The 288,358-nt window shown below is 38.3% G+C and overlaps 1 protein-coding gene and 1 long non-coding RNA gene across 3 annotated transcripts; one reads left to right on the top strand and one right to left on the bottom strand.

Moving 5' to 3' along the window:
* Positions 1-131,836: 131,836 nt before the first annotated feature.
* LOC148045405 (uncharacterized) lies at positions 131,837-205,652 on the bottom strand. The gene is made up of 3 exons (XR_015696709.1): positions 205,554-205,652; positions 135,892-135,967; positions 131,837-132,638 (listed from the first exon to the last, which is right to left on the bottom strand). It is a non-coding gene; the product is annotated as an uncharacterized LOC148045405 (long non-coding RNA).
* Positions 205,653-205,763: 111 nt separating this feature from the next.
* Positions 205,764-276,203, top strand: DAPK1 (death associated protein kinase 1). 2 transcript variants are annotated; one of them, XM_087715923.1, is made up of 26 exons: positions 205,764-205,878; positions 206,836-207,005; positions 229,457-229,678; positions 236,041-236,179; positions 236,789-236,918; positions 240,690-240,738; positions 240,836-240,862; positions 242,252-242,404; positions 243,668-243,713; positions 244,239-244,328; positions 244,857-244,949; positions 247,284-247,403; positions 247,781-247,879; positions 248,151-248,249; positions 248,744-248,842; positions 250,322-250,519; positions 252,000-252,197; positions 256,112-256,210; positions 260,073-260,150; positions 261,659-261,881; positions 266,607-266,795; positions 267,833-268,030; positions 269,682-269,820; positions 270,996-271,116; positions 272,172-272,360; positions 273,313-276,203. In XM_087715923.1, exons 2-26 carry the CDS (start codon positions 206,944-206,946, stop codon positions 274,543-274,545), a joined length of 4,293 nt encoding a protein of 1,430 aa, XP_087572049.1. In that variant the 5' UTR covers positions 205,764-205,878; positions 206,836-206,943; the 3' UTR covers positions 274,546-276,203. The 2 variants fall into 2 exon arrangements, with proteins under 2 accessions (XP_087572049.1, XP_087572048.1); XM_087715922.1 differs by lacking the exon at positions 205,764-205,878 and adding an exon at positions 205,971-206,383.
* The last annotated feature ends 12,155 nt before the right edge of the window (positions 276,204-288,358 follow it).

The raw sequence follows: 288,358 nt of genomic DNA, 5'->3' as shown, positions 1-288,358 counted from the left end.
TTTCTGACTCACACCTTGCCCTGAAGACTTCTTATCTAATTATTTAATTTCCATGTGCATCTATTTGTCACTTGCTATATCATGATAAATTTGCTATCATAAGCCACATTCTTTCTTTACACTGGGTAAGAGTTCTGTTTTTTCGGCACAGGAATATTAAAAGGTGCTTATGATTTATGATGACATTAGTTTAGAGCAATAGATCTCACAACATTTTTTAAAGGATACTAACTCATCAAGCCTTCCTTCAAAAGGTGACTAATCTTACAGCTATGCATTCTTCTCCGTCAACATTAATTTAGTTATTTAAGTTGCACTTTCTTAAAAATTCCCATTAAGTATCTTCTTTCCTTTTCTTTGCAGCTTCAATCTCTAATGTATGGAATGCAAACACATAAAAGTGTCCAACAAAGAACAGGCATTCAGACTTAGAGCAAGAAAGCTGTCCCAAGATAATTCTTTAAAGTTATAGTATCTCTGATCTTGAGTTCCTGATTACAGGATGATAAAATGCATTCCCTCTTGCAGAACAAAAAGTTTCAAATTCATCTGAAAAGAACAGCACCTCCCACAATTCTCTGCCATTTGGATAGACTACTCTTTAGCATATGTGCAACCTCATTTCATCTTTATAGTTGTTCTCACTTAATTTAGGTAGTCCTCACTTAGTTTATTTAGTGACAGTTAATTTAGTGACCGTTTGAAGTTACAATGGCCCTGAAAAAGATGACTTATGACCATTTTTCACACTTATGATCATTGCAGCATCCCCAGGGTCGGGTGATTTACATTCGGATGCTTGACAATTGACTCAGATTTATGATGATTGCAGTTTCCTGGGATCACCATTTGAGATTTTCTGACAAGCAAAGTCAATGTGGAAACCAGATTCACTTAACAACTGTGTTACTAATTTAGCAAGTGCAGTGATTCACTTAACAAATGTGGCAAGAAAAGTCATAAAATGGGGCAGAACTCACTTAACAAATTTCTCACTTAGCAACATAGATTTTGGGCTCAATTGTGGTCGTAAGTTGAGGAGTGCCTGTATTTCCTTTCCCATTATCTACACATTTCTTTATTTCCACTCACCCAATGAAAAGAATAGACATATATTCAGTGCCTTGACTCCATGACTCATTTATGGTTCGGTTGCCTCCCTCCCTGCTGTATTTTTGAAGTGCTCTAAAGATTGGAACAAAACAATAAAGAATAAAAGCTTGAACCCACTGTCCCTCTTGCTGTTTTCTTCTCCATAGGAAACCTAGATCTAAACAGCATACTAAATCTAGACAGCATACTAAAAACCAGAGACATCACCCTGCCAACAAAAGTACATATAGTCAAGGTTATGGTTTTCCCAGTTGCAATGTATGGCTGTGAAAGTTGGACCATAAGAAAGGCTGAGTGCTAAAGAATGGAGGCCTTTGAACTATGGTGCTGGAGAAGACTCCTGTGAGTCCCTTGGACTGCAAGGCGATCAAACTGATAAGTCCTAGAGGAGATCAACCCCGACTGCTCTTTAGAAGGCCAGATCCTGAAGATGAAACTCAAATACTTTGGCCACCTAATGAGAAGGAAGGACTCACTGGAGAAGAGCCTGATGCTGGGAAAGATTGAGGGAAAAAGAAGAAGGGGACAACAGAGAATGAGGTGGATGGATGGAGTCACTGAAGCAGTTGGCGTGAGCTTAAATGGATTATTAAATAGTAGAGGACAGGAAGGCCTGGAGGAACGTTGTCCATGGGATTGCGATGGGTTGGACATGACTTCACAACTAACAACAACAAGGAAACCTGAATATGTAGAGAAATATCTGGTTGGGGTCTTTACTTCGAAACTTGATATTATAGGCAGATGTCTATTGACAACAACCCTGGGGTAATATTGCTTATATTTTAGGTAAAGAGTTTTGTACACTTGCAAAATGGGGGAAGGGGAGAGTCTATAAAAAGTGCCTCTACAAAAAGTGTTATGTAAAAATCTGTGGCAATGACACAAAATGGATATTGAACTACTCTGCAAATCCATTTGCAACTATTTGGCTTCTCATCTGATGGAGCCTCAAACAAGACCCAGCTACACATGGAAATTGCCACTTCATCCTTTTGGCAAGACTAACTGCTTCAGCTTGAAACTTTGGTTGGTGGGACTTCTCAGACGCATCTTTTCCATTGTAGAAAGGTGAAACCATGCATTTGGAGCACCAATTCTTTTTTCCGTGACTTTGCTCTCTCACCATCTTTCTGTGGTGTGAAGGGTAAGAGCTGGAAGCTGTTGCTCTCCTCCTCTCTCTAATTGCCAAGCCCATCAGTTATTTATAGCATTATCTAAGTGTTATGATCTAAAAGCCTATTCTACTATTATAGTCACATAGTAATGGTGGAAATTAATGGAGATACAGGTAGTCCTTGACTTATGACCATAATTGATCCCATAATTTATGTTGCTAAGTGAGAAATTTGTTAAATGAGTTTTGTCCCATTTTACGTGTTTTCTTGACACATTTGTTAAGTGAATTACTGCAGTTGTTAAATTAGTAACATAGTTGTTAAATGAATCTGGCTTCCCTATTGACATTGCTTGTCAGCAGGTTGCAAAAGGTTACCACATGACCCCAGGACACTGCAACCATCATAAACATGAACCAGTTTTCAAGCATCTGAATGTAAATCATGTAACCACGGGGATGGGACATCGGTCATAAGTGTGAAAAATTGTCATGTCACTTTTTTCAATGCTATTGTAACATCAAATGGTCACTAAATAAACTGTTGTGAGTCCTGGACTACTGTAGTACTTAAGCAGAGAAGAAATAATTTCCTGTATTCATACTAAAAATGAAACCAAAGTTTCCATTTGGGGGGAATGGAAAAATATTGCATGAGGGGAAGGGGAATATAGTAAGAGCACTGAAGAAAAGGGGTTAGTTTTTCTCAAAAGTCCACATTTTCCCTAATATAATCTGGCCTATTTTGGTATAACCAAACACTTAAAAAGAAGGCAAAGACACAGAATATGTATAGATATATTTTAAGTATGTTTTAATAAGAAAACATAATTTAACAGACAAACACAAGTCAGAGGGAGATAATGTGAATATTTGTAGAATGCTACGCCTAATATCTCCAGGCTACATTAATTCTGGAATATATTTCAAATAAAAGTTGTCAAAACATTAAGGTTAATCATTCAACACAGAAAGAAGCATAGCTGCGATAAATGGATTTAAGTAGAACTGTACATTTTGTTCAAAAAGGTGTTACAACATTTAGCAGATTTATGAATTACGCCCATAAGTGAAACATTCCACTCAACAGAGATATAAATATAAATTTTATCAGCCTGTCTGAGAAGATTACAAAATGCTATTCAATCATTCAGAAAGCAGAGTTTGGAAATCCAAAGACAATATGAAAAGAATGTAGAACATCAAGGCAAAAGGAATTTTCCTGGAGGCTAAGGAATAAGTGATGTCTTCACAGACACACAGAAAAATAAGCTGTCACAGCAAATACTGCCCTGAGTGAGTAAAGGGTAGATTTGAAAGTTTGGCAAATCACAGAAGATCTCTTTCCTCTAATCTTTCTCTGAACAATATGGTCCACATGCTGTCTTTTCATGACATCCAAATCCTTGATTTTAGGCAATACTAAGGCTATGTCTTCAGGTCCATATCAATGATGTCAAAATAATACGCACATGATGATCTCTCAGCATTTGCCTGACAATGTCATTTATGACAGCGCTATTTGCTTCCCCTGTGAATGTCCATGGTCAGGATGGATATTTAAAAGCTAGGAATTGCTTTTGCTGATTTGGAATAGCCAAGTGACTCTGTGGTTTTGGTTTAACTAAACAAGTGGGACGGGTAGAGTTGGGCTGTGAAGTCTCTTTCAAAACCCTAGCTCCAGTCTGATTGTGCCTTTAGGCCTCGAGGTTGGCAGGCCAGCCGGTTGGCTGGCTGGCAGGAAAGAGATGCTATCAGTCTTCTGCTGAGGCCTCTCTTAATTGCATCTCATTCCTGATCTCTACAAAATAACAAATGTGTCCTCTCTGTGGCTTGAGGAACACATGAAGAGGAAATGGAAGGGCTGCGAGTGGACTGGCACAGAAATTCTAAGCAGATGATGGGGAAAATGTTTTGCTTGACTAAGCTCACTCTGAGAAGGAAAGTGTATACATAAGTGTTTCTCAACCTTAGCAACTTTAAAATTGTGTGGACTTCAATTCCCAGAATTCCCCAGTTCACTAAGATTGAGAAACCTTGGTACACATGCTAGCAACAGAATGAAAAAAAATGTAGCATTAGTAACATAGACTCATTCTATAGTGACATTGTTTTGACCACTAATGGTGGGGGTGGAGGGGAGGCGGGAATTAACAGTACTGAGACTATAATACATTTGTTCTTGACAGGATTATAAAAATAGGAAGGAAGGGAGGGCAATAATTTAGAGTAATGAAAAAGGAAGCCTTATAAAATGCCATATATTATTTTTACTTCTATTAAGCACAACAAGAAAAGAATATAAATTATTCTCATGACCTTCATATTTGTTTAATGAATGTTTTCCTTGGAATCATGAAATTTTGTCTAGTTCTTTTCAGATATCACCTGTTCATATTGAATTATGTGTAAAATATAATATGTTACTTTTATAAGTACCATTTTAAGAATTTCTGCTCTCAAATGAATCCGTTTTACTGGTTTATTTGTTTGTTTGTTTGTTTGTTTGTTTGTTTGTTTGCTTGCTTGCTTGCTTGCTTGCTTGCTTACTTACTTACTAGAACTGAATTTGAATATTTGAAGCAATTGATTTTTTTATTTATTTAAGGAAACGAGAACTCCACTGGTAAGGAGACAAGGTTTCTGCAGCTACCACTTTCTAAGTTTCACTATTTAATAGCAGTAATCACATATTTAACATAGTTGCACTGAGGAGATTGAACAATAATTTGAAGCTAATCAACAGACTGGGTTCATGCAACAACCAGGTTATGCAGTTTGTGCAAATAGGTCTGCTAAACTTTATTTCATCTGGTTAAGCATATTGTTATAAACACAGCCAATGTGTATGGAGACCATGCATCCAATGTTGAGCAGACTAACTTTCTTACTTATGGATATATACAAATTGTCTCAGAAGATAGCAGCATCTGGCCAATCTAATATTGTTTAAGAAGTTAAGCAGGCCTGGGCTTGGTTAATACTTGGATGAGAATACCAGAAAAGGAATTTGGGGGGGGAGGGGGGAAACAACGCTGGAAGACAAACATGATAAAATTCTAAGTAATGTTCATCTAGGGTTTTTTATACCCAGAACAGTTAGCTAACAGTTAGCTCTACTATTAAAACTAACAAAAGTGTAAATGACTTTAAAGAAGTTCATTAAGTTCTAATCAGTTCATAAAAAAATGATGTCAAGTCAACCCTGGTAACCAGCCAACATAATTACTTCTAGTCAACTTATGCTTGAAGCTCTTGCCTCACACTGATGCCCCAAGCATTGGGCTTAGAACAACATTTCAAAAGTTTAGCCTTCTTAGAGCAAAGCAATATCCTCACTATTCCAATTACATTTAGAAAGCTGAACAAAATGGAGAGAATGGTTATTTCTACTGCTGTTGGCCAACATTTGATATCTAACTGATACTCTACCTGTGATTTGGGAAATAACATATAGCCAATGAGACTAATAGAATAAAAATAGACTAATAGAAGCTGATTCTCCATGGATTTAAAGCTTCCAAATTGCCTATGGACACATGCTGGCAGGGAGTTGTAGTCCCAACAATCTGCAGGAAACCGAATAGGAGAGGGCCTCTGTAATAAATCTGAGCCTAAGAGTGTAATGAAACAGCTGACGTAATGACCAAGTTAGACATTTAATAATATTACCAGATCTTGGGGGAGAAAAAGGAGGTGTTCCTGTCTTCTCTTGGTCAAAGGCAAATTTTATTAAAATAACAAAAGCCTTGGAAATTTAAAACCTTCTTTTCAAAATTGTTTTTGATAAAACTTCCAACTGGAATCCAAGAGAGGAAATGAACAAAATATTTTTCTACTATTAAACATGTGTTTGTACTTGAAACAAAGAGAAAGGCCTATTGGAAGGCTAATATTTGCTTTTAAATTTCTCTCTTTTGGCAGGGAAAGGAAAGGTCTCCTTTTGCCAAAGGAATTAACGTCTTGATTTTAATACAAGAATTCACATTCACATTCCCAACCCCCAATTGTTCAATATAAAAGTGAAATATTAATCACAGCTTGCCATTAAAAATTAACATTCAAGTTGGTTTTCATTTTATTTTTCCTGGTATAATATTCCCTTTTTTACATAGGATAAATGTCTAAAGATGCCACAATGGAAAGGCTTTGCATAAATGCCAAAGTAGCCTATAATTATATATTGTATGCCACTGATTAAAAGCCAAAGAGATTGAGTCTACTTTCCATTGTGACATGCATAGGCATTAATTTATACTATAACAGTGCAGTTATAGGCTAGTCCATTGATGGCGAATCTTTTGGCTTGCGTGCCAAAAGCAGGGGGAGAGCAGGTGGGTCGTGCACGGGCATGCCACACCCATAATGCTATGCGCATGACCCCAGCACGCATGCACACACGACCAGCATTCCCCCCTGTTTTTGGCATGCTTTTTTGCCCTCCCCAAGCTCCACAAGCTTTATAGGAGCTTTATCCTGCCCCACTGGAGGCCCTCTGGAGATTTCAGGAGCTTCCCTAAAGTCTCCGGAGGGCGAAAAACCAGCTCTACGGGCAAACCGGAAATTCGGGAATGGACTTCCAGTTTGATCATAGGGCCGGTTTTAGCCCAGTCAAAAACCGGTCCTATGAGCAAACCGGAAGTATGTTCCCGAACTTCCGGTTTGTCCATAGGGCCATTTTTTCACTCTCCGTAGGGTGAAAAATGGCCTCAAAACAACGCTGAAGTCAGCAGGCCAGCACGCGCATGCACGCTGGCCAGCTGACAAAACAATGCCTCATGTGCCCTGACAAATGACTCTGTGTGCCACCTGTGGCACACGTGCCATAAGTTTGCCATTACGGGGCTAGTCTGAGAACTTGAAAACTATCCTGGAAGAAGCCAAGGGTAAACATCTTCCATATTCTTGCCAAGAAAAGTGGCAAGTCATCAGGAATCAGGTGCAACACATAGACATTTGAGATTGTCTTTCAACAATATTTCGAATATTTCCCCATTTCTGCAAAATTCTGATTCAGCTTACTGGAGCATAGGTTTCATATCTGCTCAGGATCAAGTTCTCTGAAATGAAAAGGTGTAACTTGAGGACTCAAAGCTATCCTAATGTTAGTTCTTGCCTTCAGTCAGCTCAGCATTGTATCACAGGGGAAGCAACCCTTCCACTCTGTTATTCTGTTATTCCTCACACAAATTCTTTAAACTTCATTTTTTGGGGTGTGTTCCTCAGAAATTAGGATGCCACTGCTGTTGGTAGAATAACAGCCAATGGAAAATTGAGTCTCCATTTTCTTCCAAAATAAAGCAAGTAAAAACTGATATGTAAACTTCCATTTAGGCTTATAAGAATAAGAAATCAAACAAAGAAATCCAGTAACCCCAAACAAATGATCACAAAGCCTTTCCTTCTATAATGAAATTACATCACATGATAGTAGCCTCAGCTGTCCAACAACAACTACAATGATCAATTTTAAAAGTATGGTACTTTGCTACCAAAAAAGGATCCTAACTGCACTAACGGAAGATTCTTTTGTATTACGATTGGGAAGTTTGAATAATTCCATCAAAAGCTGTCTGGTTTAGAGGAGTCAAGATAATATGATCTCTATGTGCAAGGACTTTTGTTCATTAATTAAAGTTGTTTCTTGCCAGTGGACAAATGCAACAGGTGCAACCAGTGGAATGACAATAAAAGGCAATTATTTACAATAAAAATGCAATATGTAAATACAGTTTTAAAAATCCCAATTAATATCACAGTCCTGGCACTGGAGCCATACAATGCTCAAGTCCCAAAGCTCTTCTGGGAGAGCCCTTCTGGTAAAAAGCTTTTACAAGATTGTGGGAGCTACTGTTGCCTGGGAGGGAGCTGTTGTTCCAGAGGACCAGAGCCACCACCGATAATGCTTTCCTTAAGGACCCCTCGTATCAAACATCTCATATCATTTCTGCCATAGCACCCACATTATGGAGTCTTCTCCCTGAGATTAGATTAGCTTCATCACTTTAAATATTCCAGATGTTCCTCAAGCCATGATTATATTATCAGGCCTGAGGCTCCCAGGGAACCAGAAGCATCTTCAATAGCTCCAGTGTTGAGATGGTCTAGCTTTTGCATATTTGTGTTTATGATATTTATATTTTAATGTGGATTTTTACATCTTTGTGAAAATCTTTGTGTTATTTTTCTTTGTGTTGCTTTAGTGATCATTGTAGATCTCTGAGGGACACTTTTTGGGAGATGGGCAGCTACACAAATTTGATTAACAAATTCATAATAAATAAAATTAAAAAAACATCTGACTGTAGGCACTTTTGAGATTAACCCCCCCTCCCCCAGCCCTGAATGGCCAACTACTGTGCTCTTCTCTGCATGTGAAGATTAGGGCCTCTTCGCCTTCTGCTCTTCCTGACAGTCCCAAAGGATTTAGTACTCAGTAATGGAATGCCATAGAAAACTTGGGTCCTCAGGAAAATTAGACCTGGCAGGCTCACACATTTTTCTTTGTGACAATAATACAATCGGGATTGACATTTACTGTGCTATTGCAGCATGTTCCATCAATTTAAGGTCCAGAGTTTTTCACCCTTCCCCCTTAATTTCTCCTCAGAGACATCAACCACAGATAAATTAAGGCAACTGGACATACCAAATATTGATGAGATATTTAATTACTCCTATAAATAGTTTAAACAAGGCTAATAATATTCTTTTATAAATCAACATATTGATTTATAAGGGAGGACTACAAAGAAAAAGCAACATGAGGTATATTTGCAATTAATATTGAATATAACTATATTCAATATTGAATGTAACTAAAATTTGGGGTTTTTTCCAAGCTTAACCTCGATCATCCATAAGCTTCATTAATTCCTGTCTTTGTTTTAGCATTTCTTAATATATAATAAAAAATATATTTATCTCCTATTTTATTATTTATCTTTATGAGTTACATTTTGTCTCAGTTAATTTCTTCAGGTAGAAGTTATGTATGTCATAAATAATCACTATAAGGCTGTGAATGCAGCACAACATTTATACACTTGGTGTTGGGAAAAATCCTACAATACCCACAATAAAGGAATGGTTAATAAAGATGACAGAACTAGAAAGCTGGTCAAGTTAACATCCCTCATGAGAGAAAAATCATTGTAGAAATTCATCTATAATTGGGGACCCTTTATGGATTTCTACAAGAGATGAAGAAAAACCAAATTTTGACTTATGGATTTGATGATTTTTAAAATTTAAAAGGGGATTTTTTAAATTTTTCCTTTTTTGGGGGGGTTGGGAGAAAAAAAATGGACATTTTATTATAGTCTTAAACTAAGTGTTGAAAATAAGTGTTATTTATATCCTTGGAAGAAAAATCGGAAGTGATTATTTGAATATATTTGTGTTTTCCTTTCCTTTCTACTTTTTCACACTTCTATCCCTATTCTTTTTTTCATTCTCTATCATTTATTTTGACTGTAGTTTATGTTATCCTTTTATGTTATGCTTTGTAAAAAGTAATAAAATTATTTAAAGCATCATGGTTGTGAATATAGGCATACTTACTTATTCACTAGCCCAAAATAATAAGATCTTCTAAAACTAATTGTAATCAGAGACTCAGAAGAGAAATGGTGCTTTATGTCCAGTACATGGGCAGCTGCGTGGCAGCAAAGAGCTAAATGATATTGCACACGCCATATCATCATGATGCAAATGATGCAACTTATATGTATATGTATTATGTTGCATTCTCTGTGTGGTATCATTATGCAAATGTGATTTGTTATCGTTATAGCTTTTTACAGATGTTTTGAATGGGACCACCACTGCTATGTGATGCATTGTTTCTATTGCAATTCACATCCTCAGAATTGAGGGCTAGAAAGCCAAGTCTCTGAATATGTGGAATGTGTGCCAGCCTGCTATATAAAGGATCATTCAAGAAGAGGATGGGGCCCTGATAGTTTTCTTCAAGCAGGGCCCTTGAGCATTACATGACCAAGAAGTAAAATTCATGGCAGTTATTTCTATGAAATTAATATTCATATTAAAACACTCCACTATATGAAGCATCATCTAAGTATGTCAGGGTGATTCAATATGCCAGAAATGTAGACTCAAAAGAAAGTATTTGAGGCATTAGATACACAGAAGATCAGGGTCAGTGGTACAGATGGAAGACATGGTAGTGGCCTCAATAATAACAGCAACTTCTAATGGACAGCAGCAGATGGATAAGCTGGCAGCACCTAATCACTTCCTTTTCCAGCTAAATGTTTAGGCTGATAAGAATTCCAGCTAGAAATGCCAGCAATTTTCTCGGTTGTTAGAGACTCTTACCAAATCATGAAGACTCTCAGGATCCTTGGGAAAATTGCCTAAATCATTTCAGAGTAATAACTGGTGTGTTAGGAAGAGAGCCAGGACAGGCTGATCAATTGACAGAAGCTTCTTTCTGCACACAACATATACTACTGTTACCAGGTTATGGCTGCAGGATTCTAATCGCAGAAAGAAGTTATATTTTTTAATCTGCTTCCATAATGGGTGGACAAATGGAAAGAACTGTCAGCTTCTCCCCCCCCCCCCCAATTTGAATGCAAGTGACAAAGCTGTCTCCTGTTGCTATTTGCAATATGGGAAATTGCCATTCAATTGCAAGTTGTAAAGTTGTAATGTAATCTTTTCCTCCTGGTCTAATCGCTAATATGTAAATGGGGAAGAGTTGCCTCTACCTTATCAATCAGGTGGTGTATTATCTGCTGTTCAGTGATCGTTTTTTTGCTTGCAGACCAGGGGTGAAATGCTCTGAAGTCTGCTACCTATTCACTTCGCTACCAGTTCGCTTTGTATGTCCTTCATGCACATGTGCACCAGGCATTATCATGCAGTGCTGAAGAAGGAGGATTAAGAAGCCTTTTCTGAGCCTTACCTCTGCAAAGGTAAGTAGAACAGCCGGGGGTGGGAACAGCTGTGCCGCGCAATTTAGATTCACTAGGAAGCAGTATTTCCTGCTTTCTAGCAAATATAAATCATGCAGCACAGCTGATTGTCGCACAGCTGATTGTTGGAACCTAAAAAAATGTTACTGGTTCGGGCGAACCGGTAGTTATAACAATTAGCTGTGCAACTATCAGATGTGCTGTGCGATTTCTAATCATGTGGCACAACTGATTGTTGCACAGCTGATCATCGGAATGTAAAACAATGCTGCTGGTTCGGGTGAACTGGTAGCATTTTTTACCACCAGTTCAGGTGAACAGGTCCGAACTGGTAGCATTTCACCCCTGTTGCAGACCTTTCATTACCCAACTAGGTAACATCAACAGTTCCAGGTGATGAAAGGTCTGCAAGCAAACAACCAAACTCAAAAATCACCAAGAATTTCACAAACTTTTAATAGTGTGTGTGTGTGTGTGTGTGTGTTTTGATGATGATGATGATAGTGGCTGGGGAACCTTGGACAAATTGCCAAATGAAGCTTTGGTTCTGCCACAGAATGGTATGTCATGAGATCCTGCTCATCCCAAAATGGCTGACAAGCTGAATTTGAATGGTGAGTCAGAAAGCAAGAATTTTACAGAAGACAAACTGGTGAGGCTGAAAGAGGAGTTGTTTGCCTAATAACCTGATTCTGAGGCAGAGATGAAGTTTGATATCCCAAACACAAGAATAACTCATTTAAACCCAGCACTCCATTTGGAATTCAGTTTTCCTCTGTCTCTTCCTCTTAATCATCTCCTTTGTCTCCCCTGTCCTCTTTCTCCAGGGCAGGGGTAGGGAACCATGGCCCTTTTATGATTTGGGCACAGCTCCCAGAATTCCTGAGCCAGCATTCTGGGAATTGAAATCCACAAGTCATGAAAGGGTCATGGTTCCACACCCCTGCTCTAGGACATAAGCAGAAACCAAAAAGAAGGGGAAATATAGCAATCAACTATCATGCATAGATATCCACAGGGAAGGGACACTCACAAAGCATGTGAGCACATGCAAACTTAAAACAAGCAAACAACAAACAAAATATCATAAGGAAACAAGTTGGATAATATTTCTTTAAAAAACATAGATGGCATTTTTGCTTCCTTCCCCCCCCCCCTTCTCCTACATCCATTCTGTGACAGAAAATGATAGAACTTTGCCACCATAAAGGCGTTATGTCAATGATCCAAAGAGAAGTGGGCACGTCTAGCAAAGGCCAGAGAGATTAATTTAGCACTTAGCACGTAGACTTATATAGCGCTTCATAGCACTTTTACAGCTCTCTCTAAGTAATTTACAAAGTCAGCATATTTTCCCCAACAATCTGGGTCCTCATTTTACCCATCTCGGAAAGATGGGTGCTGAGTCAACCTTGAACCGGTGAGCTTTGAACTGCTGAACTGCAGCTAGCAGTCAGCTGAAGCAGCCTGCAGTACTGCACTCTAACCACTGCGCCACCTCAGTTCTTGGTGAGGCTTTACTAGGCTTGTTGAGTGTTTTCCATGGCAGATGGAAGCAGATATTGTGGGCAACACAGCAAGCCCATAGGAAAAAAAAACATTATAGATCTCAGTCTTAAAAACTCTAATCCATTTTCTTGTTTGAACCCTGTGCATTTGCTTTTGCCAATCCTCAAGCCAGAAACAATTTCTCCGTACAGAGATGATTTTCTTTCATTTTGTTATGCTAACAGCACAAGAAGTTTGCTAACTGTCCTAGAACACAATCGTATCCGTGGTCCTTAATACCTCTTATCACTATCCTGTAGCAGATAACAGCAAAATTGCATTCCTCAGCTTCTCTCACACTCCATAGAAGAATGTAATTTGTACAGGAATGAGTCTAACACCAGCCAAATAAAAAAAAGGGGAGAAACAATCTTGTTTTCCTGGCCTTTAACCCTACTGCCCAATGAACAGATTTAATAAATGTAAGCTTGCAGCAAGTGTGTGTGTGTGTGTGTGTGTGTGTGTGTGTGTGTTTGGAACTGAAATTCCCATAATGGCTTGTGATAGTTATGTTAGCTAGGGTTTGCAGCTGTTGAAATCCAAAGCATAGGTCCAGGTTACCTATTCCGAATTTAGAATAAAACCTTTCCCATAATCAAGAACATGGGCCCCTAACATATTTCCTTGTGCAAAAGGATTTTCTGTCTTCATCACCTATTAGTTTACCAGGCCAGTCTTGTTGCACCAGTTGCACAAAAATTAATCCTGTTGTAGAAGCATCACACAACCGTGGTTTGAGGGCAAGCTTGGAAAATGTAGACCACCTGATGCAATTTGAGTTATGGAGAATTAAGAATCTGAAATATCCAACGAACCATAAAAGCTCATATTTTTTACAGCTTTCATGCCCTATTCTTGTACTTGCATATTTGGCAAGGAAAGAGGGAAATTTTCCTGGAAAAAAAATCATAGCTGAGATCAGCCAGCCTGGAGCCAGCCTCATTATTACTATTTGACATTCAAAATCTTTCTAGATACTTTATCCAAATGGAATAAAAGTTTTATGAAATGGTGCAATACTGTCAGGAAATGTAACAGTAAGAGACGTATAATGACTGCTAACAGCAATATAGACTCAGCAATATTTATAACTAATTATTAAATGATCACATTATACAAATTCCCAAGAATCAGTTAAAGTTATTTTAATTTTGTTATTAACTTGCTGGAACAAAAATCACTGTTTATAATAGGGGCTTTTCAAAAACTTCTCATTTTGCAGACCACAAAAGTCAGACTTTTTAAAAATAAAATAAACTTTTATAGATTATGGTGTTGTTCGTGACTCTTGTACAGGTCTACCTATAGACCATTTTGCCATTGTAGCCATCGGTTGTGTCTGGTCACCAGTTGCAAAGGGAGGACCACAACTGATAACTGGAATAGCCATCATAAATACTCTTGCTATGAAAGATTTAACATGTTTAACAGTTGTTTTACAACTGGCCAGGATTACTGAAAGAACATGCCTGGGAAAATGGTTTCTACATTAACTTCTGGGAATAACAATAGTAGCAGCAACACAGTATTAAGGTATTCAGTGTGCTATTTCATTCCATGCCATATCATTTTGGAAGTTATTAAAACCTTTCAGTTGTATTAGGATGAATGTGCAGATGAACAGAAGATGAAAGTACCTTTCATCTTCTTAGGAGAAGAATGGAGCAAGATGGCACAGTGACCGTCTGTTGCTTAGCAATGAGTACCTTCATCCAGGCCATTCTCTATCAATCTTACTTCTCTTATCTCTAAAATGGGAGTTGCCATGGCATTTCAAAGGGTTGAGACCAAAGAATTTGACTATGAAGAAGCTTATCTCACATCAAAAGACTGACCAGGAATTCAAGATATGATCAGAGTCTGGACTTTTTCACAAGTTCTAGTCATTCTCCTTTGGAAAGTTTGGGCAAGAATACTACAGTAGGCTTCTCCTGTGTTGTAATAACTAGTCTTCCTTGATCATGAAATATCCCTTTTGACAACAAAGGTAGCTTGTTTCCCACTGGTAAAATAGCTGTTTTAGCACCTGTAAATCTGGCTTGCATTTCATACAGGTCTTTTTTTTCTTTAGTGATAACAGGAACCGAAAATGGGCCCTGACAGCATGTTGTGCATTTACAGAATCCAGGGATGGGGGGGGGGGAGAGAGAGCTCAACTTAATTATGATCACATGGCTTCAGAGTCATACTTTTATATTTAGCTCCATAAATCTGCTTTCAGTGAAAACGCTATTCTGCTCTGCAACATTTGCTACTCATTAAAGCATTTAATTGTTTGTGGTGCCTTTATTGCACAAGACTAAGGTGGAGGATGTGTGTGTGTGTGTGTGTGTGTGTGTGTGTGTGTGTGTGTGTGTGTGTGTGTGTGAAAGGCTTGTGTGAAATGTTGATTTCATTGCTAAATAAATGCTTTCAAAATAAACCTGGGATGTTTCCTGCTGTTTCTTCTTTCTTCTGCATCTTCGCAGAAGGGGGTTTCTACAAGAAACAAACAAACTGAAAGGATGTCAGAACTTTTACACAGAGGTCTCTGTACTGCAGCTTTTTCATCAGTGCAATTTCTATGGTGTCTGGTTTCAGCCTCGAATGCCAAGGTCATAATTTTCAGCCATAGATGGTTCTTCCAGATGTCTTTGGTCAAGTTAATCACAGTATGCCTGAAGGTTAGGCTTTCAGGTAATCTGTCAAGTCATAATTGTAAATCAAGGTCTCCTCCCAGCTAAGAGGCACAAGAGTAAAGAAAATAGACTGGGGAGGTTGAATTAAACAGGGCCAGACTAAGAAGCCATGCCATGCCAGTTATTATTTCAAACAGTTGTTAATGTTTTTGTTTTTATGTCGTCTGAAACCCAGCTTTAAAAATATTTTGAGCAATGTTCTGTGAAGGAATTTTCAAAGGGATAAACATTCAGTTCTGCCTCCAAGGGCCATACTTATCTATGCTGATGTCCATCACAAAAAGGTGACCTAACTAGGAGATCAGGTAATATTTATCATCCTATGTTAGCAACTGCAATGAGCAGACATAATGCTCCTCATGGACCCCCATTTAGTATGAATTTAATTTCCATTAAGTTCATGTAGATCTCACTGTAGTCTCAAATCAGACAGATACCTAATGCTTAGCCAGAAATATTTCAGTCAGGACAAGCTTAGAAAAAAGAGAGCCAGTTGCTACATACATACAGTCCTATACCTTATTCAGAAATAAATACCATAGATTTGAGTATGCCTTTATTCCCTGATATGTGTTTATTGGATTGAACCTTAGAAAAAGGAGCCTATGCCTATGGATAATCATGGGTTAAATGTGCATACCATAGTTTTTTTCTGAGATTTCAACTTTGGACACTTGTTCCTTAGTCTTTACTCTTCTCAGGCTACAACTGTCTCTCCAACATCAATATATAAACAAACAATCTTGAACCTCTTGAGATAGGCAAAATAAAGATTGGAATAAATAAACGTGTGGTTAAAATGTAATGAACTTTTTAAAAAAAAACAAAATACATTTGTGGGGGTTTTCTAGGACAAGTCTACTTCAGGAATAGGTGGAAGGAGAGTGCAGAGTTCTGAATTTTGAATCCCATTAAGAATCTTATTAAATTAATCAAGTAAATTAAATGGAAGCACTTCAACTTTTAGCTGACCATGTAGCTTGACATCCAATCTAAAAATGTATCAGGTTTGAATTATTCCTAAAGGCCACTTAGAAATCACCCTATCAAACAACTTAACTATAATCTCGGTCACTGGAGATTCACTGGAGAAGACTGGACTCACTGGAGAAGAGCCTCAGGGTGGGAAAGATTGAGTGCAAAAGAAGAAGGGGATGACAGAGAATGAGGTGGCTGGATGGAGTCACTGAAGCAGTAGGCGTGAGCTTAAATGAACTCCAGAGGATGATAGAGAACAGGAAGGCCTGGAGGAACATTGTCCATGGGGTCGGACATGACTTTGCAACTAACAACAATCTTATAAAACCTCTCTGAATTATAAAACCTTTTTGCTCATATATTTTCTGAGGTTTGAATAAAGGAAGTTACCTAAATATTTGAAAATGCATCTACAAACCATATTTTAAAACTTATTTTAAACTGTGTGCGTGATTTCTTTTCCCCTTAATTTAAAAAACAACAACAGAGGAGTACATCAAACCTTCCATTTTGCATGATCTGCAAAGGTCAGTAAAGCTATGCAAATACTCAGTGAGGATGTAAATGGAAACACTGAGCTATCTGCCCACTTCCCATGAAAATATTTATACAGTTATATAAATAACTATATATTATATAAAACAGTTATGTTAAATAAGATGGGTAGCCATATAAATCATTTAAACAACTAAAGAAACAAATATGTTGTGCATTTAGAGAAATAGTTACAGAAGACAAACCAGATTTTGCAATAATTAATATGAATACCCTTACTCGTTTTTTATGGTTCTTCGAGTCAGTCTTGACTTCTAGTGGCAGCTTGGACAACTCCCTGCAGTTTTCTTGGCAAGATTTCAGAAGTAGTTTGTCACTGCCTGCTTCCTACGGCTGAGAGAGTGTGACTGGCCCAGTGTCATTCAGCTGGCTTCGTGCCTAAAGCTGAACTAGAATTCTCAACCTCCTGTTTTCTACTCTGAGATCTTAATCACTATACCATACCAGTTCTCAACCTTATTTTAATATTAGATTATTCATGCCAAAGGTTGAAAGAAATGAGTAAAAAAGAAATCCAAGCTATGAAATCATTGCTTTTCAGCTAATCTATATAGATAAACCTGAAAACACTTACCAGGAATCACAAAATCTCCAGAACTGTAAAGCCTACAAACTTGAAATTTGGCATGTATGTTCCTATAGGCTTCTAGGTGCTTGGCAATAAAGGATTTTTTGAAATGACCGTTAGTATTTTGTATATTTTTATTAACACGCTCTGATGCTAAGGAGTTAGACCAGTGGTGGGATTCAGCCAGTTCGCACCTATTTGGGAGAACCGGTTCTTAACTTTCTAAGCGGTCCAGAGAACCGGTTGAGGAAAGAAATCTTCTTTTGTTTTTTTTTTCCTGCTTTACAGGGCTAATCCTGTAAGGAAGGCAGAAAGGAAACATTCTGGTGTTGTTTCTAGCTTAATTTTTATTGCCCTGCTTACAGAAAATGCCTCTCCAGTTAACCCTTATTACATTGTAATAGCTAAGGCAAAGTGCCCATTGACCTGAGTAATATTGAGTTGGCCATGCCCACATGGTCACATCACCACTAAGCCCCACCTACCCAGCTGGTCATTAGAACCGGTTGTTAAATTATTTGAAACCCACCACTGAGTTAGACGGTCTACTCCCCCTCCCAACCTGAAAACTTGGACATGGGTATGGCCAGCATGTGACTCATCCGGCCTGTTGGCTGGGAGTTTGTAGAGGACTCTAAGGGAGGGAAGGTGATAAGATAGGTGGGGCTTCTGTGGGGCAAACCTGAAGAAGAGATAAAGTGATATGATAGGTGGGGCTTCCATGGGGCAAGCCTAAGGGAGAGAAGGGAATAGGACAGGAAAAGAGGCATCTGTGGGGCAAGCCTGAAGGAGAGAAGGGAAGAGTAATGGTAACTACTCATTAATTTTCAAGCTGTAAGTGTCGATTTATCAAGTCTGATCACATAATTTCATAGTTCAGCTAGTTATGTATAATGTAGAATATGCTTAATCTCTACCTGAAGTATTTCAAGACAACTGTGTTGCTTTTTCAGACAATTTTGTGATTCCGGTGAACCGGTAGCTCCGATGATCAGTTAGAGCCGCTCACCCACCTCTGCACACCTGCACCCCTCCCTTATTTCCTTTGTTTGAAGCCGTTGCAAAGAGCTTGCTCAGCAAACCAGCTGTTACACCGGTTGAATCCCACCACTGCCATATTTCCCATCCATGAAAATTATGCTCAGACCCTTTCTAATAATTCTCCTTCTCTTCATTGCCCTGCTGTCCTCTGAAACAGCTGTCATATGACTTCAGGCTGTATGATTCTCTTTGGAAAATGTATGCATTTTTCTACTTCCTTTCCTTATAAAGAGGCAGGAAACTATGATACCTATTTAAGCAAGTATGCAAAAAGGGTAATAACTGCAACATATGAGGAGTCTGTTCCTTCTCCAGCAAGTCACCAGATATAAGCACAAATCTGAATCAAGAGTCTTATCAGACAAAAGAGCCAGAATATTGTCTTGAAATACAGAGAATCCGGGGGTGGTGGTGGTGGTAAAAACACTTTTAGTGAACATGCATTTTCCCCTAATATATTTCTTCTTTTTCAATAACTGACCAGGTAGTTAGTGTCTAAAGCTGATAATCAAAACCATGGATACCATATCTCTATAGGCAAAGAGAGAGATCTAGGAATAGAACCCTCTTTTGTGCAGCAAAGGACTGTCTACTACAATGTTCACTGGTAGATAATGGATCAGGAATTATTGGGAATCCTATGGATTTGCAGTCATCTTTGTTTTTCCAATATGCTGCAAATAGATCCCATAACCATGTTAGCTTTGGAATTGAGAGTTTCTTCTCCTCTTCTTCCTCCTGTTTCATCCTCTAGCATAAAAATGATAGAATAATAGTCTACACTTTACAGTAATGTTAAGTCAGCATATTGGTATCTTTTTTATGTACTCTGGATAAAAAAGATTGCTCTTCCCTTCTTTCTTGCCAAGGTTTTCAGAAGTAGTCTGCCTTCTTAGGGTTGAGAGATACTGACTGGTCACTGGCCCAATGTCACCTAGCTGGCTTTGTCAATAGATAGGACTAGAACTCACAGTCTCTTGGTTTTTAGACTAATGTCTTACTATTGTTTTAACCACCGAACCAGACTACCTCAATATCTAGTAACTTCTCCTGATCAATATATGTATTATTTGTGAATGTTATAGAAAAAATATTAAAACTTAAAAATTCTTACCAGATTTTCCAATACAGATTTTGAAGGTACTTTTCTGGCCATAATACAATGATGGTGGTAACAAGTTAAAGTCTCAATGAAAAACAAGGACAAAGTCCCAAAGATTATGCTGGTTGATAAGATCTTTCCAGAATTAAGCTAATTTAGCTCTCCTTAAAGGCATCGTCATGACAGCCCTTAAGACAGAAATCCTGACTCAACCACAAAAGCAGATTCAACTTTTGAAGTTCTGGGGACCATTCTCATGTTTTCCTTTATATTATGAGAAATGGATCTCTTCCTGTCAGAAGGCGTAACAGCTATCTCATGTCCAGGAGAAACATACTGACCATGCAACTTTTATTAATCGTAGTTCAGCATCCAAGAACAATTTTCATAGAATTTGATCATAAGATTTGTTGCAAGAACAAATTTCTGTACATTTAGAAAACTATAATTAGTACTGCTTGTTATTCCAGTCATTTACAGACATATATTCAGCTAAGCGCACACCATAATACAGTATTCATGAATCACCGTATCAAAGTGGTGATTTTCTGTCTTCAGTAATACAAGGAATGCTTTCTAATGGAAATCTCATTACCATTAGAGCTATTCTTACATATTTATGTGGCATTTATAACATATTCTGATACATTTACAATATACACAAGTGTCATGTGAATTTATATAAAATGATACATTGCACAGGGCTGTTTCTATCTGAGGATGCACAATTGTAATGCTAAATGTCCATAGTATATGTTAAATGTAGGCCTGGTTTTGCAAATGGAAAAGGTATAAAATAGCATTTTCCACTAGTAGAGAGGAAAGATCTTTGTAATGGAAACAACAAGGGGAAGATTATTTGTCCAAATGGAAGAAATGGACAAGAAAAGTCCATATGGTACATATAAAAGAGCAGGAGATAAGGTAACACCCAGAAGGGAGAAAAGATTATTGAAGAGTATTGAGAGAAAGAGTATTGAAATTATATAGATGGGTTTCTGTGTGCTCAAACTAGAAAAATTAAGTTAGTCACACCCACATTCCCCCTATTTCCCCAGTTTAGCTCTTTTCAGAAATTAAAGATATATGGAAAACATACAGACAGACAATGAAGCAGGGTACTGCACCCTAACAGCATCTTGAGGGAATTGGGATCAAAATAAAATGCTGGTTGCATAATCAAAGTCCCTCATGTATGATGTTAAAAAAAAAAAAGGATAGAGCTTTGATCAGCTGCCATCTTGAACTTTTTAACTCTTCCGTGTGTGGACCCTCTCTGCCAGGGTTCACCAACAAAAGCACGCCCGACAAATCGGGGCGAAAAAACCGTGAGTTCTAAACCGTGCTGACGAATGAGTGCAGAAGCGAGCCGACAACAGCGCGCCGACAGAAGCGCGCTCTAAACCTAACCCTAAACCTAACCCTGAACCTAACCCTAACCCTAACCCTAAACCTAACCCTGAACCTAACCCTTACCTTAACTTAAATTGCACTTCTGTCGGCGCGCTGTTGTCTGCGCGCTGTTTTCGGCACGTTGATGACGTCGTGGTTTTGTCGCCGTGCTTTTGTCGTGCGCGCATTTGTCGGGTCACGCTCTGCCAGACTCCCAATTCACCTAGACCCATTTCAAAGATTAAAACCCTTGGATGGACCCTGTTGCCATAATGTTACTCGTTCAACTGGTGCATGTTATCAGAGAAAGGCAAGAATATTTTTTGCTTTTCTCTCCCAGGGCAGTCATTCTTCCCATAATTAAAAGCCTTCCCAGTTTATTTGGCAGCTCTTGCAAAGCCAGAAGGGTTTGCTACTCCTGCCTCAAGTAGCAACAGGCTGGTACTCTGAGCCAAAGCACTGAGTAATTTGAGATATTTCCTTAGTTTCCTGGGGCTTCTGGTAATAGGTGGCGGAAAATGGATGAGCTGCAGGGAAAGTGATAGCCCTGCTATTATTCTGCTGCTTGTCACATTTAATATGCACTTTGATAATTATGTAGGTAGTTGTTAGGGGATATAATTGCAGTGGTATTTCCCATTTCACCCATGGGCCTTTCAGCAACAAGCCATTTAAGCAAGGAAAATGTGAGAACCGTGGCACATCTTCACCCACCTGGAGAAGGAAGAGCTTTGCTTCTTCTTTCCTGAGGGGACTTGTGACTTCATTCCTGTAACATGAGGGTCAGGTCCATTTAAGAAAAAGGCTGCAATTCAGGTGTTTGGTATGAATAATGTCTTTATTACAATCTATTAGAATTGAATCTGGAGCTTCCTGGGTTGGCAATACTGGGCGAGATAGCTTTATCTGGGCTGCATGCTCCCTAGGTGTAAGAATTTCAACTTTCAGAATTCTCTGCAATGATCATCCTTTGTAAGAAATTATGGGAGTTAAGATCCTTATCCATTCTGCAAGCTTCTTAAATGAGTAGCAAAATGTTTTCAAGGAAAAGAAACAAGAAGAAAGCCCAATTGCCCTTTGAAAAGCACCTTTGGGATAAGTAGTATGGGGTGTTTTGCCAGCCTTAAAATTGGAAAGTGGACTATATTTAGAAAATGACAATTTGCTTTTGCTTTAATTTCAAAATGAAAGAAAATATGAGATTATTAACATTAGTTCACAGTACTAAAACTGATCCTGAAAAGTCATCCATGACTAGACCCGTGATGACAAACCTATGGCACACATGCCACAGATGGCACACGGAGCCATTTTTTAGGGCATGCTAGGTGTTGCCCTGTCAGCTTCAGCGCACATGCGCACGCTGGCCATCTGACTTTGGCCTTCTTTTTCGGCCATTTTTCCCAGAGAAGCCTCTGGAGGGTGAAAAACCACACAACATACAAACCGTAAGTTTGTCACAGACTTCTGGTTTGCGCGTTGGGCTGTTTTTCATCCTTCAGAGGCTTCAGGAAATCCTCCTGAAGGCTCTGAGAGTTCAAAATGGCATTATGAATAAACCGGAAGTTACCATTCCTGAACTTCTGGGTTGCTCATACGGCCATTTTCCCTGAAGCCTCCAGAGGATGAAAAACGGCCCTATGGGCAACCCAGAAGTCACCATTCCCGAACTTACAGCTTATACAGCTGTTTTTCACCCTCCGAAGGCTTCAGGGAAGCTCCTGGAATCTCTGGGGGTCTCTGGGGGGTAGGGAGGCTGTTTTCGCAGTCCCCAGGCTCCTAGAAAATCTCTGGAGTCTGGGGATGGTGAAAAAGCATGCCAAAAGTGGGGTGGTTGCGCTGGTCGCGTGCACATGCACGTGGAGGGGGTCGTGCACATAGCATTATGGGTGTGGCATGCCTGCACACGACCCTGCATTGCCCCCACTTTTGACACGCGATCTAAAAAATGTTAGCCATCTCTGACCTAGACCAACTCTCAGTATAATTTTGGTTAGAAAGATTAAGTACATGAAGTTTTCTTAATTCCAAATTATTCTGATCCAGCACATTTATGTCTATTTCTAGAAAGTTTTATGCCCAGTTTTGGATCAAGGATAGGTCTCAATGTTCTATAGATAACTTGTGCTAGAGTAAAATAGAGAAAGTGCTGCTTTAGAATCTCAATTTAATAAACAGTTCATTTTAGTAGGATATAACTTGGAGAAATATGTGCTATTTTAATGTGGTTTTGAGTAACATCTGTAAACATTTATTTTACGTAGTTACAAGTGAAAGATGTCATGGTTATCTCTTATATATTAGCTGTCACATGCCAGAAAGTTAAGATTAAAAAACTGTAAGCATAAGACTAATAAAATTTACAGATACCTTCCTATCTGTACTCTGAAGTATTATTTTTCTTTACAACTAAGTTAAATGAAAATGCCAGAAATAATTTGGAGGGTTTTTTATCTCCAGGATAACAGGAAAGACAAATAACAAAATTCCAACCAATCCATCACCTTTTTTTTCTCTTGGAAAAAAAGAGCAAAGTTTCTAAGAGCAAAATAAGATAATACATTTTTCTGATTCTTCTTTTGGCATAAACAAAATAAAACCTTTAAAAAGAAAAAAAAAAGAAATGGCTGTAAGCCAACTGCTTCCTCTCCAGCAGAAGACTTCTCCTAGCAGATGGGATAGGGTGCAATGTTTAGCAAAGCTCCCTTTTTTGCAACAAACCGCTTTGTCCTAACCAAATCAACTGGTGAGCAGATTTGGGTGAATGAGAGGACAGTGGGAAAACTATTATTTCCCATTCTGCTGATGGAAGTCTCCTGTCTGCCCTCCCAGATAAACAGATAGGAAATACAACTAGATGAACTAATTCCAGGGGTGAAATGCTCTGAAGTTTTCTACCAGTTTACTTTGCTACCAGTTCATTTTATGTGCAGGTGCACCATAGGCACTACCATGCAGCGCTGAAAAAGGAGGATTAAGAAGTATTTTTTGAGTCTGCAAAGGTAAGTAGAACAGTGAGGGAGGGAACAGGATTTCCTGCTTTCTAGCTAATATAAATTGCACGGCAAAACTGATTGTCGCACAGCAGATCGTCGGAACTACCGGTTCACCTGAACCAGTAGTAAAAACTTGATACTGGTTCAAGGAGAACCAGTAGTTTCAATGACTGGCTGTGCAACAATCAGCTGTGCTGCACGATTATCGCACAACTGATCATCAGAACTATCGATTCGCCAAACCGGTAGCATTTTTTTTACTACCAATTTGGTAGCATTTCACCCGACTAATTTCATTTTATTATAAGGCTACATTAGCAGAATCCTGGAAAGTCTGAAAGTCCAAACTTCTCAATGTCACCTTTAATTGCTGGATCCATTAGGGCGAGTCCTCCTTAAGTTTCTTTTTCTGTTTGTTAAACCTCCTTAGACTGATTGTTTTCTAGGCATCATCTTTTCCTATTTTTCCCCCCAAGGTGCTTCATACATTCCACTACCGTAGGTAGATTATTTATCCCAAAATTGATATCTGCGAACTGACTTATGCAGAGATTAGCAGTGATCAAGATTTATATGGCAAATAACATTCATATTTTGAAAGCACAAACAAATAAAAAAGAATTCAATGTTAAACCTGTTTGATTTTGGTTTTTCTGTTGTCTTTCTTACAGCTAGAGTGTGCTTGCTTTTTTTTGGGCTTTTCTGTTCTATACACTGAACCACATTTTAGCAAAAGAGATTCTAGCGTTGTCCATTATATAGAACCAGGACATTGGCTTAATTGTGTTGTGGGAATCTAACCTCTAGTTTAGAGAATTTTGACATTGGTTAAGATTTGCATCCTTGTTTTATAAAGCAAGTATGCAGGTAAATTAATTCTCCATGTACTCCCATGCATCTCAAAAATAGATATACAGAATTTTGCAGAATGCTATCAAATACCTATTAAATCATCTACCTTAATGATTAATATAAAACAACATGTCCTCTTACAGAAAAGCCTTTTATAAAGATTCCAATTTTATCACAATGCTTCCATCAGCTATTCAAGTTTCACAACGCATCTTTTTTTGCAGATGATAAAAAAGGCAGTCTAGTTTTTATTTGGCTTGCTGATCTTTCTTTCTTTCTTTCTTTCTCTTTCTTCTTTTCTCCCCTCCTTCCTTTTCCTTTGCAGTCCTCTAAAAATAATATCCCTATTGTCTATTGCAAGGACTTAAAGGATCTATTTCACCATAATAACACTGTGCAGGAAAGATTGCAAAGCCACCATTGATTTTGCACAAAGGGACTGTTCTTAGACTAGTTTTCATGGCAGTTAAAGTAAGTCAGCTATTAACCAGCATGATGAAAGGGCCAAAGATGGCACCCAGGAATCCTGTACATTCTGACCGAACCATGTCACAGCTACACAATGTAGACTATCACGTGCTAATCAGGGGTGGGTTTCTAATTTTTTATTATCGGTTCGTCCGTATATCCCCGCAACGCTTCTACACATGCGCAGAAACGTCTGGGTGGAGTTTCCCGCCGCCACTACTACCGGTTCGTCAGATAAATTTACTTGAATGGAAAGAGGAGATATTCTTATCATTTTAACTATTTTAACTATTTAACTATTGTTCTCCTAAGCTGAATTTGGCTTCTTATAAAAAAGAGAAATGACAGATTTTCCATTGAACTATATTAAGTGAGCATCATTTATACATTTGTGTAACCTCAAGATTCAACCAGAGTTCTTTTTACAGAATAACAGAATAATACAGTGGGAAGGGACCTTGGAGGTCTTCTACTCCAATCCCCTGCTCATTTAGGAAATGCCATCACCGACATGACAACATGATAGGTGATAAATAAGGATAGAAAGAGAGAGAGAGAGAGATGAGAGAGAGAGAGAGAGAGAGAGAGAGATAGATGATAGATAGATGATGGATAGATAGATGATGGATAGATAGATAGATAGATAGATAGATAGATAGATAGATAGATAGATAGATAGATAGATAGATAGATAGGCAGGAGGCAGGCAGGCAGACAGACAAACAGACAGACATAATGAATTCACATTAGGTAGGTCACAACTGCTAAGTTAAAGCAGAAACAAATTTCAATCGGAAAGTTGACATCTAAGTAAGGAAACAGACTTCTGGAGCAAATTTAACTCAATACAATTGGACTTCTGAACAAAGAAATGAAGGATCCAGTCAAGTATGTACTTGGCCACATCCTAAGTAGTAAAATCTTCTGCATGGGAAAAAAGAAGCAAATTCACTTTCAGCATAGCTTCAAATAACATGTAAGAATTACAGTCTAACTATAAAATCTAGAAATCTGGGCCTGCTCTGCAGATTCACTTGTACTTTTTTTGCTCCTTATTTTTCATGGCTGTCTTTTGACAGCACTTTTAGACACAGCACTCACTGCCAAAGATGTTCATGAATCAAAGGGCTGTCATATTAAATACCCTCAACGTCTTTTATATCTTTCATTGCTCTTTACTTCCAGGAATGAATGCAGATGACAGGAAAGATAGTGAGTGAGATGAGTAACAAAAGACCATTATTTCTTACATTTTCCAAAACTTTTGCCCTCCAGCCTCCATAATCTCCAGCTATCAGGATATTCTTATATTGTAGGAGAAGGAAGCAAAAAAAGTCCAAATCAGATAAATAATATTCTAGAATATGATTGCACAGAAAGCCTGCCTCTGGGCTTCAAGAAACGGGATAGGGAGAGCAAGAGAAGAAGCAGGTGTGGTTGAAGCGAAAAGCTTTTTAATCCAGTAAAAAGCCCCACTATTCCTTCAATTTTATCCTTGTTTTTCAGTGTTTAATTCCATATTTCTCATGCTCTGTAACATTGCATTTTCCCACTTTGAGATAAACACATACACACAACACACACACACACACACACACACACACACACACACACACACATGGGTGTGGCTTGGATAACAATGCCATGCCCACCATTTTGTGGATTTGACCCCTGCTGTGCTTGCTGCTGACCATATGTTGATAGCAACAGAATGTCAAAGCAATTAGGAGATTTATAAATAGGTGGAAGAAAAGTATTCTACACATGACAATTTAATTATAACAAACTTTTCCCTCTCTTATGCGGATGGGAGTGGCCTACAACTTGAACTTTTGCTTCCATGCAGCTCCCCTCGTAAAGTTACCAAAGTGAGTTCTACTGCTACCTTCCAGATTTTTTCCCCCAGATTTTCATTCTCTTATATTTTTTTAAAATAACTTTTGATTAAGAGTATATAATAAAATATAAAAATACAAAAGCAAATAGTAGGACACAGAGGGGAGGGGAAGGGTAAAGAAAAGTGAGGAGGGGTGGGAGAAAAAAAGATGTTGACTTCCGACTCCCTCTGTTGCAGTCAAATAAAGCATCAACATCAAACCTCAACTTTTTACTTTTCTACAATAGTATAAACTAGCCATTTCTATAGGAAAAAATCAGTAAACCCCAAAATCAAAGTTTCATTTTTTTTCCACCAAGCACAAAGTCTAGAAGTGGTGTCTATGTAGAAACAAAAGTACTTCTATTCTTTTCTTTGATCAAAACAGTCAATGCCACTACCCAAGTTCTTAACCAGGAATGACTTTATTTATTTATTTTGTATTCCGCCTTTACTATTTTTACAAATAACCCATGGTGGCAAATATATCCAACATACCTTCCTCTTCTTATTTCCTCCAAAACAGCAACCCTGTGATCTAAGGTCACCCAGCTGGCTTTCATGCCTAAGGTAGGACTAGAACTCGTGGTTTCCCGCTTTCTAGCCTGGTATCTTAACTAATAGTTTAGCTTCTGAGTTTAATGATATATAAAGTGATTCAAACTGGAAAGTCTCTGCTGTAACTTTGAACTGGGTTTTCCAGTTTTGCTGGGAGGCTTTGGATGCTGTTCTGACCAGTGGTGGGATTCATTTTTTTTTACTACCGGTTCTGTGGCCGTGGCTTTGTGGGCGTGGTGTGGCTTTGTGGGCGTGGCAGGGAAAGGATACTGCAGAATCCCCATTCCCTCCCCGCTCCTGGGGGAAGCTTACAGCAAAATCTCCATTCCCTCCCTACCCACTAACCTGCTTTCCAGCTCTCTTCTCCTGTTTAGGGCAACAAAAGAAGATCAGCTGGAAGGCTGGGAGGCAGTGGGGGCAAGGCCAGCCTATTTGCCGGTTCTCCGAACTACTCAAAATTTCCCCCACCGGTTCTCCAGAACCTGTCAGAACAGGCTGAATACCACCTCTGGTTCTGACCATACCAGAAGTCTTTGGAGTTTGTCTGTTTTGAGCATCTGTATGGCTGGATTTCAGTGAAGTTTCAACTTCAAAATGGGGTGTTTGGGGTGGAAAACATTCTGTACTGAAAATCTTTTGCACACCTCTAACAGTAACTTAGCCAGAGTGTTAATTAGCATTCCCATGTCAGAAACCTTTGTGAATGGTCCACACAAATAAAACAACATATGAGTACAGCTTTTGCACTGGAGTTCCTTTAGATCTCATTGCAGACAACTATAAAATTACCGTTGTGCTATACATGCTTTTAAAAATAATTTGGCAGAAGTGTTTTGGACCTTGTATATGCCTCTGCTATTCATTGATGTTTGAAACCTGAAAAATATGCCCCTGTTCCAAGGGTCAGCTTATAATATTTTATAAAAAGTTAGACTGTTCCACTGAGAAATCCTGTGCTCCAGGGATAGGTTCCGGCTGCCGCTACTGCCAGTTTGCTCAGGGACGCAATGTGCGCCCGCTCGCTCAGTGCAACAAAAATTGCTCTGCGCATGCGCAGAAGGCAAAAAAAAAAAGATGGCACCTCCGAGAGAACTGGTTTGAAACAGTTGCCAGTTTCAGCGACCCAGACTGCCAAGTTACTGTTTCGGTTTGGCCGAAACAGGCCGAACCAGTAGGAACCCACTTCTGCTGTGCTCATATTCTCAAAAGCATTTGGAAAGTTATTTTGAAACGTGGCCAGCTATAACTTAGCAAAACATACATGAATAAATGTGGCTTTCTTTAATTATGCTCTTTGCATTTTACTTCTTTTTGACCTCAGTGATTAACTATTTTTCACTGGGCAATTGTATCCATATTTTGTGTCCCTACCTACATTCATTAGCTTAGAAGAACACTTGTACTAAAGGGAAATCCAGTCCCCAAAATGCATCCATTAACTTTCAGAAAAAGATATTTTTCTTACATTTTTCAAATCAATATTTCTCAATACACCAAATGTCATGTATACCAAGTAATACAAAAGCACACACAGGGTGGAGGCCTGGGAAGAAAGAAAATAATTACTAGATGTTGCCACCGGGTTGTCTTCACTCGGATTATATTTTTCAGTCACTGCTTGTTTCAAGGGGTAACAAGCATCCTCTTTGTTGTCCAGGAATTTCTGCTTTGCCAATTTTTCAGTTTATCTGCATCAGTGATTCCTGGGGGCAGAAAGAGACTGGTGGGGGGAAGAGAGCAGGACACAGAAAGGTAATCTCTGTCAGCTCCCTTGTTGCCCTTTTCTCAGGAAATACCTGCTTTTGAAAGATAGGATGGAGATGAAGCTGAGAACAGGATCTCCTTTGTTTGAAAGGTCATTCAGCTATACAGATCTTCTTCTCTGCTAAGTAAGATACTTAAATGCTGTTTATGCATATTATTATAGTACATATAGAAAGGCAGTGCCACAATACAAAGAGATATATGCAGATCCATAGGGAATATCAAAAGGTTTTATTTGCTATTAAGAGCAATGAGAAATATTATTATCCTAGAGAAATATTATTCAAGCAAGAAAATAAAACGAGGAAAAGTTACCACTTTGACTTGATTAGTATAAAAACAAATAAATTCATAGTATACTGATAAATTACAAACATAATATGTAGAAGATTTAAGGTCAATGGAGCTGCTTAATAATATCACAAATATCTACATAATCATAGATTGAATTCATGGTAAACTAGGAGTACTTGAAGTATGGCTTCTAAGTAAGATATAGATGCCCAATTCATGAAGAGTGATGGGTGTTCCACATCACACTGAAGCCAAAGTGAATAAATAAATGTGGTCTCCTAAATAAATAAATGTGGCCTAATATAATATGTAAATCCAGGATCTCTTTCAGTATTTTTTAGATGGTGGGGAAACTCTAAGTGGGGAAATCAAATGTTTATTTGAAGAAGCAGCAATATGTTTAAAATACTTGAGGCTGAAAACCACTAGTACTTTAAATCAAATGTTGCATTGTTTGTACTGCTGTCTTATGATTCTGAATTATATTGTCTTTCTGAATTTTCAATTGCATTACTCAAGAAAAAAATGGTGTTCAAATATAGTGCTTCTCAAGCAAGACTTCAAGATTTTCCTCAATAATACCAGCCTACTTGTACAATATCATTTAATATCATGATATCAATAATATCATCCTACTTATAGATGTATTATATAAAGGGATGAGAACAAATCAGATATTTTTGATATACATATTTGTCAGCATTCAGCCAAGATGGACTTTTTATGTTTAATGTCAGTGTAAATGATATATTCATCATTTGTTTGGGGGGTTTTGTACACATTTTTTAATTTTTATTATTCATGTTGCATGGTTTTTTGTTTCTTCCTTTTTTCTTTATTTTGTATTTTAACTTTGGAAATAAAAAATTAAAAAGTGTTATCCTTTAGCTTCTACATTTGATCAAGGCTCAAGCAGATAAAACAAGGTGAAGATTCCTTTACCTGGGAAAGAGATTCATAAAAAGCAGAGCTGTCAAACTCATGTCATCACATCACATCATCATGTGACGTATCAGGACTTATTCGCTAAACCGGGCGGGGTGGTGGTGCCAGTGCGTGATTCATCCAGCCTGTGGGCCACGAGCTTGACAGCCCTGATGTAAAGGAAACCTAAGAAGAACAAGATTGATCTTTAAAATTGACTATAAGTGCAGTGAGAGTTATGTTTTGATGCTTGAAAATTAGTAATTCAATTAAATTATATGAGAAGTTGATTTAGGCAAGAGTTCTTGGATTTTTTTAAAGCAACTATAAATAAATGTACAAATATTCCAGAATGTTCCCATAGTCTCCTTCCAGCAATTTCAAAACGTTTCTATGATCTCTTTTCAAATAAAAGAAAACCTGAATAAGTGCTGCACACCTACCTGGGCAATTCCAAAAAAATGTTCTGTAAGATGATAACATGACCGTGAACCAGATCATTATTTACTTTTCTAAAATCTGATATGTAGGCTAATATTCTTCATGATTCAAATGTATTTTGTTCTTTCTGTTCTTTGCTCATATATAGAATTGATCAAAGGCTTAAGTTTGGTTTTCCTTCAAAATATCTTAATTGGTTTTTTGACAGATAATCTAATCAGTTTCTATACTCCACGTTGTCCTAATTAGAGTTGCTGTGATTAGATTGATTCTATCTTTGCAAGGAATCCATAGGAAATGGCAAAACTGGAATTTAAAGACTCATTTGGATCACTTAGATTAGTAAAATAAAATTGATGAATAATTGTGATTCTGTTCAAGAATAACACTGAAAATAAAAACTCAATATAAATTCACATAATTTTATTGCCCTTCGATTAGCAAATCCAAACTGCTTTAATTTTCATTGGAATGTTATTGATTTACATTTCACAGTCCAAATTTAGCTTTGGACAACAGCATGACTTTGTAAATTACCATGATCTCGTGAATATGGATCTCAAGCATATCTACTAAAATCTTCCACAGTAGATTTACAGTTGTTTTAGTGAAATTTAATGATTTTACTTTTATGACACAAGAATGGAGACATGCTTATTATTATGGGAAGGAAAGTGTTATTACTATCTTTGAATATAAAATATTTCCCCTCAATGACGCATAGGATATGCAGACATCTCGTGATTCTGTCTAAACATTTTGCAAGTTGACAAGTGATAAAAAGTCCTGAAATAAAAAGAACAGAGTGTGCTTCACGTTATTGTTTTACAAAAGCTTCTTTATATAATATAATAGTGAAGCTTTGTACTCTTTTCAGCTTAAACTTTTATGATCCACCCTACTCATATGTCCCTCACTGTATAGATTGAAGATCTATAAAATATATTGGTAGAATTGTTGTTGGCGTTACGATTTTAATGTATTTGTAGGAACACAGTTTTTGACTTCAATCTTAGAATGTTAAAAAAGTTAAAGATTCTTATTTTTTAGGGGGGGGGGAGGAACGAAGACCCATAGAAAAGAGGTTTATATAGCAGTCCTTAGTATTATAGTTTTACCACTATCAGCTGTAAATTGTATGGGAGTTATAAAAAAAATAGATTGCAAGACTGATAATGTGGGAATAAACATTTCTCAATGACAATGTTAAGATAGAAATATTTCTGATGTTACGTATTTAGAAAGAGGTCTTCAGCTTATGCTAAATGTGATTGGCAACTGCTAACATAGTTGAGCACAATGGTATATCCATAAACTAACCCTTTAAACTGAACTCTATCTTGCTCAAGTGCTGTGGAAATGGAGACTGCTCTCACAAGTTTCAGTTTATAGTCTTTGTACAAGTGATGACAGTTTATTACCACTGTATTTTTTTTTAAAGAAATTGTGTAGGATTGGCAGCAGACACTGAATTCAACATCTCAAATTTGCTAAGCAGTCAGTCCCTCAGGCACCCACTTATTAGGCATAGGTTAAAGAAAGCCTTCATCCCAAAAACTTTCCTCCAGCAGCTCCGAACATTTCTCTAAATACTTAGTGAAAGGGAGATAAATATAAATTGTTCTTGAAAAGAGCATTTAAAAACATGTAGATTTGATCCCACAGTATATTAGACTAGCAATATTTGTAACTGGCTGGTAAGAAGGATTTTCTTCCTTTTTTAAAATTTCATGTTGGCTTAAGCTTCTCTCCCTCCCTTGTGTTAGAATGATGATCCTTTGCTGTCTCCACTGCCATAAACTTTAGCTTAAAATAATGCTGCTAGAATTTTCCTTTGAAGGCAATCCTAGATGCATATTGAAGAAGCCTTATTTAGTCAATATGGAAGCTCAGGAAAATTCAGAGTTTGAAAAACTGACAAACCCCCGTCCATCCTCCATTAATAATATTGTTAACTTTACATTTTTCTCTTGGGGACCTGTCTTGTAAATTTGTAAAGAATATCTTTAAACAAATTAATGTTGTTGTTGTTGTTGTTGTTGTTCTTCTTCTTCTTCTTCTTCTTCTTATTATTATTATTATTATTATTATTATTATTATTACATTAGTAATTTTACAGAGGGAGCTCAAATGAGTCTAGTGGAGATTGAGCCTAGATGGTGCTCATAAAATGTAGACAGACAAAATTACTTTTATGTCAGATCAATACCATTATGCTTTTCTCATCAATTTTTCATTATAGAAATTGATATTCACTTAATATTTGTTAAAAAGCATCAACCAAGCTGCTTCCTGTGGGTAAAATTCTAGAAGGAACATAGAATGTGTTAGAATGTGTAGTTTTCCAAAGCTTTATTATTATGTCCATCCTTTGAATTGTGAGAAATTTCAGAACTGCAAAGAGCCAGAAGTTTGTAGAGATTCTCAGTCATCCAAGTCATGGTATTCCCAAAGGTGCTTTTTCAGGAGGCAACTGGACTTTCTTGTTTTTTTCTTTGAAGAAGTTTCACTTCTCATCCAAGAAGCTTCTTCAACTCTGACAGCATAATGGGGAATGGAAGGATTTATATTCCTTGTAGACAGCTGGTCATTTGCATCCTTTTAGAGGATTGTTGAAGCACTTGGAGGTTTATCTGTGTCCTCAGGGTCACCTGAGTAGTGCCCCTGGTTCGTACAGTCTGCATTTTTTTCCTCTGGAAATCCAAGTGCTTCAACAACCCACTAAAGGACGCAAATCCAATTTGCCTCCAGAAAAATGCAAAGAACCAGAGTTTTGTTTTCTTTCAAAGGAACACAGCATCATATATTTGGTAATCTTTAAGTTTATAAATCTATAGCAAGGACATACTTGGATAATTAAACTCTGAAAAAGGCAGATCTTGTTATTATTATTTTTATTATTATTTATTTGTCTTGTATGCCGCCCACTCCCGGAGGACTCCGGGCGGCTTACAAAAGACAAGGGAAAGGGGGGAACAAGACAAAGACAACATATTAAAAACAAAACCAACATTCACAATTTCTATGGAGGTAGATGCTTCTCAGCTCCCCCCAGCCTGCTGGAACAGCCAGGACTTGGTGGTTTTGCGGAAGGCCGGGAGGGTAGTAAGGATCCGGATCTCAACAGGGAGCTCGCGGAGGATAGGTGTAACATGGGTGTACCTTGGTTCACCCACAATCGCTCACGCGGCTGCATTCTGGACTAATTGGAGTCTTCGAACACTCTTCAAGGGCAGCCCCATGTAGAGCGCATTACAATAATCCAGCCTTGAGGTCACAAGGGCGTGAGTGACTGTCTGAAGGGCCTCCCGATCCAGGTAGGGTCGCAATTGGTGCACCAGGCGAACCTGGGCAAAGGTCCCCCTGGTCACAGCCGACAGATGATGTTCTAGAGTCAGCTGTGGGTCCAGGAGGACTCCCAGATTGCGAACCCTCTCTGAGGTGCGTATAATTTCGCCCCCCAGCCTGAGAGATGGAACAATTGGACAATCTTTGGGAGGGAACATCAGAAGCCACTCGGTCTTGTCTGGATTGAGTGCCAACTTGTTTGCTCCCATCCAGACTCTAACAGCGTCCAGGCACTGGCACATCACTTCTACTGCTTCGCTGAGTTGGCACGGGGCAGACAGATACAGCTGCGTATCGTCTGCATATTGGTGATACTTAATCCCGTGCCAGCGTATGATCTCACCCAGCGGCTTCATGTAGATGTTAAATAGGAAGGGGGAAAGGACCGAACCCTGCGGCACCCCATACTTGAGGGGCCTTGGGGTCGATCTCTGCCCTCCGACCAACACCGACTGCGACCTGTCTGAGAGGTAGGAGGAGAACCACCGCAAAACGGTGCCTCCCACCCCCACCTCTCGCAACCGTCGCAGAAGGATACCATGGTCGATGGTATCGAAGGCCGCTGAGAGGTCAAGAAGCACAAGGATAGAGGGGTGACCCCTATCCCTGGCCCGCCAGAGATCATCGATCAGCACGACCAAAGCAGTTTCCGTGCTGTAACCAGGCCTGAAACCCGACTGAAAAGAGTCTAGATAATCGGCTTCATCCAAGGACCGTTGGAGTTGCGAGGCCACCACTTTCTCAACAACCTTCCCTACAAAGGGAAGGTTGGAGACTGGACGATAATTGCTCAAAATGGCTGGGTCCATTCACTGCTTGCACATAAAATCTTCAAAGACATTAGTTTTGCACATGGTTGCAAACTTCTTCTAAATTAACCAGGTATAGAAAAATATGAATTTAGTTTTTATTTTCCAAAAAGCATCTCCCCTTTGTATATATTATTAAAACAATAATATTTCCAGTGAAAATTAGTGCTTTTATCATTATACCAAAAGATTATTTGAATAATGAATGTAGTTATTAATATACAATATATTACTAATAAAAGAAATGATTCACTCAAAAGAATATAGTGATTTATTCATTACTAAGGTCCAATCAATAAAAATATTATTTTTTATGATTATTTTAAACATTTTGATAATTATCATCAATAATCTGTTGAAATTGTTTACACTGATACAAATACATTTTTTAGACAAAATGAGGATAGCAATACCTTGTTCTTGTTTTAATTTTAACATTCATAGTACTATGAATTCTAATGGAAGCTGCATCCACTATAGGTAGTTCTTGTTTAGCAACCATAATTAGCAACTTGGTCATTAAGCAAAGCAGTCAAACCATGATTGAGCTTATGATCTTACTTCAGCTTTCCTTTTCTTTACAGACCCATAAAGGGCATAAATGTGAGAAGTGGCCATAAACTTACATTTTCATTTCCAGCATAACTGCAAACAATCACTAAAGGAGGCAGTTGCTAAATAAAGGCTACCTGTAGTTGATCAATAGTGGAATTATGTTGCATTCCACTGGCTGTCAAATACCATTTATATCTTTGTGATTCAGACAAACAATTATGGCAACATAATGCTTCTTCCACTCCTAGACCATTGCAAAAGCCATTTCCACCAATATTTTGATGATTTAATAGATGATTTAAAAAATAGTATTTTATCGTCAAGCCGCCTTAAACCCTTCAGAGTGCATTGCCTCAAATGCTCAGCTCCAATTTAGTTACCAACTAATCATGCAGCTGTGATTGGCAGCATGATTTGTCATGGCTCCTTCCCTTGGTTGATAACTGGTCATTGCAGACATTTTCTCCTGGATAATCAAACTATTCAGAGCTCCTCTTCCTTCCTTCCTTCCTTCCTTCCTTCCTTCCTTCCTTCCTTCCTTCCTTCCTTCCTTCCTTCCTTCCTTCCACAGTTTATCAGGGATGACTTCATGGTCAGTGATTTCTCAATACCTGTAAAAGTTCCTTGAAAGTCACTGGTTTTGACAAGCACCTGTCACTTCTCCCCACACCATGTGAAGCTTGCTCTCTTTCTCTATCCTCCCCATCCACTCTCTATGCAATATTTTTCATTGGTTCTGTGATTTATTAAGAAAAACCCTAGATAGGAACATTGCCTCAAACTCCCAAACAAAAAGTTGCTTGTTGTGGGAGGCTTAAAAAGAGGGAACACTCCAGCAAATATCATAATCAAAGAAATGATGGATTAGTCTGCAGCCTCAGTTTTCTGGGGCAGCAATATAAAAATCAAAAGAAATAAAAAGAGAATTAAGAGGATAGCACTAAGTTAAAAGTGGACAATACAGGAAGTGGAGAAGGAAGTGAAGGAAAACCTGGGGGACTAGAGAGGCAAGCCAGTCCCTAAGCAGAAAAGCCAAGTATAGGGAGACCTATTAATATCATGGCCATTTAATAATGCTTGATTTTCATGCAGAAATGGAAAGATAAGAAGGAGGGGAAGGACAAATCATATCCTACATTAAGCTTAATCGAGACCAAGCTCCATTCCAATTTGATTGCCAAGCCACAACGGTTGGAATGTCTAAAGTTGGCTTTAAAAACACAGGTACAGTACAAGAGATACATGACTGTGATGTCCCACTCACACATAACTGTGGTTTCATGGGTTTATTAATGTTCCACAACAACACCCAAAATCCAGAACTGTTCCAATTAAATCCAGCCACAAGCAGACGATGCTAGTCCACCGAGCAATGACCAATGAATAAACAGTGTCAACCCTGCAGCTGATCGGCTGCCACACTGGAGCAAGGAATAGGGGGGGGGGATTAGAGATGGCTGGAGTGGTGTAGTCAAAATAAAATACTTTCTCTAGGGAACCAAGGATGTTCTCATACCTGGCCAGAGGAAGGAGGAGTGGTGTCATCAGACCAGCGAATACTGCTTTGATTGGGCCATGTGACTGATTGTTTGGGGTTGAGAGGAAAACTTTTCCTTTTAATTAGGTGAAAACAAAGGGGCCTCTCAGAGTTGATTTTCAATAGATAAATGCCAATAGGGTATTTCCAATAAAGCTATTCTTTGTGGAACCCACCTGCCTCCGAGATTTTGCTTGCTATGGATCTATTACTTGGAGCCCTGACACACAGCACTTGAAAATTTCCCATCAAAATAAACCCATCAGGCAAAGTTAAATCCACAATACAAGAGGGTTCACAAGGCAAGAAAAGTCTAAAGTTCACAAGGCTTGATCCAAATCAAGGCAGAGTGTCATTCCAAAATGAGGCAAGAATCACAATAAGCAGAAAACACAAGCTAGGGAATGAACACATTTTTTTTTGTCAGCATTGCCTCCGTCAGCTTCTGGTGCAACCCATCAAGAAGGTTGAAGCTTTCTCCTCGCTAATAATCTGGCTGATTTTCTCTGCTCTACTTGTTCTTGGATCTTGGACCATTCAGACTACAGCTTTATAACAGCTATGTCTGTCAGAGAATAGTTTTCATCTGATTTATCCCTAGAAAATACCCAAGTTGGAACCTATAAAGATCGCCATGTTGGCTAAATGTTTAAAAATACTCACAGGAAAGGAACTGGTCTCTGTAAAATTCCCTATTTCAATCCTATCCTCTAGTAGCTCAGAATCTAAATTGCAACTTGAAATAACTTTGATGACATCCATTTGAACACCATATAGCTGACAAAGCATCAAACATTGGTCTTTCATAACTGAATATACAGACTGTAGACCTCCATAAAGGTTGGCAATCTGCCATGCTTTACTCTTAATATGTCATAATCACCAGACACGTTTAAAAACATATTCTGTAGTTCTCAAAATTAGCTCATTTAGTTTAGAAATGGATTATGATTGCAAAGTTGTATGTGTCTGTGTAGTTCTGATGAACACGTCTGTTGCTTCTTGCTTCCAGTGTAATTTCTGCTATTATTGAAACCAGTTTCTCCAAACGACCTTAACCAGATTTCCAAAGGACCTTCAACCAGCTCTCCAAGGGACCTTAACCAGATCTCCAAAGGATCTTTAATTAGATCTCAAAAAAACCTTCAACCAGATCTCTAAAGGACCTTCAACCAGCTCTCCAAAGGACTTTAACCAGATCTCCAAAGGATCTTCAATTAGATCTCCAAAAAACCTTCAACCAGATCTCCAAAGGACCTTCAACCAAATCTCAAACTAAAGACCTCAAACTAAATCCTAGGTATAAATCAGAATTGGAAACTCCAGTCTCAGTTGCCTTGGATTTGAAGTTTTCACCCACCTAGAGAGTGGCCTTTTAAAAGGCATTTAAATAAACTTATCATATGGAAACATAACAATCCAACCATTGCATGACCATCTGACATGATGGAGGCATAGGGACTAACACCACTGAATTTCTATTTCCCAGAACAACCTAAAGTGAGATTATCAACCAGCCCCAACAAATAATGTAGTGCAGTATGCATGTTTGGGGTTATCAAATCTGCAAAAAATACAGATGGCTGCAACATATTTTCTACTTTGAGAGGGAGCTGCTACCTAATAGTCTTCTGGATATGGTAACCCTATCCTTTAATTCTCTCTCCACAACACCTAGACAGACACACAGATAGACATCCATAAACACACACATACAAAAGAGTTACTTAAATCACATTTTTTATTATAGTCATAGACCAGCATGAAAGAGTCTCTTAAGATACCATACTGTTTAACTTACCCTACTTCGTATCTTTCCTTCAAGGTGGCTTAATTTATGTCACTGCTACGAGTGGTACTCTTCTGTAATCTGGATGTTATTATAGGGTATGTTGCTCTTAAACTTGCTAGAAGAGTGGCTCAGTGGAAGCCACTGCAGTGGAAGTGGGGGGAAGGGAGGGCTGATTGGACTTCACTTGCCATCATGCATTTACCCTAATTCAGCTACCCTTCATGGGATAGAACTACCATATAGTATATGGGCTGCAAAAACACAGATGAGCTTTTGATAGCAATGAAAAGTCAATTCAGTTGCTGTTGTGGTCCAGCAGGAGCCGTTGGAACTGCAAACAGACTCCGACAGCGAGGGGCCCTATGAGTCAGCTCTGGAAGATGTGGAGGACCCTGGACAGGGTTCCGACTCTGAGCAGGGACCAGAGAGGCTGGTTGGCCACCAGGAGGCGCCTGAGGCATGGAACAGCAGTGAAAGCCAAAGGGAGTGTGCTCCTGACGTCAGGCCTTGGAGCAGTGGGGAAGAGACAAGGGAGATGGTCCTGGATGCCCAGCAATGGCGGGCAGATAGACGCAGAGAACAACTACGCAGATACAGAAGATAATTGGACCCAGGTGGTTGTAATTAGGCTCCTCTCAAGATAGTATATAAGGAGAGACTTTGGGAGGAGGCTGTTTGCAGGATTCAACTTAATTATCAATGCTGGAGAAGCTGTTATCTGTATCTGTCGGAGTCTGGGTTGCTGCCAAGGTTCTTTATCTGTTCGTTGTGTTGGGACTTTCAGCCACCAAGATTTATAGTCCTGCTAATAAAGTGTTGTGGCATTCCAGCTAAGCTTGTCTCAGCATTCGTTACTGGATGGAGGGGTCGGGGGTCAGAACAAGTTGCCATCTTGAATTTTGTGGTACAGACATGATGGGCCATAGAAGACAGAAAGATGGAAGGTAAGAGCTACTGCTACCTCTCCTGAGGCTGCTGTCAAGTAAGTCATTGCATAATCACCATCAGCTGCTGAAATTGAACCCCTTCGAGACTCTGGATGCTTCTTCAGCAAACACAAATATTAACTTTCTCCATTTCATCCTGCACACCCCGCACATGGAGGAAAAGAGACAATGGGAAAAAAATAGCTGGGCTGCAAAAATCCAAGTAGCTGTTAGCTGGCAATAAAATCACTCTGCCACCATCTATGGCTGTCTGGATTTGGCAGTCCAGGTGTATTTTGCCTAAGAGTCAAAGGAAAACCAGTCTTCTCTAATGCAGGTAGTCCTTGACTTACCACTACTGTTGAGCCCAAAATCTCTGTTGCTAGTTGAGACAGTTGTTAAGTGAATTTTGTCCCATTCTATGACCTTTCTTGTCATAGTGGTTAAGTGAATCACTTCAGCTGTTAAATGAATAACAGGGCTATTAAGTGAATCTGGCTTTCCCATTGAATTCCCACTGACTTTGCTCACAAAAGGTGACCCCAGGACATTGCAACTCTCATAATTATGAACCAGTTGCCCAGCATCCAAATTTCGATCACGTGGCCATGGGGATGCTGCAATGGTCAGAAGTGTGAAAATCAATCATAAGTTACATTTTCAGTGATGTTGCAACTTTGAACAGTCACTAAGTGAGGATTATCTGTATTAAAGAAATTATAAAAATTGATGTTTCAGTGAGGCCACTGATTTCTATGAATATATCTTGCAAATGATGTTTCACTGAAGTCAGTGAGGCTTCCTTGAGATACATTTGGGCTTTCGATGTAAAGGATTTAAAAATGCATGTGTTAAATGTATTTCTAAATTATGGAAGCTGTTACATTAAGCCTACCTCTTAGAGAAAGTAATGTGAAGAATAGTTTAAGCACCTTGCTTTTAAATTCACTAAGCAAGAGGTAGGAGATGCTCCCTAAACCTACAGTTATGTTTGTCAGATATGTTGAAAAAGTTAAAGATTAGCACAGTCTAAGCCAGTGTTTCTCAACCTTGGGGACTTTAAGTCCTGTGGACTTCAACTCCCAGAATCCCCCAGCCACTGGTCTAAGCCAATATGAAAAAGAGCAAAGAACCTACTGGGATTATATCTATGTGCATAATGATATAAACACTACATTCTCAGTCTACAGGCCATCCAATTGTATCCTGTGGAGAATTTGTTGTTGATTTCATATTTTAGTCAAAAAATTTGCTCTTGCCTTACTATACATTTGAATATGAATGCAAGAAACTTATTTTTAGGGAAGAAGGACTTTAGACTATTAAAACCATATCAAAGCATTTGTATTTATGTATTCCATCTCGAATCTTTCTGACTTGTTTCCAATTTATAAATAATGATGTGCCTATGTATGTACATACCCACATAGACTTCATGTAGTAATATGGGTTGGTTTGTTAATACCTTCTTGAATTTTTTGCAACTTCGTAGTCGAGCCTTCATTTATTGAAACAAAACAGGAATACTATAAAAAAGAGTCAGTTGTATACAAAGATTGGTATCTCTTTGTCTCACTCCCTCCAGAGAAATAATTTTTACAGGAAATACAGATGTTCACTGATAATTTTCTTCATTTACTAAACCCAGTGGATAAAATACAGATGATACTGCAGCTGTACATACTTTTGAGTCATGTTCCTCATTAATTTTTAATCTAACTCCTCCCTCTAAACCGCACATTCTTCTGGAGACTTTCCTTTAAATATATCTGTCCCCAGATAGTTCTTATATATTCCAGACTATTATTAAGAAAGCATGACATTGAATATGAACTCTGTTTTTTAAAATGTATTTTTAACTCTGATTTTGAATAGCAAGTAAGATTTAATTGACACAAAGGTATTTAATTAGGCTATTCAAAGCATTTGAAGGTGATGAATTGTAGTAATCTAAGTACTAATCCTTGAAGTGTAAAAGCAGCGAAGTCCTCAAGAAAATGTTGATTCATGCCAACACATTTGCCAAATTCCCCTTTCAAATTTTTGGCACAGCCCTAATGTATACAGTGCATTCAATCCTCCCCTTGTTGCTATACTATTGTACCCTCCCTCCCTCCCTCCCTCCCTCCCTCCCTCCCTTCCTTTCTTCCTTCCTTCAATTTAGAGACTACCTATGTCTTGATTTCTGACAACACTTCATAATAATAAATACAGGATCATAATAAAGATCGTATTTGAGCAATATCTAGAGATTGCCAGGTGCAGAAAGCTGGCTTAGCTGTGGATAATTCAGACTTAGATATTTTTCTGCAAGACAAATATTTGTTATGAAATAAGATTTGAATTGGAACATTAAAAGGAAGATGTATTTCATCTCTAGAGAATCCATAACCATTTCAGATAACTTAATTAGATTCTACTATAGAGAATCAGAGAATATAATACACTGCAAACTCTGAGTCTTAATTCTAAATAAACATGCCTGAAAACTAGCATCATAAAATAATATTATTTCATACAATAAGAAAAAAAATTATCTATATTAGAAACATACCTAAATACTGCAGCTAGTAGTAGTATTTTAAAAGGGAGTTTTGCAACATACTGGAACATGTACAAAACATAATTTATTAAAACATCCACATTTTTTCAGATTTGCATGGAAGTTTCATAAAATGTTCTTGCTCGTCTCTGCATTCCAATAAAGGGACTCTTATATTATAAATGATAACATTTATTAGTTTATGTTTAATAGGGCTGTGTCTGGCTTAAGGCAAAAATATGAATTTGAATTAGACTGAGTCAAATTAGTGTTTTTTTTACTTGCTAGAGACAAAATAGATAGCTGAAACCTGCCCTCTCGTAATTCAAATCTTTCAGTGAGGCTCCCAATTTGTCATTTCAAAGCTCCCTGTGCTGAAAACAAAGGAGCCACAGCCATCCCTCAAAGAAAAGGGGAGGGAATTAAAAACTGGTTGATCTAAATGCCTTTGTGAGAGCAGGAAAGAGGGAGAGGAAGGGAGAATATTGGAGTCAGTGATCATCAGAGCTGTATCAAATCAAAATGATCTTGTCCCGATTGCAGCTTTTCATGTGGAGGTTGAGATCAAGGGATAAGGACTTCTCAACCAATAACTAGTTAGGGTCAGACAGAGACACTGAGCAAGAGCAAGGCAGGGGCAAATCCCAACATAAATGGCAAGCACAAAGGGTGGTTATTATGTGATTTGGAACTGGAAAAATCTAATGAAAGAAGTTGTTGCTAAGATCTGGTTTCCCATCTCCATCACCAAATGCAGTATGAGACACTTATAACTTGTCACCCTGCTTCAGAGTAAGAGGTGAAGAGAACCCGGGGTCACAGTCACCAGAAGAGATGGCCAGGAATATATTCCATCTGTCTCTAGTAAGTTGGTGCATGATTTGCATGGTGAAGTTGGCTTATATAACCTTGAACTTGAAACTCTAGGCCTGAAATTATACATTAAAAAAGGCCCGAGAGCATTGCAACAGATGATCTTCAGCCATTTGTTTCATTGAGGAGCAGAAGAGGGCAATCTACCCATGAAGAAAATGGTTCTACCCATGAAGAAATTGCTACAGGTGAAGGCTTCCATAGAAAACACAGTTTTGTTTTCTTGAATCACGGGAATAAATTGGAAGAGAGTATCTCAGACTCAACTTTTCAGAAAGCTGATGCTTTCCTGGCTTTTGGAACTGGAGCCACAAATAAATTTATGTCTTCCAGGAAGATTTTAGAATATTTCATAAGCAATTCTGCAAATGTCTGTTGTCATCAATATTTATCTTTGTTATCCAAATATTTCCTCTTTTCTTCCCACTGTCTGTCCCATAGCACTGAACTTTACCTTTTAATGTCTATGTTTTAATGTTCAAAAACTGAATCCAGTCCAATCAATGTCAGTACAGTATAGCTTAGTCAGCCTAGGGATAGATGTCGGGCTGAAATTCAAGTTACAATGAAATCATGAATTGCCCGTACCTTCTTGGTATAATTAAACATAAAATGCACAAATTGATTTTGTTCCATTTAACTGCTAACAATACAGCATTACATGTTTACAGTACAATTTAGCCATATGAGTAACATGTTACACAGGTAAGTAATTGTAATTTTGCTTTTAGGCATGCAACAAGAAAAGGTGTGTGTGAAAAAGAGAAAGTATTGTTTGGCATTTAAATAGCTTGGTCATTATTGTACCTACGCAATGTTATCCCTATTGTGAATTCTACTGTAAAATATATATTTTTCACTGAAAAACAGCATGCCATCAAGACATGAAGGCCTTTGAACAGGTACATATATAATATATACATTTGAACATCATTTGAGCAATTCACCAATTTTGTTATTCTTGTTTTGTTACACTGTACTTACTGTAGGGAGTATCGAATTAATCCAGGTTGTAAGGAAAACAGGTATTATTTCAGTTCTCATTGATCAGTTGACAATCCCTACCTCAAGCAAGTATTTAGCACATGAATGCTAAAGTACATGATAAACCATGTTTTTTTATATCCACACCCCAATCCTTTAAGTCGGGACAACAGCAGAACAGAAATGTTTTGCCATGGACTTACAATTCTTACAGTATTTTGTAGTTGTGTGCCTAAAGGGATGTTTGTGTGCCTGGTAATAAATAGTATTGCAATCTTGAATTTTCATCAGGGATTTTGTAAGTCCAAGAAATGTAAATTGCAAACACTGTAGGTCTTAGCAAATCACTGAATAGCAAGTCACAATTTGCAGTATAATATTCTGGGATCTCAGAAAGAGATAGTTTACACTGGGGCAGTCAACCTTTGGATTCTGGAGCGGTAACTTATTGATGTCTTAATAAAAATGGTGATCTGGTTACCCAAGAGCAGACTTTCTGTATTTTGATAGAGACTGTCTTTTGTCTGCATCAGAGTATATATAAACTAGTGATATCATAGCAGCATTTTATTTTCTCCTAGACCAAGACAGGGAAATCTCTTTCCCTCTTATTTAGAAATATCATATCCAGTGGTGGTTCCTACTAGTTCGGATCAGTTTAGCCAAACTGATAGTGGTTTGGTGGCCTGGATCGCTAGAACTGGCAGCAATCCAGGACTGCCACACCCCTGAACTGGTTCTCTGGGTGGAGCCATAGGTGCCGCCATCTTATTTTTCAGGTCTGCACATGTGCAGAACAATCTTAATAGCACTGCACATGTGCTCACAGAGCGCATCAAGCATGCCTGCAGAAAGCACACACGAGCGAACCGGCAGTAGTGCCTGCCGGAACCAACCCCTGATCATATCTATTATGAAATTGACTAATCTGACAATGAGGAAGCTGGAAATAAGTCTCAGACAGCTAGATCTTCCAGTCTTTTTTTTTGTTTAAGGACTTAAATATTTTAAAGATAGAAAGAAAAATAAATTACAAAAATAAACATTGTGTAAAATGTGTGCAAAATCATGTTAAAGCTAAGGTGTCCAACCTTGGCAACTTTAAGACTTGTGGACTTCAACTTCCAGAATTCCCCAGCCAGCTATGCCAGTGTCAAACTCAAGGCCCAGGGGCCAGATCCAGCCCACAGAGTCTTTGGATTTGGCCCACGAGGCTACCATGGGAAAAGTGAAAGATCGGCCCATGGTGCCTCTGTCAGTGAAAACGGTCTCTTGAGCTCCATTTTTGACTGCGACGGCCTCCTGCAACCCTCTGCCAATGAAAACAGAGCTTGTTTTCGCCGGCAGAATGCTCGGGCCACAGGGACCCCCAACATGAGTGATATTAAGCTGGCCATGCCCACCCCAGCCACACCCTCCCTGCCCCCCAAGGTCCAACACAACCCTCATATGGCCCTCAATGAAATCAAGTTTGACACCCCTACCTTAGAGCATTAGTCTTGCATGTTCCCTTTCCCAATCATTCCTTTAACAAAGAAATTCTTGCAACTGCTATCATTTCTTGAGAAGAAGCAATAAAGATTCCATTGAAAATACTAGGTGGTTACCCCCCCCCCAAAAAAAAAAGAAATGCTAGCAATGAACCTGGAAGTTTCAGCTGAATTGCAAGGAGAGGTTACAACATGTTGGTTCTGATTTGGGGCATCAGTTACGCAATTTGAACTTGAGGGCAGAGGAGTCATAAAGAGGTCATAGACCAACTGTTCAGCTTCCCAATTTCATTCACATTGCCAAGAATTAGAGCCATGCTAAGGAAGGGTGCTGGCACCATTTCACCTCTGTATGAACTCTAAAGTAGGGAAGGATCTGGAACTTGCACAGATCTTAGTCTTGAGGGTACGGTTGGTTTTTCATCCAGCCAAACGTTCTTTTATAACATGTTTGCTTCAATATTTTGTAACATGTTGTCTCCAACATATTTGCTCCAAAGAGTAAGGAGTGAGTACAAGTTCCTTCCTAGCCCTAGAGGATATTGGCCTAAGAACTGAAGACACTGGATTCATCTAAAGACTGATTTTTCCCAAAACATTTAATGGGAAAAACTGCTTTAGATTGTAGATTATATATGTATATATTCTAAACTAATCTTTCTTTTCTTGCAGTATTAGAGGTGAAATCGGGGTCATATTCTTTTCAGGTTAGTACAGCACACTTAATCTAAATATTTACCTAATATATTGTATATCGTATTCACTTCAGCTATGATATGTGATATCAGACAGGCTAATTATACAGATGGAACTGAACATGTTCTTGGGCACTGAGTGCCTTGTTCCATTATTTTCCAGAGATAGGTTTGCAAATGAAAAACATTTTTGCAGGCAGCATGATACAACCATTGAAACAACCATTAGTCTTTAAAGGTAAAGGTAAAGGATCCCCTCGCACATATGTGCTAGTCATTCCCAACGCTAGGGGATGGTGCTCATCTCAGTTTCAAAGCCGAAGAGGCAGCGCTGTCTGAAGACTTCTCTGTGGTCATGTGGCCAGCATGACTAAACGCCAAAGGTGGTTCCTATTTTTCTACTTGCATTTTTACATGTTTTCAAACTGCTAGGTTGGCAGAAGCTGAGACAAGTAACAGGAGCTCAGTCCGTTAAATGGCGCTAGAGATTCGAACCACCGAATTGCTAACCTTTCTGATCGACAAGCTCAGCGTCTAGGTTCCCCTTTTTTTAAATTGCACAGTGTTGCAAATTCTGTAATAGTTACAAACAGAATATATGAGAAAGTTTGGAGAGCTTGTTTTTTCGGTTGTAGTTGTGTTTAGAGATCAAAATAAATGAAAGGCAGGAAAATACTGGATGTGTGCATGGATGCAAGAAAAGAAGTCGAGGCAAGTTAAGCATAAAATAAATCAGCCGAAGTGCTGATGGAAAGATACAACTGCAGTTTGAGAAGCAGATGGGCCCTTAATGTCCCCTCAGCTAAGCATCAGATCAAATTTGGTTGCAGTCAAGAAGGAAAGACCAAGGAAACTGAATTTATAGATCATGGCTTTCCTTTCTCTTTCAATCCAGCTTCAATTTCATCTAGAAGTGTTTTGAACATTATTTCATTATTGTCCTCACTATTCCAGTATTTTATTGTTACGCTATAACGAACCCTGAGCTCCTTTAACATTACTAACAATGACAACAGTTCCTAACTGTTTTGAAACCAGGTTGATGCCACACCGGGCACAAGCGAAGGGCACAATTTTGAGATAGCTGCACTGGAACTTGTTAGATGATCCTAACCTTCCATTTCATCCTTCCATGCTCTTGCACTAATAATCCACAGCTCCACACAGTTCTTTAGCTGGTGATTCTGTTTAACATCAGGCACTTTCCTCTATATTATTATGGTTGTTTTTCTGTTTACATAGTCAGCATTTATAGAACTGGTTTAGCATGAAGGGCAATCCCTCTCCCCACCCCCATCTCTGGTGGAAAAAAAATACACACATAACAGTCACACACTGGCCCTTTTCTGTCTGAAACCGGAGACTGTGTACATGGGGCTAAATTAGAGAGCTTGGTCTCCTGGTTTCCCCCCCCCCCTTCCCGTTTCCTACAGCTCATGCTTTCAGAAGGCCACATGCATTGTTCTTTCTTGCGCTTCACAGCTGCCAGCCTCTTTAACTTGTGGCTGACATAAATGCTGCAGCTGGTCGGTCCATTCTTTGTGGCTTGCAAAGGTTCTTGGGGCAAAGCTTGGTAATTCTAACTGAAACATCCATCAACAGAAAGTTCAAAACTACTGAACAGATCATTGTACATTTGTCAGTTTGGCCTAGCCCCCCACCCCCCTTTCTTTCTGTAAATAGCTTGTTTTGAGGGCCTGAAGAAAATCTCTTTGCAAATTAAAGCTTGGCTTTAATTTATTGATAGTGTTTAGAGGATTTTGTATTTGCCTGAAAAACTGGACAAAACTTTTATTATTGGAAAGGATAATTTTAGCCATCTTTTATTAACTCATCATGAATGAAAGTTGTAATAGGATTGCACTTATTATACTAAATATAAATTTTGTGCGAACTATGGCCTAATATAAATCAAACTTTCAAACTGACTTTCTTCCTAAAGCAATTTTTTGCTGGATCAAACTGTCCAGGTTGCACCTGGGCCACTGGCATTCTTGCCTATCAGCTCGAGAAAAAGTCACAGGCACTTTATAGAAAATTGCCCTGCTGGATTGGAAGCAAATGAATGGGATATTGAACTCCATCCATTTATATGTCCATGTACAGCCCATCAGCATAGATGAACAAAAACAACCTCTCTCTCTCTCTCTCTCTCTCTCTCTCTCTCTCTCTCTCTCTCTCTCTCTCTCTCTCTCTCTCTCTCTCTCTCTCTCTCTCTCTCTCTCTCTCTCTCTCTCTCTCTCTCTCTCTCTCTCTCTCTCTCTCTCTCTCTCTCTCTCCCTCCCTCCCTCCCTCCCTCCCTCCTTAGATTTGGCCCATGGAGTAGCTCTGGAAATAGCGAAGGGCTGGCCCACGGTGCCTCTGCCAGCAAAAATACAGCCTCCCAAGCTCCATTTTTGCTTGCAGTGGGTTGCAGGAGGCCATCCCAGCCGAGCCCATTTTCTTTGGCAGAGCGCTCCCCCACAGCCCCCCCCAACATGAATGATGTCAAGCTGGCCACACACACCTTGCCCATGCCCACCCCAGCCCCCAAGGTCAAACATAACCCTGATGCAGCCCTCAATGAAATTGAGTTTGACACCCCTGGTCTAGTCTGTCAAGATCCTTCTCTATCTTAAGCCTATCTTCCAGATTGTTGCCTATTTTTGCCAGCTTGGTGTCATCTGCAAACAAATAGATATTCCTTTGTATAAATCCCCTTATCTAAATTTTGTCTATACCCTTGTCTAAAAGATTGATGAAGACATTGAAGAGTACTGGGCCTAAAAGAGAGCCTTGGGGAACCCCTCCATTTAGATGCAGTTCCATTAAGGACTACACCTTGGGTGCAGTTGGTCAGCCAGTTTCAAACCATCTGAAGGTGATGCTGTGTATCCCATATTTTTTATCTTATTTTTTATCTTATCTTATTAATAGGTCTATTTTGTGGTCTATTTTGTCAAATGCCTTACTGAAGTCCAAATAAATTATATTCATAGCATTTCACTGGTCCACTACTTTTATCACTGTCCACTAGGTTTGTCAGTATAATAACCAATTAGGGCACTGTTCAAGTATTATTTTTGGCAGAAATATTCAATCTGAGATACCAAAGCCGTTGGTTAACTAAATTTTTAATGTGACCAAAGAGGAAAATTTGTAAATGCACGTCCAGATGGTAATCTAATTAAAAGTATTTAACTTTAGTTAAATTAACAGGAGCATAAAATTAATTCAAATGAGTTATTGCCAATGTATTACCATTAATTTTTAGACCATGGCATAGCATGGCACTCAAAGGCCAAGCGTAATCCTCCATTCGGAAAAAGTTGTACACCCTAATTTAACATTGTGTAAAGTGAGTATACAAGTAGGTCTCAGCCTGTTTCTTGGTGATGGCTATTCTTTGTAGATGCTGGTATTGTTTCTATGCACATTGCAGAATGATAGAATTAGAAGATATCTTAGAAGTTATTAGTCCAATTTCCTGCTCAATGTACAGTCCACTTGAACATCTCTGACAGATGATCACGTAGCCTCTGTTTTATAACTTCTGTCAACAAAGATCATACTACTTTATGTTGCATCCTTTTTCATTAGTTCACAGCCGGCATAGATAGGATGTTTGTCCTGAATTTAACCTGAATAAACATCCTTGTAATATTTATCTATGTGTTTTGGCCCCATCTTCTGAGGCAATATAAAATAAATTCATCCTCTCTTCTATGTCAGAATTTTTCAGTTATTTAAAGTCTGTTTTCATAACCCCTCAGTTGTCTTTTCTATAGGCTAAACATACCCATATCCTTTTAACAATTCCTCACAGGATTGGGTTCCAGACCTCCCACATCTTGGTGGCCCTCCTCTGAACTTGCTCCAATTTATCATTGTCATTTTTAATTCTGTGCCTAGAACTAGACTCAGCATGGAAAGTGGGATCTGACCACAGTACAGTAAAGCAGAACAATTACTTCCTAAGATAAAGACCCTCCTTCTGTTAATGTGAATAATAGTGTTTGTCTTTTCAGCAGCTGTATCATGCTGTTGGCCAATGTTTAATTTGTAGTTAACAAGGATACTCAGATCCTTTTCATATGTATTATTTTCTAGATAGGTACCGCCCCCTCAATCTTATACTTGTGTCTTCTCTTTTTCTTATCCAAAATACAGAACTTTAAATTTCTCTTTGTTTATTTCTACACTATTCATTTCATTCCATTTTAAGTTTGTCTAAATTTTTTAACATTTTTCCTCTAAAGTATTAGTAAAGTATTTTTAATTTTGTGACCTCTGCAGACTTTACAAATGAGTGTGATGTGGAAGTTCAGAGGACACATTTGTAAAGTCTGCAGAGGTCACAAAATTAAAAATACTTTACTAATACTTTAAAGGAAAAATGTTAAAAAATTTAGACAAACTTAAAATGGAATGAAATGAATAGGGTAGAAATAAACAAATATTGAATCGCATAGGTCCAGAACTAAATCCCGTGGCATTTCACTGACTGCTTCCCTTCAAAGTGAAGTGGTGCCATTAATAGTACTGTTGGACATTTAAGCAGTTGTGATTCCAACTAATAGTATCATCTAACCCATATTTTAACTTTTAAATAAGGAGAATATTATTGAGTTTGTTGAAGGTTTTGCTGATGTCCAGGTTTATGAACTTCAAATGTCTATGAAATTTTCCCAATCTGCTAAGGATGGGACCATGCCATGGTGCTAAATTGAGAAGGAGATAATCAATGACCAGCTAATCAATGCAACACAGTTGTTTCCAACATTGTAAAATATTAATTTCCTCTCTCCCTATCCTGAACTTCATATACTTTCATACACTTATGAAAATTGCAATTGTGTTCTGTAAAACACTGGTTCTATGAATCTAGTCAGGGTGGTTTCCTTATGGTTTAGTATATTGCATGAACTCATCCAACCCTGTTCAATGAAACCATGCTTCATATAGATTGGGAAGGCAGCCAATGACTGTTCAGAATCCTCCAAAGTTCTGACTGTGGGGAACTTAGGCTCCCGTGCCCAAGACTGCAGCCACAAAAGAAACTACATCAAGCTTAAGTAAGATGTAGCTATAGGACGTATTTTGGGGAACTCTTGAGTCATTTCACATAATGTGGACAATAGAGAGACTAAATTTAATTTTAGATTACAAAAATGTTTATTTGAAAGCAATAAGCTGTGGAAAAGTACAAGATTCTAAATATACTTAGGCAAATTTGATGTAAATAGATTCCAAATGGTGCTGAAAAAACCCACAGATAGAAGTTCCTGGATGGGAATATGTGTGCCATATAGGAAAAACAGTAATTTTGGCTTGGTCTTAGTATTTTCTCAAGTGACAGTTAAACTCATCAAAGAATTCAGTGAGGCCTTTTGCATGTTAACCAATGCAACAGTTTGATTACAATGATTATTGCTACTATGAGTCTTAGACTTAGTCTTAATTTAAATAAAATGATAATTGTTGCCTGGAATCATCAGCTGAACCGAGTTTCAAAGCCAGTAATAATTTTGGAAGGACTTAGCAACAAAGCTTTCCTTTGTTGAGTTTAAGTGAAATCCCTGACATATTTCTCTAATGTCACTTCCTAGAAAGTAAGCACATTAAGCAGGAACTATAGAAATTACAATGACTTCATTTACTTCTCAAAACACATGAAATATCCATTTCAGTAGAGAAATTGAATCCTTTCCATTCAGTGTCAATTTAATAAGCTTTCGTTTCTACATATCCTATTTCTGTATTAGTTTGCAATATTGTGAAAAGCATAAATGCACAATGTGGCATTTCTTTTTTATTGTCCCATTGAACTTTTATGCCCATTTTGTCCTAAACTTTTTATTCTAGTTCAGGGACAACCTGGGTAGGCATACATTGATGTCCTCTTTTTACATGTGTTGCATGTGTAATGCATATCAAACAGGATCAGGGTTGGTTGCGGTTTTCTTTTTAATCATCCCAATTCCTAGACACCCCTGTTGTGCTTTCTTTCTTCTTAGTTGACAGTTGCATTGCAAAATCTGGAGAAATGCAACAAAGAAATGATGAACTTGTTCTGAACTTCATCATATCTGGTAACTTTAATGGAATAAATAGAGTTGGAATGGACCTTGGAAGTCTTTTAGTGCAACCCCCTGCTCAGGCAAGAAACCCTATGCCATTTTAGATAAATGGTTGTCAAATCTCATCTTAAAAACTTCCAGTGTTGGAACACCCACAACATCTGGAGGCAAGCCATTCCACTGATTAATTGCTCTAACTGTCAGGAAATTTCTCCTTAGCTCTAGTTTGTTTCTCTCCTTGAATAGTTTCCATCCATTGCATAGTTTCCATCCATGCCATTCAACTATCAGTTGTGTGATTCATTAACCTAAGAGCATAGTCTGATTTCAATCATTAAGCAATTTTCCCCAACTGGCTATGCTGGCATCAGCTCTTCAAAGTAGGCCAGACCAGGAAAGTAAAGTCATGTAGGCCAATATTACTTATAGAAATGTAAGTATCAGAATTTTGCCAAGCCTGAATGCCCTTCACTCTTTCTTCCTTTAATCTTTGTGAGAAAGAAAGGACTTCTTTGAGATGTTTACTCAGAAAATAGTTTTGCTCTAGATTTGGATTTTTTTAAATCCAACCATAGTAGTGGTTCTTCTTCTTCCTATTTCTTAAGGTTATTCATTCTTCCCATTATATCTGGCTAGGAATTCTGGGATTTATAATCTCTGAATGCCATGAATATAGAGAAAGACTTCCCACTGCAGTGTTATTTTCAGTACACACTGTCCAAAGGGATTATTTGGGCAAAACACATTACTGTGTAATAAATTGTAATAGAAAATAATGTTTGTTTATGGTAGTTAGGTTGGTCATATGATTTGAGTATGTTTTCTTTCTGGTTCTCCCCCCCCCCAATCCTATATGAAAAAAGACCTCAAAATTTATAAATAGAACATGTTGTTTAGCTTTTCACTCATAGAATTGGTTTCCACATTCCACACCATGGTTTCCTTACACATTGATTATTGCATAAGGTACAGTTAGTTGGATTCACACATTGCACAAAGCTATAACACCAGCCTTCTAAGCTAAAACACAATGAACCATAATTTAGCACAGTGTGATATTCAAATCAGGTCACATATTATTTGTTTAGAAAACATACGTGCTACTTAACATTTTTAAAATAATTGTGGTAAGGAAGGGCAGGGATGTGCAGTCAGGGGAGGCAGGGGAGGCAGAGCCTCACCACTGTCATCATGAAAAGAAAAAAAATGTAAAAGGAAAAAGGCAAGAGCTGAGGTCAGGCTGAGCTAGTTGCTGCCAGAGTCACTGTGGATGACTCTGCTTAACTGTTTTAAAAAGCCTCTAAAAAGTGCCCTCTTCAGGAGGAGGCAAGAGAATGACGTGCCTCATCTAGTCTGACTTTAGGCATTTTATGATCACTCGAGCAGAGTTAAGCAAGGGTTAAAAGCCTAAAAATTTCTGACATAGGTGAGGCACGTTGTTCTCCTGCCTCCTCCTGTAGATGGTGCTTTTTAGAGGCTTTTTTAAACAGTTAAGCAGAGTTATCCACGGTGACTCTGGCAGCAACTAGCTCAGCCTGACCTCAGCTCTTGCCTTTTTCCTTTTACATTTTTTTTCTTTTCATGATGGCAGGCAAGAGCAGAGTTGAAATCCTCTCTGAAAAAGCTGGAAAAGGTACGTGTAGTTTGATTGCAGGCAGAACCACATTGCCTTTTCAAACACACACACACACACACACACACACACACAGCTGGATAAAACTATATAAGCCCAGCTTCACTGATTACAAGTTTGAAAAGGCAACGTGGGTCCGCCTGCAATCAAAGGCTTGGATCGGCTCCAATCCAACTTCTGTGTTTGTGTTTGTTTGAGAGAGTGAGTGAGGGAAGGAGATAGTCCAATCCAACTTCTCTGTGTGCATGTGTCTGTTTGAGAAAGGGGGGAGGGAGGGAGAGAGGGAGGAAGGAGGGGGAGAAGAAGAAAAATAATGAAGAAAACTTTCGCAAAGGAAAAAAACAAATGCTATCACTTTAAATTGGAATTGAGCATGCCTGGCTGTGGAATTCTGGGAGTTGAAGTCCACAAGTCTAAAAAAATTTGAAATCCACCACTGTATCAGTGCCTCACCAGCCATAAACCTCACCGCACGTCACTGAGAAAGGGCTAATGCATAAAACTGAATTAGCCATAGTTAATAAGAAATATATTTCAGGAACACATAAACAGTGTCCATTTTCTGTTCAAAAGGATGGAGTGCAGAAGTAGACAATTGTACAGCTATAAATTTTCATACATCATTGTGAGCTCTTGGGATTACATAAATTTGAAGGGCAACCAGCACTAAAGGCTTCTACTCACACTCATATTACCACTTTCTAGGAAAACTATAATTTCTAAATTAGCTTCAAGGCCACTCTACACACAAATCTATTGTTATTAGTTCTGGGGACTGGACTTCAGGATTTGAAAAAAGAAAATTTTCAGACTACAAAAAAAATGCAATATCTCAACATTGCGTGGGCATGATACATACTGTACATATCATGATGCATATGCATACGGTATAAACTAGGCATATGTGATACAGTATATATGCATATAAACCAGGCCACCATGATTTTTTCAATAATCTTTGCACAGTGTTTGATCTCAGATGGTCTGTTTGCTAGACAGAAACAGAGAAAGGATAAAGGGGCTATAAAAAAAAAGAGTATGGGATGTATCCAAGTTCTTGGAGCTTAATCTTTGGGCGAAGGTCCAGCAATGTGCCTGGATTCCAACATCTGCAACACAGACATCCCTTCATTTCTACACCAAGATAACTTTATCAGCCTTATCCTCCCACTGTCCAATAATGTAAAAACAAGGGGACACTATCAGGAAAAGGAAGTGATGCTACAAAATTAAAGATATCTCGGGAAGTCAATTATGTGATACAGGATAAGGGGGTCATAAAAGTGTACACCCAAATATATACCAAATTAACAAGGACAGCAAAAGAAAAGTAAAAATACAACAACTATAAGAATGGAAGTCCTAATTATAGGATGTATACAAAAAAAATCACATTAAAAATGCCATGACAAACAGTTAAAATTGAGAAGAGCTTAACTCTTAAAAGAACTCCAAAGGTTAGATAGAGGCAAAACTGTATTTGTTCTCCAATATGGTACTTACACTAAAAATATTAGTAATTTACTGAAACAAAATCTAAATTCCTTATGAAGTAAAAAATAGTTGCTAGAAATCACCTCTCTCAAGTAAAATTTCCAATTCAGATATTCATATACAATTCCAAATAAATAAATTGAAACTTTAAGAGGTGTAATGGAAACATATATAAGCAAAATAATGCTATGTAGAAATTAAGAACTATTTGTGTAAAAGTCGAAAGCAATATGAAAATGAGACATAACAGTCACTCTGTCTATAGATTTATAATTATTCAGCTGACAAAGAAAAGATTTTTTTGCAACTCAGATGTAGTAGCCCCAAGGAATTTAGCATTCCACATGGAAGCTGTGTCTCCTGCCTGTCATTTAAGTCTCTTTTCTTTAACAGAATTTGTTTTTTTCCATTGGAGCGGCATATAAGCCTTAATAAATGCCTTATAAAACTCTTCTGTCTAGTACTGAAATAACTAGATTCACATGGGATGCTCAGCTACAATGTGGCTTGTTTTATTTTGGCCTAGGGTAATACGCAAATGAACCCAGTCATTGTGATTAGTAAACAACAGCTTATTGCTTAGCATTTACATTTGCATCAAGATATGTTTTCTGAATTAACTCATGATTAAAATAAAGTCTTGCATTGTGTGATATGTGAACTTATCCAGTGCATAATTTTATCCCCTTGAATCTTTGGTCTTCAGCCATAGATAGATCTGAGCACAAGCTGCAACCATTTAAAACACTACCTCTGATTCATAATTCCTGAAATATTTAACCAAAGCAGCAGAAGATTGAGGATGGAATCACAGTGAAGAATTAGTAGCCACTACAAAGCCATGCTGGAATGCCCAACAAGACCACAAGCGGGTCCAGAGTTCTTGTGTTTTTGATTACACTTCTCCACAGTAATGTTAGCTTGTAGGAGACTAATGAATATTCAGCCTTGTGTTAAATTAAAACATATGCCCTTAACTCTCCCTATATTGAAATGATGTTATAGAGGCAGAATGAAAGTAAGAGAAAAGGAACAAAGATATGCAACATTAGGCAGGTGGAGAAAGAAAATATGTGAAGTTAACATTCTTTTTTATGTAAGAGCTGGATAACACATTTTTCACCTTCTTCTCGACTTGTAGGGATTCACAACTCTTTTTAACATTGTAAACACAACTAGTAAATAAATGGTGTGGATACATGAGAAGAAGCAATTCTAATACTGCTGGCATTTGCTTAATCCTAAACCTAAGCTTGTTGATCAGAAAGGTCGGCAGTTTAGTGGTTCAAATCCCTAGCACCGCATAACGGAATGAGCTCCTGTTACTTGTCCCAGCTTCTGCCAACCTAGCAGTTTGAAAGCATGTAAAAATGCAAGTAGAAAAAATAGGAACCACCTTTGGTGGGAAGGTAACAGCATTCCATGGGCCTTCGGCATTTAGCCATGCGGCTACATGACCATGGAGATGTCTTTGGACAGCACTGGCTCTTCGGCTTTGAAACGGAGATGAGCATCGCCTCCTAGACTTGGGAATGACTAGCACATATGTGCGTGGGGAACCTTTACCTTAATTTCTAAGAAAATTAGAACAAAAATAAAAAATTACTAAAAGGTTTGTAGCCTTTTTTATATTCTAAGATAGGATATATAAATCAGTAGACATTCAACTTGTTTTACTTCTGGATGGTAGAAGGGCAGTATATTTCTGTGTTACTACTCTGTCAAACATCAGTATTTGATATTGCTGTTCTGAGCTACCTATAATTCTGTGGAGCATGTTTAAATAAAAATAAACAAACATTAATTCAATAAACATTGAAAGTCAGGCAGACATTATTTGAACCTAACCCACTTTCTCATTGTTTCTCTGGCAAACTGCTGATAAGCACCATCTCATTCTTATCCCATCCCATTTAGAAGTTCCATCCAGTGATGGGATTCAGCCAGTTCGCACCTATTCGGGAGAACCGGTTGGTAACTTTCTAAGTAGTTCAGAGAACCGATTGTTGGAAGAAATCTCCTTTTGTTTTTTTCCACTTTACAGGGCTAATACTGTAAGGAAGGCAGGAAGGAAACATTCTAGTGTTGTTTCTAGCCTAATCTTTAATGACCTGCTTACAGAAACTGCCTCTCCGGTTAACCCTTATTACATTGTAAAACAGCTAAGGCGAAGCGCCTATCGACCTGAGTGACCTTGAGTGGGTCACGCCCACCCAGTCACATGACCACCGACCCCCACCTATCCAGATGGTCATTAGAGCAGAGAACCGGTTGTTAAATTATTTGAATCCCACCACTGGTTCCATCCCAAAATAGACCAGAGATGCAGAAGCCTCACAAAATGGTAGTTCTGAGTCTCCTGATGCACCTGAGTAACCTTTGAAATGAGCTTTACTGTAAACATGGCCATTTGCAATAGCTCTTCTTCAGGGGTGGGTTCTGGCAGGCACTACTGCCAATTCGTTCATGTGCACGCTGTGCATGTGCACACATGCGCAGTACAATAACAATTATTCTGCGCATGCGCAGAAGCAAAAAACAAGATGGTGCTGCCCGGAGAACCAGTTTGGGGGCGTGGCAGGCCTGGGTCACTGCCGATTCCAGCAACCCAGGCTGCCAAACCACTACCGGTTCAGCCGAACCAATCCGAACTGGTAGGAACCCACACTGCTCTCCTTCCTTTGGCAATTATAACATGTAGGCAGTCACCCAATTAAGAGAAAGGAATAAAACCAGCCGAAGCTTCTCTAAAACAAAGGTGATGAAATGACTTTCTACTTGACTTCAGAGAGACACCCGTCTGGTTTCCAAAGCTTCCCTCTCTTCATCACTCTTTCAAGTTGGCTGGGCTACAATCCAGGATGTCTCTGCGTGTTGCTTAACAAACTCAAGCTGTAGTTCCCAAGCAGATGAAATGTATGCTAATTAACAGGTTGAAGGAAAATGTGATCTTGTTGCCGAGGAATGTTCAGAGAAGCTGGAAACACTTAGCTGCAAAAATGACATGTGGCGAAATAATCAATAATTTGCTTAAGAAACCCACATCTGTTTTTTCCTTGCTACAAACAGGGATTAATAGCCTGTCAGAGGCAGGCGGTGGTAACAAGTTGCACTCAGAAAAACAAAAAAGCTTAAATGGCAGGAAGTTGGTTTGTTTTCATAGTATAAGTATTTACATTGGCTGCCAACCAGAAAAAGTCATGAAATTAGATTGATTTGCGCACTGCATTTTCAAACACAGTTTGGAGGAAACAAACAATATTTTGCATTTTTTATATTTATAAATGGAAAAGGCATGGTGGTTGGAAACACAAGGTTATTTTCTCCCTCTAGATCAGGGGTGTCAAACTTGCAGAGTCACGTCATCACATGACGTACTGCACCTTTTTCCCCTTCGCTAAACCAGGGATGGGCGTGGCCAGTGCATGACGCATCCAGGCTGTGGGTCGCAAGTTTAATATCCCTGCTGTAGATCATTGTGCATTGTTGGTCACATCTATAAGATCAGCCATTGCAGGAAAAGTATTTTAGGAATTGAACAATGCTGCAGAATAAGAATATGGTCTTAACAAAATATGAACTGATCTATCAGTGTTTAAGGAGAAAAGGATTTATAGAGCATATGAAATTCTAAATGGAATCTGGAGTGGTTGTTACATGTAAAATTAAGATACTGTCATAAAGCCACATTCTAAAAAATATTTAATTGCAAATCAGAGCACAATTTAATTGTAAATAAGAAATGAATATATATGCAGGCATGATTGCAGAGATATGCCTTTCCATCACTAAACCCTATTGAAACAGCTGGTTTAAGTGATACGTGGTGACAATCAACTGCAGAATCCAGTCCAGTAATTTGTGTCAAACTACATTTTAAAAAAATACAGTTTTAATGTTATTGAACCTGCCCCTTCAAAAATATTTTTGGACGATTGCTTCAGTAATGTCCATTGTTTATGAACCATTGTTCTCAGGCTTAAATTGGTTTTCATTACATCAGTAGTAGTAGTCAGCTTTGACACACAATAGCTTGATTGCATGCTGTGTACTTGAAACTTCATTGGCGGGGATTAATTTTATGTACTGTAGGAACAGTGGTGGGTTTCAAAATTTTTTAGAACCTTTTCTGTGGGTGTGGCCTGCTTTGTGGGAGCGCTTGCCAACCATGTGACCGGGTGGGAGTGGCGTGCCGGCCATGTGACTGAGTGGGTATGGCCAACTTGTAAAATGTGGTGAAACTCACTTAACAACGCTCTTACTTAGCAACCAAAATGTTGGCTCAGGAACACTGGCATTTGAAGCACAGAAGTCTTAAAGCTGTCGAATTACAAGACCCTTGCACCCCTAACCCTTTTGGAAAAAAATCCCCAGGGGTGTTCAAACTTGACAGCTTTAAGACTTTAAGGTTTAGATAGGACGGGGCGATTGGTGAGCCAGCCAATCGATGAGCGGTGGGCAGGGCAAGCGTGGTGCAGACGGGCAGGGGGAGGGAGCTGGAACTGGTTCTAAACAGCACGGTAGATTTGTGGAACCTCTTCTACAAACCTCTGTAGAAGAGGTTAGAACTGGCAGGAACCCACCCTAGTGTAGGAAGAACATGAAAACAATGGCTATCTCAAAAGGTAGGGTGAAAAGATATTTTCTGGAAACAACATTCCCTTCAACATCATTATTTATTTGAGAGGGAGAAAAGTAAGTAGAAGAATATTTGGAATAAATATAATAGCTTTGAAAATAATGAAACAGAAGTTGTGTTTAGGATGGAGTTATTAGTCCATGGCATTTTTATTTCAGATGAAGTGCTCTGTGTGTGGCGAAGAGAATCTTATATTTATAGTAACTAAAGAAACATACAAAGACAGTTTGGATACACAAAAGGCTGTGACTAATACTTTTTTTAGTTCCTAATTCTTATTTAAAATAAACTGAACATATTATACCAGAGACTCTGGAAATGGAGCAACACCTACTTGCTGAAAAGATCTGCATGGTGTTTGTTGGCTAACAAAACACTCACACCTAACATGACCTTTTGTTCATGCTTCCTATCAGCTGTTTTATGTTCTTCCACAAAGTTCCATTATTCTTCCTTCTGAGTGTCAGTGCAAGCGGCTACCAGATGACATTAATACTCCTCTCCTAGTCATTGTTTATATGAATATTTTGTAAAGACAAGGCTGCCAAATTTCTTAACTTGGAGACTTAAAAATATTTCTCTTTATTTCCAGAGACAACCTGGCAGGCTTTGTTCCAATTCAGTATCAAGTTCCACTGACACAAGTCTGAATTTGGATATAAAGTTCCAGCACCCAAACATCACCTGCACAGCTTTCTTTGTCACGTGTCCTTTCCAACAGAGCAGGGAATGTACAGAATAGGACAAGGTTTGCTCCCAGGTTGACATAACTCATATGTATCAATGTAGAGTATGCGTTCTAATAAACACGAAGTTATTAACAATACAGGTAGTCCTCAACTTACAATCACAATTGAGCCCAAAATTTTTCTTGCTAAACAAGGTGGTTGTTAAGTGAGTCATGCTCCAATTTAAGACCTTTTTCCCTTTTGTTGTTAAACGAATCACTATAGTTGTTAAGTGAATCAGGCAGTCGGTAAGCAAATTTGGCTTCTCCCATTGACTTTGCTTGTCAGAAGCTCGCTAAGAAATGACAATGACAAATGACAATCCAAGGACCCTGGGATGCTGCAACCATTGTAAATGCATGCCAGTTGCCAAGAACCCGAAGTTTGATCATGTCACTGTCGGGATTCTGCAATGGTCACTAATGCGAGGACCATTCGTAGGTCACTTTTTTTCAGTACTATTGTATTGAAAAAATGGTTATAAAACAAGGATTATAAGATGGTTATAAGACAAGGATTACCTTCAGTGTTTTTTGTATCAACACTTAAAATGAAATCCTAAGCATAATTAATGAGTTTGACTTCCAAAGAACTTACAAATTAGAACTTACAAATAACTGAAGTGGATTGTTTATTGTTTTAAAATACTTTTTAAAAAGAAATAATTCAGAGATTTTAGCAAAATCTGTGAAGTTAGCCTTCAGTCCAGTAAATACAAAGAATGTAGGATAAAAACATATGACCCACTGAGCATAGTATCAAGAATATTTTCCTTCCAGATTCCTCAATGTCTGCAATGTGGCAGAGCTTCTACTTTTTAAAAGTTCTTAAAACTTCAGGGAGCTAGTCAGAGATGTACCTACCTTGAAAATAGTCGATGTTCAACTGATTATCAAGGTCAAACAACAGGAGTAAGGTAAAGGTAAAGGTTTCCCTCACACATATGTGCTAATCGTTCCCGATTCTAGGGGGCGATGCTCATTTCCATTTCAAAGCCAAAGAGCCAACGCTGTCCAAAGACGTCTCCATGGTCATGTGGCCGGAATGACTAAACACCGAAGGCGTATGGAATGCTGTTACCTTCCCACTAAAGGTGCTCCCTATTTTTCTACTTGCATTTTTACATGCTTTCGAACTGCTAGGTTGGCAGAAGCTGGGACAATTAATGGGAGCTTACTCCATTATTCGGTGCTAGGGATTCGAACTGCCAAACTTCTGATTGACAAGCTCAGCATCTTAGCCACTGAGCCACCACACCCTTCAAACAACATGAGTAGACCATGGGAAATGTTTTATGATATTTTGTATTGCATCATAAAGTAATTTGTGATGATTTTTGTGTCATAAAATGTTTTTTAACAGTTGCTGAATTTCAATTCCACAGAAATCACAGGTCCCTGATTTTGGATTCTGTAAATTAGCCCATTTGTGGTATCCAAAAGTTTCATCTGCGATGCACCCAGGTAAAGGTTACAGTCACAAAATAGGTGGCCTTCATCTTTCTGGCATTCTTTCTCTCAGGTCCAGATTTTATTAATACAGGGTAAAGGAAGGTGGTTTGTGTTGCTTTTTTGTTTTGTTTTGTTTTAATCTTTCTTTGCATATTCAGAGGTCTGAAAAACTAAAAGACAAAAGGAAATGGCCCCTTGGAGTCCATGGACAGATTAACTCATAAAGTTCATTTCTGAGCACGCAAATCACATCTGATATTGCCTGTAAGGAAGATTGTAAAACCATATACGCTACATTCCTAGGATATGGCTGCCTTTTTACATCTCTTCTCTTTTCTTCCAGTGAGTGGAGTTTTCCACTCTGTAAAAAACAAAACTGGCTATGGTCCCAAGGTGGACATTTTACATCTGCTTGTTGAAAGTTACTCCTCCCTCCACTTAGGTGATAAATTATATGTATTTTGGGGTCTGCTTTCTCAAAGCATTCTTTCTCTCATTCTGGACAGGAGGCCTCTACTCAGACATTCAGATTCTTAACAGAGACAGCTCTGCTGTTCGTGATCGAGATACTGGGCTTTGCATAATTTCCCCAGCCATCTGCTTGCCCCCATTTTTTATTACTGACTTAACTTCAGGAAAGGAACAACATATCACTCACTTCAAAATAGACTCTCCCCCAGGAACCTGAATCTATGAAAAAAAAGCTAATGCATTTTTATTACCATTTCTGTACTGCTCTTCTAATCTTTCTTTCGATCTCCAGTTATTAGAGGACTGTGATCAAGGCAGCTGTCTTAAGAAGCAACTGTCTTTTTGTAAATGAAATTATGCATTAGTAGATCCCAGTTTCTATCATCAGGAAGCTAATTAAATGATGCTGGGTTTTCTAAGTCTGGGTAGGTGCTTAGAAAAATATGACTATGTTTGTCTTTCAAAAAAATTTTTTTACAATCCCACACAGAGAGTATTTTGTAAGTTGATCATATTGCCACAGGGTTTGACATATTCTTTCTGGGAGATGCCAAGAGAAATTATGATAGGTGAGGGTGTAATTCAATTAATTAATCCAAGCTTAATTCAACATGATTTTAAAAAAAACTGAGACAATTTAGGGGTCTAGGTAGCAGACCTTTCTTGTATGTATACAAGATGTGAGAAAATAAAAATATTTATCCAGCTTAATGCATACTAGTTCATTAACAAGTGACCAGCCACATATAAAACCAGAAGCAGTCCAAAACATACTATCACTTCCAAAAATCTAGATTCTTAACATTGGCAACTTTTAAAACTTTTTTTAATACTGTGTATTTAGATTTTTTTTTAAATCCTGCCTTTTAAATTATTTTTAATAAATAATAACTATTTCAAGGCAGTGAATACATTTAATATCCTTCCTATTTTCCGCACAACAACAATCTTGCAAGGTTAGTTGGGCTGAGAGAAACTGACTGGCTCAATACCTTTCAAGTCATTGTCAAAATGTTTCAGTACAGACTGGATTTTCTTATTCTGGTTTAAAGTTAAGCCAGTATGAATACAGGACACAAGCATCTTAAAACCTAAGGGCATATGTAAACATTGCAGGATTAAATGTCTATAGAGATGCTCAATCATCCAGGTCACAGTTGTCCCAGAGGTGCTTTCTAAAAAGCAAGTGGACTGCCTTTTTCTTTAAAAACATTTCACTTCTCATCCAAGATGTTTCTTCAATTCCGAAGAGCCTCGAGAAGCTTCTTAGATGAGAAGTGAAACATTTTCAAAGAAAAAAACCAAGGAAGTCCAGTTCCCTTTTGGAAAAGTACCTTTGGAACATTGTAGATAGGGCTATCATATCTGGGCTCTAAAAATGTGGACAGCCACTAGATGCCAACAAACAGCATTTTCTGCATTGCTTTGCAGCATCTGGTCATTTGGATTTTTGTAGCTTAGACCCGGTAGCCCAATGCAAATAGAATTCAGAAAATTTGATCTTGGCAGTGATTTAGGACACTAAAGATAAGTACACCTACTTGTCATTTCAGTCAAAAAGGATTATAATATCAGATCCCTATGAAAAAGCGGGGCAATTCTTTCTGTCAAGTGTTCTCTATGTGAACAGCTCACTTTTTACTAACTACTAACTACCCTTTCTTCACTCAGCTAAGAGAAAGAACGACTCCTTATCCAGTGTCCATATATATTCCATTCTTGAAATCCCTGTTTTCCACTTATAGACTAGTAGACAGTATTTTATTTAGTGAATGTGGTTCATTAATAGCCAAAGGTAAGCTGCCATTTCTTCCTTAACATATATTTAAAGTTACTGATAGACATTCATAACTTTCTACCTTTTTTAAGCAGGAGTGTGTTTTTATTCACTTAATTTGCAATGGTGCGTACATCCATGAATAATAAAGACAGACATTTTCTGTTTTCAAACTTGCATCTTTTCAGAACTTCAGGGTATGCGTGCGTATACTAAAAAAAAAAACCAATAAGATGACTTTAAGGTAAAACATGCATGATATTTCAAATCTTTACTTTCCCTGGAATCACATCTGTCTGCGTTACTGGGTCATATAATGCCTTATGAACACAGCAGCTCTTGCACTGAAATGTAAATGCAACTGAAGTGTAATTAAGTGTAATTTAAAAATAGCAAAGAGGAAAAAAAATACTTCAACTGTGTGTGTTTTCATAGTTTGCATCTGGCCCAAAGGAATTTTTATCAATACATATTTTTTTCAAGACAGAGCTCCAATGCTACAGAAAAATATATTTAAAGCATTGAAGATTAGAACTGAGCTCAGCTGGAGCTGTTTGACACCACTAAAAGTAGTTTACCAATCTCATTAAAAGAATTAATGGGAAAGGGAGGTATATTGCAGAAAATACTGCTTCTGGTTTCAGAAGCAAAAAATATTTTTTAAATGATTTTAAAAATCAAAGTTACGCTGCCAGATAAAATGGCCATGCACTGGAAACTAAAATTTCCCTGAAGATATTGAATAGAAAATCATAACTGTGAATAAAACATTTAGTAGCATGCTAATGTTCATAGAGATATTTCAAAACACGTTATACTCTATATAGTCAAACAGCAGCTCACTTTAGCTATGCCATTCCAGTCTTTGCAGTTTATTTAAATTGTCCACAATAGCGACAAAAACATCTGGAATTGCAAGGTTGTTAGTAACTGGGTCCTAACTGTAAGAAATATTTACTATAGGAATAGAAACATAAAAGTTTTTTGCAACTCTTGGATTCTGGCAGAAGATTTAATAAACCAAAATTAATTTGGCAGTGACACACACTAGAATCAAAGTAACGTAGCATTCATTTTCCAACTGCATAACCTAGTGGTAGTTAATAAGAAGAAAATAAAAACACCCTTATAAAGATAGCCCTCATCTGACAACCACAACTGAGACTAATTTCTCAAGGAAGAAAGTTGTTCACTGAGTTTTACCCATTTTACAACTTTTCTAGCCACAATTGTTAAGTGAATCAATGCAGTTACTAAGTTAGTAACAGTGAACCTGGCTTCCCCATTGGCTTTTCTCATCAGACTTTTGCAAAAGGGGATCATATGGCCCCAGGGCACTGCCACCATCATAAATATGAGTCAGTTGCCAAATGTCTGAATTTGGATCATGTGATTGGTTGTAAGTGTGGGAAAACAGTCATAAGTCACAGTGCTGTTGTAACTTCAAACAATCATTAAATGAATTGTTGTAAGTCAAGAACTACCTGTATGGGAAAAGTTTCTGTGATATAAGCCTATGTCTGGCTCATTTGTGTTTATGAATGAAACAATGTAATTTGCATTATTAAAAATGGTTATTAAAACTATTTACCTTACCTGTTACGTAAATTAGGGACAAACATTTACAAATACTTCACACTTTTAAAAATAGGATACAAATTAATGGGGATTTTAAACATCTCTATAAATACTTGTCAAACTGCAATACTACTAACATGAACAATAGAGATGGCTGAATTTTTACACATCCACACACCACTTGTCAGAAAGAAGGGATATCAAAACAATGATATATCCTTTCTTAAAACAGCAGCATTCTTTTTAGAATGTAATCTCCAGGCTGCCTGAAGGCATTTCACAGAAATTTGCTTGCTTTGTCCCAAACCTGAAAAAAAAATGAATGCATCTTAATTCTATAATAGGAATTTGTGGTTGCTGTCAGATGTAAAGGCAAGGATTATTGGAACCAAAAGATGTCAGTCAGTAAACCAAACTTCCTAGTCAGTTCTATTAAATCTCTATTTACTCAGTGTATTGGTTGTAATATATTTGTCAAACCAGCATCTTCTGCCTAGAGGTTGTGCTAAATCTCTATTAAATTTGATTTATACTTATTTGGCTCAGAATTTATACCCACAATAGCTGGAAGAGCTTTTTAGCTTCCCACAATGTTATTAACAGTGTGTCCTTGCTGGCATCTTCAAAAGTATTGTCAGTTAGTCCCTCTTTATGGGATGAAATGCTGAAATGAATCTGTATGAATATTTATGGAGGTCGTTGCCATTGCTGAAGAATTGTTGGCAGAGGTAGTATAGCTGTGGAATATGAAACTTGGGGGGGGGACCCTAACTCATTGCTCCCATCCTGCGCCTGGCATTAAATAGTTCTTAGAAAAGATAGTAAGATAGATAAACATCATTATTTTAATTAAGTCTCCAAAGAATGTATACAAATATATCTAGACCTCCTCTTCCTTCTATCCCATTCAGGCATTAAAGAGAAGAGTGGGCAAACTTTTGCAGACAGTGCTAAACTTCCAAATTTTATTTTTATTTTATTGTAATTGGCCTCCAACAGCCACAGAATTTATGTGTCTAAAGGTTTGGTTTTCAGATGGAGACAGGTGTATGAAAAGGCTAAATTTGGCATTATTTAACCATAAAAAGACAATAACAATATCAATAAGCTTACTTCAGAACATCAATGACACATATAGATCATATGACTGACATGGACCCTTTCATAAAGGCAAATGCTTGACCTTTGGGCATTACGCTGTCATAATATTTCGACATTCACCTTGCCGCTGACCTCATCCCAGCTGTCCACCAGCCATTCATTGCCCGTTATTGCCACTGGTGTTCCTGCTCAATGTTTCCTTTGTAAGACAGTGGAGAGGAATGGTTGTTTTTGATTTATGGTACAGGTGCCTAATCTCTGCTAGGGGATTAATTCTGTGTCAGCCTATTCAGAGTCCATTAAGATGGGGGGGGGAGGCTGGTTTAGAGTTTAAGTCTGCTTTCCAAAGTTACTGTATAGGTGGTTCTCTACTGACAGCAGTTCATTTAGTGACCAAACTTACAACAGCACTGAAATACTAAGGCAGAATATCAGCAAATAGCCCGAGCCCGTAAAGATGAAGTGAGGAAAGCTAAGGCTCACAATGAAGAAAGGATTGCCACAAAAGTAAAAAAAATAAAAAAAGCTTCTTCCAACATGTTAAAACAAGAAAAAAGTTAAGGAAACAATTGGTCCATTGCTGGGAGAAAGTGGCAAGAAGGCGACAAGCAACAGGGAGAAAGCAGAACTTTTAAACTCATGTTTTGCACCTGTCTTTACCCAAAGGGATAAAACAGTCCAACCTATCAAAAACAGCACCAAAGAAATCAGATTAGGAAGTTGAAATAGGGAAGAAAATGATAAGTGAGCACATGTCTACCCTAGACGAGTTCAAATTACCAGGACCGGATGGATTACACCCCAGGGTTCTGAAGGAACTGGCAGACGAGATCTCAGAACCACTGAACTATATCTTTCAGAGATCCTGGAGCACTGGGGAACTGCCAGAGGACTGGAAAAGAGCTGATGTGGTTCCCATCTTCAAAAAAGGGCAAAAAGCAACTCTTCAACATCAACATCTTTGACAAAGTGACAAAATTAGTGGACCAGAGGAATGCCGTCAATATAGTTTACTTGGACTTCAGTAAGGCATTTGATAAGGTAGACCATAACCTACTGCTAGATAAAGTAAAAGAATGCGGGTTAGACAACATCACCACCAGATAGTTTCGTAACTGGCTGACCAACTGCACTCAATGTGTAGTCCTCAATGGAACTGCATCTACATGGAGGGAAGTATGCAGTGGAGTATCCCAAGGCTCTGTTTTAGGCCCAGTACTCTTCAACATCTTCATCAATGATTTGGATGAGAGAATAAATGGGGAACTCGTCAAATTTGCAGATGACACCAAGCTGGCAGGAATAGCCAACAGTCCAGAAGATAGGCTTAAGATACAGAAGGATCTTGACAAACTTGAACATTGGGCACTATCTAATAAAATGAAATTCAATGGTGAAAAGAGTAAGGTTCTATATTTAGGCAAGAAAAATGAAATGCACAGGTACAGTATAGGTGGTTCCTTGCTCAATAGTAGTAACTGTGAGAGGGATCTTGGAGTCCTAGTGGACAACCATTTAAATATAAGCCAGCAGTGTGCAGTAGCTGCCAAAAAAGCCAACACAATTCTGGGCTACATAAACAGAGGGATAGAATCAAGATCACGTGAAGTGTTAATACCACTTTATAATGCCTTGGTAAGGCCACACTTGGAATACTGCATTTAGTTTTGGTCGCCACGATGTAGAAAAGATGTGGAAACTCTAGAAAGAGTGCAGAGAAGAGCAACAAAGTTGATTAGGGGACTGGAGACTAAAACATATGAAGAACGGTTGCAGGAACTGGGTATGTCTAGTTTAATGAAAAGAAAGACTATAGGAGACATGATAGCAGTGTTCCAATATCTCAGGGTTGCCACAAAGAAGAGGGAGTCAAACTCTTCTCCAAGGCACCTGAGGGTAGAACAAGAAGTAATGAGTGGAAACTGATCAAGGAGAGAAGCAACTTAGAACTGAGGAGAAAGTTCCTGACAGATAGAACAATTAATCAGTGGAACAGCTTGCCTCCAGAAGTTGTGAATGCCCTAACACTGGAAGTCTTTAAGAAGATGTTGGATAGCCATTTGTCTGAAACGGTATATGGTTTCCTGCCTAGGCAGGGGGGTGGACTAGAAGCCCTCCAAAGTCCCTTCCAACTCTGCTATTGTATTGTATTATAAAAAGTGACAAGACTATTTTTTATACTTACGACTGCTGCAGTATCCCCATTGTCACCTGATCAAAATTGGGACGCTGGTCAACCAGCGTGTTTTTATGACGATTGCTGTGTCCTTGGATCTTGTGATCTCCTTTTGCGAACTTCTGACAAGCAAAATCAATGAGGAAGCCAGGTTCACTTAACAACCGTGTTACTAACTTAACAACTGTAGCAATTCACTTAATAACTGTGACGAGAAGAGTTGGAAAATGGGACAAAACTCATTTAATAACTGTCTCACTTAGCAGCAGAACTTTGGGGTTCAATTGGGGTCATATGTAGAGGATTACCTGTATTCTCCTAGAAGCACAGCATTAGACTCCAACAGCTCTCCTAACAGGATTCAGATTCAGAAACCAGATTCACTTAACAACCATGTTACTAACTTTACAACTGCAGTGATTCGCTTAAGAACTGCAACAAGAAAAGTCGTAAAATGAATCACAGAATCACAGCATTAGACTCAGGCAGTCCTCCTAACAGGCAAGGACAGGTGGAATGCCTTCTAACACTGGCTGAATTTTCATCTTTCAGAAAGGAGAAAGAATGCTACATGGGTGAATCAAGAAAGGTAGAAGCACATACTTGCTGACTGCTTTGTTTTTAGACTTCTGGTATTCATCAGAGGAGGAGCAGTTAACTCCCACATGCAAGTCCTCCCTGGTCTCTTCTTGATAAATACCAGAAGATTAAGGGAGGAAAGGCAGCTTAAAGAGCAGGACAGAACTTCTTCCATCACACAAGGAATTCCTTACCCGTCTGATTCCCCTGCGACTTTTTCCCTTCCTGAGAGGGCAGGAAATGGTGAGGGGAGAACTGGTATTAAGGCACCACAGCTGTTCCTGCTTTTTGAGAACTTGTAGAAGGGAGTCCTTTGGGGCAGCCAAAAGAAGAAGGTTTTAAAAAGGAAATAATAAATGAAATATTTTAAATGTGATCTTTGTTTCTAAAAGAGGAAGTCCCCCATCCAAATGCAGATTACATATGCGGGATATATCTTAACTATTTTTTTTTAAATCCACTGATCCTTCGGGGTTATCATGACACAAATCCGTTATGAAATCAAACAATTATCAACTCATAAAATACTTTTTTTCAGAATTATTCCTTGTTCGTGTTTTTAAATTAGAACAATTAGCAAATTTATTTAGAAAGAAGATATTTATTTTTAAAGAAGGAATGCAATAATTTGGAACCAAACAAAACTTCAAGGTTAACTGGCCAAGAAATTAACTTAATCTGCTTAGAAATCTAGATATAATTAAACACATTGATGGATATTTTCGGAGATTATTATCTCTTTTTTCTACAAGGGGCTTCATTCTTAAAAACTACATCATAGGAAGTTGCAACATATCTGCCATGTTAGGAATACCTTACTTACTGTATTCGGCTGGTACAGATAGGTGAGGATTTTGTTTGGCTAGTAAAGGGGTGTCAAACTCAAGGCCCATGGGTCACATTCGACCTGCAGGGTACTTAGTTTAGTTTTAGTTTAGTTTAGTTTTATTGATCTTGTATGCCGCCCACTCCCGAAGGACTCTGGGCGGCTTACAATAAACAAGGGAAGGGGGTAATACACAAAACAACATGTTAAAATACACAACAGTCACAATTTCCAAAGGGCTGGATATTTCGAAAGCCCCCCGGCCTGCTGGAGCAGCCAGGACTTAACGGCTTTGCGGAAGGCCGGGAGGGTAGTAAGGGTCCGGATCTCCACAGGGAGATCATTCCAAAGGGCTGGAGCTGCGACAGAGAAGGCTCTCCCCCGGGGAGTCGCCAGCCGACATTGGCTGGCAGATGGAATCCGGAAAAGACCTAACCTGTGAGATCTAATCGGTCTATGGGAGGTGATTGACTTAAATCTGGCCCGCAGGATCTGGCCTGGAAATAGAAAAAGACCAGCCTGTGGTGCCTCTGGTAGCCAAAATGGGGCATGCCCCCCCACCACCACCCCCGCACCCCGTTTTCAGCCTGGGTGGTTTTCTGCAGCACTCTGCTGGCCAAAATGGGGTTCCCCATTTTGGCTGGCAAAGTGCTGCAGAAGGCATCCATCCCATCTTCCCCCCACGGGCCGGCCTGCGGAGAACTACAATGCTGATTCAGCCTTTGAAAAAATTCAGTTTAACACCCCTGGGTTAGTATCTATATTTAAGGGAAGTGGCAATTTGGGCATTTTGGAAGTAGCTTGTCTTTGCCAAAACTATTCTGAAAGGTGATGTGATCTACAGACTTCAGAAATGAACCAATTCCATGACAATCAAATACTACTAGATTAAGGAATTTGGGAAGCCAATGCAAAACTAAATTTGGAGGCTTCTCTTAGCATGCAGAGGGAGCACGGTGACCTACCAGTTAAGATGCTGGGCTTGTCAACCAGAAGGTTGGCAGTTCAAGACGCAAGCATCATGTGATGGGATGAGCTCACATTCTTGTCCCAGCTCCTGCCAACCTAGCATTTCAAAAGCATGCAAATGCAAGTAGATAAATAGGTACCACTTCAGGGGGAACATAACAGCATCTCTTGTGCCCTGGTGTATAGTCATATTGGCTACATGACCACGGAAGCATCTACAGACAATGCCGGCTCCCTCAGCTAGGAAATGGAGAAAAGAACCACTCTCTAGAGTTGGACATAACTCAACAGAGGAAATTGTTACATTTACTTTTACTTAATATGCACAGTACTGAATTAACATAAGTTGTATGCCAACTATCTCCACAGTTCATCTTTATTTCCATCTGTCTCATTGATAACATAGATAAGTGCTTATAAAAGCTTAATTTAATGAATATTAGTTGTCATTCCTAAGGAAATTTTAAATACTTTTGCCTTTTTTTAATCTTATCCAGAATCGTTTGATTTTATCTTGGCTTTTCTTTTTAAATTCACTATTCTGTTGTATAAAATATCCTCTTACAAAAACTTTATTCATATACCAACCTATCCTTACTTACAGTATATGCCTTTATTGAGATTATTTTTAACATTCCTTTAACTTTTTTTTTAACCCGCCCCCCCCCCTTTTTCTTTCAGTAACAACTTCTCATTCAATCTCCACCTAAAAGATACCTTGCAGCTGTTCTCAAGATACATATCTTGAGCCTTGGGAGCAATTTAAGGTAATGTGTGTGGAGCTTGTATAATTATTTCACATTGTTTACTGGAGCGATGGGAAGAGGAGGAGGGGAGGAAATACAAAAACCAGGTTCCGAAAGTATTGCTTACCTATTTACTTCATAAACATATTGAAGGCCAAATTTAATTCCATAGTAACAAGTTAAAGCATGTGTTAATAATGAAAGCAGAGAGTTTGTTTCTGCAGAGTAGAAATAAAAGGAGTTTAATCAGAATTCTGGATCATAGAAATTAATTATTTGAGAATGTTTCCCCTCTATTTCCTCTATTTCTTCTTTCCCTTTCAACCAGTGGTGGGATTCAAAATTTTTTACTACTGGTTCTGTAGGCGTGGCTTGGTGGGTGTGGCGTAGTTTGGCTTGGTGGGCATGGCTTGGTGGATGTGGCAGGGGAAGGATATTGCAAAATCCCCATTCCCTCAGTTGGGACTCAGGAAGCAGAGAATAGATGGGGGCGGGACCAGACAGGTGGTATTTACTGGTTCTCCAAACTACTCAAAATTTCCACTACCAATTCTCCAGAACTGGTCAGAACCTGCGGAATACCACCTGTGTTCGCAAACCAATAGCCTCACATACAATATGCTAGAATTTACAGCATCAGATAATCCCATCAGTCACACTAAAAGCCTACAAACTATAGCTCCCTAAACACCTAAACCCTTTCATTCACAGTAATATTTCCATTATCTGGTGTCTGGAATAGCCAACAATGAAACAAGGAGCAAGATGATAATGACATTCTGTCTGCTTGTGCCCTCCTGGCTCAGAATGAATTCCAGATGTTGAAGGGAGGGCCTAGACATGTGCCTTTCATCTGGAATCAGATCTGTGATCCCACTGGACAATGCTACCCTGGCAGGAAGGAGAGACAGCTGGAAAATGTAGTCTTGAATATTGCTTTGCAGTTTGTATAGATTTTCACAGATTTCACAGGGTTCAGTCTTGAGATATGACTCTTGGCAGAATAGTCCTGTCATTCAGCAGTAGTTCTGCCAAGTTTCAGAGATTCTTGGGGGTACCTAAGAAGGCTTGAAATGAATGAGCTGGATTGCTTATATTTTTAGATCAAAAGAATGGGTGGAATATTTGAAATAAGGTTGCAATCTTTTGCTCACTTACTTAGAAGTAAATGAGGTATCTTTTAACAGACGTGTAGCTTTTCAAGCTTAACATTTTAACAAAATGTCATTAAATTAGAATTAAACTATTAAAAGTTAGATTTATTATTATTGAAATAATTGTATTTATTTTCTTGCTTGACTTTAATAAGACTTTCTACTAGGCAAAATCAGAATGGCCATCATTTTGCAGCTTTCCTGCCATGAAATATTGCTTTGAAGTTCTAGGAGAAGACCCCAGCTATGGTATATTTTTCATAGAAGCACCGTACACATCCATGTCTTCTTCCATTGAGAATGCAAGTTCAGGTGGGATATACATGGAGTACCAGAGAAGGAAGGGGACATCCACCTAGAGAGCAAGATTTGCTGAACCAACCCTGGTGATCAATAGGACAAAGGGATCACTGACAGATTATCCTCACATCTGTCCTACCATGAAATATTTTCTCCTTTTCAATTCTTTTAAAGAAATGTTGGAAAGCCATTATGTGAATGAGGTCTCTGGTGGATTGTCCATCTGCAGGATATCTTTTCAAAACCCAAACTTAATTGGATCAAATTTGATGCAGGGAAAGAACACAGCAAAAGAAATAACAGGTTTGAAAATAGGCTAGTATAGGATAGGGTTGGTAGAGAATTTTTTTTTTAACATCTCCCAGTGAATCCCCATGGAAGAGACAGATAAGCAGCAACTTTTGCCTAAGCGATAAATATGATCTTGAAAAATGGAACACAGTTAGGGCTATGGGATTGGATAAGTCGCAGCTTGGCCTGCAGAAGGAATGGAAGAATGGCAAATGTCTTAGAAGGGATCCTCCCTGTTCTTGGGTTGTAAAGATGATGGGGAAGACATGTACTTTCAGATGCCTATGGAGAGTCTAAATCATCCAAGTCATGTTTGTTCCATGGTTGAAAAGAAACAAAGTCCAGTTGCCTTTTGGAAATGTACCTTTGGGACATGTACTTTCAAACGTGCAAGATTCTGTCTTGCTCTACATGCATTCTTTAGGTTGTTTCATGTTGCATTAATATCACTATGAGTTAGAACTATGGAAAGTACAGGTAATCCTCGAGTTACTAATGGATCCACCCGGTGGTGAAATTCACAATTTTTTTTATTACCAGTTCTGTGGGAGTGGTTTGGTGGGCGTGCTGTGGCTTGGTGGGTGTGGCAGGGGAAGGATACTGAAAATCTCCATTCCTACCCCACTCTGGGGCCAGCCAGAGGTGGCATTTGCCAGTTCTCTGAACTACTCAAAATTTCCGCTACTGGTTCTCCAGAACAAACAACCGCTATGGTGCTGCAAGATTCATAGTTTTGGGAAATGCTAGAGGACACTTATCGCATAACTTTAAAAGTTTGTTAAGGGAATACTCATAACTCGGGAAATACCTGTAAAAAGATGCTCTGAAAGGAGACAATGGAAAATTGTACTGTATATGCAAAATGTATAACTGTATCAGAGCAGTCCCTATGACGTTTAAGTACTCTAATGACCATATCATCAGCACACACTTAATGCTGCTAATCAGAATGTCACTGAATACTTTTTGAAATGTTTAGCTATAATCAAGCATTCGCACAATCAAAATTTTGTTCCTTGCTTCACTGTTCATGAATATTTCAACAAAAATGAAAGGACAACAATCCACTTCAAAAGACTGTCCAGAATTGCAACTTAAAACTTCTGAAACTCAGGTTTCAGTATGAATAGCATGAAATAGAAGATGAGACAGCTGTGCCTATACATCACACAGTTTAAGAAAATAAAAGGCATTCACATGTATGTTCCTCCATATCTTTACTTCACCACTTCTGCTCTTTTTAATTAAACTGCACTTAGCAAACAGACACACAAATTCCTTCAGTAATTCTTAAGCAAAACCCGAAAAATTGTGGCAAATCCATCACATATTCTTTTTTCTATAGTAATTGTATTAATGATCATAACTGTAATAGTAAAAACTAAGGCAAGCTAAAAAGAAAGGTGAAACAACTATTTTTTAAACTAGAGACAGAATCTGGTAAGTTAACGGGCATTGGCGTGGTTTAAGGATGCAAGCCTGGGGGGGGGAGGAAGGTAAAAAGGGTTAGGGTTATGTGCATAGCAGCTGTATCCAAAGGAGGGATCAAAAAAGTTAACATGATGGTTGTGACATGTGATCAAAGCCATGTCTCTTCTGTGTATGTATTAATGTTACATGCATGTCCAAAGGGTCATGGCTTGAATTACTCTGCTGTTATCCTGAGTTATGTGCCATGGTGAATTTAGTGCTTTCTAATAAATACATTTAGCATTGCCGCCTGAATTGGTATATTATGACCATTACTAAATACACAAAAATGCTCCAAGAAACCCTGTGCTCTTAGTTTTAAATTTGACAGAGGGAAGCTCACCTCTTTGGCCAAAATTCTGTGGTTCAAATAAAATAAATCTCCATTTGTCATCAGTTGTGTGGATGGTCCAGCTTATAAAAGGCTGAAAGTAGAGTCCCCAAAGTCAACACAGTATATTTAAAACAGCCCGGCTCAGTCATATTGGAAATACAGAAGCCAAGCTAAGTCTCCTTAATAGCAGCTGACCTCTCTGTGGCTTGTGGGTAAAATGAGGGTTTCAAGGTATAACTTACCATCCCACATCATAGGATAAATATTACCCTTAAGTAAAAACAGGAAATATTTGGCTATTACAAAAGTCAACAATATGTTAGCAAATATAAATATGCAGTGAAATCCGAGTCTTATATTTTCTTTAAAATAAGTTGATTAAAGAAGCTTTTTCTCTCTTTCAAAGCAGAGAAATTGTAATAATATTATTTTTTAAGATAATGTATGATGCATTACTAAACATGGGGGGCAGGGCGTGTGATGCCTCAGCAGGTAAGATGGTGGGCTTGTTGCAAAGTGATTTTCCACCTTCCTCAACAAGTGTAAATAATTCTAGCAATGTGCCGCCTTCTCTTCAAATACAACAAATGATATCTTCTTTTCATATCCCATCACTTATCTACAATTTGTATAAGCAAATTGATAAAGCATTCTCATTTCAGTCCTGGTTTCAGCAAATGTCCCTTAAGGGTTACCAGAAATAACAACACACCTGTTTTAAGATAGATTAAATAAACCATCTTTCTTTTACTTCTACCAATTTTAATTTTTAGCCTATTCAAAGGCTAAAGTCATAGAACCTGATTTAATTTCTTTCTTTTTTTTCTTGGTTGACAGGCTACAAGACTAACATGGAAAAAGATACTACACTGGACATTTTAAAACCAGCTGATGTTTTAATAATTAAAGGGATACATAAACACACAACTCCATCACATATTCTGTTATTTTACTATATACCCACTCAGACCAAGCTGACAAAATCACTGTCCCTTTTCATATATTTATAATCTTCTAAAATGCTTAACTTTGATGATCCCCATTTCTATTCTGTCTCAGAAAATCTGATGTTTGAGTCTAACAAACAGGGTGAGGAGAGGGGGCGTCTCCAGAGCGAAACAGGTCACTTCTATCCATGCAAACAATGATATTTTCTTATTACAAAGATCAGAGGCCTTAGCTGATGACAGTTTATAAACTGCAAGCTGGCTTAAGGTTTATCTTTCCATTAACTCTTGTCAATGGGAGCAGGGAAGGGTTGAATATATTGAGGGCTGTATCTTTGCCACTGAGACTCTTCAAGTTACTGTAGTTTGTTTGGATTTCACTTCTCCTAATTGCTGCCATTTCCATGGATGATTTGGCCTATGTTTGAAGTTGATGAACAGTCCAGAGTGCGTAGCACATACTGCTGCTCTCCGTGTGCCAGGAAATAGAAGAAGGCGATAGTGTGTTTCTATGTCTATGTAAACTCCTGCCACAAAACCTTCTTCTGTTCAATGCTGTATCCAAATTCGCCCTCTACCAGAAGTTTCTGGCTTGCTTAAATGCTTCTATCATCAGTGATAATCAGTCAGGATGCTGCTACTGTGCAAATTACTTACAAAGGACAAAAACGTCTGCTTTTCAGAAGGAAGAGAACAGTCTATAAAAAAGGTAAAAGGGAAAAAGAATTGTCTCACACAACAAACTTGAGTTACAACTGCATAGGCTACAAAGATAACAGCTAATTCATGCATCCACTGTCTGCTGGATTCCTCATCAAACGTTTCTTTAGCAAAGGTTTGTAAAGAACTAATTCATGGAATGAAGCTTCTGCAAGGACTAATAATTTCATGAAGCTCAGACACTCAATGCAAGGGAACTAAATGTATGAACTCCACAACCAAAACATGGTGTCGTGCTGCTCTGTTGCCCACCCTTTATTTCGGCACCTATTTTACATCTTGAACATGGCTTTGATGTTACACAACTATCTTAGAGAGTCTGCGGATGCATGTGACTTTTTGAGTTAAAAGACACCCATGTAAAAAAATATGTTTATTCTGGGATATGTCTATATTTTCCTGTGCTATCAGGTCTTGCTTGGTCTGATTACAAAAAGCACCTGAATGAAACCTGAACATTCCTCTATCTGTCCAACTTGTGAAGTTGTCCTTTAAATCTCTTGCATTGATAAGCATTCAGGTTGGACTCTTACTCAGACAATTACATAGCTCAGCAGAGCTTGAAGGACTTCTTTCTGTAAGGACTCATTTTCAGCTTACCTCTTTGATGAATGAGAAGATGATAAGGGATTAGGATTAGTGGAAAAATGACTCAGCTTCAGCATATAGAAGTACAGGGAACAATAGGAAAGAAGAAATAAAAGCCAATTATTTGATTTCAGTCTTAATCTTAGAACTTGAAAAAAATGTTGAGTGAAAAGTTGGTTCATGAGAATCCAAAGCATCTGATGCCCTCAAGATATGATTATCATTTTTTCTAAATGTCCCTTCTCCAACCTGGTGCATTTCTAGCAAATAAGATCACGGGAATAACAACAATTGAAGACTAGTTGGGGGCAGGCTATTCTAAATAGTAAAGTGGGCTATATAGGAAGAACACAGAAGTAATATGCTTTTTTTTTCTTGTGGAAATATCTTTTTAAAAATATCCCTTTATGGTGGTTTAGCTGAGAGTGAATTTCACCACAGAATCAATCACAGCCTTGGGCTAGAATAAACTAAGACCAAGTGTGGTTTTCAGAAGAAACCAAAATGCGGGAATATGGGTGTTGGATTGTAGATACAGTTTTATTTTAGATTACTCTAGATACTCATTTCAATAAGGTCCTTTACTTGAAAATTACCTATCATCAGCTTCCTGGGTTATTTCAGGATGCTTCTACAGAAGTAGAAGGTACTTCATACTTAAACATGTGTATCTCTGGTCTTTTATTTTCTTTAATGTATAAGCACATGGGAGTCTTTTTTGTTTACAATAATTCAGGGTATTCTTAAGAATTATTAATTATTAAGAAACATATTCTCAAGTTTGCAGTCTTACAAATCACTGAGCATTTTCCTGGTGTTTTTCCATTCTGGATGCTATCATGTATGTATGGAATCAACTTTTTTTCCTTCCTTCCTTCCTTCCTTCCTTCCTTCCTTCCTTCCTTCCTTCCTTCCTTCCTTCCTTCCTTCCTTGTCCCAAAGGTGCTTTTTCAAAAAGCAACTGGACTCTCTTTGTTTTCCTTGAAAAAATTTAGCTTCTCATCCAAGATTTCTGTCAGAACTAAAGAAGCTTATTGGATGAGAAGGCAAACATCTTCAAGGTGGTGGTGGGGGGGGGGGAAGTCCAGTTGTTTTTTGAAAAAGTATCTTTGGGACAACCATAACTTGGATGACTAGGACTCTTCATTGTCCTTCTTTCCTTCTTTCCTTCCTTCCTTCCCCCACCCCAATGGGAGTCTAATCTTTCACTATCCTCTGTGGAAGAAAAGATCTTATGGGAAGGGTTACAACAAGATATCTTATTTCACTCCCACTTTCAACAGCTTTTCAGTTAAAGCCCCAACTGCCAAGCGACTGCATCTTTTGATCTAGTTTCATGCTACCTTCTAGTGTAGAATCTTTGCTCTTGAGCTTGACAATTTCATCATTTCAAGGAAAGCAGCTGTCAGATAGTATCACTGTCAAAAACAGAATGCTTCTCAAGATACCTTAGAGCAATTCCATGAAGGAGCAGGAAGTTTAAAACTATGGCCTTTGATGTGATCTAATTCCTCATAGATTAATAAGAGAGTGAGAAAGGACCATTTCCTTAAGAAGATCATGAATGCTTTTTTTTTCTCCTCCTTAGCTATTGAAGAGGATCTTCTTCTACTTACAAAGGACAAAATAAAGTTTCTGCCCGCAAAGATTATTGTCTGAGTCCATTAAAATGTTCCATTATTGAACTTCACTGAAATGAAAAAAGTTGTACAAAAGCATACTGTTATAAAATTTCCATGTCTTCCAATTGTAAAAAAAAAAATGTTATTCTTTTATAAAGCATTAAAGGAAAAATACAAATAGTACAAGTGTACATGAATATAAACATAGATAATATGAATTTAAAAAACACTTAAACAGCAAAATACTGGCGGATAGCTAGCAGATCTAAACTCTCATAGTTCAAAGGACATTATTTGAAAGCTTATTATAGTATACTGTAAGACATTTCATGTCTATATTTTAATCAAAATATTAAATATATAAACAAAAATATTTGTTAAACTTTGAAGGTACCTGGCTGACATAAATAAATTTATTAAAGCAAAACAGGGATAAAGTGAAAGTGTATGCAATAAACAATAATTTAACACAAATCTGTACATTGCCTGTAGATTATGTGGCAATTCCTTATATATTTCAAAGAAACCTGCCTGGATCGTTTCATTGAACTTTTGCACTTTTACATAGCAAAAAGTGCAGCAAATCTAAAAAGGAGGCTGTTATCCTAGTCAAGAAGATAGAACTGCTATAGAATAAATAATAAAGAATACATAAGAACTGCTGAATTCACATATTGCAGCAAATCATAATATTGTTTGGTTAGTTTGGACTTACCATGGTATGAATATCCAAATACTGTATTTTGAAAACCATTATTGTAGTAATGTTTATGATTCAGTAGTTTGTTTACCAAGCCACGGTTAACATAAAAGTGACTTAATTCAGTGTGAACCCATTGCTGACACCCTTCTCCACACATTTACTCAAAAACTCACTGTTCTTAATAGAACTTAATCAGATAAATGTGCGTATTGAATTACAACTAAAAAGTTCAAAATGTTTTTCTCTTCTCACTTATTCCTAGGGAATGTTTGTTTAATTTTGCTTTTTAGATTCTACAGTCAGATGGTATTCAACAAATCTGGATCTCACCAAGCACACACACACACACACACACACACACAAACCTACACAGAGAGACATACAGTACGTCCCTACTTAACATGTTGATGTTCTAAAGAATTAGTTCTTCAGGAGCAACCAAGAGTCCTTTTCATATGTTTTTTTCATTTACATCTTAAGGTTAGCTTGAGCACTCTTGTAAACCAAGTACTTTTCTAGTTTTGATGAGTGGCATTTTTCAAGGTATTTGTTCTGTCTCAGTTGTGCTTACAATGTAAAGCTGCTTCTTTTGTCCCTGTGCCTCAAGAGTTCAGTAAAAGCCTTCCAGAAACACATTCATTAATTGGGGGTAAAAGGCATAATAGAATAGAATTCTTTATTGGCCAGGTGTGATTGGATACACAAGGAATTTTTGTCCTGTGCATAAGCTCTCAGTGTACATACAAGCAACAAATGATAAATCATGAACATAATCATAAAATAGCATCATCATAAATCATAAGATACAACACTGAGTGATATTCATAAGATACTAAATAAGCAATCAACATAAATCATAGGATACAACAAAATTATAGTCATAAGAAGCTAAGGAAATAGGTGATAAGAAAGATGAGAAGGGTAAGAGTAATACAGTCCTATAAGATGATTTGACATCTCAGGGAATGATACAGTATTGTGGGAATTAGTTGTTTAGCAGAGAATTACCATTGGGGTGGGGTGGGGAATGTTCTTGTGTCTAGTTGTTTTGGCGTGCAATGTCAAACTATATTCAATGTATTACATACATGGTATATATCAATGTATCATTGTAGATATCAATATATTCAGTGCAATAAATATTATGCATAGATTTCAATCTACACTAATGTATACTCTATTCCCATCTTTTAAAAAGGGGGCAAAAACCCAGGAAACTATAGACCAATCAGCCTAACCTTGGAAGGTACTTGAAAAGATAACCAAAAAACAGATTTGCGAACATCAAGAAACAAAGTTATAACTAAAAGCCAGCATGGATTTGTTAAAAACAGATCATGCTAAACCAATCTCATTTCATTTTTTGACAAAGTGACTCAATTAGTAGACCAGCGAAATGGTGTGGAAATAGCATACTTAGACTTCAGCAAGGCATTCAACAAAGTAGACCACAATCTCCTTCTTGGTAAGCTAGAAAATGTGGGATAGACAGCATCACTACCAGATGGATTTATAACTGGCTGACAAAATGTACTCAACAAATAGTCCTTAATGGTACTACATCTACATGGAAGGAAGGAAGCAGTGGGGTACCACAAAGTTCTGTCTTAGGCCTGGTACTCTTCAATATCTTCATAAATGACTTAGATGAGGGAATAGAAGGAGAACTCATTAAATTTGCAGATGATACTGAGCTGGCAGGAATATCCAACACCCCAGAAGACAAGCTCAGGATCCAAAAAGATCTAGACAGACTTGGACCCTATACAATGGACCCTATACAACAAAATGAAATTTAATGTGGAGAAAAGCAACGTCTTACACTTAGGCCAGAAAAACCAAAACTACAAGTAAAGATTAGATGAAACCTGGCTCAAAAACAGTAACTGTGAGAAGGATCTCACTTAAACATGAGCTAGCAATATGTGGCAGCAGCCAGAAAAGTGAATACAATCCTTGGTTGTATAAACCTATGGTGGGATTCAACATTTTTTACTACTGGTTCTGTAGGTGTGGCTTGGTGCGCATGGCAGGGGAAGGATACTGTAAAATATCCATTCCCTCCCCACTCCAGAGGAAGGTTACTGCAAAATCCCCATTTCCTCCTGATCAGCTGGGACTCGGGAGGCAGAGAATAGATGGGGGTGGGGCCAGTCAGAGGTGATATTTAGCGGTTCTCCAAACTACTCAAAATTTCTGCTACCAATTCTCCAGAACTGGTCAGAACCTGCAGAATACCATAAAATCACGTGAAGTATTAGTACTGCTTTATAAAACCTTACTAAGACCACTGCATCCAGTTTTGTCACCACATTAGAAAAAAGACATTGAGACTTTGGAAAAAGTGCAAAGAAGAGCAACTAAAATAAGACCTGGAGATTAAAACATATGAACAATGGTTGCAGGATTTGGGTTTGGCTAGTCTAGAGAAAAGAAGGACTTGGGGGACCATGATAGCAGTATTCCAGTATTTGATAGGCTCCTACAAAGAAGAGGGGTTCAATTTATTTTCCTAAGCCCCAGAGGGCAGGACAAGTAACAATAAAAAAAATGAAGGTGAAATTTCCTAACAGTGAGGACAATTAACCAGTGGAACAGAAGTTGTGAATGCTTCATCACTAGAGGTTTTTAAGAAGAGACTGGACAGACACTTGTCTGAAATTGTATAGGGCCTCCCGCTTTGAACAGGGGTTAGACTAGAAGACCTCCAAGGTCCTTTCCAACTCTATTTTGATTGATTGGTTAAACTGAAATCTTTGGAAAAAAATCTTAAGAAACTTATTCAAACATCAAACAAAGATGGACTATTCTAAAATTCTGCGCAGTAGAGATATCAACATCAAAGGCAGCATAGCAGATATTCTTCTATTTACAAGAACATCCAGTACTCAAGTTGAAAAGCTACAGGAACTGATTAAATTTAAAATGATAAAGAGCAAAAGAAGAATCAGTGAAACTTATATATTTTATTATACTATCGTTCCATGTTAGATTCCATATTATACTATGATAGCTAATATAGGAACTGCACAATGACCAACAAATTAGAAGACTTTAGTTTACTTACTGTTAGAAAAAAATCTGATTTGTTCCATGGCCGAATAAATAATCACAGGATGCCTGCTTGAAGTGGAAGCAGAATTTATTCAATGGCAAAGGAAATGCTGTCAAAAATAGCCGTGAGATCAAAATGTTGAGAGGAGTAGTATTTATAGTAATAATGGACTTTGATAGTAAGTTGTATTAGATACATAAAGTGAGGTGTTCTTGCCCTGGGGACATTGTGAAGACCAGAGGGGAAAGTTGTTTCTGACCCAGTAGATGTGCATATCAAAGATATGCAGATTTTTTCAAAGGAGTGGAATTTTACGAGGGTTTGGAGTCAGGGTTTAGCTTGAGGATCTGGTGCCAAGGAGAAGCATTGTGATAAAAGATTTTCCTTATCTTAAGGGAATTTTGATTTATGACTGTTTTTCCAGCATTGGCTGACTCCCTGAAGAGATGTGTTTAATCAATTGCAGCCCAAGTGTCAATGCAGAAATGTTTAAGTAGTTTCTTTATATTTTCATTTTGAAGTTGCCAGTGGATCACGGGTGGTTGGGGTGGGTATGTGGATTGACTAGCAGAGGTGTCCTGAAGGTTTTTACATCCCAACAGTCCCCCTTTGTGCGGAACTAAAGTTTTGCAGTGGTGTGTCAGTTTGGGAAACACTTCTTTGCCTGTCTTAAACAGCTTGGGCAACACAGCAGGAGAATATGACAACTATTATTAGATTTAGTGCCCTTAAGAAAGAAAGTTTTAACCATATGAGATATGCTATGAGGAGTCCAAGAACCTGGGATTGTATTTTGTAAGTTGGACCAGGGTTTTTCAGATTTGGGATGTTTCCTTCAGTCAACTGGGAGTTCTCAGAGAGAATGAAGCATGTATTTTCTTTTTTCCCCCCTTTCTTGCTGCAGAGTGATAATTATGGCAAAATAGCACTGAGATGCTTTAGATAAATTGTTAATATAGTAAATTAAAGGGGAGGGAATAACTCCTCACATACAAGAATTCAGAGATGCAGGCGGAACTTCTGCTGACTTCAATCAGAATAAATGTAGCCTTGAATGTGAGAATGATCTAACCCAGCTCAATCAGTCTGACAGCAAAACTGTTAAAATTGGTAAAATGGGCAAACATATATCACACATGAACATGGTATGTTTGATAAATCTTGTCTATTTAGAGAATAAAAGGATTTGAGATAAAGATGAAAGAACCTATCTAGTACAAATGGTAGGAGGTCAGAATTCAATCAAGATAAGTTTTTTTAAATGGGCTGATTTATTGGAAACATTTAAGTGATTGTTTCAAACCTCATGACCACTGCATGAAACAATGGTATGATTGAATAACTACAAAAACCACTATTACTATACTATACTGTACTATATTGTGTTAGAACAATTGTTGCAGCAAGAAGTAAATGCAGGAGAAATACATTTCATTCTCTGTTCTTAATATTTCATCTTAGCTTACAGAGGTGGTATTGTGAATAATGAAACAAAGAGAGATGTCTCAAATGGTAATTTTCTAACAAGTTCAGCTTTTGTTTAGTGTTGAACAATCTGTTGTAGAACACAGCAAGTATATCAAAAAGTGTGAAAAATAAATTTGATTGATAGGTCCTACAGTATACTGAAAATGGTCTTGAGTATAGTTAAATCGTCCAAATTCTCATTCTTAATTGTATCCCATATTTAAGATACACGCACACACAAACGTTCAAATGAAGTTGGCCCTTAATTTTAGAACAATCAATGTAGAATGTAGAAAAGACTGGTTGAAGAGCACTTTGTAGAATAAATAAGTATCAAAAGACTTCAGTGGTGCTGGATTGACAAGAGTTTTTCTTGAAGACCTGAATCTATCATTCATTTATCATTCATTCATTCATTTAAGAGGAAAATTGATCACTTACTAACTCTAAGGATCAAGGTTACAAGTCATTCAAATATGAAAGGAAAGCATGTTAGTATGTAAAAGACACTTTTAAATATAAACTGTATGCCATTAAGAATCCCAATTGATGTCATAGCTTAAATATGAGTTTATGTGATGCAGTTAAATCTTGTAGAACAGCTTTGACTTATACTGGAAATTTATAACTTCATCTCACTACATCTTCAGCTAAATTATGAAATAAACTGACTGTGTAAAACACTCAGAGAATATGCCATTAGAAATTTGATGGGAAAGTTACACTTCTAGAATAAAACTTGCAACTATTGAAGTTTGTAATGTAATTACTGAATTGTTGAATATGTCCAACCTTGACAATGTAACTTACATTACTATATGTCGGGCTCTATGTCTTATCTGTAAGCTATTCACATGCCTTCCTCAAGGTCCTGCGAAGTGTAGGTAAGCAATTAGATGTTGTAATGGAAATATATTCAAGGGTATAAAGCTGAGTACAGGTAGCCCTTGATTAATGACTACAATTGAGCCTGACATTTTGGTTGCTAATTGAAACATTTGTTAAGTGAGCTTTGCCATTTTTTGCCATAGTTGTTAAGTGAGTCACTGTAGTTGTTAAGTTAATAACACAGTTGTTAAGTGAATCTGGATTTCCCACTGACTTTTCTTGTCAGACGATTGCAAAAGTTGATCACATGAGTCTGGGACACTGCAACCATAATAAATATGAGTCAGTTGCCAAGCATTTTGATCACATGGCCATAGGATAGCTGCAATGGTTATAGGTGTGAAAAATGGTCAGTGTCGTCGTAACTTTGAATGATCACTAAATTTAGGTATTTTTTTTTTAGGTATTTATTGGGATTTATATGCCGCCCTTTTCCCTGAGGGGACTCAGGGCGGCTTACAACCACAGGGGAGGGGAGGTGCAAGGTCAAAACAAAACAATATGTGAACAACAGAAAAATAATAAAACCCAACTTTCATTCAGCAATCAAACACTCGGGTGGGTAATTAGGAGCCTATCCCCAGGCCTGCTGGGAGAGCCAGATCTTGAGGGCTGCGCGGAAGGTCTGGATAGTGGTGAGGGTGCGGATCTCCATGGGGAGCTCGTTCCATAGGGTCGGGGCAGCAACAGAAAAGGCTCTCCTCCGTGTGGTCGCCAGTCGGCATTGACTGGCAGATGGAATTCGGAGGAGGCCCAGTCTGTGCGATCTAATTGGTCGATTTAGGGAGGTAATCGGCAGAAGGTGGTCTCTCAAGTACCCAGATCCACTACCATGGAGTGCTTTAAAGATGGTCATCAATATCCTGAAGCGCACCCGGAGACCAACAGGTAGCCAGTGCAGCTCGCGGAGGACGGGTGTAACGTGGGCGAACCGCGGTGCGCCCACTATCACTCGCGCGGCTGCATTTTGGACTAGCTGTAGTCGCCGGATGCACTTCAGGGGCAACCCCATGTAGAGCCCATTGCAGTATTCCAGTCTAGAGATCACAAGGGCTCGAGTGACTGTTGTGAGAGCCCCCCGATCTAAGTAGGGCCGCAACTGACGGACCAGGCGAACCTGGGCAAATGCCCCCCTGGTCACAGCCGACAGCTGGTGATCAAGAGTCAGCTGTGGATCCAGGAGGACTCCTAAGTTGCGGACCCTATCTGAGGGGTATAGAATTTGACCCCCCAGCCTAAGCGTTGGTGTATTAGCCAAATTATTGGGGGGGAAACACAACAGCCACTCGGTCTTATCCGGGTTGAGTACCAGTTTGTTAACACTCATCCAGTTCTTAACGGCCTCCAGACCCTGGTTCATCACGTCCACCGCTTCATTGAGTTGGCACGGGGCGGACAGATACAATTGTGTATCGTCCGCATATTGGTGGTATTTTATACCGTGCCTCCGAATGATCTCGCCCAGCGGTTTCATGTATATGTTAAATAGTAGGGGTGATAGGACCGAACCCTGGGGTACCCCACATGTTAGGGGCCTCAGGGACGATCTCTGCCCCCCGACTAACACCGACTGCGACCTGTCCGAGAGGTAGGAGGAGAACCACCGCAGAACAGTGCCTCCCACTCCCACCTCCCGCAGTCGTCGCAGAAGGATACCATGGTCGATGGTATCGAAAGCCGCTGAGAGGTCAAGGAGAACCAGGATGGACGCATAGCCTCCATCTCTGGCCCTCCAGAGATCATCGGTCAATGCGACCAAAGCGGTTTCTGTGCTGTAACCAGGTCTGAAGCCGGACTGGAAGGGGTCAAGATAGCTAGCTTCCTCCAAGGCCCGTTGAAGCTGAAAGGCCACCACCTTCTCAACAACCTTCCCGATAAAGGGAAGGTTGGAGACAGGACGAAAGTTGTTTAAAATGATCTGTTGTAAATTGAAGACTAGCTGTATAGAATCCAAGGTGGTTTTTTTTAAAAAAAAATAGAAATTACTGAAAACACTGCTGAGATATTGAAAAATCCTATTCATGCCAAATTTCAAAAGCAACATTTGAGGGAAAAGGTGTCAGCTTTCTCCAGATGAGACAGTAGATAAGCCTATACTTGTCTCAAAAGGAAAACGTCACATTAAGTTCATTGAAGTTATGATGAATGAAATGATTGCTCAATTAAAGGACAAATAATGGTGGAGCTGTTACAATATGAATCACTTAGCAAAAATGAATGATGTAAACATTTAAAAAAATGCAAAATAATATCTTTATGTCATTGTTACCTATTTGAAATCAAGAGTAACTTTAGGTATGTAATCATCCTCAAGCAAAATGCAGTTTTGCATACCTCAGTTTAATTTTAAATGTCCATTCATAGGACAGTGACCATTTAAAGTTATTATGGTACTGAACAAAGGAACTTATGATTTTCAAAGTTCCAGACATTTTAACACCCTCAATGTGACATGAACAAAATTTGGATTCTTAGCAACCAGCTCATACATATGACCGGTTACAGCATCCCGTAGTAATGTGATTGTCATTTATAATCTTCCTTGCCAGATTTCCACAAGCAAAGTCAATGGGGAAGCCATCGGGGAAGGTTGCAATTCACTTGGATAAGTTTCTCCTACCTACAGCTCACTGGCCGTTTGTCACTCACACATTGTGTTCTTCTTGCCCCCCCCCCCCTTCACTTGCATGGACCGCATCATTCTCATCCCATGCTATGGAGTCACTTATGTGATGGCCAGGCTTTTGCTCCCACCATCATACCATTGTTCCCCCACACAAACACAGTTCCCCCTTGACAACTCTGTTTAAACGTCTTGGGGTTACAGCATTGTTTTATCTTGGGGTTACAATGGCAACCAAGACTACCTGGATTATTGTCTCTAAATGATAAAGTCATGTGATGACACATTTTATGATCGCATTGCTTAGAGATGGCAATCTTGATCCAAATTGTTGTTGTAACTTGAGGACTTCCTGTAGTTCTTACTGTATCGATAAGGGTTGCATGTGGAAAGAAACCATTTTCAAAACTGATTTTAAAAAAGAAAAGAAAACCAACCTGTATTCTTCCCTGTAGCAGGGGTGGGTTCCTGCCAGTTCTAACCTCTTCTATAGAAGAGGTTCCACAAATTTACAGTGTTGTTTAGAACCGGTTCCAGCTCCCTCCCCCTGCCCATCCGCACCATGCTTGCCCCGCCCGCCGCTCACAGATTGGCTCGCTCATCAATCGCCCTGCCCGCCTCTAAGAGTCCTATCTAAACTTTAAAATCTTAAAACTATCAAGTTTGAACACCCCTGGGGTTTCAATTCCCTCTCCCTCTCCCGCCCGTCCGCACATCATCAAGATGAAGAGCAAGAGGAGGAATTCTGGAAGTTGAAGTCCACAAATCTTAAAACTGTCAAGTTTGAACATCTCTGGGGTTTCAATTCCCTCTCCCTGTCCCGCCCATCTGCACATCATCAAGATGAAGAGTGAGAGGAGGAATTCTGGAAGTTGAAGTCCACAAATCTTAAAGCTGTCAAGTTTGAACACCCCTGGGGTTTTTTTTTCTAAAGAGTTAGAGGTGCAAGGGTCTTGTAACTTGACAGCTTTAAGACTTGCGTGCTTCAAATGCCAGAGTTTCTGAGCCAACATTTAGGTTGCTAAGCATGAGCATTGTTAAGTGAGTTTCACCACATTTTACAAGTTGGCCATGCCCACCCAGTCACATGACTGCCAAGCCACTCCCACTCAGTCACATGGCCGGCAAGCCACTCCCACAAATCAGGCCACACCTACAGAAGAGGTTCTAAAAAAATTTGAAACCCACCACTGCCTTGTAGGTATAGCTAGTACATACCCTGAAGCATGAGGGAATTGTTAGATCAGCGGAAGGAAAAAGCAGAGGCGTCTGAGGTAACCTTAACCAAACTCTTTATTACAGACAAGAACAAATACAGATGGTAGACCAGCACCTCTCCTCCGTCTGACAGCTTTTTATATGGAGCTGTCAGACGGATGAGCCAATAGCCTCGCATATGACAACCCGGCAACTCGCAGGCGCGCCTGATTGGCTAAGGCGCGCCTGGCTGCTGCCGAGCTGTCATTCGTAAGTCCGAGGACTTACAAGGCTATAACAGGAATGACCATAAAAATATTCACTCCTAATAAGGGAATTTAGGCCTAGGTATGGAATACTTCTGTTGCCTAAGCTAGTCTCTTTAAGCACTTGTGAAAGTAGACATAGAAAGTCCGACATAAAGGGGAAGAAAAGGGATTCTTAGCTTTTTCTTATGGGTTTAAAAATGGCCTCATATCTTTTTTGCTTCACTTAAGAAAATAGCCTAGTGTTTGTTTGTTTTTTTAAAAAACACCCTGTTTATTTATGTGGAGAAAAGCAAGTCGAAAGAAATTCCTGAAGACAAGCACATGAAATGGCCTCTTCAGAAAGCAACAATTTGGACTGCACCACCATAATAGTGTAGGAAGTTAGCCCCCACCCCTCTCCTAGAAGAATGAAATATTCTAGGAAATATTAAAAAGGCAGAATATTATATTTCCTTGGATGAGAAATGGAGAAACATGTTTTTTTAGGCAGATCGCAGACTCACTCCTAATAGCCCCCACCCTCCTCAATAACCCACAGCAGATGTCAGCACTTACGAGATTAAAAAAAATAGCTATGTCTATTCATAAGCAAATGCACTCACAAGATCCAACGAAAGTATGACTAGCCCTCTACCCATCTCGCAACAGAACTCACCATATGGCACCTGGGAAGATTACATCACCCAACAAGATTCAACCAAGCTTGGGACTCAAAACACAACCTAAAAAGTTACCCCTCCTTGGCCCCACGGAAGTCTGACAACCAATCAGAATACATTTCTTACACAGGAACAGGAAGCTCCAAGGTGGGGCCCAAGAGAGGGTATAAATCTATCTCCCCCACTTATGTGCTTTTTCTTTTGCCCAGGATCTCAAAGCAAGTGGTCCTGTCCACCATTAAACCATCTTTCCAAGCAGTTTCCATGTTTCCAGTGTCTTTCTTCCCACTTGGAACTGAACCCAGATGGACATTTCTCCCAACAATAGAAAAGTGATAAATAAATCTTGATGAAAAAATGGACATAACATGGCAAAGATCTTTTGGCTCTGTGTTCAGTTGACAGTAGGATCCTGAGACACAAAACAGCAAAACTTAACCACTACGTTGTACTTATGTTTAACAGATTTCCCTCAGGTTTCAATACTTTTTCATATGTTATATAGGAGATATATTATAAGATTTTCCATAATTAAAAGCAAAGCCTAGCCAGCTCCCAGCTTCCTGATGAATGCACTTGAGTGGCCCTCATTATAGCAATACTCTGTATATTCACATGATCCATATTTAGTTTCAAACTTAAAATGTGAGGAGACGCATAAGTAGATATAATACTTTGAGTCAGCTAAACCTTTTCCTTGATTCTATGGATTAAATGAGAGCTAAAATGTTTTAATAGAATTGCTCAATGTAAAGAACAGAGGATCATTGTAAAGATTGTAGAAGACAAGTAAAAAAAAATTTTTTTTAAAGACCAGAACTTTAAATTTAAAGAAGTTGTCATTGAAACAGGCCTCTTAATTAAAATTAGCAAATAGTTACATACTGAAAGGAAAAATAATATTAATGTTGCATTCTAGATTTGATTCATCACATTTTGCCAAAGTCTTCCAGTTTTTTCTTAACATAAATAGCACAAAGGTGCATATAAGCCAGTAAAAGGATTTCTGTTTATATAGTGATATATATATTTTCTGGTCTTTCCGCCAAGCAAGTGTCAGAAAGTACAAATAATGGAATTATATGCATGTTCCTCCCTACCGTCTAATAAATTTTGGCAGAGAAAATAAAAAGAAGAGAGGAGGGTAGAGGAGAGGGAGGGAGGGAGGGAGGGAGGGAAGGAGAGAGAGACCCAGTGTCATGAATCTTCAGCAAAAGCAGTAACAAAGTGTAATGTGTTTGAGAAGTTTCATAGTTTGAATAAGTAAAAAAAATCATTTTACCACAGATAAAAGGATAGGAGGCTAATTATAATCAAACCTTGTTTTAATGCATGGCTCACGCCCAGAACATCACAATTTGCTTATTGTCTGCTGCTGTATCTAGGCATGAGTGAATACACTACCTAAAATACAATAAAAACTATTAAAATTCAGATACTAGGATCCTTTCTTTAGTATATATTTTATTAAAGCTTTTAAACAAGAAGATAAAAGCTAACACAAAGTAATGGACAATAAGAAATGAAAAGGAAAAAAATCAAAGAAAAAGAAAAAATTGCAACAAAAGGGGGAAAGTTGTAGAAAAATAGAAAAGGAAGAAAAAAGTATAAAGAAGTGGTTTGCGATATTCTTCACAGTAGTTAAAAGTATAACTATATTTTGACCTTTCTCTCTAAAGTTATATATTATTATTCTTTCTAGAACTTATCCTGTCTAATCATCAAAATAGTATGTCACAAGTTAATTTGTTTTTCTCATTTTCTCAAAATAAGTCCATGGAAGACAATATCTAAGAGCCGTAAATATATCATTCCAGAATCTAATGATCTTTTTTCTCCCAATTATTACTAGCAGTGAAACCTGACAATATAATTCAGCTTTCCCTAACCTAAATACCTTCTATAGGTGTTGGACTACAACTCCAAGAATTCCGAGTTAGAGTTGACAAATACCAGCTTGGAACATCTGCAGAATTAATGAAAGTTAGCTCTTGGAACAATGCACCATTACAGTTCTGTACTTACAGTGTATTCATAGACTTGGGTATAAGTCCCAGTGAAGCCATTTGTATACACTTTTGAACAAACACATATGGAATTGCACCACTTCAATTTGAAACATGCATTTCTTATGTTGAATGCCTGTTTTTGTAAGATGGCATCTATCCGATGTCACCCATATAAAAACATTCATTGCAGGTGCAACTTCAAGAAGCAATCCCCCAAAAGTTTCAAATAACTTTTATGGTATTTGGGATCCTTTAAAACTTGCTGTCAGCATTAAGCATCTTAAATGCACTTGCAAAATGCCTTTTTGTTAAAGTGCACACAGTATGGCCATATCATGTGAGCAAGTGATCAATTTTGTGCATTTATAAAAATCAATGCTATCCAACTTGAAATAATGTTAGGAAGAAAAAAGCAAAAAAATAAAAACAAGAGGATAATCCATTCTTTTCCTGCGTGCAGCAGTGCAGTACAATAAAAAAATTGATCAGTGCATGGAAAATGTTACAGCATAAAGCAATGCTTAGAAAGTATTTGAGTAATAGGATCCTTGCCAAATACATTTTATTAAAGACACATAAGAGTGCAGATTGAAACAGACATGTTTATTCCAGCCAAGGCTGCTATACTGAGTTTCTACAGTGTGCTATTATATAAAAATCATAGGCCCTGTTTTTGTTGCTAGTTTTCTGTTGCTTACTTTCTTCTACAGTGTATATCTGATGGTGATTAGATAGCAAAGACAGCGAAAGGGCATAATTTATTTCATGGGTAAGTAAACAAACAATATTTGGTTCCTTCTTTTGGCTACTGTATGTAGAAAGGAAGCCTAAAATCAACAAGAATGCCTTTTGGCCATAAAATTATACGGCAAGAAAATGAATTTAGATAACTCCATGAACCTTAATTGTATGTTTGTGAAGTTACAGACAGACAGAGCTTTTGCTCAAATATAGCTTAAGGTCAAATACCTTGGCACAGTCTTCTCCCAACCCAGTGTCCTCTGTACATGTCAGTTTACAATTCCTATTTTCCTTGCACTTTCAGAGTACACTTGTGAACACATCTAGAGGACACTGGACTAGAGAAAGTTGTCCTAAGAGATAAACCCGCATTTTTCCTCTGTCTCTCCCAATTTGTTTTATTATGAGCCATGAGGAGATAGTATTCTTTTGGGATAATCATGAGCTGAATTTTTTCTGAAGCAATATTTAGTAGCAGAATGGGCAAGAAAGCAAATCATATAGCAATAGCACTTAGACTTATATATTGCTTCACAGTGCTTTACAGCCCTCTCTAAGTGGTTTACGGAGTCAGCATATTGCCCCCAACAATCTGGGTCCTCAGTTTATTGACCTCGGAAAGATGGAAAGCTGAGTCAACCTTGAGCTGATCAGACTTGAACTGCTGAACTGCTGGCAGCTGGCAGAAAGCAGAAATAGCTTGCAATACTGCATTCTAATCACTTTGTCACCACGGCATAGATGTATATTCTCAAGTTATGGATTTTTTTTTTTAATATATATGTCACACATAAAAATAGGCAAAGCTTCAACTGCATCATTGTGCCACCATCTTGATTTTTTAACCATAACTTGCAGACATCCCACTTACTCTTCTTATTTATTCTTTTCATTTATTAAATTTATATACTGTCTAACTTAGGAATTGGGTATGTTTAGACTAATGAAGAGAAAATTTAGAGGGATGTGATAGCGGTGTTCCAATATTTGAGGGGCTGTCGGTGAACCATTATCTAAAGCATCTGAAGGCATGACAAGAAATAATGGATGAAAACTTACCATGATGACTGGGGAATTCTGGGAGTTGAAGTCCACAAGTCTTAAAGTTGACAAAGTTGGAAACACATCTGCTCCAAAATCATAAGCATTTATGGACACAAACAGGTGTAAATGGAGGAAAACTTGCACATACTACTTGGTGATGCATGCTTACTCTTAGCATAACTAAAAGTGAGGGGACTATTTCAGCAATGAAATTTACTACCAGCTTCTGTGTATCGGTTCTTTAGAAAAGCCCTAAAAGTGAGACCCTTTCTTAAAAATAAAAGTGGTCAAGTGCAATTTATTTTAGATTGTTGTTGATTTTAACTGCTTTTGGCTGGTGCTTTATTTTTCTGTTCAGTCCTAGTTCATTCTGGTTTCAGTTTTGTGCTGTTTATGTTTTATTATTATTATTCTAAGCTATTTGAGATAGTTTTGACCTTAGAAGCAACCTATTAAGAATTTTAAATAATCAACCATTTGATTGATTGATGTCTTGTGTGTTCTACTGATTACTGTTTGTTTGAGCCATCTTCATTACATATACTGAAGCAAAAAGGTTAAGAGGGAGAACAGAGTGGGATAGAAAAAGATTGTGTAAAAATGTAACACCTTGATCTGAGCATTATTTTATACAAGCCTTTCTTAACACAGTACCCTCCAGACATTGCTGATGATTGTTCTTTATTTGATTTATTTCTTGTCTCCTATTGGCAAGATTAGGCTACAACAGTGGTGGGTTCCGGGCGATACGGCCGTAGCGGGAGTAGTCAAGAGAAGCAGCCACCATACCGGTACGGTGGCTCGTTTGGCCCACCCACCCGCCCACGTTCCATGGCCGTTTAATAACACGACCGGCCCATTGCGCATGCACGCACAGCGTGTGATGCCTTCATGACCTCTGCCAGGCAGCTGGGTGTCTCAGAGCGGTGGTGTGCGCACGCATGCGCAGCACACGTGCCATCTTGGACGCCCGGCTCCATTCACAGTGTAATGGCTATGCTGGGGTCCGGAACCCACCACTGGGCTACAAGTCTCAGAATTTTCAACCATGCAAATCCATTTTATAATAAATATATAGATGCATACAGTGGCATCTATGACCGTGTACGTTTAAAAAACAACAAAGAAAGAGTGGAAGACATGGTGTTGTGGTTGAAACCTTGACCCATTTGTATGAACATTGACATTGGATGAATATACAAATAAGCAGGATTTCTATCGTATTGCAATTGCCATCTTGACTATTTTGCTTTTGGATTTTGCTGCTGTATCTGTTGGAGTATGTGCGAACATAGGTGTATGCAATGTGTATGTTTGCATGTGTGTGTGTATAAAATAAACTATGTACTATGTATAGACCACACTAGGTTTTATACTGCTATAAACATAGAAGCAAGCTCAGAAATCAATCCATACATTCAGAGTCAGCATAGATTTCTCCAATCTTTCCCACTGAAATTTTTTTAATGGCTTTTTAAATACTGTTATTAGAATATTACAATATTTTTTTAAAAAAATCAAAAGAAAAAAATAGAAAAGGGAGAGAAAACATAGAATTTTAACTTCCACCCTTTTTTCTATTGAATAATCTCCATCTTACTTTTTCCCTCTTCCTCTTAAACTCTTTCTTATCCCCAAATACATAAAGATCTGGCTCTTTTTAAACTAGAGGAAGAATTCAGCAATCTATGGATTAGGAGCAGAAAAAAGTGAAGTTTACAATCTTTCTAGCAGCCCATGGAATTATAGCTAGAACTTCTAAGAAGCCAGAAAAGAGCAGATAATTGAAGCAGAGGAACTGTTGCTTCAGAAAAATGTCAATTTCGGTAGAAGCAGGTACAGCCATTACTTTTGTTAGGTTTTCAATTTCTGTGCGACACCAAGTCTTATTGTCTATAATTCTTTGTGTAAATTAGCAAATTATGTTTCAGTCTTTATTCATACTTCAAACTATAGATGAAGCAATTTGTTTCTGTTAGAAACATCTTAAGATTTGTAACAATATTTGGAGCGCTTTCTCCATATGTTTTTGAACATTTGAAGAAGAGGGAGATAATTTTTAGTAAACTACCGCCATCTTGTGTTTGATCTTTAGTGTTGTTGGTTTTTTCCCGCTTTTTAAATTTTAATTTGCAAATTTCTTTTCTACTATGATCTGGACAGCCTTGAAATCTATTTTCTCCAACACTGAATGTTTGTATTTTAATATTTCAAGTAAAAACAATAGGTTGCCTTTAGTTTTTTTAACTTAAAGTTTTATTTTGTCTTTCCCCTATGAAGGGAAAGAGAATCTTCTAGATAACACATCGCTATACCATATAGCTAGTAGATAGTGCTCTATCAAAGTCAATTTTTCATATTTTGACCTTTTGATCATCAGAAAGACAACTCAGAATCAGAGCCTTGTTTCTCTCATACACCAAAATATGTATATAGATGCCAGGTAAGACAGGGGTGTCAAACTCGATTTCATTGAAGGCCACATCAGAGTTGTATTTGACCTCAGGGGGATGGGTGTGCGTAACCAGGGTGGGCATGGCCAGCTTGATATCACTCATGTCTGGGGCACCAGTAATGGAGGATCCATTGCCTCCAGAGCAGGGCCCTCCCAAGCTCCATTTTGGCTGCAACGGCCTCCTGCAGTACTCTGCCCTCCAAAGCTCTGTTTTCACTGGGAGAGTACTGCGGGCCAGTCTGCTGTTTCCAGGGCAGCCTCGCAGGCATTGAGGTCAGGGGTGGGTTGTTACTGGCATTGCTGCCAGTTCACTTCGTGCATGCTGCACACATGTGCGTAGTTGAGTGTAAATTGTTCTGCGCATGCGCAGAACATGAAAAAATTAGTAAAAAACATGCCAGCAATGGCATCACTTACCGGGGAACCAGTTCAAGGGCATGGTCAGCCTGGGTTGCTGTTAGTTTGGGCAACCAAGGGCAAAATACCACTGCCAGTTGCCCCGAACCAGTGTGAACCAGTAGCAACCCACCTCTGATTGAGGTTCTTACGCATATCACAGGTGCTAAAACATAAGCCAGAGTCAATAAACCTCCTCACAGCTTCCTTTTGTGGTCTTGGATTGGGAAGCAATAGGAATCTGGATCCTTTTATATCAGTGAACTTGGGGGGATTCTTAAGAAACCCTTTTAATTTTTTAAAACCGGAGATTTTGTGTCTGTGTGCGTGCCTGTGTGCGTGCGTGTACCCTCAAGTCTTTTTTAAAAAAATGTCCTGGTAACCTCCTGAACAAATCTCTGCAGTTTTTCTTGGCCAGGTTTTATGGAAGTGGTTTACCCTTGACTTCTTCCCAAGGCTAAGAGAGAGTAACTTTCCCTGCTTTGTGCCCAGATGGGTTCATTCCCCAGGCAGTACCAGAGCTCACAGTCTTCCAGTTTCTAGCCTGATGCCTTAACCATTGCAAGAAACAGGCTGTCTAATGGTTCCTGGCCCTATTTATCTTGGGAACATGACTCTTTGCATTCTGAATAACATCTGGTGATCCAACGGACATTGTGCATCCGGATGCATATTAATAACCCTAAAAAACTTCTCTCTCTCTCTCTCCTTCCCTCCGTCCCTTCCTCTGTGTGTCTGTGTGTGTATATACACATATATGTTTATCTCTTTGTCTTCTGACTTTTTCCCTAGATAACTCCTTATATGGCCTAGGCCAGGGGTGTCAAACTCAAGGCCCACGGGCCAGATCCACCCTGCAAGGTGCTTAGATCTGGCCCGCGGGGCTGCCCTGGAAACAGCAAAGGAGTTTTTGAGGGAATTTTCGCTGGCAGAGTGCTGCAGGAGGCTGTTGCAGCCGAAAATGGAGACCGGGAGGGCCACGCGCTGGAGACAATGGATCCTCCACCACAGGTGCCCCCTATGTCATGCTGGCCACACCCACCCCAGCCATGCCCACCCAGCTGCCTGAAGTCAAACACAACCCTGATTGTCCCCTCAAAAATTGAATTTGACACCCCTGGCCTAGGCAGAGCTGGCTATTAAGGAAGTGGGAGCACATCTCTGAGGTCACTCGTTTGGGTTAATATAAAAAAGCAGCATTTGTTTATACTTTTTTTTTAAACTGTTGTGGGTTTGGCTTCAGGAAAAAGCATTTTTGAAATTTGCTTTTATCTCCGATGCCAAAGTAGTACCCATAGGTCAGCTGCGAACACTGTGTGCTATGCCTTAAAGAGGCAGACCGTTTGAAGCAAAATGTTTTGGGCAGGATCTTGGGTTTGGAAGAAATAACAAGTGAAAGTCCACAGAAACACCTTCAGATGTCTTTTCATGGGAAAGTGACTGGTTTTCGCATGAGATACCTGGAATATCTATTGCGGTACAAGTAATTCTCATAACAGATTCTTCCATTAAAAAAGAAAAAGGACAAACCCACAATGAAAATGTATAGATCCTTGTTTTTTTCAGATGTAGAAGTTGTGTCCAGCTAGGATGACTCACGAGCAATTACAACATGCAGATAATATTTTCAACTAAAAGGAAACTTCCCCAGAACTGCATGCCTTTGCCATTTTATGGCATTATTATTTTTTTGTCCATTACTAAAAGGGAGTAAATAAGGGAAAGAACAGAAGAAAAGAGCCACAGGAGAGAAGCTGACTTCTGGCTAAACTACAGCCAGCCAACCAGCCATCATTATGAGCAAGTGTCTTGCAAAAGAAATACAAATTAATTCACATAAAACAAAATAAACACCACCGTCACCCCACCCCCCAAAAAAACATTCAACCCCAGCTGCACAGTGCAGCTCGTACAATATATGAAGGCAGCCAAGATTTGTACATCCCGAGGGATTCCAACTCTGTGAGCTTACCACACAAAAATGCAGGCTCCAGCTATAAACACGCTGACGGGAAAGACCAAAAAATCTTTCTCAACATACCAGGGGAGCTGTATAAGTGATTGCAGCCTACAGCTTCTCAGGCTGCTCTCACGAATATCAGCATATCCACGGCTGTTTCGTTGGGCGTTCTCCAAGGCTGCCATGCCCTCTGTGCTGCACTTGGGATGGGCAGAAAAAGGAGACAAGATAAATCAAAACACATTCCGTTATTGAACGCTGAGATAATATTTTGGTATGGGCTTTTGAAAAGGCCTCTCCAGATGTTTGATTTGGCAGAGAGGGGTTTCAGCAGACACTTTTCTTGCAACTCAAAAGTTACAAAGTTCAGTTCCCCATTTTACAAAAAGCAAGGGACTGATCCCAATTCCACACCGCAGAATGGAATTATTCCAGCTAAGAAAATGCAGATAACTTACTGGAAGAGAGGTTCCTTTTTTAAAAAAACGTTCCTGTGTTTTTTAAGTTCATCTTAAAAGCCAAGGTGGCGCAGTGGTTAAATGCAGCACTGCAGGCTACTGCTAGATCAGCAGTTCAGCGGTTCAAATCTCACCGGCTCAGGGTTGACTCAGCCTTCCATCCTTCCGAGGTAGGTAAAATGAGGACCCAGATTGTTGGGGGCAATATGCTGACTCTCTGTAAAACCACTTAGAGAGGGCTGAAAGCCCTATGAAGCGGTTTATAAGTCTACTGCTATTGCTATCTAATACTATTTTCAATCATCCCATTTGCCCCCAAGTATAGCCAACCTGCAGCCCACAGGAACCCATGTTCTAACACCATGATGGCAAACCTATGGCATGCGTGCCGCAAGCTGTTGCCCATTGCTCTTTCAGGTTCTGGTACACCAGCCAGCTCATCTTCACACGCACAGGGGCACCAGAAACCAGAAGTGCAGCCACCTGGTGCGCATGCACGCACCAGAAAGATGATCTTACAGTTTCCAGTGCACACATACGCACTGGCCACTTGGTCTTCTGGTTTCTGGTGTGTATACTCACTCAAAGACCAGTTGACCATTACACATGTGCATGCTGGAAACTGGAAGATCATCCTCCAGGCGTGCACATGCAAACCGGGCAGCTGCTCTTCTGGTTCCGGGCACATGCACACGAATGGTCCCGTTTCGGCATTTGGTGCCTAAAATGTTCGCCAACACTGTTCTAGCAGATACTGCTTTAGTAGCTTCTAGATTCCCTGTTCCATCTGATTTCAATTTATTTTTTACATTCTTCACTTTAAAGAACTAAATGGGAAGCTGGCATGTTGCAAAGACTAGACTGCCAAGCATACTCTTACATCTCTCTACGGTCCACAAAAGTTCCAAAGGGATCCTTAAAACATGTAACTATTCAGCTGAACTCTTGTACTTTATTGGGAAAGAAATCTCAAAAGCCCTAGAAAAAAGTCAAGGTTCAATGGGGAGCTAGAATGTGTAGGGAAGTATTCTCACTACTTTGCTTTCTGGCAAATGTATATTATCCCCACATCCACCATGCTGGTCATTATTTTCTCATTGGTTCCTCATTCAAATATATAGCAAAGTGGACCAAATGTAAAGCAGTTCACAAATTCTAACATCAGCTGCCCATTAGAAGAGACAAATCAGAGTCCCAATAATGTCACCAGAGATACAATAGATTCTGACCAAGTCTGAAATCACTGATCTTATTTCTGATTGTATAATAACAATATTGTCAATATTCTTTAAATCAAGTCTCGTACATATAGCAATAGCACTTAGACTTATACACTTCTACATAGTGCTTACAGTCCTCTTTAAGTGGTTGACAGAGTCAGCACATTGCCCCAAAAATCTGGGTCCTCCTTTTACCTACTTCAGAAGGATGGAAGTCTGGGTCAATTTAAGTGGTAAGACTCAAATTGCTGATAGTTGGCAGAATTAGCCTGCAATACTGCATTCTAACCACTGCACCATCAAGGCTCAGTGTAGTCTAGTTGATATCAGTCCATGGCACTTAATCCTCTCTGCCCCAGTTTTGAAATGTTGTCCTTGACTTATATCTATTCAATTTGTTTTTAACTCAACTCTACTATTACTCCAATAGCAATAGCAATAGCAATAGCACTTAGATTTATATACCATTCCATAGTGCTTTACAGCACTCTCTGAACAGTTTACAAAGGTCAGTATATTGCCCCCAACAATCTGGGTCTTCATTTTACTAGCCTCAGATAGATGGAAGGCTGAGTCAACCTTGAGCCAGTCAGGATTGAACCCCTGGCTGTGGGTAGAGTTAGCCTGCAATACTGCCTAACCACTGTGCCAGCATGGCTCGGTATTGTTGATCCCTGTCGTAGGCATTTGATCCTCTCTGTTCCAGTTTTGAAATATTTTCCTTAACTTCTATCTATTCAGTCTGTTTTTACCTCGACTCATCATCTGAAAACAGTGCAATGTTACTTAGTTTATGCTGATTATTACAGTGGAGTTAATAAAACATATACTCATTGCAAACCCCAGGAGCTCTAGCTGAGGACTTTGTAGTGGTTCAGACATGGCTCCAATCTCCAAACAACTGCTGGCCGGAGAAGTTCAATGAACTTTTTTCCAGTACTATTCTATTTTGTTTGAAATTAGAACAAAGTTGGAGTTTTCCTTTGTAGTAGATTCTGTAGACTAGACTACAGTCTACAATTCTGTAGAGCTTGTGGATGGCCATTTTCCCATTGGTAGCAATTCTTACCCCACTTCCTTCCTCCTGACCTCAAGACAGCCACTGGTGTATAATCCATAATGTTATATCATCCTGTTCCACATGTTCATCTGAATACATGGCTTAGAAGGCTCTCTTGCTCTCTCTCCAGGCACTGCAGAAACATGCAGCTATAATTTCTAAGTAAAGCATACGGTTGGAGTAATACTGATATACTCGCATTTCATTACTGTAGCTGGTAAGAAGCTTTTAAATGCAGCAGAGAAATTGTGTTTTTGTGGTCAGAAGCTTCCCCTCACATACCGTTCCAATTTTGTTTCCCCCCTGTGATTGACCAGGTTGAAGGATACTAATTATATATTTTACATTTTCCTCTTGGTCATTTGAAGGGTACACTGTACAGCTTTGGTTTTCTTCAAATTTTCAATGTTTCAAGAGGAGCAAAAAAGCATAATCAGAGGCCAGCATCTAACTGTTTTGGAAGGGATTGCAAAAAATGATGTGGTGTGGAAGAGCCCTTATTTTTTTTAAAAAAAATCAGATCCAGTCATATTTAGTCTGACACATTTATGCACAGTATAGAGACAATAAAGTGCAAAGCTATGTTTGCCAAATAAGAATATAGATGGACAGTATGGCACAAACCTTGTTACTGTCCCAGTGGGCTGTAATAAAAGGAAACTATTAGATTGCCAGCAAATAAAACACAGGAAAAACTGTAGGAAAGTAGTGTATTTTATATTTTCTGTACACATTTATGTGTGTAGTGGGTTGAAAGTCTTGCCTTTTTTGTTTTCGGGGGGGGGGGGGGAAACATTGTGCCCATTAACAGCCCAAATCCTTTCAAATTACATTCTTTTCAGTCTACTGATTCAGTCTCCTGATTAATTCATATCTGAAACTACCATACAAGGTCTCCTGAGTTATAATCCTTAGCAAGGGAATCCAAGGCACCCTGCAGGCCTATATCCACAGTGCAGAGACCCAGAAGGTTCAGAGGAAATTCTAGTAAATAATGAACGTCAGACATTATCAAGAATTAGAACTAAACCCAGGTAATGGTCTTCTGGTCATTTCTGATTGGGGATGATGGGAATTAAGCATCTGAAAGGCCACTGCTTGGGAAACTGCTTATAATGACAGATTAAATCAACATCATTTTTCAAACTTGTTGGTGGTTCATGTGAAATACTGGAATTCTCATTCTCTCTCTCTCTCTCTCTCTCTCTCTCTCTCTCTCTCTCTCTCTCTCTCTCTCTCTCTCTCTCTCTCTTTTCCTCCCTCCCTCCCTCCCTCTCCCTGTCCCTCTCCCTCCCTCTCCCTATCTACCTATCATCTATCTGTATATCTCTTTTATCAGAATAGAGCTGGAAGGGAAGTCTTCTAGTCCAAATTCCTGCTCTATACCATTTCAGATAGGTGGTTGTCCAGTCTGTTCTTAAAAGTCTCCAGTGATGAAACACCCACAACTTCTAAAGGCAAGCTGTTCCACTGGTTAATTGTTCTCACTGTTAGAAAGTTTCTTCTTAATTCCAAATTGCTTCTCTCTTTTATTAGTTTTCATCCATTGTTTCTTGTCTTGCCTTCTGGTGCTTTGGAGAATAAGTTGACCTTCTCTTCTTTGTGGCAGCCCTTCAAATATTGGAATGCTGCTATCATGTCATCCCTAGTACTTCTTCTTTTCTTCGGGATCACACCAATTACCCATCTAGCCCAGGGGCGAATTCCGGCAGCCACTTCTGCCAATTTGCTCTTGGGGGCTTCATGCGTGCAAGCGCTTGATGCACGTTGCGTGCACATATGCAGTACAATAAGCATTGTTCTGCACATGCACAGAATGGAAAAACAAGATGGTGGCGCCTATGGCGCCACCCAGAAAACCGGTTTGGTGGCGTAGCAGGCCTGGGTCGCTACCAGTTCCAGCGACCCAGGCCACCAAACCACTACCAGTTCGGCTGAACTGGTCCAAACCGGTAGGAACCCACCACTGACCTAGTCCAACATCCTATGTAAAAAAAAAAATGGCCTATCAGATACCATATTTTTTGGACTATAAGATGCACCTTTTTCCTGAAAAAAAAAGGATGAAAATATGGGTACGTCTTATACACTGAATACAGCATTTTTGGCCTCCTGAAACTCCACCCGCTTCACAAAAATGGATGTGCAGAGCATTTGGGAGGCCTGCAAAGTGCTCCTGGGGGCTGGGAATGGAACAAACGAACAAAAAATGGGCCATTTTTTGCTCATTTTTGCCTCCCCCCGGCCCCCAGGAGCATTCTACAAGCCTCATAAAGGCTATGCATGCCCTTTTTTGGCAAAAAAAAACAAACGGTATATAATCATCAAGTATATAAATTGATGATTCTCGCCACCTTTAAATGAACAAATTCCCCTTTAGGATGGATTTGGCAACCATCTTTGTCTTTTCATGGTGCAGCATCACCAACTAACAAGTCAATGAATCTGAGACAGTAATTTTAGAGCAGATGAAAGACTATATCCTGACAGAATGTTCAAATGATCATGAAGAACCAATATTTATACTATCATGTCTTATAATAACATTTTAAATGCTTATTTTAAAATCTAAAAATCTTGTCTCAGTAGCGGCACATTCCCTTTTAACCATTTTAATCACATCTTGTAGAGATTCCAATCCAGCTGTACGAGAAACCATTTAAAAGATACTGCCTGGAATTAAGCACAAGCAGTGGTACTCAACTTACGACTATAATTGAGCCCAACTTTTTTGTTGCTAAGCAAGACATTTGTTAAGTGAGTTTTGCCCTATTTTATGACCTGTCTTGCCACATTTGTTAAGTGAATCACTGGAGTTGTTAAGATAGCGACACAGTTGTTAAGTGAGTCTGGCTTTCCCATTAACTTTGCTTGTCAGAAGGTCGCAAAAGGGAATCACGGTGTTCTGACCTTGGCTTCCCCAGCAGCACGAAGCCAAGTCCTCGTCCCGATAAACCCCTTTTATTTAATGTATAGTGAATTTCTCTCCAGCAAAGTGCCAGCCCACAGTCTTTCAAGATAGTTCACAATTACCGACCTTTATCGGGCTTGGAGAGAGCCAGGCCAATGTCTTTCAGATGCCGCAATACTTGGCAAGAATGCAGGAATGAACTAATTGTCTCCTGCAAACACCACACCCCTTCCCTTTCGCTCGTCTTTTATTCCCTATGGGAGGGGCCATTCACTGTCCACCTGTGGCCTTACTCCCAAGTCTACCCTTCTTCTTTAGCTATTCCCTTCCTCTGGCAACTCTGCGCATGCGCACAATGGGAACAGTCTTCAGCTGTTTGTGTGCCTCACTGACGTCTGACTCTGACTCTGAAAGCAGCTGATAACTGTCAGACGGCCCTGGCCCCATCTCTGCCTCCAATGCAGATCACTCGTCAGAGCCTTCCGCAGACTCCAGGACTCCAATCTCCAGCTCCGCTGGTCGCTGGAGGGCCACAACACACGGGACCTCAGGAAGTGGCAACTGTCATAAATATGAATCAGTTACTAAGTGTCCTGAATTTTGAACACATATCCATGGGGATGCTGCAATGGTCGTCAGTGTGAAAATGGTCATAAGACAATTTTTCAGTGCTATTGTAACTTCAAACAGTCACTAAATGAACTGCTGTAAGTCAAGGATTACCTGTACACTGGTACACTGAGAAAAATGACTCACTCATCTCTACCTGTATAAGAATTAATACCATCTGGGTTGAAATCAAAATATTTTTCCTTACTCTAATTTCCGTGGCAGTGAAGGTAGAACCTTCAACTCATGTATTTAAAAATACAACACAGAAACAAATAAAAAGAAGGGAAGGGCTTCATATTTAACATCCTTTCTCCTATCCTCCATGTTTTCACCAGTATTGAATCTATATAAATCCCAGTTGCAAATGTCTGGCCTAAGTACAAGGAATCTCCATTTGCATGGTATCTCATATGTATGGCATTATATATCACACAAAACACACACAGCAACTTATGCCAGTGTTTGCCTAGTTCAAGTAGAATACACAAATGTATGGAAATCAGCTATGGTAATAGTGGGTATGATTGCTTATTCATTCATTCATTGCATATATTACTGTACTTCAGAAGAACAGTAATTGTTTCCATTTCAACAATCCCCTCCAGGGGACTTCTGTCCTTCTGATGCACAGCTGTTTTAGATATCTCCTACATGAATATTGCAGCAGCTGGTCAGCTTAGGGTTAGAATCCTACAAGGATCTCTCTTTTTTTTCTGATAGTGTCTGCAAATTGCTTGTTTAAACAGCGAAGGTCTTTTTCAGCATGAGTGAGCTAAGCAAAACTTCCACAAATGAGTTTATCTTTTCAAGGTCATGTCTTACTACTAATGGGAAAGATTATTCGTCCAGGTTAAGGTCAATTCTTGGTATACTTCCGCTGCACAAATCATGTCATGTTCCTTTGTGAAAGTAAACTAATAGAGACAACTATTACCTTAAGAGCCTGTAATTTTATTTGCTTGTTTTAAAAATATTATGTCAAGGGCTGGGTAGACTTGTCAATTGTTATTGTATTCACCTCAGAAATTGCTTTTCTTGTTTATGTCTTGAATTCCTATTATCATTTCTCACTAAAACTGTCCAAAGTGGGCTGAAAGCCAAATGGATTTCAGATTTTGCCATCAGATTTTGACTTCAGTCCTAAACCTAAGCATTCAGAAGCAATTTGGGTGCCAGCTTTACTGCTTTATACCCAATGTGATCATTGTCTTTCATACATTCTTTCTGATTCCTTCCTTAACTTTTCATGTGCTGAAGGAAGATGTTGGATACCATATTTTTCGGAGTATAAGACGCACCAGAGTATAGGACGCACCAAGGTTTTGAAGAGGCATATTTTTTAAAGTAGGTAGGTAGGTAGAGGGATATATACAGAGAGAGAAAGAGAGAGAGAGAGAGAGTAGGTAGGGAGAGAGAGAGAGAGTAGGTAGGTAGGTAGATGTTTCCAGGTGTATTTATCCATGTGCTGGAGAAGGAAATCGCTGACAATCTGCAGCACCTAAGATTTGGTTTCTGCTGGCCTAGCACTTGATCATTGTAATTCTCATCAACCATTCTAACTAAAGAGCTTTCCGAAAGGGGGGAGTTTGCATTCTGCAAACCTCCCAAAAACGCCCCCCCTTTTTTTTAAAAAAAAGGCATGAATAGCCTTTGGGGGGCTTGCAGAGTGCTCCGGAGGAGGGGGCAAAAATGAGCTAAAAATAGTCCATTTTTTGCAAAAACAGACCCGTTTTTTTGTCAAAAAAATTGCATGCATAGGCTTTAGGAAGTTTACAGAATGCTGCTGGGGGCAGGGAGCAAAAAACGGGCTATTTTTCACTCATTTCTGCCCTCCCCAGCCCCCAGGAGCTCTCTAAAAGCCTCCATAAGGCTATGCATAGCCATTTTGGTGAAGGGGTGGGGCTTTGGGAGGCAAAGAATGCTGTATTCAGTGTATAAGACACACCAAGATTTTCGAGCTCTTTTTTAAGGCAAAAAGGTGCATCTTACATTCTGAAAAATACGGGTATATAAAATAATCACCACAAGTAAGAAAAGTTAACTTGTGCTAAAGTGCAAATAGCCTGAAAAAATCAGAACTCTAAACATGTAAGATTTAAAGCAGGCATGTCCAATACATGACCCAGTATAGTTAGTAATGTGGCCTTCCAAGAAAATAAAAATGAAACAAAAAATTAAAGGAAGATTGTTATTTGTATACTTTAATTATATATATTATATATTTTATATACCACTCAAGAAAATCCCTCCTCACTTAATGCAACTCAGACAAGCCAAAGGTTTGGACAATCATGATTTAAAGGAACAAACCATTGTCACTAGATGGATTTTAAAATAGGAAAGTATTGCTTTCTGTGAATGCTGCTGTGTGAAGTAAATTTTCATTATTTATGATACATTGTGGGGAGGGGAATAAAAGAATTAAGTGAAATTCAGGCGTTTGACAACTGAGAGTGCTATGATATATCTTGTATATTTTATATTGTCTAGTTATACATTGAACTTTAAAATCTATACATTATAATGCAGAGAGGGAGAGAGAGGGGGAGAGAGAATTACTACTATATATTTAGATGCTATGATGTTTAGATATATAATAGTTATAAATGCAGTGATAACGTCTGTAAAAGAAACAGAAAAAACAATTATAACACAGAATAGAATAAAAGAAAATTAATAAGATCAATTTCAAATAGATCAAATCATAGTTTTACATCAAAAAGAAGACAAAGGGGGGGGGGAGAAATCCAGACAGTGAGATATATGAGAACGTGGTTCAGACTCCAACAGGAAATGGTGGGAGCACTTAGACTTTTAAATTCAGATTATACAAACTAGACTAGACTGAACTAAAAAATACAGGAAACAATTCTGCACTAGATAATTAGACAGTTTCTTGGCAATATATTCTGATGGGCTTTTTCCCCCTCCATCACTAATTCACAACTCTTCATGAATACTTTTCTCTGAAATGAACAAGAATTATATATGGTGCCAGAAATCAAGTACTGATGTTTTCACAGGAAATAAGTGAATAAATAGTCAAATAGTCAAAAGCCTGAAGACTATTAACAAAGACAGACATCTGCACAGAATATCACCTGGTATGTTTGAAAAAAAAGACAAATCTCCAACAATTCACTTTAGAATTAGCAGCTCAAAGGAACAGTAGGATCTAGTTGACAACCCATACTGTATATTTAAGATATATCATGCATGTCTAATATAAGTGGATAAAATAATATAGAAGGAAGTAGAAATTATAAATAAACATAACACCCTTGTCAGTTTTTCAGTATTCAATTCTTGTGGCATAAATCACAAAGTAAATGATGGGATACACTTTGAGAGCGGAGCTAGATTTCACTAAAGATTAAATAGTCCATGAACAAAAATAAGCTTTTAGCCAGATATAGAAATACAGTATCTATGTTTGGCTCACTGGATATATGTTATTGTGAAAATTGGATTTTGGTGCTGGGAGTGTACAATTTGTCTTGTCATCTCTTCAGGACCCAAAATTGCAAAAGATAAGTTGGATGAGTGAAATAATAATACTTAGAAATAAAACCTGAAGGCAGGATGAATAAATTGAATAAAGCTGCATTACTTACAAAAGACTTATCCCCCACTAGACATGTTGTGGTCCAGCAAATTCAACTAAATTTATTTTTAAAAAGCGATGTATAACTACCACCCTATCTGCAACTTCCCCTTTTGGGGGGAAACTGGCGAGATAGTGGTGCAACAATTACTGTGAAAGATATACATTATCTGGACCTGTGGCAGTCTAGATTTAGGCTTGGACATGGGAAGGAATCTGCATTGGTTTCCATCAAAGATGACATGTGGTGGAACTTGGATTAAAAAGTTCAGTTGTCTTTGTTTTGCTGGACTTCACAATCATTTTTTTCATACTGTCAGACATAGCATTCTTCTGGACTGCTTACAAGGGCTCAGAGTTGGAGGCATTATATTATGATGGTTCTGCTCCTTCATGAGACACAGTTAAAGGGAAGTCAACACTCTTGGCTGCTCTGTTATGAAATGCCCAAAGGATTGGTTCTTTTCCCACACTATGTTTAATATCAACATGAAGGTGAGAGAAGAGATGATGTAGGCAGTTATTGTACTGGCAGGTGACACCAGGGCTGTGGGAGCTGCCAGGTTCTTGTAACAATTGGTATTTAAACTTTTAAACAAGTAGATAAAAACAAACCAATAAGTAGTAAGCAAGGAGAAAGAAAAAGAAAAAAAATCAAAGAAAAAGCAAAAAGTATAAGCAAAGAAGAAAAGTTTTAAAAAATAGAAATGAAGGAAAAAAGTATAGAGAAGCGTTGTGGCCCAGCAGGATCCGTTTGAGCTGCTGATGGACTCGGATAGCGAGGAACCCTATGAGTCTGCTATGGAAGATGTGGAGGACCCTGGGCAGGGTTCAGACTCAGAGCAGGGACCAGAGAGGCTGGTTGGCCACCAGGAGGCGCCTAAGGCATGGAGCAGTGGGGAGGACTCAAGGCAGTTTGTTCCTGGTGCCAGACAAAGGAGGGCGGAGAAACGGAAGCAGCAGCTGCGGAGGCAGACTCATAAGAGATAATCAAGCCCAGGTAGTTGTGGCTTGGCCCCTCCCAAGAGAGTATATAAGTGAGAAATTGGGAGGGGTCCTTTTGCAGGACACAACCATTCGTAACAGTCTTGAGGAATTCTTGTCTGGTCTGTTTTGTATTTTTGTTCTGTTTGGTTTGGGTTGCTGGCAACCCTTCTTGCATGAGAGTGTTGTCTAGGCTTTCAGCCAACGGAGTTGTAATTCCTGCGATTAAAGAATGGCAAATAGCCAAGCATGTGTCTGCGTTACTCACAGACCGGAGGGGGGATCAGAACAGAGAAGTAGCTTCACTTCTGATATTAGTCAGTCACAAGGGTTTTTTTCCCCTTCATTTTAACACAAAAAGTCCATAAGTGGCTTCCAGTTAACAATAAATATGGATGACGTCGTTTCTCTAATCAGGGAAGTTAATTCATTCATTTCCGCAAAGCCTGTCAACTTCACCAATCATTCTTTCACAATAGGAAGTATCAAATCTTTCCATCTCTGAGTATACAATAATCTCGCTGCCATGATCATACAGAAATAAACTTTTTTTTAATTTTTTTAATTTTTGAATAAGCACAAATACAACACAAAGAATCCTCTTTCTTTACATACTATAGAAAGTGTGTCAATTGGTTACAAAAAGCTTTCGTGCATCTCTTCTACCGTCATCACCTATAATACATATCAAATCATATATTTTAAATCAAATATATTTATAGATATTACTATCATCATACCTCAATTTTCATTTGACCACAATTGTTTTAACGTCCTTTTGTATAAAATATTCCAAAGTTTAAAGCATAACCAAGGTGGCGCAGTGGTTAAATGCAGCACTGCAGGCTACTGCTAGATCAGCAGGTCAGCGGTTCAAATCTCACCGGCTCAGGGTTGACTCAGCCTTCCATCCTTCCGAGGTGGGTAAAATGAGGACCCAGATTGTTGGGGGCAATATGCTGACTCTCTGTAAACCGCTTAGAGAGGCCTGAAAGGCCTATGAAGCGGTATATAAGTCTACTGCTATTGCTATTGATAACCACATAATGGCATTTTGTTAGCTATTTCCAATATCATCCAATAACATTAAATCCTTATAACCTATTCTAAATAAAAATCAATAATATTTAGTAACCAAGTTTCTAGTTCTCCTTTCCAATCACTGTTTACAATTTATATCCAATTTCCTTTTATTAAGCCAATATATATATATATGTTTTCTGAGGTTTTCGCGGGTGTTAGTATGTAGGTCTCTAGTTGTTCGGGTTTTCTCCCGCGTAGAATTGGAGATGTCTTGGTGACGTTTCGACGAAGTCACATTCGTCATCTTCAGGCTGCTGCTGACTACTTCAGGTTTGGTGACTACTTCAGGTTTCAACTACTCCTGGAAACACCAAACCTGAAGTAGTCAGCAGCAGCCTGAAGATGACGAATGTGACTTCGTCGAAACGTCACCAAGACATCTCCAATTCTACGCGGGAGAAAACCCGAACAACTAGAGACCTATATATATATAGGCTGGCCCCGCCCCAGCTGCCTCCCAGCCTCCCAGCTGTCTTCTTTTGTTGCCCTGAACGGGAGAACGGAGCTTGAAAGCAGGTTAGTGTGGTGGGTAGGGAATGGGGATTTTGCAGTATCCTTTCCCTCCCACGCCCACCAAGCCATGCCTACCAAGCCATACCACACCCACAAAGTCATGCCCACAGAACCGGTAGTAAAATATTTTGAATCCCACCACTGGACTACCTGTACCTTTAAGTAAGCTGGAAGAGAAGAAAAAAACTGGAAGCTTTACGCAGTTTTCTGCACATGGAGCCAAAGTAGTGGTAAGTGACTTTGACATGGGACCATGTTTCTAGAACTGGAGCCATGAACAAATGATATGCTCATGATTATCTGATTTCTTACTTGGATTAGGGATACATTATGGGGAAACATTCTCACAAAGTCTCAACTTTTCAGACAGATGTGAATCATTCTTTCCGGAAAGAGGCTAACATTTCAAATGAATTATTTAAGTCAGGAAAGTGATTTGCCAGTGAATTTCTCTTTTATAAGGGAAAACTGAAACAACTGCCGAGATTATGAAATATTGATGGCCTTTGCATAATACACTAATCATTATGTTGTGATTCTGGTGCCAAGATTCCATCAAGGATTATAGTAATTTTAAAGAGAAGAGATGTTTAGCAGACACATATCCTGTCTTTCAAAATGAAAGAGGCCTTGTCAACTTAATGACTATTCCAGAACTATTCGGTTCTACCTATGCAAACATAAATCTGTATTTAACATGTTAATACTGTATAAAGACCTTAAAGGGAAAGAATGTTGGTTCAGTTATCTATTGGAAGGAAAGCATCTTTCTTATACCTTTCATAAAATATTTCATTGGATTGATTTTGTTTTCTGGATGAATGTGAATGTTTTACATCCTTGCTCTTTTATTTTTTGTTTAAAATAATTGCTTTGTTTATGTGAAAACACAGGGTCTAAACAGAATTTTAATATTCTATTAGTAGAATAGTTTTAGCCACCCAGAGTCAATTTGGATAGTGAGATGGGCAGCATGTAAATTTAATAAATAAATATTTCCATTTGTTATGTGAGTTTGGTCCCATTTTACAACCTTTCTTGCCACAGTTGTTAAGTGAAACTGTCTACTGTTAAACTGTAAAAGTTGTGTAAGTTAAACTGTCTACGGTTGACCTCACCCCATTCCTAAGAGGTCAATAGGGGCGTGCATAAGTGCACCAGTGTGCCTAATGTCCCTTTCCTACTGTTCCTATTTTTTGTACCCATTTCCTGTGTTCTTATTCATGTTTATTCTTATTCCTGTTATCTTCTATTTGAATGACAAACTAACTAAATAAATGAATGAATGAATCACAGAAGTTCTTAAGTTAGTAATATGGTTGTTAAGTGAATCTGGCTTCCCCATTGACTTTGCTTGTCAAAAGGTTGCAAAAAGGGATCACATGACCTTGGGACACAGCAACAGTCATAAGTATGAACCAGTTGCCAAGCATCTGAATTTTGATCACATGACCATGGAGATGCTACAAAGGTTGTAATTGTGAGAAATGGTCGTAAGTCCCTTTTTTCAATGATGTTATAATTTTGAACGATCACTAATGAACTGTTGTAAGTCAAGGACTACCTGTGAATATGCATAGGATTGTACCAAAAAGGTCCGAGAGCATGTGAGAAAAATTCCTATGTCATTAATCTGACTTTTAAATTTTGTTTAGAAATATTTCTAGTTAGATTCTTTATTCACTATATGAATGCCATGGAATTTATTACAGGTAGTCCTTGACTTATAAACATTAATTTAGTGAACATTTGAAGTTACAACGGCTCAGTTACAACAACTGAGAAAATAACTTACGACCGGCTTTCACATTTATGAATGTAGCAGCATCCGCATGGTCATGTGATCCAAATTTGGCGCTTGATAACTGGCATGTAGTATTTAGGACAGTTGCACTGTTCTAGAGTCATGTAATCACCATTTGTAACCTTCCCAAACAAGCTTCTGGCAAACAAACTCAATGGGAGAAGCCATCACTTAATAACCACATGACTTACATAACAGCTGCAGTGATTTGTTTAACAAGTGTAGCAAAAAAGGTCACAAAATGGGGTAAAACTCACTTTAAAAGTATCTTGCTTAGCCACCAACTTTTTGAGGCTTTCTACTGGTCATAAGCTATGGTACTATCTAAAACTGAAAGAAATCTCTTGGACTAGGATCTAAAAACAAATACTAGTTGCCCAAAATGGATTTTATTCAGGATTATAAGTCTTGAAAAAAAACTTAAATTCTTCCGCCATTCTAGTTATGATTCAAATTGGCTCCTTCACCATCTTATGCTAACAGCATTTTTCAAAATTCAAAGTTCAATAGAAAAGATACATGAAGTCATCATTTTTTAGATGCATTTTTTTAAAATGGCAATTGAATATGTTTGGAGCAGCATTTCCATTTTGGTCCCAAAGTTAAAAATGTTTCTAAATAACTATTTGTTGTCCTTCCAAATACAATAGAACCTCTGGTCATGAATGCTTCTGACCACGACCAAATTGGATTCCGAACAAAAAAAATCACTTTTTTTTTTTTTGCCTGCGGCCAATTTCCCCTTCCATTCCAATTTTTTTGTAAGCACCAAATTTCCAAAATTAGGTTTGGGTCACAACCAAATCAGTTTGAGACCAAAGTTATGGAATGAATTATGTTCGTGACCAGAGGTTCTAATATATTTAGACCAAAATCATCCATAAACTGTATATATGGATGTTTAAAAAATTCAAGATGGCAGCCATAATTCAATTGAAACTTTTTAGCATGATGATGTCATAAGAAGAGGTTGGTGCTTTGATCATTTGCCACAGTTGCCATCTTGATTGTTTTGAGCCCCTATAAGAACATCTCCTGATTTTGATCTCTGCAATTAACTGTATTGCTGCATTTGCACACCACATTGGGCTAAAATGTAGCTGGCTAGTTATTCAGCATGGCATTCAATGCAGTCTACAAAGACTAAACTGGAGTGCAGGCAAATTGGCCAACATTCAACTCAATGCAATCATAAGTGGTTTTGTTCTCCACTGTGGTTCTTTCCAGCCAATTTCAAGAAATGATAAACAGACTGCATGAATTACTTCATAATTGCTAGCCAATTATAGCATTTCATCTCCTCTAGCTACGAACAGGCTGAAAAACACAACTGTGTGATAATGTTAATATGCTTTTGAATGGATAATTTTATACTTTAAGTAGGCATCTTGTTATGCTAGTTTTGGCATGCTGTGTTGAATCCACTTTGAGCCCGAGGGATGAAATGGGCTAGGAATCAAAATAAACAAACTGAAAAGTGAAGGTGAAAACTGCTGCATGGCTTATGACAAAACATCTCTTCCATAGAGAACAGATAGAGGTGAGTTAATCTGTCACCTAAAATAGTGCCCGTCTTTTATTTAACTTGGTACCAAATCAGATGGCCTGTATATTTAGGTCAAAACAGGTTTATTTTCCCATTTTTAAAGTAAAGTCATTATATGAATATTCTTATTACATTGCAACTACCTCTTATTTTGGTGAGACAAGAGAACAATAGGTTGGTCAGCAAGGTGTTCTGTAGATTAGACACCCTAGAATAGTATGAGTATATCTGAGGTAAAATTGGGCTCATAGCGTACTGACTAAAATATGCCAGTACTATCCTGTCATGCTTCATGTGGCATGGATACTACTTTTTAAGGCCACTTTTCTTATTCAAAAGTGCTTTCCAAGAACTCCAGCTGACCCTAGCTCGAATAGCTGGTGGAAGTCAATATCTATAAGCCCATCTGATATTTAGCTATGTTTTCCTTCCATATTTTCAATTTCTTTTGCCTGTTGTTTCTTAACTCCTTTTCTGTACTTTACATAACTTTGCTTATCCCAGAAGAAAATAGAGTGATAGGTAGATAAAAATAAATGGGAATAAATGAGAAGACTGCCATTATGTACAGTGGTACCTTGGTACTCAATGTTAATTGGTTCCAGGAGGCATGATGAGTACCAAAAACTATGAGTACCAAATAAATTTTTCCCATAAGGAATAATATGAGTCACAAGGCATCTGACACTGACAAGTTCTAACTTGTGCATTGAGTACCAAATAAATGATGAATAACGGGACAAAGTTTCACGTACAAATATTTTGAGTATCAAATTAGAGGAGTTTCAAAGTAGTTGAGTACCAAGGTACCACTGTATACATAAAATATATTAATTTGACAAACTGCAGTTGAATAAGTGCTGTAAACCTTGTTATAATTTATAAATGTGAATAGCAATAGCAATAGCAATAGCAGTAGACTTATATACCGCTTCATAGGCCTTTCAGGCCTCTCTAAGCGGTTTACAGAGAGTCAGCATATTGCCCCCAACAATCTGGGTCCTCATTTTACCCACCTCGGAAGGATGGAAGGCTGAGTCAACCCTGAGCCGGTGAGATTTGAACCGCTGACCTGCTGATATAGCAGTAGCCTGCAGTGCTGCATTTAACCACTGCGCCACCATTGTGAAGTTACAATGGTGCTGAAAAGTAATTTTATGATGGGTCCTTGTGGTTTGCAGCCATACCAAGATCCCTGCAGTGACATGGTTGAGATTCTGGCACTTTGCAACTGGTAGATGTTTACAATTGTCTCCGTGTCCCACAGTCCCATGATTGCCATTGGCATCCTTCACAGCCAGATTCCAACAAGCGTAGTCAATGGAGAAGCTTGCGGTAAAATTGCTACTCATGGTCATATGTTATCTCACTTAAAGGCCAGGGGTGATTTGCTCGATGACCATGGCAGAAGTGATGTCATAAGTCCAACATTGTTGCATAAAATTTCATTTAGCAGCCATGTTATTTAGCAATGGAATTACTGGTTAAAACTGGTCGTTTAGAGAGGACAACCTCTAAAAGAAAACCAAGTAATAGCAAGTTACACAAGAAAAAAATGCTAATACACTGATTTCATGTATTCCTGGAGTCTGCTGGATAACATGTCCAAATGGTTGGTGGTTGACTTGGAACTTTGAAAGCCTGTCATTGGTGTTATCACAAGAACAATTGACACAATAGATTTGTCTCTTCATGGAATGGCTCCTAATATTGGACAGCCAATGTCAGAAAATATCCACCAAACAGGAGACAAGTTGGTGAAGCTGTTCCTTGCTACCATACAGTTTACCTTATTGTCCCTTCGGTCTTTCAAAAGCTTCTAAGCCAGAAGAGCACTTCTGAAATCTGCTATTTATATTTACAAATAGCGCAGACAAGGCAGACCTACAAACGAGACTCCTGAGGTGGCCCTGGGATATTGATAGAAATTAATGATGATTTACTTTGTAGCATGTCAGCTTTGGAGATGGGTTGTTTCCTTTAAAAAAAAAAGATGGGACAGAAAGATTGGTGAGTAGCAAGACATACACTTCAATCAAATAGATCTCCTAAGATCCATCCTAATATTTTAAGCTTGTTCTTTATCAAATAATTTTGGAATCTTTTCAATTTACATTTAGCTGTGGAAGAATAGCTACCATCTTTCTGAAACAATGGCAGTATTATTAGTAGTTGTACATATTACACCTTATCTCATCCTCTTAGCAGCTCCTCTTTCTAGTAATACAACTATCTTGAAGCAATCTTGATTGCTGGTGAGATCATGGATGAATTCATGTGGTTTTCTTACACAGCTAAATGACTTAAGAAGCTTGCCATTGCCTATAAATATTTTACCAAAACAATTCAAAAAGCTGAAATATCCTGAGAAGAAAGTAGAAAATAAGAAAAGCCACTGTTAAAATAATGAAAAACTTTGCAATGCTTGGAAATAAGACTTAGGATAGGATATGGATAGGATGAACATAAAAATAGAGTTTGATTTATCTTCCATCTATGTAACTTTTTCTCTCTTATGTCATGGCAAGCAGTACAATTCAGAACCAAATTTTAAAAGGGCATAAGTCTTCCTCTCCCTCCCTCTCTCTCTCTCTCTCTCTCTCTCCCCCTCCCTCCCTCCCTCCCTCTCCCTCCCTCCTTCCCTCCCTCCCCCCAACCCTCCCTCCCTCTCTCTCTCCACATTTGTTATCGTTAATATATTGAGTCTTTATTTATTAGCCCTTGGGCCATATCAAAGTGCAAAGTTCCAGAAACAAATTCTTACTAAAATTTGATAAAAGCAATATAAAATGGAATTGGAATAAAATACAAATGGAATTGGAATAAAATTCAAATGAAATTGGAATATAACACAATAATTCAAGATAAAGATAAAATATGATAAAATTATATTTCTATGGCACCCCTGCAATCTACCCAAATCAGACCCACATATGCAGATCTCAACTGAATCATTTTGTTTTAAGTATGGTGCTGTGTTAAATGTTATTTTCCAATTCTGGCCACAAATAAGGTAAGCTGTTTTGATATGAGGATCCCAATGGGTCCTTATTTGTTTGGTATCTAGACCAAGATATCTGTCTCTCACCCCCTTATACAAGCACCATCAAATAGGATGTAAGCAGTGGTGGGTTGCTCCTGGTTTAGGCCAGATCAGGTGAATGGTAGTGGCAGAGGTGGGAGGCTCCTCTCACCAGCCCAGATGCTTCTGCACATGTGGAGAAGCATTGTGCGTCCGAACGAGCATGCACAAACCAGTAGTAAACAAAATTGAAACCCACCACTGGATGTGAGCCAGATCTTCTACCTCTGCCCCTCCGCAAATGCAGAGATGCTCATTGTAGGGTATAGAATGGAATCTCCCATATCTGATCATTGTGTCAAGCTGTGAATCTCACACACGTTACCTTTGGTAATTCTGTCATTGAGCCAAATAATTCTCTCTCTCCTTGCCTCTGCCATTGCTATTTTATCTCTCCCCTTCTCTCTCAACAGCTGCTTGTGCAGAAAATATTCCTCTTTAAGGACCCTACCTTATGCGAGGCCTGAGCAAACAAAACCTTCCTTCTCAAAAATGCTGAGGTCTCTGGCTCTTTCAGAAGCCTGGCAGGCTTTCCGGGTCAGCTTGGGTGAGTATGTGCAGCAGAGACTCAAGGTCTCTTGGGATTCTTGGAAAAACAAAGCGGAGGTACATTGTGCAGGGAAAACTCTCACAGCAGTTGCACCAAGCCAGCCAGTGAGGATGGATGCTTCATTCACAAAATATGATCTCTCTGCATGCAATGCATGAAAAGAATCATAAACCAACCAAAGTTTACGTGCTCATAATGTCTTATAATGGTCACATGATCAAAATTTGAGTGCTTGGCTACCGGCCTACATTTACAATGGCTGTATCATCCAGGGATTGTGTGATTGCTATGTGCAACTTTCCCTGGGGGCTTCTGACAAGCAAAGTCAATGGGGGAAGCCAGATTCACTTAACAACGTGATTTGCTTAACAATTGCAATGAGTCACTTAATGGCTGCAGCAAAAATGACTGTAAACTCAGACATGACTCACTTAATGATTGCATCCTTTAGTGTTAGAAGTTTCAGTCCCGATTGTGACTGTAAGTTGAGGGCTATTTTGTTCACGGATAAGGCTCAGTCCTAGTTTGTTTAAACTTGGTGTATTAGATGGACAATAGTTGGCTAGTTTCAGGAATTCACCATGCTAGGATATATAAATAGCTGTTTTCATACAAGATGATAGTAAAAAAAAATCCCCCAAAAAGATAATTAGATGATGCATGACTTATTAATGTGACAATGCAGAATTTTTCATTTGTATCATTGGTCTTTTTTTTCCAGTTAACCCTTTCCTCCTCTCCATCTCCATTTTTGAATGAAGAAATCTAGAATTCTCAAAGCCTTGAATGTTTTTCTTTGCTTTTCTTCTCTCCTGATGAAAGGATTGGCCTAATATGATCTTTGAAATGTATGGGCAATATTGATACAGTGTGCTTGCTCCAGATGAAGATATGATAGGCTTTTTTCTCTAATATAGAATAGAATAGAATAGAATAGGAGAGATTCATAGATGATTCTATGAATAGAATCATCTATGATGAGAACACTAATAGTAATAGTAATGCAGCATTAGTGACTAGTTTGATAGTGATGAGGGAATTATTTGTTTAGCAGAGTGATGGTGTTCAGGAAAAACCTGTTATTGTGTCTAATTGTCTTGGTGTGCAGTGCTCTATAGAGTCGTTTTGAGGGTAGGAGTTGAAACAATTTATGTCCAGGATGCGAGGGGTTTGTAAATATTTTTACAGCCCTCTTTTTGACTCGTGTACAAGTCCTCAATGGAAGGCAGGTTGGTAGTAATTATAATATCCACAAATATTTTAACTGTACCCCAAATGCATTTGTCCTGCCACAGTCTACTGTATATTAAATGCTATCACACCTCAATATTAAAGACTAATGAAACTTGGAAGTTTCATTAAATTCAACAGAGCTGTTCTATAATTTTTATTTTTATTGATAGATGCCTCAACTCCTATAGGGTGAGCCTTTATGAAACTCGGTGTAAAAGGGTTAGACTGCCACCTTGAGGTGTTCAACTGTAGCTTTTTCTCCTAGCTGAATGAAATGCTAGTAAATAGGTTGTCTTGAATATATATCTGAATCTTACTGCTATAAACAGTGGGATTTGAAAAGAAAGTTTCTATGAACAAGATTATCTTTCATTATCTATGAAAGCAGCCTCCACTAATTTTGGTTGTTCATTTAAAAATTACTAACTAAAAGGCAATAAAACCTACAGTATCATCAGGGATAGACTTCCTATTAGGTGGAGGAAGAAGACAATCTCATTTGGCTAAACGGAGACATAAAAGGGTAAAGCTAGGTAAAGATTCCCCCGCACATGCATGCTAGTTGTTTCCGGCTCTAGAGGGCAGTGCTCATCTCTGTTTCTAAGCCAAAGAGCCAGCGCTGTGAGAAGACATCTCTGTGGCCATAACCTCCAACAGCTGGAGAATGTAAATGTTGCTCAAGTGTTCTTTGTGGAATGTGTGCATTCCAGTGGTGGGTTGCTCTTACCGTCGCTACCGATACACTGATTGCGGTCTGTCCATGCAAGCGCCTGATGTCCACTGTTCACGCATGCGCAATCCACCGCCCCTGCGACACACAGCTGCTTGCCGGGATGTGATGTGGCATAAATATAGCTATAGAGCGCGGGCAGGTATACGGGTCAAACGAGCCACCATACTGGTATGCTCTCAGCTGTTCCAGGCCACTACCAGTCAGGACTGGCAGCAACCCACCACTGGTGCATTCTGCATTAACATGGAAGCCTTTTTTTCTCTACCAATTAAAATGGATCAAATATTTTCCAATTGCATTTTGGAGCCAAGTAAATTCCAGAGCTAAGTTTGCCCTTTTTGATGACTTTTTAAAGCCTTTTTCTCCTTACTCAAACATTTTCATTGGAGAAGTTTCACCATCAAATTTTTCTCTCTTTCATCCCTTGAGTAACCACAGCTCCTTAGAGATCATGTGCCAGATCACAGTTCTGCATTGCTAATGGCATTTGGCCAATATTATTAAAAAGTAAATTAATCCTATTTAGCATAAGGAAAATTCTTTTTTAAAATATTAACATTATATCCACAGGTGCACAACTTCTGGAGGCACATTTTGCTTTTGTGTGGCATCCTGGGTGGGCTCAGATAAAAAATATGCAATTTACAGTTAGGTACAGTTAACATGAAATTAAGTTCATCTGAAATTGAAATCTAATCCAAGAACAGAAATATGTCCACAACACTCGATTTCCAAAGAAAACAATTAGTATATCATAAAAGTAGTTGCTTCTAAAATGTTATTAATTTCTTTTTTGCAAAGGCTTTAGGCACTTTTAAAAATGAGGGGATTAATTGCTAGAAGTTGAAATCTCATATCAGGTCTGACTAATCAGTGAATTGGACTGATTGAACATGTGTGAAAAAAATACCGTATTTTTTGAAGTATAAGACGCGCCAAGATTTTGAAGAGGCAAATTTTTAAAAAAGTTTTTGCACTCTGCAGACCTCCCCAAAACAGCTGTTTTTCGCAAAAACGGGCCTGTGTTTGGTCACAAAAAGGGCATGCATAACCTATAGGAGGCTTTTAGAGTGCTCCTGGGGCTGTGGGGACAAAACCAAGCAAAAATGGCCCATTTTTCGCTCATTTTTGCCCTCCCCAGGGCCCAGGAACACTCTGGAGGCCTCCTAAAGGCTATGCACGACCATTTTTGCAAAGGGGCGGGGTTTCAGGAGGCAAAAAATGCTGTATTCAGTGTATAAGACGCACTCAGATTTTCACCCTCTATTTTGAGGGGAAAAGGTACATCTTATACTTCAAAAAATACGGTAGCTAAAAGTTAAAACATGAAAAGGAGTCCTTTAAACATGCATGTCTTACAGGGCAACTACTTAACAGAGGAAGACCAGTGGTGGCAGTATTTAAACCTGAAATTTAGGCTCCGCTTATTGTTGAGATATGCACCTCATGGAAGACTGCCACAGATTCATATTTCCATTCATAGCCATAGTGTAAAGCTCATGTTAGCCACCTAACCCTGACTAAACACCCAAACTGAAGACAGGCAATATTTGCTTGGTGAGGTTTGGCAACCTCCAACAGCTAAAGCAGAAACAGCTAGGAATAAACAGGGTTTAGTGACCCCATTGGACAGGAGATTCCTACACCAAACCAACTGTAACCCAGCATGTTGTTGACCTTCTGAAGGTCATTCCTTATGTCTGTAGAGATTCTCAGTCCTCCAGGACATGGTTGTCCCAAGGGTGCTTTTTCAAGAGGCAACTGGACTCTGTTTTTTCTTTGAAGACATTTTGCTTCTCATCCAAGAAGCTTTTTCAGCTATGACTGGGTGGCAGGGAATGGAAGGATTTATATTCCTTGCAGACGCTGGTTATTTGCATTCTTTTAGAGAGTTGTTGAGGTCACTGGAAGCTTTATCTTTGTCCTTCAAGTAGCCTCAACCACTCTCTAAAAAATGCAAATGACCAGCTGTCTGCAAGGAATATATATCCTTCCCTTCCCCATCATCCAGTCAGAGTGAAGAAGTTTCTTGAATAAGAAGCGAAACATCTTCAAAGAAAAACAAGGAAGTCCAGTTGCCGCCTGAAAAAGCATCTTTGTACATTCCTTCTTATGATATACAGTGTCCACATTGTGATCTTATTCTAGTTTTTCATGGCAACCACTTTCCTGCCAGTTTGGTCCAACTTGAATCTGCATCAGCAGCACAAAATGAAGGCTTTATTATGAGGCCATGCATTTAATATACTAGATTAGCATAGGCAGGATAAAACTTCCCACATCTCTTGTGTTGCAAAAATAAGCTAATACACTGTAGTGAAATTGCTCAAAGCCGGACTTTGGTTTTTGTTTTTGCAGTTTTTGCAGTTCTGTTTCCCCCTTGAAGAGAATTACAGGGTTACTCTTCCTCCCACAATTTCTGTTCTGTAAAGATCACTCTAGCTTTGTAGCTCCTTGTGCTCCAGAACAAACAAGCAATGGTGAAATTATAACTTATTTGATCAGCAAGGGCACCATGCAAAGGAACTGCCCACACATTTTTTTTTTCCATTCTTTCCCTTTTGTATAGAATGGGGATGTCAGAATGTTTATGGCTGTAAGATATAGCAGCTAAGAGTAGGAAGGGATTTCTCTGTCTTTCATGTCACTAATTCTTCCATTCCTCTCTATTATTTATTTGTTTGTTTGTTTGTTTATTTATTTTGCGGTTTCTTCTAATTTTGCCATAAAATATTTCACACCTCCAAATACAGAGAGACACATACTGACATAACCCATAAATACCACTTTCTTAAACAAGTGGTTTCAAGAGTAGAGAAATATACTATACCAAGTAAAGTTTATAAGATTTCACATTTTATGCATGAGTCTATCTGTAAGTTTCTTTAGTTATATTTTGCTAACATCGACAGCATCTCAAGTAAAGACATTTGGTGTGTGCTCTTCCATGGAATTAGAATGTTCCCTCATTTGCCAGTTATTATTCTATCTGAAATCCATTTGCACCGTGTTACTGATTGATATTTGAAATTATTAGAAAACATGAAATATAGATTTCCAAAGCTCTTAGACAATGTGCCAGGAAGTCTGAAGAAAGCTGTTTCTTTCATTGATAACCACAGTAGGAGCTGGCACATCCCTGAAGAAATTCCCATTGATTGTAACAAATGCAAAATTGGACCCCGGCTGAGTTAATTAGCACTTGACAAAAATTCACTCCCTACTTTATTCTGCTTTACAGATCTTGAAATTTAGATAGAAAAGGACAAAATAATTACTGTATGCAGATGAAGGCTGAAATACACTGACTACCATTTAGCATAAATGAGAGAATCTACATTGTTCTATATCTATTTATTCCACAGTTATTTATCAGAATCATAAATATCTAACTATCTATCTATCATCCATCTTTCCATCTATCTGACTGACTGACTGATGAAATGATTTTCTGATTTTTCAGAAAGATTCTAGGCAGCTTACATTTTTAAACAATAGGGAAAAAATAATCAGGAGAAACCACTCATGTCGGAACAATACAATTTCCATCTGCAGTACAAAATATACTTAGTAGGGGCTCACCCTATTCCACAACCTATTCCAGTACTAATTCAGGTATAGCTGAAATGTCCGGAGATCTACACTAGAGCAGGAATGCACATCATTTTAGGAGAATAGTTAAAGCAAATAAGAAAGAGTCTAGAAAAGTGAATAAAATCAGTAACTATTCAAAGGGATACAGACCCTTTCATGTTCCATAGAAAATTAATCAGGATAACAGCTTCTGTAATACAGTGTTTGTCACTGATATTCAAAGAAATTGATACCTTGAAACATTGAAGGGATCGCTAAGCATTCTGTAGTTATTGATTCAAGCCTTCTGTTCCCTTTGGGTGAATTCTGATTTTTACCTTCTTTTGGATAGGCCACTGTGTCTTGCATATAAGAGTTGATTGTCCCTATCCAAGCTTCAAATATCTAAAAGGCGTATTTAAAAAAAGGAGTTGGCTCTCAGAAGACTAAAATTAATCTGCAATTATAAATTTGTCAGTGGAAGCTAACCACAATCTAAAGTAGGTTGCAAAATTTCTGCTACCCTGAGATTTTTACAATTTAATGGAAGATTCTAGAATGTCCTAGAAGTAATTTGCTAAACCCTCTACCCCCTCTAGGATCTGCAGGGTTTCCCAAAAATGAGGAAGACGCATGAGCTATCAGCTAAGTGGATTAAGGAATATACTCTACATGTTCTGTACTCCAGCAGATCTATGGTATTTGAAAAGCTTCTGTGTCATAAATTCCTCATATTTGGCAATAACATTAAAATGAAGACAGTCCAGTGTAGAAGGGAGGTGCATTGAAAAAAAATCCAGGAAACATCAGTACATCAACCATTATTTAACCAATCAAACATCATTTAAATCAGAATTAATTAATCACAGTAATTAATTGATAGTAATTAACTGGCATTACATAAAGGGTAAACCTAACTGTGTCTCACTTCTAAAATTTGAGGAGAGCAGTGCAGAGTCAGACTGGAAATCATGCACCTATTTGATTATTCAGTACTAAATTTCATGATTGTTTTCCCCAACGTACCATTCATGGCTGTGATTTTAGTAACATGATAGCCAGCATGATGGTCAACTTCAAAAGATAGATATATTATTCAGAAAGAAAATTGCAGAGCCCTTCTTTCGCCCCAGAGAATTCCAGCCAATTAAACCAAGGTCAGTTTGGTGGCTATGGAAACTATAATTATTTGAAAGTCTAATAAGGTAATTTTGTGAGGTTGGCTGGAGTAACTCCACCCCCCAAAAAAGGGTTGTTACCTTTTAATAACAAAAGATTCCAATGTATGAGCTGCTTGTGGCTAATAAACTATTCTAGCTTGAACAGTGTGTTATAATAAATGTGTGATTAATGAAGGAATGAAATATAATGAAGATATTGGAACTTTGACAGTAACTAGCCTGGAACTATGAAACTTCCTTCTGTCCAATCTGATTTGTTTTTGTGCCTTTGAATTAGTGTTGACTCCTGCCTGAACAAGTCTGTGCAGTTTTCTTTGAAGGTAGTTTGCCATTGCTAGATCTGAGAGAGTGACTGGTCCAAGTCATCCAGCTGGCTTTGTGCCCAAGGCAGTACCAGAAATCCCAATTTAATTCACCGTTATAACAAACTGGCACTCTGATCACAATAATTACCTTCCTTTCTTTCAATCTTCTTGCATTGGAGTAATCTGATGCAGGTTTAGTTAGTAATAAATCTCACTGTGTTCAATGGGTTTATTTCCATATCAATATGTGTGGGACTGTAGTTATTTCCAACTCAAAATATTTTACAAGAAACATCAGATTGAATGGCATTTTCTTTCTTTCCTTTCTTTCTTTCTCTTTCTTTCCTTTCTTTCTTTCTCTTTCTTTCTTTTCTTTCCTTTTCTTTCTCTCTTTCATGCTGAGAACTGTTAATTAAACCTCTTTGGACAACTCATTGTAGAATTCCTCTGTTGCTTGCTTATTTGCTTTTCCATTACATTACATTATTAAGTTACATGTGAACTGACGTCAGACGTTCTTTTTAAGGTTAAGAATCACATCTTGCCTTTCAGGAAAAGATTAGGTTTGTTACACTGAAAAATTTGGCAAGGCAAGGCTAAAACATGGATAGGATGAACATAAAAATCAAGTTTGGAATATATAAGCCTAATTCCATTTCTAAATAGTTTTAATAAATTTACCTTCTATGTAATTTTTCTCTCATAATTTTTTTCTCTGTCATGGCAAGCAGTACAATTCAGAAGCAAATTTTAAAGGGACAGAAGACTGTATTTTTGTGTTTGTGTTTGTGCATGTGCGTTTGTGCGTGAGTGTGTACTCACGCCCACGCCCACATATGTGCGCACCTTCAAGTCAGTATTGACTCCTGGGACTCCCTGGACTATTCCTGCAGTTTTCTAGACAGGTTCTTTGGATGTGGTTTGCCACTGTTTCTTAGGACTGAGAGACTGATTTTGTACCTAAGGAGGAACTAGAACTCACAGTCTCCCAGCTTCTAGCCTGGTACCTGAACCACTGCACAAAAAGGGCTCTCTTAATGGTTCCCTAACCAAGCTGCAATAAACTCAGACCACCATTACTTACTAGTGAAGACCTAGATTCTTTTCTGCCACTTACTAATAATAAGCTGGATTTGATTGCAGCCCAGATTTGGTAGATCTAGGATGTTTATAACCTGGGACCTCAAATCGCACTTCTTTAATTTACACAGAACAGTCAAGGATGAGAGAGAGGTGACATCTGAAGATTTTGGACATTGTCATCTGTATATAGGAAACAGAAAATTGTTTTCGGCAGAAAAGGGAGAATCAAGAAATGTTGCAATTACTGTGGATCCTTTCCAATGCTTCCTCAACTTGAGCAGAAGTGTCAAACAAGCCCGTGATACATACAATATCAGGTCATTACTTTCATTTTGGGAATAAAATCTGGTCTTTACCAGCAACATATCTTGCATTAAAAGCAAGTTCCTTGAAACCATGGTTTTGTTGGTGAAGAAGACCATCTATTAAATTTTCTTTCCTTACAAATGCCAGGTTGCAACTTATCAAGGAGGGGGTCAACTTATTGTGGAGGGGGTCAACTTTTTTTACCAAAGTACCAGTAGGCAGGACAAGAAACATTGGAGGGAAGCTAATCAAGGACAGAAGCAACCTGGAACTAAGAAGAAACTTCCTAGCAGTGAAGACAATTAACCAGTGGAACAGCTTGCCATCAGAAGCTGTAGATGTTTTATCACTGGAGGTTTTTAAGAAGAGACTGGACAGTCACTTCTCTGAAATGGTATAAAGTCTCTTGCTTAAGCAGGGAGTTGGGCTAGAAGACCTCAAAGATCCCTCCCAGCTCTATTCTGGTTGGTTGGTTGGTTGGTTGGTTGGTTGGTTGATATCTCCCTCTAACTCCCGTCAACATTTTATCCAGATTATTTCCCTGTTCTATCAGCTCCATTTTCCTAATGCACTTCTTAACTAGAGCTTACAATATGGATAACCACTACATGGCAGCAAAGATGGAACATTCTAACTTTTTGTTGCCATCTACTAGTTTTATAGATGTTTTCAGTCAATCAAGAATGGTTTAGGTCCTCATTTCCATCTTGAACACTTTGGACTTGTCCCAGTTGGAATTTAGCCCAACTCAATCACTTGTTTCTGTTCAGATACAGCTAATGATCTGAATGGAAATAAGTCCTGTGTGGCGTGGCTAGATCATTATCTGCTCAATTTGAGACTCGTTGCTAGTGTGAGAGTACAGAACCATTAAAAAAAGTTGGGGTCAATATTGTCGATGCCAGAGACAGCCTAGTAAGTTACTAATAGTTCTTTTCCCTCTCAGGGAGTCAAATCATTTCCTTGGTTCTTTTGATTGGACAAAGTAGATGGTTCCTCAACTAGAACAGTAGTGGAAGATTATTAGGAGAGATCAAATTATCTATGGAGAGGCCATTGGACTACTGTATCTCAATGGCAATAAGACAGTTGAATTTGCCTCCATTGCAGCCATGAATACCTGGCTAATTAAGCAGACCAGGAATCTGCTCGAATGGTTAAGGGAAAGGATCAATAACTTATTGCCAAAGTGTATTTCTCCTTGCTTAGCTTAAGGAAGCAATAATACTACAGAAATCTATTTTCATTTAAGAAACCTATAAAATTATACATCAGGCTGAAAAACTTCATTTCTGAGAATGAGAAATTGGTAACTAGAACCTTACAGCTCCAAATGCATCAGAATACTTGTTTTCAATAGGTTTTTGCAAGGATGTGATCCTAAAATGATTTGGTTATTTTCATAGATGAGTCATTCTAGAAGCTGGAGGGAGATGGAGGAGAGAGGGATTTGGCCCTAAAGTTCATTGGACGTCTTGTTGAACTCTAAAACACATGGCAGAATTGGATCTTGTGATCACTGTTTACAGTAATTCTAATATTTCATCAGTCTGTGTTCCAAAGGTGATGCTGGGGAAGATCTTGTACTGTCTCACAAAATCCCATCCTCTAGCCATGATTTTAAACAAGACACTTTACCTGGAGTTTTAAGATGGAGTGAGAGTGAGGCAAATTGAGACCTTTGCTACATGGGATACAAGCAAATGGTGCATTTATTCATACACAGAATTTTTTGAGAATGATATCTCTTTAATGATACTTTCATTAAATTGTCCAGGGCTTCACTTTAATCATCACCCATTCCTTGCAATACCATTTACTGCTGTTATATTTCCAGGCATCATTTAGGCAAACTATCCCCATCTACCAAGACTAAAAGAGTGACCTTTGAGAAAGTGCATATCACACAAAGAACATCTTTTTTATTGCTATAAAAACATCTCATTCTCCAGCATCCCATCACTTCAGAATAACAAAATAATAAGAGTTGGAAGAGACCTTGGAGGTCTTCTAGTCCAACTCTCTGATCAAGCAGGAAACTTCTGGATAGAGAATTGTATTAAAAGCTTTTATTAAAAAAATGCCTGTTAATTTTTCTTCATTTTTAAGGGGGGTTTATTTGCACCTGAAACTTTTCAGAGCATATTATTTATATGTTCTCCAATGGCATTAAAAGCATCCTATCCTTATAAAAGACAAAATAATCCAAATTATTGCCCTGAATCACTCTGTCTTTATCAAAACCATATGAACCATATAGAAGATGGTTCTATTTAAATAAATATTGAATGACTATCTGATAAATTTTAGACATCTTCTATCTTTTTAGGGGGCGTGATGGCTCAGCCGTTAAAGACACTGAGCTTGTCAGCTGGAAAACATACAGCCTGGGTTTGACATCCAAGTGCTACACAAGAGGGTGAGCTCCCATTACTAGTCTCAATGCCTACCCATCTAGTAGTTTGAAAGCATGCAAATAGATAAATAGGTGCCAATTTGGTGGGAAAGTAAAAGCATTTTGGGCCCCTCACCATATAGTTATGGTGACCACATCACCATGGAAATTTCTTCAGACAACACAGGCTCCTGTGGATAAGAAATGGAGATTAGCACCACTCACTAGAGTCAGACTCAACTGGACAGGGAATACCATTACCTTTACCTTTTCTATCTTTTTAATATACTGTTCTAATACACCACCTACAGTTCTAATACCCTAACCAGGTAGATTATTTCTTCCTGGGACAAATTCTAGCTGTTAGGTCCACAACAGATATAGGCCCAGTATTGAAAAACAACCTGTTTTCCATTCCAACCTGCCCATGTTTTAAGATCTTCTTTAGAAAAGTCGGCAGTTCAGTGGTTCGAATCCCTAGAGCTGTGTAACAGTGTGAGCTCCCATTACTTGTCCCAATCTAGCAGTTCAAAAGCACGTAAAAAATGCAAATAGAAAAATAGAAACCACCTTTGGTGGGAAGGTAAGTGTTCCATGCTCCTTCGGCATTTAGTCATGCTGGCCACGTGACCACAGAGACATCTGTGGTCAGAGCCAAGGTGGCGCAGTGGTTAAATGCAGCACTGCAGGCTACTGCTAGATCAGCAGGTCAGCGGTTCAAATCTCACCGGCTCAGGGTTGACTCAGCCTTCCATCCTTCCGAGGTGGGTAAAATGAGGACCCAGATTGTTGGGGGCAATATGCTGACTCTCTGTAAACCGCTTAGAGAGGCCTGAAAGGCCTATGAAGCGGTATATAAGTCTACTGCTATTGCTATTGCTATTGCTATCTTCAGACAGCACTGGCTCTTCAGCTTTGAAACGATGAGCACTGCCCCCGTGAGCTGGGAATGACTAGCATATATGTGTGAGGGGAAACTTTACCTTTACCTTTTCAACTCTTGCTCCAATTGCCATCTGATTCAGAACCATGTGACATAAAATCATCTTTCACTTATGTCATTGTGATCTAGTATTGCCTCTACTTTATCAACTTCAACTACTTGGTTAGGACAATTACCTTGGCAATTTAAACATTATATCATCCGTGGTGGGTACTTTTCGTTTTATCATTGTCTTTTGTATTTGTCTTTTTAGACTTCCATTTCACATGTTTTGCAATACCATGAAAATTTACCCGATGAAGGTATAAAATATTTTTAATCAATTAACACATGGGCATTTTCTTTCCCGGAGTCCTTTATTGGCTGTCTATAGCTTGTGTAAACCTGCCAGCAGGTGGGGATATTGAGCTCTTGAGAAAGCAATTTTCATCCCATGCCAGAAGGGGTTAATAATATTAACATCCACCCAAAAACAAATTAGCACCAGGAAATTTTATATAAATCTTTCACACTAATGAATCCATGTTTCATTGATCAAATCATACACAAGAGTGAGCTTTTGTTCAACATATTCAGGCTTATCTCAAAAAAGAAAAGAAAACAGAGATTGTTCCAGACTGTTTATTGTCTCTCAGCACACTTTTTGAACATTCAACAAATGCCCCAGATTGCAATTTGCTAACATTGTGCTTTAATCCCTATGTGCAATGTTGGTTCGTTCAAAGTCTGAATTTAGGATACCATAAATACAAATTGCCTAGGGGCATCCTAGGCAAGTATCAAACGCAAACCATCGATTTTTCCCAGGACATCTTTCAGCACATTGCTGGTTTTGCAACCACATTAAGAACCGTGGTGGCGCAGTGGTTAGAATGCTATTCTGCAAACTACTTCTGCTGACTGCCAGCTGCCTGCAATTTGGCAGTTCAAATCTCACCAGGCTCAAGATTGATTCAGCCTTGCATATGTGCAGAAGCGTAAGCAAACCGGTAGTAAAACAAATTGAAACCCACCACTGATGGTGACACTGTAAACTGCTTAGAGAGAGCTGTAAAGCACTGTGAAGCGGTATATAAGTCTAAGTGCTAATGCTAAGTGCTAAGAACCAGTAAGGCTTAATAAAACTCTGACATCAATGCATGGAGCTTTCTAGATACCTTTGTTGCAAACTGAACCACCATCCATCTTCTTTCCAGGTTTATTCAGCCATCTTCCAGAGCATGAAGGGAGAATGTTTATTCAAGACTGAGGTCCTTTTCAGATGGATTACAATAACTAGAGAATCAAATAAAAGGGAGGGGTAAAACCAATCTATCAGCCCTCCCAGTTAACCCACATAGGAAAAAAGGACTAGATGAGCTAATTCTACTTTATTGTAAGGCTACATTAACAGAATCTTGCAAGTCTGAAAGTACAAACTTTCCGCCACCACTTTTAAAATGTCTAATCCATTAATCGTTCATAAATTTCTATTTCTGACCATTTAGCCATTGGGAATTCCTGCATCTCTTATCTGATTGTTTCCTCGGCAGCATCTCTTCCCCTTGTCCCCAAAAACCATCCACATGTCCTGTTACATCACCTGTGAAAATACAAAGAGATGTAAAAATCTTCACTTATTACGATGTGATCTCTTAAATATATCTAATCTGGCAGTTTGACAACCTTAGTTAGATGGGCTTTCAGATTTGGCTGGAAATTCCAGATGACCATTAAGTGGCAGCAAAGAGGCACAGAGCATTCATTCTTTGCTCCCATCTAGCTGTCATCCAGATTTTTGTAGCCCAAATCTACTAGCTCTAAATTAAATGATATTTCACAGGCTTATTGGGTGAGCTTCATGTGTTTTAGTAAGACTGTCCATTTTAGTACTTCAGACTGTCACATCAATGAAAATAGTTGCTTTGAAAAGTGAGTTAACTCCAAATGCTTAAACTGTGAGAAAACATTACAAGAATATGGCAGGAGGCCCAGGCCTAAAATTCATTGGTGTCCCTGAGTGACTTTCTTTTCTTAAATTTATTTTTTTAAATAAGTATAATTTGGGAGAATAATTATACCCAAGTGTCATTTAACAGTGAGATGATCAGTACATACATTTAACTGGAAGGGGGATTCTTGTTCTTTTGGGGGGGAGGCAAACACTTGTCAGTTATGTCTTTCCCTATTGTGACACTGAGCAAGTAAAACAAAAACCTTGGTGCTAGTAAAAGTTAAAAAAAACCCACCTAAATACATTTGTAGTCTAAACATGATTGCATTGCTGAACATTTTTCTCTAGGAAGAAATAAGCAGAAGCAGGAGATAGGGGTGGAGAACAGACAGAAAATAAAGATACAAAAGAGATAGATAAATTCCAGTGATGACTTTGTCATTTTATTTTTTCTGCGCAGACTAACCCAGAGTCCCACATTCATAAGTAATGTGAAAATAGAGTAGAATAGAATAGAATTCTTTATTGGCCAAGTGTGATTGGACACATAAGGAACTTGTCTTCGGTGCATATGCTCTCAGTGTACATAAAAAGACAAGATACATTCGTGAAGAATCATAAGGTATAATACTTAATGATAGTCATATGGTACAAATAAGCAATCAGGAAACAATCAATAGCAATATAAATCATAAGGATACAAGCAACAAAGTTACGGTCCTTCAGTCATAAGTGGAAGTAGATGGGTGATAGGAACGAAAACACTAATAGTAATGGTAATGCAGCCTAGGTGAATAGTTTGACAGTGGTGAGGGAATTATTTGTTTAGCAGAGTGATGGCGTTTAGGAAAAAACTGTTCTTGTGTCTGGTTGTCTTGGTATGCAGTGCTCCATAGCGTCGTTTTGAGGGTAGGAGTTGAAACAATTTATGTCCAGGATGTGAGGGGTCTGTAAATATTTTCACGGCCCTCTTTTTGACTCATGCAGTGTTCAGGTCCTCAATGGAAGGCAGGTTGGCAATAATTGTTTTTTTTCTGCAGTTCTGATTATCCTCTAAAGTCTGTGTCTGTCTTGTTGGGCTGCAGAACCAAACGGCACAGTTATGGAGGTGCAGATGACAGACGCAGTAATTCCTCTGTAGAACAGAATCAGCAGCTCTTTGGGCAGTTTGAACTTCCTGAGTTGGTGCAGAAAGAACATTCTTTGTTGTGCTTTTTTGATGATGTTTTTGATGTTAGATGTTCATTTTAGGTCTTGGTATATGATAGAACCTAGAAATTTGAAGCTCTCTACTGTTGCTACTGTGTTATCTAGTATTGTAAGAGGTGGTAGTATAGGAGGGTTTCTCCTAAAGTCTACCACTATTTCTACAGTTTTGAATGTGTTCAGTTCCAGATTGTTCTGGTCGCACCACGAGGCCAGTTGTTCAACCTTCCATCTGTATCCGGTTTCATCATTGTATCAAATGAGACCAATCACTGTTGTATCATCTGCAAACTTCAGTAATTTAACAGATGGATCGTTTGAGATGCAGTCATTGGTAGATAGAGAGAAGTGGAGAGAGCACACAGCCCTAGGGGGCTTCTGTGCTAATCGCACAGGTATCTGATGTGATTTTGCCTAACTTAATCTGCTGCTTCCTGTCTGTTAGGAAGCTTGTGATCCACTTACAAGGGTGTTCAGTACTGCTATCTGATTTAGTTTAGTTTGATGAATGTCCGGTATGATGGTACTGAATGCTGAACTAAAGTCTACAAAGATGATTCTTGCATTTGGAGACCTCTGCAGTGCAGAGCCAAATCTGGCTAACTCAATTCTACAAGCTGCATCCACTTCTGGACATAGACTGGAAGTGGGATATAGACTGGAAATGGCATTTGCTAAGAGGCTGTAAGACAGATGTCATCTTTATGCTACAGAGGGAAGTGGAGTGAAGTCTAGAAGAACTGACTATGATATAGCGCACCATTTAGGTTGTTGATCACAGGAAACCTTCTCCAGTGATTCTCAACCATGGGAAGATCAGTAGACTACAACTCCCAGATTTCCCAAACCAGCATAGCTGGCTGTGGAATTCTGGGAGTTGAAATCCATGCATCTTCCAGTGGCCAAGGTTGAAAAACACTAATCTAGCCAATTTCTGCAACATCCCAATGACTATTTGGAAAAGAAGAGTTCTAGAAGAATTAATGAAATTAGATAGAGGATAACTTCTTAATTCACACTGCATTTGTTTTTTAATTAGCTGGCATCAGATTTCTAAATTCTTCTTTCAAACAATTCTGGGTCAATCTGGGATGGAAAGGATCTTAGTCAAATGTTTGCAAACATTTTTCACACCTATCTGCAAATTGCAAATTAACTGCACTGGAAAAAATTGCCCACTGATTTGAAATGACCTAGAGATCAAATTAATGAAATAAGGTGTTTATTCCATGTAATTTGGATGGGAGATTAATCATTAATCTTTTTTTGGGGGGGAGGAGAGTCCAAATAAATCGTAGTAATGATTTTAGAATTTTCAGACAGAATTAAAAAGTACAGTAGCATAACATGTTATACAGAGTTATGTCCTGTGAAACTGTGCTGTGAATTTTCTAAAGCCCTAGCAAGAATTTATGTACATTTTCAGATTTACTACAGAGTCCTTCTGAAGAACTACCTTGAAATCTAGTTATTTTTCTGGGGGGAAAAAACAACCTTCAAAAAGCAAGAAAAGTAATTTGAAGCAAGATATATGCCCAGAAATCAGCAATAACATTGTAGATCAGTGGGAGAAACCTTGTCACCAACCTTGCTCTATGATGTTGCAGTCTGTATGTTCAGTCTCACACTACATCAGGACCATCTGTAGGAGTAGTAATGGAAAAGGGCAGCCGTGTCCAGGCAATGAAAGACTCACCTGTTTTTTCACCTGTATTAATTGGCCACAGGCATCAACTCACAGACCCACCTTGCACTTCCTGGTACTTGAGGATCTGCAAGGAGGAGCAAGCGTTATCACTACATTATGTCATTATGGGTAGACCTCAATTTACCGCAATTCATTTAGTGCTCGTTCAAAGTTACAACGACACTGAAAAAAGAGACTTACGATCCTTTTGCACAGTTACAACCTTTGTAGCATCCCCATGGCCATGTGATCAAAATTCAGATGCTTGGCAACTGGTTCATACTTATAACCATTGCTGAGTCCCAACGTCATGCGATCCCCTTTAGCAACCTTTTGACAAGCAGAGTCAATGGGGAAGCCATCAGATTCCTAACTTACATATCAACTGCAGTGATTCACTTAGCAACTGGGGCAAGAAAGATTGTGAAAGGGGGCAAAACTCACTTAACAAATGTCTCACTTAACAACAAAAGTTTTGGGCTCAATTGTGGTTGTAAGTTGAGGACTACCTGTAGACGAGTGACTTTAAGCTGAAGTCTTTATTTACAGTCTAAGTTCAGATGCAAACACATCCTGCTTCTTCTTATCCAATTATACCTTTAACCTTCATCTCATCTTGGAACTTCCAATTAATACATAATTGCTTTGCTACCCTCAAAAGGCTGATAGGCTAGAGCTACCCAAATTTCTTTTTTCGTGTATGTTTTGCACATTGGGAGTCCTGCACAAAGGATGAAAGTCATACCATTTTGTAATAATTGCATAATTACAGATAATTTTCAATTTATAACAGTTCATTAAGTGATTGTTCAAAGTTACAACCACACTGAAAAAAGTGAGGTACGACTGTTTTTTACACTTATGACCATTGCAGCAGCCCCATGGCCACATGATCAAAACTCAGATGCTTAGTAAATGACTCGTGTTTATGACAGTTGCCATGTTTTGGGGTCATGTGATCCCCTTTTGCGACCTTCTGTCAAGCAAAGTCAGTGGAGAAGCCAGATTCACTTAACATCCATGTTACTAACTTGACACTTACAGTGATGCACTTAACAACGGTGGGAAGGAAGGTGGGAAATTGAGGCAAAACTCACTTAACAAATGCCTCACTTAACAGAAACACTGGGCTCAATTGTGGCTATAGGTTGAGGACTATCTGTACACATTTTGTTGGATGATCTGTGACATCATGATGGTGTCTGTCTGACATCTCCACCATAACAATTTGGCACTGGTTGTGCATTGGCTTTTCGTGATATGGATAGCTCTATGCATGATATAATTGGAATCCGCAAACTGATGCAGTCATCATTCACCACTTCCTTTGGCAAGGCCTGATTTTTGTAGCCTGGGTTGATTTTTACTGATTAAATGAATAAATAAAAATACGTGAGTTTTGCATGTAGCTAGGAAACAGGCTGAACCTTCTGACCCTATCTGATACTAAGAGACAGAAAGGAAATGATTCAGCTTAGCAATTGCTGCTCCAGTAGAATTGCTGTGGGAAATTCTCCTCATCCTAATACATATTCACTAGCCATAGCTTTTTAAAGGTAGAGGTTTATGTTTAAAACCATTTCAGAACCCTTTTCTGTCCATCAGTACTCTGGATCAAGGACTGAAGTACAGGTAGTTCTCAACCTACAACAATTCACTTAGTGACCATTCAAAGTCACAACAGCACTGAAAATAGGCACTTATGACCATTTTTCAGATTACCATTGCAGCATCCCCAAGGTCACATGATTTACATTTGGATGCTTGACAACTAACTTACAATTATGATGGCTGTGGATCAATGGGGAAGCCACTTAACACTGGGGTTATCAATTTAACAACTGCAGTGATTCACTTAACAAACGTGGCAAGAAATGTCGTAAAATGGGGCAAAACTCACTTAACAAATTTGTCACTTTGCAGCATAAATTTGGGGCTCAATTGTGGTCGTACGTTGAGGACTACCTATACATCACTTGCAATATATGCCAAATTGGAAGGGGAAAAAAAACCCTAAAACATGTGACACACACACACACCCCGGGACACTGCACCTGTCATTAATATGAACCAGTTGCCAAGCATCTGAATTTTGATCACATCATCATGGGGATGCTGCAAATGTGAAAAAGGGTAATAAGTCACTTTTTTCAGTGCCGTTGTAACTTGGAATGGTCGCTAAATGAACTGTTGTGGCTTTGACTACCTGTACAAAGCCAACTGGATGACTTTGGGCCTCCCCCCCCCTCTCTCTCAAAAACTGACAGCAGCAGAAGGAGGGGGAGGAGGGGGAGGAGGAGGAGGGAGGTGAAAGAGAAGTAAAATGGTTAGAAAGTAAAGTCTCCTTTGACCAGATTCAGAGTTGCATCCATTTATTTCCTCTGTGGCAATGTGCCAAGACCATTCACGGAGGCCACCTAGCTGAGCAGATGGACATATTGATTTGTTTAAAAACTGCTCATTTACATGCAAAGATCAAGCTTTGTCATCCAACTGAAATAAACATGCAGTGCATTTCACCCTAGCGAGGAAAGATATGACCGAAGGAGCTGCATACAACTCACGCTACTCTCCAATTGCTAACTCATTAACAGGCAACCCCCAAGTTTCATGTTTTCCTACTTTGAATCTTTTTTTATTTTTTTTACATTTCAACCACTGTGCAATTAGAGGGTGCTTTTGAACACAGACTGTCCTGTTCTCCCATAGCCTTACAAATAAAGATCTGTTTTCAGTATAGAAGGGCATATCGCCTTTGCTATTTGTTAGACAAATGCATAATAAAATTCTGCCTGGCAGCTGTTCCAAATTGACCCAACAGTTTGTCTCACCTTGCTGAGTCCTTATTCTTTTGCTACTTCAAGCTATTCAGGCATATCCTGTCTTTCTCTGATATGCTAGTGATAAGTTCTTGACTGCCTGCAAAAGCTGTTGCTTCCTGGAGCTTCTAAGCAATTATGTTCCCAGGAGAGGCTTACTTGCCATTGGAAAGTGAGATTGGGAAGAAATTTGAAAAAAATCATAGCAAGAAAATATCATCCCATGCAAATATGCCTCACTTTTAGGGGACTCTGAAAGAAGGATGCAATGAACTTGAAGGTTGCGTGTTGCAGGGAAACAGGTGACTGATGCAGCCACTTCTAAGAGCAAAGTGCTTGATAAATACTCCAGAGAGCAGTGCTGGTTGTTTTCCTGCTATTGGATGACCAGTCAGGGCAGGACAGACCAAACTTTGCACTTATCTCTGTAGGCAGCCAAGCACTAGGCTGCCAAGGGACTCTGCACATCCAGTGTATCACCCTATAAAATTCCTAATATTGAGGCTTTAACTGTTTTGTGAATGGACAAACTCAGCCAGAGGGCCATATGTGCAAGTATCTACAATGTACAGTAGTGTGTTCTCAAAATTTCAAAAGTGCTCACCTTCCTGGTAAGATTAGAGGCCTCTCATATAAAGTGAGTTTAGGGAAGGTAATGAGACTAGATGACAGATCAAGGAGGAGGTAATGAAGGGATGTATGTATGCATGCATGCATGCATACATACCAGGGGTGAGTTCCTGCCAGTTCTAACCTCTTCTATAGAAGAGATTCCACAAATCTACTGTGCTGTTTAGAACTGGTTCCAGCTCCCTCCACCTGCCCATCCGCACCACACTTGCCCCGCCTGCCACACACTGATTGGCTGGCTCACCAATCGCCTGACCCGCCTCTAAGAGTCCTATCTAAACCTTAAAGTCTTAAAGCTGTCAACATTTGAACACCCCTGGGGTTTTTTTCTAAAGGGTTAGGGGTGCAAGGGTCTTGTAACTTGACAGCTTTAAGACTTGCCCACTTAAATGCCAGAGTTCCTGAACCAACATGACTGGAGGAGGAATTCTGGGAGTTGATGTCCACAGGTCTTAAAGCTGTCAAGTTTGAACACCCCCGGGGTTGTTTTTCCTAAAGAGTTAGGGGTGCAAGGGTCTTGTAACTTGACGGCTGTAAGACTTGTGTGCTTCAAATGCCAGAATTTCTGAGCCAACATTTTGGTTGCTAAGCAAGAGCATTGTTTCACCACATTTTACAAGTTGGCCACACCCAACCAGTCACATGACTGCCAAGCCACTCCCATCCCATCACATGGCCAGCAAGCCACTCCCACAAAACGGGCCACACCTACAGAAGAGGTTCTAAAAAATTTTGAAGCCCACCACTGATACATACATACATACATACATACATACATACATACATACATACATACATACATACATGCGCGTGCCATACCATCCACTTCACCAGTTGACAGGTTCTTTGCTCTATGATTCTTTACTCCAAAAACACATTTTTGGGAACCTTCAGATTCAAGACTAGTGTGTCAGAGAGAGACTGGCCGATCCAGGGGGGAGAAGTCAAGTAGGGAATTAGTCTGGAATCCTTACTTATGCACAAGAGGGGAAGGCCTGACACCTACTATCCCTCTTGAATGCTGTTGAATCTTATCTAGTCTGGTACAGAAGCAAACTGTCAGTCTGGGAAGATTTTTATGTAAAAGATGAGCAATAATATAGCTAATTCAACTCTTCATGTATGGACCCCTGATCATTAGGCAAAATGAAGTAACTGCCACAAAGTGTCATGGAAGCACTAGTAAGACGTTTATATGAAAAAAAAATATTGGCTGGCCTTGAACATTATATATTTTGATTTGAAGAATTGACATTTGCTATTCTGCCTCCGGCAGCAAAATCCAATCAAATTTCTGAAAACCGGTTTTTAATTTTTTTTCTAGAACAGGGTATCTTTCCACTTAGCCTGTGGCAGACAGAAAGCTTAGAAAGGCAAAGAGATAAGAGTGCAGACCTGCCAGGGTGCCAGGCTATGTTAGCCAGAACTGGAGAGCTAAGGAGAAGGAAGACCCCATAACATGCTACAGGAAGCCATAAATGTGTGGGTCACAATGTTCATCTTGCCTCATCCCTTCCTTGCTCAGAAATATAGATCATCCATTATCAGCATCTAAGCATCACAGTCAGCCAGATGTTCAATGTTGTTGCTGTTCTTATTAAACACACTAGTTTCTTCTACTGAATTGTTTTAGTCCATAGGAAAGTAGAAGTGGTCATAATCCAAGTTCCTCTTTCAATAGGTTGTCTGGCTTTGCCTTGAGAAATGTGCTCATTTAGTTTTGAAGATGTGAAAATGTGGAAGAGAAACATTCCAATTATAATTACATGGTACAGCTTTTCTGCTGTCTGCATGCCCATTGCTGTACATGTCTTGGAAAACTATGTCTTTTCTCTTTTAAATGTTTGCAAGCCAATTAGAAAATGAGATTGCTTTATTGTTAGAAAATAGCTTAGTTCATTCCAGTTCAAGTCTGACTCTATTACATCTGTACTGAGATTACTGGGTTCTAGTAGGATCTAACTTTGTTTGCTTTTCTCAGCCAAACTCCTCTCAGTTACCCAACCATTTACAATATCTAATTTATTTTTCAGTGAAGAAACTACTTATGAAAGTCTCATTTTACTGTGCCACCAACAACATAACAGCTGGGCAAGCCACATTAGTGTTCCTAATCCTTAACTCACCATAATATGAGAATTCATCATAACAATCTACCTCAAGAGCTGGTCTTCTTCCATTTAGCCAGCTAGCATTGTGGATGCCAATTTTATTGTTGAAATTATCAGTGTCTTTCCAGACTTTGAAAGACACACAGTCCAGTCCTACCTGAAAATCTCAGAGGTTAAGTTGGAAGATGGGTCAATTGGAGATAAAACCAATCTGTTACACCATCAGTTTCATCATCCCTATAATGGGTTAAGAAGCCAGACTGGAAAGGTGGGATTGACATTTCCCATGACCTGTCTGTAACGTTCATCTTATGTCCTAGGCATTTTTGAGCCAGCAAATGCAAATGTTAATAATACTATTAACTCTATAATCCCATTCTCTATACATAAGTACCGTAGAAATCTCAAAAGTTTCTAATCTTCCAGCCTATATCATGCAGGACTTCTACCAAGGACACAATGCTCTAAACCTTGGCAATTTGAAGACTTCTGGACTTCAACTCCAGCATGGCTGTCTGGGGAATTCTGAGAGTTGAAGTCCAGAAGTCTTAAAGTTGCCAAGATTGAACACTCCTGCTCTAAAATAAATTCCACACTGCAGCTCCATTTGGACAGTACTTTGAAGTCAGAAGGGAGGGAAACATTTCAATTCCCTTTTTTTGTTTCATGCATGCTGAAGATTTAGAGCCATGCTTCCTGAAAAATGTGGCTTTTTGTGGTTTTATCTTGCAGATGGGGATTGTTTGTTGAGGATATGGAAGTCTGAGACGTTTCCTCTTTAATTTCTATTTGATTAGATTGTCTTCTACTTCTTAATTACATTGTGAGCTATTTAGCTGTTTAATAAATGTCTGTTCAGTTATTGTTTCACTCTTTTCCACAGTATTATTCTAGTCTTCCTCAGCTTGTTTGTCCTTTCAAAGTATTTCCAAATAGGATGTGCAAAATTGTCTTTTAAAAAACTGTCACATGAAAGACAGGGATGCACAATCTTTTTAGAGCACAGACTCTCTTTTCTGTGGCTTACCCAGAGTCACATTTTAAAAACTGAATGGGGAAGAGGACAACTTTGTCTGCATTTAATTTATATTTTCATTTAATTGAAATTCAGTGTTACCAAGTAATGCTTTTAAGAGGATTATTCCCCATCTGTTTAATAATTTTCCTTTTCGGTCCCATTACAAATTAAAGTTCAGTAGCTATTTTTGGAAGGATTTTGGAAACTGCAGCTAAGTCTTTGCAGAACTTTTTGTATCCCTAGATTGCAAGCTAAGTAAAATTTGATTGAAATGTCCCCCACACACACTTTTTTTTTTTAATCGCTGGAACTCTGAACAGAACTCTTTGCTGACTGAGGAGTTCTGGTAGTATAAGTCCACACATCTTCAGCTTGCCAGGGTTGAAAAACTCTGGTGCAGACAAAGAATAAATCTACTCCTTCTTACTTACCTATCACACTGTTAAGAATGGGTCATAGAAGCAAAAATGATTATATTTTGTCTATGGTTTATCCCTTAGACATTCTCAATGTCCAAGAAAGCTTCTGGAGCCTGGGGAGGCCAAAAAATAGACCTACAGGGCCCACCAGGAGTCAGAAAATGGGCCATTCCTGGCCTCCCCAGGCTCCAAGAACCCCGTGCGCACATGTGCAGGGGAGCGGTGGGAGGGCTCACATGAGCATGCACAGGGGGCATGGTGGGGGCATTAAATTCCCTCTGGAATGAACTGCCCCCGGAGTTCCGTATAATCCCTGACCTCCGGTCCTTCCGACGCGCCCTAAAAAGTTGGCTTTTCCAGCAAGCCAGCCTGGCCTGAACAAAACAAAATAAATTATTGATCACTGTTAATTTTAATCGAATTTTTCTTTTTAAAAAATGTCATGTTAATCCTAATTGGGTTTGTTTGGGATATTCTATTTAATTTTTTTAACTTTTGTAATATGTGTTTTTTTAATGTTGTACGCCGCCCTGAGTTCTTGGGAGAAGGGCGGCATATAAATCCAATAAATCCAATCTAATCCAATCCAAATTATGGGTGTAGCACACATGCACGGGCTTTTGGCACCCAAGGCAAAAAAGGTTCACCATCATTAGTCTAGTGGTTTCGGCATCAGGCTAGAAATCTTGATATTGTGAGTTCTAGCCCCACTTAACCATGAAAAATGGTTGGGTGACTTTGCACCAATCATCATCTTTCAGTCGAACCTATCTCACAGGATTGCTGTTGCTGTGAGGAAAACAGCAGGAGGAAGGAACATTAGGTATGTCCACCTTCTTAAGTAATTTATAAAAACAATGACGGGATATAAATTAAAAATTAAAAATATGCAATGAATAAAGCTGTTGGTCACATGGACTGTTTGGGGCAGGGGTGGGTTCCTGCCAGTTCTAACCTCTTCTATAAATCTACAGTGCCGTTTAGAACCGGTTCCAATTTCCCCGCCGCCCATCCGCACATCATCAAGATGAAGAGGAAGAGGAGGAATTCTGGGAGTTGGAAGTCCACAAATCTTAAAGCTGTCAAGTTTGAACACCCCTGAGGTTTTTTTTCCTAAAGGGTTAGGGGTGCAAGGGTCTTGTAACTTGACAGCTTTAAGACTTGCGTGCTTCAAATGCCAGTTTCTGAGCCAACATTTTGGTTGCTAAGCAAGAGCGTTGTTAAGTAAGTTTCACCACATTTTGCAAGTTGGCCACGCCCACCCAGTCACATGGCTGGCAAGCCACTCCCACTCTCACATGGCTGGCAAGCCACTCCCACAAAGCAGGCCACACCTACAGAAGAGGTTCTAAAAAAATTGAAACCCACCACTGGTTTGGGGCCATGTTCACATAAATGGCCTAATCATGTGTTAAAAACTGCTACGTCATGTGGAATTAAACCCAGGCAGCCAAATGGTAGGAAGGTGTTATTGTTATGAGAAATGTCACTGGAGAACATCTTGTGTGCACTGAAGTATATATGGAAGAAAGAAACATAGTTTGCAGTGCAAGGGTTTTTTTTCCAACACAAAAATGACAAGTGAGATCAAAGCATATTTTCTCATTAAAAGGTGTTAAACTCAGATTTCAGAGCATGTGGCTCTGCAGCATAATTTTCCTTTAAATGCTTAACTTGTAGAAATTTGCAAAAACAGGTCTCTTTATACCCTGCCTTCAACCTGTTCTCTGGGATGAATTGCCTAACATAGATACCCACACAGGAGGATTCTTTTTCTGGAACATTCTCACAAAACTGCTACTGTTGCACATCACAATATCTTAGAAAATATGCAAAGTGTTTGAGGTAACATAATGTGTACGTGCATGTGAGCATTGCTAAGAGGTGGAATCTCTCATTGCTGAGAGGTGCAAAGAGTTAATGAAAGCAGGCTTACGAATGTAACAGAAAGAACTTCTTAAGGAATTACATTAATTACATTAGTAGTCAGTACCATTTCCATTAAAATGATTATGTCTCTTAAAGAAATAATCATTTTTTTGGGAGACCTCAGTGAAGTAACTGTTTCCTCTGGCTATAAGAATATGCTATGCCTGTAGATTTTGCACGTGGAAAAAAAGAACAGACATATAAAAGTCCTCTATTGTTTATATATTGTCATGCATTTCTTGAACTTCTTAAGAGATGTCTAGAGCAGAGGTTCCCAAACTTGGCAACTTTAAGACTCCTCCTCCTCCTCCTCCCCCCTCCTCCTCCTCCTCCTCTGCTCCTTCCTAGCGTATTCCCATAAGTACAGGGTCTTCTTTAAGACACTTGGATTACAACTCCCCAAATGCTGGCTGAGGCATTATGGTTATGCAAGTCCACATGTCTTGAAGCTACCAAGTTGGGACCCCCTGGTCTAGAATAGCTTCCATCAAAAATCTTAGTGGACAGGATTCTACTGGCAGTCTGATTGAATTGGTGATTGTATTTCAAGGGACACAATGTGTGTAGCCTTTTGCACTGCAATCCCAGATAGGCCTATTGGTGAGTACTGATGGGAACTGCAAACTATGTTTAACCATTCACACACTGGAAGAACACCAAGTGAGAGAAGTCTGTTTGAATGAAATAGCAGCCTATATTTGTTTCCTTCTATATTTTGGAAAATGACAAAGATGTATGGTTAAAGAAAAGGGAAACCATTTGGAAAAATAAAGAAATGAAAGGTCAGTAACTTGGTTTATCACCAAGATCAACAAGATTTGTGGGGACTTAAGAGAGCCTTCTGCTTAAGCCTCCCTTTGGATTTTCAACCCAAAGGAAACGGGCTATTTTTTTAAAAGGTTATCTTTATTTTAAAGGTCATCTGTGGCTATTTGAAAAAGTGCTTTAAAACCCACTTGTCTTCAGTTTTTAAACTGAGGAAAAAGCTTTTGCTATTATTGAATAGGTACAACAAAATCTTAATACAATTTATGTTGCAAACCATTTTAGGAAAACTGGATCCTTGAAAGGTACAAGGAAACACATTTAATGAAATAGGGGAGAAAACAAATAAGTGATGAATTAAGCGGCACTGTGCCTCCTGGAGTTATTTAAAGACGAGCAGTTTTGCAGAACTTATTTTTTCTTTTTAAAGCAATTCTTCACACAACACATACGCCTAAACAAGCTGTTCCCATCACTAGGACATATAAAACTGTGTTTGATTATGCCCATTACAATGTATTTCCTTCCTAATTCTGCCTGGCAACAGTCCCTGTGTTTGTCATGTGATGCCTATTCATCTGGACCAAAAGAAGAACTCTGCAGCCCATGTGGTTTTGTTCCATGCAATATGTTCAGAGGCTGGAGGTTATAGCAAAACAGCCACACAACCTCAAATTAACCCTGCAGCCACCTTATACTTCTGCAGTACAAGTAAATGCATTAATAATATGGAGGGAAGGAGAGGGAAATCCTTCAGGAAAACATGCCTTTTGTATTCTGTCTCACTGGTGTTTTGTCTTCTTGAAATGAGATTGCTTACAAATGCAAGGTCAGATAAAGGTGACCGAAGAAGGTATACTAAAGACTTTTGTTCCCCCTCTACAGTATGATGGCTTCTTCTCCCCCCGCTTCCTTTTTTTTGTTGAATAAGAAGCATAATCACTTCATATTTATTCATTTATTTTAGAACTCTACCTAAAAAAGGAAGAAAGAAAAAGAAATTTCCTCACATAGACATCACCTATGGAAGTGATGGATAACCTTGCGTGCCGAAATCACGTGTGCGTGCATGACAGCGCGTGTGTGCCCACACCCATTATGCAATGCACCCCACACTCTGCACAAGCACGCACAACGGCCCGTGTTCCCCGCCCTCTGCACATGCACCCCCGCATCTCCCGCATATGCATGTGATCCTTCCGTGCCCTGTTTTGGGCCTAGCAGGCCTCCCTGAAGCCTCTTGGGACCAAAAACAGGGCACGGTGGGGGGGGGGTGCCTGCTGCACCCCCTGCAGCCCGTTTTGGGCCTAGCAGGCTTCCTGAAATAAAAAACAGGGCATGGGGAGGTACGGGTCCCACACTCACCCCCACTCCCCGCGCATGTGCATGTGACCTCCCTCCTCTCCCCCCATGCATACACACGCATCTCCCACATGCACAGCAGATCCCAAAATCAGCTGGCCGGTGTGAGGTGCTCATGCATGCGGGGTGGAGCTGAGCTGGGTGACTGCTCACGTGACTGCAGAGAGGGCTCCGCGTGCCACTTGTGGCACATGTGCCATAGGTTCGCAATCACAGACCTATGGTGTCATTCACTCTGACATTTAAGAAGGTTTATTCAATTCTCTCTGATTTGGGAGGAAAATATTTTTAATTACATTTTGCTTTACAGTGAACGTCTGTGGGACTGAAGCAAGAGTAAAATCCATGTACTGCCTGGTTTAGCCCTATAAATTCAGAGTCAGCATTTAAGGGAGAAGCTTGGAAGTGACAAGTTAAATATACTTCTGGAAAATTACATAATAATTATGGTCTTGAATCCTTTTCAGTAAACTGGCTGTTACGGAGACTTGGCATTGTAAACTGCAAACCTTGTCTATTGTTGTTATCCGGGAATTAAATTTTCTGCATTCTGAGGAATCAAAGGAACATTTTCACTGGTTGATCCTAAGCTGACAACAAATCTGTATACGGTTCTTTTGACAAAAATAGTCTTTTGGTTTGAACTGTTTTGAAGAATTTACTTCTTATCAGCTTAACTTTATTTTTAGTATGTATATATTTATGGGATTTATTTACTACTTAAAATAGCCGTAAGCCTTTTATGTAGAACAAATTATAGAATAAGACTAGTGCAATTAATAAGTACTAATACCTTTAGTACAACTGATATATGGTTGTTCTAATTAAAAAGCAGCTTGAAATCAGAACATTTGTGGTTTTTGTTTTAATTTATCTCCTTGGGATTCATTGTAGTTAAAGGTGATATTAAACAATTGTAGGAGAATAATTATAAGCAGGACCCAAGCATGCTTATACTATTCCAATTTATTTTTTATGGCCAATATTTAGAACATAAGTATAGCTCTAATAATATAGCTAAGTGTTCTGTCCCCCCCTTCACGGCTCATTAACAAACGCAGGCAGGCAACTTAAAAGGACTTTTCTTTATCAGTTCTCAGCTCAGACTGGCTTCGAGCCCAAAAATAACAGAAATACAGTCTTTGACCAGATAACGTAATGAAAACAAATCTTTCTTACGGCAACTCAATTTGAACAAACTAAAGCAAAACATTTCTTCCAAAGTTTCTATGAATCAGGGTTACAGACATACAGAGCACTTATCCACGTGAATCTTACATAAACCACGACTGATGATTAAACAATGTTGTACAAACCAAGGCACGCACGAAGGAACGACGCTGACTCCAGCGACTGGGGCGTGGCAGCATCCGTCCTTTTATCTCCAAACTTCCTCCCACAAGCCCCAGCTGCATACTGAATCTTGTATCCCGAAAAGACTTACAGCAAACATCTGCTGAGTCACAACAGCTAAGTAAGTAGAATAAAATAAAAGTACTTACAGATTGATGCTGAAGATCCAAAGGATAAGTAAAGTCAGTTAAGGAAGTTACCTGCTGTGATTAAAAAGTCAGCATCTGTAAACTTTCTGTTGTTATCCTGGGAGGAACGATATTCTTAGAGCCACTAAATCTTCTAATAAAGAAAGGTACAACAGAGGCAAACAGAAAAATAGTAGAGAGTCTGCATGCATGATGATTAAGGTAGCCTTGATACTATACAAAATGCAAAGAGCAAGCTCTCTCTTGTCAAATGCATCAGTTCGGAATCTCTGTGCCCCCATAACAGACCTAATCCCCCACACACACAATCTTGAAGCGCCTATTTGCCTTGACCATTAATAGATCAGATTTTTGTTTATAAGTAGCATGAAATAAACTCTATCCTGGCTCCTGATTTCTTGCACTGTACATTGTCTTTATTATCAGAGTGTTCTTTATCCAATTTCTTTTGTTTGCTTGTTTTTACGCTTTGCATCTCATTATTTTGGGATTTTCTTGGAATACATATGAACATCTCTGTGTGTGGGTTTATCTCTTATTCCATTTTAATAGTCACAGACATATTGCTGCCAAAAAATGTAGTTAATATGATATTGGTGATACATATAATCAAAACACAGACAACCAAACAGCAAAGGGATTTCTTAACACAAAATATGGGTTCCACAGCAACTGTGAATTCTTTTATTTGAAATTCTATGATGCTAATGTTTTCAAGTTGGGGAAATCTAACTATTTATTCATCAGATAAAACCTACACCTGAAATTTCAAACTCCATTATCTTAACCCTATTTAGGTAAAGATAAAGGTTCCCCTTGCACATGTGTGCTAGTTGTTCCCGACGATAAGGGGCGGTACTTATCTCTGTTTCAAAGCCAAAGAGCCAATGCTGCTTGAGGACGTCTCCGTGGTCATGTGGTCAGAATGACTAAACGCCAAAGGCACACAGAACACTATTACCTTCCCACTAAAGGTAGTTCCTATTTTTCTACTTGCATTTTTGATGCTTTCAAACTGCTAGGTTGGCAGAACCTGGGAGAAATAACGGGATCTCACTCCATTATGTAGCACTAGGGATTCGAACCTCTGAACTATGTCCCTAACCCTGTTTATAACACAGTATTTATTTATTAAGATAATATATAATAATTTATAATCATGTGTGTATATTACTTTTGGGTGTGACAAATTGTGCTATTATCATGTATAAACATATCTGGGTAGATCTGGGTTCCAGATTTCTCATCATTAATATAATCAATTACTGCAAAAGAGAATTATTAATTTAATGTATGGGGATTTCCAGATCTGCACATTCTAGAATGTAGCCAGAGATCATGGTTTCTGGAGTAAATCTTCAGCTGTAGCTCCTGTATTAATAGTGGTGGTTTGGAAATGGCAGGGGGGGGAAGGGAATTATGAATCTAACGTTAGGTTAGAATATATTGTTCCTTTGGCCCTGTTTCTTGTTCAACTGTCTCTGGACCAAAAATTAAAAAAAAAACTGCTATACAAACAACCTGGAATATAGAAACTCATAAGATATCCAGTAGCTACCTTGAGTAAGCATGGCCCACTGAAATACATGAACTATCATAAACACACATTTCAAATTAAAAAATATCTCAAAACAAAAATATCCCAAGTTTTTCGGGATGCTATTTGACAAACTTTTCAGCAAGATGCCATGATTAAATATGAACTGTTTAAACTTAACCAAGCTTCCTATTATGAGTAGGAAGTATTTGCAATGCTGCAGAGATTGAGCACATAGTGTGTATATATGCACTCAACATTGAGTAACTGATTATTAATTTCCAGTCTCTATAAGTTGCATATTGCCTATCCAATTACTGTATGCCTACAATAAATGAATTTTCACTTCACAGTAAGAGTAAATGGTCTGTCATGACCATGTCCTCAGTTAAAGCCAAGGACAATTGCAAAGAGAAAAAAGCTTCACAAGCAGCATAAACTAATTTTGCCTTTAGAATTACTGGTAAACATCTTGTGAGGGGTGAAAGTTGCATGGCTGTCTGATGTTACTGCTGTCTTCAAAGAGAGAAATGTAATTTAGTAAGAGCGAGGGTGCATTTTTTAAATAAAAGCCTGGAGGTTTGATGTTTTTTACAATCCTACAATGATTACTATGGAAAGACTAAAACATGGAACCTAATTTTAGCTTGCTTGGATTCTATAGACAGATAACATTTATTAGATAATAGATAAAAATTTATCAGATAGATTCCAGAGAAAACCAAACATGTTTTGCGGCAAGGAGCATATAGAAAAATAATTACAGCTGTGTGAAAAAGTCCTGCATGCTTTACAGTTTATGGTTTATAACATATTTTGGATAGGCCATTGATTTTATGATATTTTATGCTAACTGCTATGCAAATATTGTTATATTTAAATAAATACTAGTGGTTTTTAAGTTAAAAGCATAAGCTTTTTGCAATTTGGTACTGTTTGGATGGGGATTGTGAATTTTGCTTACAATGACTATGAAAACAGATTAACTGATGCATACCCAGTGGCATATGTGTTGCAATTACTAAGGCGATGCTAGTGTTTTGTTAACATTTTTATTGTTTGTGGCCCTGAAAAGGACCGTTTAGGTAACCAAACATGGTTACTAATATGAAATTAGCCAGCCCTTATTGTTTATCACCAGGCGGCATCACTTCGGCATAGACTGTATAAGCCTTTGCACGTGATCTTTGGTGACAATGTGATGCCAGGATGCAATAATGGAGTCAATCAACTCCTGTTTGGTCTTCGGATGCTTCTTGTTTATTTCGTAACCAATCTTGGCCCACAAGTTCTCAATTGGGTTCAAATATGGGCTCCGAGCTGCCAATCCAGGAGTCGAACACCATGCTTCTCCATTCACTGCTGGACGGACTTGGTTCAATGACAAGGAGCATTGTCATCCTGGAAGTAAAAGTCCTTCCCTACAAGTTGCTGAGCTGAAGGAAGCATGGTCTTTTCCAGGACTTCAACATACTGCTTGGAATTCATGATTCCCTTCCCAATTTGTATCCAACCAATACCAAAAGCAGTGATACAACCCTAGATCATCACGTGCAATGGATGCTTCACAGATAGATTCAGGCAGTATGGCCTAAATTCTTCATCTGGAAATCTTCTGATATACTTATTACACTGATTCCCAGTCAAGTAGAAATTGCTCTTGTCACTGAAGATGACCATGGGCCACTGTTTGTTGGTCCACTTGGCATACTTCTTGGTCCACACACGTCAACAAGAGCAGTGAGCATCTGTGAGTAAAGGTTTACTTTGAGCCCTGCAGCCTTTGACCCATCTGGCAAGCAGTCTGCAACACACTGTGCTTGTGCACACTTTTACATCATGTTTCACCCCAAATTCTTGTAATCTGAGGTGAGGTGAGCTTCCTGTCAGCCATCAAAATGCACTGCAGAGCCCGATCTTGCCATTTTGTTGACTTGGTCTTGGTCTTCCAGAGCGGAGCCTGTCATCAACTGAACCAGTTATTTGGTATTTTTTAGGCACTGTGGTTCGATGGCATTTCATTCTCTTGGCTATTTCTGCACAGGAGTAACCCTCTTCATGAAACACAATGATGCAATGCTGCTGCTCAGTATTGGTGAAAGCAAAGACCTACATCCTTGCCTGCAGCCAGAGCTAAATTAAATTTATCAATACTCTTCATGCCTATTCATAGTCAGAGAGTTTGACAACATTGATTGGCTCACAGATTTAGCCTCTGTGCATTTTTATTGGTCGGCCAAAGCTCACTGCTGATTGGCTACTTTTGATCCTAGCATTCTTAAAAATTCAAGTTGTGTTTGTTTTAGCACATAAACTCACTCAAAACCTTTAAAAGACTTTGGTTATATTAATAAAAATTATGCATCTCAATCTGACTACATAAATTTTCATCAAAGTACTAATTTTGTGTGGTTTCTATGAGTGAAAAGTTGATTAAACATGTAAATACAGCTTAAAACTGAAAGCATGCAGGACTTTTTCACACAGCTGTAAGTACTTAGGCTAATGTTCAGATAAAAATCTATTTTAATATCTGATGCCTTTGGCCCTTTAAAAAAAATCTGCATGCTAATCTTTTTTTTTAAAGTCTGTTCCTTCCTTTGGGTACACTTTGTTGGGGCTCTTCAACTTTTAGCTTATCTCATGATCTTCCAGCTTTTAGATTACTCCAGGAAAGATTTCTATTTCCTATGCTTACATGATGATTTAATTCTAAAGAAACTGACCACTTTCTTCTATCACATATCAATTGCTTTGCTTCCTGACATCTCAGCTCTTCAACAGATGGGAATGATCATGAATCTTTTGCTAATCATCTCACTGACTCAATGAATCATTGTTTGGTCTGCTAAACAATGCAGTACAGGCTAGAAGTTTCCAGCTATCTCCATCTTCCATATTTCAGAATCTAACATGTAGAACAGCCAAACTCTATTTCTAGCCGTCTAGAATCATGGTATGATTTTTTTAAAGAACTCATTGGTGACATATAAAAGATTTTTAGAATGCATATATATCCCTTTGGCAAGGGCAGAAGAGCCAAACCATAATCAATTTTGTTCAATTACAAATTATAACACTTGTTTGTACTATATCACTCAGGATTATGTCATCGTAAGAGAACATTATTGTTATTTATGATGAATTGCCATATTTATGTGATCAAGACTGTTGGCATCTGTCCTACCATATGCAGATATACATAACACATACAATGTCCACACAATACTCCTGAATATTTTTCAAATGAATAGTCCAAAGGCTCCCATCCCTGGGAAAGTAGATTTTCTCCCTGCAGATATCCAATATTTTGGCCTCCATTCACATCAAAGATAAGCACTATATCTCTGTCTTTCTATACTATGTGGCTTGAGAAGTACGTATGAAGTACATAGGTATCAATCCATTTCTAAATCAGCTGCTTCTCCAAAAGTAACACTGTGAATATGGTTTTGCAAACTGTAGAACTGTAGCTAATTGTGCTTTGGTTTTTCTCTTTGACATGAAAAGAAGATGTTGAGGAGAAAAACACATGGGTAAGAGTAGAACATCTGGTGCTATTCTTGTCTTCCCCCATCGGCTTCCTGAAAGAAGCAGTGGTTGGATTAAAGTAAGAAGATAGGAGGGCCGTAGAAAGAACACACTTATTGAAAGTTTAGGAAGTGAATCCAGGAGCAGGGTGGAAGGGCTTCTAGACATAGTGATACAGTGGTTAGAATGCAGTATTGCAGGCTAACTCTGCCCACAGCTAGGAGTTCGATCCTGACCGCTTCAAGGTTGACTCAGTCTTGCATCTTTCCAAAATTGGTAAAATAAAGACCCAGATTGTTAGGAGCAATATGCTGTCATTTGTAAACTGCTCAGAGAGTGCTATAAAGCACTATGAAGCAGTATATATGTTTAAGTCAGAGGTGGTTTGCTCCCGATTCAGCCCAGTTCAGCCAAACTGGTAGTGGAATTCAGGCCTGGGTCGCAGAACCGGCAGCAACCCAGGCCTGTCAACTGGTTGCATCGCTGCTGCTAGGCTACTGCAATTTTGGTTTTTAGTGACTGCACCTGCGCAGTTCACTGTAAATTTTTCTGCGCATGCGCGAAGAACAATTTACATTGAACATTGCACACACATTCAGCTCTGGTTGCGACCTAGTAGTAAAACCGGCAGCAAACCACCCCTGGTCTAAGTGCTATTGCTATTGCAATTGCTATACGATCTGAATCAAAGCCTGATTATCTTGGGAATGAAACCATATGAAGAATGCCAAGATATAGAGCTATACAATATAACATCATAAAAATAAAAGTTAGCCAAAATAAATATCCTGAGATGGATTTAATTATATAGTTCTGATATGCATATTGAATTGTGGACCATAATTAAAGCAACTATGGGGCTATTCGGTGGGGATAATAGAGATTATCTTCTATCACAGGGGTCTCCAAACCTGGCAACTTTAAGACTTGTGGACTTCAACTCTCAGAATCCCACAGCCAGCCATGCTTCTAGATATCTCTTGAGAAGTTCCAGAATTCGGCAAGTTGAAGTTCATAAGTCTTAAAGTTGCCAAAGTTTGGAGGCCCCTATTCTAACACATCCAGAAGATAACAAGTTGGAAATGACTGCTTTAATTCAGTTTTGGTTTTGAACATTGGATGACTCTTCTAAACCTGGACTGGCCTCTGATATTCTATCGCTCCTGGGATTTTTACAACACTTTTTTGTTCTCCAAGAAGTATGATTTCCTCTATTATTCTGGTCTACAAGAAAAACTGTCAGCTTCATTTAAAACTCTTTCTGTGATTGAAAATGATAGACTAAATGAAATTATCATTACAGCCAGGGCTTCAGTTATGAGTGCACAATTGTTTAAGCTGCTTCTGCAGTTGTCATCAGGATTAAACTAAGCATTTGTTTACTTGTTTACTGAAACAATTGATATGCTATCCTCTAACTACTACTAAAACTCTCAGGGCAGCTCATGACTATCATAAAACAATATCAGATACAATATTGTCCTTTCACAGAATGAAAGAGGAAATTGCACTCTCAAGCAGAAAAGTATTCTTTAAAAAGATCCAGTGTTACTGAAGTGACAGCTGTCAACTTAAATGAAAGGAAGTCAAGGACATTCCAGGTGAGACACTCTGGGAAGGTCACACCCAACTATGCTCTCTGCATCCAATTTCACAAGACGAAAACAGATATGGAATGGCTGATGATTTATACCAATTCACAAGTGTCTTAGGCATGTGTGGGGAGAGGGGCAAATGGCGAAAATTTTATTGCTATCACAAGGTAAGATCTCTACTCCTTTTTGCATGCGTGCTATGAAACTGCACACAGACATGAAGGGAAAAGACTCACAGCCCAATATTGCTTTCATCATCCTGCAGACATCCTTTAACAGAAATAATGAGGAAGTTGTTGTTATTAGTAAGCGAAGAAAATGGTTGCATATTTAGACACCCAGAGTCTTTCGAAGTTGGGTGGCATACAAATGTAACAGCAACAACAACAAACAACGGCTGACAGAGCTCTCAAAAATCAAATAAGGAATAGCGGCAATTTTACAAGCCAGTGCACTTAATTAGACCTCCAAATGTGCATGTGTGACATTCAGCTTTCAGAGGGGCTACCTAAGCACCTGTTTTAATGAATCCCAAAAGGTTTGGTCTTCATTCAACGACTGCCTAGCTGATCATCCGCTACCTTTTATTTAGACTATTTCTTTTTTTAAAAATAAATTTTTTATTTTCATACAAACACAGACACATAACACATATAACATAAAAGCCTCTTCAATTACACAGTGTTGGTTACAAAGTCTTTCTGTGTCCTTTCCGTAGTCCTCACTTGAATTTTATCAAAATTTACATACTGACAATCAAAATTTCTTTGTATACATTGTTATTATGCTTCCTCCTATTCTAAGTCATTCAATCATTTTAGCATTGATAACATTCTCTAATAGTTTCCAATTCCATGTTTTTCCCCATTATTAGTATCATCAATCTAATATACATGTATACAAATTGTTATAATTATTTAACATCTATTAAGCCCAGCTGTTATTACATCCTTTCAAGATAAGGCATATTAAATTTAAAGTAAGTTTGTATTATAACATTTTATTACATTATCCTGAAATCATCCACTGATATTACATCTTTATCATCTATTCTATATAGAATTGTTTAGCTTTTATAAAAAGGCTTTTCAACATCATCGTCATGATCCCCACTTACAGTATAAGATTTCATATTACCAATCTAGTACATATAAATGTTTTGTTATCATTATTAATCATTTAATTGACTGTGTCATCCTTCTATTATTTTAGCACTGATAACATTCTCTAATAATTTTCAATTCCATCTCCCCCCCTATTATTAGTATCATCAATCTAATATACTTATATACAAATTGATATAATTATTAAACATTAAGCCTAGCTATTATTACATCCTTTCAACATAAAGCATATTAAATTTAAAGTAAATTTATATTATGACATTTTATTACATCATTCTGAAATCATCCAATGATATTACATCTTTATATTCTATTCTATATAAAATTTTAACTTTTGTAAAAAGGCTTTTCAACATCATCTCCATATCCTCACTTACAGTATTGTATAAAATTTCATATTATCAATCTAATATATATAAATGCTTTGTTATCATTATTAATCATTTATTTGACTATAGCTATTATTACATTGTACATAGCACTCAAAATTTAACTACATTTAACTAAAATTTATTGTGACATTTCAGTTCATCGTCCTTATCCTTCCAGAGATAGTGTAGTCCAATATCTTTTGCCATTTGTAAAGTCTGTATTCTAAATGTTTTCTTGATAAGTCTTATGTGGACTTCTCTTAAGAACTTGTTCTTCATTGCATATCTTCTAAGAATTCAAAACCCTTTATCTGTTCTTTTTATCAGCTTCACTTTTGTTATCAGTGCTTTTGCCGAGATTACTCTCATTATTTCTGCCAAATTTTCTCTCCTTTCTTCATCTATTTTCTGACATCTAAAATGAAGATCCAGTTCATCAATTTCTCCTTTCCATATTTCACACTTGTCATTTCCCTCCACTCTCAGTTTGCTGTCAGTGTCAACAATTTTCTTATCACTTTCATATGTTTCTGTTATTTTTTTCAGCTCTTTCCTCAAACAGAGTACGGGGTCCTCTGTCCCCGTACTTTCTGTATTTTGCTCTATAATTTCAAGTCTCTTTTCAATTCTCTCTGTAATTATTAAAACTTTTTGAATTTCTAAGAAAATTCTTTGCAAAGTTAGTTCCTTTTCTTCTTCACGTTGTGTCATTTTCCAGGTTATAAATACTGCCAAAACATCCGAGACTTTTTAGGTCAAACAAATTCAGTGGAGTTTTCCAAATCAAAGCTTTCTCATTCCTTCAAAGGAACACCTGTATCAACAAAATGTTTTCCACTGAGCCTTCCAGTAAACAAAGCTTATAGCTTTATCAGATATTGCCAAGCTTCTAGCCACTAGATGGCAGTGTTAGCTCTTTTCCATCTGTTTCTGCCTCTCTGTAAGCACCAAGTTCCAAGAGAGGAAAAGGAAAGAAAGTGTAAAAATTATGTTCCATCCAAGCCTTACGAGAGAAGAAGCTTTTAATCCACGAATACAAAAAATGGAGAAAGTATAGAGGAAGAAGGGGAAAAAAGAGTCCAGTTTAAAAGTAAGAGGCATTTGTAAAGAGTCCATCCATAGAAAACAAACAAAGTTAAGGTGGAAAAGATAACACGATCATCTTAGACCAGAGTTAATTCGCCGCTTACTTTCTTCTGTCTTCATTTTTATTTTAAATTCCAATTCTTTTGGGTTTTCCCTTCTCTAATAATAAAAAATTTTCTCACCAATTCAACACACTCCTGTACTGCTTCTGTTTCAGAGGCTTGTCCCAACCTTCGGCAGCCATTTTTTTTTTGCTTCTCTTGTAGCTGGCAAAAAGAGGTTTCTCCTGGATCAATCAGGGGCTTTGCGATGCCCCTGAGATCAGCAGGACGTGCTCTTCTCTATCACTGTTCCTTCAGAATAGATTAGGTCCAAAAGGACCGTCCAGAAACAGAGATATCGACAGCAATCCTGGAGACCCAAGATTGCATGTTGTGTCATTGTGACATCAAGCCCCGCCTCCTATTTAGACTATTTCTGTTTTGCTATATTCTTTGAGCCCAAAAGGTTTTACCTCTGCTTTGCATGTTAAAGAGATGTAGACGTGAAGTTCATAGTTCTTCAAATGAAATGCACTAGCACCTTCAATTAAACACATTATTTTTATCTTACCAGTGCAGAAGGCAGCTGACCTGCTTTCCTCCAGATGTGTTGGATGTAACCTTTTGATAAGGACAGAGATGACCACTCCAGCCCATCAAGTAACATTACTTGAATTTTCAAAACCACTGGGACCATCAGGTTGAGAAGGTTTTAGAGAATGAGAAAGTCAAGATCTTGTGGGACTTCAGAATCCAGACTAACAGGTACTTGGCCCACAACACACCTGACATAACAATAGTTGAAAAGAAAAAGGTATGGTTCATTGACATTGCAATACCTGGAGATGCATGAATTGAAGATAAACAGCAAGAAAAAATCACAAAGTACCAGGACTTGCAAATTGAAGTGGAGGGACTGTGGAAAAAGAAATTGTGTGTTGTCCCAATTGTAATTGGAGCCCTTGGAGCAATACCTAAAGGGCTACCTCGCTATTTGGAAATTCTAAATTTATCAGACTTGAACATTCTGATTCTACAAAAAACCACCCTACTTGGAACTGCTTATATCCTCCGATGTTACCTTAACAGTTCCTAGGTCCTTGGTTAGGACTCAAGCTGTTGAGCTACCAACCAGCCCCAAAGCTGTGAATCTCACCAAAGATTAACCACATAACAATAATAAAAGAACTAAGTTAGATACAATTAAAATTTTGATTATTACAGGGAAAATGTTATGATACAGGATATAGTCAAATAAAGGAGGGATAAGAATAACAATGCATATATACATATCAGGGACGTGCAGTCAGGGGAGGCAGGGTCTCACCACTGTCATCATGAAAAAGAAAAAGAAATGTAAAAGAAAAAAAGGCTGAGGTAGTTGCTGCCAGAGTCATAGTGGATGACTCTGCTTAGTGCTTAACTGCAGGAGGAGGCGAGAGAACCACGTGCCTCCTTTACTCTATCTTTATGATCACTTGAGCAGAGTTAAGCAAGGGTTAGAAGGCGAAAAATTCCTTATGCAAAGGAGGCACGTTGTTCTCTCGCCTCCTGTAGAGGGCATTTTTAGAGGCTTTTTAGAGTTCTCTGGGAGCAACTAGCTCAGTCGGACCTCAGAGCTCTTGCCTTTCTCCTTTTACATTTTTTTTTCTTTTCATGATGGCAGGCAAGAGCAGAGTTGAAATCCTCTCTGAAACAGCTGGAAAAGGTCCGTGTGTGGGGAGGGGGGAGGAATTCAAAAAGTTTGATTGCATGCAGAGCCACATTGCCTTTTCAAACACACACACACACACACACACACACACAGCTGGATAAAAGTATATAAGCCCAGCTTCACTGATTACAAGTTTGAAAAGGCAACGTGGCTCCACCTGCAATCAAAGGCTCGGATCTGAAGGCAACAGGGGAAGGGGGGGGTATGGTAGAGGAGCTGCTTTCAAGCCATTGGAAAATATATCCAAGCCAACTTCTGTGTTTGTGTTTGTTTGAGAATGAGTGAATGAGAGAGAGAGGGATCCAACTTCCCTGTGTGCGTGTGTCTGTTTGAGAGAGGGGGGGAGGGAGGGAGAGAGGGAGTAAGGAGGGGATGGAGAAGAAAAAGAATGAAGCAAAACTTATTTTGCAAGGGGGAAAAATGCTGTCGCTTTAAATCAGAACTGAGCATGCCTGGCTGTGGAATTCTGGGAGTTGAAGTCCACAAGTCTAAAAAAATTTGAAACTCCTGTGTCAGTGCCTCACCAGCTATAAACCTCACCACATGTCACTGATAGATATGGGTATAACATAAGGAAACTGGATGTAAACCTTAAACAGTCATTTGGAAAGGAGGATTAGAAAACTTTGTTATTAAATATTATGGATGTTTAGCTAGAACAGGACATAAGGATTTAGTAGAGGATTTTAGAAATAGTAATTGAAAGGCCAGTATGTGTTTATGTATTAAACTTTGGTATATTTTATGATGAAGGACATTAACAATTATAGTCAAATGAAAATGGAGATATAATGATGGTGACATGTATAAATATTTGAGTTAAAATACTTAAGTTAATATGAAGTATGTTTGTTGACTGTGGAAGAGATGCACAAAAAAATTTTTTTGTAACCAACTGATACACTTTCTATAGCATGTAAAGAAGGATGGTGTATTTGTTTTAAATTAAAAAATTTTAAAAATATTTAAAAAAAAGAAAGAAGGAAAAATGGTTAAAAAGATTTTATGAAATATGTAGGAAAAAATGGTCAGTTTTGTCCATGAGAAAGTAAGTGATCTATGCTGGAACCCATGCTTTTTTTGCTTGGTCACAAATGATCTTCACTTATGAGTAAGCAGTGATCAAATTTGCAGTAAACTATTTAGAATGACAGACACTGAAAATGACTATAAAGAGAACCAGAAGAACCTCTTTGAACTAGCAAATGCCAGCAAATTTGCAAATGCAATTCAGTTTAAATAAGTACAAAAGGACACAATTTGAGTAAAACTTCATATTCACATTAATGTGGTCTGATATGTTTGTAGCTAATTGTAAAAGGATTATAGAAACATATAAAGATGTCAAGTCAGTTTACACCAGTGGGGAAAGGCAAAGACTGTGCTAGGGACCATTAGGAAAGAGATTGCAAATAAAATGCCAATATTTTTTATGTATCTAGCAGTGGTATACTATGTACAGGTAGTCCTTGACTTACAACAGTTCCTTCAGTGATGTTCAAAATTACAACGGCACTGGAAAAAGTGACTTATCACCATTTTTCACAGTTACGTGATCAACTTTTGCAATCTTCTGGCAAGCAAAGCCAATGGGGAAGCCAGGTTCACTTCATAACCACATTACTAATTTAACAACTGCAGTGGTTCACTTAACTAATGTGGCAAAAAATCGTAAAATGGAACAAAACTCACTTAAAAAAATTCTCACTTAGCAATATAAATTCTGGATTTAATTGTGGTCATACGTTGAGGACTACCTGTATAGAGTATGTTGTACTATATACAATTCATACATGATATTAATAGCCATTGGAAAAAGTGCTAACGATGACAACCAAATTATCAGGTATCCTGACCATATTACATATGAAAGAAGAATAGATTGTTTGAGACTATTTTGGGGGGGAAAGGCAATTAAAGGGAACATGATTGGAATGTATAAAACCAGGCATGAAATTAAGAAATAGGACAGCGGGAATTTCTCTCTCTCTCTCTCTCTGAAAATAGTAAGACTATGGACCATGTAAGAAACTGATTGGAAGATTTAAAACCGACAAAAGGAAGCACTTCTTCACGATGAACCTGTGGAATTTGGGTTACTTGTGGAATTAACATGTAGAATCCATCCCCATTAGGCATGGTAATGATGATTAATTTGGAGTGGCAATTAAGATTATAAATTCATGGATGGCAGGTCCATCAAGGGCAAGTCAGTGTTCTTTCTTGGTTAGAAGAAGCAGGTATTCAAATACAAGCTGTAAGGAGATGAATACTTTTTATTTTATTTTATTTTATTTTACTTAGTTTGTCACTCATGTACAAGATAACAGGAATAAGAATAAACATGAATAAGAACACAGGAAATGGGTACAAATAAATGGGGACATTAGAACGGGGACATTAGGCATGCTGGTGCACTTATGCACACCCCTACTGAGCTCTTAGGAATGCGATGAGGTCAGCAGTAGACAGTATAAAGTTACATTTATGGGGGTTTGAGGATGTAATACTCTTCACCTCCTGCTTGTGGGCTCTCAGAGATATTTGGGTAGCCATAGTGAGAGTAACCCGGTGTTTGGTTATTCATTTTTAATTTAAAAAAATGACTTTTTATCTATTGTTTGTTCCATTGTAAAAAATAATGAAATATCAGAAACTTTGGGCTGGGTGGGATGAAAATCCATCCATTTGGAGAGGTGATTTAGATCTAGACAATTTTCTAAAATAAACATGAAAGAAGGCAGAAGAGAAACCTTCACCTACAATACAATACAATACAATACAATACAATACAATACCTTCAAAACCTTCCTACAAGGTTTTGAAAGCTCACCCAACTTCAGGAGCAGATTTTCAAATGCACAGAGTATATCACAGTCCTTATTTTTATCTGGATTGCAATGTTTTTAGATGTTTTCTTTTAAGAATGGGTTTGAATTGATAGGCCATTGTGGTATGGTTTACATGGTTAGTTGAATTCCCCATCTTTATCAAATGAAGCTGCTCTCTTGGAAATAATGGATCTAATCACTGGAAGTTTTAAAGAAAAGATAGACATCTATTCGTCTGAAATGGTATAGGGTTTCCTGCCTAAGCAGGGGGATGGACTAGAAGACCTCCAAGGTCCCTTTCAACTCTGTTATTCTCTTCTGTTTTATAGTGTAGTATAGTCTTTATTGTCATTGTACAAAATAAATAGAACAAAATTGATTTTAATTGCACATGGAAATCATGGGCTATATTTTCTAACTATTCATAATTTGGTTTTTATGAATTTTGCAATAACAAGGTGTAAGTGAATTTTGATTAGAAAGGTAACATAGAATGAACTTTGAACTGGTTTATTGCTGTGAAGCGAATAGATTATGAGTTATTCCTACTCATGATAATGAAAAATCTGTATATGCATTGCTATATTGTTATTTAACACTGAATTGTACGTGTAGATTTGAAATATAATAATTGGTGTCAATTAAAGATCCTCTGAAACTATCTAGGGATATGACTATCATTTTGATTCTTCCTATTATTATTTATTATTCCTAGGAACGGTCCTTCATTTGAAAGATATTCTAAATCTAAACTCCAGCTCAATATATTTTCTTGGCTTTAGTATAAAGTGGAGCTATTGACTGGGTATTGACAAGCTATTAGTGTGTGTGTGTGTGTGTGTGTGTGTGTGTGTGTGTGTGAGAGAGAGAGAGAGAGAGAGAGAGAGAGAGAGAGAGAGTGTGTGTGTGTTTGTGTGGAGAGAGGGAGAGGGGGGAGAGGGAGAGAGAGAAGAAAGAGGAGGGCAGATTGAGAAACCCTTTGGTTTCTACATTTCTTGATCATGCCAAAAAAAGGGAGGGGGGACAACTGTCTAGAAGAAATAAATTTAAGATAGCATCAGTCCTGCTTGCAGGCTAAGTCTGGCTCCTATATAAATAACATTAAAACAGGAAAACTTTTTGGCAGAAATCCTAGGTTTGATGTCTTGGATCAATAAACAGGTTTTTCCTCTCCATATTTAAATGTATCAGATATAAACCAGCAAGTTAAAAGAGAGAAAGAGAGATCCCACCAGCACTTTAATTATGCTTCAGTAATACTTTTGAACTGGAACCTTTGTTTTTTAAAGAAAGTGTTCTTTGTTGCCATAGAGATAGATTCCCAGAGTGAAATTATATTATACTGGCTTTTCCCCAGGTTTTTAGCAATGTGCAATCAACTCCCACTCTTCTTTCAGTCTGTCAATAACATTCCCACCACCCTATTTGCCAGCGCTTAACCATTTAACAGATTTGAATCTGGGGGAGACATGAGAGACATGGCTATGTGGTGGGCCGCCCAGGCGGGAGATCAGTGACAGAAAGATGAAAAAGGAAAGGCTGACTTCCCTTCCGAAACATCCAGCAATTGGAGTGCAAAGAAATCCTTGCCCTGTCTTTTCCTTGTCCACTTTTTCCTATTATCAGAGAAGCTCTCTGAAGGGCACATTCACTGTCAGGTTCAGATATGCACAAGCACATAACAAGTGTGGTGATAGGAAGGAACAAACATCTCTATTAGTCTGACACTGCCAAAGCAATTTCATCTTGGAAAATGAATCTTGTTCTCCTGAGATGAAATTCTCTTGCATTTACACAGCAGGCTACCTCCTCTTACAGCACCGTGGCTTCCAATTTAATCCATATTAACATCTTTAAAGGCTTATCAAGACTATGGAAGAAAAACAAAAATCCTATGAACTAGGCAATTTTTTTTGTAATAAAACCAAAAGGATTGTACTAGTTTCAAGGAAAAATGAGAGCTCGCAGATTACTGTTGTTGAAATAATTTGAAGCAAATATTTCTGCATTTAAATATAAAGCTATGTAATTAAGTTACGGTACTTCTTTCTTGCTTTCTTTAGGTTAATTTCCAACATCCCACCGCATACAAATTCAATTTATTCTTTAGTCCCTAGTGTTTTCATGCCCCTTTATTTTTAATGGGGCTATTTTTACTGAGGGAAGTTTTCATTATAAGTGAAAAGGACTAGGAAAAGACCTTGACATATGTGCTGGATATGTGAAGTAGTACACTGAGAAGAGAAAAATAGCCCACATTATTATAGCTGCAAGATATATATCTGCTTATCATTTACTGCCTCAGAAAAAAATCATTTACTGGCTCCCTGGTTTTGGACAGGGAAATAAGCTGTATGTTATTTTGTTTAAAGTAACATGTTCAGGTTAAAAGAAAGAAAATGCCAAGTGTGAAAGTCTCAATTTTTCTTGCATATCAACAAAACAAAGTCAATACAATTTGCACATCTGGGTTGTTGTTTTGCAAAACCCAGGTGTTTGCTTTCTTACTAGTTTTGGAATAACTAAATGTAATGAACGTGCAGAGTGTTTTTTTTATTATTATTTGTATTTGTAACATGAAATGAATTCTGAATAAAAACAATTCTGTCTAGGATTTATAGTTCATGCAGTCAAGCAGCAGGGAGCAACCCTGCCCTTCTAAAAGTCATGTTACCATGTCAGAGGAAAGAGTTATTTGCACATTGAGTACAACTGATTTCATTGCAGAGACTTTTGAATGTCCAGCGATAAATCCAGAGTTCAGGATGGAAGTTCTTCTATCCTCAGGCATCTGCAGAATGGACAATCATTCTGCATGCAATCTTTTTCCCACAGATACAACTTCAGGAGCTACTGCGTAGGTAAAATTGTACGGAGTATTTCATTTTAACATTGACATGAATGAAAGTCAGCAGGTAAGCATACCCTGAAGGCCTTTAGGCTGAAGAATAACCAAATTTTCCTGGGCAGATTAACAGCATCCATTTTCTCCCATCAGTTTTGCATTGCATTAACTGTGATGAAGAATATTTCCTTGACTTATGACTGCAATTGAGCCCAAAATTTCCATCGCTAAACAAAGTAGCAGCTAAGTTAATTTTGCCCCCAATTAAATTTATTTTGCCACAGTTCTTAAGCAAGTCATTGCAGTTGTTAAGTGAATCAGGTAGTCACGAAGCAAAGCTGGCTTTCCCCATTGACTTTGCTTGTCGGAAGCTAGCTGGGAAGCTTACATGACCCGGGATGGTGTAACTGTCATAAATATATGTCAGTTGCCAAATGCAACTGACATACATGTGAAAACAGGTGATATCATTTTTTAAAATCCCTTGTAATTTAGAATGGACACTAAACAAATAGTTATAAGTCGAGGATTGCCTGTACTAATCAGTATAGACGTTGCCTTTTCCATATTTTCCTCAGGCAGCCATCTTAGACCATAAGCCTGAATACACCATCAGGATATTTATTCATACTTGGAGAGCCATTTTGGTTTAGTGGTTAAGGCATCAGGTTAGAAACCAAGAATCTAGAAAAATATGTAAGAATATGTCAGTTAGAGTTAACGAAAATGGATATAAACTGATATAAATGAAACAAAAAAGGAATTGATTGTGAATTTGATAATGGCAGCTAGGTTAGTGATGGCTAAATATTGGGGATGGAATTGGGATATTCAAAGAAATGAGTGGTATAATGAAATATGGAGTATGGCAACAAATTAACAATGAAATTAAATTTTAAAAAGGGATGATCAAATAAACAATTATAATGAAATATGGAGGGATTTTATAAAATCAGCATTGGTGGAAGGCAAAGGGAATAAACCTACTCAAGAATATATGTTGTTTTGGAGGGGAAAAGGGCACAATTGGAATATATTGTATATCTTTTAGTTGTTAATAGACAAAGAAATATAAGGGGGGAAAACAGGGTCTCTGGGGGGTGGGGGTGTACTGCAATATTATTTCCTTCTTTTCTTTCTTTTTTTGTATTTAGATATATGTACTATGTTTATATTATTTGCATTTTAAAAATAAAAATATAATAATAATTAAAAAGAAAGAAACCAGGAAACTATGAATTCTAGGTCCACCTCTGTTATGAAAGCCAGCTGGGTGACTTTGGACCAGTCACTCTCTCTGTCAGCCCAGAATCTCAGGCTCGGTTGACAAGTGTCAACCAGTAGAACATTTCTTAGTTGATGGGGGGGGAGGGGGCACTGAGCTTAAGGGAAAATGCTAGGAAGAAAAAAATATGGTTGATTCTTGGCATTTAAAATTCAGCATTAAGACATTTATTTCCTTAAATAGTAGTAAGGATTACTGGGTTAACATAATTTTAGCTACCCTTTGGATATTAGAATTTTCAGTAAATTTCATCAGCCTCAGTCCCAAGCTACACTACTAAGCAGATATAATTATTCTTAATTTAGCACCAGCATCAGACAATCCCTATAAAAAAGCTGCAGTTCTAATAACAGAAGGCTGCAGGATGAACTTGTTCTTGCTAAATCAAGATTTTTAGCCCATGTTCGGTGATAATTTTCCTGTTTCACCATATGCACCCTTCCTCACTAGACAAAAATGGTGTTAATATTTATTTGCTTTTGTTTGCTATATTTTCCATTATCTTTCCTGGATACTAAAGTGAAAATGGAATAGTTTTGAGGAGGAGTCTCAGCATCCTTACTGAAGGTCACTGAAATGTTAGCACTTTGGCTGCTTAAACAAAGTCCATTTGTGAATTATAAAAGTATCTCATCTAATAAAATATAAATGTCTTCTCTTAGCTAAAATTGAATGCACTTCCTATATATGTCTCTTCTAGCCATTAATTTATATTAAGTTTTTTGCAACCATATAAGATCAGCCAAGTGATAAGCTTTTATTTCTTGTCCAGTTAAATCAAAAGTAAAATGCCCGTTGAGATATTTTAAAAATGCACACAAATGTGAATCCTTTTCAAAACTAACATTTCTTCCTTACTGTGTACTAATACTTCTTTTTAATAAACAGCAGTAAAATACATGTACAGAAATGATAGAATCTAATCAAAATTCCAGGGTTAGCAGATAATAAGGAGCATACCTAAGTGATTCCTTTTATTCTAAGAACAGCTTTTAAGATGGCAAGTCACTTCAAGGCCACTTAAGATGTGCACTGAAGGGGGTTTTTTTGTTTTTTTTTACCAATTGCCGGTATGATCTCTTTTCACCAGATATGTTCAAGCAATGCTTTCGGTTGGACGTTTCATTTGGATTCCAGCAGTAATCCAGAGGATGGTGGCCTAATTCTGTGAAATGTCATCTGGTTAGGATGATAGGCGTTGCTCAACTCATGTGGAAGGCATAAAGATGGGGATGCTGCACTAAAACGGGAAATAATAGAACTAATAAAAATAACAGCTACACACACACACACCTCTGACAGAAACAATCCATTGAAGAAGGTTCATTGAAGATTATATATCATAAACTACTATGCTAATCCAGAGTGAGTAGATAGAGTGATTGATAGATAGATGAAATAAATAAATAAATAAATAAATAAATAAATAAATAAATAAATAAATAAATAAATTCTTACTTCTCCATCTAGAGCTAAGAGAGAGCTCAAAAGTCAGCCAGCCAATCAGCCTAAGGGAGGTCAAGAAGGTGCTGATAATCTAACATTTAAGCTACTGGATGGTTTGATTGATACATACATGGAAAGTTTGGTTTCTGTGTTCTTCAAGAACTTGGGACTTCTTATATAAACATGCTATGGCTGTGAAGCTTCAGCTTAAGCAAGAGTAGAACATAGGGCAACTTTAGACTACAGTTATGTGGTCAACAACTCAAGAACAAATTATAGCACCGCTATGCAGAAGATTACCTGGAAAATGCAATGGCCTGTTTCCTGGTAGATTAGACCCAATACAAGCATATAATAGTTGCTTAGGGAAACTGCATGTCTCCTAATTTGTTTTTGAGTACAGTTCAAAGTGCTGCTTTTATTCTATAAACCCCTTCATGACTTGGTTCCCAGGTCCTTCAAGTATGCCTTCTTGAAGTAGAACTGGCCCATCATTGATTTGTAAGGGTTGTCATCTTGGTCACAGATATCAATTTTGGTTAACAACTTTATTTAAAATAATGTTTACAATTTACAACTTACCTTTGTATATGTATGTGGTGTCAATGCATACAAAAGGCCAGGGTTTCTACTGCATGACACTCAGGTGCTCACAGATCATGGAACACATCCTTTCGATTATTATGGTTGATCCTCAAGTCTTTAGGGCATTTGGACTAGGTTTTTAATGAATACATGATTTTAGTATGATGTGGGTGTTAATTTTAATCTTTTAATCTTTTGAAATCTTTAAAACAATGAATATTTTAATCATCCTATTATTTATATATTTTACATTTTTAACTGACTTGACTACTTAGCAGAGTACGAAGATAGGTTGTAAACCAAATCAATACAAAAAACAGGGTGTAATACTCCCCCAAAATATTCTAAAAAGTCAATATTGCAGCATATAAATCCAAACCAGAAAAATGGCTGGGGATAAAATAGACTCCATCAAACCCTCACCTGCTTTTTGTCAAATGCTCCATTTATTTCAAGGTTTCATAGCTTATTTTAACTAGTTTTCTATGAATGAAAAGAGGATATTCAGCAATCAGAAGTCACTTATTTTCATTTTTCAACATGGAGAGCTCAAAGGAGTTTCCACATGCTTTTTGGAAACCAAGCATTGTTTATTTTTATTTATGTGTTTTATAGGCTGCCTGACTCCCAAGGACTCTGGCCAGCATGCAATTAAAAATATAAAAATGTAAAATTCAAAAGACAAAAAAAAAGGAATTATGAATGACGCCCAAAAGAACATATAGCCAATCTCCCCCCCCCAACCCCCCCCCCCCAAAATCTATTCAGCAGAATATTTGAATTTATTTTACTCTACTCCAAAGGCCGGGACAATATTCAGCTTTTTAATAGCTTTGAATAATCATCAGAGTGGGAGCCATCTGGATCGGAGTGGGGGAATCATTCCTGGGGGCAGGCATGGGAAATGATAGAAAGAAGGCAAGCCCCACAAGATAGCACTGATTAATTGATGGGGCCCATAATATGACTGCTCTGTCTGATCACACTTCATGGGGGTAAAAAATCAGAGACAGGTAATCCCTCAAATAACCAAACTGTAGGCGTGTGTATAGCTGAATACCAGCACCTTGATATAAATCTGGTAGCTAACTAGTAACCGTTACAGCTCTGCAAAGCAATGGGGTCACACGGGAACAACTATCTATGCCCAACACTGCTTGCATTGTTTGTTTACTTTTTAATTTAGTTACTTTTACACCTACATTTAAATTACTTAGTGAAGCAATAGGACTTAAATAGCAGCAAAAGAAAATGATTTACTCTTTTTTTTTTTGGCCAATGGGTAAGTTGTGATAGGCACTTCCTGCAATGCTAAGGATAGCATTGAAGGATAGCCACATTACCATACTAAGTCATGAATATGGATGACATCTTGGGACATTTAGGACTGTAATAGGCATTTGGCAAGATTCAGTGGAAGGGGTAAGGTGGTTACATTCCTGTACCCCACTTTCAGGAGAAGCTGGAATTGCTGAACCCTGGAATAGAGTAGAGTAGAGTAGAGTAGAGTAGAATAGAATAGAATAGAATTCTTTATTGTCCAAGTGTGATTGGACACACAAGGAATTTGTCTTTGGTGCAAATGCTCTCAGTGTACATAAAAAGAAAAGATACATTTGTCAATCATAAACTACAACAGTCAATGATAGTCATAGGGTACAAATAGCAATAGCAATAGCAGTTAGACTTATATACCGCTTCATAGGGCTTTCAGCCCTCTCTAAGCGGTTTACAGAGTCAGCATATTGCCCCCAACAACAATCCGGGTCCTCATTTTACCCACCTCGAAAGGATGGAAGGCTGAGTCAACCCTGAGCCGGTGAGATTTGAACTGCAGAACTGCAGTCAGCTGAAGTAGCCTGCAGTGCTGCATTTAACCACTGCGCCACCTCGGCTACCTATAAGCAATCAAATCATACTAGGAAACAATCGATATAAATTGTAAGCAACAAAGTTACAATCACACAAAGTGGTAGGAGATGGTGATAGGAACAATGAGAAGATTAATAGTAATAGTAATGCAGACTTAGTAAATAGTTCGACAGTGCTGAGGGAATTAGAAAATGCCTCCTGATTAGTTATGATCAAGTTAGAGATACTTATCTTGACCCAATAGCAGTTGTAGGTTAAAATAAGTGGGATCAATCTTCCTTTTATTGTAGGTACTCTACCATCCCGAATATTTTGAATGAAACGAGGGGTCCTTGGTGTTCTCTGAGCTTGCTTGTTTTCTTGCAGATGTTTCATTACCAAAACTAGGTAACATCCTTGTTAAATACTCATTAAATATTCATGATGCCAGCAACACCCTCTGGCTTCTGATTGGCTGAAAGCCCCAGAGGGTGTTGCCGGCCATTAGTTACTGTTGATTGGCCGAGGGACTGACGTCAGCGGTTGCTGTCCAGTCCCCGGCCGGTGATTGGTTAAAAGTTAGTATAAATACCTTGGCGCGAGTTCTGTTGTTCGAATCGCTGTCATCCTAGAATAAACCGAGTTGTTGTTTGAACCCTGGCTGCCGCGTCGTCCCTCCGCCGATATATAAAACTGGCGACGAAGGTGGGATGCGATTCCACGCAAGCCTAGGGTAGAGAGAGAGGTTCTATCAGCTAGCTGCCACAAGCCGCTACTCGCGCCGGCACCGAACGCTGAGGGAAATTTCCTGTCATGACCTCCTCTCCTCAGCCTCTCACTCCTCAGCCTGTCATAACTCCTAACCAACATGAATTCTTTGCCGCCTTTCGCTCCCTTCGGCTCCGCCGGTGAATCCTGGGAAGGGTTCATGGAGCGGTTTGAGACTTATCTAATTGCTACCAAGAACCAGGCTCAAACCGATGAGGAGAAATGCAGTTTCTTTTTGTCCTGCTGCGAACCTTCTATGTTCGCCTCAGCCAGAGCTATGGCTGCTCCCAGACCGGCTTATAAATTAGGCTGGGACAATTTGATGGCTAAACTGAAGGGGCACTATGCCCCGACACCTTCCAAAATTGCCCGCAGTTTTGCGTTCCGCAGAAGAGTGCAAAAGCCGGGAGAGTCAATTAGTCAGTTTTTAGAAGCCCTGCGCACGGTGGCATCCCAGTGCGATTTTTCAAACCTCGAAGAAAATTTAGTTGAACAATTCGTGTGCGGAGTGCGGGATGTCCATCTAAGAAGCCGCATGTTCCGCCATCACGATATTACTCTCCTACAGGCAGTGGAGATCGCCAGAGCAGCTGAGCTCTCTGAGCAATCCACTGCGGATCTGGAGCGGCTACAGCTATCCTCACAAACTTCAGGGCACGTTCCGTTCACTCCACCGGCCTCCCAAATCCATGACATTGACTATGATGACCTTACGCCATCCGAGGACCCAGAGCCAGACAACGTCGGCCAAGTCCGTGCCCAACCTCGGCGGAGACAACCGGCTCCTTCAGCGGCCGCACCGCAAAACCCCAAGGCGTCTTGCCTTAGTTGCGGAGGCCGCCATGACCGTCTAACCTGTCAGTTCCGGAACGCAATCTGCCGCCGTTGTCAGAGGCAGGGGCACATTGCCCAAGTCTGCCGAGCATCCTTGCCGGCCCCTGCCTTCTTTCAAGCCAATGAGAGACCCAAGCCGCAGCCGCGCCGCCAACCACCGAGGCCAACTCGCAGAGGAGACGACTGTCACAATGTGTCCGCACTGCAGGAAATGGAGAGTTCAATCAACCAGGCCTCCTCCGGATCCCGGAAAATAACAGCCAATGTCCACCTGGCAGGTCAGCCATGCCAAATGGAGGTGGACTCCGGCTCCTCCCGTTCGTTGCTGTCCTGGGACATGTTCTCCCGCCTCTGCCCTGCAGTGCCCCAAACAAAGTTAGCCCCCACCCGCTTGCTTTTAAGGGACTACCAGGGAAAATTGATTCCCGTCCTGGGGTCTTTTCCTATTCCTGTCCATTATGGCACTTTTAGTGGGGAGCTGCCTATCATTATTGTAAAAAACGCCCTGCCGGCCCTTCTCGGCCTTGACTGGTTTCCAGCACTGGGGTTATCCATTGGGGGGGTGCACCGGGTGGTTTCCTCTTCAATTGAGGACGTCCTAAAGGAGTTCTCTGACGTTTTTGATGGTCAGCTCGGGTGCTACAAGGGAACCCCCATCTCCCTTAGTCTAGATCCCCAGATTGCTCCCATTAGGCTGAAAGCCCGCAGGGTGCCCTTTGCCTTGAGGGCCAAGGTTGACGCCGAACTTGACAAACTCTTGGCGCAGGGTGTCATCGAGCCAGTAGATCATGCTCCATGGGAGACCCCCATAGTCCTCCCGGTCAAGCCGGATGGCTCGGTGAGAATCTGCGCCGACTACAAGTCGACGATCAACTTGGCCCTTCAGGCAAACCCCTATCCGGTCCCTGTTGTGCAACACCTGCTCCACTCCTTGGGGCAGGGTTGCATATTTGCCAAACTGGATATGGCGCAGGCCTATCAGCAGCTCCCGGTGGATGACGATGCGGCGGCTGCCCAGACCATCGTCACCCATCGTGGGGCTTTCCGTTGTCGCCGCCTGCAATTCGGCGTGTCCGTTGCCCCGGGGATCTTCCAGAGCCTCATGGAGCGTCTGCTCCATGGGCTACCGGGGGTAGTACCATATTTCGATGATGTTCTGATCGCTGCAACCAGCCGCTCAGAACTCATCGACATATTACGGAAGGTCCTCAGTCGTTTCAGGGGCGCGGGATTGAAATTGAAGAGCAGCAAATGCTCGTTTGCTGTCCCTAGGGTAGAATTCTTGGGCTTCTTAATAGACGCCCAAGGCATTCACCCTACACCGTCAAAATAGCCGCCATTAGGAACGCCCCTGCTCCCACCTCCAGGGCGGAGCTACAGGCGTTCCTAGGGCTGCTCAATTTCTACGCCCCCTTTATTCCTCACAAGGCGTCACTAGCCGAGCCGCTGCATCGGTTGCTCGACCGATCCGCGGCCTGGCGCTGGGGCAGCCGCGAAGCGCATGCGTTCGCGGCTGTCAAAGAGACGCTGACGTCATCGGCAGTCCTAGTTCAGTATCATGACGGGATGCCTCTGACGTTGGCGTGTGACGCCTCCCCATTTGGTGTAGGGGCGGTCCTGAGCCATGTCCTCCCGAATGGCTCAGAGGCCCCTGTGGCCTTTTATTCCCGGACACTCTCCTCGGCGGAGCGTAACTACAGTCAGCTCGACAAGGAGGCTCTGGCTGCAGTGTCCGGGATTAAGAGGTTCCACGACTACCTCTACGGTCGGCACTTTACTCTTGTCACCGACCATAAGCCACTCCTTGGGCTTTTGGCGGGCGACAAGCCGACCCCTGCCATTCTATCTCCCCGCATGACTCGCTGGACGGAGTTCCTCGCAGCGTATTCTTATACGTTGCTCTACCGTCCGGGCAAACAGCTGGGGCATGCCGATGCCCTCAGCCGTTGCCCACTACCGGAGACGGACACCGCCCCCGTCCCAGCCCTCTCCGTCCTCTCCATTGCCTCCTCCGGTTTCCCAATCTCCGCCGCAGACGTGGCGGCCCACACAAAGGCCGATCCGATCCTCTCCCAGGTCGCCTCCTGGGTTTTGAGGGGATGGCCAACGGACACAGTGGCAGAGGGCTTTCGGCCCTTTAAAAATCGCCAGGCGGAGATTTCCCTCCACGGGGGTTGTCTCGTCTGGGGGGATCGAGTGCTGATCCCCGCTGCGCTTCGGCCACTAGTTCTGGATCTGCTCCACAAGGACCACCCGGGCATAGCACGGATGAAAGCATTGGCCCGTAGCTATGTCTGGTGGCCCTTGCTGGACACAGAGATTGCGGCCTATGTAGGCCGCTGCACGACTTGTCAACTATCCAGGCCCAATCCCCCTGCCGGGCCTGCTCGTGAGTGGGAGGCTCCGAGAGGCCCATGGTCTCGCCTCCACATCGATTTCGCTGGTCCCTTCCACGGCCAGAACTTCCTGGTTGTGGTGGATGCCTACTCCCGGTGGGTGGAGCTCGTCATCATGGGCTCTACCACAGCCGAGAGTACGGTTAGGGCTTTACGGAAATTGTTCGCAACCCATGGGTTGCCGGACGTGGTGGTCTCGGACAACGGGCCCCAGTTTACATCCACCATTTTCCAGGAATTCTTGGCCGAGCAGGGGATCCGGCATGCGCCCATAGCCCCGTACCACCCGGCCAGCAATGGCCGGGCGGAGCGGGCGGTCCGCTCAGCGAAGGAGGCGCTGGGCCGCATGGACCGGGGCGACTGGCAGGCGAGGGTGGCGGCTTACCTGCTAAGCCAACATTCCACCCCCTGCCCAGCTACCAACAAAAGCCCCGCGGAGCTCTTGATGGGCAGGCGCCTGCGGACTCCCCTGGATAGGCTTCACCCGCTCTATTCAGGGGATCAGCCGAGCAATCTGGGGGTTATCCCTTCCCGTTCCTTTAAGTTAGGGGATTCCGTATGGGCCCGGTCTTTTGCGGGGGAGCCGAGATGGGTGCCAGGTTCTATCGTTGCCCTGACCGGCCCATGTTCTTTTAGGATCCAATTGGCTGACGGATCCCAATGGAGACGCCACCTGGATCAGTTAAGGAGGCGTCTCCCGTCGCAGGCTGGTGGCCACGAACCCCCGATTGACAACACCGCAGTACCGGGGTTGCTCTGTGAAGCCTTCGCCAGTCCAGGCCTCAACCTGTGCCAACCACAACATACTCAAGCCGAGAGACCGCAAAACAGAGCCTTCGCCACTCCAGGCCCCCACCTGTGCCAACCACAATACACTCAAGCCGAGAGACCGCAAACAAGGGCCTTCGCCACACCAGGCCCTGCCTACCCAAGCGCCACCTACAAGAACGCCGAACTTACTTCTCAACCCGATCTAGGGAACCTTCAAACATGCAACTACAAACCCAGGGACATTTCCCAGAGAGTCCCTCCTACTCCTGGTGACGCGCCCCCACGGCCAAGCCTACCTTTGCAGTTGAGCCCGCCTTCTGGGCCTTTCCAAAATGGCGTGCCTCGGAGCTCCACTCCCTTCGGGGAGGAGCTACCACGAGGAGGTCCTCCTCCGCCGACGACTGCCCCTGCAATGAGAAGATCTGGGCGGGTCCGGCGCCGCCCAGCATACCTTAAGGACTACGCATGCTCCGTTTCGGGCATGCGCAGAACTGGGGGGAAGGGGTGTTAAATACTCATTAAATATTCATGATGCCAGCAACACCCTCTGGCTTCTGATTGGCTGAAAGCCCCAGAGGGTGTTGCCGGCCATTAGTTACTGTTGATTGGCCGAGGGACTGACGTCAGCGGTTGCTGTCCAGTCCCCTGCCGGTGATTGGTTAAAAGTTAGTATAAATACCTTGGCGCGAGTTCTGTTGTTCGAATCGCTGTCATCCTAGAATAAACCGAGTTGTTGTTTGAACCCTGGCTGCCGCGTCGTCCCTCCGCCGATATATAAAAATCCTCAGTGCTAGTGAGGTGTAGAGTTTGCTGTCAGTTTATATTCTGCACTCCTCCCTAGCACTGATGACGTTACCTAGTTTGGATACTGAAACGTCTGCAAGAAAACAAGCAAGCTCAGAGAACAGCAAGGACTTCTCATGTCAACCCTGAGCTGCAAATATTCTTCATTTGAATGAAATGTTTTTTTCAGTATCCTGTTATATAAAGAACAAAAGAGCACAGCAGCTCTGTGGGTAAACAGTACCCTTCTGATATATTTGCTTTTGTGTGCAAGACAGGTTGAGTTCTATATCTACGAAACCTGCCATATATCATTAAAATGCTTAACCTAAGAACAGCAATGTTGTTTTCAAAGATAGAAATATATAATTTTGAATATCCATTTACAACCATTCGTTTAGTGACTATTCAAAGTTACAATGGTACTAAAAGTGACTTCTGACCATTTCACACTTATGACTCTGCATGTGATCAAGTGCTCATGTGACCACATGTTCAAAATTTGCACACTTGACAACTGGCATGTATTTATGAGGTCATGTGATCACCTTTTGTAACCTTCTGAAAAACAAAGTCAAAGGGGAAACCAGTTCACTTAACAACCATGTTACTAACATAACAACAGCAGTGATTCACCTACAACTCTGGCAAGAAAGGTTGTAAAATGAAGAAAAACACATTTAACACAGCTGTCTTGCTTAGCAATGGAAATGTTGGGCTCAGTTGTGGTTTTAATTTGAGGACTACCTGTACTCACGAAGTTTATTTCAGTGTTTATCAAATTTGGCAATTTTAAGACATGTGGACTTCAACTCCCAGAATTCCCAGCCAGCTGGGAATCTTCAATCCTGGGAGTTGAAGTCCATACATCTTAAAGTTACTAGATTTGACAAACGCTGGTTTATTTAAAGAAAATCCCCAAATGGAAGGTTATTATTATAAATAAATTTAGCCGTAAGCTATGATGTGGTTTCAGAAACTGTTTAAAATATTACCCAGGTGGACCAGTGTAACAAACAGAGTTTTCAGACATTTTAATTTCCAAAGTGTTATTCTCAATAGTTCTTGCAGACAAAAAATAGAATCAGCTTTTCAGATGCAGCCATTGGATTAAAGAAAATGTGTTTTATCTTGGTAAAGATTTGATGTTTCTTAAACAGTCCATTTCATTCCAGTTAGGTCCTAATTTCACACAGGAGTGAAATTGCATTCACTGTTGTAAGATTTACATCCAGTTAATAAATGTTTCATTGAGTTACTCATTTATGAATAGCAGGACTTTCTCCTAAGTATTATTTTAGGGAGATGGTGTGTCCCACAATACAGTATTGTTTTACTGATATACAGTATACAGTATTGTTTTACTGATAAGAAATCTCATTACATTGTCTTAGCAAGGATCCAAAAATCTGAAGTAAATGTAATCTCATGCATCGCTTAAACTTCAAAAGTAGCAAAGTGGAAATGGAAGAGAAAGTGATGATATACCCATATAGAAACTTATGACAGGACAAAAATAAAATTCATTAGCGTGATCTACAAAAGTGTTATGCAGAAAATAACAATAGATTCTTTGTTTTATTAGTGCCTTCTATTTCACTAATAGTACGTAAGAATGCAAAATATATATATAATTAAAGTTTTAAAACAGTCTAGGACTCTCCATATTTCGTTGAACTACAGTCACCCTTATCTAATAAATCACATTCCCATGGATTAAAAGATCAAATGGCTTTGTACCCATTGTTATAAATACAGGGCAGTACCATTTTAAGCCTCTGAGAAGACCAGGGGAAGAATATTTATTGGGGGCCCCATTTTTTTTTCTCATTGCACGACAGTGAAGTTTCCCCCCCACAGTTTGTCCTGCCCAGTTATTTTAGCAAACATGGATTAGAATCATGTCTCTGGTAGAACCAAGGACAACTGCTCCCTTTAAGGCTTTGACCTGGAAAATGACCACAGCTGATTATCATTATCTATTTTCTTGATGTTGTGGAGCTATGTGTATGTCAGACATGTGCATTCTAATTTCTTTCATTCCTGTAAGGAACACAAAGTGCTTCAAAGTTAAGAAGACTGTGGGTATCTTCTCCTGACTGTTTCTCCTATGTTTTATTTTCCTGGATCAACTCCAGGGCTCTTCCTTTGCTCCTTCCTGTTGCCGCACCCAGTCTATTCTTTTTGGAATGTCAACTCTGCCTTGGAAAAAATGACCCAGGGCAGAAGAGTTTTGTTATTCCACTTTACTGTGTGTTTCAAAAGTTAGTTCAGTTCCTCACACATAACCAACATAGGTGGTCCTCAACTTACAACAGTTCATTTAGTGACTATTCAGTTACAACGGCACTGAAAAAAGTGACTTATGGCTGTTTTTCACACTTACAACCACTGCAGCATCCTTATGTACAAGTAATCAAAATTCAGATGCCTGGCAGCTGACTCATATTTATGACTGTTGCAGTGTCCCAGGGTCAGGCAATCACCTTTTGCAAGCTTCCAACAAGCAAAGTCAATGGGGGACCCAGTTTCACTTAACAACCACGTGGCTAACTTAACAGCTGCCCTGATTTTCTTAACAAAAGTGGCAAGAAAGGTCGTAAACTGGGAGAAAACTCACTTAACAACTGTCTTGCTTAGCAAGAGAAATTTTGGGTTCAACTGTGGTCATAAGCCGAGGACTACTTGTATTGTATCATACTGTACTTCAATGTCTTATGTAATAAAGTAGTGAAGCCATAATTGCAGTCCAATATGTGGTTTCCAATCAGATATTTTATTTTCTCATGGGACCTGTATATCTGTAAGAAAGATGCCTTTAATAAAATAATTGTTTAACTGTAATGTACAAGGAGGGAATCTTTTGAGAGGGAAAGCAGCATGTTTTCTAATGTTTTTCAGAGCTAGGTTAACTTTCTGCCCTGACTTGTCCTAGTATGAAAGCAAACTGCAATGCCAAAATCTTGAGAGACAATTTCTTCTCATCAAACACAGTATGGTACAAATGCTGTTGTATCTTATCACAAAACTATCTTGCTGTTTTCGCATAAGGGAGTTCAGGCCATTACAAAATCTGCAGGGCTGTTCCCTCGCCCCACTGCGTGATGTAATTGATACAATAATTTTTAGCAAGGTACTTCTTGTACTTCACTTTTAATAGTATCCTTCTGATGAATAGTGATGCACAGTCTTATGTAAGTGACTAAATCTGGATCTTTGTACTTAAGCAGTATATAGAGAGCAAAATGATGGATACTCAGAAGCTGACCTTGCAGGGGACCGCACTAGCAAACTGAAAAACAGAACTGGATTTATGTATAGCCTTCCCAAATCCCTTGGATCTCATCAGTACTTTCCAACATTGGAAATGCAGATAATACATTTAACCTAAGAAATGGGATAATGCATAAGATTCGTGGGATATTCATCTATCATTCCTCGGCAAGACCTAAAACATCTATTTAAGAATGATAAAGCTTGATCTCTTAGTTCAAAGTCTTCTGAACCCCTCTAATATCCACCTTGCATGCCATTTCCCTATCATTTCTCTTGCCATTGACCCAAATACCAACTGCTTGTACAAAAAAAGCAGTTTAGTAATTTCAGTCTTACTTGAATAACATTCATGAGACAAGATTGTCTGGTCCTTCAAGTTAATTCTGTACCGCTTATGCAAGGGCAAATGTAGTAAAATTGGTGTGTATTTCCTAAAGGTACTTGGTGCTTTGCCTACAGCTTCTTTTTCCAGTTCTCTCATCTCTGTGTTAAAAATACAAATACATTATCAGCAAAAACAAAATTCTGCTGAACTCATTTTTAAACCCAGCATTAAAAAAATTCACCTGATGTCTACAGGGGATTAGAATGATACCTAGAACAACTCGGTTAATAATCTGCTGAGCATCTTATCTAAGGTATAATGCACCAAATATAAATGCTATGCAGCTTTATTTGTATCAATAGATCAGTTCTTCCCAAATTCCTCTGAAAAGGAGAATATTGTGCCGTAAGCTTTAAAAAGTTTAACCAACCAATCATTTGCAGTTTTTGATTTGCAACACAAATACATTTATGAGAGTTTCTTCTGAAAAAGCAATTGTTGGAGATAATTCAAAGTAAAAGCATTATTTATTGATATCTCTCTGCATTATAGAGCATGTCAGGGAACTGCATTTTAGAAAATAGTAAATAAATACAACAGTTAAATAAATGCATTTAGCAATCATTTGCTTCCTATGAGAAAGAAGGATGAATAGTTGTTCTTAATTTTCCCACATATATTTATAAGAATAGTTATTAAAAATAACATTTACAGTATACTTTTTAAAACTACTCTTTTATAGTTGATAAGCAGTCCCTAAACAATTTCCTGGTTTGACAGGGTATGTGTATCTATCAACAAGAAAGTTAATTTATATTTATTTTAATTGTAAACAATAATAAAATAAAATCTGTCTATCCAGCATTTCTGCAATGAATTTTGTTCTTCCTTAAACTAAGAGGAAACTCTCAAAGCAAAATAAGCAAATGAATATTGTGGATCAAAAGCCTTTTAATCAACTCATCTGATTAAAAGGTTAAACACTACAGACTTAAAACATAAGCAACAAAGGTCTGATAATTTACCAGTGTACACTTGTCTAAAAGTCCATGAAAGATGTTTGGGTAAACATGCATTAGGCCTAGGCTGTTGAAGCCAAACTACATATTACATTTACCATATAATTGTCTTCTGCCTTTTCTTTGAGATACAACATCAAGGAAGAGTTCTATTCTTTAAAAACATTTTATTGCCAAAAGTGTGATGGCAGTTTCCTGTCAGCCCCAAAACAAGATTCAAGTCAACTTTAACTGGATTGACAATTCAATGCAATTTTAATTTATTGGCATTTTTTAAAATGTGTGGCCTGTCTCAGAACTCTCCTACCTCCATTTTTTTTCCTACAATTTTTATGCCATATCATGATGGGAGACACATTTGTAAGCAGATGTCCCTTTCATTCACATATAAAATATAAGATGTGAATGAAATTTAAAAGGATCAAACAAAACATAGGTAGACTCCATCTTTCAAAAAGTATTTCTCCTACCAAAGTTCATTTTAAATGATTTGACTGGCCTTGACATGCTCCAAAGTGGACACGGACCTGGTTAGAAGAATGTATGTGTTGTTGCATGAAAAGATTTCAGCTGGTATTAGACAGCAGAGCTAATCAAACTATACACATTTCGATGTAATCTATTTTTGATCATTTTTAAAAAAAATCTTCAACACTTACTGTTTTCATTATCTTCATTAGGATAGCTGGTTTTATTTGTTGTCTTTTATTATTTTTTCCCCTGTTCTCCCACCACTTTTGATTTCCTTTGAGAAAAAGACTGATATAGAAATAAAACAATGATAATAATTTAAATCACATCCTAGTTTATACAAAGAAAGAGGAATTTAGAAATATGTAGAATGGAATATAATCTGTACTATGATTATTAACAATAGTAACAACAACAATAACAACAAAAGCACAACACACCAGATATCACAGTTGTCGAAAACTGAAATGTACAATTTATTGATATCGCGGTACCAGGAGATGCCAGAGTCAAAGAAAAAGAATTAGAAAAAAATCATGAAATATTGCAACTTGGCCATTGAAACTACATGATTATGGATTAAAACATGTAACAGTGATACCCATTGTCATCAGGGCACTTGGTACCATGTCCAAGAATTTTATAAAATACATCAAGAAATTGCAGATTCCTGCAATAACAGCAGCAGAACTGCAAAAAACTGTGCTACTCGGAACATCAAACATCTTAAAAAGTTATTTGATTGATATCTAGGACACTGGCAGCAACTCGTATCAACCATTAGCACCAGTCAATGGTATTTGTGACATCTTTAAATGTTCAGTTGACTAATTTTCATGATTAATGAATAAAAGAAATAATAATAATAATAATAATAATAATAATAGTTATTTATTTCCAAATTTATGGATACTTGGAAAGAAATAACTTGCTTCCTGTAGAACAGAAAGGATGCTGCAAAAATTCAAGAGGAACAAAGGATCAACTGCTGATTGACAAACTAATCCTAAAGAATCCAAAGAAAAGATGAACCAACCTGTTCATGGCTTGGATAGACTATAAGAAAGCATTTGATTCAGTTCCCCATAGCTGGATCAAGAAATGCCTGAAAATCTTTGGCATTAGCAGCAACATACAAAAATTCATGGAAACTTCAACGAACCTCTGGAAAATAAAGCTTATAGAAGAAGTACTGAGTGAAGTTGAAATTAAACGAGGCATTTTCCAGGGTGATTCCCTTTCACCCCTACTTTTTATACTCTCAATGCTACCACTGACAATCATTTTGAAGAAGATGAACTGTGGATACAAACTTTCAAAGAAAGGACTGAAAATCTCGTACTTGGTTGATTTGAAGCTGTTTGGTAAAACAAAAGCTGAACTGAATTCATTAATTGAAAGCACAAAAGAATTTAGCCAAGACATTGGTATGCAGTTTGGAATTGACAAATGTGCAACAATGGCAACCAAAGCAGGCAAGGTCCTAGAAGATGATGGAATAGAATTTGAGAATGAAGAAATGATAAAGGCAGTAAAACCAGAAGAAGGCTTTACGTACTTCGGGATTTTAGAGGCCTCTGACTTAATACATAATAAAGTCAAGGAATTAACTTCAGCCAAGTACATTCGACGAATTCGCAAGATATTAAAGTCCAAATTGAATGGAGGAAACGTCATAAAAGCCATAAATACCTGGGCTATCCCTGTGATTCGATACTCTGCAGGAATAATTGACTGGACCCAGATGGAGTTGGACAATTTGGACAGAAAAACAAGGAAGCTTATGACAATGAATCATGCTTTGCACCCTAAAAGTGATGTTGACCAATTATATCTACCAAGAGCAGAGGGTGGTCAAGGACTCCTACAAGTAAAACAGACTGTGGAAGAAGAAAAACACAGCTTGAATGATTACATCCAGAAAAGTGAAGAACCAATGATTAAGGAAGTAATTAAAGGAGGCCTTTTAAAGACAACTAAGTCAAAAGCTGAATACAAGAAAGAAGTAATTGAGAAGCGAGCTGAAAATTGGAAAAACAAAGCTATGCATAGCCAATACTTGAAAAGTATTGAAGGCAAAACTGACCAAAAGTTAACTTGGAACTGATTAAGATCAGGAGCACTGAAAAAAGAAACAGAAGGCTTTATTTTGGCAGCTCAAGAACAAGCCTTAGCCACAAACTGCATGAAGGCAAAAATTCAACATGTTACCACCAACAGCAAAGGTCGCCTCTGTAATGAGATAGACGAGACAGTCGACCACTTGATCAGTGGGTGCAGCAAAATTTCACAAACTAACTACCTACAATGTCATGAGCGCGTTGCTAAGATCATTCACTGGAAATTGTGCCAAAGGTTTGAATTTGAATACAGCAAAAACCACTGGGAACATCAGGTTCAGAAGGTTTTAGAGAATGAGAAAGTCAAGATCTTGTGGGACTTCAGAATCCAGACTGACAGGCACTTGGCCCACAATACACCTGACATAACAATAGTTGAAAAGAAAAAAACATGGTTCATTGACATTGCAATACCTGGAGATGCACGAATTGAAGATAAACAGCAATAAAAAATCACAAAGTACCCGGACTTGCAAATTGAGCGACTGTGGAAAAAGAAATTGTGTGTTGTCCCGATTATAATTGGAGCCCTTGGAGCAATACCCAAAGGGCTACCTTGCTATTTGGACATTTTAAATTTATCAGACTTGAACATTCTGATTCTACAAAAAAACGCCCTACTTGGAACAGCTTATATCCTCCGACTTTACCTTAACAGTTCCTAGGTCCTTGGTTAGGACTCAAGCTGCTGAGCTACCAACCAGCCCCCAAGGCTGTGAATCTCACCAAAGATTAACCACATAATAATAATAATACAGTGTGTGTTTTAAATAAAATAAGACAACATAAATTTGTAGCTAGGATATTGTACTGATTGGAGCATGTCTGTTTTACAGACAGTATAACAAAATACAGCCCCACTCAAAGACAAAGCTTTATATATTTGAAAAAAATATAAAATATATAATAAATACACAATTAAAACCATAATATAATAAATTAAATATGTACTTAAATCAATTTTCTTTTAAAATCACCTCATGATTGCATTAAAATAAATTTGCAATTGTAATTTGACAACTACTGTTCTAGCAGTAGACATATATATGTATTTTATATGCTGTTCATAGATACATAAAAGCATTTTGGGTGTTATTTTGTACAAAGGCATTGGGTCCTGCCATGGTGCAGAGTGCCCAAACTAGACCAATGATTTTAGCACCAGGGACAGAAAATCCACAAGCATCTTTTTTTAACATAAACTGTTCTCTCCTCACCTTCAGTGGGCTACTTGTTTGGCTCTGCATATAAGCACAGCTAGACTGTTCAAATTCCTCTAAGGGCTCCTCCAGATGGTTGAGTGAAAGTGCTATCCCACAGTTCTTGAGGCAGCAGAGAAAGTATGCTGCCAGCAGAAATTGTGCTACCACATTGCCAATTTCTATTATGCAATGGTAATGAAGCTGAAGAGTGCTGTCCTTATGCAGCTCTTGAGGGACAAGTTTTTCTTATGCAGCTCTTGAGGGACAGATTAAGGCATAGGTGGATTTCCCTGACTTTTCCCACCTCTCATCTGTCAGCAAAAAAAACCCCAACAGCTACTGTTCTCCTCAATTTGCAGTGTTGCAGTTACGCTACATTCAAGGAGATGGCTGTTCTTAAAAGGCAGGTTTGGTTACTCCTCAAGTTGTTCAACTAACAAGTCACAGGCACAGAGAAGTACTTGAGATAAAGTGGGAGGGCGCTCCTTCCAATCCTCCTACTCAGTGCAACCCTGTGAAGCCTGGATCAGACTTCTCCATCACAACATGTCAGAAAATGTAGGCGCCTGTTGTTCACAAACAGTGGAATAGCTGTTGCAAATGTTCGTTTTATGGCTAGGGGGCACTCAAACAGCAAAGGACAAAACAGCAAGTCAGATCAACCAATCATCACACAGGACAGGCACTTCTGCACAATGCACAGTTGGGATTTGGAAGATGAGCATGTCCCGTCTTATAGCCATCTGCAACCTATGTTTATCCATTAATCCCTTTACAGCATAGGTATGTGGCGATGCAGTTTTGGACAACTCTAAATCAAGTTTGACCTGTTTGCTGTGTCACTTCTGAATACTTATGACTTACGACTTACAACAATTGAGCCCAACATTTATGTTGTTAAGTGAGATGCTTGTTAAGTTAGTTTTGTCTCATTTTACAACCTTTCTTTTCTCTGTTATTAAGTGAATCGCTGGAGTTGATAACGGAGTAACTCGGTTATTAAGTGAATCTGGCTTCCCTATTGATTTTGCTTGTCAAAAGGTTGCAAAAGGTGATCACATGAGCTTGCGACATAGCAACGGTCATAAATATGAATGAGTTGTTAAGCATCTGAATTTTGATCACATGATCATGGAGGTACTCCAAGAGTTGTAACTGTGAAAAATGGTCATAAGTTACTTTCCCAGTGCTGTTGTAACTTTGAATGACCACTAAATGACTGTTGTAAATCAAGGACTGTCTGTATATGCCTAAAGCCCTTTGAAAAGAGCAGCTGGCCAATCACAGACTGGTAACTGGAAAGAAGAGCTGAATGGATAGGGAGCTGATGTTTTTCCTTGGCATAATCTATTCTCTGGTCCCATGATCAAGCAGCTCTAAATTCTTATTTCAAAATAGTCCAGCAGACAGGTGATTGGGAGTGGGGCAAAGCAGGTTTTTTGTGTGTGTGTGTGCGCGCGCACGCGCATGTTTGTGATTGAGAAAGAGAAACCGAGAATAACAATCAAAATGTATCCTTAAAAGGTATTGCAAGAGATTGGCTCTGCTGGTGGTGAGTGACCAAAGAATACAGGTCGAATCATATGGTTCACAATTCCCAAAAGCAGTTATGAAAAACCTGCAGTTTGTAATTAACCAGCATGTAATAACAACAGCCATCATCGTGGCAACAACTGTTGCTAACGTCTAAACGAAGTAGGCAAAATGGTGCTACCCTTTCTCCCATCAAGGTATTAAAAAACAGTAAAAAGCATGACCCCGTGAAATGCTTGTCACAAAACCAGTAATACAGCAAGTTGTGCCAACACTAGCAGCACACAGCTGGGGCAGGAGGATTGCTTATTTCACCGTTTAAACCGATTTATGAATCACAAAACTACTATTCTGTCACAAAAAAACAAAATGAAACCCCTAAATGTGTTTTAAATCACAGATCTAGCAGTCTTTCAGAAGAGACTTATACTTGATTGTACGATTCCTGTATTGAGGCTTGGCAAGTACTTTAAAAACTACCATTTAAGCATTTCATGAGTAGATTCTTCTGCAGAAACCAGGTATCCTGCCCCTCCTACACCCCAAAGCAAAAGGGTCCTGGAAAGCAGTTCTTAGCTACTGGAGAGAAGTTGTATTCAAAGATGCCTAAATTGGCCAAGAAGAGCCAAGGCGATCCTAACTTCTGACTGTGTCCTCAATCATAGATGAAGCGTACTAGATTTATCCTTGGTGAAAACTATTTGGAGAAGAAAAAGGCTGCTTTAAAACTGGAACAGCCAACTTGAAGCTGTTTCAACTATGGGCTGGGTAGGAGACAATAACAGTATCAAGAAGGATGGCAAAGAGAAGAGGGAGGGAGGAAGATGAGGAAGAAGACTGTAGCATCAAACAGCTGCAGGGTTACCAGGACAGTTTGTCGAGTTTGAAGGAAGAGGGGAAAACACCAAAGTTCAGTATCAAGACAACAGAAACAATTCAGCTTCCCAATAATCAATCAATCCACAGGAAGAGACAATGTAGCCTCTATCTCACTAGACACTGTAGAAGGAGAAGCAGACGGAAGATAACACCACATCCTTTTTGTTTTGGTGGATTTTTGGTTTATCTCGTTTCCTACGTAATTCCAAAAAAAAAAAAGGAGAAAGGAACTACATTCATGTTAAGATGAAATAATATTTACCTTGCTTCAATACACAGTTTCAGTACTTTCCCTTGACATATATTGCAAATCTGAAAAATTAAGTTTCTTGCTGCTGATTTGAGATTTCAAGTTTCCATCATGTCACAAAAAATAAAGTAAAATAAATAAAATAAAAGTATTTTTTGTATTGACTTGTAAACATTTCTTCTGTGTCATGTTATCAAAGGATTTTCCCTACCAGCAGCAACTCAGGCTAACTTTGTAACTTTTAACTTTAGCAAAGCAAAATCCTTTTAGGCTGTTTAATGCAATTGATCAACTGTGATTTATTCCCCAGAATTGTGCAAGTCCAGTGGATTCAGCAGAACCAACTACTTTGATAACCAATGATGGGTGAAATGAAAAGATTCCACAGGCATTTCCAGTACTGTGTATATATTGATATACATTCATCCTACATCTCTTCCCCACATGAATTTTAATTTACAGATTAAAGGAAGAAAATCCAAACCTGAAATCTGCTACCCATGTGTATGCCTCTTTCCCAAAAAGAAGGACAGATTTTCATCATGGCAAAGGAAGAAAGAAGCCCTTAAAAAAAAGAGACATCTGGCTATATATCTTCAGATCAGAAATGCTATCTTGCAAAAAGCATTTATCTCTTTAGAAGAAAACTATTGCTTAATGGCCCTGAAAGTACAGAAATAGTTTATGCCACGATATATTTCACAGAGATAGAAAGAAAAAATAAATAAAGACCCACTGCAAACAAAAGAAAGAAAACTCAATCCTAGTTAACTGCTAAAATCTTAGTTGACTAAATATACTGACATGGACATTTTTTTTTTAATGTCGCCATCTTCCCACAATAGAAATTTTGATAGTTGTATTGCATTTAATGTGTGGCCAAAATAAGTAGTATATGGAATCACATCTCCAAGCAGATGGAACAATGCTCTCCAGCTATTTCTTTTTAATCTCCCTCTCTTAACATTTTATAGCAAGCCATAAGAAAAGGGATAAATTACTTTTGCCTGAGAATTAAATTGCTAGCATTAAAAAAGTGTATTTGAAATTAGATAGAGGTGTGTGTGTATACACACCACACACCACACACCACATTTGGATGAGAGAATGATGACCAGCCCAAAGTCACCCACTGGGTTTCTGTGGCCCAGAGTGGTTCCTGAAACTCCGTATCCCCATTGCCTGTCTAACACAACTACAAGCACACTACATTGACTCCATTTATGTCCATGTGCCATCAAGTCAATGTTTATTATTCTTAGCAACCACATAGACAGGACAGGATGTTCTGTTCTCAACTTGGCCTTTAATCTCCCAGTGTTACTCCGATTACCAAGCTCATCCAGCTCAATGTTGCGCGATAATCAAGCCCATCCTTGCTGCGTTTCCTCTTTTTCTTTCACATTTCCCAGCATTATAGATGTTTTGAAGAGTCTGGGTCTTTGCATATGTTACAAGTTGAGTTGGTTATTTGTGTCTCTATTGAGAACTCTTGATTTCTCTATCATCCATTTGTTGGTAATGATGTGGAGTATGAACTTAGACATATTATTCAGTAAGTTGGTTCTGAGTACAATTCAAGGTACTGATTGTCACATATTAAGCCTTTCATGGTCCAGGGACTGGATATCTGCATGATCGCCTTCTCCAACAATATTTGCCCATTATGTACATTTGGGTAGAGTGGCTCTGCTACTCAATTAAAAGCTGTGCGCTTGTGGTACTAAGGAAGTGGGGCTTCTCTGTCTGTCTGTCTGTCTGTCTGTCTGTCTGTCTCTCTCTCTCTCTCTCTCTCTGTGTGTGTGTATGTATGTGTGTGTGTGTGTGTGTGTGTGTATGTATATGTATATATATCACAAGAGACCATCCAGGCAGAAACCCAATATTTTTACTGCTGCCTTTTTGTTACATTTTGTTGTATTTGTGCTGATAAATAAATAAAGGGAGACTAGTATAGATCTATTTCAAGCTATTTAGCTCTCATCAGCTAGCCATACCCTTACTGGGATTTGATTTATATATATCCATTCACCTGAGAGACTGCCTCCTGCCAATTACCTCCCAAAGACCAATTCAATCTCACAGGCTTGGCCTTCTCCGGGTTCCATCGGCCAGCCAATGTCGGCTGGCAACCCCCTGGCCTTCCGTAAAGCTACCAAGTCCTGGCTGTTCCGACAGGCTGGGGGCTGTTGAAATATCCAGCCCTGCCTCAATTGTGATTGTTGTGCATTTTTAAATTCTTTGTATTGTCTTATTTATTTCCCTTTCCCTGTTTATTGTGAGCCGCCCGGAGTCTTTCACAGCAACAACAACACCCATCCACCCACCCACCCACCTATCTATCTATCTATTCCCAAAGAAGAACAGACAGCACTACTTAACCTGAAAGAAGACACCAGAATAATAATCCTACCAGCAGACAAGGGCAATGCCACGGTGGTTATGAACACTTCTGATTACCAAACCAAATTAACCAACCTACTCCAAGACTCCACATACAAACCCCTAAACACGGACCCCACCACCTACCTGGAAAAAACCACTAGATCCAAAATAAAACCCTCCTCCATCAGCGAAGAGATCCAGCAAAGAGTCATTCCCAGACAGAAATCATCCAGATGCCCTAAGCTCTATGGTCTCCCCAAGATACACAAAGAAGGAACGCCACTTAAACCCATACTCAGCTCCATAGGCTCACCTCTACAAAATCTAGCCAAATTTCTCACCAAACAACTACAGCCCTATGCAGATTCCATCACCTCACATGTAAAAAATTCTTTCCAGTTCATAGAGGTCATAACGAAGCAAAACTTACAGCCCAGCGGCCTACTCATGAGCTTCGATGTCGTATCCCTCTTCACCCAAGTGCCAATCAAAGAAGCCTTGACAGCTATCCAAAACAAATATAACCCCCACAAACACATCCTTGATCTGACCAACCACTGCCTATCCAACACATACTTCATTTATAATGGACAAAAATACAAACAGATAGAAGGAGCACCCATGGGATCACCCCTCTCACCTGTCATTGCCAACCTCTACATGGAAAACTTTGAAACCCAAGCTCTAGAAAAATCTGATCACAAATCCAAACTCTGGTTCAGATATGTAGATGACACTTTCATAATCTGACCACATGGGAAAGAACAACTGGACAACTTCCTTACACACCTCAACAGCCTACACCCCAAAATACAGTTCACCATGGAAACAGAAGTAAACAACCAACTTCCCTTCCTCAATGTCTTAGTCTACAGGAAATCTAATGGCTCCCTAGGACACACCATCTACCAGAAGAAAACACACACTAACCGCTATCTGCACGCACTCTCACACCACCACCCAGCCCAGATCAACTCCGTAGCCAAGACACTCATCTCCAGAACAAAACGCTTAGCTGATGAACAACACTTAAAAACTGAACTACACACTCTCACTAACGTACTGACATCCAATGGATTCCAAAGAAATAAGATCACCAACCTAATCCAAAAAGAAACCCCCACTAAAATCCAGGACAGAGAACAAGAAAACTTCCATACATAAAAGGCACCACAGACAGAATCAACAAAATCCTCCACAAACACAACATCAAGACAGCATTCTGCACAAACCGAAAAATATCCATCATCCTAAGAAACCCCAAAGACAAAATTGAGTTAGAAAATCAAGGAGTATATGAAATCCCATGCACCACCTGCACCACCACATACATCGGACAAACCAACAGAAGAATAAGTGCACGCATTGAAGAACACAAAAACGCAATCAGAAAAGAGGAACCAACTTCTTCCCTGGTTCAACATCTTAAAGCCACAGGACATAAAATTGACTTTAAAAAGACCAGAACTATTGCCAAGGCTGAACATTTTAACAACAGAATAATCAGAGAAGCCATCGAAATAGAAAAACACCCACACAGCATGAACAGGCGGGACGATACCTCCCGCCTGCCAGCCATTTGGAAGCCTGCCCTTATTGATAAACGAATCCCTAACATGATGAATGACTATCCTTACATGAAACACAAACCCCCAACCAATCAGAACACACCTCCACCCAATCAGAACACAGCCAAGCTCCCACCCAATCAGCTCAAACCCCATCTGGCAGTTAAAGATCTCACATTGCTCCTGGAAGCCGAGATCTCACATTGCTCCTGGAAGCACAAAGCCTGAAGATGACGAATGAGACTTCGTCAAAACGTCGCCAAGACACTTCTAATTTTACGCGGGACAAAACCCAAATAACCAAAGACCTATACTCACTCTATCTATCTATCTATCTATCTATCTATCTATCTATCTATCTATCTATCTATCTATCTATCTATCTATTTTCCTCTCGTAGTTTCTGGAAGGTCCTTAAGACCTGGCATTGTTCCCAGAACTGTGGTTAGTGTGTCTCTGGAGATCCTGGATTACTTTTTATAGTTGTGTGGCTTTTTAGTTTGGGTTATGTTTTTAATTGTTCTAATTGTATAGTCTAATGCATCATCATGTGATGTATTGTAACTCCCCCCCCCCCTTTGCTAAATGTGAGGTGGGCATGGCTACAGCATGATGCAGCCGGCCCGGGGCTGCAGGTTTGACACCTCTGGTCCAATGTATGCAATCCAGAGTCTTTTGGAGTGATTAGCCATAATAAATTTATAACATATTTACCATCACCAGCATCAAGTCTCAAGTAAGTTATACTACAATTTATAGAGAAATATTTTGGAAAAATATGGTCTTTGTCACATTGTAGATCTGTCACATTAAGTAATAAGCTGAGAATATTCTTGCTCACTGGAAATAAATGTAAGAGACCAATATTATGCCCTTTGTTCATAATCAAGTGAATTTAATCCCATCATAATAAAACAAAAGGAAATAAAATTGTGCTGCTTTGTTTGCTAGCCCCCAAATCACAAAAGCAGATGTTGTGGTGAAAAGACAATAGGTAATGTGCCTGGTTGCTTATTATTCGTGTATAAAGATTACTATGTAAATTGTGCATAAGTGATACCGAAGAGGGTTATAAATCATTTGCCTAGTTAAGATAATGGAATCTTTACTTCAGTAGATTATGTCACGAAATATAAAAGCTTTCAGCTAGATTGAATGCTGTGTAATTAATAATAGTCATTGTAAGGTTTCAAGCAGTTCTAGAACAGTTGGGAATAGAAATTGCTAACCAAATTCTTCTCACTGGAAAATGCATGCCTGAATCTTATTTTAGGCACTGGGTAGAACAATCATAATTGCCCCAGAAATCTGTAGGCTGCAGTTTAAACTTAAAATAAGAAGATTCTGTATATTTTATTGTTCAATATAATGCAAAAATTCTGCATTTTTTTATAACCAAAGAATTGTGTGTTACTGTGGGGAAGAAAATAATATCTTTTATGCAATTATTAAAGATAGAGATTAAATAGAAGTAGCTTAGCCTCATTGATTCATGTTTAGGTAACCGGAATGAAATACTGTAGTGCAATGAACCATAGATTCTCCTTTTCTTTTTCCAACAGTTTACAGCCTCATTTTGCTGAAGTTAATGTGTTCTCAAATGGACTTCACAGTATTGTTTCACAGCTTGGGAATTACCTAAGAATTTGGCCTTAATTTTTGTCGTAGAAATTTATTTATTTATTTATTAGTTTGTTGAATTATGTAGCCATCCTCTTCACAAAGGATTCTTGTTTGCAAACGAAATGCAATCATTAACTTCTATGAAAGAAAATAAATCATGTTCCAAATTCCTTGTTCTCGTGATCCCAGGGAGTGGTGGAATCAGTGTATATTTTAGCTCTTAATTTAAGTGTCTTGGTTCATTTGGCACATAAACCTCAGTGATAGCTACTGAAAAATATGTTACCCAATAACTCTATCTTGGATGCAGTTGCTTCATCCTGGTAGTGTTTCTTAACTTCCGCAACTTTCAGTTGTGTAGACTTCAATTCCCAGAATTCCCTGGTGGTTGGGGAATTCTGGGAATTGAACTCCACACTTCTTACAGTCACCAAGGGCTGAGAAACACTGTAATACTGGACAAATTTAAGAAAGAGAGAAGCTGCTAAAAGAAATAATGTTATGTAATATTTCCCATACTGTATTAAATATATTTAATACAATACATGCAAATAATTGTTATTATACTGCCATAATGTCACTGATATTTTTAATAATATTAGGTATTTTTATCCTGCCTTTATTATTTTTATAAATAACTCAAGGCAGTGAACATACGCAATACTCCTTCTTCTTCCCATTTTTCGTACAACAGCAGCCCTGTGAGGTAGCTTTGGGCTGAGAGTGACTGGCCCAAATCATCTAGGTGACTTTCATGCCTTAGGTGGTACTAGAACTTTAAGTCTCCAGGTTTCTAGGCTGGTGTCCTAAACTGTATAACTTTAATCATATTTAATTATTGTTTTATGGTGTTAATATTATATCTGTTAGCTGCCTTGAGCATCGTTAATATCAAAATACTGTATATCATCTATTCCAACAATCTCCTTGTCAGTTCTTTTTTGTTAAGTCTAGCTGTACTTAGAAGTTGGAAAGGCTGAACAAAAACCCTATGAGAAAAAATGCATTCTATTGCTACCTCCAACCTCTTTTGGAGAAAGACTAACATGTGATTTGGCAATTCTGCAGGAGATCACATTAGGCTCTTGGCGGGTCTTATGAGCCTATGGGGATATATCTCATAACAACAGCATTTCATTTTTTTTCTATCCAGAAAATTACGCATGGAAAATGTCTGATTCTATCAGCTATTGAAGATATCACAAGGAATACAATGAAGGAACACAGAGTAATTTCTAAGGAATGAAAAAGGCGATTTGCTATATAGTACTTGCTCACCCTTGCCAATCTTTCTGGTTATTGAGATACCACTCTGCAATCAAGCAAGATAAACTTTTTGACTTTTCCATAATTCAAGCTATAGCTCTTCAACATGTTATTTATTGTAACTTTATGCAGCAAAATGTATTACAAAAAGGTATCAGATTGTATCTTTGAAACTTTGAGGGCAGCAGTAGATCAGAAGATCATTCAGGTAAAATGAGATAATCTAATAGTTAAAATCATAGAGATCCCAAAACAGGAACATCCAGAATATTTAATACATCTGGCCCTTTACACATGTAAAGGTATGCCACAAATAGGGCGTTGGTGCTTGCCTGATACGCCTCTTCTCATAGTGGGGGGGAAGTATCCAGCATGGGTTGACTTTATCCTCTCGTTGATTGGACTGAGTCATCAGAGCTCTTGGTATAAGCCTCTGGTCCACCAGGCTCCGCCCAGTTTGTAGACGAAGAACTCTATCCGACTCGTTGAACCATCCACTCCAGACCTTGTTAAGGCTTCTACTTTTTATTGAATCCTACTTTGGTCATGTTATTACAACCTACAACCTAGTAAATGTTACCCTACCATGACAGGGGGGGTCTGGATACTCCCCCCCCACTATGAGAAGAGGCGTATCAGGCAAGCACCAACGCCCTTTCTCCATAGTGAGGGGGAGGAGTATCCAGCATGGGACGTACCAAAGCTAACGTCCCTAGGGTGGGTAATAAGTTGAAGACCCCTGGCCAAAGTAAGCCTGGTGAGATGTCTCCCTTGCCCTGTGGACAGCCTGTAGTACCCTGCGCTCAAACAAAGCCTCCACCGAGGCAAAGGTGTCCAGCTTGTAGTTCCTCACGAAGGGTGAGGAAGAAGACCCTGCGGCTGCCCTACATGTCTCCGCCAATGAGGCCTGTGTAGCCCAGGATGCCAAGGTGGCTGCACTTTGTGTGGAATGTGCTGTGATGGGGCTTGGTGCCTGCATGCCCTGGGATTGGTAGGCTGTAGCAATGCAGGTCCTCACCACCTGCCTATTGTGGTGGAAGTCACCTTTTTACCCAGAGACCACAGATGGTAGGAGACCAACCGGGCCTCGGACTTTCTTTTTGGGCAGGTTCTATCTAAGGTGTGCCACTTCTTCTCTAGGGGGTGAGCAGGGTCCAGACAGAAATTGGGCATGCCCAGGTCCTGTAATTTGTGGAAACATGAACCCACCTTAGGAATGAAGAAGGGTCCAGCCGCGGCACCTCTCTGTCCTGGTGAAAGATGCATAGGTCGTCCTCCATGGACAGGCCCTGCAGCTGTGATGTCCGCCTGGCAGATTTGATGGCCACTAGGAACACCACCTTAAGGGTTAAAAACTTTAGAGACATTGTTCGCAATGGTTCAAATGGGCCCCCTTAAAGCATCCAGCCCTTTATGCAAGACCCAGGAGGGGCACCTGTGTATCCTGAGTGGTGTGAGGTTGGATGCCCCCTTCAGAAACTGCCTTGCTAAAGGTTGTTGACTGAGTGCCTGGGCTCTACCGCATAGAAGCGCTGAGAAATGGCCGAGACTTGTCTCCTAAACGTGTTAGGGTCTAACCCCTTGTCCAGGCCTGCCTGAAGAAATCTGAGCACTAAGGGCTCTATCTCCCTGATGGAAAGTCTTTCCTCCTTCAGGATGCTCCGCTCAACCACCAAGTGGTCAATTGGAGCCATTGGGGTTCCGGGTGTTCCAGTGACCCCTGCCTGAGGGAGAGCCTATCCTGAGGAATCCTCTGCACTCTGTCCCCCAATAGCGACTGAAGGTCTGCCAACCATGGCCTCCTGGGCCAATAGGGGGCAACCAGTACCAGCTCTGCCCCCTCCCACAGAATTTTTGGATGACCCTGGGAATCCGGGGCAAGGGTGAGTAAGCGTAGAGCAGTCCCCGAGGCCAGGGGCCAGGAACCTTCCATCCTTCCAAGGTGGGCAAAATGAGGACCCGGATTGTTGTTGGGGGCGACATGCTGACTCTGTAAACCGCCCAGAGAGGGCTGAAAGCCCTATGAAGCGGTAGATAAGTCTAACTGCTATTGCCCCTTCTGACCCCAGGCTTTGGTACCTGGCATAAACCTTGGGAGCTGGGTGTTGGGGGTGGTGGCAAATAGCTCGACTTCTGGGTGGCTGAGGTGGTCCATCGCCTCTCTGAAGATCACCGGGTGCAATCTCCACTCCGAGTTGTCCACTTCTGCCCGGCTGAGCCATTGGCTCTGATGTTGTCCCCCCCCCGCTATATGTTCCGCCCTTAAGGAGAGAACATTCCATACGGCCCACTGACCTGGCCTTTTGGCCTCCCTCATGAGGGCCTTCGACTTGGTCCCCCCGTCTGTTGAAGTGGGCCTTGGGTGCAATATTGTCTGTGGGGGCTGGAAGGTGTCTGTCCTTGACAGAGTGGTGAAATTTTTCTAGGGTCAAGAGAACTGCCCTGCGTTCCAACCAGTTGATATTGTGAGTCAGTTCTGTCTGGTTCACTGTCCCTGCACTATCTGGTCTTGTAGGTGGGCGCCCCCCACCCTCCGAACAGGTTGGCACCTGTGGCTACCGTCACCCGGTCTGGCGTTCTGAAGAATTCGCCCTTGGTTATCGCCGGGGACGTCCACCCGATCAGTGAGCGTGGGACTATTGCCGGGAGAAGAACCCTGGCCTGGGAGTAGCTCCTGTGCCTTTGCTGGAATGGCAAGGGAACCCTTGTAGGTCTCTGATGTAGAGACGGGCCCAAGGAATAATGCCAAAGGCTGAGACCCTGGTGCCTAACCATCTAGACCATGTGGCTAAAGGCACCCTGTCTCCCTTGATTACCTGGATGACTAGTCGTCTTAGCGAGCACTGTCTTTTGGGTGACAGGAATATCTTACCTGCCACTGAGTCTATCAGAGCCCCTAGGTGAATGAGCCTAGTGGAAGGGTAGAATTGGCTTTTAACCGGATTCCCCGAGAACCCGTGCTCCCTCAGGAATGGCAAGGTGATATCTAGATCCCCTAATGCCCCTTCAAAGGATGACTGTATGAGGAGGTCATCTAGGTGGCCTAGAATCCTAACTGGAATCTGCCTCCAGCTCGCTGCTAAGGCAGCCATTACCTTGGTGAAGTCTTGCGGGGAGGGATACCGGCCGAAGGGCAAGGCCTGGTTATGGGAGTGCTGCCCCAGATAGCTGAACGTGAGAAACCTCCTGTAATCCCTAGTGATGGGAATGTGTAAATAGGCCTCTGTGGGGTCTATAAAAGTGCGGAAGTCTCCCTGTCTGATTCCCTCCAAGATGGAGTGGAGGGAATGTATTTTGAACCTCCTGTAACGATTGAAGCGGTCCCGCCACTTCAGATCCAGAATTGCCCTCCATCCCCGATGTCTTGGGGATTCCGAAAGGGATGGTGTAATGCCCTTGGCCCTGCTGTCTAGAGGCACTGGCTGGATGGCTCCATGTCCAGCAGGAGTTGTATAGCTGCATCAGTAATCTCCGTGCCGGGTTATTTGAAACCGGGCAGCTCTGGAAAAACCCCAGGGGTTTAGACAGGAGTTCCAGAGCCGGACTGTGCCTCATGGTGTTCTGAACCTACTTATCTGATGAGGCACGGTCGCAGCAGTCGGTGAAGTATGCCAACCGCCCCCCTAGGGGGGGGTGACTCGGTTCTGGCCTTAGTTTTTGCGGGAGGGGCATTCCCCCCGCCACATCCTCCGCTCCCTCGGAAGGGCCGCTTCTGCTGCCTGCCCCTCTGCTGCCTATCTTGGCATCTCTGCCTGCCGGAAGAGCCTCCTCGTAATGCCTGGCACCTGAGTACCCCGCCCCTGAACCCCTGAAGGGATCCTAACCCCAAAAGGAGGACCCGAAGTCTTGTCCCCGGGAACAGGGCCGTCTGGAGTAAGGCACCGTCCTGAACTGTCCTCTCTTAGGGGCTGTGGGGAGATCCTTCCTCTAGTCCTTATTCTCGACCAGATAGGGGTCCAGAGCGGGTCCAAAAGGGACATCTCCTGTGAAAGGAGTGGATGCCAGGCGCCACCTGTGGTGAACCTCTGCCTGCCACTGTCTCAGCCACAGCAGCCTGCGAGATGCAACAGTGGAACAATTGCCCTGGAGGCAAGCCTGGTTGCAGACAATGAGGCATCTGCCACAGATTGGATGACCGCCCCCAGCTTATTGATGTCCTGGTGCGCTCTGACCTCGGTAATGGGGATGCGTTGTTGCAGCTCCTGCAGCCAGAGCAGAGGAGACCTGTTGAACAATGAGGCGGTGATGGCGGCCTTCACCGCCCAGGCAGCTGCCTGATGCCTCTTCGGAGGGTGAGGCCCGCCTTCCTGTCTTCCCACGTCAGAGCCTGCTCAGGTTCCCCTGGCAGAATCAGGGGTGTTGCAGAGCCAAAGCCAAGGCGCCCCTGGTGGGTGGGATAGCACCCCCTCCATGTCTTGATCCACATTGAAAAGGCCTTGTCTGTGGATGTGAGCATGGGAATGGCCCCTTGGCACTTGACCGATTCAAGAAAGGCCCTGGGAGTTGGCACTGTGTCGGTCTCAATGGCCTGCTCCTCAAACCTGGTTTCTGCAGAAAACCCCCTGCTGCTGAGGCGGTGCCTCTGCTGCTCTGTTCCCAAGCCTGGCGGCTGCTTAACCCTTAAAAAGGAGTGATTTATATAACAAAGGCTGGAACCACCCGGTGAAGGTCAGCTTGGGGGGGGGGGGCAAGCCTATGTCATTGGATAGGTCATCCTCCCTGACTTCCCCCTCCTCACAATCCAGCTCACTCTCCTCCCATGATAAGGCTGAGGAGCTAAGCTGTCCTTCCCCTGGGTTTCCAGCCCTTCAGGTATCCTAGGAGAGGATGCCACTGAGGCAGCATTTGAGGCTGCTGCAGCAATGTCAGGCATTGCTGGAAGCCCTTCATCATTATGTCTGAAAATTGGGGGCCCCTGTGGTGCTTGCTGGCTGGGGGCCCTTGCCTGTCTGGGGGGGGTGGCAGAGGCTGATCTCAGGGAGGCAGCATGGGGGAGGGGGATTGCCACCTCTGAGGGAGACCCCAAGGACTAGGGGTGTCAAAGGGGATTCTTGCCTGCAAATGGTTGTCTCCCCTGCAGTCCCACCTGCTGTGGGGCCTCCAGGAGCCTTTCTTTTCTTTCCCTGGCATGGGATGGATTTGAGGCCACTTGCCCTCTTGCAAATCTGTTCCAGTCTTTAATGCCTCCTCCTTTCTTATTTAGATGGCTTGGGAGGCTTGTGACTCCCCCCCCCCCCTGCTTTCAGCTCTGCCCTGGGGGGAGGTTTTTTTTTTTTTTTTGGTCTCTGCCTTTCCTCCCCCCGCCCCCGCCTGTTTCCAGCTCTGCGCTGGGGGAGAGGTGCTTCTTTTTGTCTCTGCCTTTCCTCCCCCCCTTCTCTGGGCCGCCTGAGGGGTGGTCACTAACCTGGTGGGACTGCCGGCTGTTGTTGCCAGTACCTGTGTCCTGCCAGTCTCCTGTTGCCTCTGGGCGCCGCCATCTTGGAACACATGGTCCCTTATGGCTTCAAGATGGCGCCTTTGCCAGGAGATGAAGGCGCCCCTTTTGAATATTCTGGCTGGGCGGCTTGTGCTCCGAAGAGCTGCGCTGCTGCCGTTTTCTTCACTTCCCATGCCGCTGGAGTCCTTGCTTTGCCCGTGAGCCCCCTCCAATGAGGTGGGTCACGTACCAATGGGGCGGGCGCTCCGCGTTTGCAAGGCTCCCTTCCAGGGGGCGGGGGGGCTCCGCGCCGTCCTAGCCTGTCCCTTCTCACGATCCGCGGCTCTTGGGGAAGTCTCCGGCGCTGCTGGCGTCCTTGCAGCCGGGCGTGCCTGCCAGAGGCTTCTGCCCTCTGTCTCCTGCTCACCCGGCAAATTCCTGTCTGAGTGTTGCTTTTCTCACTCAGCAGCCTGGGCGGCGGGCCGCCCACTGAGGGGCTTTTGGCCGATCCTTACAGTCCCGGGAGTTGCCAGCTCGCCTGGGATGCTGTAGGAGGGAGACACTGGAATTTTCCTTCCTTTTCTTTCTTGAATATCTTCGACCTGTTGGAGATCTAGGATGGTCAACCGTCCATTTGAGTGGACTGAGTCTATAAACTGGGCGGAGCCTGGTGGACCAGAGGCTTATACCAAGAGCTCTGATGACTCAGTCCAATCAACGAGAGGATAAAGTCAACCCATGCTGGATACTCCTCCCCCTCACTATGGAGAATAAGCCTATCAACATGCAACTCATATTGAACTGATTTTCTACAGCAACGGTACAATTCTAGCACTAGTCATGTCTTATTTCCCATATTTCTTGATTGGCAATGTTAGAATGTTGCAGAATATTTGTGAAAGTTTGTAGTTTGTAGTTTTGTAGTTTTATTAGAATTTGTAGGCCGCCCTTTTCCCTGAGGGGACTCAGGGCGGCTCACATAAAACTGGGAAGGGGGGGATACAGACAACAAAATAGAGACATATACTAAAATGGCAAACAACATACATTCATCATTCGGGAGGGGTAACTATCCTTATCCCCAGGCCTGACGAGCGAGCCAGTTCTTCAGGGCTGTGCGGAAGGCTTGGACGGTGGAGAGGGTACGAATCTCCACAGGGAGCTCGTTCCAAAGGGCCGGGGCTACTCCTGAGAAGGCCAAGGATTAAGGCAAAGTCGATCAAATCATATGTTTCACAATGTTATTTACCTTTGCAGAGCCAGGGTGGGTATGGCCTAGGTGGGACACATCCAGCCCGTGGGCCGCCAGTTTGACATCCCTGGATTAAGGGATTGGGATCAGGTAAAAGATTATCTGAATTGGGTTTATGTCTGTTTAAATCTAATACATGAATACTTTCCATGTGATGCCAATAAATGCCAATAATATTCTTGAACTTTAGAGTGGAAACTATCAACTTCCGTCCCTTGATCTTGAATTACTGGCTGCCACTGCATGCAAAGTTGCAAAGTTTTTATTATTGCCATTGCAACTAGCTATGTCTTTCTTTGGTATATATCACAATCTTTCAAACAAAAAAAGGCTCATTTCATTACCAAAGCATTATTAGTTCAGCTCAAATTTCTTCTTTTGGCCATTAGCTGCCAATAAATCTTTACTGAATGAAAGTTCAATATGGTAAAAATGGAACTAAGCCTCAGAAATGATAGTGCAGCAGGAAAACCAAACAATTGGAACTTTTCAGAAGAATTTATTGCCTTGTCAAATTTATATGGTTGCCTGTCTCACAGCAGGTAACTCTGGATGGCACCTAATAAAAATACTCTATAAAATCAGTTAAAAACTATGAATATAAACAAACAAAAAACCACAAGAGGGAAAATATATATAGATCAGAGGTAGCCAACATATATATAATAGATAATACAGCCAGCACATAGGTTCCCTATTACCAGGAGATCCAAAAACTTGCTGAAGTTTAAGGGCTTTCTCCAGGGTTGAGGCTAACTTCCCCTCAGGAGGGTAAGGGTTGATGTTCCAGGAGGTGGGTCCCATGATAAGATGGAACTCCCATCTTACTACATATGCCTCTCCTGCTGGATCTGATGGGGCAGGTAGAGATAACTGGAGAGGCAATCTCTCAGATACCTGGCCCCCTGCTATGTAGGGCTTTAAAGGTCAAAACCAACAACTTTAAGTGGACTTGGAAGCAAGCTGACAACCAGTGAAGGGCTATTCAATGTATTGCCCTTTTAGAAGCCTATACTACCACATTTTGCACCAGCTTTACTTTTCAAGGCCACATAATATTCATTTGTTTGTTTGCTTGCTTGTTTGTTTTTGTGTGGCTGTCCATCACACCAAGTGACTATGGTGGTGAATAAAATTTAAAAAAATAAAAAACAACTGATACAAAACTTAAAATACATAGGATCTGAGAATAAATCACCCATCCTAATTACTAAATTAACCATAAAACAAGTTCCTGAACATACTCAGGACTAGGCACAGAGCCAGAGTTATTTTTTTAAGGATTTACGGAAAAACAGCAGGACTGGGATCATTCTGTTCTCTGGATGGATAATGTTTCTCCTTAATTATATAATTCCCATTAAAAATAAAATAAAGTAATAAAATGAAATGAAATAATAAAATATTACATATAAAATGCAATAGCCAACAAGATTAACTGCTGATATTCTACATCAGGGGTGTCAAACTCAAGACCTCTGGCCAAATCCAACCCTTGGGGTGTATAAATCTGGCCTGCGGGGCCGCCGGGGTGCCTCTGCTGACCAAAACGAGACATTTGGGGGGAGGGGTTCTGTTCTGGATGATTCTCTATACAGAAAATCATTGGGAAAACATTCAACTAATCACCTAAGAAAAGCAAAATACTCAAATTAAGCAGCCAGACAATGCAATAGAATGTGATTTCAGAATATTTACCTGGCAGTCTAATTAGCTTGTATTCAAATAATAGTACAATTCTGTGCCATGCTACTTTACACTCATTGCTTAAGACAGAGCAACCTGACCACTGTCCTTCACACTTTGGTGACTTCCAAATTATACAATTGTAAATGTATTCTATCTAAACTGCCTTCGAAGATTGTTTGAAAGTTCAACTATGGAAGAATGCAGAACTTGCATATTTATGAGGCTGACTGATCTTCATGTATATTTACACCAAAAAATCTGTAGTGATTGCCAATTCAGCTAAAACCCATTCACCTGAACCCTGAACTCCTAATATTGAGATTAATAGGCTTAAACCAGTTGGATCCCAAACTATTTAACAGATCTCTCTTCCCTTGCATTCTCCTTTCCTTCATCTTCCAAGCATGTTCTGGTTTCATCCCACTCCAAATTCCATTAAGTGGTTAAGTTAATTTCGAATAGGATTGCCTGTAACAATTTCAATGTTGTAGACACTTTGGTCAAGATGTAGGTAGATTTTTTTTCTGACTAAAAAAAAAAATTGTTTTTAAAACAAAAACAAATGGGCAAACACATTGTGATGATAGTACGAGTACCCTGAATAGTTCAGGTACTTTAATTTATGGCAAAATATAGATTTTATTTTGCAAGATGACATCATCATTAAACAGAAACATCTGACTTGGGAAATACGGTCTTGTGACTCATTTGGAAGAACTCAAATATGTTTGGACTTACTTAAAAATTGCAGAAAAAGATACACATGCAGTTATTTACAACACAAGCACAGAAGCATATTTGCTTCAGCATTCACTACTTCATAAGCATGAAAAAAAAGTTCTATATCATGTCTGCTAAAGTTTAGTGTAAGGTTGGTGGGTTCATATTTTTATTTAGATCAAAATGTGATTTGCTTGCGCTTTATTATGGTGTGTGAACCACGTTTGTGACTTATTCAACATTAGCGTTAAGCAAACCACAATATCTCAGGTCTAAATCTTTTGCCAATGACAGGTCTTTGTTTCCATATTAACTTCACTTTCCTGAATTAATCTGTACACTGGAATTCTATAAAGGGAAAGAGAGTTAAAATTAGAGGCAACTAAATGTTCTATTCCACAGTTCAGTGATTTTTAAAGCCAAGAGATGGCAGAACATTTTACAGATATTTCTTCTACAGACCCTGATTCAGTGTATGTATTTCTCCTTACCCAAGTAAACAGTAACATGGAGGACTACTGAGAAGAAATATTCATAAAAGGCATATGCAAAACCAAGAAGTTATAATTATTGGATTGTTTCTTGCCCCTGAAGATTAGCATTTGATTAGGTCAAAGGTTCACGTAACAGTTACCCATTGCTCATTACTTGGGGTTGTTTTGTAGATACCTCTGGGTCATTAGTTCCTTTCAAGGTATGCAAGTCTGCAAAGCAGTGTCAAATGAGAAATGAAAAAAACTGTTAAGCTTGCTGCAGCTGTTGGAAATGCATTTAAGTAATATTGAACAATAGTTATCTAAGGTTTACAATGCACAAGCATATGGAATACTAAGGAAGAAAAAGCTTACATTGGCACTTTTAAATTTTAGTATTACAATGCAAAATATAATAAATATTGCAATATTGCTGTATAATTAGGGATATATTTATATCCTTCAGTCTAGTTTCTCTTCCCCAGTCTTGAGTCATATTAAAAGTTGCAGCATATTATATAAGCCAGCTGGAAGAGCAGGCTACATGTAAATATAGGCAGTTCTATTGGTTTTGTTTTGGCAATTTAAATTTCTTTTCTGTCAATATGAGAGGTTCAGTAGGCTCCATTTGTTTTGCTCAAATTTTTACATCATTTACTTGGATTGAAAACTAATTAAGAATATCATTTTCTTTCACTAACTTTTAAAATGTTATGGTCATTTGAGAAATGGCTCAATTCAAACTTGGCGCCTTAAAATATCAAACCTTTTGTAGTTATATCAAGATGCATAAACAGATGCACATGCCAAACTTGGGAAAACTTAGATGTGCATTTCCATGGATGGGAAGTTTTACCACACAAATGAGATTTGTAAACCACAACAAAAACCATTCCAGTGATTTTCTGGTCTTCAGAATTATTTTCAGAATGGTTTATTATTTGCTTTCAGAATAATGTATCATAAAAGCACAAGATTACAATACTATATAAAAATTTAGGGGAAAAAGAGAACTCATTAAAAGCAGCAAACTAGAACCAGCATCAGAAAGAATATTTACCTATCAGACATAAAATTATTGGACAAAGCAGTGGATATATGGGGAAAACAAAGTCCAAGAGGAAGCTGCAAAGGTTAAGAAATTAGCAAAAGGCTTATTTCTTTCAAAGATTCCCAAAACTGAAAATTTCAACTATTGTTGTAAGTGACCATCTCAGTTTAGGCATGACAATAGTGGGGCATGCAAGGATTTTGTGCAAGAGCTTTTGTGGAATAGATGAGGTGGAATTTTTCCTTCAAGTGCTGTGATTCCTAGTCATGGTTCCCAACAATTAGAGTTGAGAAATGAGCCAATGAATTTTGGCATATGATTATATTGGCATTCAATTTGATCACAACACACAATTTCAGTCTGGTTACAGACAACCTAATATATAATAAAACAATACTAGCATGGAAATGACATCCTTGAAAAAATGTACAGGCACTATAATGCTGTATTTTCATGGTGGTTTCATTAGTGATGCCCCAAGGTTAGCTCTTCAGTTAAAAATAAAAATGTGGGAATTTAGTCCTATAAAATAATCCACATATTAGTAATTCACATATCATTTCACTGCTACAGAATAGAGTAATTGTGAGACAATCACTCTTGATAAGGAAGTCTATGGAGATTCTCAGCCAACCAGGACATGGTTCTCCCAAAAGTGCTGAGACAAACTAGACTTGGTTTTTTTTTCTTGAAGACATTTCGCTTCTCATCTTCATCTCTGAAGAAAAAGCTTCTTGGATGTGAAGCAAAACATCTTCAAAGAAAAAACAAAGTTCAGTTGCCTTTTGGGGAAAAAAAGAAGCTCTTGGTAAGGAAGTTTCTCTTTGGCAAAGCAAACCTTGCTGGTCAGAAAGCCAAGGCAAAGATCAACTTTTTGATAAGGCACTACAATCATGGCCCAGAAGAGTTCCACACCTGCTGCCCGCTATACCTGCAGATGCTACAACTCACTTCTCTCTGCTTGTGAGATCTTACAACCCTGTTTGGTAAATATTCGGAACCGGGAACCTTCCAAATGCGTTTAAGATCCGTTCCCAACGATGCCCAACTAGCTTCACGTCTGGCGGTTTTGCATTGCCGGAATCCACCTGGAGGGCACCAGTTAGAGAAGGGTGGGCAGTACTTACATAATGGCCATTAACCTTCTGCAACCCCCCGCCCCCCCCCCCCGGAATGGATGAAGTTTTTCTACCCGAGCGCTAACCTGGCGCGAGGGAGGTCCCGACGCCTTCCAAGCCGCGCCAAGGCGGCCGGCGATACCCGAAGGTAAGCAGCCTGGCTAATACACCTGCACGCCTTTGTCGGCCCGTGCGTGCGTGCGCGCGCACGAGCCGCATCCTCCCTCCCCCGTTGCTCACCGCTGGCGTGGGCTGGTCGGGAGAAGAGAGGGAGGGGTGTAAAAACGCCGCGGCTTTCCCATTGGCCGCTTGCCGGAGTGCCTTTCCCTAGCTCGGCTCCGAAGAGTGTGCGAACGATTAGAAAGGGAGGCTGCCGCCCGGAAAAAAGGAAGCGCGAGCTCGAGCAAGAGGGTGAGTGAGCGAGGGAGCGAGCTGGAGGGGCGGGTTTTTCTCCCCGGTCTCTCGCCGCCCCAGCCAGAAGGAAGCTCCCTGCGCCAAGGAGAGGTTCCCGGCGCGCCTCCCCTCCTCCCCCTGCGGCGGCGGCGACTCCGGCAGACGAGTCGGGGGGCTTCCGTCCCTTCCTCGCCGGGTTGCGTCCCTCCTTAGCCAGCAGGAGGGCGGAGAACGGGGCAAGGCCTTCCAGGAGAGCAGGAGCCAAAGAGGAAAAGCGCCAGGCTCTTTGCACTCCTCCAAGCAGGGCGAAGGGGAATGCCCGCGCCTGGCTAGCTGGATTTTATCGAGAGCCGAGCGGGCGGATTTTAGGCGGCGGCGGCGGCTCCTCCCGGTTGCACGTCCTAGTTGACCGGGTAACGGAGGGGGGGAGTTGCTGAGGAATGTGGCGTCCGTGCGGCTCCTGGCTCCTGGCTCAGGTGAAATGGTGGCTTTGGGGGCTCCTGCTTGCGGTGCGGGGAAGAAGGTGAGATGCGCGCGAGGAAGCGGCGCGCGGAGTTTAGGAGGCGCCTTTCTTTCCCCTCGCTCCCTCCCCAGCGAGGCGTTGTTCTCGTGGGGGGGAGGAGAAAGGGGGTGACTTCTTTTTCCCTGGCTGTTGTCTCCATTTCGCAGCTCGAGGCACGGGCGAGAAGAGCCTCTCGCCCGTGCAAGGCGCGCACAAGGGGGAGGAGGACCCCGGGAGAGGCTTCCATTTCTTGGCAGCTGAAGCCCGGTGATTTTTAGAGAGCGAAGTTAACCAGCCGGCCGCCACCCGGGACCGCTCTGCTTTCCCAATCCTGCTTTCTTTCAGAGGCGCTGCCGGCGTGGTGTATGGTGGACCTGTGTGCATGGAGAAAACAGTGACATAACCGCACCCTTCCTGCAAACATGGGCATTTTAACTCGCCCCTTGCTTTTTCCCCCTGTCTCTCTTCTCCAGAGCGTAGCGCCATGCATGAAGTCCTGGAAGATCGTACCAAGGTGGAGGTGATGAGTTGAAAGGCAAAGGCAGTGGAAGCTGGTTGTGGGCTTTCCCTTCCCAGCTATCATGACTGTCTTCCGGCAAGAAAACCTGGAGGATCACTACGAGGTTGGAGAGGAACTTGGAAGGTAGAGTACCTGTTGGGAGGAAAGTACATGGACTTGATTGATTTTAAAGAAAATTGTCCCTAGGGGACAATAGAAATCACAGAGCAAGTGTTTTGGATTGGGAAGAAGGCTGAAGGTTGTGGTGACCACAACAGGACATGGGAACCAATCCGTGATACGTGCACAACCCCAGTAAACTGGGAACTGGCTAAATGCGTTTTAGTCTTCTGTGGAATGTGAAATCAGGCTGCTTGATAGATTGCTGTTTCTGTCTGGCATGTGAACCCAGAAATGTGGGTTAATTGACTAAGCTCCAGTTCAGTTGACCAAGATAATATATATATTGTAGGAACAAAGTCACAGGACTGAACTGTAAATGCGTTTACCATTCATGCATTCCAATGAACTGCTTAAATGCTGCAGATTAAGAGATATGGTATTTTTTAGCTGTTATGTGCCTTTTAAGAGGGGATCATTAGACCACCAATAAAATGTATTACACTGTGGCAAGGAACTGAGCATTGATACTGATGTTATGTAGGCATTTTTCCTGAGGAAAAACTCAATATTCTGATGAAATTACCTCAAAGAAGATTCCAAGCAACCTGCTTTGTTGAAAAATACTGGATTGAAGAATATTAAAATTATGTTTGTTTTATGCTGAGAGTAACTAACTATAAGAACAGTTTGCTTGATCACAACCTTAGCAGTGAATTGTTAGTGGATGTTGTAGAACACAAATTTGTATTAATCTGCTCTGTTGCATCTTAAGCCTTAATGTGGAAGGTTCTGAATCCAAATATTTTTTTAATGTTATCCATTTTGTAGACACTTGATTATTCTCCAACTATCAGATTTCCCTTATTCATTTCAGTCAAATGTCATATCAAGTAAATTATCATCATTATACAGTGTAGTTTTAACACAGATTCCATAAAGCTTGTTAGTTGAACATTATAACATGCTGGGTGTATAACCTATAGCTTGGTGATAGGAAAAACAAAACTATTGACTGCTGATTATACTTCCATTTTATTTTAAATTTCTGAGTTTAATTGCTGAACTGCATTTGTTTTAAAATGTACAATATTACATTCTGGTTGTCAAGTTATTGTAAGCTTTCAGTAAAATCCCGAAGTGAACAGTAAATGTTTCCATATCAAGCGTTATAGTTCTCATATACCTTCATAATTAATCCATAAGGAAAGTTTATATTGAAAGTTTGCTGTGATTTCCAAGCCATAATGAAAGTAGTATGAAGGTTGACAAGATTATTGAGAACCAGTTTAGCAATTTGGATGTCATGCAGATCAACACAAAAACTTGTGTGGAAACAATAATGATGTAAACAGAAGAAATATACCAACTTGTAGAAAGACTTCTAGCCACCGAACTAATAAGCTATGTAAACTTGGAAATGAGTTCAAATTAACCCCTAGGTTTGGACTTTTTTGAGGATGTGTTTAAATTATGGTCCTCTTGAATTTATTTTTGAGTTACATACAGTTAAGAAAACCAATTTAGTGTGGTGGTTAAAGATACCAGGCTAGAAAAAACCAGTCACATTCTCTCAGCCTTAGGAAGAATGCCATAGCAAACCACTTCTAGAAATGTTGCAAGAAAAGTGCAAGGACTTGTCCAGGCAATTGCCAGGAGTGATCCCTTACTTGAGGGCATGAATTTATTTATTTTTTCTTTCATGTGCAATTATAATACAAAAAAAGACAGTTTTTGACTTTTAATTATCAACACTCAAATTATTTTTGAAACAGGCAATAATTTTACTGTATGTATTGTGAACTGACTGTACACCGAGTACCTTATAGCTACAGGGAAAAATCCAGGCCTCCTTCAAATTAATAAGAAAACAGCAACTAGATGATTAACTTGAATTCTGACATCATTCAAATTAATTTTCTACAGAAAATTATAGCCTATTGTGAAAGTAAAAATAAATTTATCTCATTTTATTCATTGTTATTTTATATGCAACATGTAGCTAATTATAATCTACAAGATAATTGTAGGATTGTTTTAAGCACTGAGCACTGTTTTAAGAATTTCAAATTGTTGCCAGGAGTCTAATGTTATTTTAGAATAGTAATGAGAATGAATTGTAACAGTGTTAAATGTATACATAATTAATGTAAGGAAAGGATTAAAAATTCAGAATGTATTAAATAGGAGATTCTTGAGTTCCAAATACCAGGATAAAAAAAAGTTAATTTGAAAAAAATAATAGTTTGGATTTCCTTTTCTTAACTGCTGCAAAATTTGTAGCGAGCTATATCTTTTTGTTGTTCAAAATTAACTGATGCCGATTTGCTATAAACATGCCAAAACTGCAAAACGCATCTTATTTTAAAAGACAATATATGATTACTAACCAAGTACATTTTATTTCATAAGTTGAAATTTATTTGTTAATCTCTATGGGACATTTTAAAGAGTTGTCTGAAAACTCTTAGCTTGCTTTTATACTGAATCACCAATCGTTTTACTTCAGTATAATTTTATGCCTCTAAATGGTGATAATGAATGTGTAGTTTACATTCTGTAGCAGTGATTTGAACCCATAGACATATGAGCAAAACAATTAGTACTCCCTTGCTTGTAACTTAAACAGCAGTAATAAGCAACCACCACATTGTCCAATTTCATAAGACCAAAACAGATTTCTGTTCCATTTAGGAGGAAATTATTATGAAATATATGCATGCCTCCACTGCTGCATTTTGTCCTTTGTGGTTATGAACAGTGTGACTGCGCATTTTAAATACAGTATTCCCTGGTTTCTTTGATATGCTATATTGTTTCAGGGGCTCTATGTAGTTGCCAGAGTGCTACATTCTTGTAATACTTTTTTTTAAAATTATCCTTGATCAAAACAGTCCAAGAATTTGTTCCCATGACATTGGCTTGACATTAAAGGCAATATTATATTTACCTTGAAACTTTAAGATTAACTTGAAGTGAAATAGTTTAAGATATTTGAAATACCTTGTACTGGTAATACTTGGTTAATAACAGAAATTGGGACCAGGAATTCTATCACAACACAGTCGTAAAGTGCATCACATAACCATGCCAACTTACAGTAGCAGTTCCATTTGCCATTAAGAGACTCAAGTGTGGTAGTTAAGTGTGACATCATGTGATTGTCATTTGTGATCTCCTGCCAAATGCCTCAATCATGTGATTGCAGGGGTGCTGCACGGACACAAATTTGAGGACGGTGCGTCATGCAGGCACCGTATGCTCCTTGTACTGTAATTTCTATTCAGTTTCTGTCCTAACTTTGAATGGTCACTAAACAAAGAATTGTTAATCAAGATATATTTCAAGAAAATAAGCCACAAAATCATGGATTCGGTATGCGTGAAATACCCATATAGAATTTTCATTTTAAGAAACAGATATTTTAGGATTAAAAGCATAGCACAGCTTCAGTTATGTCAGAATCAGAATAGAGCTGGAAGGGACCTTCGAGGTCTTTTAGTTCAGCCCCCTGTTCAAGCAGGAGATCCTATATAATTTCAGATAAGTGACTGTCCAGTCTCTCCTTAAAAACCATCAGTGATGAAGCACCCATAACTTCTGTTCCACTGGTTAATTGTCCTCACTGTTAGGAGGTTTCTCCTTAATTCCAGATTTTCTCCTTCGTTAGTTTCCATCCATTGTTTCTTGTCCTGCCCTCTGATGCTTTGGAAAATAAATTGACCCACTCTTCTTTATGTAGCCTTTCAAATACTGGAATACTACTATCATACCACCACCCCCAGTCTTTCTTTCTCTAGGCTAGCCAAATCCAAATCCTACAACCATTCTTCATATATTTTAATCTCCAGGCCCTTAATCATCTTAGTTGTTACTCTTTTCACTTTTTCCAAATTCTCAAGATCTTTTTGGTAATGTGGTGACCAAAACTGGATGCAGTGTTACAGGTGTGGTCTTACTGAGGATTTATAAAGCAGTACTAATATTTTACATGGTTTTGATTCTATACCTCTGTTTATACAACTAAAGATTGTATTAGCTTTTTTGGCAGCGGCTGCACACTGCTGACTCATGTTTAAGCGATCATGCACTAGGACTCCAAGGTCCCTCTCCCACAGGGTGCATAAAAATCAATGATTTTTTTATTTTATTTTTAATTTAAATAAGATTTATGTTTATTTTTATCAAATTTATTTTAATAAAATTCTAAAGATAGTTTTCTGTTTAAGATATATTAATAATTTAGTTTATTCATCATGAAATAGAGCTTAGTTATGTAGCATGAGGCTGTAGAGTCTGCAATATTTACATTTTTTGTAAACTCATTCAATGAACCCAAGCTCTGCAAGCTAAATAGGAAACCTTCATTTTGTTAGCAAATAATAAAATTAAAGAGTCTTAACTACTAGCAAGAATGAGTCCTTACATTTAAAGAGCACCTGCCATTCCAGATCCATTGTGGCAGCGCCTGTTAGCAGGTATCCACTTACCTGCTTCCTGCCATGTCCTTCACCTTGTTGTGTCACTGCTGCATCACCAGCCATCCCATTAACGTGTACCTGAGAGACCGCCTCCTGCCAATTACCTCCCAAAGACCGATTTGATCACACAGACTAGGCCTTCTCCGGATCCCATCTGCCAGCCAATGTCGGCTGGCGACCCCCCGGGGGAGAGCCTTCTCTGTTGCAGCTCCGGCCCTCTGGAATGAGCTCCCCGTGGAGATCCGGACCCTTACGACCCTCCAGGCCTTCCGTAAAGCCACTAAGTCCTGGCTGTTCCAGCAGGCCGGGGGCTGTTGAAGTATCCAGCCCCACGGTAACTATGAATGTTGTTATATTTTAAATTGTTGTCTGTCTTATTTATTACCTTTTCCTTTTTTATTATAAGCCGCCCGGAGTCCTCCGGGAGTGGGCGGCATACAAGACAAATAAACTAACTAACTAACTAACTAACTAACAGTGGGTCAGAGGAGCTGCTGCAGGACAGAGATGACATTTGCTCTTTAAAAATTATGATTTAAATCGGGTTGATTTAAATCAAGCCTTTTTACTAGTGATTTAATTCAAGATGATTTAAATCACTAGTAAAAAGGCTTGATTTAAATCAAATCCACCCTGCTTTCACAGTTACTGTTTTTGAGCCAGGTTTCGCCTAATCTGTACTTGTACTTTGCTTTTTCCCGCCCATGAGTAAAACCTTGCTTTTCTCCACATTAAATCTCATTTTGTGGATAGAGCCCATTGTTCAAATCTGTCAAGATCTTTCTGGATTCTGAACTTGTCTTCTGGGGTGTTGGCTATTCCTGCCAGCTTAGTATTATCTGCAAATTTGATGTGTTTCCCTCCCTCATCTACGTCATTTATGAAGATATTGAAAAGTACCAGGCCTAAGACGGAACTTTATGTTACTCCATGCTTACTTCTCTTCATGTAGATGTAGTACCATTAAGGACTACACATTGAGTACAGCCAGTTACAAATCCATCTGGTAGTGATGCTGTCTATCCCACATTTTTCTAGCTTACCAAGAAGTACTATGTTTCACTGAAAATAAGACAGGGTCTTATTTTCCTTTAACCCCCCAAAATAAGCACTTGGCCTTATCTTTGGGGAGATCTTATTATTTTTGAGGTGTAGGAGGCTGCGAGCATGGTCACCTCATGGCTGCTGCTGTGTTACAATATTTTCAGGAAGGGCTTATTTTAGCACATGCGCTCAAAACCCCGATAGGGCTTATTATCCAGGTCTTATTTTCAGGAAACAGAGTAGGTTGTGGTCTACTTTGTCAAATGCCTTGCTGAAGTATAGATATACTATGTCCATAGCATTTCACTGGTCTACTAATTTAGTCCCTTTGTCAAAGAATGAAATAAGATTGGTTTGGCATGATCTGTATTTAACAAACTCATGCTGACTACTAGTTATAACTTTATTTGTTTCTAGATGTTCACAAATCTGTTTTTAATTTTTTTTCCCAGTATCTTCTCATATATTCATGTTAGGCTGATTGGTCTGTAGTTTCCTGGATCTATTTTTGTTTTCTTTCTCCTTTTTTGAGGGAGAACACCAGCTCTTTCAATTCATGGTGGATTCTGTCTCACATCTGAATAGAAATACAATTTGTACAGTGAGATGTATAAATAGGCTATTTCTCCAAATACAAGTTTTTTGAGGCAAACAAAGATACTGTTTCCCATATCTGTAGTCTAATCCTTAGTGGCATTTCCCTGCCAATTTCTGCAAATAGACTGAAATTGGTTAAGTGCAGAGTTCTTAAATGGCAGTGGGGCTTAAACTGTAAAAATCTCCCTTTGTTGCTCACTGCTATAAAACAATACAGCACCCAATTTTCTAAAGGCAAACTGCTTCATTTAAAGGAGCTTTTACCTCAAATCAATGGTTCCTCATTTGGTTTAGTATATGCACATCAAATTGCTTTTTAATGCAAACTTTACACTAATTTTCTTCTGGTTTCTATCCTGTATACAAAACAGTAAAGTTAACGAGTAGAAGAATAGAAATGCAGAAGAATAATATGAAAAATATAAATGGTATAGTAATCTGGAAAAAATGCTGGTCTGGCCAATCAGTGGTACCAGTTGACCCGTGTGTGCTAACATCGGAATTCCAAAATACAAGTAGCCATGTAGAATTGTAAGTCAGCTCTGGCATTGTAGGAACACAAAGTATAAAACTTACTTCTTCCAACATTTAAATCTCGAAAGCTGGCTGTGCTGCTTTATATTGTATGTTTTATTTAGAGGAACTCTCCAGTGCTAGAAATGCCCTAGTTACAGAACCCAGCTAGATTGCCACAGTGCATACTTTGTTTCAATCGCAATTATATTTCAACAAGATGAAACCTTGAGCTAGGTTAGAATTAATTTAACTCTCAGGGGGAGACACATTTCTCTGCAAAATGGCATGGTTTGCAATTTGGGGGTTCTGCAAACTTGCAACTCTTGCTTGAACAGCAGCTGAAGGTTCTGGACAGGAGACATTTTGCCCATCTTCACTGATACAGCAGCTACAACTGTTTCTAGAGAAGATACTGTTGTCAGTGATTCCTGTCTTTATACACTTCAGAGGTGTATTACTGTGCTTGGATTTGCTTGTCAAGACTACTTGGAAATTGATTCAATATTTAGCAGGATAATATCAGTATTGTGGGAAGTACATTTGCTGCTAGTTGCTAGGTACACTTCAGAAAGATCCCATTAACATTTTGGTTCAGATTCTGGTTTCCTCTCCAAATAGCATCTTCCTATTCTGTGCAGGAAGAGATGCTGAACATTCATTCCTATCACTGGTCAAGAGGACAGCAAGGTTTTCGGTGGTTGTCCAACCTAACAAGATATATTTGTCCTCCTCTGGATGATTAGATGTGTCATCTTAATCATTTGTTAGGAAACAGGCAAAAACTATTGTTTTGGAACATAAATTTGGAATCAGAGTAGCTGTTACTTGCTGTGTCTGGCAGTTGTGTTACTTTATGGTTTTTATGTTGATTCTTGGACTTTATGTCTTTTATGATACGTGTTGTGAGTTGTAGTTTTATCAGCTGCCAGAAGCTGATGACTGGAGTTGCATACAAATGCTGTGAAATAAACAATAAATAGGGAAATGCTATGTAAATTCAGGTATACAGTATAGCACAGTATAATGCAAGCAGATATATAAATCCTTGAAACTATGGGTAACATCATTAGGTCTTAAAATTAAAATTAATTGCTGATTATATATTTAATATAGTATAATGACATGCCCTAGAATGTCATTCATCTTTTGCTTCATACAATTAGAGTGGTGTCACTTTCAATTTCACAGGATTGAAATAGTTTTGACTGCAATAATATTTGGGAAATATAATGGTATAATAAAAGCTTATGAAGTAAGAAAATGCTCAAAACAGGTTCTTGTTTTAAATTCAATGTTTGGGGAAATTGCAGGTCCTTACCCTGATACTTGCAAAAAAGACCTGCAAATATAGTATATTAGGGATGCACCTGAAATATATTTTGTTTCAAACTTGGGACAAAGTGTTCTTTCCAAGCTGATTTGTTTTACAGGATAAAGGTAGAAAAATAGTTTAATGTCTATAATCCAATGGGACAAAACAAAGTGGGAGGTTGAAGAAAAAAACTTATTTCTTTGTTTTTCACCTCCAGGTAACAAAAATAATCCATGTCGATTGATATCTGTCATTTAACCTATAAAAAATCTGTACAAAGCGATTAGTTTAGTGCTATGTTCAAAATTGGATAAAGTGTGGCTATTCTTAATATGGCTTTTTGAAGCAATCAAATTTCATAAATCATGATTGAATTTTATTATAGGATAATACGAAATTTGATTCCTTCAATAAATCATTTTTAATAGAAGCAGAGTTTAAGTTGTAAATAATATAATATTCTCTTCTGGTAGCCATACTAGAACAGAATGGCTGAGTTTACCAAATCTTGTAAACTGCTTATTCTTATGCTTATAGTACAGGGCGGGGCATAACCTTTTCCTAGGGGGTCACAGCAAGATCGACAGCAGTTTACAACTTCCGCGACACCTCATTTTAAAGCCCATAAAAAACTGAATTGAATGAGCTATTAAATGTTAAATTTGCTTTAAGAATGGCTGGAAAATTCGATTCGGAAGAACAAAGGATCATTGACAGAAGGAAAACAATGTTAAAGGAAAACAATGTCGAATTTTGGGGCAATGACGTCTGGCCGGGAAATTCGCCAGATCTCAATCCGGCAGAGAACATTGGGGCCATAATTAAGGATGAAGTGGAAGCTCTGATGATTCAGGAGCAAGGTCAAAATCGATATTCGGTTGAAACTTTGAGAATGAATTTGGAAACTGTGTTGAAAAATCTGGAAAATCGAACGGAACTGTTTGAAGATTTGTTGTGTTCTTATCCACCTCGTTTGAATGCTGTTCGAAGGGCTAATGGTGGTCATACTGACTATTAAATCGTGTCAATAAACTCAGTTTTTGATGGGCTTTCGAATGGTGTATGAATTATTTGTGTTGTTATTACAAGTGTTGCTGTGACCCCCTAGGAAAAGGTTATGCCCCGCCCTGTATGTAACGAATCCCTGATTTTTAGCTACATTTTGATGTGAGATCCAAATTGACAAAATATAGTTAATGATGAAATTTTCAAATCAACCTATCACAGAATTGGTATTACACACTATAATTACACTAATAACATATAATTTGTACTGCTGAATGGAAAATTAAAGATGGAAAAATTAAAGTAGACAAGATATTCAAATGTTTTAGTGATTTCACTGTTTTTGTTAAAGTAACATAAATGAGCCCTACCAAACACAATATTGGACTTTCATATTGCATATTCCTCCCTCCTCTAGTATAGTTATATACCAAGACTTGAAACTTCTTCCATTTTAGATTAATTGCAGCTTGTGGCCAAAGCTGAACAAAATTTCTATGTAATGTTCACTATGCTTTATTGAAACAAGCCAATTTTAAGTTATAGTTTGGCACTGGCTATTTTTAATTGACTAAGTTAAAATTAACTGCATTTAGTGTTCAAACGAAAGCATAGTCTGAAGCCCATTGAATGAAATTTTAATTGTTAGGTGTATCAAGTGCATAATTAAGTTTTTGCATAATTTAAAAAAATATTTCACTTTTAAATTATTTCACTTTTATTTGAGACTCATTCTGGGTTAAAATTGCATGACTTAATTTATTGTAGATTTAATAATGGATAGATATTTTAAGAAGTGGTACAAAGGAGCTTATATTTATAGAAATTAACTTTCTTCTGTATATTCATGAATTTCCCTTTAAAAAACATCATGGATGCGAATATTTTTTTTCTGGATAGGCAAGATAAAACATGATGGCATCTTTCTTACCTGTAGCAGAAACATTTTCTGTCTGAATGGATTTTACCCATGCATGAATTCTTTTCCAAGAAAGTAGGTCTTGTGCCAGCAAGGTGAGATAGAGTATTTTTCCACTGAAAATTTTCCATTTCTAGATATGCATTGCTTTATTAAATTAAATGAATGTAATATGAAACGGGCTTTGAGAAAAATAAGATGTGTTTTTTGTTCTGATAATTAACTTTATAAAATGCATATACTTCTTCGGACATAATTAAAATATGTGCTGCCAGTTATCACTATCTTCATTTTTTCTTAAAATTATGTGAGAATTTCCACTTTTGTCCATCTGACCTTTTCTCTTCACCTTTCCTAAAGAGTCAGGATTGATTTTAGTGTTTCCCAGAATTGCTGACAGTCATTCCCCGTATATATTCAGCATAACAAGGTTGTTTTGTTTAAAGCCACATTTTTTGATGATTGAATTAACAGCGGCAACCTAAATTGTAGCTTCCAGTAGGTGAGTGATTGTTTGTATATTTATTTAATATTTATCTATTTGCCACGACAATGTTACCTCCCCAAGGTCTTCTGATTAAATGGCATATTAAATAAATTTCCCTGGCTTTCATAAGCATTATAGAAATTTCTTAAACAGACTTTGTGAACAATAAATTATTTATAGAAATACGGGTATTCCTTGGGACCAAAATTTTCACTGCAAAAGATGCAATCATAAAGCACAACGTCATATTGCTTAGCATTGCTTTTGCGGCAGCACTCCCAACATTCCCCATTGCCATTGCTTAGTAAATTCCACTGGTTATAAGTACCCATCCCAATTTAAGTCAACCAGGGCTTAATTCCTCCCACTCTCAAGCCTTGGTAAAGTAAGGGATTACCTCCAACTCCCCGTGCCACTGCTTCTCTCACCACCATCCCTGCCCATTTAGCCATCCTGCACTCTGTCTTGTGGGCCAACAAGAAGTCCAAAACTGACAATGGGGCTACCTGCTACACTCTGGCTCAGAGTCTTCTTGGCCTGCCCTGGGCTGCAAGAAGGCCCTGGCACAAAGTGCAACACAAAACTGCAGCCTCCCTTGGAAGCCTCAGCTATCTAGCTCAGCACTGTAGCACAAAGTTGCAACATTCCAGAAAACCCCAACAGCATGGCTCCAGGAAACCGAAACAGCCCAGCTGCCCTTACTGCCTGTCACCCTAGCTGACCTTCACCATCTTCTTGCTTCCACTGAGATGTACTGCCATGCCCTTTACAAGGCAGCTGCTCACCACCAAAGTGTCACAAGGAAAATGTTGTGCATGACCTTGGGACAGGCATTCTTGGTCACCAGTGGAAACAAAAAGATGGCAAAAGTTGTCTAGATCGACGAGCCACAGAGTGCAAATGGTGTAAATTGTGGGAAGATAAATGGAGGATGTTAAAGTGTCCATACAGTCTTAAGTAAAATATTGAGCACCCAAGTTTTGACCTCTGGAGTGCTGCAAGGGCTGTAACTTCAGAGATAGGTCCTAAATCCCTTTGTTCAGCATTGTTGTAATTTGAAATGGTTGTAAGTTGAGGATTACCTATAACCAGAAGTAGCTGACAGTATGATCTAGTGATTAAGGTACCTGGCTAGAAAGCAAAAGACCATGCGTTCAAGTCCCACCTTGGCCATGAAAGCCAGCTATGTGACTTTGGGCTAGTCACTGGTCCAAGGTTGTCTCGCTTCACAGTCCAACTCACAGGATTATTGTGGTGCAAATAGGAGTAGGAAGATGTGTTGGATATGTTCACTGCAAAGATTGGGTTATTTGTGAAAATAATAAAAGGCAGAATATAAATTAAATAGTTGTAAATAGAGATGTCTAAATAAATAAAAGCAGATTACTTCCTGATTTTCTTCAACTTCTCTATAATACTAAATACTAATACTAAGTTCAGTAGAATAATTTTTTTGTAGAAAGGTATTGATTTTAAATATTAGCATTTGTTGTTTACAGTTATGTTTTATTTTTGGCCTTAAAACAGCAGACATTTTCCCAGGGCTACTTACAACTCAGATTCAAAGTTGTGACAGACCCCCACCCTCACCCATTGCTATCTGAGTGCATTTTGAGGGCTTGGCAACTGGCACGCATTTATGGCCATTTGTAGCATCCCACAGTCTATAATGTTTTTCCCCAGAAGCTAGTGTTTATTTGTGATTTTGTGGCAAAAAATGTTTTGTGGCAATGGATTTGCAATGGTTATGTAGTGAATTGCTTAACGACTGGCATTTCTTACTAATGTAATTCCAAGCTCAATTACATTTTTAAGTCAAAGTCTATCTGTAATTTGATTATGAATTCCTATTTGTATTAAAAGCTATATTCCTGTTCCATGAAGAGTATATTGTGGAATCTATAATTTTCTACTTGCTGATCTAAAAAATGCAGCTAGTCCTTGATCTATGACTACAATTGGGATCAGAATTTCTGTTGCTAAACAATTTTGCAGTTTTTAACTGAGTCGCACCCAATTTTACAAACTTTTTTATCATGGTTATTAAGTGAACCACTCAAGTTTAGTGAATCACTCAATCACTAAGTGAAGAATGGCCTGGGAAGGGTACAAATATCAATCACATGACTCCAGGACACTTCAATCATTGTAACTATTGTAAATATATGCTGGTTGCCAAGAGCTGAATTTTGAACACATGACTCTGGTAATGCAGGTTTTTTCAACTTCCCAGGATCACTAAATGAATGATGATAGGTCGATGTATATTTTTCTCATTCATGCATGCATGCATTTTCAGTACAGGTAATCCTGGATTTCTGACTGGTCACTTGGTGACTGTACAAAATTATGACACAACCCTCAAAAGCTACTTATGACCCAAAATTACGGCCTGTTGGACTTGGGGCTGGCATGAGATAAGCAGGGCAGGGGCACTGTAGCATCTTTGCAGTTTGTTGTTGGGATGAATTATGTGGGGACACTGGAGTCACTGTAATTTCAGGACCTGGTCATAAGTAGTTTTTTGGGGAGGTCCACCATAGTTTTGAATGATCACAAAACAACCCTGGACCACTGTTCCCTCTAAGGCTGCGCGGCTGCGCGGCTGCGCACATGGCAAGAAACCCCTGCGCAGCAGTTTCTAGCTGCCGCGCAGAGATTTCTTTAAAAGCAAATGTGGGGAAGTCCTTTGCAGGCGGCTAGAACTGGCTGCCCGCAAAGGACCTCCCCAAACTTGTTTCAGCGGCAGCTCTCAGCCTACGGCGGCAGCGTCACACAGGCTGTGGAAGGAGGGGGAGGAGGAGGGAACCAAAGAGAGGCTTTTACCGGGTCTGTGCCCCACAGCCAGGACCGTCCTTGCGCCTCAAGCCGCGTTTCTTCCTGCAAAGCCCTTCTGGCATCAAGCGGAACTCTCGGGTTGCCCGAAGGGCTTTGCAGGAAGAAACGCGGCTTGAGGCGCAAGGACGGTCCTGGCTGTGGGGCGCAGACCCGGTAAAAGCCTCTCTTTGGTTTCCTCCTCCTCCTCCTTCCACAGCCTGCGTGACGCTGCCGCCGTAGGCTGAGAGCTGCCGCTGCCGCTGCTGCACAACTGAGGGAGGGAGAGCGAAAGCAGAGGCAGCCTCAAATTTAATTTAAATTCTTTAAAAGAATTTTTGGATTTCTCCTCACCAAACCTTTAAGATTGAAAGTTTTTCCTAACATGAACTTTAGCTAATATACTTAATATGAGAAAGATGCAGCAATTAACACTGCTTTTTAAAAAGAACAATATTTCTCAATTGTTTATCTGTATGAAGTCTGCCTATCTTAAGTTCCTACTATACAAAAGGTATTACCTTCTAAGGCAACCTGTATACAATACATTAGTGGCCAATGTTACATTGCTCCTAATGACAAAATTAGAGCTGTGTTAAGCCTATGAAAAAAATCCCAAATGAATAAAATCATTATTAAGACCCAATGAAAAAATTACAAAAATTATGCATAAACTTTCATGTTCCCCAAATTTCCAATCCAAAACTTAACCCAGATTCTTCAGACATAGATTTGTAATTCAGAGTCAGACTCGATTATTAGAATGAATGCATTAATCGGGTGAATAATGTTGGTGAAATCTCATCTAACCTTCCATAATAATAACATACATACACAAATAGCTGACAGCCACATCTCTGAAACACTATTAAATCTGAACTAAATGTTTATCTAGAACTCAAATAAATAGCTGCTTTTTGGTTTTATTTTTTTTAATATTTATCAGTCTCTCTTTTATTCCATACTTCTGGTTGAAAGACTATTCTATGTCATGCTAAACAAATGCATATTCTAGTGGCGGTGGGGGCTCGTTGGCATCTTCAGCAGCAGCCCTGCCTCCTGTGAAAAAAACCGAAGATGGAGCAGATCCAAGCAGATGACGTTGCTGCAACATGACTGGAGGAGGAATTCTGGGAGTTGAAGTCAGCAAGGCTTAAAGCGGTCAGGTTTGAAGACCCCTGGGGTTTTTTTTTCCTAAAGGGTTAGGGGTGCAAGGTCTTGTAACTTGACAGCTTTAAGACTTGCGTGCTTCAATGCCAGAGTTTCTGAGCCAACATTTTGGTTGCTAAGCAGGACCGTTGTTAAGTGATACTGATATTATATAACACTTTTAATTAAGCGGGTACCTTGAATAAACATAACTTTGAGTTTCAAATAATACTGATTTCGTTGTTGTCTTAGGTGACATCTGTGAAAAAAATTCAGGTGCTCAGGCATGAAAATGTGCTGCTCAAATACTATACTTTTCTGCTCACACTGAAAAAAAATTAGAGGGAACATTGCCCTGGACTACCTGTATTACATTCTCAAATGGTCTAAAACCTCTGATTTCAAAAGTATAGGCAGGTGTGTGTTGCTTTCACGTAGTGCAGTATTAAAGTTCAAAATGCAGACTGTATTTTTATGTATGTACATATTTAAACTTACATTTATGTTTGAATGGGAATCATCTTCATTTCATACTTCTGGTCTCAGATTTTTTCTTCTATCTACATCTACTCCATCTAATCTGCTGTAACAGTTTTAGTCAGCCGCGATTCCATTTTTTTTAGTTAGTACAGAAAATTGCATATAATGTTCCTAATTGTTTATCTCAACAACCTCTTACATTTCATCGCAATCTGTATTAATGCTAGGTACCCTAAACAGAGAAATATAAAAAAGAAAAAGTAAAAATACATTGATTAAACCGTGAACCTTGTGTTATACTTAGTCTGCTTTAGAAAGAAGTGCTAACAAATTTTGATTCAGTCTCACAATGAGTTACAATTTTTACCTATTGATATTTTCCATAATAAGAACACATTGCATATACTATATGAAATATATCTGATTTTAATTTTTAGTCCTGACCAATATGATTGCGAAATTCAGTTCCAGAACATGACATAGTTATGCTTGTTTGCACTCAGAAGATACAAAAGGTTCTATGTATGTATATATGTATGCATTATTATTATTCCAGTCAGTCGTGTCTAATTCTCGGAAAGTACCTGGGCAAGTCAGACAAGTTCCTGCAATTTTCTTGGCAAGATTTTTCAGAAATAGTTATCAATTACCTCCTGCCTTGGGCTGAGAGAAAGTAATAATAATAGCAATAGCAATAACAGTAGACTTATATACCGCTTCATAGGCCTTTCAGGCCTCTCTAAGCGGTTTACAGAGTCAGCATATTGCCCCCAACAACAATCCGGGTCCTCATTTTACCCACCTCGGAAGGATGGAAGGCTGAGTCAACCCTGAGCTGGTGAGATTTGAACCGCTGAACTGCTGATCTAGCAGTAGCCTGCAGTGCTGCATTTAACCACTGCGCCACCTTGGCTGGACAATGGCCACCCAACTGGTTTTATGCTTAAACTGGACTAAAACTTATGGTCTCATGATTTCTAATTTGGTGCCTTAACACTACACTAAACTGACTCTAAGTTTATAAATTACACCATGTTTATATCATGTGAAGAATAATTAGTACCATATATATATATATATATATATATATATATATATATATATATATATATATATATATATATATATATACACACACACACACACACACACACACACACACACACACACACACACACACATATATATATATATATATATATATATATATATATATATATATATATATATATATATATATATATATAACATGAATATCAAGTATAAAAAACTCGCACAGTTTTCTCTGTGTCGGTTAAAAATGGAATTCAGTTGCTTCTAGGCCTGACAAAATGTATTCATATGTAGTAGATTAAAAAAAAATGGGGTGGGGGATTGTTATTTTGGCATATGTCATTACCAGAATTCTCTTCTGCCTAGGTAGAGGGTCATCTAATTATGACTCAATGGAAACAGGTTAGGAAAGAGGGTATTGAAAGAAATAAGTTTAAAGTATTATTACATTTTTATTTTATAGTGTAATTTATGGCATTCTTTCTGGGCAAATATCTAGCAATTCTAAATTTAATTCAGTAGATCCAATGTTCAAGGAATTTGTTCCGTTTGCAGGTTTTTATGGGCATATATATTCAGTTTATTGAAGCTGTTCATAATAATCCAGTAGCATTACAAATAGGACATTTGCCATGGAGACTATTATTTGTGTGTGTGTTTTACCCAGCTTTTCAGACAAAAACAAAGATTTGGAAGACTAGAAATGGAGAACTATCCTTGTCCTGAGGCTTCCATATGGAAAAAAACAGGACACAAAAAGGGAGAACGGGACAGAAAGAGGGGAAGAAAAAAGCACACCAGATCTTAGTTTTTGTAATCAAAGAAATAAATTGAAATAAAGGCCCATTTAATGCAATTTGGGCATGTCTTTTCTAACAAATGCAGGTATTGTTTAAACAGAGCTTTCTTCCATTTGAAATATTATACATCTTGCTTATTTGTTTTATGGAAGTAGACATAGTCTTTTCCATTTAATGTCAAAATTATTGCATGACAGTTTATATTATTATTCACATTTGGAAATATTTATGTGTAGATTCATTCTGCATTCCTTTCTCAATGTCTTTATGATTTTAAAACATCAGGCAACTTGACATTTTAAAATTTAAATTTTAACATCTACACAAAAAAAATGTTTTGTATTTTTAAAAATTATTACCTCAGCAACTTTGGAAGCATTGTCCATTGATTACCATATATGCTTCCTGATACATTTTTGAAAATCTCAATAATATTCAGCAGATTTTTTAGACTCATCACACCTTGTGATAAAAACTGTGATCAACTATGCAAATATATGATCAGACATAGCAGCCTATTTTTATGCAAAAGTATACGTTGATATGTTTAGGTGGTTTTGTTTACTTTAATTGCTTCTTATATGTATATATTTTATTTAATGACTGAATTTCTATAGCTGGAATAAATGATGGTAGTGTATTATATTCTTCATCCTGGATAGAGCATATTTGTGTAGTGATTGTGAATTGACTGATTTAATGGCACATAACCATTCAGTTAGTACTATATTACGTTTCTCTGAGTTGTTCTTTGAATAATAGGAGGAAAATAATTATCTCATGGGATTTCTGGAAGCATCTGTGTGAAATGAGATATGGTAGTGGACTCATAGGTATTGCTTAGCAGAACTGCTCGTATTGTTAGTATCATTCTTTGTTATTAAGCTTCCTAGTAGAGATATTCTAAAAGCATGCTATGCTAACTCAGAAGGTTTATTACAAGTCTACACATTCCTTACTATTGGAGTGATATATCACTTATAGAGCTGGTAGTATAGAAGCTGATACTCTGTAAAACAACTTGGGTAAATTTTTGAATTATACACATTCAGGAAGTAAGTTGGAGGAAGGTTTTTTTTTAAAGAGACAAATAAACTTTTATCTTAAAAGGCATTTTGCTCTGCTTACAGTAGAGTAATAATGTTACCAAACTCACAAATTTAAGGTACATCATATAGCTGATCATGATTACTATTGTAAACGTGTGAGTTGTTGTTGTGAGGGAATTGACACGCAGGAGCCATGTGCAAGACAGATCTTTATTATAACACAGGTGACAAGCGATTCAAACGTTCCCTGCAACTGTCAGGGTATTTATACTAGCACTCAGACCAACTGTCAAAACGACCAACCAATCAGGTCGCAGCTGGTATTTGCATATTGAATATGCAACACTCCTTTCCCCCAGTTCTAAAGACCAAATGACCAGCCAATGACCAGCAGCTGGTATTTGCATATTCAATCTCTCTCCTTCCCCCCAGTTCTGCGCATGCCCGGCCTCGCTGTTTCAAGATGGTGGTGAGTCCTTCGTAGCTAAATTTTAGAACCAGGAAAAAAAAACAGGTTCTTTGGGATCTTTGCAGCAGGGAGGCTCTCGTTGTGTTGTAGGAAGGCTCTCGTTGGTTTTAGGGAGGCTCTTGTTGGTTCGAGAAGCAAGCGGTGGCCTTTGCAGCGGAAGGAGGCTCTCGTTGGTTTTTTTGTTTTTTGTTTTTAGTTTAATAAGCGGCTCGGAAGTAGGCTTTTGAATATGCTAGCGGCAGAGCTGTAGACGGAGGCACAGCAGAGGCAAGTGGATTGTACAGGAGCGGACGTGCTCATGGTGTAGAGGACAGTCTGGTGTATGTTGTGATTGTGCTAGTGTTGGAGAGGCTTTAGACAGGCTGAGAGAGCGTAGCTGGTGGTGCTAGATGGCAGCTTGGAGAACGAGGCTGTTGTTGAACGCAGCGGTTGGAACGAGGCGGTTGGAGTGCCGTAGGAACAGCTGGTGGCAGGCATGCCGTAGGAACAGCTGGTGGCAGGCAGGCAGGCAGGCACAGCTGGCGCAGTTTAGCCATCACGGTCCATAGCTCGTCCCTGAGTAGCGGCGGCGGCTCCAGTCGAGGTTAAGTGTAGGAAGCCCGTCCCTCGGACGGATGGAGGCCGTGCCTGGGAGCTTACTGAGGTTGGCTACAACCGGAGGCCCACAGCGGTGGGTACTGCTGTTGATGTCGCTTGCTGGCCATAGCGGCGGCCCTGACAGGCCCTCAATGTAGGAAAGAAAATTTTTTCCTGCGTTCACTGCGTTCATGTTGGCTGATGTTGTTAGGCTCTGCGGGAATCGCATATCAATCCCATCCTCGTCGCCAGTATTGTAAACGTGTGGGTTGTTGTTGTGAGGGAATTGACACGCAGGAGCCATGTGCAATCCAATCCACTTGCCTCATTCCGTTGCAAAGGCCACCACTTGCTTCTTGAACCAACGAGAGCCTCCCTGCTGCAAAGATTCCAAAGGACCTGTTTTTTTTTCCTGGTTCTAAAATTTAGCTACGAAGGACTCACCACCATCTTGAAACAGCGAGGCCGGGCATGCGCAGAACTGGGGGGAAGGAGAGAGATTGAATATGCAAATACCAGCTGCGACGTGATTGGCTGGTCATTTGGTCTTTAGAACTGGGGGGAAGGAGTGTTGCATATTCAATATGCAAATACCAGCTGCGACCTGATTGGTTGGTCGTTTTGACAGTTGGTCTGAGTGCTAGTATAAATACCCTGACAGTTGCAGGGAACGTTTGAATCACTTGTCACCTGTGTTATAATAAAGATCTGTCTTGCACATGGCTCCTGCGTGTCAATTCCCTCACAACAACAACCCACACGTTTACAATAATTACATTACCACCTCATCACATAAATGTTTACATTACAAATTGATATGTATTGCAATTACAATATCTGAAGAAATCTTACTTGAAATTAATTATAGTTACAAGATTTTTATAAACAGTGTTTAAAGTCTGAATTAAAAGCTGAAATGATGGAAAAGATGTTAAGGGCTGTATCTATTTTCTCTCTGATAAATCAGTGTTTTGGTACGGTCATGATTATAGCAGCCATTTTGAATTCACACAATTTGTTTTCAAATATATAAATGTGATTTTAGAACAATGCCTGTAAAGGTATCCTATACAGCTTTGCACTGGACAGATGATTTAATTATGTGAGAACTTTAAAAAAAAATGTATTCCTAAATGTAATTGTATGATGGTCCAGGCAGCTAAAGGGGAAAAAAATAATTTCATGATCATAGTTGAGAAAGAAAAAACAGTTGTAATATCATTTTCCAATGGATCATTTTTAATCTGATCTCCCATATAGGTGATCCTTCTGGGATTGTACATTCGTAATAGTATGGCTCATATGATCATTGGAATGCTGCAAGTTTATCATTAGTAATGAGCCACGAAGGGAGTAATCAGCATGTATTTTGTATTTTGAGAAAATTGCTGGTCTGTTTTTATTTTCCATCTGCTCAAACACAGATCTTTTTTAGGCCTACATTTTATAGCAATCTGTTTAGGTGTCCCCAACTGACTTTAACTTCTCAGTGGTTAGCAGTTGAGTTATCAATATCATAACACAAACTATGATTTGCAAATCAGGTTTAATTTCTTATGTGGTCTACTAGTATAACAGCTGTTTTGAGTTTGAGGGTATATCATGATTAAGAAGTAGACTTGCACATATATCTGATCTTTATGTAAACTCATTATCTTCTTTACATTATTTTTTATTGTATCAATGCTTACTAAATACTACAGCACGTTTTACAGTGATTTTAAAATTCTATTGTTTATTCCATTAGTGTCAGTCTTGGCCCATGTTTAGTAAACTGATGTTTTTGAATGCTATGGCACCCACACACACATTTTATGATATATTTGAGGATATTGGTGATTCTTAGACATGAACACTGCAACAGATATCTTATACATTTGTTCCTACTTGAAATCCTGTAACTAGTGCTGAAAGAGTTATAGCTGATAGATACTGTCTTTTTTTTATTACAGGGCTTTTATATTTTCAAACAAGCTTTCCCTTGCTCAAATGGGTATTGAAAAGTTATTTACAAACAAAAAGTCAACACTCATTTAAAAAGTTTTAATTTTCTTTCATGTTTCCCTGGACAGACAGACAGACAGACAGACAGACAGATACTTGTAGATATCAGTAGATATTAAGTAGAACTAAGCAACATGAAATGAGAAAAATTGTGTTGGCCAAGAAAAAAAGCTTGCATTGTATAAAACATTTTTTAAAAAATGAAAACCTTTTTGTCAGCCTGGCTCTCAGTTTCAACTGCATCTCTTGAGCCACTTCTAAAAATTCTTCCTGAATCCCCTGACTTTCTAGATAGGGTTTTTTTGTTTATTTTTTTCAATTTTAATTTTAGAAATGTCTAAGTTTATTAAAAAGAAAAAAAATGAAATATCACATTGACATAAATTTTCAGATCCTTTGCAATAACATTATTGCGTAGATAGGTTTTTGAAGCATTTCAGGTTTTATTTATTTAGGCTTTTAATCCCAATTTTCTTGCAAGTTTTCTTTCTTAGTTTTTAAGCCTTCTTTCTCTGGCAACTCCCATGTGAAAAGGCACAGTTTCTTTTCAATCTCACACAACCAGAGAGAACTGCCCTGCACCATATACTGTCATCATATCCAATGAAGGAAGAAAAGAAAGAATAGAGAACTTGCTTGAACAGATCTGTAAAATTTACATGTTTAAAAAAAATCAAACCATTGTTTTGTCAGGATTGACATGATTTTATTTTTCTATGAAATGCCAAATATATGGAGATTCATAAATGGCCAGTAAAAGGGATGTAGATGTTATAATAAAGCAACTTTATGATCATAAAAATTCTTTTTTAAAATTAGTTACAGAGAGGAATGTGGTTTGAGATAGTGAGATTGGAACCAGAGGTGTTGAGGCCAGATAGAATTAATTAGACGGACAGATAGACACATTTAGCAGATTTATCCTAGTCTCAAAGCTAGGTTAAAAAAATGGCTGCAAGTCCATTAATTTGAAAAGGTGGGAGGAAAGGCTGAAGATTTAACCCTAGGGCTGACCTATATAGATAAATGTTCATTACAAAGATTTACTGCATGTGACTTTATTCTTGTCTGCAGCAAAGCGTCTTATTTAATCATGTCAAGCTTGAAGTTTCTGTTGTGTGCTGGTTATGGGACACAAGATTGAGTTTGTGAATAATATAGATAACTATATGTTGCCATGCCTGTGTGAAGCCTGACAGCAAAAGTCAAACTGGGGTGACTTTTCTTTTAATCTTTTTGTACTACAATTTTTGATGATGAGATAGTAAGTTGAAAAAGAAATAAATATAATAGATGTTCTAATACAAATATACGTTTGATTAAATTTAAATTCATTTGAAGGCTTTCCAAAAAAGAAGCATATTTTTCTGTTCGCATATTTTTATTTCGGTAGAGCTGTAGTGTTTTCTCTTATCCCCCGCATTGCAGTTAAATATTGGCTATATTTAAAATGTGGATGTGTTGGCAGAAAGTTTTAGCTTAAAAGGACCAAGATAAATGGGAAAAAAATATGTAGCTTTGCTCCATTATTGATTGATGTGATTTATATTTCACCTTTCTGTATTCCTGCGCAGGAATTACTAAGGCAGCTAGACAAATGATTGGAGTCAACACAAGACAATATCCTGTACTTTTGTGTAACAGTTCTTATTTCCATCAAGATATTGTTATAACTTAAAAAGCACCATCTTTCTTTTCTTCTTATTCTTCTTCTTTTTAGTGGCCAGTTTGCAATAGTAAGAAAATGCCGTGAAAAGACCACTGGGGCACAATATGCTGCAAAATTCATTAAAAAACGAAGAACAAAATCCAGTCGTCGAGGAGTAAGTCGTGAAGACATTGAACGAGAAGTAAACATATTAAAAGAAATCCAACATCCCAATGTGATTACACTCCATGATGTCTATGAAAGTAAAATGGATGTAATTCTTATATTGGAACTGTAAGTAATATTTAAGTTGTTTGAAATGTCCGTTTTGGAAATGAAACTTTTGTACCAGTTTTGAAAATGATTTGAAAATGAAAACCCCAATAATTATCTTTGTATTAGAGAGCCATGCTCATAAGAATAGAATAAACAGTTCAAAATAAAGGCATTTTTATTCAGGCATCTTTGTCTTCATGTGCTGTAAAGCATGAGTACCTTTGAAAATTAATCCTGAAGATTATCTGCTTGGAAAGAGCTGAGCCTGTTGAATTTTAACTTTTATAGTGGCTTTCTCTTTTTTGACCCATTTGCCTTTTTTCTCTCATTAGTATCCAGTTTTGTCCTCTCCTTTCCTTCCCCCCATACTCCCGCCATCACTTCTTTTTTCTTCTTTTCCCTGCTTGTTATTCTTATTTCTTTCTCACCTGTTCTTATATGAAAGGGAATGAAACTTCTCTGATAGAGAAGTATGTGTGGAGGAGAATAGTTGGTATAAGCAGATGGGGACCAATTAATTTTGTAAATTGCTTATCATATTTAAAGAGCATTAATTTTAGTTAACAGTTAATATAGGTGCTTTTGTCTGCATTTCTTTCGTCTACAGACAAAAATGGTAATACGTGCTTTTGTGGAATAGCAGAATTAGAATTTTCTAGATTTAGTATAGCTGGTATTGTCAATCTTGGGCAAGGAATCTATATATCAAATAAATCAGTGAATTTGCTTTCTTTTGCATAATTCCTGAAATCTGGGTTTCATTTTGAAGATCACTGCTTTCATTCTACCAAAGCAACATTGGAAGCAATATTCCTTGCCTTAAATTGCCATCTTTTAAAATGAGACAAATCATTTGCAGACTGTAAGTTATTTTTGTGCTTTCTTTTTCTCAGCACAGGCAACTTGAGCTACAGCCACAGCCTGTTTTATTTCCCTTCCAGATTGAGTCTTCAAAATCCCTTCTTCCACTCTAACTTTTCTTCTTCCTTAGTGTCAACTGCTTCTCCTTTCTTCACGGCCATTGTAATTCCTTCTGCAAGAGCAAAACGTCAAGTTAGCTAGAATGCTGTTCTTGGTTGAACAGCCTGAAAGCAACAGACTCAGTGACATATTTTTCATTTTCACAAACAAGAGACCAGTTTTTTTTCCACAGTATTCCCTTGTGCTTTTTGTTCATTCGCTGAACTATAAAAGCTATCTGGGCAAAACAAAAGAGCCAGATATTCTTAAGGTCTGAATGGCGTAAGGAAGCAACTTGTTCATTTCTGACATATACATTGGAAATGTTCCTCATCAGTTTTCTTTTTCAAAATCTGCTGGAAACATAAACCTATAATTCTCAGAACTATAACAGTTCTGTTATCATATGATGCAACAGTATGAGACTGCGGGATCAGGTTAACCATACTTAGCAGTAGGTGGTGTTCTAATAAACAAAAAACAATTCTATTAAAGAATATTAATTGATAGAGTAGGCTTGTGCAAATCTTCCAGTGAAGCATTGCTCATAAATGAAGCACCCTGCTGGATCTGTTCCTTGAAGCTGCCACAGCCACTTGAAGCTTGCTATGTTAACTTTGAGGCATTGCCAAGCTTTAGAGCACTTAATCGAATGATCTATACAGTTCTAGAGTAGAATAGAAAACTTTTAACGACATTTGTTCCCACTAATGCATATTCTTGTAATTATTGGCTAATTCTCAGCAGTTATGAATAAGCTAGAAAATGTCATATTACTTTTTAAACAAGCAACAAATGAATTAACATTACATGAAAAACATGGGGGGGGAAATCCAGTGCATTTAAGCATACAGTCAGAATATTCACACCTGTAGGGGGCATATAATAGGAAATAAGGAGATTTTATAAGAGTCTGTTTGTCAGAAGTTTAAGTTGACTGCCAGATTTTTAATATTGATATTTTAAATATATTTATGTATTATGCTGTTTTATTATTATTCCTTTAATTGCTGATTAGGAGCCACCCAGAGTTTCATATGAAATGGGTGGCTATATAAATGTTTTAAATAAAAAAGTAATTTTGGAAAATGTATGTTGATAATGGAGTTTTTTTATTTTTTTAGATGCTTCTAAGATTAAGTTGTTTGTTCTTTCTGTATTAGTTGTTAGCTATTAGAAATCTTGGCTACTGCCTTAACTTCAGAAGATTTGTCTGAAGTTGAAAGAGCATTCCCCACTTAGGATGGATATTTAGAAAGGACATTCCATATTGCTAATCCAGGCAGGAGTTTTGCTTTTAGTTTAGTTTAGGATATCTCTCATTCTCTTTTTAAGTTTGTATGATTTATCATGTTGTCTTCTTGGAAGATAAATAGGAGGGAGGAAAGAAGGAATCAAGCAAGCCATTTTCCCATAAGGAAACTCAATTGGGAATCTGGCAGGAAATCAGAAGTCATTCTCATTCCCAATGTTGACTCCTGGTCATGTTGTTTCTCTGTTTAGATAAAAAATACTTTTGGAACGATGACCCAGTGCGGAACGAGTTGTCTACTTTAAAATAGAAAAATCAAATCGTAGCTATTTAAAAACAAAGGATAGCAATTCAAGATGGTATAGTACATATGAAAAGCAAGTTCTTCATATCCAGGCTTAAAGAAACCTTATGATATTTTTTGTGGTATTTTAAATCTTAGACTCCAGTGATAGAAGGTATTATGCCAGTCTGAGAGCTTTCTTGGTTAGGAATTAATCCTCCTTTTTCTTGTGTGGAGAATTAGTTTGCACCTCCAAGCAACACTTTCAGATTGTTCTCTAGAGTCCATTTAAAGGGTGAACATGTAGTTGATAAAGCACATGTCTTTTACAAATGATGAAATTGTTATCTATAATGTTGTTACATCCAACAGATAGAAGATACCTATATCATGCTTCAATACTTTACCAAGCAAGAAAAGGCTTTTAACATTTATCAAGCAAGAAAAAGTCTAGCAAATTTAAATTTTTCTATGAATAAATTATACAATGAGCTGATTTGCTAATACGAAAACCTATCATGTTAATCTAATCTGTTAATATTGCTGATTTTTCTGGCTACTTTCAGTGAAAGTCATTTTAATTTTGTTAAACCCATTGGGATTAAAAATCTCCATGGACAATTCTTTAGATAGTGCCTTAATTATTTAATTGGTTCATTAATAAAGGCATATAAGTATGTTGGTGCTAATTCATTAAGAGAGATAATGCTGTTTTTCTAAGCTAATCTGTTTCACATTAAATGCTTAAGACCTATAATTATATCTTGTGGGATATAGCTTGTAATCCCAAAGCTTGGGTAACAGTTTGCTTGCTTAAAAAAAAAAAGAATTATTTTCTGGTATAGTGTAATCCAGTTTTCTTCTCAAAGAAAGAAAGAAACATCTTCTTGTTTGCTTTAACTTCTTTTATTTAATTGCCTTTATTTATTTGAAATCTTTAGTTTATATAGAAAACTTAATAAGTACTTGGAATCATTGCAATAAAATAAAGATATTTACTGTATTTTTTGGTCTGTAAGATGCACTTCCCTCCCCTCAAAAGTGGGTGGAAATGTCTTACAGAGTGAATGCTGCCAAAGCTTGGCCCTCTCACCAGCCCATACCTTTTGACCTCTGCCTCCCAGCAATTTACCTCCTTGCAGCAAACAGCTTGGTCAGTTTCAGCACAGTCTGATTTAGCACGAACAGCTGATTGGTGGTTGGATCGGTCTCCTGCAATATCGCCAATCAGCTGTTCCAGGTTGCAGGGATCGCTGCCACCCCTCGCTGCTGCCTATTGCTGCCTCCCTGCATCCCATTTTCAGTCCTTTCCAGACGGTAGGGACCATTGTCGCCGAACGGGCAGAAAATGTGACATGCGGAGGCCGAAAACGGGGCGGGTGGAGGTGGTGATGGGCAGCGGCAGTGATGGACACCAATGGCAGCGATGGGTGGCAGTACTTACATTTTCAATGGAGCTAGAGTAAGACAACCAAGGTGCTATAACATAAAATAGCTCCTCCTTTTATGTTCAATAAAATTGGTGGTGGGGGGGTGGTAATATATCTATACTATAGCATCTGAAGCCTCAGGATGTTGTGTCTCTCCTGCTGTGGCCCATCACTGGATATTTTGTTTTTGTGTAAAATTTCTATTTATGTCTGTAAATTTGCAATTTCTGTTGCAAATATTGGCAGAATAAACAATATAAAGTAATAATAAACTGAAGGAAAAGTCTTGTGTGAAAAGGAGCTGGTCATGGTTTTTTTTTTGAGAAATAATAAGCATAGAACATGGATATACATGTGGTTTGAGACAGTGGTGGGTTTCAATTTATTTTACTACCAGTTTGCATGAGCTGGCGCTCGCGTGATAGTGGAGCCTCCCGCTACCACCACTACTGGTTCGCCGGATCTGGGATGAACCAACAGAAACCTATCTCTGGTTTGAGATACTTGCTTATGTTTTCATATTCGAATCTTAACAATTAATATAATCAATTATTACTGGAAAATATGCTTGTTTATATACACTATGAAGTATTAATTATGAAGGCTATAATGCATATTGAATTTTGATTACCAATACCATATTCTTTGTATCAGCAATCGTTTGGATTTTTGTGTCACAAGATAAGAGATGGTGTCTTTATAATGTGAATGGTCCTTAGCTAAGAAAACCTTCCCAGGAGCTGAAGTTCAAAAGCATCTGATTAGACCTTTTAAAAACAGGATGATATCTATAAGATGGTTGTCTCTGTAAAGGTTTAGACTAGATTTAGTGGCTAAAATCAGTAGAAATGGGAATTTGGACTTTGTCATACATACATGATTATTTCCAGATTGAATTACATGATGTTTCTGCTTTTGGAAACTGAACATTCCTATTGTTCAGCATGAAACAGCCAGATTGCTAACTGATCACAGAGAACATACTGTGCCTATTTTATGTAAGTCTGACCAATCTACAGTTATTTTCCAGGCATAATTCAAAATACTGATCTTTAAAACTCAAGTGTTCTGGTACTACTGCACATGCCTATTTCCATATAAACTTCCTCATTTATTAAGAACATATAATTACATTCCAGCCAGTGCTTCAACATTCATATGCTAAGACAGCTACACAGGTCTACCGCCCATGGGAGCATACAACAAAAGCTGAGTCAACAAATTGTGTTCTTTTATTTAAGAGAGAGACTCGTCATCAAAATATATAAGAATTGGCATTAATTTAGTGTAATTTTAATATCTTAATATTAAATATTAGTATAGTTTATATTTTAATAAAATCAGAGGTTGTTTGCCTATTGCATTTCTGCCCATTGTTCATATTGTGGTCTTTAGCGTGACATCCATACAGGAAGGACTCAATTGGTTTAGGATGGTGGTTGTAAGAAGAGAGACCTTATGCAGTATTTCATTGCTATGCTAACTTGAAAACAACTGATAAAATGGAGAAATAGCAATAAGAAAAATATGTTAAAAAGTAGATCTTTTTCATGCTAGCTAAGACTCAACACTGTCAGAAGGTGATTGATAAAATAGGAATAGTTGTGTTTTGATTTCTGATTTTTTTTTAAAGTGAAAAACAAAATATTTCATAGTGTTATAAATATCAGTGGTGGGTTCCTACTGGTTCGGACAGGCTCGCCTGAACTGGTAGTAGATTGGCAGCCTGGGTCGCTGGAACCGGCAGTGACCCAGGCCTGCATGCCCCCGAACCGGTTTCTGGGTGGCGTCATAGGCAACACCATCTTGTTTTTCAATTTTAATTGCACTGTGAATGCCCACACAGCACGCACAGTAGTGCCTGACAGAACCTACCCCTGATCAATATGTATTTTCCATTCAAAGACTATCCAATAATATATATAACATATGAAAGTGTGCTGTAATATTGAAAGAATCATTTAATTTCTATGACTTATAACACATTTGAATACAAAGGAAAGTAGATTTTACATCATAATTGGAGAATAACCATGTGCCATATTTTTCCTCCCACTCAATTTTTTAAACTAATGTTTTATTTTTAAGATATGACATTGCTGTTTCTCTTTTGCAAAGATTTGCCAGTTCTGCTTTGTTTAAAAGTGATTTTGAACATGTTTTGGTAAATTAAATTTAAAACATGATTGCTAAAATAAAGTAGCATAAAAATACTTAAAACATTAAACCAAGATAATATTTTTGAGGTGGAGAAGCTTTTTAAAGGCCAATTTTTTAAATAAATCTTTATTAATGCTTGGCAACTTTAATTAAACATTTTAATAGTTTTCATAATCTTTTAAAGCTTTTAAGAGTAGATATTTTTCTTCATAAAGTGTGCGGAATCCTTCACATTTGTTTTTTTTTTTTTAATGAAGAGTGTTCAAGTCATAATTAAAGCTCCTATTTTTTACAGCGTTGCAGGAGGGGAACTCTTTGACTTTTTAGCTGAAAAGGAATCTTTGACTGAAGAGGAGGCCACAGAATTTCTCAAGCAAATTCTTAATGGTGTTAAGTATCTGCACTCTCTGCAAATTGCACATTTTGATCTTAAGGTACATTGAACAAGCAGCTTTTTCAAACCTTGGAAATGCTACATAAAATGCCTTTACAATTTGGGTATCCAGAATAAATGCTAATGTAAAGTTTTGTTTGAGAAAACAAAAGATATTTTAAAGGTTCTTTATATGCCAAGACTATAATAGATTGTAATGGAATATTAGAATAAAATAGGATTTAAAGATTACTGATTACATTTATGGAGCCATATCTTTTTGGATATTCTATACACAGTATACAGTACATTGGGAAACTCTTATATGTATGTCTGCATATAGTTGTATATTGGGATTTGTCCAACTTCATTTTATTAGAGATTAAAAAATCCAGGGGGAGAGGCATCCTCAGGTATGATCAAGATATGGGATAAATGAGGAAACGCTTACTTACCACTAATGCATGTACAATGTTACAATGTCTACTGAAGAGATAAAAGTTGCATCACAACGGTGCAATACTGCTATTGTTATGTTGATGAAAGCCTAAATCCTGCAGACACCCCATGGCTACACTTACCCATAAGAACTTATCATTTTTAAAAAAATATAATAAAGTATGACTGTGATTTGAAATTGCTCACATACAATCAATATTTTTCCTTGAAGCCTGAAAACATAATGCTGCTGGATAGAAATGTACCAAAACCACACATCAAGATCATTGACTTTGGCTTAGCACACAAAATAGATTTCAGCAATGAATTTAAGAATATTTTTGGGACACCTGAATTTGTTGGTAAGTATTACATTTCATTACTTTGCTACTATTAAAATTTGTCTGATAGTTTTAAGCAGACATATTCTTGATAGTCCACGTTTTTGATTAATTTAATCCTGTTTTTGTCCTTTGCTTTCTGTACTGAGATTAAAGATAGGTGATTGGAGACAGAGTTCAACTTCTTTTCAGTGCATGTAGCAGTATAGGTATATAGGTAGTTTTTGGAGACATTGTACGCCCATATATATTTTTGCAGTCTCAATTTTATACAACTGTGTTAGCCTTTCTTACTGTAGGGATATCTACATTTAAAAGGAAAAAATGCCAAAGAAGGACCAACTCCATTAATTTATAAAAATCATCTTTTCATTTAAAAATCCTTTTTGGCTATTAGATATATTACTTACACCCTGATTCCCAAAATCTCCTTGGACATTCTAACTATCTGTCCTTTATGACTGAGGAAGATAATAGAATTAATGTTATCAAACTTCATTTGTTGAGGAAAAGCAACGAAGAGAGCTGTAAATATCTTATCCACAGTAGCTATTTTACTACTGTATGAGACAGAATGCTAGATTGTGGGGGCCCTTCTTAACATTTCTAGAAATTCAGTTTCTTAGTTTTTGGCATTAGATATGATATTGCGTTGAAGATTGTAGTGTAGCACTATAAGAATTATGCTATAATTCCCATAAAGTCTCATAAATAATTCTTTGCTGTTCAACATCACCACAGTATATATAGTATATTTCCTGAGATACGTCATCAGGAAATTCGGAGTTTAATTTTAATTATGAATGAATTATAGTCCATTGTGTTTCTTCTTTGCATTTATCCTTATAATCTGTATCTGGAATAAGTAACAGATTTGGAAAAGAGTAATTCCATACAAATAAAACTCCTGTTGATTAATGATTTATCAGTTTCGGGAAATAGTATTCCTTTGTTTTGGATGGATTTAATTAGGTGCTGGACTTTCAACTGGAACAAATAGCATGTAGCATATTTTGCAAGCTTTTTACTGATGTACCAGTTGCATTCCTTTTCAGAGAAACATAACATGGCTAGTTAATCACTCTCTATAATAACGCCCACACTAGATTTCTATAATATAGCCCTTGGGGCATCTCTTGAAGATCATGTAAAATATTCTGGCTCCCTCCAGGTATTTTGAGATTAGAGTCCACAGAATTCGTAGATATCATGGGCTATGTTTCATCACATCTGGATTGAATAAGGCTGATCAAGAAACTATTTTAGAAGATGCTAATTTAATTATTGAATATGAATTCCCTACACATATTTATGATGGTAATAAAATAGTCTACTTATTACAAGTTTACACATGGAATTAAGTAAAGAAATTGTTTTGATATGCATGGCCTAGGAATTTAGAAACCAGCTGTTCAACAACTAAACCTAATATTGAGGACCTTGTACTGTGTTCCACAACTTCTGATGTCAGAAGTGAGGAAATAACTCGCATCTTCTTTGTAGATTCTGCATTTCATCTTGTAGTTTTCTTACTTGCTCAAGAACCAGGGAAAGCATGTCCTGTCCTAAAAAACTGCAGTATGATATGTAGGTCTGTCCATGACCACAATACCAGTTTGCTCTGCTTTTTCCATTGTAGAATCTAGTATTATTTGGAGTTGAGACTAATTCTTTTGTTAATTTAAGAGGGAGTTTAAAACATATTTACTCAGTTTAGATTTTTGTTCATGATTCAGGATGACATAAATTTAATTTATGTTTCAGGATGACATAAATTGAATTTTACATATTGTCAATTACCAAGAACCATACAATAGATGTGGCAATATATTTAAATAAATAAGATAAATAAGATTGGCTATTATGGTAGGAGCTTTTTTTATATTAAGGATGAAAGCTTTGGGTGCTATTGCTAGAGATTTTTGGAAGGTATTATTTATTTAATTTAGGTATCAAAATTATTCACTAATAATTTATAAGGAAGGGATTAATATGTGACTGAGGATAAATCCTGTTAACTATATTTCATTTTAATTATATGAATGAATAAATGAATAAATAAAATTTAATTTTGGATGTTGCCCCAAGTATTATCTTATGGAGTGCTATGCCTATTGTGTATTTAAAAGTGTCAGTTGTGAAAAGATGTTTGTCTTGTTTTGCCTGTTTCTTTTTTCCCTCTAGCTGTTCAATAGGTTTGAAACTTTTTTTTAATGGAATAGGGTATGTTTCATCTGCTGTGAGGAACTTCTGGGATATAAATCTCTACTAAAATTATCATTTGAATGATTGAAATATGAATCATTTGAAAAATGACTATAGACTGACAGCAGAAAAGTTTATGATATTGAGGAGGAAAATATAGCTGAGTAAAAAAAATGATATATATCTATTATACATTTAAGGAAGGAAAGATGAAAAAAGAAAATAAAGTTTTGATACCTTTTTTAAAAAAACTGAAAATAATTATTAAAATTAGAAAATATAAGAATTAAAGTAAGGTGAACTTAAAGAGAGTTAGATAAAATGTCTGAATGTTTAAGTACAAATATAAATTAGTGTGAAGGAAAAACACAAGGAAGTGGAGGCAATATGCAATTTTATGTTACTATCCACTGACAATAAGCCAGTAAGTGTATCAAATCTGTCATAAATATTTCTAAAATAATCTGATTTTTTAAATAAGTTGAAATGACAATGCAGTACATTCTTATAGAACAGTACCTACAAGCAGAAAGAAACAATGCATAAATAGATTTCGAGAAAGGTTGACAGATTTCTGTACTTATTTTTGTACAGCATAAGCAAAAAAAAAAAAAAAGAAAGTGCCACCTAAATAGAAACCGGCAAAGAAGATTGCAAGATGCTGTTACCTACCAAGAGTCTGCAGGTAGCAGCAGCCAGCCTGGCCTGGCCTGACCTGCAGGAGGCTTAGATTTTCCTGGTGGGCTGAGGACCTGGCTGAGGCCTCCAGAGCTGCCTTCACTCTCTGAGACACTCAAATCTCACTTAACATGCACAATCGCTTAATGACCAAACTGGGAGAGCTTTTCTTAATGACCAAGATTCCAGTCCTAATTGTCACTAGATAAGAACTACCTGTAGTTTTTCTATATGTTTTAATAAGAAGAAACAATTGTTATTACACACAAGAAATTAAAATAATAAATTTAAATCTAATTACATGCACACACAATATAAGCAAAATAGTACTGTGTGGCAAGCATATAGGAGAATATTTACTGTATATTTCAGTGTAAACTATGTATTGCCATATGATTCTTAAGAATTGCCTATTCGCAGTTTGTAAGATTCAGTCTTGCTGAATTCGGTTAGTTTCCCCTCTTTGAGCATGTATTTATAAAATTGGAGCTTTAATGGATGCCCAAATAGAGCTAAAGTGGATCTAGCTTGACTACTTCCCACCTAATCAATAAAAAATTGACATTTGAGAGTAAATGTACAGATTTATGGAAAATTTCAATTGAATAGTTGTTAAAAGTTTCAATCAGGATATATTGAACAAATGCTTACTGCAAACACATATTTTTACTGGTCTAAACTAATGCAGCTTTCTTAAAATTGGTATACATTGTTCCAGCTGTCCAATGCATTTTTTCTCTCTTTCTATAAAGTGGAAATTAGATTCTATGTAATGTTTATACCTAATAGAATGTACTTGTTAATATTTCAGCTGCCATACAGAGCAAATATTAATATCAAACTCTGCTCTATTATTTATGTGTGTGCGGGTTTTTTTTAAAAAAAACTAATAAATACTTTATTTCTTAGCTCCTGAAATAGTAAACTATGAACCACTTGGTCTTGAGGCAGATATGTGGTAAGTTCTCAATTTTTTCTGGCATTTGTTGGTAATTTTTATAGGAGGCTTTTAGCACTGAAAAATACCTTTTTCCTTTTCCCATATTTCTTTGCAGGAGCATTGGTGTAATAACTTACATTCTGTAAGTATTGACATCCTAATGTGTTGTTGTTTTTTTGTAAAGACCTCAATATTATTCAGTCCTGTAACTGGTAATCTCATCTGTTTACAACCATAGAAATCTTAAGAAATTAGCTTGAAATACTTGCAGAAATACTTACATGAAAACATACTTCAGAATATAGTGAATAGAAAGCGTAAATTGTATGAAGCATTATTTTGATATTTGGGGATTTAACTTGGCATGTCTTAAATGTAGTTTTCCATCTCCATGAAGTGAGAAACCTGAATATTGTTAGATTCTAGACCAGCCAGCACAGAAAAACAGTCAGAGCTTTAGGATATAATCTGAAGGGCCATGGATTTTCCATTTCTAAATTATGATTTTTAAAACAGATATAAATTACTTTAAGAGCCTCCACTTGCTGGTTTAATGATTAAAGAAACCTATTTGGAAATAGTTAAAAATCCTGCTGCTCAGTTCTGATTTAGAGATGATGGTAGTAAAATTAAAAGTCTATTTTGAATGAAGCAAGTCATGTATCCACCATTTTAGGTGTCTCCAAAATGAGAATGTTTATCAAGCATCCTTTCTCATTGTAAATTTGATGAAAGACATAAACGGGAGGAAACAGCTTGTTGAAGCAGCAAAGGACGACAGTGTGGTTAAGACTAAAAAACAGTGGTTCAACAGGAGACTTGATTTGCCTCTTTTAAATAAGCTTGTGGTTTTTAAAGCAACATACAGAAGAAATCTGTGTATTTTGAAAAGCAAGATCAATTTGGAGAGAATCTGTTTATCACTTTTGGCCTGAGTACATGCATTGAGCACTAGTGAAACTAGAGCAGAAAAAAAAACAAGCTGTGATTTTCTATCTGAAAGTGAAGGGGGTGGAAATGTTTAAAGTAATGTTAATCAACTTGAATTGAAATTATTAAAGGGCACAGAAATTTATTTGACAGGCGGAGATAAAATATTATTTTACAGATTTAAGGGGTTATTTGTATTTTAATTAGTAATTTCATTAGTAAAATTTTTATTTATTTGATATGGTCTACCCCATTGTGTGGCTGTCTATGCTCACGGCATAGCCATGTTAAATGTGTGCCTCTGTTTCTTTATTTATTCCAAATACTCTAAAATATTTGACTCCTAATTTACATTGGCCTGAGCATTGGGGATTTATGTATTTTTAATTTTAAAATAATTTTTTATTTCAACATATTTATTTGGCCCCCAACTCACTCTCAGTGACTTAAAAGTCACTAAAAAGGATAAAAACCCAATACAAAAACAATAATAATTTATTGACATTTCGATTTCCTCTGCTCCAAATAGATTCTAGAACTGAAATGTTTCTGTTCAAGTCATGCAGCATCATATTTACTGTGCCAAAATTATTTTTTGCAGATTAAGTGGCGCTTCGCCATTTCTTGGAGAGACAAAACAAGAAACGCTAGCCAATGTGTCTGCAGTGAATTATGACTTTGAGGAAGAATTCTTTAATAATACCAGTGCTCTAGCTAAAGATTTTATAAGGCGACTTCTAATAAAGGACCCAAAGTGAGTTTTTTCATTGATTATTTGTGATGGGTATGATCTTTTTTTATTTTATGCTTTAGATCAGCGGTTCTCAACCTGTGGGTCGGGACCCCTTTGGGTGTCGAATGACCCTTTCACAGGGATCGCCTAAGACCATAGGAAAACACATATTTTCGATAGTCTGAGGAACCGAGACACCAATTTGATGGTTGGGGATCACCACAACACGAGGAACTGTATTAAAGGGTTGCGGCATTGGGAAGGTTGAGAACCACTGCTTTAGATTATACTTCTCAGCCAAACTGCATATAGCAGCAGCATCAATAGGGCCACTTGAGGAACATCATGAGAACACCCAATTATGGGAGGTGGAAGTTATGGGTATAATACAGGTAATCCTCAAGTTACAACCACAATTGAGCCCAAAATTTCTGCTACTAAGCAAGAGAGTTGCTAAATGTGTTATGTCCCAGTTTACAACGTTTTAGACACAGTTGTTAAGTGAACCACTGCAGTTGTTAAGTAAATCATATGATTGTTAAACAAATCTGGCTTCCCCCCATTGACTTTGCTTGTCAGAAACCGGCTGGGAAGGTCACAAATAATGATCACATGACCCAAGGACAGTGCAACTGTCACAAATACATGCCAGTTGCCAAGCATCCAAATTTTGATCATGTGACCATGGGGATGCTGCAACAGTTGTAAGTGTGATAACCAGTTATAAGTCACTTTTTTCAGTATCATCATAACTTCGAATAGTCACTAAACAAATGGTTGTAAGACTACCTGTACGCAATTTCATCAATTCATCAACTGGTATATACTGACCTTCTAACTGCATTGCATACTTCCAGCATTATAACCCAAGTGTCTTCTGCCACGATTTAATTGGAAATATTTGTGTTTCTAAACGTAAGCTTTATTTCTTTTGAAATAAAGAAATAAAGATTTTTGCCATTTCATTGTCCTGGACTTCATTAAATTAACACTTTGAAAAAAAATTGCACTGAGACACTAATGATGATTTGTTTTTACTTATCACATTCTAGTATTAAATAGATAAGTTTTAATAAAGTTTCATGAATGCACCGGGATCAGTCTGATATTTCTAGAGCTAATATGATGTAGTGGGTTCATAGGTTACTAAGATGAAAATGGTAGAGTGGGACTAGAAGATAACTTTTAAATTCTGCTCAATGGGTATACAGTTGTAAAGTTATAAGTAAATAGAGTAAGAGAGTTGTATTGGCTTACTTAATTAACTTGTTTCTCATTTAAAAGGAAGAGAATGACTATTCAAGACAGCTTGAAACATCCATGGATTAAGGTCAGTATGTAATACGTAAAATTAAATTGTTTGATTATGTTTGCCTGTTTTATTGCTCCTATTTGTATTTTTGTTTGCTTTTTGAGGCATACAAGTATAAGCATTTTTTTGCTTCCTCTAAGGTATTGACCGAATTATTTTCTTCCTATCTAGTGTATTTTTAATAGTTTATTCTAACCCTTGAACCAAATCAATTTACCCTGTATTATCAAAGAGTAAAGAATCCAATAGTAATGTAATAAAAATAGAAGATGATCCATAGGAATTATATGTCAGAGAAAGGCATTTACACTGTACAATGCTTACTGCACACCTGCATAAAACAACTGCTTATGTATATTCTATAGTTGACAGGCAATAAATTCTTCCCTGATTCTTCTCCTTGGATCAAAGATTATAGTATTTTGTGGTGCCATTACCTTCTAAATTAACACAGGAATTTTAGAACCTGTACTATAACTGTAACATTTGACAACCTTGACCATGACATTAGTATTTCAAAGTGTTATTTTAATTTTCTCACAGCCAAAAGATACTCTGCAAGCCCTGAGTAGAAAAGCCTCTGCAGTAAATATGGAGAAATTCAAAAAGTTTGCTGCACGAAGAAAATGGAAAGTAAGGTTAATAATTATTTACGATAATGCAATTTAGCTTCATCTAAGATATACAAGAGTATGTGCTATTGTAACAAAAATATTAAAAGACTGATCAGCACTTAAATTTAATATAAATATTCAATTTTCTGTCTCTTGCTTTTAATTAGTAATAGTGTAAGATCATCTGTTCATTAATCTGAGCAATGTAGGTTTCTAAACATATGCAGCATTTCCACTGTAGTTTGAAAGAAAAAAGAATAACAAAGTTGTAAGAATGAGATATGCATAAAAATTTCAAAAGCAATAACACAAAAAAATGTAATTACTATGAGAATGGATATGAGATTGAAATATCTATCTCTTGATAACAATCATGATTTTTGACACTTAAGAACTTGTTCTAAGTTTCTTCTCATTAAAATTTTGAATTGCCAACAAACTACAAATCAGTGTTTAGTAACCTACATTTTATCCTATTCCTATGATAGATCTCATGTGACATAAATTTCCTCAGAAATAAATGTTTGCTTCTTTTTTTTAATAAAAGCAATCAGTGCGACTAATATCATTATGCCAAAGATTATCAAGATCATTTTTGTCCAGAAGTAACATGAGTGTGGCCAGAAGTGATGATACTCTGGTAAGTAGACATATGCAATTTGATAATTTCCTTTGGAAATTTTGGATGTAGTATAAAATGATGTATGCAAATCAGGATTCAATTTTATTTAACTATATTGATAAATTGAATTTCAGATTTCATAGGGATTAGTAGTAATAAATTAATGATATGTCTATTAAGCAGCCATCCCCAAATTGGGGGTGTATGCAATACAGCTACCACAAACATAAACTGGCCAAGTGGCTGGGAATCCTGGGAGTTGGTCTGAACCTTAAAAGTGTCTTGATGAACAAAGCTAATATAGCTGAGCTTCCATCTCAGGTTGCCAATCTTTATTTTATGCACTGTTTGTACATAACAATTTATATCTTTAATATATTAAAGTGAGCAGCTCTCAAATTAGAAGTAGCCCTCGACTTAGAATTACAATTGAGCCTAAAATTTTGGTTGCTAAGTAAGACAATTGTTAAGTGAGTTTTGCCTCATTTTACAGTCTTCCTTGCCACATATTAAGTAAATCATTGCAATTATTAAATTAGTAACGTTGTCAAGTAACTTTGCTTGTAAGAAAGTCACAAAAAGTGATCACATAACCCCAGGACACTGCAACCATCACAAATACATGCCAGTTGCCAAGTGTGCGAATTTTGATCATGTGATCATAAGGTTCTTGCAATTGTCTTAAGTGTGAAAAACGGTCCTAAAAACGGTACAATTTTCAGTGCCATTGTAATTTAACGAACAGTCACAGAAGGAATGGTTGTAAGTCAAAGATTACCTTTATCTTTTTCTTGGTTAAATTAAATGCTTATCATTACTACACTGGGCCAAGTTCTGATAATTTGTATGAAGTTTTAGTGAAATGATCCGGACATACTAACATTTAAAATTCTAACTTCTTAAATGAATAAGAATTTAAAGAATTCAAAGCGACGTTATAACAATATACCATAGAACAGTGGGCCCCAACCTTTCTCGCTTGGTGGTCCATGGGGAGAGGGAATAGTTCCTTGTGAGTGGTAGGTAACTTTGTGCACAAGCGCAAGACTGCCACTTGCATAAGGGGAGTTTCACATGTGAGGACAAGCAACTGCTGCTCACATGAGGGGAGCTTCATGCACCAATGCAAGACAGCCACCACTCGCGTGATGGGAGCCTCACCATGCGCTCGCCCACTGCCTGGGCCTGTGTGTCCTGGTTCCAAGAAGGCTGTGGGTATTAGGGACCCCTGCCATAGAAAATTAAAATCAGGAAGCAGTTGTTTTAAGCATAATAGAAGGTCTACTAAATAACTTAAAACTAAATTAGAATCTCTCTTTACATAAAATTTACATTCTGAAAAAATGTAACAGTTAATTGACATAATGTCAATTCAGCTCTTTGTAGCCCTTAGTAATTAGGATAGTTTGAGAATATATAATTCAGTTACAGGTACAATTTAAAGCAAGTATGTTGCCTTTGTTTATATTGACCTCATGAGAATTCTGTTCAAATGTATAAATCTATAAGATATATATTTAATACAATTTGGATATCTTTATTTTCTTTATGTATTTTCTTAAATAGTTGATATATGTACTGAACAAATTTGTTCTTGAAAAAGAAACTATAAGAAATTTTGCAGAGTGATTCTTTTTTCTTTTTGTCCATCTGCTGATTTTCTAATTATTGTAAATGGGATTTCTGCTTGCTGGGGGTACTTTTTAAAGCCAATTCAGTTACTAAACCAACTATTTCAGAAGATGAATTTTAATCTTGACCTCTTGTGACATAAAATATAAATAAACAAAAGACTACTTTTGCAGGACTGCAACATTTAAATTATGTAATTTTTACTTCTGCAAAATCTTTGCTGCTCACTCCTACCACATGTTGAAATGTTTTATAAAACAAGACAGATACTTAATACAAAAGGAGTAAAAATACTGAGCCAAAGAAATGAAAGATATGAGATTAAAAAAAGAATATAAGTAAACCTGTTTGGCCTCAAGCCTTTTCATTATATTTCTTCATGCATTACCTCTTTATACTTGCAAAATGGACACTTGAAGAAAATAAAAATCTCCTTAGATTAAAACAAAGTTGCTACATGTTAGATGTTTAAACTGACACTGAAGAATTCCTTGGATAGAGCCATTTGAAAATGCCTGCTTCTAATGCGTATAGTGTAGCAGCACAATTCCCATTAAGAATACTATTGTAATCCTGTCAAAACTGCAATATATTGCTATGGTCCTTATTTTGCCTTGTTTGCTCTTTATAAGGGTACTTATCCCTCAAATTAATTATCTTTTTATTTCCTATTCCGCCTTCCATTTACAACTCTATGCTTCATTTTGCTTAATTTATGAGGACGAGGAAGATTCATTTGTAATGAAGGCCATCATTCACGCTATCAATGATGACAATGTTCCTGGCCTTCAGCATCTTTTAGGGTCTTTGACCAATTATGATGTCAATCAACCAAACAAGGTATGTTGTTGTTATTGTCTGTTTAGTTGCTCAGTATTTAAAAATATGTGGAGGAAAAGATTTGTTTATCTTTTTTATATGATAACAGAATGTTTTATAATATATTGGAGAAAATGTGCATTATTTTCTAGTATGCTGTTAATGTATTTAACACCAAGCATACATCACTGCATTGATTCATCTGTGATCATATCTTCGTTACTTATGTTTCCTCCCCAAATTTAATAGAAATAAACCAAGCAGCATGAAAACATCTCCAAAATATATAAGAAAATGCATTATATAAGTTCAAAACTGAGCACTGTTAAGCATATAGAATCATGTTCTAATTGTACTGTTATGGAATCCTTATAGAATTCTACATTGTTTTTCCCTAGCATGGAACACCTCCATTTCTGATTGCTTCTGGATGTGGGAATATTCAGATGCTACAGTTATTTCTAAAGCGAGGTGCCCGCGTTGATGTCCAAGATAAGGTGGGAAACTAATAAAATAAAACATATGACATATTGATAGTTTAGTGTAGAAGGATAGAGATTAAATATCTGTGTTTTATAAGTGTTCATTGTAGATTATGAACATTGTTTTAGTTAATTCAGGTTCAAATTACGATCTTGCAAGATCTTCCTTTTCAATTCATGAGCTGTATCTATCTGATATAAAACTATAATTCTGAGGATGTATTAAACAAATTGCTCAAATTAGTGTATGGTTTTGTTGATTACTACCATAAAATATTTTGGACAGGCAGGATCCAATGCAATATACTGGGCGTCTCGGCATGGTCACATAGAAACTCTGAAATTTCTCCATACAAATAAATGTCCTTTGGATGTTAGAGACAAGGTAAGTAAAAAAGTGTCATTGTTTTAAATAAAAAAGACATACTCTAATTTTTAATAAGCTACATTTTTGCTAGGTGGGCACATTTAAAATTTAACAGCCAGTAATGGAAAATATAATTTATATATAGAACATTAGCTATGATAGTAGGCCAAGAAGGAAAAAAACATTTTGAAAAAGGGTTTCACTCATCTGTTGAGAAGAGCTGCTTTAAGGATATTCTTTACTACTCCCACATATCTAGGTTTTTTATGTGCCGGTAGACGTAGTGGAATTCATGAGCTGTATTTCCATATTACACTTAACCATAAAATGTTTTGTTAAGCAAGTTGTGCAGTCATAACTTACATTTTTTTCCAGTGAATTATGCAAATGAAGAAAATTAAATTATTGGAATTCATCATTAGAAATTGCATTAGGTAAATGCAGTCCTAATGTAGGTATTTTCAACAATCTGGTATAAAATAATATTTGCATGTGGTTGTCTTCTAATACAGTCTGGAGAAACTGCACTCCATGTGGCTTCTCGATATGGTCATGTTGATGTAGTTCAATACCTCTGTAGCATTGGATCTAATCCTAATTTTCAAGATAAAGTGAGTAATGAAGATTTATTTATACTGATTTTTGTGAAGTTAAAATAGCTTCTGAAATGCAAATATAGTTGTGAACTGCTTTCTTATTTAAAATTGTTAATAAACTCAGAAATATAAAAAGCTTGTCTTTGTAATATGTCAGAATTTTGGTCTTCTACTATACCTTTTTCTTTATAATATCGCTATTCAGGCTTGAAAAGAATCTCAACTTTAAAAGCTCTCTCTACATCACTCCACACTATATATTAATAATTTAAAACACGTAAGAAAGTTAATCTTATAATATTATTTGTGAAGAAATAAGGACCTGATATAAACTTGAGATATTGTAGAGAACTAGCCAACCTTGGCACCAATTCCTTAATTTATAATTGTCTAATTCAGTCACTTGAATTGATTAATACTATGACTTCATATCTAAGTTGTTGTCTGTAAATGTTGAAAAGTATTGCATATATATGTGCATTGTGGACTATAGAATTAACTATTGAATAAAACACCAGTTATTGAACCAGTAACTCATTGGAAGAATCAGAAGCTGAATTGTAATTTATACACAAAATTCAAGCTAGTAACCAAAAATGTCAGAGTTTGAAGCAAAGCCCATTGTAGTCCAAGGTTAAGATTGCAATAATGAATCAGGCCTATGATGAGTTTGGAAGGTGATAATTTTTTTAGTTAAAAGCCTGGAACTGCAACTTTGTAAGCCTGAGTTTTGAGAAACCTAGCCAATGTTCATTGGTAGCCATTAAAGAGATCTTATTGCTGGGTCGATCTTTCTTTTCAAAGGATCCTCCCCTTTGCTCCTGTCTGAGTGTGTGTGTGCATATGAAAAATTCATTGTGAACATATGAGCTGGAACTACTGATTGTTTTGCTTTGTTTTTCCCTGCCCACAAGACTATGATATAGTTGATATAGTTGAAATGGCATGGTGATCCAAAGTCACACACATGAGTTTCCCTGGTTGAGGATAGACTTAAACCTGGGCCTCCTGAAAACTAGTCTAACCTCTGAAAACTATGCCATGCTGGACAGCTATTTACATGATAGGACATTAATGTAGGGAAAAATCCTATAACAACTAGAGATACAGAGTTAGATTTTAATAACAGAATAACAGTTGGAAGGAGAGTTCCAGACAAATGGCTTTCCAATATCTTCTTAAAACCTCCAGTGATGGAGCAGCCACAACTTCTGGAGACAAGCCATTCCACTGATTAACTATTCAGGAGTTCAGGTGCTTTGAAGAATAGGTTGATTCCCTCTTTTTTGTGACAGCCCCTTAAATATTGGAAGACTGCTATCATATCCTATATTTATAGGATAGCTCATGAAACATGAATAAATAATGACACGGAATATACCCAAGTGACTTATTAATTGAGCCAAATTTAAAATGGTATTTTAAATAGTGGCAAAGCAAAAAGAATGTGGGATATAACTTTATTAATGTAAGTCCTTCAAAATTACTTTATAGGAAGAAGAAACTCCTTTGCACTGTGCTGCTTGGCATGGCTATTTTCTTGTTACCAAAGCACTTTGTAAGGCAGGCTGTAATGTGAACATTAAAAATAAAGAAGGGGAAACTCCACTTTTGACAGCTTCAGCTAGAGGTTACCATGATATTGTGGAATGCTTGGCAGAGCATGGTGCTGACCTTGATGCAACTGACAAGGTTAGTTTATGGTTCAATGAGAAACATTTAACAAGCTTTTAAATAATACAAAGCTGTATGTGTTGTATTCTTTAATACCTCTTTGGATATAGCAGTCACTATTTATTATTAAATAAAGATATTCTTTAAAAACTAAATGCACTCATAAGCAGTTCTATTGTAAATGCAGTTATTTTTATGAGATCTCAGTACTGTGTATGATTAACTCTGCTAACTCATTTTAGTTATTTTTTGACTTCACGGTTGACTCATATTTCAGTCGCCTTTATTGTTCAGTACCCTTCCCTTATTTTTCTCATTTACTTTCAGATTTCCTTTTTCAGTCTGAATGATCCCCTTTTGCTACTACATACTTCGTATAGTTTTAGAAAGGATTATTCCAAACTAAGTAAAAAAATAAGCCCAAGTAACTTTAAGTGATATCTCTATTTTTTTTTCTTACACTCATTCATGTGGAAAGGCTCTGTAGGAGAGCTCCATTGCAAGCATTCACCTGCAGAGCCAGCTAGAGCCAGTCCCTCCCAAAGTTATGGCAATTCCTCCTACTCATTTGCTTTAATTTCAAACCCTTGCTTTCATTGTACATTCTGCCCGCATTTGCTTGCATTCATCATTATCTTGTATTATCATGTACTGAGCAAATGTAAAATAAAACACACACATTTTTAGATATTCATTTGGAAGAGAAAATGTACGGTACCTTATTTTTGCGAAAATATGGTAATTTGGCAAAAGATTATCATTTCTTTTTCTTGAAAATTAAATCTCTTATATATGATTATTGAATTAAAAAGGCAAAAAAAATCTTATTTTGCTGTAGAATTCATCCATAACTATAGCCATGTAATATATTCCATATCTATATCTGAATATGACAGAAGTGTGTGTATATGTGTGTATGTATGTATATATGTATATGTATGTGTGTGTGTGTGTGTGTATGTATGTATGTATGTGTGTATATATATATATGTATGTATGTATGTATGTATGTATGTATGTATGTATGTATTAATTAGATTTTTACAACCCCTGGTAAGCCCCAATTATGGGAGGAAGCCAACCGCCTCCATCATCTGTCAATTGGCTCGTCACAAGAGTCCATCACGACAGAAACCCAATATTTTTTACTGTTGCCTTTGTTATATTTGTGTTTTTTTATTTGTGCTGATAAATAAATAAAGGGAGACTAGTATAGATCTATTTCAAGCTATTTAGCTCTCATCAGCTAGCCATACCCTTACTGGGATTTGAACCTGGGCATTTTTACATACTAGGCAGACTTCTTAGCCATTAGGCCACAGGCTCATGAAATAGATCTATACTAGTCTCCCTTTATTTATTTATCAGCACAAATAAAAAAACGTGTGTGTGTGTGTGTGTGTGTGTGTGTGTGTGTGTGTGTGTAAAGAGAGAGAGGGGGGGAGGGAGAGAATTTTGTTCACTGCAGAAGAAATAATTACCTGTGTTTATGTTTTAGGATGGACATATAGCCCTTCACCTTGCTGTACGAAGATGTCAGCTAGAAGTAGTAAAAATGCTGATTAGTCGAGGTTGTTCTATAGATTTTCAAGATAGACATGGTAACGCTCCTCTTCACGTAGCATGCAAAGATGGAAATGTCCCCATTGTAATGGCACTCTGTGAAGCAAACTGTAACATCGATATGACAAACAAGGTAATAAAAATAATAAATCTAATCCTATAAATATTTATAATAAGTGTACATTAAAATACCTTTTTTAAATGAAATACATTTATATTTGGGAAGAATACAGGATTGCATTTTTGTGTAGTAGCTATGTTTTAAGGACATAGAAGGATTTTTCCCTATAGACGCTAGAACCAATAGAAAAATAAATGTGAGATCCCATCAGCATCTGTTTGCTAGCTTTCCTAATGAAAACTGCTTTTCGTCCTTTTTTAAAAAACTATTATCAGCTTATTTTGTTTTGAACTTTTGAAGCTATATTATCTTGCATAGGTATCTTCTCTGTGCCATTGTCCAAATAAGCAATTAGTAAGCAGTATAGGCTGTAGAATGGATTGAATATAATGAGTATATATCTGTATTTCCAAGTTAATTATTCAGTCATATTTTTCAGTAGCAGGTAGATGAATACTTTCTTTCAACATAATTATCAAGTTTTTCCATTCTGTGTATCAGGTAGAATAAGAAGGTGACTGCTCTAGGTAAACCAATATTTAATTGCAAAAAAGTGTATGAATGATAAAGGATAAAAGAATTATTATTATGTTTTATAAATCAGAAAAAGTTAGGGAGGATATCCCTCTGACAAACTCTATTTTTTCTTTTTCTCTTTTTTGTCATTTAATTAATCACAAACATCTGTCAGACAATATTCTTTAGCATTTCAGTATACATTCAAAAATTAGTAATGCAATGCAAAAATATCTGTTGTTATTCTAGTAATGATATTTAAAAACTCAATACCTCATATACTTGCTTTGTGGAAATGTGTTAGTAAAGTGCATGAAATCGGGAGGGGGAATTAAAATCTAAATAATTATCTTGATTGTCTGGATTTCCTTATGTCTATTTTCCATGGTGTTGATGGATGATGAAAAAACCAGACAGATTTGAATGTCCAGTATTGTATAATGAACATCTGAATAATGAAACATTTTAGTTGCCGAAAAAAGCAATTGATTTCAAAAGTGCATTAAGGAACATTTTTGAATTTTAGAGATTTAAATAGAATTGCAGTATAGTTTTGTCATCTAAAATAAAACCCTGTGACCTTCTGTGCTAAAACTTCAAAATGAAAACATTGGATTTTTGGCTGATCTCATGAAATCATATATTTGGATCATTTTTAAGTGTAAATGTCACCAGCTGCCAAGTAAAAAGTTTATGTAAATGAGGCCTCTGTCTTCTTCTATTAGTGTAATCTTGACTGATTTAGTAATTAAAAACAGAGCCCTGCTAGAAACTGTTTATCAGGAAAGCAGAATTAAGAGCAAACAATCCAGCTTTTGTTATTTCGATTATCTTATCTTTGGTTGGTCCAGAGGATTTGGCACAAAAAAATTTTAGGGAGTAAAACATGTAAGGAATTTGGAATTGGTTCCAAAAAGGGAGATAGATGTTTCCAAATAAAAATTGGCTTGTAGTTGTTTTTATTCAACTTCTTCTGAGAATAACATTAGCACAAATCAATCAATCAAGTGCTTTGGGATAGAGTTCTAGAAAGGACATAAAACCCATAAAAACTTAGAAAGTATATGATTGAATTTTTTTCTGTGACTGTTGCACCTTAAACACATGATATTCTTAGCAGATTCTTATTTTTCTTGCTATGGGCCACCTGGATTATTGTCTGCTGATTTATTTTAAACCTATTTCAAAATAATGAATAATTTTATTCAAAATAATTCTAAAATAATATAATCAAGAAAAGGGGTCAGTTTTACTCTATTCTCAGCATCCCCTAAACCTGTTCTAGAGGAATTCAAGTTTAGATCAAACTTGGGTGGGTGGATAAATGGCAAATGGGCTTTTTTTGGGGGGGGGGGGGTTGATGGAGCCTGGGAAATGGACTTCATACATCTAATTGAAGAATGATTTTATGAGTCACAGTGGCACAGTGGTTAGATTGCAGTACTGCAGGTTACTTTTTTTGACTGCAATTTGGCAGTTCAAATCTCACCAGGCTCAAGGTTGACTCAGCCTTCCATCCTTCCGAGGTGGGTAAAAAAACAGATTGTTAGGGGCAATATGCTGACTCTGTAAACTGCTTACAGAAGGCAGTAAAGCACTGTAAAGCGGTATATAAGTCTAAGTGCTATTGTTATCTGGTTTTTTGGGAGAAGATAGATTGGCTTTGGAGACTTTGACTTATGGTATCTAATCAATCAACAATTGATAAGAGATGGTATAAAGAAGCAAACATGGATATTTGATCTGGTATCAGTTAGGACTGATATTTGGGATGATTTAGGATTGAAGCAATGGTAAATTTTCTATGAGTTGACTACAATAACAGTTTGTTAACAGAAGGTTTTGCAATTTTAATCTTGTCTTTTCCTTATTATTGTTTACAATTGCTATTATTAGTATACTCTTGCATAAGTTCATTATTATTGTTTTTACTGTTAAACATTTTGGTATTAATATAGTTTAAAGATGATAGGCTAATAATTTGCAAGTAGATTTAGTAGTTCAACAATTTGAATTATTTTTCCTGTTTTCACAAAGGATGGGAAACTAATATTGTTACATTATTATTGTAATGTTGTTACAATATTGTCAGAATTCACCTAGGGAGGATGTTAGATATTTTAGTTAATTTTCTTTCAAAACACATTTCTGTCAGGTTTTTTTGTTGATTTGTTCTTTTATTTTTTTAATATTTTGGTGCTTTATATTTTAATTTTTTTTGAATAAACTAAAACATAATATAAAAAAAATTGAACCTATTTTCCAGGATTTGTAGAATGGATAGATGAGACAATATGTTTCTTTTATACCCAATTCAAAGTTTTCTCTACTGGACAGTAAGCATTGTCCAATTGTATTGTTCAAGACCAGATGGTTATCAATTTAAAATCTAAGAATTGTATTGCAATATAATTGAGAAGGGGAATTGGATAGAGAAAGTGTGGTGTTTTTCTGCCTTCCTCAAGGAATATAAGAAAATAAACTTTTTATTATATATCTTTTTCCTGCCAAAATCCTAATTCCACAGAATTTATAAACATTTTTCAGTTTTTCCTACTGATATATAATTAACTGACAAATTCATCTTGCTTCCTAATGTTCAGTTGTTTTAAAGTCATCAATAGAGAATAAAACTATTGACAAAATTAAAAATTCCAAAAACTTCTGCTAATATAGTGGAATTGTTCCTTACCGCAACAGAAATTAAAACATAAAATGAAATTTTTCTTATTTCTGTCTCATACAATGAGCTGAGTTATTCTAATATTTACTTATTTGTCATAATTCACTAGCTAATTGTGGACCTAGTTTGAGTTTGTATGGTGTGTGGGCTTTTTTTAGTATGAGGAAATTACCTTTTTTTAATAGTTGTCCTGTTTTACTTCAGATTAGTAGGCTCAAAATAGATTGAAAGCTCTTTGTATGCTATAAATATATCTTGGAACACTTTATGCTTGGCTCAATAAATCTCTGCACTTTGTGGGAGTTGTCTGTATAGCTGAAATTACAGTAGTACATATATAAGTCTAGACAGCTCTAAAGAATTGCCATCATCTGAACTGTAAAGATGGAAGTTCATAACATTTTTAAGAGCAAAGATATAGCAGTGCATGAAAATTTAAAATTAATTTTTGATTTCTAATGTAAGTAAAATTTGGTCACTTGGCCAAGAAGAATTGAAAACCAGATGTGCATCTGAGATGACAAGCTGTCCTGTTGTTCTAGTTGTTATGCTCTTGTGTGCCTCATTCCTGTAAAATAGATATTTTATAGGACTTTTCCCATTATAAATTGCTTGATATATTTCAACTGTTCTACTGAGGGCATATTTTTCTTTCCAACCGACCACAAAATGAATTTGTAGATTTACTAATTTGTTACTCAACAAAAACACCATGTTTCTTTTATAGTATGGGCGAACTCCTTTACATCTGGCTGCAAATAATGGAATCCTTGATGTGGTCCGGTACCTCTGTCTTAGCGGGGCTAATGTGGAGGCTTTAACATCTGTAAGTAGGATCTTTTTGTTTTCTGCTTATTGACAGTTTTCTATTAAATCAATAGAGTCCTTACTACTCCCTGAGTTCAGCTGTTTGTTTGCAGATGGTTCCCAACTAGTCCAGCTGTATTGAACCTTTTGGAAGACATGCCCAATTCAGTGCTATAAAAGATGGTATTTCATTTTTAGTATTGCCAGAGAAATCAGCCTTTATATATTCTTTATTTCTACTATATTTGTAGTCATAACAAGGCATTTCTGACAACACAGTCATGTTACTATTATAAAACTAACAGTATGCAATTACTAACTTGATCCATTTATGGCAGCTGAAATGCAATCAACAATATTGCATAAAGAAATCAAGACACAGAATTTTATGTCCGCATACATGTACGTATTTATGTGTTTACTGAAGAGTCATCTTCCATCAACCTCCAATAAGTAACTTGTGTCCCCTCTCCTCAAATATATAAATACAACTGTAATAAAGTTAAGGAGCACAGTGAAAAATGTAAGACTAAGTTTGAATATAAAGACCAAACCAGTACAAAAACCAACCTTAGAATTAAAATAGTAAATAGCTTCTGCCTTTTAGGATCAGCCATCAAAAATATGCTGAAGAAATAGATCATAGACTAGCACTTTACAGAGTGTCATGAAGACTTTGGAAAAAAATATGTTGGGATGTTTTTATACCTATGCAGATCAGAATAGTGCAGACAGTGGTATTGCCTGTGACACTTGTGGAAGTGAACATTAATTTTGAAAAAGCCAGATAGAGCCTTGATGCTTCTGAGCTTGAAGATTTCTGAGAATACCAAGGATAGCCAAGAAAACAACAAATGAAATGAACAAAATCAGTCCAAGGTTTTTAAGAGACAAATGAGCTCCTCTGAAAAATCTATAATGTTGAGAAATGTGGAAGGAAATAAATGGATAATCAGCAACAAGCTGGATAAACTCAGACACCATGGCAATGGGTTCAAGGATCAGACCAGGGACAGATTTTCATGGAGAAAATCTGTGTAGTCACTAAGAGTTGACACCAACTTAATAGCACATAATCAATCAGAAAATATTGAATTACAGAATTCTGTTGTGCTTGTAAACATGCTAACATTATCACCAAAAAGCAAAAGAGGGACAAAATAAGGCTAAGGTTTAGCCTTCGAAAAAAAATGCATTGGAGATTGGGGAAAAAATCTGATTATTAACTGTATAAATTAATTCCTAATAATACCAAGAATAGTAACCACTAATCTATAATGCATTAGGCCTAAACAAATGCTACATTGTAAATAATTCCTGCATTTTAGATATCATCTTCATCTGGTTATTTCTGTTCTTATGTTTGTGCCAGCCAAAACAGAAAATTTAAATCCTTATTTGCATTTGTGTATTTTTAGCTATCGCTTATGTGGCATTTGTTTGATCTAATTATTCTTTGCAAAGATATAGAGGGATAAAAATGCATATAAATTGTTCCAAGTGCTAGAATATGCAAATAAGATAACTGCCTCTTGCTGGGGGGAAAAAAACCCAGATCCCCCTGGAAATATAAGCTCTAAAAATATAAGAATACTCTTAAGCTTCAGATAGTGTTGTGAGGAAATAATTTTTAGGCCCTTATGCTGATTTGTATTTCTGGGCAGAAAGATTTTGGCATTTATTAACCCCCCATAAAAATATTAACCTAGGCTGGGCAGCGTGGAGCATTCTACTACTTTATGTTGTTGCCATGAAATAAAAATGCCTTTTAACTCTTCTAATTTTTATTTCTAAAAACTTACCTTATAGAGTAGGTTACAACAATTTGAAAACAATTAATAGTTGGCCCATTATCTTCCATCCACATTAATACAACGGAAGATTTAATTCTAATATTCTGCTTATATCTATGGAGAAAATGAGAACAATCAGTGCATCTCCTTGTTAAGTACAGGTAGTCCTCAACTTACAACAGTTCACTTAGTGACCATTTGAAGTTACATCGGCGCTGAAAAAGTGACATGACCATTTTTCACACTTATGACCATTGCAGCATCTCCATGGTCATGTGATTTACATGTGAATTCTTGACAACTGACTCTCATTTATAACAGTTGCAGTGTCCTAGAATCATGTGATCCTCTTTTGCGACCTTCTGACAAGCAAAGTCAGTGGGGAATACAGATTCACTTAACAACCATTTTACTATTTTAAGAACTGCAGCCATTCATTTAACAAATGTGGAGAGAAAAGTCGTAAAATGGGGCAAAATTCACTTAATAAATTTCTCACTTGGCAACATAAATTTTGGGCTCAATTGTGGTCGTAAGTTGAGGGCTACCTGAATGTGTGTCTGTAGAACAAATAAATAATTAACACATCACTTTCAGTTATTATATAAAAAGCGCATATTCAGCTGAAAGCTTCAAGCTCAGTACCAGTGGTATCCTTCATAGAAATAAAGCCTATATTGGAAGCCCGTGATGGCTAACCTATGGCACGCATGCCAGAGGTAGCATGCAGAGCCCTCTCTGCTGGTATGTGCACCGTCACCCCAGGTCAGATCTCTGACATTTCTTTCGTGACCTTCTGTTTCCCAGCAAACGACGAAACAGAAGCTCACAAAAGAAAAAGATCTTACCTCTTGCTGGTGTTGAGATGCCCCGCCTCCTGCCGGCCAGCTGGTCTTCAGTCTCTGTTGCACAAGCGTGCATGTCCATGCATGCATGCACACATGCCTATGCATGCATTCACACGTGCACCTTTCAGTTTGGGCATGTGCATGCACATAGTTTGGGCACTCTGTGTCTAAAAGGTTCGCCGTCACTGTTGTAAGCATTGCTTAGATCGATGCTTGTAAGGCAAAAGCTGTAAGTGATACTGCTATAGCAATAGCAGTTAGACTTATATACCGCTTCATAGGGCTTTCAGCCCTCTCTAAGCGGTTTACAGAGTCAGCATATTGCCCCAACAACAATCCTGGGTCCACATTTTATCCACCTCGGAAGGATGGAAGGCTGAGTCAACCCTGAGCCGGTGAGATTTGAACAGCCGAACAGCAGAACTGCAGTCAGCTGAAGTAGCCTGCAGTGCTGCATTTAACCACTGTGCCACCTTGGCTGATGCATGTTTGGTTTCATGTTTGGGAAAGAAAATCATGAAAATGTACACAAGAGTTTACAATAGTGCTTACAAGTTTGTGAACCCTTTTGAATGTTAAACATTTATAAGTATAACCTAAAACATCAGTTTTCCACAAAAGTCCTAAAACTAAATAAAGTGAACCCAATTAAACAAATGTCTCAAAGCCACTTTTATTTATTCATTTATATATTGAGCAAAATGATCCTGGGTCAGGCTAAGCCTTTCAGGTGATCAGGTGTTACAGAAGTTAGGTGCCACAACTGAAAAGACATGCTTCTTGGCATTCTTTAATTGATTGCAGCAAGAGTATGCTGCTCCTACCAGATTTAGTAGAACAGGAGAGAGGTGGTCCTTTAATAAATGTATTAGTTAAATAACTAAATAAAATTCTGTGCTTCTTATAAGCTTTAATACTTTAACACTGATAATTTCCAATACCTTGCTTCTTATTAGATCAGGAAAAACATATCTACTTCACCATATTTTAAAGCATTTTTGTATTGCTCACTAAAAGAAAAAGAACACAGTTTGAGAAAGTGAAAAGTTCCTTTAAGATGTTAAACTTTAAACATCAAATATCAAATAATTGTAAATTGATCTAGAAATGATGAGATAGTTATGATGTTAAATACATTAAAGATTCCATATTTTCTTATCATCCTAAAATCAATAGAAGGATGGTACTTATTCAGACATGAACAAAAATTCATTTTAATTGACTTTTTGTCTTCTTATAGGATGGAAAAACAGCAGAAGATTTGGCTAGAGCAGAGCAGCATGATCATGTAGCCAGTCTGCTTACAAGATTGAAAAAGGTAAAGGAATGAAATTGCACTATTATTTATATTTAAATGTATACCCTGTCTTTCTGTTTTAAGTAAGTTCTCAAAGCATCTTATGGTAAGCACACAGTGACTTATAATGAAGAATCCAGATTTGTATCACTTCACCTAACACTTTAAAAGGCGTTATGAAAAAAAGTTTCAAGAAATTTGGAAACAGTGATTGTGTAATAATTTGTTGTCAGTTCTCAATTTGACAAAGTTCTGTAGTCGTCTTGGGGAAATTCTGGAAATAAAGTAAACATTTAGCAATGAATACCTTAATTATAAGAGAGTACTAGTTTTAGTTTAATTATAAAATACAAATGCAAGTAATTTTGATATTAATTGAAATTGTTTAGTGAAAAAGGACAAATTCCATTTGAATAGTAATAATGGCTTAAAGTGCACTACAGCAGGCTAACTCTGCTCACACTGCCAGGAGTTTGATTTTTTGATCCTGATTGGCTGAAGGTTGACTCAGCCTTCCATCCTTCCGAGGTCAGTAAAACAAGGCCCCAGATTGTTGCTCCTAACTCTGTATACCGCTTAGATAGGGCTGTAAAATACTGTGAAGCGGTATATAACTTAAGTGCTATTGCTATTGCCATTTAGCCACAACTAACAAAGCCTTATAAGTCATAGGGAGTTATGTGGCATATAAATACCTAACTGGCATATATGAATATGAAATCACAGCTGCTAATTTTTTAGCTACTGTTCCTCTTCATACACATTAGATTCTTCCCAAGAATCTAGGATGCCATAATGTATTGGTGTATATGCACTGATCCAAGCATTGTAGCCTTATGTAATTGCTAGATGGAAATTTTGTCACTGCACAGATTTTCTAAGTGCCATTCAATATTTTTTTATATGACACCCACTGTGCCAATAACCAATGAGATCACCATGATTGCTTTATGCCATAATCTTTAGATATTCTCCAATATTTGTCATCTATTCTTATTATTCTTACTGCACCATCCATTGCCTTATTCATTCGTTGGATTTATATAGCCACCCATTTCACATTTCACATACATGACTCTAGGCAGCTTACAATAAAATAGATATGCTTCGTAGTATAAAAAGTAAAACCTGTAGCAGCTGAACATCAGTGAACTCTACCCATCTAGTTTAGAAATTTTAAGAAGGCCTATCAGTTCTCCCATCTCTGTTAAATAATCATGGAATGAGCTTTTGATGCTAGCAGATAGGCATGGGATCCTTGTAGGTATTGCCATGTTGGTTGTATTTTTAATTTATTGTTTTATTTTTGTGTTGTTTGTATTTAATTCATTTTGTTCTAAACTACTTAGACACATAAGACCGGGTAATTAATAATATTGTTAGTTACTTAAATAATGATTTGTTATTTTAATCAGAATGCTAAATCTGGGTAGCTGTCCTTTTTTTAAAAAAAAGTATATTATGAAGTATATTTAGTCTAATATTTCTCATCATAACTATGCCTGATTTAATACCTGTTTTACCTTTAGGATACACATAGGGCATTATTCATCCAGCATCTTAGACCTACTCATAATCTACAGCCAAGAATAAAAATTAAACTCTTTGGCCACTCTGCATCTGGGAAAACAACTCTTGTGGAGTCTTTAAAGTGTGGGCTACTAAGAAGCTTCTTCAGAAGGCGCAGACCTAGGCTCGCTTCTACAAATTCTGTCCGATTTCCTCCTTCACCTTTATCTAATAAGCCAACAGGTACCACTTTTAAGGATGTTTATTTTGTGCTATCAGCACTAGAAAAATATTATGATAAGAATAGCTCTTTTCATTATGCATTTATAGTAGTATGGACGCATTCTGTAATGCAATTCTGCACTCCTTTGTAAACGGAGGCTGAATGAGATTATTTTTAGAGAGAAATGAGAAACGTTTATGCCATCACGAAAGGAAATGCATACTCAAGTGGAATAAAAGTAGTATTTCAAAATAGTAGAGCATTGTCAGTGTAGTGATGAAAGTGAAATTTGTTTCATTTGCTATATATAGCCTGTTTTCTGTTTCAGTGATACATTAAGGTAGTATGTCATGGTGATCTAGTCAGTATTTGAATAAATGATCTCCAAAAGCATCTCTAAAGTTAGTAATATAAAACTATTGCCAATGAAATGGCATGATTGTCTCCCTGTAGTTACTATGAGTCAATCTCAATTCGAGAGCATCTTTATGTTTCATAATTATCAAAGGTTTAAAATGGGCAAGGTATGAAAAACAATAACACACTGGAATTCATTATAGTTAATTGTGAAGGAAGTATGTTTTTCTACTGCCCAAATGTTGCTTTTATAGTACAAGGAAAAGGCAATATCCCTGACTCATATATCTAGCCCTCAGTAAATCCATCTTTATATCTGAAATAAATTAGTGAAATAATTAGTAAACTATGCTTCTGAAGTGATTGCCATAGCTAAACCTTTCACAGCAACAATAGTCAAATTGTTAAGAGGGCTTCTGAGAACAGAAATTGTTAGTGCTTAAGGCACCCCAGTCTCTTGCCCTCCCCCCAAAAAATGAGATCTATTTTTGTCTATCTTGAGCTGTCACAAACGTTTTATTCCACATGATAAAAACCAAACGCTTTCAAGTTCTTTTTTCAAGTGATATATCATAAAACATCAACATTTCACAAGGTTTGGGGGCAAGAAGCCTGGGAATTATGCACAATTGCACACTGTTAATAAAGATTTTGCAACCACACCATTGCAAAAAAAACCAAAAATACAGTGGGGCTCCATTTGCAATGGCTTCTTTTGTAAATTAGAAACAAAAGTTTATATTCCATAGAGATCGTAAATATTTTAAAATAGCTTATATTCCATTATAATCATAAGTTTTTTTATATTTTACACTATTATCTTTTAAAACAAATCTCTTCTGTTGGTTGTCATGTATAGCTGTTATGCTTAAGAACTTTCGATGAGGCATTTGTTAGGATTCTTTTTTTCACTTTACTATAAGTGTTTTAACAGATCATCCTTCCATAGATGGAAATCTGCATGATAAGTAAGATAAAGTTCTTCTTATAAAGCATCATGCTTGTTTTTACTCTCAATAGATACTTTATATTTGGGCTATCCAACCTTGACAGCATTAAGACTTGTGGATTTCAACTCCCAGAATTTCCAGCCACCATGGCTGGCTAGGGAATTCTGGGAGTTAAAGTCCACAAATCTTAAAATTTGCCAAGGTTGAACAGCCTGAAAAACAAGGTTTCAAAATTGGATGGGAGGTAAGTTCCCATTACTTGTTTAATTCTTGAGTATTTAGTCTTTAATGCCTGTTAAGAAAAGGTAGATCAGGTCAAGGCCCTTGAGAAAGAAGCTTGATTTAATCACCATACATACTCAAATGCTTTGTTTGTTCATTGGTTTTAACACAATGTGAACAAAGGCTAAAAATATTTTGCCACATTTTGAACAGGATATTGTCAGACTGGGGTGTGTTCTGGGAATCAGAATGCTAAGAAATCTCAAAATCAAATCCTATAAAGGGTACTTGTAAAACTGACCAAAGAATAGAAGAAAAGAGTTTTCCATGATAGCTATATTGAAATATCTAAAATGTTGTCAGGTACTATACAAAAACAGAGCAGGAGCATTCTTTCTTGCTCTAGAAGTGAGGTTAAAGCCCCTAAATGAAAATTGCATAGAGCTTTATTTTAGCTTAAGAGTAAGAAAACTATACTATCTAATTAGTTTATCTAACAGAATGCTAACTTAGTTTTGATAGGATGAATTGTTATCTTAAACAAAATCCTTCTCTATCAAGGTCAGTGATGTTTTGCAGAAACAGCTTGAATATCTGGAAATAACCTTTTCTTTTATTTGGAGCTTGCCAATGTTTGCTTTTATTGGGATGCAAAATTGAATAATGGTAACTAGCCTTTCTTCCAGAGCACTGAAAAAAAATTCACTCAAAAACAGAATTCAGTTTTGAGATGCAATTCCCAGTGAATTACTGAAAACTGATATTGTAGCTTGCTTAGTTTTTCTGACTCTTTTATTGACAAAGGGCAGTCCTTTTGGATTCCTGAGGACTGAATGCAGCATTAAACTGGTCCATCTGGAAAACAGGAACAGAACTGAGCCAGTCAGCTATCAAAAAATCGACTTAGGTAGTAAGATTAAAAAAGAATATGCACTCCATCCCTATTGGAAATTATGATATTGGTTGAGAAGCAAGTCAGAGACGAGAGATGAAAATCTGAGCCATATAATAAATTGTTCCATCTGGTGAAGAAATGTACCAGCATTCCCTGGGCAGCTTTTGATATGTTGCATGGAGAGATAGGATTTAGTTAAAAAAAATGGTTCAGTTTCCATTCAACCCTGCCCTTGACATGTCTGAAGTCAAAGCAACCAACCAAATTGCTGTATTGCTCTCAGATCTGTATTCATAAAGATCACTATATTCTCTTCAGTCAAAAATTTGAAAAGATGCCCTTTGGATTCCTCAATATATTTGTTGGGCTTTTTAAACTTGGAATGAAGGATAGCCTTCTTTGACACACACTCTTTTTGACTAAACCCCTGGCCTCTGTCGTATTCCTGAATGGTTACATTTTATATTAGAAAGAGAAATTGGAAATTAACTTTGATTTTGTAGGTTCTGTGGGTAAGGTCTGATCGTGTTGCCTTTTGAAACAGAAAAAAATGAAATCAGTCAGTGAGGTATTGGAGCAGACCATCAAAGTCTTGAATATTCTGCCATGCAACCCTTTTGTTCTTTGTTCTTACTTGAGGCATCATAACAGGTGCACCCTTTGGAAAATTCATGCGCCAATTTCAAAGATTGCACCTGTTTGTCAACACAACTGTGTATACATACAGTCATTTACTTTCATTGTCAGTTGGCAGTTAGTGTTTCAAGAACAAGTTGCACTAACCCACTTTGAATCTATTTTCTGATGTTTAGTATACTCCTGTTGAGCATAATCTTTGCCTTTCTTAGCAGAGTTAACTTGAGGATAATTGTATCTACTATTTACTTGTGCTTCACATCTAAGAGTTTCTCCTTACCTACAGTATGATAAATATATTACCGTCCATGTTTTTGGAAAGAGTTAGATTTATAATCCTATTTTTTGCCCCAGAAGTTGAAGGATCCTCCTCTTAGTTTTCCCAACAACAGTAACCTTGTGAGTCAGGTTTGGATGAGAGGCTGACCCAGTGCCCTTCCTAATCCAGCATTTTAGACAACATCTGATGACTTTTTAATCTGCAGTGTGCTAAAGTTCAATGCTATGTAAAATGGTCCAATAGTATACAAAGACCGTTTATTTAATTCATACATTTGGAAAATATATTTCCATTTGTAAATATGCCATATTTTCAAGGTGTGAGAAAATCCCCTGCTTTAAAAGATTCTATCTTTCTTATATCTAGAGAAAAGGAATTCATTCCACTAAATCCACTGAATTACTTGCCTAAGACTGAAAGTGAAATCATTAGTCAATACCTATCCTTTCTTCTTATTCATATTATTTAACTCATTAAGACACTTCTGAATTTCTTAAGCGTTAAAAATAGGTTTGCAGATGATCCTGCTCCATTATATTGAAAATATAGGATATTTTTAACATACTGGTGTAGTAACTTGGTTCTCCACTAGAGGACATTAAAAGAGTACAAATATATATAAAAGGAAGTTAAGGCCCATCAGGGAATTCTCTCCGTTTATTTCTCCACTTGGAAAATAGTTTCTTTGATAATACAGAATAGCATATTGATAATCTAAGTGAAAGTGCTTTCAAATTGGAAGAAGCCTTTGAGCAACTTCACCTTCCAGTTCAGTGGTTACAGCACAGTGTATACTGTTCAGGGACAGTCCAGCATCCTCAGTCAAGATTTTTTGCAGAAGATTGTCTATGTAATAATATACATGTGATTATATGTTATGGAAATGGAAAATAAAAATATTCATTTTAAAGTTTAAAAAAAAAGATTTATTGCAGAAGAAAAAGGGTAAACAAATCGCCATCATAATCATCCACATGGATGCATGGTGCATGTGTAGATGGGAATTCTGATGTTCATTAAATTACATCACATTACATTAAATAATTAAAAACCCAGCTGTTTGGTTTTAACATTTTTATTCAGTTATGAAGTATTATAAAATATAAAAGTAAATAGAAAAGCAATGGAGGAGGGAAGGGGGAAAGAGAAGTGATTTTGCTCACTTTCTTTTGTTTCTTATTCATAATTGGGAATATGAGAAAAAATGTACAAAAAAGGGCTGTTCCCAAAAACTGAAGTTCTTTTCTAAGGAAAATTGACAGCTCTGACTGCTAATGGTACTAGGACTTTTCATTATCTTGTCAAGCCTACACTTACTGCTTTTAATTCTACAGAGTTTGAAATCATTAAGTGGCCAATTTTCCAAAGTTTGTAATCTTTAATTTATATTCTTTGCCTAATCCAGTTTCAGTAAGTATTTCAAATCTGTATCCTGGCTGTGAGAATGTTAGCGTGAGAAGCCGAAGCATGATGTTTGAGCCAGGCCTGACCAAAGGGATGTTGGAAGTATTTGTTTCTCCCTCTCATCATTCCCACTGCTCCATGGATGACCAGTCCACGAAGTGCATTGATGTGCAGAATGCTTATTTGAATGGTAAAGCAAAAAGTTTGGTGCATTATAAGTGTATTTTAATATCACTGGCAAGGTCTTTGGTGCAAACAAGTTCTGCTTTAACCAGAGGTGGGTTGCTCCCGGATCGGGCGAATGGGTAGTGAGACGGTGGGAGGCTCCGCTCGGACTCTTCTGCGCATACGCATCGCACATGCCCGAAGTAACAAAAATTGGCAACCCACCACTGACTTTAATCCATTTTTTATGCATTGCATTAACTATTTCCAGAACTTCAGCAACATTTAGTTTTTTAAAAAATCTTGAATATGCAAAGTTCCATGTAATAAATAGTAATAGCAATAGCAGTAGACTTATATACCGCTTCATAGGCCTTTCAGGCCTCTCTAAGCGGTTTACAGAGAGTCAGCATATTGCCCCCAACAATCTGGGTCCTCATTTTACCCACCTCGGAAGGATGGAAGGCTGAGTCAACCCTGAGCCGGTGAGATTTGAACCGCTGACCTGCTGATCTAGCAGTAGCCTGCAGTGCTGCATTTAACCACTGCGCCACCTTGGCTCTTAGTAAGATCATTATAAGCATAATCAGTGCTTAAATCTAACTGCAGCAACCAGATTCTATGATGCACATGAGGCCAATCCCAGGAAAAAATGGTTAAGTTTAAGAAAAGCTACATTTGCACTGTTGAGCTCTTAAGCACCTTTTTGTCTTTAGATTTCCCCAAAATGTTTCCTGTTCTTAATGATCACTTAATTTCAATACATCTGGAATTAATTTTAGCACTAAATTTTGTGCTTAAGTACAAGCTACTTTTTTGGCTGGATTTATTGTGTCACTTTTTAAAGGTTAATTTTGAATAAAGTAAAAGTAAATTGAAGGGGGGGGGGCAGAGGGATCTGAATGGAGTCTTATAGGTAGTTTACCAAGCAGTGGGACAACCAGCAAATCTGAAACAGTGAGAAAAAATATTGTGATTTCTCTCTGGAAATAAGAATGTTTTGTTAACATTTCATAACTTCTGTCATTTATTAGTTTGATAACAAACTTTTTGCTCTTTTAGGAATTGGTGATTTCAGTGTATGGGAATTCTCTGGAAATCCTGTCTATTTCTGCTGCTATGATTATTTTGCTGCAAATGACCCCACCTCAGTTCACATTGTGCTTTTTAGTCTTGAAGAACCTTATGAAATACAATTGAACCAAGTGACCTTTTGGCTTAGTTTCTTAAAATCACTAGTTCCAGTTGAAGAACCTATAGGTATGTCTATTTACATGATGAATAATCTGTGCCAGTCACCTGTATATGAAGAGAAACAGCTGCATTTTTAATAATCATAGTCATATTGTCTTAAAATTATTATAAAATGTATACATTAATGTGATTGTTCTATACTTTAGAAAAGATTCGATTCATGTAATTCAAGATCATCTTCACTTTATTTCCATGAAACACTTTTCACCTGTTTTGTGACATTTTCATTGAAAAACAGAATTAAAATGCATTGATTACATTTCTGTCCAAACTCGTAATGTTACTAAAATTTTAATTAAATGGTCACATCACGAGATTGAAAGGTTTTTATTCGATGCTGAGACTATTAAAAAATAACCTGTTCATATTTTAATGTTGCTATTTATTTCTTCTATGCAAAGCTTTCCGTGATGGAATTTGCTTTCTCAGCTATGTAGATAGAGTGTCTTTTTTCATTTAACGTCTTCTCTTCTCCCCCACCCCCAAGACTTTTGAAGAACTTTGAACCAACCATGCCACATCTTTAAATGACTGTAGCCTCTTATTGGCTTTGAGATGCAGTTTCCTTAAGGACAACTCCCATGCAAGAAGAGTATGTCCTTGAATGATTTGTATAGGCTGGGTATTTATCTTTTGCAAACAGTCACCTGATTTACAATGGGAATTAATTGGCTTTTCCCAAGTCAGTGATACATACATTCCTTTTCATTGCACATTCATTCAATTTTTTTTTCTTTGGGAAGATTTACTCCATAAACAACTTGGAGAAAATGAATTCTGGTGCGAAGAAGTTTTCCATATATCTCAACCATCACTGAAGTGCATATTTAATTTTTTTTAATGTGCATAGATGTTTATTATTAACATTTAACTTTATTTTCAATGCAGCCATTTTGCACATCATAAAGAACCAATACTGATTACATTCTGAGAAACATTTATATTGTTAGAAGTAATAATTCCTGTACAATTGTATGTGTGTTTATATACAAAAAAGAAAAAAGTTTGAATATGTTTTTGCATTATTTGCATTTAGGATGTATTGGTTCTTGCTCATGTTGATTTTTGTGGTGCTGCTACTAAGCATTTGTAATTCAATAATTACTACAAGGTTTAAATCACTATTTTCAAAAAACATGACATGTTATTTCCCCAGATGATGTATTTGTGCAAAGTTGTCTTTAGTGTTACCTCATTCTTGTCCCAAATGTATCTCTTTCTCACTCTCTCTCACTTTCCCATTCTTTTTCATGGTATCTCCAAGGCTTTCATACTTAATTCTCTCTTACACGAGAATGCTTTGTGTAAGTACTGTAAAGTTGCATTCATACCATTGTATGAATGGATTTTAGATCAGTTGTTCCTTGCCTGTAATATCTACCATAAATTTGCAGTACTGTAAACTATTGTATCTAATGGGTAAATTCTTTTTTTTAAAAACCTCCAAAATGTGTATTTAATTTATAAATGGACAGATTATGACTATTTATTCCCATTTATAATGTGTTGTCTTTATTTTGTAAGATGGAGCAGTATAAATAAACATAGAATAAACGTAGTCATTCTCTTCAAACCAAGAACATATATAGAAGCATATTACAGTAACAGGAAGAAAAATCTGTTTGTCCTGAAATTCTTTATTATTTGTCTCTTGAAGCATTTGGAGGAAGGCTGAAAACTCCACTTCATGTTGCACTGGTGGCTACACATGCAGATATTGTTAATCTTCCACGTTCTGCTGGAGGAGAGTTCCAATATGACAAAGATACATCACTTTTGAAAGAAATTAGGAATAGGTAAGAGAGAAAAAACATAGTCTAAATTATAGGAATACCTGCTATATTTTGAAATTGGCATATTACACATAATGTAACTGAATTGATTTAACTTTGAGGGGAGGAAATGAGACTTTCCCACAGGAAAAGTCCATATTAATTATACTGTTTTATACTTCAAGAAGCAATTACCATATTTTTCAGAGTATAAGACGCACCAAGATTTTGAAGACGCAAATTTTTAAAAAAAGTTTTTGCACTCTGCAGACCTCCAAAAAATGGCCTGTTTTTCACGAAAACAGGCTCTTTTCCCCCCCCCCCCCAAAAAGGGCATGTATAGCCTTATAAAATGCTCTCGCGGGCTGTGGGGGGCAAAATTGAGCAAAAAACAGCCTGTTTTTTGCTCATTTCTGCCCTCCACAGCCCCCAGGAGCACTCTGGAAGCCTCCTAAATGCTATGCACAGCCATTTTGGTGAAGGGGGTGGTCTTTCTAGAGGCAAAAAATGCTGTATTCAGTGTATAAGATGCACCAAGATTTTTGCCTCTTTGGGGGCAAAAGTGCGTCTTGTACTTCGAAAAATACGGTATTTTCTATTATAGGAGTGTGTTGCCATCATATGGAAGGTTTTCCCTCACCTTCCAAGCCTTAGCACAGTGTTTCTTATCCTTGGTCACTTGAAGATGTCTGGACTTCAACTCCTAAAATTCTGGGGGAGGAGAAACACTGTCTTAGCAGAATGGTCTAGAAGCTCCTATTGTCTATAAAGCTTTTAATACATTTATTTTTTATTCCAATGTAAATTTATTCTAGATTCAGTAGTTTAAGTAAAGTAGAACCATGAGTCCCTGAACTGTCGGATTAAACATTTGTTACAATAAATAGATTTCTGACATAAGAAATAGAAAAATTAACTGTTTAAAATCAAAAGAAACATCCAGTTTCTCTTTATTCTTGGAGTAATCTGAGTAAGGGGCCAGTATAACCCCTCTCAGTTAAGTATGAAATATAAATAGATAAAATATAAATAAGTAAATAGAAATGAGTGATTGCATTTAATAGAACTGGCTTTCAAGTGGAATGCCTCGTTTGTAATCTCAAGAAATATTTTATCTGCCAAAATTATTCAGTTAGAAAAAAGTAAAATTGAGCTTTGGGGCTAAAATGATAATTATTCCCCTCTCTCCCTTTTTTTAGGTTTGGGAATGACGTTCACATTTTGGACAGATTATTTATTCTAGATGCTGGAGCATCAGGTTCAAAAGATATGAAGATCCTCCGAAACCATCTTCAAGAGTTGCGCAGTCAGATTATCTCTGTAAGTTATATGTACAGCCACAGATTAGTCACTAACCAGGTCCTTACCTATTTTGAATGCAACTACAGTTATGTCACTCTTTCTGATATCGGACAATGTTAATAATAGTTGGGTTGGAGACACATCTATATGAATTAGAATGGAAATTTACTGTTTTGCTTATTAAGTTTTTATCATAATACATCTTTTTTTAAAAACATGTCTTTTGGTGGGAGAGTTCCTGCCCATTTTTTAGAAGACAACATTGTTCACCAGCATAGGGGCATCCAAGTGTATTAAAATTGCAACTCATTACATTTTCATATAGCTGCCTAAGAATTCTGGGAACTGAAATCCTGATTTATTGGAGGTCATCAGGTTAAGAAAAGCTAGTTCAGAGCTTTTTAAACTTGACAGTGAATATATTACTGATTTTATTCTATTTCTATCTTATATACCTTCAATTACATGTTGGCCAATCTTTTAGGTTGGTTGAGTTATGGCAATAAGTTTCTAGTGTTAGTGCCATTAGCAGGAAACAGGATATAGGTTGTAGCTAATAATACTGCTCACTATATATGTTATAGATGTTGACTTTCTATACTAAATTATTTAACATAGTGCTTCTTTATGTTTAGTAACTGCACATATGCCTGACCTTTTTATCAAAGAATATCGGATTTATCCACTTAATACAATTTTCAATTGCTATAGCAAGTGAAACAGACAATTTCAGAGTCATCTTATGAAATAAGAAAAGTAGTCCAAACAATAGAGAGATAAGAGGAAAGGGGAAACTCAACTTCGGGTGGGATGGCTGCATTGATTGGAGAAATTAATATTTTTCATGAAACAGGATCAAATTTCATCTAACCATTAAATAAAAAATATATTTGCACAAAAGGGCTATATGTCAGTAATTTTAGTGTACTTGGCAATTTCACTTACAGGCAATGAAAGATGTATATTGCTAAATAAAATTGATTATTTTGTTAAAATAATATATTAGATGAAATCTAAGCAACAATAACAGTTTGCATTCTAGAAACCAAGTCTACTACGTTTTTTTTTCATAGACATGTCCACCTATGACTCACTTGTGTGAAAAAATAATTTCCACTCTACCATCATGGAGAAAAATGAATGGGCCCAATCAGCTCATGTCCCTTCAACAGTTTGTATATGATGTGCAAGATCAACTTAATCCATTAGCAAGTGAAGATGAGATTAGGCATATAGCCCTCCAGCTACACAGTATAGGAGAAGTAAGTAATATATTAATTACATGGATACTTCTATATAAATGTTAATTATATAAATGTTTTATGAAGTGTAATTTGCCTATCAGACTGATTGCAAATTGTTGCCCCTACTAAGTTTTTCTTATTCTAAGTTCTGCAGGCACGCAAAACATACAGCAAAGAAACCAAGCAGAAACTACTTCCTGCTTCAGCACTAAGAGAAACTACCTTTATGCCAACTGGTGTTTTTAAAAGATAGAAACAGCTTAACTTTCTCTTGCAAAGTTCAATATATTATTAAAGGCCATGACTGAATTTACAACTAGAGAAATTCCTATTGCATTGGATAGGGTCATTGCCACATGAAAAGATTTATGGCAGCCTAGTGGTTAAGAAAAATAGATTTACAGGTAGTCCTCACTTAATGACCACAATTGAGCCTCAATTTTTAATCATAAGTCACTCAGTCATGGTCACCAATGACTTATCTCAGTTTAATAATCATTTTTACAATTGACATATATAGTTATTAAACAAAACACATGATTGTTAAGTAGGACACTAAAGTTAGGGTCTTTTTTTCTCTTGCAAACTAGAAATTACATAAGGAATGCTTCACAGTATGGTGTATTTGTCACCATATGCATATGTATGCATAAATAAATAAATTGAATAAATTGGGAAGAAAACAAAGGGTGAAACAAAACAATCTTTCTAGTTTTTTTCTGTGTTCAGTCTTACAAACTGAATCCTGCTCCGGATTAGGGTGGATAGGATTCTACACATTTGTACGCAACTGGATATGCTATAATAGATATTTGAATATCAAAGCTCTTGTAATTATTTATTTGAGAAACCATGGGGACTGTTGTAGATCTTGTCCCTTCTCTTTCATGTATATATTATTATTAACTCTGTGAATATTATTTTGAATATATATGATTATTAACTATGAGACTTTTATCTTTCTAAACAGATCAACATCATGCAGAGTGAGACAGTCCAAGATGTTGTTCTGCTGGATCCTCGCTGGTTATGTTCAAATGTCCTTGGAAGACTTTTGTCTGTAGAGAATCCTAAAGCCCTCCACCACTACAGAGGTCGATATACAATAGAAGATATCCAGCGCCTTATACCTGACAGTGATGTAGAAGAACTTATACAAGTCTTAGATGCCATGGACATCTGTGCCAGAGATGTCAGCAGTGGAACAATGATTGATATTCCAGCCTTGATTAAGACTGATAGTCTCCATAGGTCTTGGGCTGATGAAGAAGATGAAGTTATGATTTATGGTGGTGTTAGAATTGCTCCTGTGGAACATCTAACCCCACTACCTTGTGGAATTTTTCATAAAGTTCAGGTGAATCTGTGTAGATGGATTCATCAACAAAGCACAGAGGGAGATGCAGATATACGTTTGTGGGTCAATGGATCAAAAATTATGAACCGTGGAGCTGAACTTCTTGTACTGCTTGTCAACAATGGTCAGGGTATTGAGGTTCAAGTTAGAGGCTTGGAAATGGAGAAGATTAAATGCTGCTTATTCCTGGACTCTGTATGTAGTACCATTGATAATTTAATAGCCACCACATTGCCAGGGCTATTGACAGTCAAACATTATCTCAGTCCTCAGCAGCTGAGGGAACATCATGAGCCAATCATGATTTACCAACCAAGAGATTTTTTCCGCGCACAAAGTCAAAAAGAGACCTCCTTGACTAATACCATGGGTGGTTACAAAGAAAGTTTTAGCAGCATATTGTGCTTTGGGTGTCTTGATGTTTACTCACAAGGAAGTTTAGGAATGGATATCCATGTATCAGATTTGAATCTACTTACAAGGAGGAAATTGAGCCGACTTTTGGATCCACTTGATCCTATGGGCAAGGATTGGTGCCTTCTTGCAATGAACTTGGGCCTCCCTGATTTGGTTGCAAAGCATAATATAAACAATGGGAGTTCCAATGACTTTGTCTCCAGTCCATCCTACTCCCTTCTCCAGGAATGGGGAAATGCCCCTGAAAGTACTGTGGGTATTCTGATGTCTAAGCTGAGGGAACTGGGCCGCAGAGACGCAGCTGACTTTTTATTGAAAGCATCTTCTGTGTTCAGAGTCAGTTTCGATGCAAATGGTCAGGAAGCTTATGCTTCAAGCTGTAATAGTGGAACATCTTATAATTCAATTAGTTCAGTCGTCTCTCGATAAAAGTAATAATGTGGAACTTTTTCTAATTTCAGCTAAGGCGAAAGGATTCAGGATGGCAATCTTTTTGGTATTTATAAGTTCTATATATTACTGTAATAAGTTGTCTCTGTTCCTCCACATTGTTTTTTAAGTAACTAAAACCCTGAAACATTGCTTTTTAAGTAACATGTTGCTCTTTAGTTATAAAAGGCTAGTATAATTTCAGCTATTTTGCATTCTGCTTTTTAATGATTATTGTACTTTTTTGAATTCTATTGGTTTAACTGTTTAATTCTTCAATAGCTGGTCATCTTAACAAACCATCCTTCCTTGTACCGAAGACTGCACAATAATTAAGCTACATTTCTTATGTACTCTTCCCCCACCCACCTTGTTTATTTTAAAAACATAGATAGCCAAACAATGCTAATTGGTTTGGATTTGAACACCATGCTTAGAAATGAAAAAGTGAGTGCCTTTTGCAGAAGACTCATGTGGTTAAAATCAAGTTCTTTCTGTGGAAGCTGTAAGACAATGCTACCTCTATTTCATGTCTGCATGCTGGTTGTTGCAAGTGGTTGTTGCCTTTGTGTGTCATAAAGCATAAGATACTTGGTAACATGAAATCTGTTCCACTGAAGAGCTCTCATGTAGACTATCATGAGGGTAGAAATATGTAAGACGTTGCGTTTATTTCCGTTGAAGTGGAATGAAAACTTTCGAACTCCATGAACTTGCACCTTCCATTATTTCTACATATCTCAGGTAAAGATTTTACACAAATGTAAAGTTCACCAAGGCACATATACAAGTGTTAGCTAACTATGACTTATTCTGTATTTAACGGTGATCATTTGTGCAAAGCAAATGGTTTTTCACTTTCAGATACTAGTGTGCTTATTTCTTATACTTGAACCTTTAATTTCATTTTGTTTTTATTAAAGCAAGAGCTTAAAATTACTATGAGGGAAAATGACTTTCTTCTTTTCTGAAAAGCATGTAATATTAAAGGTACACTATATATTATGTGTATATACATATATAATATATGTATATATTAATACTGTTTTCCTTAATCTTTGTTGTAGTACAATTTTAAATTTTTTTACAAATAAATTGTTGCCTGTTGCAACTTTTTCATCATTCTTCATTTCCTATTTGCATTCATATCATTAATTACATTAATTATTTGGTTTGTGGACATGCAGAACAGCTAGCTCTTGATTTTAACTATCTAGCAAACAGCAGCTACAAATTTTCATTCCAAGAAACCATTTCATGTATCACAACTTTCTGTGACAGAATTAAGTATAAAATTTTACCCGAAGCATAGTAGATATTTTAATGCATAAGTACGCGGTCAGCAATCTTGTAATATGTCAACTAGATGAGAAATACTATTAAGTAATAATAGTATTATTATTAAATAAGGGTATTTTTCTAATCTTTTTTGAATATTCATAGGAGCTAGGCAGGAGGAGACTAGCTTTGTATTCGGAAGACTAGCTTTTTGTTGTAGTATGCTCACACATACTAGAATGTAAGAAGAATGACTTGGGAAGGTACAAAGATAAAAATGTGCAAATATGTTTTTGAGGTTTTTGTTTTGTTAACTAATCACTTTTACAATGTGCGAAGAGGAAATGACTTCTTGTGTAAATACAATTTTGGCAAAGGTCTGTGTTAATTTCCTTTCTGATTTACGATGATTCTGCAGTTTGAAACAGTGAATGGTGTTGATTGCTAATGTTATAGCATAATTCTGTACAAATGATGATGATAAAGACTAAATAGTGCGTGTGTCTGTGAATCTTGGTCACAGGATTGTGATTAATTTCAACAAATGTTATATGCTGTATTTTAACTTGTAAAAATGGGTGTTCTGTAACTTCCCTTTTTAAACTAGTGTCTGTTGGTAAGATTGCTTTGGATGGGGCCTCCAGGTTTTAACCCTCAATTTATTTTCAGTGCATTTCATTATTTTAAAGTCTGTTTTGATTTGCATTCATTTTCATCTTACAAATCCATGACTAAGCCTGTGGAATGTTCACACAGTGGCTTTGAAGGCAGCCCCATATTTGTGCATGTGCACCCAGACAACTAAGAACAACCCTCACAGCTATGATGGAAGCCACACAGCTGCTTTAATACTTCAAGGACTTTTAATACACATCGTCTAAATGCTTTGCCTAGCCCTGATGATTATGTCATACTACTTTATCAGAATTGGTAAGGGGATGAAAATCTGTCTTGATCTCATAGTTTTAAAGTAGAAGTAGCAACTAAAATGTTATTTATAAAATACAGTATTTTTAGATACGATTTTTCTCTATAGGATAATTTCAGCAGGCAAGGGACTCAAATATCCATCTGATGACCTTAAGAGAGGTTGAATGTTATAATCAACCAGTTGTGCTGGTTAGAATTAATCTCTAATTAAAGCACATCTGTGGGGAAGCAACAGTTTGAGGAATGTTGCTATGAACTGCTTCTGGCAGAGGTCTGAAAGGCTATGGGGGAATTGGATATAACTCAGTACCAATCCAAAACATTCTATCTTGGCAAATTAAAAAGAGTTGGTTGCTAGTTGTACAAAAAGAAATATTTTTGTATTTTTTTTCTCTTGTCTTTGAATCAGACCAGCATTCTACATGTTCCATACCTTGTTTCTCTTTCTCTAAAGGCATAGAGAAATTAAAAGATATATTTTTGTGATGATTTTCAGACAGGGGTATCTGAATTCTCTAGAACAAATAGCTGCTATTTCTTCCTGTTTTCTGCAAGTGAGTAAAACCAACCAAAAGAGAGAGATCTGATTCTGGTTTAGTTCACAACAATTTATAATTGTTAAATTATAATTACTTCTTATTTATAAGTTATGAACAAATCCTCTGATCCTTTTGCTTACGATTCTGAGCTTGAAAGCAACAAGTGTGGATCATAGGTTTGGTTGTTAGATGACCTAAACCAGGGCTGTCAAACTCCCCGCCCACGGGCCAGATGCATCACACACTGGCCACGCTCACGCCCGGTTTAGCGAAGGGGCGAAAAGGCCCAATATGTCATGTGATGATGTTAATTTGACAGCCTGACCTAGTCTGTCATAGTTTATGCACTGTTGTGAAATGAAGATTGGGTTTTATGAAATAATATACTGCTTATCACAGATCAAGACATGCAAACAGCTGCTAATGTAAGAACAACAAACTGTTCAAATCAGGGGTGTCCATCCTTGGTAATGACCAGCGGACTTCAACTCCCAGAATTCATTAGCCAGCCATACAGGCTGGACAATTCTGGGAGCTAAAGTCCACAAGCCTTAAAAATTGCCAAAGTTGGACACCCCTGGTTCAAATGAAGATACTAAAAGTCTGATTGTGTTCTCCTAGTACCTGTTATTTTTAATATAAATGAATTATATTAATAGGTTCAGATTTGCAAGTTAACTTTCTTTAGAATGCCTTACCAGGAAACGGCATGACTGAAAATGAAATTTCAGATTTAGTTTTCCAACTGCCTTTTTGAGAAATGCCCCTAAAGGAAAATGAGTAACAGGGAGGTGATTTCGTTGATACAGCAGTCTGTACTATTCAGAAATTTATTATGGTCTAACGGCATGTTTTTGCAAACAACATTTTAAAGCAATTTAAGTAAGAGATCACATGAAAGAGAAGACCAAGACACAAGACTCCATAGTACCCATTTGTAGGGTTTTTTTTAAATTAAGAAAATTTTAAATTGAAATTTTGATCCTGGGAAGCTTCGCTATTGGAAATTAATATAATTCATACTGAATGTACTTAAAAGTTAATCTTTGTCCCTCTAAATCTACCTTGCTTATTTGGAGCTAAATAATGTTCTCATCTTTTTAGAATGAGAAGTTGAGATTGTAATGCAAAAACTTATTTTGAGATCATCGGAAGAAAGCAGTGTAAAAGGTTGTTCATTAGATTTCAACCCTATTACAGTTGTAAAGGTAAAGGTTATCCTTGCACAAATGTGCTAGTCTTTCCGACTCTAGGGGGCCGTGCTCATCTCCATTTCAAAGCCAAAGAGCCAGCACTGTCCAAACACATCTCCGTGGTCATGTGGCCGGCATGACTAAACACCGAAGGAACACGGAATGCTGTTACTTTCCCTCCAAAGGTGCTCCTTATTTTTCTACTTGCTTTCGAACTGCTAGGTTGGCAGAAGTAAGAACTCCATTACTGGGACAAGTAATGGGAGCTCACTCTGTTACACGGCATTAGGGATTCGAACTGCTGACTTTTCTGATCGACAAGCTCAGAGTCTTAGCCACTGAGCCATCACATCCCTCTATTACAGTTGTATGCAGAGACAAATTGTATATCTCAATGAATCCTTTAGTAAATGGAAGCTAACATAATCTCTCTATGGCACAGAGCTAAGTAGTTCACTGTGCTGCAAATTTGAATGTATTTTACTTATCTGCAGTTGTTTACAGATTCTGCATATAAACAGCGTACAGGAAAGGATTTGGACAGCATTTCAGTACTTCATAATATCTCCTTGGCAGAAAGAACTACTTGCAAAATGTTTCCTGTTGCAAGTTAAGCTTTTTTTCCCTTTCTTGTTTTGCGAAATGTTTCTCTTGCATAATAATTCTACTTCAGAATTATTCTTAAATCTCCTTGAATACACCATATGTTTGAGATTTTGTTCTCATTTTCAATCGTGTTCAGGGTGGGAGGTTGACATTTTAAAAGGTTAAGCGTTCAGGGGGACATGGTGTCTGGGACTTATTTTCAAACTAACCATGATGTGCTTATATAGGTAAAGATAAATTCCCCTCGCATATATGTGCTAGTCATTCCCGACTTTAGGGGACGGTGTTCATCTCCGTTTCAAAGCCAAAGAACCAGCGCTGTCCGAAGATGTCTCTGTAGTCATGTGGCAGCATGACTAAACACCGAAGGCGCACAAAACACTGTTACTTTCCACCAAAGGTGGTTCCTATTTTTTCTACTTACATTTTTACATGCTTTCGAACTGCTAGATTGGTAGAAGCTGGGACAAGTAATGGGAGCTCACTCCGTTATGCGGCGCTAGGGATTCGAACTGCTGAACTGCAGACCTTCTGATTGACAAGCTCAGCGTCTTACCCACTGAGCCACCGTGTCCCTTTATAGAGAGGGGAGAGCGGTGCTTATGTAGAGGCAGGGAAAAGAAAGAAAGCTTTTTGAATGACCTTCACAGTCTTGAATATTACTGAAAATCCTGGGGGAGATCTCAGACATGCTACATATGCACAGAATCCTAATAACAAGTCTGATCTGAAAAGAAGAAATAATGAAAAGCGAGAATGGAAAGCAACATCCATTTCCCATAGATTATTACTTCTTCCAAAGAATTTGTTGCTTAATTCTTCATTTGCCATACTACCGTATTCTGAATCTGTAAGCAACTACGTATACTTAGGAAGTACGAACTCAAATCTGAAGAAGGGTGTTTAACTATATCATGTGAAGGTTGTGTCAACTTCTATTAGGGATTTATTGAAACATGACATCTCGCCAGAAATACCACAACTTTTCTGCATAATTGAGCAAAATTAATCACTACAATTGGTCATCTCAGTATAAAAAGCTACTATCCAGCTTTCCATAAACCTGTGTCACCAAATGGTGACTTCTGCTAGCAAATTGGTACTCTCATTTAATAATCACATGTTCTCCTTTAAAAATCTCTGCCGCAACAAGGCTCCTCAAAAGTGTGTTCCTAGCAAAATTGGTTGAGCAATTGTTGAGTTCTGACATATGACTGAATTTGCTGTCAGGGTATTGATTTCCTTATTACTTCATGCCTATGGCATTTAATTTGCATCTTATGTGAATTACTGTGTCCTTGCACTCTGCTGAATCACTGAAGACTGTATTTTGCAACCTAGAGTAAATATAGTCAATCTGAGCTTTGCTTCTGTTGAAGAGTCTATACAATCTTATCTGTGTAACCAACTCCAAATTACTGGCTATCTATTTAAATACCGTCTAACTCTTTCATGGAATCCAAGATAATTTAAATTTTGACTTCAAAAATGTTTACAATCCAAGTGCCATGCTGCCATCTGATCACATTTTTTAACACTAAGTGATAACAAACCTTGAAACATTTCTCAATTCAGGGAGACAGAATACAATCTATATTTGTTGACATTTCAAACAAAGCCTGCTAAATATTTTGCCAGAGTCTAAAGACTTCCAGCTTCAATACAGTAAAGCTGCTAAACCGATCCAGTCCATCAAAATTTCTTCAGAAATTTAGAATATAAATACATTAACAAATCCATACCCCATATTAAAGGCCATCATAACATTAAAGTAAGTTACTAGGGAGAAGTCAAAAAGAAAAAAGAAATAAATTCTATGTAGTCTTAGCAGCAAAAGAAGGGTAAGGACTATACTCAAATACTTACTCACTTTTAATAAATATTAGAACATACAGAAAGAATCGTTGACATAAAAGGTATAATACTGGCCCAAAGTCATTCAGTTGGATTGCATGGTGAAAGTGGAACTTGAACTTGCTGCCTCCCAATTTCTAGCCTGGTGCCTTAACCCCTAGACCAAATTGGCTCTTGTATGAGTAAGAACATAAAAGCATTTAATGTGCCTTGGTTTTACTTAATAATAGTTGGAATATACAATTTGGAAATTGACCTTCTCAGATCAAAAGTCAAACTTTTTCTCTTGCATTATGTTCCTCCTATATAGCTTTTGCTGTTCCTTACTGAAGAGAAAATCAAATTCCTTTCACAATATAGTGCTTATCCTTAACACACACTATATTTAAAGTAAAAAGTTATATTAAATGTGCATTTAGCATGTCTACGCTGGCCATGACTATTGTCAGTGACAAACAAGTTTAATATTTATGGCATCATACATCTCTATGACCCCCACAGCCATTTTTTTAATCAGGCTAGAAAAAAGCATTTTAAAAGGGACATTTCAGACAAAAACAGACTAATGGGAGCCAAACTAAGAACATACCATGTCTGAGTACCTTACATGTATAGATATTCCAGTGTGGGTTGATGTTTAGATTCTGGATCCCATCATTAACCAAAGATCCAGCTTTAAGTTGTCATTAGACCATAATGCCTTTGGGCCAGTTGTTGTCTTTAAATTCCAACAATGTTACAGTCTGGAAGAAAAAAGTATGTAAACAATCTTGGACTTTCGAAGAAAAGGCATGATGGAAACACCTGCATGAACACTTCTTCCACCATGGGAAATGTTAATTAAAACAATCACATCTTCTGGATAGTCCTTTTTTTCAAATATGTAACTCTACCACATATAACTCTTAAATTACCTTTCTCCCTAAAGGCAATTTGTAATGGTTGTTATATAATGCATGTGCTTTTCATCAACATAGCTGCAACAACAACAATTTTACTAACCAGTTTGGAGCTGATAACCTATTAATAGGAATGACATACCTCTCAATGCATTATTATCTGGGTGTGGTGCTAAATTAGAAACAAATACCTTTGAGACAGATCCTAAGGAAGCATTTCCTATAGTTAACTTCCAACATATAACTAGATTGAAATTATTTGAATGGTTTCCTGAATTAATCTGGACTTTGGGAGGATTTCATTCTACTGTATCTAGACAGCCCTTTCTGTGGGCACACAAGCCATCGCCCAGCTCAGCTCCATCACGCATGCGCCCACACCTCCCATCGGCCAGCTGATTTTCGGGTCTCTGCCGAGCATGTGGGAGTAGCATGTGCATACGTAGGGGGCTAGGGATCACATGTGCATGCATGGAGGACAGGAGCGTGGGAGAGTTGCACATACGTGCGCAGGGGGTGAGGCATGCAAGATGTGTGTCATGCACACATTGCATTATGGGTGTGGGCATGAGGACTGAAAGGTTAGCCATCACTGATCTAGACCCTCCCTCCCCTTAAAACATCATATATATATATATATATGTGTGTGTGTGTGTGTGTGTGTGTGTGTGTGTGTGTGTCACAACCCCTGGTAAGCCCCAATTATGGGAGGAAGCTAACTGCTTCCATCATCTGTCAATCGGCTCGTCACAAGAGTCCATCACGACAGAAACCCAATATTTTTACGGTTGCCTTTGTTATATTTGTGTTTTATTTGTGCTGATAAATAAATAAAGGGAGACTAGTATAGATCTATTTCAAGCTATTTAGTTCTCATCAGCTAGGCATACCCTTACTGGGATTAGACGTTTGCCTAAGAAGCAATACAGCACAGGTTCGATATATATATATGTTGTTGTATTTGTGCTGATAAATAAAAATAAAAAATAAATAAATAAAAAATCTGATATATATGTAGGTCTTTGGTTATTCGGGTTTTCTCCCGCGTAAAATTGGAAGTGTCTTGGCAACGTTTCGATGAAGTCTCATTCGTCATTTTCAGGCTTCGTGATTCCAGGAGCAATGTGAGATCTCGGCTGTTTCTTCCTTTTAACTGCCAGTGGGGGTTTGAGCTGATTGGGCGGGAGCTTGGCTGTGTTCTGATTGGGTGGAGGTGTGTTTTGATTGGTTGGGGGTTTGTGTTTCATGTAAGGATAGGAGGGGTTTAAAGAGGCTAATGGTGCATTTGCAGTCTGGCTTCTGGTCCTTGGTCATGCCTCCTCATCAGTGTGGGTTTTTGTCTGCTTTCTTTGTGGATGTTTGGTGGTGACATCCTGTGTGGCTCTTGTGAGTGTGGGCCTGCTGTCATTCATCATGTTAGGGACTTGTTTATCAATAAGGGTAGGTTTCCAAATGGCTGGCAGGCGGGAGGTATCGTCCCGCCTGTTCATGCTGTGTGTGCGTTTTTCTATCTCGATGGCTTCTCTGATTATTCTGTTGTTAAAATGTTCAGCCTTGGCGATGTTCTGGTCTTCTTAAAATCAATTTTATGTCCTGTGACTTTAAGGTGTTGGACCAGGGAAGAAGTTGGTTCCTCTTTTCTGATTGTGTTTTTGTGTTCATCAATGTGATGTACACTTTCCATGCTTGTCTTCTTCAGAAAGTGTAGATCAGGTATTGTTTGTTTTCTGCTTTAACATTTGACTCTAAACATCTTAGATTACATCACCCTGTGAGGACCTAGCATGCCATGAACTGCAGCAAGAAACCAGGTTAATACTACCTTGAGAATTATTGGGTGAGGGGAAGATGTTGTGAAAAAGTCATAAAATGCTGAATAAATGTGTTGCAAGTCACATGCTGCATAATTTCACCCTGGCCTTTCCTTGCCGGCAATACTTGAAGACAAAGTAATACAGTATCAGCAACAAAAGGTTACCATAGATATAAACAATTTTATCTATGGTAACCTTTTGTTGCTGATACTGTATTACTAAGTTGGTTGAGCTTTTTGACAGCAGATGGTTACAAGGGCTCTTACTCATTTGGGTTTAAGAACTGCCTCTCATGTAAGCATCTGCTTCAGTGACTCAATAGGAGCCACGCCTCCAGGCCTTAGCCAAAAGCTGCACTTCTTTCAGCAGGCTGGATGGAAATGAAGATCGGGTCCTAATGCTAGCAAAATATTTTCCCGAGGTAACATCCCTTTTTCCCTTTCCACCTTCCGCTGAAACTAGTGCAATGAAGCCAGCATGGATGCCTCCAAATATTCTACCTTTGTCTAATAAAAACCCATTGCTTATTATGTTGCTTTATACATGCACCTCCTTCCTTAAAAGGCCCACCAGGATTTTGGCAAAAGAAATGAGAATGTAGACATATATTATTGTAATTTGGTCAACAAAAATGTTTTAGATGTATGTATATACAGGTAATTCTTGACTTAGAACAGTTCATTTAATGACCGTTCAAAGTTACAATCTCACTGAAAAAAGTGAGTGTTTTTCACACAACTGTTGCAGTATTCCTATGGTTACATGATAAAAATTCAGGTGCTCTGGCAACTGACTCATATTTATGACACTTGCAATATCCCCAAGTCATGTGATCACCTTTTGCAACCTTCTTAGAACCAAAGTCAATGGGGAAGCCCGATTCACTTAACAACTGTGTTACTAACTTAACAACTGCAATAGTTGACTTAACTGTGGCAAGAAAAATCGTAAGCTGGAACAAAATTCACTTCACAAATATTTCACGTAGCAACAGAAATTTTGGGCTCTAATCTTGGTCGTAAGTTGAGGACTATCTGTACCTACATATGCGAGTGTGTACATGTCTGTGTGTCAAACTTTTGTATTAAAACCCAATAGCCATAAGATTTTTTTCAGAGTCTTTCTCTACCAGCCAATGATTAGCACAGGCAAAAAATGATACTTGGCTAACCTGTTGGATATACAGGTACACTAATCTATTTTTTTTAATTTAATCTCTATCCTGGAACATCTGGTAGAACAACTGATATCAAGTCTGGGAGAAGCTATAATACTAACTCCTGGGAGGAAATGCTCTGTGAAAAAGTCACAGAGCATTTCTACATATGCCATGTAAAGGCTCAGTGGCACTTTTGTCATGTTAGATTAGAAAGATAACTACTTTAGCATCCTTTCAGAAAGGGCTAGACTCTCATCCTCTCTCTTCAGACACTTGTAACTTCAGACATGTCTACTAGCTGAAGACCTCTTGAATCTAAATAAAATGGTAAATTCTAAAGAAAAGCAAAAAACAACAACACCTAGAGCTTATTTAAAGATTCTCCATTACCTTGAGTTGACTTTATTTGTATGGCTGAGGAACATACATGTATGTGTTTCAAAACCATGAAGATAGTGGTTAGAACTGCATACAAAGCACAAGAGAAAGTGTCAGCTTTCCATCACATGGTCATAACTGGCATCTTCATCTTTTTTCCCCCCTCCTGCTACTCCAATTAGTGGAATGAGGTCACTTGGAGCAAATAGAGATTTCAGTCTGGATAGAACATTAATCTCCAAAACCAGACCTGACCTCAATTAACCTGTCTCTGAATGTAGTGCTGCATTTGAGTACTGCTAAGAGGGACTCAAGAAATCTACTGTTTCTTCCTCTGCCCCAAATTCCCTATGGCTCCATCAGTGGTGGGTTGCGAGCGGTACGCCCGGTACGGGCCTACCGGAGCCTGCCTGGAGCACTGGGTACCATTCCGTTCCGGTGCTCTGGAGGGCCCACCCACATGCCCAAGGTCCTTACCTGTCCTTTAAGCCTTCGGCACTTCCGTGCATGCACATGGCGCGTACAGCACCTACGTGATGCCTTGCCAAGCAACTGGAGCATCGCAGAGGCTTGCAGAGGCGTCACTGACAGGTATGATGCATGCACTCGCTGCGCGCGTCCATGTGGGCAACGCTGAGCCCGTTCCAACTGTACTGGTTGGAACAGGATCCGGAACCCACAACTGGGCTCCATGTAGTAGCTGAGGTATCTCTTTCATCTCAAAGACTTCTAGAGCAGATCAGTTTTAAAAGCCTCTTCTGCAAAAAAAAAAAAAAAAATCTAAAATCAGCAGTGTGCTTCGTTGTGCATTGTCATCAAAGGCTTTGGTATGGAGGCCTTCAGGCTGTCATAGCCACATTTGAATATTTATAATTTTCCCTGTTCAATGAAGCTACTGCATTTCTCATGACTTTTTGCAAACCCATAAATCACAAAGAGTCTTAGAGCATCTTTTCAAATCAATGTATTTTACTGAAAGATAGAAGCTTTTGTGTACTACAGCTCCATTCATCAGTGCATGGAGTGACTTTCTTGACTTGATCTGAGAAACCTTGTCCTTAGTGCTTCCTTCCTTAGACAGAACTTGCAAAATATGTCTAGAATGACTGTTTGTTTCTTTTATTTGTGTTCTGAGAAATTTACGTTACTTTGTTTCTCAAAACATTGAAATAATCATTTTCAACTTAATGTGATTTAAAAAACAGCATGATGGAAAGCGACATGGATACCTTGGAATGCCGCAATATTAACCAGTTAGTTTAAACAGAGCTTCTTAAAAAAAAACCAGATGATTAAATTCATCATTGTGCTTAGCCATAATTAATGATTTTACAAACCACCATAGCTAAATGTATATGTTAAGGTGTAATGTGGTTTGTTTAACTTCCAGCTTTGTCAAAAAAAAATTTTTTAAACAAAAACAGCTATGGAAAATATTCTTTGGAAAATAGTTTCCTATTGTAATACCAAGATGGTTGTGCAAATACAGTAAAACACAACAGCTGGAGTTCAGTATGTCTATGGTTATCAGATCTTTGGCAAAAGGACGAAATGTCTTCCCCACCCCCATCCCCCCTTTTGTCCTTGTGTCCTCTCTCTGGCAGGCAGAGCCATCAAATCAAATCTTGTCTGACTTTTTTTTCCATAAAAAACTTTTTATTTTCCATTTTCATAACATATAATCACATGTATACTATATACAGCCAATGTCATGTTGTATTATTAAGTAATTACATCAATTCATCTTGCCATCAACTACCGGAAAAAGAAAAAGAAAAACCAATTATTGGCTCTTCTGCTCTCCATACATCATATTTATACCTTATCCAACACTTTGTTCCGCCTCTCTCCTCTCCCTCCCTACCTCCTTTCTTCCCTCCATCATCCTTTTCTACTCTACTTCCCCTCCCTTTCTCCTTCTCCTCTCTCCCCTTTCCACTCCTCCTTATACTCCTCATCTTCCTCCCCTTGCCCTCTCTCCTATCCCTCTCTTCCTATCTTTCTTCTCTCCTCTTGTCTGACTTTTTGAATGTCTCTTTTTAAAAATTTGAACTGCTTTCCCAACAGTAGTCATTCAAACTCTTGTGTATTGTGACCTTGTAAATTGCCTGCTTCTTTTTCTTGCCTGTCAACAGACTCAGTCTAGAAATCTATTTTCCAATTCCAGCAAACAGTTTCAATCCAGGCCCTTCAAATCTACAATTGCTGTGGTCTGTAGATCACATGAACTCGTTTCTATGGTGAAATCTGGAAAACATGTTGTCAGTTCTGTATTCTCACTAGCATAAGTTGTTGAAAATAAAGATGTTTTGAGAAAATACTGTGATTGAAAAACAAGTCTTTCTGATGCTGGAAAAAATAATGTCATGTACATGTAGGGCTTTCTTTCTTTCTCAACTTTTCAATTTACAGTATTCTTGTTATGGATGCCAAGAAAATTAAACCCTTAGCTTTTATCTTCCTTTCCAATTGGCCGAGTTCTCCCTTTGCTGGTTCAGATACTTGGCAACTCAAAATATGCCAAGACCAGAGTTTCCTGTGCAATCAAGGACTTATTACCTATTTTGGAAGCTTGTAATTTCTTGAAATTACCTCATATATGCCTTTGTAAAAGTGAGCTTTCTATTTGCAAAGGGGCATTATTCATTATTTCACCCTCAAAAGGAAAGGCTGTCTGATCTAAGTCCACTTTTAGGTAAAGTACCACAAGAAGGGAGAACAGAAGCTCTGGAGTTGTTCATCTATACTAGTGATAGCGAACCTTTTTGGCACCAAGTGCTGAAAAGGTTGCATGGAAACACTGCTTGCACGCACACTCGTCGGAGCCACGCTACAGAAAAGCCAAACTTCCAGGTTCTAGCGAACATGTACGCCCGACGATCAGTGGACAGCGCACATGGGCAGGCTGGTTTTTGGCAATGCCGCACATGCAAAGGGATCAGAAAAGCCAAACCTCCAGGTTCTTGTGCTCATGTGTACCTGACAACCAGCTGGCTGGTGCGCATGCACACACCAGTTTTCGGCAATGCCACACACGCGAAGGACAGCTGATCATGTGCACCAGAAACCCGGAAGACAAACAGACAAGGCTGTGCGTGCTGTGTGACATGGTTTTGTGTGGCACTTTGAGAACATAGGTTTGTGCCATAGGTTTGCCATCATG

Source organism: Thamnophis sirtalis, unplaced genomic scaffold (assembly GCF_051295495.1).
Source record: "Thamnophis sirtalis isolate CommonGarterSnake01/CBP01778 unplaced genomic scaffold, rThaSir2_p1.2 scaffold_5, whole genome shotgun sequence".
Taxonomy (NCBI): Eukaryota; Metazoa; Chordata; class Lepidosauria; order Squamata; family Natricidae; genus Thamnophis; species Thamnophis sirtalis.
Note: the sequence above shows the minus strand (reverse complement) of the source record. Positions and strands in the feature narration are given on the sequence as shown.

What these genes read in the sequence shown, in the direction of transcription:
- DAPK1 (XM_087715923.1), top strand. Translation starts at nt 206,944, where the DNA reads ATGACTGTCTTCCGGCAAGAAAACCTGGAGGATCACTACGAGGTTGGA. An exon ending in CTTCTAATAAAGGACCCAAA is followed by an intron (nt 242,405 to 243,667) that starts GTGAGTTTTTTC and finishes CTCATTTAAAAG; the next exon opens with GAAGAGAATGACTATTCAAG. An exon ending in ACATCGATATGACAAACAAG is followed by an intron (nt 252,198 to 256,111) that starts GTAATAAAAATA and finishes TTTCTTTTATAG; the next exon opens with TATGGGCGAACTCCTTTACA.